Raw genomic sequence first — 237,875 nt, 5'->3', positions numbered from 1 at the left:
CAGTAACCTTCAGTATAAAACGCCAGGGATGCTAATAATCGATTGGTTTACTGCTTATACTAATGCTTATTGGTTACTTGGGTAGTTTACTATTTTTTCTTTAAAGAACCTAAAAATAAAAAAGAAGAAAACCTATCCAATTTAATTCTACTATGTATATTTTACTAAATCTGTGATTCACTTAATGGAATACTTATTTACTACGACTGCGAAGCCGAAAAAGTTTCCATTATGTGTATTTTATTCACGACAGATACGTTTCGTCTACGACTTGCCTACGACACTGGCATTCTATATATATATATATATATACAGGTATACCTCCATAGTACGTACCCTCGTTAGTACGTACCCTCGATAATACGTACCCTCCATAATACGTACATTTTGCCTCGATAGTACGTACATTTTCCAACAATGATTTTTTTTAGTTTCTATATAAAGCAGAAACATTTTTATGAATATTTATGAGTCAATACAAGCAAATACGTATTCAATAATTATAAATTTTTGTATAATATTAGTTATTTCTATTATGTAAAAACCATTATTTTAAAATTAAAAACAGTTCTTAAATAGTAAATTAATGAAATATAGGTTCTAAATAACAGTTATTTAAGCATTCTGGGCAGACTCATGGTCGCTACTAGATTTTGCATATTTTTGCTCAGAGAATTCACCTTTTCTGCGATTCGCATTCTTCCCAACTGCGACGGGAGAATATATGTTGTCGTCATTATACAAGAATTATTTTAATTTCTTCGGAGAAAAAATTACGTTACACTAGTAATTAAACTATCCACATTAATTTTGTTGTAAAGTTAAACACAAATGCATTTTTTTCTCAGAATTTCGAAAATTGGACAATTATGCTTTTATTTACAAGCGTTTGCTAAATAAAAGCAAGTCTGTCCCACATGTATTTTTTTAAATTTTTAACAGTACATAGCTGAAGATAGTTCCTATGCTAATGTATGCGCAACCAAAACGCTCCAATAATATTTCAGGACTTTAAGATCGAGATTAAAGAAGCCAAGAAAGACGTCGCGGTCTAGTTTCGAAATACACAATTTATAATGGGACAGTTATACTTTTATTTTGCATATGGAACTGTTCATGTTTGATATTTTTTGGAAAATTCACAACAAAGTCCGTCTAAATTACAGTTTGTAAGGTAAATTAGGATATAAATAAGCTACTTCCGTATTTTTCTCAAAATCGATCAATATTCATATGGGACAGGTATGCTTTCCTACGCAGATAAGCAGTCTTATAGGAACCTTATAGGAATTTACGCAGCCTACAGCTGATGCTTCGATTATTGTAGTTAACTATTTTCTGTTCATAGCACCTACTCAGCTTATTGTCCAGCATATAGACTGGAAGCTCACTCGATTGATATTAGTGGATTTGGAATGAAATATCCCGAATGACGGCTATTGAGCTTCTCTTGTCATGTTTCCTCATTCTAGCATATATTTACAACTATGTACCAAACCTTTACCTAGATTTATTCGATTAAAATATGTAAATTTTCAATTTGAGAGAGAATTTTGAAAAAATAGGTATTTTGGATTCCTTTTGCTTTACTTTTCAACTATTTTTTAACATTTGTAGTATTTTTTCCAAAATAATTTTACTAAGATAATTATTTATTTTATAGTATCTGATCTGATCTACCTAATTTGGAAGTTTTAGACAATATTTAGTATAATAAAAATAATACTTTACCTCAAAAATGGTGATTCGATAGTACGTACGTTTCGATAGTACGTACGCTAAACGATGCGCGGGTGTACGTACTATCGAGGTATACCTGCACTCAAAAAATATTTCACGTCGAAGTTACGTGAAAAGCTATGTGATTTTTTTCCATATAACTTTTCACGTAAATACTATATGATTTTCACTTGAGTCAGCCATGACGTAAATCAATGGCGAATCCAATGGAAACTATATGGTGGTCTAATAAATTTCAGTGGACTTTCACGTAACATTTATGTGTGAGAAACATAATTTTTAAATAAAAAGAATATGAATGCCATATGTCATTATAATGATTTTTATTGGATATTTTGATGATATTTATATATAGCTAGGGATGGTTTAGAAAATTTAGGGATTTTTTTTCAGTTTTCGATATAAAGGGAAATAATGAAGGTTTATTTATTATAATTTATTATAATATTATTTATAATATTACTGAACATTAAAGCTATTTTGCATTCTAAATAACATTTTTCTTCCCATAAGTTCATCATTTAGATTTCGATTGATGATTATGATTGATACTGGTGGTCTAGTGAAAAAGTTTGCTTCTATGATCTCAACTATATCTGTACTACCGATACATTCGTAAGCTTGGTAATGCTCATGAAAACAACCAGCTTTCCACTGTTGCAAGATCAGATAACATTTTTCCTCGCACAGTATTACCTCTATTATTTCGTACAACAAAATATTATTGCCAACACACTCCGCGACAAATTGACCTGTTTTATAAACAATATTTTCGTGAACTATAGAACTGGAAAGTAATACATGAAAACTTGTAGCTATATTTAAAGGTTGAATTAGCTTACAAAAATAATTTCTCAGTCTCAAATCTGACAGATGCGACTGTTTAGATTCACTAGATTTAAAAAATGTGTTATTTAAAAGATCGTTTGTAAATTGTAGATATGATTTGATACAAAGAGTATAACATATGTTTCTCCTAGAAGCCATTATATGAGCGTATTGTTTGAAACCTTTATGCTTCGCTTCGTTACGAAAACACATCATATTATAAATGGGCCCTGATGATAAAATTATGCTTGGGTAGTGTACTAGGAAATGATGTTTCGGTGTAAGGTCCTTTTTAAATAAATCTCTATAAATGGCATGGTGAGTGGCAATTAAACATTTTAATTCATCGATATTTTCCATAGAGAATGAGCGTCTTAAACAAAGATCAACAAGCTGTACGAGTTTAATGGCATAATTCCACACTGCATCATTTAGTGGTACATACTGGTCTATTAAGAATGTAAAACTGTGGCAAAAAACACGCATCTCGTTAGATGTTGATTTGAGTGAAACTGTTTTACGTTTATCTTTACTGCTAAATGATTCAGTTATGTCAGGCATTCGAGATAGTTCACTATCCAGCGATAACTCCGCGACTTCTCTCTTCCGAGCATTCAAATCTTTAAGAGTAAAATATTTTTTGATATAGATACAATAATTTAGAATTTCAATAAAGCCGTATTTACACACTCCGGTACTAAATATATCGTGCATGGCATCCACACTTCTATTTTCGGTTACATGAAATGATGGCAAAGTGTTAAACAAAGAAGGTCCTGCGATACCTGTGTCACTAAGACTATTGATTTCCAAATCTTGTTCGTAGTCTACTCTGCGCCGAAGACAGTCTGCATGCTCAATCACATCCGTTTTTAGTAAATCTTTGGGCCTCCTGCAGAAGCGACAATAGAACGTGGCATTAAAGCCACTCGAAAACGAAAGCATGGAATGAATTCCAAGGTTGTCCCCTTGCAATAAACTTAAAACAAATTTCACTGACACAACTTCGCTGTCGATATTTAGTTTGATTCCATCTACTTATATTTTTGTGAAAGCTTCTAAAACAGCAGCCATCAGTTTATTTACCCCAACATCTTTTATGTCAACTTTTTTTTATCATGCCGGCCACAAAAATGTTATTCAATTTCGAAGCATATGTTTTTGGAAGTGTTGGGAAACTAAAATAAATTCCACACACTGAATGCCGGTTACTGTGTGAGCTTTGGCAATCATTGACTTGAAATTCGTCTGTATACAGCCAAACAGGAATTATAATTTCATTTACATACTTTTCCTTCACCCGCTGCCACGTAGAACCATTGATAAAATTATCTATAAACATTGATTTTTCCAAATGATTTTGATTTTCATTGGTTCGTTTAAAAACATTTTCGCACTCGAAAAATTTTTGTATTTGATTAAAGATTGGCATGATTATAAGATAACTTTTAGTGATTTCTTTGTCTATTTGTAATTCATGAATTGGAATAACTGAATAATTACAATTTTCAATCATTACTATTGATGGTGCTGGTAATCCGATTGCACACTTTATATATTTAAATAACTTGTAATCAGAATTTATCTCTCTAAATATCGTTTTCATTTTTTCTACTGTATTTCTAAATACATAGTCATCTTCTACATTTGATGAAGTGACATTTAAGCTCACAATGTAGTTCGGCAATTTCGTTAGCAGTTCTGTTACTTCATTTTGTATAGTATATACATCCTTCCTACTGAAGTTACTTTTTGCATGAAATTTCAACGTGAAATTAAGTGCTGCTTTATCGATTGCATTTAAACTACTCGCCGAGCAATAAGGTGCTACTAATTCTGCTTCCGATTGCATCTTTTCGGGAGATATGGCCCCTGATGATAACTCATTGACGTATGGCTCAGTCTGTACATTAACTATGGTATTATTTCGATTTTTAGAAAATGATTGATGATTTATAATGTGCTTTTTGAAAGGAAAGAAGCTTGAAAAAATCTGACGACAATTTTTAACTGTGCATATGTATTTAAATGTTGTGGGTACCATATGATAATTTTTAATATGATCAAGATAATCATGAACGATAAAGAACGACATGCTACAACTTTTTAGCATACATTTAAACATGTTAAGCCTCGTCGATGTAACTGGTAGTTAAAAAATTGCGCAGCTGATTAATACTCGCGTAAGATTCTCGTTGGGGAATTCCGTAGACAACACCGCTCAAAAAATGCCACACAAGCTTAGACAACTTTGCATATGGTAGGTTGAAGACAGCGGTTAGTTTTATTAGTACATCCGTTGCTCTTGCAGCCGATGAAAGCTCGTAGCGTATATCTCCATATACGACCAAATATTTCCCAGAGAGATTATTTATTCCGCTGCCTAGGAAAACTAACTTCGGCGCAGGAGGCAAGTTGTGATCTCTGTATGCTTCATTCACGTAATCAACCTTCGATGCAACGTCTTCTTCGTTCTCCACAAAAACTATAGTATCTTCTTGTGCCACAGCGATGGTCGGCTTATATCTGACGGCTGCAGAAATGGGTGGCAAAACAGTATTTAATAGAAGCAGTAGAGCGCAAATTCTGGTATCTGAAATAAAACGTTTGAGTTAGATCTTAGATGTTAGCTAAAAGTATTCGGTCAACAGGTAATTCTTTTTTAAAGGACCAAAAACTAAAAAGTCTATGCTTAGGGTTGTATTTGATTTTGCAAAACAAGTCATCATTTCGGTTTTAGATCTATCATTGCTGCAAAAAGAGTTTCATTGCATTTTGTTTTCGATCAACCTGTATGATGATGCCTGTTTTGCCTTTTGAATCTGTAATTCACCCGGCAACCAAATAGATTATATACCACAGAATCACATTGACCGTTAGCAATCGTCAACAGGGGACTTAACGTAACGGAACCCCTGAGGGGGTCGAATTTATTTTTAATTTCACACGATTCCGGAACGTCAAAGTTGTCGCGTGAATGCGCACATTGAAAATACTTGCGACCATCACTGACGTTCCGTTTCATTACGATGGTCTTATAACAAATTCAGTAAAAGCTGTTGCTGTTTATAAATAAACTAGCTGACCCGACAAACTTCGTATTGCCACAAATTAACCTGTGTTGTACATAAATCATGAATCTCGGATGATCTTTGTCACTATCTCGAGTTTTGCAAGCCCCCCAGTGGGCGGCGCTTCCGACGGCGGGTCACCGGCAACACTCGCGACCGGCTCGTCCTGAATGATCTAGTGTTACTATAGATAGTTTTTGTGGTCTTGTTATTGATTAATGTTTTATGGAAGAGTCTCGAATTTCTCGAGTTGGATTAGTTTTTGAGTTTCGCAAAAATTTCTGTTTTATTTGTATGAGAGTCCATATCCCCCTACCACAGGGGTGAGAGGTCTCTAACTATCATAAAATAAATTCAAGACTCAAAAATCTCCTACATGCTAAATTTGGTTCCATTTGCTTGATTAGTACTCAAATTATAAGGAAATTTGTATTTCATTTGTATGGGAGCCCACTCTTAAAAGGGAAAGGGGTCGTAATACACCACAGAAAAAAAATTCTGCCATCTAAAACTCTCACATGCCAAATTTGGTTCCATTTGCTTGATTAGTTCTAAAGTTATGAGCAAATTTGTATTTCGTTTGAATGGGAGCCCCCCCCCCCTCCTAAAAAGGTAAGAAGTCCTAATTCATAATGGGAAAAATGGTTGCCTCCAAAAACACCCACATGCCAAATATGGTTCCATTTGCTTGATTAGTTCTCGAATTATGAGGAAATTTGTATTTCATTTGTGTAGAAGCCCCCCCTCTTGAAGTGTGGAAGGATCCTAATTCACCGTAGAAAATATTTTTGCCTCCAAAAACCTCCACATGCCGAATTTGGTTCTATTTGCTTGATTAGTTCTCGAGTTATGGGGAAATTTGTATTTCATTTGTATTGGGCCCCCCCCTCCTAATGTGGGAAGAGGTCCTAATTCATCACAGAAAAAATTCTTGCCTCCAAAAACACCTACACGCCAAATTTGGTTCCATTTGCTGGATTAGTTCTCGAGTTATGAGGAAATTTGTATTTCGTTTGTATAGGACCCCCCCTCCTAAAGTGGGGAGGGGTCCCAATTCATCATTGAAAAAAAAAATTGTCTCCAAAAACACACATACACCAAATTTGGTTCAATTCGCTTGATTAGTTCTCGAGTTATGAGGAAATTTGTATTTCATTTGTACAGGAGCCCCTCCTCTTAAAGTGGGGAGGGTCCTAATTCACCATAGAAAATTTTCTTGCTCTCGAAAACCTTCACATGCCAAATTTGGTTGCATTTGCTTGATTAGTTCTCGAGTTATGAGGAAATTTGTATGGAAGCCCCCCCTCTTAAAGGGGAGGAGTTATAATTCCTCTTATAAAGAGGGGAGGGGTCTCAATTCACCATAGAATAAATTCTTGTCACCAAAAAAAAACACCCACATGCCAAATGTTGTTCTATTTGCTTGATTAGTTCTCGAGTTAGGAGGAAATTTGTATTTCATTTGTACAGGAGCCCCCCCTCTTAAAGTGAGGAGGGGTCCTAATTCAACATAGAAAATTTTCTTGCCCTCGAAAACTTTCACATGCCAAATTTGGTTCCATTTGCTTGATTAGTTCTCGAGTTATGAGGAAATTTGTATGGAAACCCCCCCTCTTAAAGGGGAGAGGAGTTATAATTCCCCTTATAAAGAGGGGAGGGGTCTCAAATTACCCTAGAATAAATTGTCACCGAAAACACCCACATGCCAAATTTGGTTCTATTTGCTTGATTAGTTCTCGAGTTATGCAGAAATTTGTATTTCATTTGTATGGGAGCCCCCCCTCTTAGTGGGGGGAGGGGTCTCTAACCATCACTAAAACCTTTCCTGGCCCCAAAAACCTCTGCATGCAAATTTTCACGCCGATTGGTTCAGTAGTTTTTGATTCTATAAGGAACACAGGACAGACAGACAGACAGACAGACAGACAGAAATCCTTCTTTATAGGTATAGATTTACTTTTCTATTGTTTAGTTCAATGTTAATTATTTCCTAAGCCTCATTGAAATTTTTTTCGTGAAATCAAGTAGAAAAATTGGCAGCCCAGTCAGGACGTCATTTGACTTAATGTTTTTAATTACACGTTCATCGGTCATCCTTTTGAGTTTAATAAATGGATCAAAGAATGAAACAAACAGTAATTTCGAACTGTTGCTGGAATTAAATCACATTAAACACATTGATGTAAGTTAAAAGTGCATAAATGTTTTTGGCAAAAATCTACGCACAGTAATGAAGCAGTATCGCCTATAATAAAGGTGTTAGAGTAGCTGAGTATTGCCTAATCGAATCTGTCACCGAATCGAATCATTTCGGAACATATTGCAGTCATGGTTACTTCATTACAATATAGCATTAGCGGTCAATATTTCTGGCAAGAGGTACTACAGTGCAGAAATACAGAACCAGGTAATCTTATACATTTCTTCTAATATAAGGCAAACTCTCAATCATCAAGGACCCTTCCATCAGAACAATTTTTTATCCGCTCGCAAATCACAGGATTTTCACTTAGTGAGTACAACAATACAACAGAAGTAATGAAGTCTTAAACACCAACGTAATTGAATCTTTATGCGTACATGTTTATCAGCAGTTAGATGGATTTTGCTGCTGGAAACGTTATACTCAAGTCACTGAGAAAAAATATGTAGTTTGCTTCAAAGGAACAACATATGCAGCATCAATCTGTGACAGATAGTCATCATTTGCTCTTTGTGTCCTTGATTTTATTAAATTGTAGATAGAATTAACCAAAGGGTGCATGTAATCAAAACGGACGAGTTATTTTTTGCTGGACCAGCATAGGAATCTTAACTCTCGCCCGGCTGGTTCATGGTTGCGATGCCCGCTCTTTTGTTGATTCTATCTTCTAATTGAGTAGTGCAACCGTTTTAAAGGTGTTCTATTTTTCGGAAAAGTGAAATTTTTTTGGACGAATGATTCTAATTGTTCGTATGGTTCACTAAATCAGTCGCTTGGTTTCATCGTGGTTCGATAAAACATATTCAAAGAATTAGACCTGAATTCTGGACAGGAATTTGATTAATTGTAAAATCAAGGCGTATACCGTGAGGTGCCCTAATTCCGTGCGGTGCCTAATGCAGCACACATGGCACTAAATGGACGGTTTCCTGGGGGAACATGCATATTTTCAAATGCTATTTTCCAAAATGCGAATAATTTGTTGGGAGATTATTGAATTAATGCTGAGTGCACGAAATTACCCGTGCGGAATTAGGCCACTTCACAGTATATATTTTGTTAAAACTAAATATACCTTCGTTGCTATTCTCAAGTAGCGGCAGCAAATCGACTGCAGATGGGTCATGCGACCTTTGTTTGAAATAAGTTTTCAATTTTCCTCCAATTGCGATAAATTTTTCCAGCCCCTTGGGTGCATCACAGAACAGTTGTGTAAAATCTAGATCAATCTGAAACCAAGTAAAAAAATAGAGGCTTTAAATGTTATTTTTACATTAAATACGATTAAGGCACTCATGTCTTCACATACTTACCAGCTGGTAGCCGAATGGATTTTGGTAATGGGGAAAATCCTTCACCAAATGTCGAACACACTTCAGGTTGCGTAGGGAGCGTTGTCGGAAAGAAAAGCTTTTGGCCCATTTGTCCAACACGGTTGACCAGGGTTCGTGATTTAGACGCAGCCAATCCACAACTTCTGTGTCGACAAGCGTGTCATCAGTGGCACTGTCTGCATCTGGCTTTAACCTCTTAATATGTTCTGCTTCTTTTAACTCCTTTCTTTTTAGGGTCTGCCTGATATTACCGATCTTATTCGCTATTTTACCTCCGTGGTTTCTACGGTCTCCCCCGCGCGGTATGTAATAATTTTCCTAAAGATAATATTAAAAGAAAAATATTCAATAAAATATATTTATTTTATACCTTTCTTTCCGACTTGAAGAGGGCCACGATGGTTGAGCTGTAATTATCTAAATCACAAGCCGTCGTCTTTTTCTTCAGTGAAATGTGGTACTTTGCTATAATTTCCGACAACTTCAGCTGGGATGTCTCCGATAATTCTGCCGCGTTTGCTCTCTGGATAATTTGTTTCCCGGATTCTGTTTTCTCGAGAATTTTGATTAAGAGGTTTGGCGTAAAACTTTCGGGGGTAGTTGCACAACTTCTTTCTAAAAGCAATTTTAAATACTATTTTGCAATAATGTTCATAAAAATTAATTTACCTTCTGTCTGATCGCTACACTCCAGATATTCAACGAGTTCGAACGTGTGCTGACTCTCGTCAGTACTGGCACAGCTAACTTCCTGAAAAGAGCAAAAAAATTACTTTATTCCTTCATAAAATATTTCATATATGTTCCTACCTGAGAATTGCAGTCACTCTCCGCCATTTTGCTATTTCAAATTTTCACACCGGAAATTCACGTAACTTTTTTTTTGCTTTTACTTGACGTTTCTCAGCATCACATACATTTTATGTGACGAACGCATGAAATTGAGGGGATATTCAAGTCCGATTTGCCGTAGTCACATAGAAAATGCAATTGCTTCATAAAAATCAAATTACGTGATTTTTCACGTAACTTCGACGTGAATATTATTTTGAGTGTGTATATATATTGATTATACTGAAAAAATAGATGCTACCCAACAAACATTTTTGTTTAAGAGTATCTTATTCAACTATTGTATAGCTGAAATCAATGGAATAAGCGTTTGATAAACTACTATACAACAAAAATGTTCCTTGGGTATCGCTTAATGGGCTGAAAATACCCTCCCGTGCCCTATAATGTCTGTGAAGTTAAGTAGGGGATAGGGACTTAAAATGTTTTGTTGTTTACATCCAAGATTGATAGATTGACAACATGTAGTATGTAACTTGTTCAAACTATTGCCCAATATTTCCATGTTATTGTGGCAACGTATTCAGGTGGCGACAGAACAGGTGGCAATAACTGTAGCAACTACAAAGACTATAGATTACAGAGGTGCCGAGACACTCAAAAACCGTTAAATTTTGAACGAAAGCGGAGAGTTACCTTTATTTATGATGATACACTCCGTTTTGTTTCAAAATTTAGCGGATTTTGAGTGTCTCGGCGCCTCTGTAATCTATAGTCTCTGTAGTATAGTAACACATCGTATTCCACATGTTGCATTCTACATGTTATCAAGAAATTGCCCAGTCTAAGCGCACCTTAATGCTCAATTTAAAGCCTAGTATCGAAAGAAATGGGCAAAAAGATAGGCCAAGAAATGCTAAAGAAAAGATTTTCCGTTTGCGATTTCTTTACCAGTATGCACCTCACAAGAAATATTGTTTCACTTTCAGATGGCGCAGTTTTACATGCAAGTGAATTGAAACGTCGCTTTTCCGTACGGAATAATATCCGGCGCAATTATTACCACAAGAAAAAATTACAGATAATTGCTTGCCTTGCAGTTGTCAAAATTTCTTCGGTAAATAGCAGAATTTTTTCTTGAGCTGTTTTCTTTTCAGCTGGATAGTAGGCTTAACCAATAAAATACTTTTAAATTTTTTTGGTCAGCTTTGAAATTATCACATTAGCACAAATTATGTACAGCTGCTGATGGGGTCCAAAATAGGTTGGTTACCCTACTTGACATATACTGAGAAGAGTGATGAAAAAATGGAACTCCTAGCAAAATTGGGTCCTAAAGCCCTATGTCGTTTTTAGCTTGAATCGATGAGGTTAGGGTTAGGAACACATATTTTGATATTCAATTTTATATTTTTAGGCTATTGCCGTTAAAAACCTTTTTTTTAATTTTGTGAAATTTTGAACAAAAAATAAACATTTGGGCAACCTTATATAGACAAACTATAGTTGTGCATGGTTGTGTCAAGCGGTGTCTAGACAACACGAATTATAAAAAGAAACCATAGTATGTCTTGAAATGTCACGGAAAACTTTTTGTTTACCTTCACGCTCATATGATAGTGTCAAAAAGTCAAAAGTTGCAGTCAGGAAATGGCTTGACAATCGCGACCTAAAACATTTTCTGAGTTTACAGCTCATTTTCCGGTTCCGGTCATCTCAGTTTAATTAAGGCCTTTGTCAAAATCAGCAATAAGCGTAGTGACTGCACTTGGTCACAGCGTGGATGGCTTCAGTTTTCGGATGCAACACCCGCCATCGAGATGCGACCGTGTTTGGTTAGAAACGCACAGAAATTTTTAGTCTGCCGTTCGCCCTACTGCTGATTCACATCGGAGTAGCAGAACATACCAATCTGATTGATAATACGGTGCCAGTTTCGGTTGGCGTTTTTTTCATGCTGTTCTGCGGGGTCGATTGTACCGAGAATATACTGTTGGCCATCAGTTTGGCATCGTTTAGTCATTCTTACCGCAAACTAGATTTGGACAAAGTCTAGCACCGTAAATCGATGGATTGGAATACATTGCCCGAATCAAAACTTTTATCCGATAACTAGTGCAAATTTGATGTTCCACTTCCTCACGACCAGCAAAACGCAGACAAGCACAAGAGACAACTGCGAAGCTGTAACTGTCAAAACGATCAGCTGCTCTAATGTCAAACCAGAGTTGCCAGTGAGAAAAAGTTATCATTGTTGCCAGAAACGTGTTATTTTCGTTATGTCAAGAAAGATCTCTAATGTCAAGGGAGAATAAATTACAATATTTTTGTTTTTTAATTTTTTAGGCTGTGAACCATTTCGCGAAATTTTTAACTTTTTGGTTAAAATTTGACAGTTCGATGGTTTTCCGAAAATAACCCTGCTCGGGAGCATGGTTAGTTTTAACCAAGTTCTGAGAGCCAATGAGATATGCACAGGTGAGGAAGAGAGCTTCGACAAGTTTCGCTGATTTTTCGATAGATTTGTTTTACATTGGTATGGATGCTTATCGCATTACAAATTTGTTCAAACAACCCGGATTGAAATGAGATGAATTTTATCTATCAAAAAAAGCAAATGAACATCAAAAATTCCTCCGATTTTAACTCGGACAGAAAAAACAATATTTTCATCCTCACCTTATATGCTCTCATTGAGCAAAAAAAAACTATCAATCCGTCAAATATGAAATGGTTCACATTCTGAACTGATTTTAACCACTCAAGGAGAAATAACCATCGAACTGTCAAATTTTAACCAAAAAGTTAAAAATTTCGCGAAATGGTTCACAGCCTTAGTGCTCTGCATCTTTTTAAAAAAGAAAAAACTATACTCTGGTAGTCATAATGGGAAGCTTTATCGTTCCTTCTAAAAAAATCATCTTTTTATCACAAATTTTAGGACCCAATTGAATCTTCATTCAAAATGCGTTTAGACTGGGCAATTTTTTGGCGCCATGATAGAATGCAAAATGTGTAGAATGCGACATGTTGCTAGTTGTTGCTTTTGTTGCAACCTTGGTTTGAACCTCGGTTTGAACATTAACGGGATCTCGATCGTTGCGAGTCGTCGGATTAGCGGGGCCATGCTGGTAGTCACTGCAATGGTAAGCACTGGCTGGTTGCACTGCTTGAATTTTCTTCTTTGGCGTCGCACACCTGCCATCGGGAAAATAGACAGCGACAGCGAGTTGACAGGAAAGTGAAAAAATATGGAAACCTAAACAAAAGTGCTTTCGTGACTGCTTGATATTTTTTCAAAAAGAAAGTTTTCAAAGTGTTTATACCTAAATGCAAATTGTGCAAAAGCGGCATGAACTTTTGAAAAACGTGTTCGATTTGTTTACTGTGGTTTAAAAACTGCCTAAGTACGTAAACAATGGACATTTGTCGCCTGGCTTCCGAGCAGCCTGACGAAAGTCTCAAGATGGTAGAAATTGATTTTCAAGCCCTGTGTCGTATATGTGGCGCGCTCGGAGAAAATTTGACCTCGGTTTTCGGAAAGCGAGCTGCTGATCGGCTCCGGGAACGAATCGGTAAATATCTGCATATTGAAATACTCGCAGAGGACTGTTTACCAACAAAAGTATGCGATGGATGTCGGGAAACGCTAGACCGATTTCATGACCTGTTTGAAAAGTGCCACCGGACGGACGAAAAGTTCCGAACGATGATGAGTACAGCCGAAGAGCTGAAGGACTTGGACGATAATACGAAGGTGGTTACCGAGGAGGAAGAAGAAGAATTGGTGGATGACGAACCAAGTATGCCGGCCGTGAAAACTCCAAAAAAGTCGCAACGGAATGAGAGTCAAAATGAGGATCTGGCTGAACTCACAGAAAAGAAAGGGTAAGTTAAATTAATGTCTGTTTTTGTACTTCTATTAGAATCGATACGGGATTACGCTATTGCAAAGCTCAAATTCGTGATGGAGTGCCTTAGATTCTTACATTAAGTGCACTTTACGATTAGCTAATGGCATGTATGTTGTTACAGGGAATCACGGTACTCCATCTGCGAGCTGAGCTTAGATATTGAGGAATCACATGATGCGAAAGATTTTTTTGAACCTCCAGTAGATTTTTATGGAGAATATGAAATATTGATGCCACAATTTACTGAGAAAGCTGAAGTGTTTAATCTACAAGCCTCTAGCTTGTGTCGGGCACCTACAATACCTCTTGTTAAAGATGTTGTTGACAAGGCCAAGATTACTATTGATGGACTAGTCTACTACAAATGTGTAGAATGTGGCAAACAAATGAATTCACCTTACACATACCAGGCGCATCTTCGAATTCACAATGGAGAAAGGCCGTTTGCTTGTCCACACTGTACAAAGTCTTTTCGGATTTCTCAGGGTCTTAGCAGACACGTTCACGAGGTGCACGAAAAGCTAAGAACCTATTGCTGTGACATATGTGGAAATAGCTTCACTAATAAAAGAAACCTTACCGAACACCGGTATTTGCATACTAATAAAAGGGTGTATGCTTGTGACCGATGCGAAAAGTCTTTTAGACAAAAGTCGGCACTTTCCATACATAAACGAACGCATGGTGAGGAACGTCAGTTTGTGTGTTCTGTTTGCTCGAGTAGCTTTTACACTCGTTCTAAACTTGAACTTCACGAGACCACCCACTCGCTAGAATGGACTCACGAGTGCACCGAATGCGGACGAAGCTTTCGTTCCAAGCACAACCTAAACCGCCATTGGAAGACGCATAACACAGAAAAACGGTTTCAATGTACCGTTTGTACGGCTCGGTTTAAACAGAACCGCTATCTCTTAAACCATATGAAAAAACAGCATTCAAGAGATAACAAATGTGTAAGCAAAACAGAAAATCCCTAATAAATTAAGGTTTTAATAATTTAATTCTGTATAATGTCTAATCTAGCATTTCAACCATATTCGAAAAACCCAAAAATGAAGTTTTGAAATCTGGCATGACCTTAACTGGAACCAATGAACAATTAAACAAATATCATTTGCTACTCTGTGTCCATAGTTGTTGAATCTTTTTAATTACGTCCACTTCCAGCAAACGGTTAACTCGCAGCTCTAAAGCGTTTACCTGCAGCTTCTGCAAAACGAATGGTACGATCAAAACTAACACGTTTGCCAACAAAACCAATCTGGTAGATCATTTAAAGGATCAACACTCCGAGCAGATATTCCACTGTGAACAGTGTGATAACTATTTGGATAGGAATGTCCTAATTCAGCACATGACCATGCACGCGCTGAGCCTGTTTAGCCAGCCTGGGGCATCTGATTCTCAACCGGAAGATGAGGACGACCAGGAACAGCAAACATCCGGCGTAGACGTAGAGGAAGGCGAAGGTAGTCAGCAAACGGCGGAAGGTAAGTCTGGCGAGGGAACAGAAATCGGTAACAAAGAAAATGACGAAAAATCTCCCCCACCACCGGAAGCGAAACCCGACGTCCGTAAACTGTACTGCTACATTTGCGAAAAGACCCTAGCCAATCGTAGCGCTTACTCTTATCACATCAACCAGGTTCATTTGAACATAAAAAATTTCACCTGCACGTACTGCAACAAAAAATTCGGAAACCAAAGGCTACTCAACAACCACGTCGCAGGAGTACACTCGAGGGATCGAAATTTTACGTGTTCCACCTGTTCGAAGCGGTTTAAAACGAACGTCGCGCTGTACAACCATCAGCGTATCCACGATGAGAGCGAAGTCAAATTTTCCTGCACATTTTGCGACAAAAAATTTCGCTACAGAAACCATCTTACTAGTCATCAGTTAGTTCACATGAATGAGCGAAATTTTCCTTGCAATCAGTGCGACAAGAAATTCAATAACCCGGAGAGTTTGCAAAAGCACAAACTTACCCATGTCGAAACACTTCCCTATCAGTGTCCGCTCTGTGGATTTAGTACCAAACAGAAGAGGTATTTGGTGATGCATGCAAAGCGAATTCATATGGTCCGGTAAAAGGGGCCTCACCAGCAGCCAACAGCGAAGGGCGGCACAAATTTCGCACAATATAGTATTGAGATTTCATTCCCCAACAGTGTAGGTCTAATTTCCAAATCAAAACGATGTTTGAATCGATGTACTAACCAATTATTAAACTATTTAAAATAAGTGGCTATTCTAGAATATAGGCAACGTTTACGTACTCAAAAATAAATACATTCATAAACATACACGAGTAGAACCTTTAGTGGTCAACCAGTTTTTTTTATTGATAGTGAAGGAAACTAAGTAATCGCGCTACGTTTAATGGCTACCGGTGTACCTGAAAAGCATTAGCGGTTAGGAAAAAATAGCAACACAGCAGAAGATCAAAGCTTTCATAGTGGAGCAACAGTTGAAAGCAACAAATATAATACCGAACGTTTTGAATTGTATTGTAGATAAAATTCTACTCTGAACGATTGTTTGTCTCGTTGAATTAGTTGTTAGTTGTTTTCAAAGAAAGTAAAAAAAAGCAAACACAATAAATAGTCTTATTTATATTGACAGTATTATACATAATAGAACAGTTTAGTGACATGTGCCGCATCGTAATTTATTTCAAACCCGCTTGATATTATCGCTTCAATGTCGTATTTATTGAAATATACACCCAATTGTCATTCTCATGCTATATTAGCTGAAAGAAATGTTATGTTTCATTCAAAGGTCCGATATGTCCTGTAAGATTTTGTTTCATATAAATTTCGTGATGATTTCATGATACACGCAGAAAATAACCAAATGGAGGTATGTATCTTGACTTGACTGACGACCGAAATGTGGAAGCAGCACTACGATGAACGCCTGAATGGCGCGCAGGCTGAAGACCAATGGGGCCGAACAAGTTGGTCGGTGTGCCATTGAGCTCATAATAAGACATGATCGGGTCTTTTTTCTGGAGAATATGATTATTGAACACTTCTTCGGGTTCACTAACATGCGGTTCACATCGCACCAAGTGGCAAAGACCTCTAACTGATTTTGGAGAAAGTGACAATCGTCAGTCGAACGGATCTGGAAGAACATTTTGAGGCATCAATTGATTGTCAAGATTTGGTATACGGAACTACTACCGGAGGAGTGGAATGCCGGGGTTATCTGCCCTATCTACAAGAAAGGCGATAAGGTGGATTGTGAGAATTACCGAGCGATCACTATCCTGAATGCCGCCTATAAAGTGCTGTCCCAAGTCATCTTCTATCGACTATCGCCAATAACCAATAGATTTGTAGGAAGTTACCAGGCCGGCTTGATGGAGGGTCGGTCTACAACGGACCAAATCTTCACTCAGGGGCAGATCATCCGGAAATGCCGCGAATTCCTAGACTCCACGCATCACCTGTTCATCGATTTTAAAGCAGCATATGATAGCGTAAACTGACAAGAGCTATGAAAAAATTTTGGACGAAAACGGCTTTCCGGGCAAGCTTACTAGACTTGTCATGGCTTCGATGGATTGTCGGACCCATTCGAATCTCGCAGGGGACTTCGACAAGGAGATGGTCTTTCCTGTCTGCTATTCAACATAGCGCTTGAAAGTGTTATAAGACGAGCGGCGATCGAAATGCGGGGCACGATTTTCAATAAATCCAGTCAATTTATCTGCATTGCTGACGACGTGGATGCTGTCGGCAGAACATTTGAGGCGGTAGAAGATCAGTACACCAGACTAACACGCGAAGCAGAGAAGACTGGATTGAAGATAAATACGTCTCTCTAAAAGGAAGTATATGCTGGCGGGCGGGACCGAACGCGACAGAGCCCACTTGGGCAGTACCGTGGTAATCGACGGGGATGAGCTCGACGTAATCGGCTCACTGGCAACAGAGGATAACAATATCAGCCGTGAGATTAAAAAGCGTATTATCACTCTACTACTACTACTACTACGTCTACTACGGACTCCACATACACTTGCGGTCGCACAATCTGAGCTCCCGTACAAAGTGCACACAGTACAAAACAATAATTAGACCGGTTGTCCTCTACGGGCACGAAACGTGGACACTGCTAGAAGAGGACCTACGAGCACTTGAAGTTTTCGAACGGCACCGCGGGTGCTAAGAACCATCTTTGGGGGAGTGCAAGAGAACGGTGTATGGAGGCGAAGAATGAACCACGAGCACGCGCGTCTCTACGGCGAACAAAGTATTCAGAAGGTGGGTAAAGGTGGACGGATACGTTGGGTAGGACATGTTGCTAGAATGCCGGACAACTATCCTGCAAAAGTGGTTTTCGCATCGAATCCGGTAGGAACAAGACGAAGAGAGGCACAGCGAGCGAGGTGGCAAGACCAGGTGGAGCGAGATCTGGCAAGCACTGGGTGCCCGCGGAACTGGAGACCAACCCCCAATAGGCCAATTAAGTAAGTGGTTAAGAAAAATTGCATTGGAATGGGTATGAAATGGGGAAGGCAAATGCGGAAGCGTCTAACATAGTTCCAGCCATCCCAATCCCCTACCTAGCGCCTCCACGTGGCGTTACCCGGTAATGCTAGCCAAGCCAAGCTAGGAGGTGCGATGATGGGTGGTTCCCGGCTGCCTGATCTCAAAACTGCGGATTAGGATGAGGGCTGAGCCATACGACCTTGTTAGTAGGTAAGCTTAACATGAGTTATTTTAGTTATTTGTTTCGTTGAAGCTCATGAAGCAAGCACCTTCTACTGTACAGTGAAAACTCGGGCCGAAGAAAGTTTAAATAATGCTCATGGATACCAGAAGAAAAGATTGAATTAATAATGCAAGCACTCATGTAAACTCAAATAATGCAACTCTATTCCATTCAAAGGACTGCTGGTGAGATTGTTCTATGTTTGTCCATATATCTTCATATAATGTATATACACATATTTTATTACTTTGCCATATACCATCATTATCGTAAAGGGGCTGGAGCATCAGGGTATCGAATGAATCGAAGACTGGATGAGGGGTGTGGTAACCAGCCTAAGTCATATAAGGTCGGAGAGGATTTTGACGCACCCTTCTAGCACACAAATCATCACGCAAGATAAGTTTGCATGGCGAAGTTATGTATCTAGAAACCGGAAGTCTATGCTGGAAGGAGTGTCTTATATTCCCGTGGAATCATATAAGCGACATTGCTTATAGATCCACTCAACCCCTTTTGGTCCTTCATGAACAGCATTGACATGAAAGTTGCTAGGTAGGGAACGGATTGGTATTTCCAGCCCATTAAGCGGTAGCCTGAACAATATTCAGGAATTACGTTGAAACTATATTTATTCGAGACAAGATTTTTATACCAGTTGAAAGAATATTATTTACTGAATATCGGCGTGTATTTTGGTTTTAATGAAACGCTACTGAATTTGAGTTATAGTCGCGAGAAATGATCGAGAAAAGTCGCTGCGGCTAAATTGAGCCCATTCTCTATAGTGGTGTCCTTGTTTTTTAAATCCGACAACCCGAAGTAGCCTGCACCGGGATTAGATGCTTTGCAAAACCAGATCAAAAGAGACCGATGGATAACGTTTCGGTATTGCCTACATACCGGGCTCATTGAAGATAAGTAGTTTTGCAGTAACAACAGCTTGCTGCTATGTCTAACTAGCTATGTCAACACGATAGAAGCTTTTCAGGCGTTTCAGGCCTCACATCTTGGTAGTAGTGTAAATAATGCACCATATGCTGGAATTAAAAACAAAATGCTGCTAATGGCTAGTGAATGAAAATTGATTTATATTTTCATATCAGAGGGAAATTTTTGTGTTCTTTCGTGATAAAAAGTATAAAGTAGAATTGTTCTGTGATATTCACAGCTGTTTAGTTTCTAGAATAAGTAAACGTGATCATAATTGTGTGTTTTCCAAACCATCATCAAGAGCGGATACGCGTAAGCAATTGCTGATGGTTTCAGCCGGATTACCTGATTGAAATAATCATAGGTAGGGGTGGTAGGGGCAATATGGGCCACCTAAGGAAAACGCCTCATAAAACATGTACCGCGTAATCAAAATTTTAATAATTGCCATAAACTTACGATTTGACATGTCTTTGATAAATTAACAATGTTAAAATATTGATTGACTATGAACAGCCATCAAATTTAAATGTTTAAAAAATGATACTTTTTGCTTCGTTCAAAAACCATACGGGGCATAATGGGCCACCATACGGGGCAATATGGGCACCTTAGTTAAAGTTACCATTTTAGCCAGTTTTTACTGGAAAATAACATAAAAGATTATATCATATAGAAGAAAAGAGAAATGGTGACTATTTTGATTTCATTCAGCGGTTGTTTTATGATTGTTTCTATTTAACGTGTTTTTTTTTCAGTCGAACAACATGGCAGTTCAAGTGGCAGGTAGATGAAAGACTCAATTTTTGCTCTGTAACCGCAATTTTCGGGTTGATTGTTGCTTACAATTACGCAGCGTTATACTTGACTGTGTCATTTTTATGTTTATACTAGCTGACCCGACAAACTTCGTATTGCCACAAATTAACCTGTGTTGTACATAAATCATGAATCTCGGATGATTTTTGTCACAATCTCGAGTTTTGCAAGCCCCACAGTGGGCGGCGCTTCCGACGGCGGGTCACCGGCAACACTCGCGACCGTCTCGTCCCCCCCTCTTAAAAAGGTAAGAGGTCCTAATTCATCATAGAAAAAATGGTTGCCTCCAAAAACACCCACATGCCAAATATGGTTCCATTTGCTTGATTAGTTCTCGAATTATGAGGAAATTTGTATTTCATTTGTGTAGAAGCACCCCCTCTTAAAGTTGGGAGGGGTCCTAATTCACCATAGAAAATATTTTGCCTCCAAAAACACCCACGTGCCAAATTTGGTTCCATTTGCTTGATTAGTTCTCGAGTTATGAGGAAATTTGTATTTCGTTTGTATAGGAGCCCCCCCCCCCCCCCCTCTTAAAGTTGGGAGGGGTCCCAATTTACTATAGAAAATATTCTTGCCCTCGAAAACCTTCACATGCCAAATTTGGTTCCATTTGCTTGATTAGTTCTCGAGTTATTAGGAAATTTGTATGGAAGCTCCCCCTTTTAAAGAGGAGAGGAGTTATAATTCCCCTTATAAAGAGGGGAGGGGTCTCAATTTACCATAGAATAAATTCTTGTCACCGAAAACACCCACATGCCAAATTTTGTTCTATTTGCTTGATTAGTTGTCGAGTTATGCAGAAATTTGTGTTTCATTTGTATGGGAGCCCCCCCTCTTAGTGGGGGGAGGGGTTTCTAACCATCACTAAAACCTTTCCTGGCCCCAAAAAACCTCTACATGCATATTTTCATGCCGATTGGTTCAGTAGTTTTCGATTCTATAAGGAACATACGGACAGACAGACAGACAGACAGAAATCCTTCTTTATAGGATTTCTGGATTACTTTCCAGTCTTTATTGGTTATGTACAAATACATTGCCAGGCATGCTCATTATGCCCCTTACAGCTATGCTAATCAAAAATAATTATAATAATGCGATAAAACAAAAAAATATCTCAATTATACAAAGTAATTGTTCATATATGATAATAGAAACTATATATGGAGTGGAGAAGTCCATAGCACGCAACAAATGGCTATAGAGCTTATTTTGTGGGTTGCAATTCTTATAGTATTTTTACAATCCTGAATCGGCTCGAGTTTTTTCTCCATATCTTAGTCATGTTAACGAATTTGGACGCGATTTTTGTTGAGATGCTTACTAAGAGCATTATCAACAATTTCGTTAATTAAATTAGCGAAATTGATTGTCCAATCTGCCCAAACGAACGGTGGCCCATTTTGCCCCGTATGCTCATTATGCCCCTATTACCCCTATAGAAAACACAGTGGAATAAATCCAAACTATGCATTTTTTAAGTCCCACTTGCCCCGGTGTACCTTATAGCGGCAAAGTTTTTATTTGGGAAAGTATAGCCAAAAAAGGTAATGTATGCCGAAATTAGTAGCGTGCTGGGTATACCCTCCCGTACCCTAGATAAATTCGATTCTACAGTAATTCTACTTGCATACAATGGGAAACCCTTGAAGGGATGGTGGCTACCCCCATACATACATACATAAAGAAAAATTGCATTGGAATGCTTTTACGTCACCGCAATAAACGTAAGAGAGGAGACACGAAGAGAATCTATCATTTGCACATAGGCCCTTTTCACATGTTGCGCGAGAACAAGTGGGAGCGTCTTCAAAACAGGTTCCCATTTTAACGGTGGCGAGCAGAAAATCTGTTCTTTTTTGTATATTGTTAATTATACATATATGTATATATATATTTTTGTTGTTCTTGCTATTGACAAATTATGTTTAACCTATTTATAATCACATATATTTATATATTATATAATTCATTTTAATAATAGTTATTAAATAGTTAATAGTATTTCATTTCTTTATACTTTAATCGATTCATGTGTGTGTGTGTAATTTTACCGTTTTGTTTTTCTTTCATTATCGCTAGCGAGCGGAGAGTTTCTTGTGGGTTTTAGTTTCACTAATGAATATTTTTGTATGTATTCTTTCCGCTTTTGTCACCTATCGCTTTTTCACGTGGTTTGCTTCTTCTGTTTCTATTCTCACAACTTTTGCGAATGACTCCTCTTCTTCCGCCTGCTTCGGGCCAGATACATCAACACCTAGTCGTGTCGATTACTTTTCTTTGGATTTGGTTTCTTTGTTTGCTTTTAAATAGTTCGTTTACATTTTGATTTGGTTCATTATTACCTTTTGTTCGTAAGAATACTATTCCATTCGGTTTGGCCATCTGGTTTCTACGTCGCAGCCTCGATACGTTTCCGGCTTATGTGGGAGACGTATAAATGTCACAGCCCGAGTGTGGACCCTTGACTAACTACACGTTATGGCTTTTTGGCATATTATGTTGTTGCTTCGAATCCAGGTGTCCTGGATTTCATTTTTACGCCGCTCTTTCAATGACTACGCTGAATTTCTTCAATTTTACGCCACTCTTTCAATGACTATTGTCCCTATATTACACTCCATAGCATAGGACTTTCCTATTCCGATGTGTGGAACCTGGTTCGAGCGAGGCCCACTTTGTGCGTGGAACCATGAAGAGATGTTCCACACGTGAAGAAGAAAACGCAACACATCCAATTGTGTCCGTTTCCCGGTTGAAGTTTGGTTCAGTGAATTTTCGAAATAGAAACATTACTCGCTGGCTGCACTCACATTTCTAGATGGCATGGCGTCATTCAAACGCCGTGCAGCGCGGAGTAACTTCCGAAAACTTCGGCTGACTCGGTCGGTCGTATACGAACCGACCAATACGAGCGCTTGGTACGAGGTTTCCAACTTGTGCCTTCGCTGGTGCCGCGTGCCGTGTGCCGTGTGCATCCACCTTACATAGATCGACCGATCTGAGTCGGGTGCTTTCGATCACGGCACCGTTTTTGATGATGTCTGATATTTTTTCTTTTGCTTTATTCATACGAAAAAATATGATTTTAATTAAACTTTTAGTTATATCTGTTATATTTATATGCTTTTCGACACTACATCAACTCTATTTTGAGATTTTCATTTAAATTTATTCTTTTAAAAGATATACGGTAATATGTTATGGTCATTGTTTATTTCTCTTTACCTTTTCCCTTTTAATTACACCATGATTATAATAATAGTTCTTGCGCTATTATTACTACTGTAAGTATGTGTGTTATCGGGGCAGGGTTGGCAGAATGAACTGAACTGTGGAAAGGAATTAGTTTGCATGTATGCTATACTAAATTAGTATACCGGAACGGATATGTTTACAACTAATCTAGGGCATCTTAAAACAACAAACCGATCACACTGGAGTGTATCTAAGAATCAACGATGTTTTGTCACTATCCATAAAAGTGTATGTGGTACTAGGTTTGTAGTGAACGACTCGACTACCCTGGACGCTGATGTTTTTGGGTTGCACCGGAATACCAATCCAGCGAACCGTATGTCGGCTACCAAGGTAGAATCGCATGAATATCGCTCGGTGTTAATGCAAACCTCCGGAATTGCAAAACTAGTAGCACTGAGCCCCTACAGGTTTCTGGATAATGAAAATCAAGGTTAGTTGCGTTCGCTGTCGTACTATCCCGGATCAGGCAGAGGCAACGCTTAAACTAAAACTTCCACGGAACTTAAAACTGTTCTTGTGAACTCTAAACAACCTAGGTGGAAAGACGGGCCGATACAGGGGAGGCAGTCCCATCTAGAACAGGAACAGGGTCTCATTCTAGCCATATCGTATAGACCCGCCTTTCGTGGAGTTTTTTCGTATAAGCATACATCTCGTTTCAGTTTTGCTGTGCGTGACTGAATAATGCTGAGAATGTTCTAGAAAACGCACTACTTTCGTATAGTTCAACGGATCGTCTCGCACGTCCATTCGCTCGCGAGCAACGCTTCGGCACGTCAACTAAACATTCTCAAGATCGATTATTCGTGTGGCTGCGAAATGCCCAAAGTTTAGTGACATCCGTCATCGGTCGTATGTTACGTCGCAATCGGAACTGAATAAAGCAACTAGCGGACGGCGCGATGAACGGCCGGGCTGTTGCTAAGTTTCTTCTATTCGCCATAGCCTTTTCTGTTGACAAGTCAAGTTATCTTCTGTAGGCAACTGTCGTTTTCCTTTTATTGGTGATGTGTTGATAACGCGCTCTATGCTTTCTAAATACTGTTTTATTATTTATTGGTGACGATGTTCGGAAACTGTGTATTTCTGTGGATTCACCTGTCAGTTTCGGAATATTTTGTTATGTGTTCGATTTTGGCAAGTGTGTTTCCCTTGTTTCATGTCTAAGTATGGGGGGTTTACTTTAAATATTCAATAGTTTTTTTTGTTTATGTAATTTGGTAAAATACCATACAGAACGTAATTGTATAAATTACAATTTACGGCTACAAGTGTGCTTCACGTGCTTACTGTACCTAACTTTTTCTTCATCCTTGTCACTTGAGTTTACTCGTACACATGATTTAACTTAAATAATGGTAATATATCTTCTTGGTTTGCTCCGCCTACTGTCTTTCTTCTCGAGCTAGCTGCTGGGATTAAACAGAACCTGTGCCACAGACTACACAGCCACAATGTGACCGATTTTTCCATGAATTAGTTAGATATGGAAGAAACGATAAGCCCTTGTTCCGTAAGAACGTGGGACATAGGATTTGACATTTGTTGCTGATCGCTTTGCGTCTGTGTAGTTTGGCTGGCTTATTCTTGAATTTCTTGCTTCTGCTCACTCAGTTCCATTTTGAAAACATTTCAAAATATGCCTTCCATCTTGTTCAAAGCTTCTTTGATTTCGTCACTTTGTTTTGCGTTACGTAAGCGTATTCTCAGCTTTTTTTGGTATCCGATTGTTACACGTGCGTGTACGTGTTCGTTTTCTTTAGTTTCGAATGCCTTTATCTGCCATTGCGCCTAGAGTTGGACGCCATTTTGTATAGAAAAAGAAGTAAAAAAAAATCTTCATAGTAAATATAGTCAACAACTTTCCGTATAAATACCTTTTTGTTCGCAAGAAGGCTTTCTGTTTCTTTGCCCTACTTTGATAGAATACCTTGCATGAATCGGCATAAAGTAAAACACTTTTACCCTCGCTTTTGTGTTATCTCTATACAGATGTGTTGTTTTTTTTGTTTACTCACATGTGTTAGATCGGACGTTAGAGTGAACAAAAGAATGGATTCAACTGAAACAGCTTCCATCATTCTAACAATTCTACATATTTTCCACGATGGAGACAGTCTCCTGCTCCGTATGTATTCTCTCCATTAACATACGTACTCTATTTAATTATTATTATTTTTGTTATTATTTCTGAAAATGCAAATTCGTGCTTACTACAGCCACATGTCCCACACTACTGCTAATTTTTTTGTCTCTGTATTCTATCTTTCTCGATCGTTTGTCTACTGTTCCACTTTCTTTTGTTCATTCTCCCGCTTTGAGTCTATAGTATGAGCCATTAATTTAACGTTCCTTGCGCGTTTGCTTGGTTTGGATGACATGTTCTGGATTCGGGTTTTGTTTGGTTTATTTTTTTTTTTGTTTGGCAAAAATCTGTTGATCCCATGGGGTTTTCCATCTGAAGACGTTTTGGTAATGACTATGCATAGCACATTTCCACGCTCGTTTGATTGTATCGATGCTAACAGTTTTTGTTACTCACTCTTGCTCAACTGTTTGCGCCCTATTTATTCACTGTTCGTGTTGTTATTTGCAAATACTAAACTAGGATTGTTGTTTTCTCATTACTATTCACATTAATACGAAGTGTTGTTTCAGTGTTTTATGTGTGTGTGAGAGTGTGTTTCATCGTTCAAAATGGCGAATGTGTGTATTTGCTTGTGATTTCGTGTGAACGTGCCTTACTTGAAAGATTGGCCTACTATGATCTGCTAAAACACTGCTACCACATATACTCTGGGAAGGTGGGCTTAAGAAGAATGTATGTATTCGTTTGGATAACCTTTGGTATTTTCTTTCTTGTTTCCTCTGCTATCGATAGAAGGCGCTGTGGAGTCTGCTTGTAACTCGCACCACAGCTACAGGGTAGATGTCGCTTTCAAGCAGTTTGGACATTGGATGTGACGGACCCTTTTGTTATGCTGTCTATTATTTCGTTACTATTTTCACAAAGCAGCTGTGGATAACGTAATTGTGACCTATTGCTGCACAACTACCGCACGGTTTTCTGTTATGGATTGTTCTGACTGTAATTATTGCTGGGGTGGTAGTGGTGGTATTGACAAACAACGAAGCACGTTAAATTAATCGCTCGTTATACCAAATTCAGAAATCAGTATTGTTCGAGTCAACCTCGTCCGGCTCCTGGGGAGCGGCCAGCGTCATCTGTATTCCCGATGGCCCCATCACCTGCATCGTCGGTTCGGTGTTACGTCGTTTCATCTTGCCCTTCATTTTTTTCAGCATGGTCGCCTGTACCGTCCGGTCCGCGGATAACGGATAATTGTTTAATTTGTTTTTTGTTTTTTCGATTGTGCAATTGGTGATACATATCAGAAGCATGAGTTCGTATTTGTTTCAATTAGTTTCAAGTCGATAGATTTAGATTTGGTTTCGTTGCAAAAAGTATGTTGTGAAGGAGTTCAGATTTTGAATTTTTAAAGTGACAATTTGTTGTGTGTTGGCAATCATATTACGTCACGGAGGGAGTTTTCCACGTATTAATAAGAAAAAGAGAAAGAAAAAACCACATTGTTGATAAAAATGATTTTCTTTCCAATTCGCTTGTGGTATTATATCTATAGAAAAGATTGTCGTTAGCTTTCAATAACAAAGTAGTAACAATTGCTAGCAAAAAAATCGGAAACAAACGCCAGAGCATGACTGTATAATAGCGATTCACCATTCCGTTAAAAGAAGATCACAAAATTATAAGACGATCGACAGAATCTTGTTAACAAATGAAATAAACAAAAAAAGAAACATACCTAATCAAAGTAGCACGAGTCTTTTTTTTCTGTTTCGAACCAATTGTCAGTTGCATATTTCTACTAAACATTGTTAAATGCTGAAAAAACGATTTTTAACCGATAACTATATGCCACTAAAAAGCCTTTTTATGTTTATTTTTTTACCGTTACTGACTCAAAACCGAACCGAACACAATAACGCGTATGCTGGAAAGCTGTCACATGTAATTTATATCACTCAACTAGCTAGCTAGCACGCCAAGAAAAATATAAGTAATTATTATTATATCGCGCTTGTTTGTTTTGAAGGTATGGTGAAAGTTGAATCCCAATACAACCCTTTTGGGTTCAATTACCTACTTCTGTTTAGTTCTGTTCTGTCAAGGGTAAATATAGCACATGCAACATGGGATCAAACTTTGCTCCACACTTAGACGCTAGGAATCTGACTCTTAACTTTAAACTTTATAAAACTTGATTACAGCATAAACAAAGTAAAGTACACGTAAATAGAGTGAACAGCTTAGAAACTGCAGTAGACGCGACCGTTTTTGCAAAACGAAACAAGTTCTCTAATATTTATTTGTATGTAATAACAAGTCAAGAAATATACCAAACAGTATAATAGCATATGTATGGATAAAGATTCGATTAAAAATGGGTAAAAATGTAACTATATATCTTAGAAAAACAAGACAAAGTGATTATACACAGTCAGTAGAACGAGAAAATGTGTTTCGGTAGTGAGTGGTAAATTTTAAGGTATGTGGTGTGTTAGTCAATTAGACCAACTGTGGGAAGATTGTGTGCATTGAAGTTCCTATGTTGGGATTTCACCAATATGTCGTTATGCAGAAACAATTTATTAAATACCTAATATAATAAAAACTAATATTGGCTTCTCAGGTATGGTTGAGTTCATTTTATAAAGGTTCATCAGCTACAGTTCAAGTCTATTAGGTTTTGTTACCGGGAATAGATGCAATAGTTTTTCGACTATAAGCTTTAAACGTTTCAATAAACGAACTAACGAGTGTCTAAACTTATGAGTCCTATTTCAGGTTCAACTTCCCGTGAAATGATGATGATTGTTTTTTCTCAGATTTACTTTCCGTAATTGCTCTGTAACTGTAAATCGTTGCGCAACACGAGAGACAAAACAAAAGTTAGCGATGCTCCATGCGAATCGATTGTATGCAGATGCATTCGTTCAGCATTTTACGTGAGTCGGAGTGTGTATGTGTATGTGCGAGCGTCATTGTCCGGACTCCGAATAGATACCATGCGTATGGTTCACAGAAAGCAGGAAAACAGAAAACTAGGACCGGACGGACGGGTACTCTATGCTCCGCTCAGGGCGTCTTTATCGCGGTCTCCATTTTCTGGAGGACCCCCGTGCGACAATCCCGCTACGGCCGGTTGGATATGTGGCTCAGTGAGTCTCCGCTTGCTTTTAATCTTCTTCAGCATCGTAGCCTGGGAAAAGTAAGTAGGGAAACGGGGTTGGAAAATGGTTGGAAACCGTTGCGAACAGAGCGTGTGGAGGATAGAAATGGCGCCGTTGCCCATCATACTGTACACACAACAAGACACATACATCTAGCTGTTGCTGATCCTTGTTTTTGTTTAACTTTATTGCCTGGACCTACACTTCCGGTGTTGTCATGAAATAGTTTTCCGGGTAAGGAGTAAACTTTCGAAACGACGGATTTCAGGTAATATTATTTTCATCATGAGTCTTTCTCGGAACGAAACATATCACAATCTACTACCGTCTCCATTGAATGTTAGACCTAAGAACATTAACAAATTGTGTAAAAAATCGAGAAAATTCTTACATTTTGTTATGCAAATAACAAAATTTATAAATTAAGAAGTATGCGTCAAAACCCGCGGAAACTTTAAAATTTCCGTGGAAATACATCCACTAAAATGATCTGTTAACGTCCGCAATTTTAACCCTCTAACGGGCAACACCGTAAAAACGATGCGATCAAGCTAATGACTATTTTATCATGAAAGTACACACAAAAAACCTTACGTTCTGATTTTCATGCAAAAAATAATTATCTGGAGCAGCGCCAGGTAAGAAAAAGTCCAATTTTTCCTTTTCTTTTTTCATGTCTAACACTCTGCCCAGATATTTTTTCAATTCAGATATATTACAAAATTAAAATAATGCATGAGATTTACTCATAGAAAAATTGTTTAGGTCAATCATTTTGTTCTAAATGTCCTTTTCCTTCAAAAGTAAAAAAAAGGAATATTCGCGCATTAATTATTTTCGGAATTTTTCGGAATTTTTGTTTTTGAAAAATGATAACTTTTGAATGCATGGTCAGACTGTTATGATAGTATCAAAATGTCAAGAAATCTGAACACATTTTGCATATTGCCAATTAAAAAGAAATTTCGTATGTGGCTCTGGAGCTCCAAAAGCGAAGGCCGTCTCTAGACGGTCTTACCCGTTAGAGGGTTAACATTGATTTACGACTTCTGAAGACTGTAACCATGATTTTCTTCATGATTTCTGCAGCCTTCATAGGTTCTCTGAGAGCTGGTATTATTCAAAAACGAAACATAAAATTAACCCTTAACTAAATCGGTCTAGAGGCCACGTGTGTTTCCCAAAGTTCTTCCAAAGCCGTCAAAAAATTAAAAAAAATCTGAATCTGTACTGAATCGGTAATGGGTTACTCGTCTCCAATTCGTTGAGCGTCTCGACACACGCAAGCCAACCTGGTCGAGCCATCTAACACGTTGGACCCCTCTATTGCTGGTGCCGGAGAGGTTTTTGAAGAGAACGTATTTCACTACACAGTCGTCCGGCATCCTTGTGACGTGGTCGACCCGCCGTAGTCTCCCAGCTTTTGCCAGGTGTACGATGGGAATCTCTACAAGCAGGGCCTGAAGTTCGTGATTCATACGCCTCCGCCACTCTTCGCTATCCGTTTGTACTCCGCCAAAAATAGTCCGCAATACCTTTCGTTCAAATACGGCAAGTGGACGTAGGTCTTCCGTAAAAAAAGTTACTGTCTCAAGTTCGTAGAGCATTGCCGGTCTGATTAACGTTTTGTACATCGTCAGCTTTTTGTGGCGGCGTATGCTGCTTGATCGAAGCGTCTTGCGAAGGAAAAAGTAGTATCAGCTTCCAGTTTGAATGCGTCGTTGAATCTCCTTACGCGTATCATTGTCGACGGTCACCAGCAATCCCAAATATACGAACTCATCAACCACTTTCAGTTCATCGCCAGTCGCTGTCCGTGGGAGGCAAACGTTGTTTTCTCTGGAGCCTCTTCCTACCATATATTTGGTCTTTGTGGCGAACCAGCCACTGGTTGAAAGCCCCAATAAAAAAAAAACTTAATAAATAAAATAACATATTTGGCTTTCGACGCATTGATTTGTAACACTTTTAACCATTGATTTGTTGTGTTCGAGCTTGTCGTATATGCACCTGTATTCGCATCCTGTAAGCAATTTGTCGTAGACGATCAACACGGCTTTATGCCCAAGCGGTCCACGACAACCAATCTTCTAACTCTTACGTCCGACGTGATAAAAAATTTTGACGACCAGTCGCAGACGGACGTTATTAGCACGGACCATTCCACTGCTTTCGACGAATTGAACCATCGAATCGCAATCGTCAAACTGGCCAAACTCGGAATCAAAGGCTCGTTGCTACAATAGTTTAATTCATACCTCTCCGACCGGCACCATCGATGGTTTTACCTGCAGACCTTTCACTGTTAATTCTCTCTAATTCCACAAGGTAGCCATCTCGGACCTTTGGTCTTCTTCGTCTACTTCAACGATGTCAACTCTCTGCTTCAATGCCCGCGACTCTCTTTTGCCGACGATCTGAAGCTGCTAAAGTCGATAGTCAGTCCGACGGCGCGTTCCTGCAACACATAACGCATGCTGCCTAACTCCGACAAATGTGAAACAAATACATTCTTCAGGAAATTAAACCCTCTCGCCTTCGACTTCGTGCTATCAGACGTGTCTCTACGTCGCGAAAACTGTATCAAGGACTTGGGAATACTGCTTGACTCTAAGCTTGATTTCAATCAGCATATCGCATTTATTGTCGATAAGGCCTCCAGGAATCTGGGATTGATTATGCGGATCGCCAAGAACTTCAACGACATCTACTGTCTCAAAGCTCTCTACTGCGCTCTTGTCCGGTCCAATCTTGAGTACTGCGCTCCAGTGTGGAGTCCTTATTACCAAAATGGAGTTGACCGAATCGAGTCTGTGCAGCGCAGATTCATACGTTTCGCTCTTCGGAGATGGCCCTGGAACGACCCCTATCAGCTGCCATGCTATGAAAAACGCTGCAGACTCATCGATCTCGACCTTTGGAACACTCGTCGTGATGTGATCAGAGCATTAGTTGTTGCCGATTTGCTGACCTCGAGAGTAGATTGCCCTTGTCTACTCGCAAATCTCAACATATACGATCAAAGTCGTGTCCTACGTAATGGTCCATTTTTACGAGTACCGCATCGGCGAACCAACTACAGCACCTTCAGCACAATCACCGGTCTGCAACGCCATTTTAATCGCTTTATACCTAGCTTCGACTTAAACGTTAGCCGCGAGGTACGAAAACTCGATTCCTGGCAGTAGCTCGTAGATTCTTAGGTTAAGTGTATCAGCGGGGCCAAGAGGCCTGTTGATATTTTTATACAATAAACAATCCAAGCCTCCTATCCTCCGTTTTTAGTCTGGCGTAGATTGCCTCCGCCGTTCCAAGGTAGAAACCTTAGTCGTCGAGGTCATCTGCAAAGGCTAGGAGTTGGCTACTCCTGCTGAAGATCGTTCCTCTCGTTTCGATACCCGCTCGCCAGATCACACCTTCAATAGCGATATTGAAAAACATACAGGATAGTGCATCCCCTTGCCGCAACCCTCTGCGCGATTCGAAAGGACTTGCGAGTGTCCATGAAACGCGCACGTAGCATATCACTCGCTCCAGGGAAGCTTTGATCAGCCACGTCCGTTTGTCCGGAAACCCGTACTCGCGCATTTGTCTGCCATAGCTGTTTGCGTTCAACTGTATCGTATGCTGCTCTAAAAATCCACAAAAATATGATGCGTGGGCACGTTGTACTCCCGACATTTCTGGAGGATTTGCCGGAGAGTAAAAATTCGATCCGTAGTACAGTGACCGGCACAAAAAAGGATCCACCCCCAGTATGAAAGAAATTTTCAACTAAACCAACACCAACTGAAGATGCTTTGGCATGCTTTCGACGAAGTTTCGGAGTTACTGTGGGTCCCAAGCCTTTTGCAGGGCTGCAACATACGTTTGTTTGTTTGTCACATCTCTTTTATCCACCTTGTTGTCAAATATAACCCAGAGATTTTCAATTGGGTTCAAATCGGGGCTTTGGGGTGGCCATTTCATTAATTTGATGCAGGATGACCGGAAGAATTCTCGTGTTTTCATCGCTGTGTGCTTGGGGTCGTTGTCTTGCTGGAAGGCATAATTACTATCCAGTTCCATTTTAAGCATCGACTCCTCCAAATTCCCACACAAAATCTCGATATATCCGTCTGCCGTCATAATGCCGTTGATTTGGTCCAAATTTCCTGCGCCAAACTATGAGAAACAGCCCCAAACATAATGTTTCCACCGCCGTGCTTCATTATTGACTGTAGATGTCTATCTTGGAGCACCTCATCGCTCTTCCGACAAACTCTTAGTCGTCGATTGTTCTGATAGAGCTTAAATTTTGAATCATCTGACCAGATGACATGCTTTCAGAACTCCAGGGGATTTTTGATGTGGTTTTTGGCAAAAAGAAGCCGTTTATTTTTGTTGACCTTGCTGATCATCAGTCGCTTCCTTGTAAAATAGTGAATAGGTGCATATTCAGCTTTATGAATTGGTATAAACGTAGAATAATGAGTTTTTGCTGGTTAGTTGCCGGTGATCAATTTCGCCTGAATCGACGGTATACCCAATTGCGTCTGCGAATAGGGTTTTCTACAGATTATTATAACCAGCAGATGTTTTGTAATTTGCCAAATCCTTCAACATCAGCGCTCTACAGAACACTAAGTATCCCGATGGCTCTTTACGGACATGAGACGTGGACGCGTAACTTTCGACGAAGTCTTGGATTTTTGTTGTAGTTCAAAACTTAGCAATAAATAGAAAAGGTTGCACAATGGTGCAACCGCTAGTTTACCAGAAAACCGGATCGTTAACTCCGGGCCATGCCCCACATTAGCTGGATGTGCTCTGTTCTGCTGGAAGATGAACGTTCAGCTGGTGTTCGAAGTTGATGAAAAGTAAGTTTTTCTGCAGGGCCTATTATTTTTTAACGTAATGTACTATAGCCATTGAATGAGCTTCGAATTAAATTCTCGGCAAATTTTCATAAATAATTTGTAAGATGACGTAGCTGGCAATGATGTTTTGTCAAGATCTTGCGACCTGTTACTACAGCAAGGATGTTCTGCAATAGTATCAAGTGTACGGGGTGCAGTTTGTACCAAAAGACCTCAGCTAGTATTGAGCCATTACCAATATTTTTTCCATGCAAATTGCATTTTTGTCCTATACACTTTCAGAGCACTGTTTTTAATGACTTCATTATGATTAAAGTATCCCTAAAAGTTTCTTTTCCATTTCCATATTTCATAAGAAGTACAGCATACCTACTAGTAATGAAGACAGCCGTAGATTGTGATTTGTTTCTTTTTTTTGTTTGAACAATAAGCGAAGAAAACTATTTCAACTGTTGCTATAAAATCTCTTTGCAATACCTCTAGACCATCTCAACGTCATTCTGAAGTTCAAGATATTAGGATTTTATTAGCCTAAATCTAATAAAAAGGCTTTTTATGTCACTTTCTGCGATACTGAACAAAACTGTGTGCCAAAGGAAAATGGAGCATATTTACGGTGGAACGCGGGATTCTTTGACGATAAAAAAAATCGATAAAATATGCCAGATTGCACGGCAGCTGGACAGCACGAAATGAGAAATTAATTGTCCGACTGATGACGTGATTATTGTACTACATGCATTTTCACGTGACATGATCAATGGTTAAGAACAAGCAGAGTGACTTGAACGATATTGGAAATCAAAACTTCGAACTATACTACGGAAGTAAAATTATTGATATGATTGGTGACTGACTAGAGGGTACTTTGTTAAAGTAATAAAGCAACACATGCAAGTTTAATTACAGTATGTTCCGTGAGGACAAAGGCTAACGCTGGAAAAAAATAAACATACCTTTAGAGCAGACTTCAATACCACTACATCCCCAGGGCTCTGAACCCATGGTTCTCCATCGACTTGAACCGGTATATCTGAATGTAGATGAATTTTGATGTGACCTCCCTAAAAAAACGTAAAAACATCATCCTGCTGAAGCTAGTTGCTCGACTGCTTTCACTCACCTGGGCAATTCGCATGGCGGACCGTAAACCAGACTGTATCTGTCCAAGATGAACGACTCCGGTCACACCGACAACCTCCAGCATTCCATCCCAATGATTAGGCTTGCTAAACTGGTCCTCCTTTTCCGGTCCCCATGGATTAGCTCCAGAGCCCCAGCTAGAAATGTGTTTTTATAGAACGTGTTAATGATTGACACAAACATGAAATCTACCTCAAAATGTTCAAAATAATAATTCCTTCGACGGGTGGCAGATCCACCACCTTGCCGTCCACCTCCAGCCGTAGCTCTTTATGCAGCTCCTTGACCATTTTCCGGCCAACCATTTTGCGCAGACCCATCGTTACGTAAACACCCTTGTTGTGCAGACGCGACTTGAACTTGTTCGGGTTCTCCTCACGGGCATTGTGAAAGTCCAGGCACAGATCAGCGTCGATGCCGATGCCAAAGTAGTTGTTCATCACGAATATCTGCGAGTTGTCCTCACTCTGAGTGGCGCCGACAACTGTTGGATGGGACGTTGGTGAAAAAAAACCGGAACAAAAAGTCAATTGTAGTGCGACATAGTCCTGCGGCAACATTTACTGACTAACACCTACAACAATAGGGCATTCAGACAAGTACCTACTACGGAGGTTTAAAGTCATTTGGCAGAAAACCGATACCTACGGTTTTCATTTTGTTGGGCAAACAGGACTGGGAAGCAAATATTTCGGTGGTTTTATCTAGCTTGCCACGAACGAACATGGCAAATAGCTGTCCTTTTTGCAAGAATTTGCAGAGTAAAACCCACCTCCTCGACATTTCTATCTTGGTCTAGAAAGTTTTACAGTATCCCCATTAAGATGCTCCCCTTGATATTGTACCCCAAACAAAAAATGGCCGTCGCATTGATTTTCTATGAAGTGATTTATCGGTCAGTGTTTTTGACATTTTAGATTCAGCCACAAAAAGATGGCAACGTGCCGGGAGGTCGGCAAAACTCAAATAGACCAAATCATCATACTGTCAATTGACAGATACTGGCACCCTCTTTTACATTTTGAACCATTTTTTTTTTCGTTTATATCAAATGTAGCATTTGTGCAGGCTTGGCATACACTTTTCGCTTCGATTTTGCTCTTTTGATTACTGCATCTCTGCCAAGCAAAATTTGAATAAGTTATGTATGGGGCGTTTGTAGAATTTGTTATTATCTACAATATTGCTGAAGTAAGCATTACTGTGCATTTTGTATTTCTGGCGCTATAAGGCTGCTACCCTCTTGGTAGCGAAAAGAGCGCTCTTTTTGCTACCAACGGCATTGCTGCCCTACAGCGCCGTAAATACTAAAGATAAAACTTCACTTTCTTCAGCAATATTATAGATAATTACTAGCTTTACAAATGTCCTCTACACCACTTTTTCAAATTCTTCTTGGCTGAGGAGCAGTAATCAAAAGAGCAAAATCAAAGCGAAAAGTGTATGCCAAGCCTGCATGTGTGTTTAACATTTTACAGGCATTACGCCTGTTATAGCTATTTTATTTAGTAATATTGCTTCCAAACAACAAACTTGCCGTTTAAATAACTGAAGCTTTGCTGGAGTCTACCGTCTGTTATGTAAACAAGGGCGCCAGTATCTGCCAAATGACGTCACCTTGATTTGGTCTATAGATCAGTGAGCGATGATTGAGGGTCAAACAGAATTAAGGCCAACGCAGAATTGGTACTTTACGGTTGCGTTTGCGTTAACCTGACAGTTCTCCCATACAATTTGACAGATTATCGTTCGCAAACGCTACCATAAAGTACTAATTCTGCGCGGGCCTTTACGCGTCAAGGCATCCGTCAGCGTTATTTACATTATGGGTTTACTTTTACTGTCAAATTGACAAATGCTATTCAATAATAGTGCTCAGTATTCTTGCAATCTCAATGGTAACGTTTATTTTTGTTTAATGTTTAACTAAAGCATAATTGGATGCATGATCATATAGTTTAAACTGACCGAAAAATGCGATCAAAAAAGAATTCGGACAGATAACTATTAGTTGTGATAATTGGGTCCTAAAGCCCTATGTCGTTTTTAGCTTGAATCGATGAGGTTAGGGTTAGGAACACATATTTTGATATTCAATTTTATATTTTTAGGCTATTGCCGTTAAAAACCTTTTTTTTAATTTTGTGAAATTTTGAACAAGAAATAAACATTTGGGCAACCTTATATAGACAAACTATAGTTGTGCATGGTTGTGTCAAGCGGTGTCTAGACAACACGAATTATAAAAAGAAACCATAGTATGTCTTGAAATGTCACGGAACACTTTTTGTTTACCTTCACGCTCATGTGAGTGTGTCAAAAAGTCAAAAGTTGCAAAGTCAGGAAATGGCTTGGCAATCGCGACCTAAAACATTTTCTGAGTTTACAGCTCATTTTCCGGTTCCGGTCATCTCAGTTTAATTAAGGCCTTTGTCAAAATCAGCAATAAGCGTAGTGACTGCACTTGGTCACAGCGTGGATGGCTTCAGTTTTCGGATGCAACACCCGCAATCAAGATGCGACCGTGTTTAGTTAGAAACGCACAGAAATTTTTGGTCTGCCGTTCGCCCTACTGCTGATTCACATCGGAGTAGCAGAACATACCAATCTGATTGATAATACGGTGCCAGTTTCGGTTGGCGTTTTTTTTTCATACTGTTCTGCGGGGTCGATTGTACCGAGATTATACTGTTGGCCATCAGTTTGACATCGTTTAGTCATTAGCGCAAACTAGATTTGGACAAAGTCTAGCACCGTGAATCGATGGATTGGAATACATTGCCCGAATCAAAACTTTTATCCGATAACTAGTGCAAATTTGATGTTCCACTTCCTCACGACCAGCAAAACGCAGACAAGCACAAGAGACAACTGCGAAGCTGTAACTGTCAAAACGATCAGCTGCTCTAATGTCAAACCAGAGTTGCCAGTGAGAAAAAGTTATCATTGTTGCCAGAAACGTGTTATTTTCGTTATGTCAAGGAAGATCTCTAATGTCAAGGGAGAAAAAATTACAATATTTTTGTTTTTTAATTTTTTAGTGCTCTGCATCTTTTTAAAAAAGAAAAAACTATACTCTGGTAATCATAATGGGAAGCTTTATCGTTCCCTCTAAAAAAATCATCTTTTTATCACAAATTTTAGGACCCAATTGAAGTTTTTCGCTATTCACTCGGGCAGCGCCACTTTACTGTACGAGGGATACTTCAGTTGTAAAATATTGTTTCGAAATATGCATAAAAGAGGGCCATACGGCCGACGACATATTTTAAAAAATTTGCGTATGTAAATTGTATCCATTTTGTCTATTGTATCATCTCATTTACTATGAACTACAGTGGACCCCCGTTCGTTTGAACGATTCCTCATGCAAACTATCGAGGTTACTTTTTAATTTGAACAACTGGTAACCCGAAATATGCTGAAACCTGTGTGAACTGGCCGCCCTGCTCTTTGTTATTGTTTTGGTGGTTAGTTTTAGTTGGCAGTTGCAAGTGCGAATATTGCGTTTTCCGATCGGATTTCTATCTTAATCGTTAGGAAAACGGAATGTAAAACCGATTACACACGCTAGGTCAGTACAAATAAATTGTGTTTATGCAGACAATCATAAACAAATGACGTCATGTTGAGAATGACATTTGAACCATTTTTAATTTGCACGTCGTGCAAACCAGCGGGCTTCAAATTAAAAAGTGTTCAGATTAAAAATGGTCAAACGAACGGGGGTCCACGGTATAAACATTGTCACTATTATGTGAAACATTCTATCCATTTGCCCTAATAATAAAATAATAAAAAATTGCCTATTCGGCACAATAAGCCATTCGACAACATAACCTTCTTGCAACCTTTTTAAAGGGACATGGACGACTAAAAATTTTGAAAAAGTCACTATTTTTTTATTTCAGATTTGTATTCTGCAGTCTATTCCGCTTATTTTGATACTAAATTTGTAATGATCCGACCACGGGAAGTGGCCGAAAAACGATCATACATATACATACATAACATTCCTGTGCGGCGTGGAGCAACTTCGGCGGAATAAAACGCCGTTCCTGGAAAACCACGATTTGCAATGTACCTTTTTCTCAGAAACTACACAACGTATTAGAAAAAACTTTTTTTTTGTTTTGTTGGTAGAAGCTTGGCAAAGATTTTTAGAACTTTTGAGGTTTGTAAACAAAATACAGCTCGAGAAAAACGAAAAAGATGGCTGAAAAAATAAAATTTTGTCTTTTTTTTTTCCTTTTTTTCTGGTTGTGTTTTGTTTGCAAAGTTCAAAAGTTATAGAAGTCTTTGCTCCAATACGTTGTGTAGTTTCTGAGAAAAAGGTACATAAAGTTTGAAAATCGTGGTTTTTCAGGAGCGGCGTTTTATACCGCCGAGGTTGTTCCACGCTGCACTGGAATGCTTATGTGTAGGGGAACAAGGGGTAAGAAGGCCCGGCGGGGTAAGAGGGACCACATCGATAACAAAATAACGCCAAGAAAAGAGTAAGTAAAAACCAGTGGAGTAAAATAACGTCAACTCTTATTTTCAAAATTGAACTAGTAGTAAAGTTCCTTCTTTTAGCATGTATCTAAATTAAACTATACCTTCTTTTAGCATGGACCTAAAAACCCCTTAAGAACTTGTCCTTACTTAGTTAATAATATTGAAATTGTGTTTACAACACAAAGAAACCTTCAAATCTGCCACAATCCGCCTTACTCCGCCATGGTCCGTCTTACCCCTTTGGTGGTCCTTCTTATCCCGCCTGGTTGTGAACGAGTAATTTTTAGACGTTTCGAAAATTGATGAAAAATCACGGAAAACTAAACTAATTAATTCTTTATATAATTTTTAATGGTAGATAAATTAATGCTTTTCCATGTGTGGAACAAGAAAATGTGAATTTTCGTACACATTTTATGCTTGCAATTTATTCGCTTAGGGGGGCCGTCTTACCCCGTCTTCCCCTATAATCGTTTTTTGGCCACTTCCCGTGCTCGGATCACTACAAAATTGGTATCAAAATAAGCGGAAAAGACCGCAGAATCAAAAACTGAAATAAAAAAATAAATAAATTTTCCAAAGTTTTTATCGTTTATATCCCCTTAATTTTCGATTTCAAAATAACTTCTGACATCCATTTTTAGCTCCATAAGTATCATTCAGCACATAAACTCAAGCTAGATTTGAATACTAACCAAGATGCTTAGAGAGTGATAAATAAACGTGTAAATATGACACTACACAATCTTACTAATTACTATACACATACTTAATTCAACGTTGCTTCAATGACCCTCCTTCATATCATGTTCCGCTCTTTCCCCTTCATGTCTTGTCCCAATGTGTTTGGATACTAAAACACCTTTGTTTCATTTATTTTCTCTTGCCGTCTTCTCCGTCGCTTGTAAAAAACTACTGTTATAAAAAAATTGGTCTAATATTTTTTGGTTGTTTTAAAAATATTTTATGACATGTGAAACTAAAATAGCATTGTCTATGCTCTGTCCCCTTAGTTTAAGCTATGTATAATAGAAACTTTTGCCCCGCTTTACCCTTTAATAGTCTATATTCTGCAATGTTAATACACTTTAACAAACCCCTACTCTTATTCAACTACGCTTTAAGATGTGGGCAAAATTCCCAACTAAGTAAAAACAAATATGCCATCAAAATCACTGGATGTTCCAGTTCCAGATGTTTTCAGAACCAAAAACTATACACTAGAATTAAAGGAACCAAACTACAACACACATCAATTACAACAACAGCAGCAATACAGCAACGTTCACAACATCGACTGCATCTAGAGGAACCGCACAAAGTGACCGCGGTCGGTCAGTTTCCACGGTGGGTTTTCTTGTTTTACACATTAATGCAAAACATCGATTGGAAGGGTAGGAATCAATCTTATATTGCTAACAAAACAGAGACGCGGTTTGATCATGCTGGCAAGACGGTCAGTGAACGGTGCAAGTCTGTTTTTTGTTTGTTTTTGGTTTTAGATTATGCAAGTATAAATGTTAGAATTAGAAGGTCATTTTTACATATTAGACAAAGTCCATCAGCTCAGCTCAGAACACTTCGGAAGGTGATTCGAAACACAGGCAAACGGCAAACTTTTTGACAGAGTTCTGAAGCTGGCATTGAGGTTCATTGTTCAGGTCGCCATGATAACTGCGGCCGATCGTGCATCTTTCGATTCAAAATGCACTTGACGGCAGTTGACCACCACAACCGGCCAAAACAACATCGTTTTCAATCCAAAAAATCATTGCTTCAACAATGCATACAAAACGTGTACAACGAATACAAAAGAACGGGCGTGTGATTTCGGTAATTGAAAAAATAGATAGTAGTTCCATTGATAACAGCAAATGACCTTGACTTGTTTGACTTGCGCTGAGCGTCGTTGTGGGATGATGATGTTGATTCTGTTGTTGTTGTTGTGATTGTTGCTGTATTTTCTTCTTCTTACCCGCTGAGTTTGCCTGAGGTTTCGGAGCGGCATCTTCCGGTTTGTCCTCGGGATGAAACACCACGGTCCACCGGTCCAATCGGATCTCCTCGGCATCAATCACGTCTCGCAATAGATTCAACGGGTCTTCACCGCCAGTATAGCCAGCTCCCCACCGGAGAACACGTGCTAGATCGTTTCCTGTTGTGCAATAGGGAAATGGCCGAAAATTAGGTTTTTCACTTAATCGACATTATTTAAACTGACCGGTTCCAAGCGGGACAATGGCACATGGTGGACTAGAACACTGCGAGTCCTGGCCAACGTTGTCCAAACACTGCAGTACCCATCCAATTGTACCGTCACCTCCACAAACTAAAATCTTATAATCCTGAATGTGTCTGAATACATATAGTCTGTGAAGAAAATAAATATTAGTAACACTTGAACAATAATAAAGTGGTCTCACGGCTGCATACCCAGGCAGTGGTCCACCATTATCCAAATCAAATACTTGATATGGATTTAATAATTTGCGAAAACTACTAATAAGCTCTAATCCTTGACATCCACCTGACTTAACGTTGACGAACACTAGCAGTGGTTGCACCCCAGTGGGAACCATGCTATGTTCGATGTTCGGTAACAATAGTACCAGTAGATGTTTCTCCTCATACTTGGACTCCCTCAAGGCTTGGAATGCACGAACCTGTAAGAACACAATCAAATAATCAACAAACTCAAATTTACCACAAAAGACTTTTTAGTGTTCAATATAATACATGAGGCTAAGCAAATATGCAAAAAAGTGCTAAACTTACAGCTTTGGATGCGTTTTCGTAGGTTATCACTAGCGATCCATACTCGTAGTAGATCGGACCGATACTACTAAACTTGTTCTCGAAACCTAGGAATTCAGTCAGTATGTGTTCATAGTTCCGCTGCGACAAGCCCGGAGGTAGATTGCCCACGAACAGCGCCAGATTAGGTCCGTGTGGGTCCTGCTTCAGCTGCAGATAGAACCGCATCATCTCCATCTGTCGAATCGAGTCCTTCCCTAGCTGCTTCATGATTTCCCACGGTCGCTCGTTCCAGGACAGCACCCGCTCCGTTACGCCCCGGTCCAGCAAAATCTCCGAACATCGGTAGTCCTCGATCTGGTGCCCCTGAAGGCCGAACTTCTTCAACGATTCACCTATAAGATCCTTCACTGTTGTGTCATTGTCCACCGGGATGTTGACGTACGCGTTCTCCACCTGCAGTTTACCGGGATAAACCCGCACGAAGCCATGATCGTTTTCACGGTCGCTGAAAGTGCAGAGAAATATGTTTTACAGTTCAACTAAAGGTACTATATAGCTGTATACAACTTCAAAATATATCAAAATGTAAGAAAAGTACCTAAATGCTATATGCTATATGTTATGAAATGATAGAAATCCAAGGTTCTAATAACTCAAGATATTTTTGCAACAAACATAAGCTATACTCACCGAAATCGCAGATAGATCGCAGGCCGTTTACCCTCCACTCGATGCAGATTCAAAACCGGTGTTGGATCTTGTAATCTTACTTCTTCGCCATAGAGATCGGTGAGAAAAAATAGCTGCAAGAAATGGAGCGTTTCAAACCCATTAATCACCGTCGTTTCAAGGGATGCCCGAAAAAAAGAGAAGAACTTACATTTGAATCCCTGGCTATATGAAAGGCCCTCAAGGCGGTGGTCAGTAATTGTTCTAGCGAGCATGTTCTAGGTACGGTGATGGCTCTGAATATTCTTCTTCGATATGAACAGTTGCCGTCGAAGACTTTGATTGTTTCTACGGGAGCAGCAAAAGGGAATAGCATAAAAGGTACAGCTGTATAGTGTTTCCAAGCAAAAGGGTGATACATTGTACATTCGTCCAATAAGTTCAACTGTCGCAATGAATTCTGGTTTGTTACTAATAGCCTGAAGAACAGATCCTTAACAAAAGGCTCCTGTGGCTCACGTTTTAATTATCGACTCAATACCCTAAGAGAAGCCCTAATACGCTGTTGCTAACATGTTTTGCGTCAAAATAAAGCAGGTGACAAAAATTATTCATGTTGAGTCTGTGTAGCCTGCGGAAGAAGTGACAATCTAACGTACATGTTTCTTCATTGGCTTGTTTTCAATTAAACTTGACTTGTTCTGCCCACGGGAATGACACTTCCAATACCAACCTATACAAAAAAAACGTAGCCAACATAGAGCGGGCCCAAGCTGACAGCTTCATAGATGGGCTCAAGCTGACAACCGAGTCGGATGTATAAATTGTTAAATTTTGTTAGTTTTAGTTCGATTTTAGTCAAGGTTTTAGCATCACATAGCCAATTTCAGGCAGACAATTAATGCGAAATACATGAAACTGTGAAAATGGTTAGATAAATTCGTTTTGTGAAATCGCTTTGCGTTTGCCGCCTTTTTCATGTGAGCAACGAAAATGTGACGTCATATCAGCCCCCTGGTTCTGCCCCAGAAACTATACAGGGTTCGCCATCTACATTTGGTCAATAAAATTATTTAATAACTTCGACAATGCTTAATACCGTGGACCCCCGTTCGTTTGACCGTTTTTAATCTGAACACTTTTTAATTTGAACCCCGCTGGTTTGCACGATGTGCAAATTAAAAATGGTTCAAATGTCATTCTCAATATGGCATCATTTGCCTTCGCAGACAATGCACATAAACACGATTTGTTTGTACTGATCTAGCTTGTTTAATCTTAGATTAATTAGTTTCACATATCTTTTCCCAACGATTACGGTAGAAATCCGATCGGAGAATAACATATTCGCTATTTGTAACTACCAACTAAACGAGACTAAATCAAACCACCAAAACAATAACAAAGAGCAGGGCGGCCAGTTCATACAAGTTTCAGCATATTTAGGGTTGCTAGTTGTTCAAATTAAAAACGAACCCCGTTAGTTTGCATGAGGTATCGTTCAAACGAACGGGGGTTCACTGTATATTTTCAAAATTAACGGTGACTTCTTTTGTTGACCAGACAAAATCAAACAATACTGTGAACCCCCGTTCGTTTGAACGATTCCTCATGCAAACTAATGGGGTTCGTTTTTAATTTGAACAACTAGCAACCCTAAATATGCTGAAACTTGTATGAACTGGCCGCCCTGCTCTTTGTTATTGTTTTGGTGGTTTGATTTAGTCTCGTTTAGTTGGTAGTTACAAATAGCGAATATGTTATTCTCCGATCGGATTTCTACCGTAATCGTTGGGAAAAGATATGTGAAACTAATTAATCTAAGATTAAACAAGCTAGATCAGTACAAACAAATCGTGTTTATGTGCATTGTCTGCGAAGGCAAATGATGCCATATTGAGAATGACATTTGAACCATTTTTAATTTGCACATCGTGCAAACCAGCGGGGTTCAAATTAAAAAGTGTTCAGATTAAAAACGGTCAAACGAACGGGGGTCCACGGTACTTGGTTGCATTCTCCATCACATTAGACAGTAGTTACTTACTTACCCTATTTTACCAGCCGAGAGCCGGAGTGGCTCTTGTCGTACCAAGAATTCCTCTCCATTGTACTCGGTCCTGGGCTACTCGTCGCCAATTCGTTACGTGTCTCGACACACGCAAATCGGCTTCAACGGTCGAGCCATCTAGCACGTTGAACCCCTCTATTTCTGGAGCAGGTGGGGTTCTTGAAGAAAACGGATTTCACTGCACAGTCCTCCGGCATCCTTGCGAAGTAGCCAGCCCACCGTAGTCTCCCAACTTTCACCAGATGCATGATAGGAATCTCTCCAAGTAGTGCCTGTAGCTCGTGATTCATACCCCTACGCCACTCTCCGCTTTGCGTTTGTACTCCGCCAAAAATAGTCCGCAACACCTTTCGTTCAAATACGGCAAGTGGACGTGTGTTTTCCGTAAGCAAAGTTACTGTCTCAAGTATGTAGAAGACTCCCGGTTTGATTAGCATTTTGTACATCATCAGCTTTGTGCGGCGGCGTATGCTCCTTGATCGAAGCGTCTAGCGAAGGAAGAGTAGGCTCGGTTTCCAGCTTGAATGCTTCGTTGGATCTCTTTACTCGTAGTATTGTCGGTGGTGACCAGAGATCCCAAATATACGAACTCATCAACCACTTCCAGTTCATCGCCGTCAATAGTCACTGTCCGTGGGAGGCTAACGTCACTTTATCGGGAGCCTCTTCCTACCATATATTTGGTTTTCGACGCATTAATTTGTAACCCAAGCCTCCTAGCTTCCGTTTTTAGTCTGGCGTAGATTGCCTCCGCCGTCCCAAGGTTTCCAGTAATGATGTCGAGGTCATCTGCGAAGGCTAGGAGTTGGCTACTCTTGCTGATCGTTGCTCTCGTTTCGAAGCCCGCTCGTCAGATCACACCTATAATAGCGATATTGAATTACATACAGGACAATTCATCCCCTTGCCGCAACCTTCTGCGCGATTCGAAAGGACTCCAGAGTGTCCCCGAAACGCGCACGTAGCACATCACTCGCTCCAGAGTAGCTTTGATCAGTCGCGTCAGTTTATCCGGAAAACCATTCACGTATATTATCTGCTATAGCTTTTCGAGCTCGACTGTATCGTATGTTGCCTTGAAATCCATGAAAATATGATGTGTGAGCACGTTGTACTCCCAACATTGCTGAAGAATTTGACGGAGTAAACATTTGATCCGTAGTAGCATGGGCCTCGCATAAAGCTCGCCTGATACTGCCCTACGAATTCTCTTGCTATTGGGAATAGACGACGCAACAAAATCTGAGAGAGCGCCTTGCAGGCGGCGTTGCCCAACTTAACCAACGTGATGCCATGGTAATTACAGCAATCTAGCCGGCCGCTCTTTTTGTAGATGGGACAGACTACAACTTCCATCCACTTCTTCGGTAGTTTCTCCTCCTCCCAAATCCTTGAAATTATCCAATGAAGTGCCGTTGTTAGCGGTTCTTGTTAATTTTTTTAGAGCTCTGCCGGGAGTCGGTCCTTTCCGGCGGCTCTATTATTCTTCCGCTGACGCATTTTTCGCCGGATCTCTTCGAGATCAGGTGCCGACACGCTGTTGTCGTTCATAGGCACTCCGAGGTTAACTTCCGTCGCGTCAACTCCTGCTATATCGCCGTTGAGGTGCCCATCGAAATACTGCTTCCACCTGTCAACCGCCTCGCGCTCGTTTGTGATTAGATCCCCTCCCTCGTCCCTACACAAGTCAGGTTAAAGATAGCCCTTACGAGTTTGGTACACCTTCTCGCAAAACTTGCGCGTGTCATTAGCCCGGAATAGTTGTTCCAGCTCCTCACGATCTCTGTCCTCCTTCTGGCGCTTTTCCTTCTCAGGATCGTGGTCAACTCATTCCGCGCTCGTCGATACTTGGCCAAATTCTCTCTCGTGGATATGCTTGGATAGTTTTTCCAAGCTCCTTTTTCCTCGCTATCGCTTGTTGGCATTTCCCGTCAAACCAATCATTTCGTGCACTCGAGGTTTCCACTCCTAGCACCGCAGTTGCGGCCCATCCGTTTTCGATGGTCGAAGCATCTAGCCCCACAGAGGAAAACAGAGCTTCATCCAGAGTGCGCGCTTAGTTTTCGGCAATTGGCGGGTTGTTTAGCTGCGGAATGTTTAACCGAGGAGGATGGCTTTGTCGCGAGATATAAACCGTCGATAGTTTTGAGCGCACATGTACTGCTACTAGGGAGTGCTCCGAGTCATGTCCGCACTTCGTAGGGAGCGTACGTTGGTGATGTTCGGGAAAAAACGGCCCTCGATGAGAATATGGTCGATTTTGTTCGAGGTTCGTTTGTCAGGTGATCTCCAAGTTTCCTTGTGGATATCTTTGTGGGGAAAGAAGGTGCTTTTGATCACCAAGCCTCGGGAAGCCGCAAAGTTGATGCTTCGCTGGCCGTTATCGTTCGTGCGGTGTGCAGGCTATGGGACCCGATCACCGGTTTATACATTGCTTCCCTGCCGATTTGGGCGTTCATATCCCCGATGACGATCTTGATGGCCCGTGGTGAGCAGCTATCGTACGTTGCCTCCAGCTGCGCATAGAATCCTTCCTTCTCGTCGTCGGGGGTACCTTCGTGTGGACAATGCACGTTTATGATGGTATAGTTAAAGAAACGGTTTTTCATCCTCAATACGCACATCCTCTCGTTGATGGCTTTCCAGTCCATTACGCGATCCTGCATTTTGCCCAATACTACGAAGCCCGTTCCCAGCTCGTTGGTCGCTCCACCGCTTTGGAAAAATTGGGCTTTGCCGCCACGGATTCTTCTCGCCTTTGCGTTCGATCTTCTGCAGTGCCACGATGTTAAACTAATCGAGTAACGCCCTGTCGCCACCAACAAAATTTGGCGATCTGCAGTTCCAGGTCCAAGTCTCCATTGCATGTCCTTATTCCATCGCCTTTGTCTATGCCGAGTAGAACTTTCTTGTCTCTTTTTAGTGTTCTGTTTTGACACATATGGGTGGCATTCCAGCTCAAAAGTTGTCGTTAAACTCGAGCTCTAAAAATTCGAACTTCTTTTGAGAAAACCGAAGATCACTTTTCGTTAGTGTCATACGTTTAATTTACTTACCAAAATACGGTTCCAATGAAAATTCCGTACGCTTTTTGCGATTTTTTATTTTATAATAATAAAATGATGAAACTCTTAAAAATTCACCCTCTACATCTGGAAACTTCTAGCACTCCTATCTTCAACAGCTTATAGCCCTGGTGGTTCGTGCCATATCAAGATCTTGTCTCCACTCGGTGCTGCGCTACCCGTTATTAATTCCTCGATTACTCCACCAATTCGCAAATCAACTGCCAGTTGGGCAAGCCTTCTCTCGCAAATGGGCCGTCTATTCATGGTTCCAATTGGGTTCTTGACGAGAACGTCGTGCCGTTCTGTCATTCGGCGTCCTCGCGAAGTGACTGACCCATCGCAACCTGCGGGCTTTCGTCAGATGTACAACGGAGATCTCTCTAAGTAATACGTTCAGTACGTGGTTTACACGCTTTCTGTTTGTATTTCGTTTGTATTTATCCGCCTTTCCGCTCTACTGCAACATTCAGTGGGATACGGAGGCAGTCAAAACTGATCCTGATACGTGTACGTAGTACGTAACATAGCTGTTCCCGTTCCACTGTATAGTATGCTGCGTTGAAATCGGAGAAAATATGATGTGTGGGTACGTTGTATTCCCGGAAAGCCTTGAGGACTTGATGGTGTGTGAATATCTGATCCGTGATAACGTGGGCCCTCGTAAAACTCACCTGGTAGAATGAAGTACCATTGCTAGTTGTTGCTTACCGTATTTAGAGAGTTTTGCCAGGAAGCGGTCCATTCCAGTGGCTCTATTGGTCTTTAGTAGGCTAGTGTCTTGCCGGATCACCTCGAGATTGGACGCTGATATGCTAGTTACGCTTGTAGGCAATCCCTAGTGCCTTAGCTTGGTTGACATTGAGATATGGCCTGCCTTGATCTCTTGTATAGCCTTCGACATTGTTTACATAAACTTCAGTGTTCAAAAATTTCAACAAAGATTAGCCCAGTGAAATCAAATTCGGAGATTCTAACAGTTAGTTATCACTCTTTCAAACGACCAAAATGTTTACTGTTGTGTATACAGTGTAAAACGTCGCGCCATCTTGTTGAAATCAGAAGTGCCCCGACCTGAATTGATTTTTGTGAAAGTAGAGCACGCTATATCGGGATGTCAAACAAGAGAACCAATCATTTTGAACTAAAACTGCGAGCATTATCTTAAGATCTTAACCATTGTTTACGAACCACTGATTGAACGAACAGATACTAAATAAACTCACGGTCTAGTTTATTGAAAAACTTCAATATATACGGATTCTCACTTCATTTTAAATCCTCGAAATAATTTCCAACAAATGCTTTTTCCATGGCACGTCGTCTTCTTGATCAATCCTTAACATGATACTGTGCCTGCCATGGTTATTGAAGAGGCCAATCGACCAAGAATTGTCGCGGTTATTTAATAATTCTATTGACCATTTGATTTCGCGCGAGGGGCAAGACACTGTTGAAAATATATTACTTTGCCCTATGGAAATATTTTTTCAACCTTAATATATTTACCGTTCCCACCATAATATAACCTAAAGTCCTATAAAGTTATACATTTATAGGGCTTTAATAGGGCCTAATATATTATAATATGATAATATTATGAAGTGTCTTAGTGTCTTGAAGTAAGAAATAATAATAGCATATCATCAGGATTATTAAGAGGCGTTCAATAGTGTTTGCACATAACTGATAGGATCTATTTTTCGATGTAGTTGGGTAATACTTGAAATAGGGAAATTCGTCATATTTTTGATAAGGAACCCGAAAAGTTTTTCAGCTATTAGATTCTACTTAGTTTGAACATACACTACATGTCGATAAATGATTCTTTTAGGTACGTGTAACAAGAAAAGCATAATGCAAGCCCAAAATAGCAGAGTCCCGAAAATACCCTCCCATGCTCTAATCCTAGTGTGGTTCGGAAATGCAAGCTCACCCAAAAAGAGAGTAGGTACGCACCACACGTAACAAATGATGGTTCTTACCTTCATCACGTTCCTCTTTTTCCTTATCTTTCTTATCTTTATCTTTGTCGCCTTTGTGCGCAGAATCGGGTTTCGAGTGAGTGCCAGAACTGCTCTCCGCTTTCGGTAGGTCGTCGCAGCGTGCGTTATCACTTATTTCCTCTGAGATGCTGCGAGCTACACGGGGATGCCCACCAGTCACGTACACACACAGACACAAATACGACGAGCGTGTTTGTGGGAGAAAATGAAATGACAAATAAGAAACGCATGAGTTAGTGAATACTGGGAGAGAAACGATTGAGTATTTAAATACTATGTTGATAGCGAAATGGAAAATCGTTTTTCATTTTTCTTTAAAATGCTTAAACCGAGTCAAATACTCAATGGACACTTATGTGAGCAGAAGCAAATGCTGAAAATGCTAAAAAAAATTCGAAAGCTAGATATTTCTGCGGATTGTTGGCAAATTGACATTCGTGTTAAACGACTCTGCTTTAAAGTAGTCAATGGAACTTTTCTGAAGAATGACAGATGAAAATGATGCTGATGATTATGATGATGATGATGATAAAAGTAATGATGCTGATGAGGTGTGTACTAGAGAATAATGCAACATCATGGTGGAGGACATAGCAGTAAATTATCTCCCTTAACTTTATTGATTTTGCTTTTTTCACTGTACGGTGAAGTATACTACTCTTGTTGGCACATGACGTCGAAAACGGAACTGACAATTACGTAGGTACTGCGATTCTAGCATGAATTTTTTTGAGGTTCAGTAAGAGTTAAAAACAACTGATATAATGGCGAATGATTTTGTTGCAACAGTGACTTTTTTAGTTGCTAGTTGGGCTAAAATATAAACTTTCATTAATATTAATAACGAACGAAATGCAAACAAACACATAAAAAGGTTAGTGATACGAAAAGATTTAGAATAAGTACTATAATTAACTTGACTGATATCCGTTGCAGTATGGTATAAGAAGAATGCAGTCTAAAAAAAACCTGTCGTAAAACCAACGGTTAATGAAAACAATCACCTCTACGCACTCTACAGCCCGTTTTGCTCCATCCCATCGAGCACTTTCGCATTCGACGATAAATTCTGCCAAGCAAATGACCTCGTCGGTTTTCCTTATCATCCCCTGCCGACGCTTCCGGGACCATCTTGCTGCTGGCGTCTAATCTTGCACCTGATTTGCTACCGCTGCTGACATCAGCAGCACCGCTACTATCATCTCCACTGGCAACGGCAACAGCAACAGCCACATCTTTTGCATTCGCAAATGCAGCCAATTCCGTTGATTCAGTATCCAACGGTGCACCTGCCTCGTTCCGGTAATCCATCACACTATCCCCGACATCGTCGTCGATGAATACAAAACTGCTGACGTCATCGTAGGAAAATACTCTCCGTTCTCCTCTGTTTCGCTGCGGAACCGCAAGTGCATCATGACCTAGCTTTTCCACTGATGGTACTAGTAGCATATCCTGCTGGCCGTTGGTGGCAATGTGCCAGCAGCAGTCAGTTCCGCCCTCTCCGCCACACCCACCAGCTCCGGTATCATCCGTTTGGATCGTCATCGCGGATGCCGTGGCCGATGTTGACGCTGACGTCACAGTTGAACTAATTTTCGATATTGATGGCCTCGGGGATGGGTTGGCGGAAGACCGTATGGAATCGTTGCTGCATAGCGGCGAACGCTTCTTCGGTCGATCCTTTGCGCGAACGAACAATCTTGCTTTAGGTAACATTTTCAATCGCTTTGGAATGCTATCACTTTGATCCTGAAATGACTTGCTTCGCATGACCGTTTCTTTCGGCGCTAACTTCGCCCTTCGCATTGCCGGATGGATTAGATTTCTACTGGGCAGAGGTCTGAGCCGTTGCTTTCCCTCGTACAGGGTGCCATAATCCGTTTCCAGAAAGAGCAAATCGTTTTCACTAGGGAATCTTTGCTGACTGCTGAATTCACTGCCATCGCAATCGTCATCGAAAAAGGTAAATACTGGTAGTTTATACCCGCTGGAGTTGTGCTCAATCGGGTCACTTTCCTCGTAGTCCGGTTGGCCAATTGTCCACAATTCCGCTTCACCGATGTCAAGCATTGGTTGGGGTTACAAGTAGTTGTTTGTTCGTGTGTTTTATGCGTTAGTTTTGCAATAACATCGAATGTACAAAAAGGATATTCGAGAGCGTTGGTGAGGGATGTGTGACATTGAACCGATAAGAAGTACACATAAAAAATGAAAGAGAGACAAAGAAAAGAAACAAATTAAAACATTGGAAAACAAAGCAAGTGAAAAAGATAGGAGTGTATTAATTGAAAAACAATCAAAACAACTAATAACGACAACCGAAACGAATAGTTTTTCCTGCCAATTCTGGAACATCCTTTAGTGAGCAAGCTAGATATCTGTTTTAGTTTAAACGCAAGCTTCGTTCTAACAAAAATGATTTGATTCTCAAAAGCGATCCCAATTGAATCGTTTGCCTTACATCGCACAAATGCTTCTAGCAGGTTCCCTTTTCCCTTAGACAGCACGAACGTGTCAAATCTACGGCTAGCTGTAACCGGAAATAGGTACTTACGACATGAGTAATCCCTCTGCATTCCGGGCGTTCCCTTGTTCTTGTTCTGCACTCCGATGATTGCTTCCATTGGCACTTCAGTTCGCGGTATGGAGACGGCATGCGGTGGCAAGTAGATTGGCTGTAGCGTACCGAAGGTGCACTCCGATGGGATGTTGTTCCGACAGCCACCGTGCGTCGTTGTACCACACCATTCGCAACGATAACCTGCGTAAAAAAGGATGTATTTTTTAATGTAAGCTCTCTTCAGGACGCAAAATGTGTTACCTGTAAGGCATTCGTAGGACCAGCATGCTTTTTTGCACAGCGCACATTTCGATGATTGTGGCAGGTTGCCTTCACGCCAATGGTGCTGGTGTTTGACGTGACCCAGTTCCTTTCCCGGCACGTACGTGGCATTTTCCTTACAATCGGGAATCGCGAAGTCCTGACACTCAACGTGCGCAAAATACTCGCAAACTGGTGATGGCGGAAAAAGCGGAATCAAAGCAAAGTGTCACGTTAGAATTGATTGACACCGATCGGATGCAAAAAGTGGCTCGATGTGGCAACAAAAGGAACTTACTTAAACAATGTACGGCGGTGGTTTCATCCAGGCGTTTGCGGCAGACCGAGCAGAACTTTCGTTTATGATGTGACGGCTCGGACCAGCAATGTGCGACAGGATTTCGGATCAGATACGGCGCGACACCTAGGCATGGTGTTATCACATTTGTCACGCATTTTTCGTGTACTATGAAGTTGCAAACTAGAGCGCCGAATGGAGAAAAATTGAAAACGTTTGTTAACTAGGTTTATAAGGTGACCGGTATGAACCTGGGGAAAAACTCCGCATTTTACCACTATTTGAATCTTCCATACTGCAGGGTTCGCTACCATCGGTGTCATTGATCTTGATCAACTCTCTTTTTTAAAACTCATCTCTTTTATCTCATTTCTTCGTTTACAGATCCAATCATTATACATCATTATAAATGTAATATGTACTATACTATTATACCCTAATGCATAATCGTAGAAATAGTGAATATTGGGCTCCATTGGAAACAGCGCATAGTTTGTAACAGGTATCACGAGAAGGTTCAACTGGCTTCAAATTTGGGATGTTTATTTTCTGATTATTTTCTTCACGTCGAATAACCAGAATAACCTACATATATGAATATATGAAATTCATCATAAATTCTCGCGCGCACCAGCGTAAATTAGTGGCTGCTGGAACCATCTTAACGTATAAACAGTATGAAGAAAGTTTGATAACCCTTTCATACAGATAAAAAACGGGTTACAACAAGTTTGCTGCGTAATCAAACCATCTTATTCTTTTTGTTCGCTAATAAATTTTCTTTGTCGGCATTACTCTGTACCACGCGCCTCCATTAACACAATTTTGTAGTGCAGTCATGGAGACAAAGCTATGCTTGCTGCCTTAACTGTCAGTGTTTTTTGGACGCGTTTAATTAAAATTCGGTTAATCACAAACATGTCTGCATATTTTTCGTTTAGAATGTATTCAAATCTCAACACAGCTTGCCAGTTTGTTTTGAACTTTAAAAAAATGTTTTTGTTTTAAACAAATATCGACCGTGTAGCTGAAAAGAAGCTTAAAGAAGCTGAAGCCACTCGGAATAAACGTAAGATTCATCTTTCGTACCATCAAGCGATACAAGGAAGTCCGTTGTCGGAAAATACTGCCCAAAGCTAACCGTAAGCGCATTGTAAGAACACCGGAAGCCATTAAACGAGTATGACAGCGAATTCAACGGAAACCAGATAAGTCTGGACGTAAGTTGGCCAGTGAACTGGGAATTTTGCAAAGAACTATGAAAAATATTTTGAAAGATGATCTTCTATTGATTCCATACAACAAACAACCGGTGCACGGTATGAAAAGCAGAAGGTTATAAGACTCGAAAGATGTCATGGCAGCTGCTACAGGATCACCACAACCAACAAAATGATCGGATAGATGCAGCACGTCAATATCAATTCCTCGGGACAAACTGGCTGCTCAAAGGTTCCATTTCTCTTCATTGAAACTGGTGTTAAAATTACACCAAGGCGACATCCATTTAGTACGTCAAGCAAATCTTGACCAAAATCAACCCCACCCCCCTCCCACCCTTGTCAAGGCCCCCTGAGAACAGAACTTCAGCAAATAAAAAAAAGGAAAATTTTTGAGTCTAAAAGTCATCGATTCACGGATTTTGAAGATAATCTCCAACTGCTGCGTTCGGATACGCTTCAGAAGTCGCTGATGTGTCGTCGATTAATGTTTCGCGCATATCCTTGTCCTTTACATCCAACCACTCAAATTTGTCTGATCTAGTTGAAAGAATTAGGAATTCCTGCTGACACATCGCAACAACGCGCCTTTTTTGCAATCATACAACATTACCTTAGATGCGAAATTTAATCCGCAAGTGGCACAAACTCTATCCTTCGGAAAGTTTTTGAGTGAGGGACAGTATAGGTTATTCGGAAGAAAAACCTTAAAACCAGCCGTGGAACTTCGGTATGAGTTTATGTTCATCGATTGAGTTCAGCACGAATATCAAGGGGAAACATTGCCCTTGGTCTCTGGTAGCACCCTGTAGCTCCTCAGGAGTCTACAGGCGACTGCTATTTGCGATTGCGAAAATCTTTTAGGCAGGACGGTACTCAAGGAACTCTTCAGTGGTGTACAGCATATTTTGTAAAGCCTGAATGGAGAGTTCATACTAGAAGATTAAATGAGTCCTGTTCACACATAAATTACAATTCGCCGAATAAATTTATTTGAAATTTTTTCATGTGACGTCACACAACTGGTCAACTTAGCGGTTAAAATATCAAAATTGATTGCAAAAATTCCACGTCGTGAAATTCAATTGAATACTACTTTTGCTATCGAAAATATCATACGGAATACTAATCTTGCTGTTACACAATAGTAATGGAAAACTGAATTATCTATCTTTTTGTCATCATATCCTCATTATATTGCTATCATTATATAATTTAAATTGATCATTTTACTAGATAAAAATTTATGTGAAAATAGATTAATTCAAATATTGTAGGTTTGTTTCCATCATAAATAGAATGTGTCAGCATATTTTCTTTCAATAAAAATGAAATCAAAATGAAAGCAAAGTCTGATACATCATAGGGTACGGGAGGGTATTTTCAGCAAATTTCTAAATTTAACCTATTTGCCTCTTCTTTCGCCAGTAAAAATACTTAGGCTGTGAACCATTTCGCGAAATTTTTAACTTTTTGGTTAAAATTTGACAGTTCGAAGGTTATTTCTCCTTGAGTGGTTAAAATCTGGTCAGAATGTGAACCATTTCATATTTGACGGATTGATAGTTTTTTTGCTCAATGAGAGCATATAAGGTGAGGATGAAAATATTGTTTATTCTGTCCGAGTTAAAATCGGATGAATTTGTGATGTTCATTTGCTTTTATTTAATAGATAAAATTCATCTCATTTCAACCCGGGTTGTTTGAACAAATTTATTATGCGATAAGCATCAATGTAAAAAATGTAAAAAATATCAAAAAATATCAAAGCAATGTAAAAAATATCCAACAAAAAATCAGTGAAACACATCGAAGCTCTTTTCCTCACCTGTGCATATCTCATTAGCTCTCAGAACTTGGTTAAAACTAACCATGCTCCCGAGCAGGGTTATTTTCGAAAAACCATCGTACTGTCAAATTTTAACCAAAAAGTAAAAAATTTCGCGAAATGGTTCACAGCCTTAGCCGACGTACAATTTTAATACCGCCATCCGGGGTGAGATTGTGCCAAAAACCAAACATGTTTATTTGTGAAAATTTATTATATCTATAGAAACTGGTGACCTAAATTCAAAATGATGATGAACATAACATATTTATTCATAACTTAGAATGGAACACAAATAATATTAGCAAACTATTTAGCCTAAACAGGGTTTCAAAGTTCGTGATCAAAAATACGCGGAAATAACGCTTTTAAAAAATGTCCCGCATAAACCAACCCAAACAAGAAATTGCATCAAATTGCTATTTTGAAGGTATATAAACTTATCATTTACAATGTATTGAAAGGTTATTATGCGTTGGATAAGTTTTGATTACGAAAATAATATTTTTTGAAACTGTACTTTTCGAGCTTCACGGGGGTGAGATTGTGCCAAGCCATAATGATCGATCCAATTTGTGGATTTCACATGCCCAACAAAAATACGTCAGTATACACCAGTACACTCACATTTTTCACCCTTGAGCACAATATTTTGACAGATTAGATTGCTTCATCCATTTTGGAGCAAACAGCATCATAGGTCTGCTAAATTATTTAAACTAATTTTTACTTTTTCTCTGGAAATTTCAGATACTTTCAATAAACACTCGAATATAAGACGAATATATTATACCGTGTATAAACTACCAGTTTTAAGGAGGGGGCAGGGGGGTGGGATGAGCCATATGTTCTGCAGCTGCGGGTTCTCGAACGAAGTAATGGTCACTTTTGTTAAATGATCAAATAGGTATGCCCCCTTAGGATACACGACCTCCATATATTTCTCCCTTGTTAACCCTAGAAACGCTACTGGCTATATAAAGGCTGTCCATTGACTACGTACTCATTTTTAGTTATTTCAGAGCTCCCCGGGTTATTTTCGTTCATACTTTTTGTATGATGCGTTGTTTTTGGCCGACCCCCTGCCCCTAATAGTCCACTTAGTTCATGGACGGCCCCATATGATCTACTTTATACTGCTATTTATGTGTATTGTTTATAAACATGCTAATGTTCACTGTTTAGGTTTTTAGCCTAACTTTATGTTTTTGGCACAATGTCATTCCCTAGAAGGGGTGAGATTGTGCCAAAGTTCATGCACTTCCAGTAAAATTAGGTATCATTGTAACTAAACCATCTCTACGGTAGTTGTCAATTGAATAATTTAGTATATATTGGCAGGTTTGAAATCAACTTAGTTCCTAAATTGTGTGTATACTGAGCTAAAGAATAAAAACGTATGCTTTTTTGGCACAATTTCGCCCCGGATGACGGTATGTTATAACTATTTTCTCAAGACTGTAGGTAATACACTATTTTTTATTCAAAGAACGCCAAAACCACACGTTCTTCTACTAGAACCCTAAGGAACACAGCTTGTTATAGAACAGTATAATCTATACCTATAAATAAGGATTTCTGTCTGTCTGTCTGTCTGTTTGTCTGTCTGTCTGTCCGTATGTTCCTTATAGAATCGAAAACTACTGAACCAATCGGCATGAAAATATGCATGTAGAGGTTTTTTGGGGCCAGGAAAGGTTTTAGTGATGGTTTGAAACCCCTCACCCCATTAAGAGGGGGGGCTCCGATACAAATGAAACACAAATTTCTCCATAACTCGACAACTAATCAAGCAAATAGAACAAAATTTGGCATGTGGGTGTTTTCGGTGACAAGAATTTATTCTATGGTAAATTGAGACCCCTCCCCTCTTTATAAGAGGAATTATAACTCCTCTCCTCTTTAAAAGGGGGGGCTTCCATACAAATTTCCTCATAACTCGAGAACTAATCACGCAAATGGAACCAAATTTGGCATGTGAAGGTTTTCGAGGGCAAGAATATTTTCTATAGTAAATTAGGACCCCTCCCCACTTTAAGAGGGGGGGCTCCTGTACCAAAGAAACACAATTTTCCTCATAACTCGAGAAGTAATTAAGCAAATGGAACCAAATTTGGCATGTGCAAGTTTTCTAGGGCATGAATATATTCTATAGTGAATTAGAACTCCTCCCCACTTTAAGAGGGGGGGCTTCTATACAAACGAAATACAAATTTCCTCATAACTCGAGAACTAATCAAGCAAATGGAACCAAATTTGGCAAGTGAAAGTTTTCGAGCGCAAGAATATTTTCTATGGTGAATTGGGACCACTCCCAAGTTTAAGAGGGGGGGCTCCTATACAAACGAAATACAAATTTCCTCATAACTCGAGAACTAATCAAGCAAATGGAACCAAATTTGGCATGTGGAGGTTTTTGGAGGCAAAAATATTTTCTATGGTGAATTAGGACCCCACCCAACTTTAAGAGGGGGTGCTTCTACACAAATGAAATACAAATTTCCTCATAATTCGAGAACTAATCAAGCAAATGGAACCATATTTGGCATGTGGGTGTTTTTGGAGGCAACCATTTTTTCTATGATGAATTAGGGCCCCTTACCTTTTTAAGAGGGGGGGCTCCTATACAAACGAAATACAAATTTCCTCATAACTCTAGAACTAATCAAGCAAATGGAACCAAATTTATCATGTGGGTGTTTTTGTAGGCAAGAATATTTTCTATGGTATATTTTCTATGGATTTCCCCACTTTAAGACGGGGGGGGGGGCTCCTATACAAATGAAAAACAAATTTCCTCATAACTCGAGAACTAATCAAGCAAATGGAACCAAATTTGACATGTAAGTGGTTTTGGACGCAAGATTTTTTTGTATGGTGAATTGAGACCCCTCTCTTCTTTAGAAAGCGAGTTATGGCCCATCTCCCCTTTAAGAGGGTGGGCTTCCATACAAATGAAATGCAAATTTCCTCTTATCTCGAGAACTAATCAATCGAATGGAACCAAATTTGGCATGTGGGAGTTTTAGATGGCAGAAATTTTTTCTATGGTGAATTACGACCCCTTCCCCTTTTAAGAGGGGAGCTCCCATACAAATGAAATTCAAATTTCCTTATAACTTGAGAACTAATCAAGCAAATGGAACCAAATTTGGCATGTGGGAGATTTTGGAGTCTTGAATTTATTTTACGATAGTTAGAGACCTCTCACCCCTGTGGTAGGGGGATGTGGACTCTCATACAAATAAAACAGAAATTTTTGCGAAACTCAAAAACTAATCGAACTCGAGAAATTCGAGACTCTTCCATAAAACATTAGTCAATACAAGACCACAAAAACTATCTATAGTAACACTAGATCATTCAGGACGAGACGGTCGCGAGTGTTGCCGGTGACCCCCCGTCGGAAGCGCCGCCCACTGGGGGGCTTGCAAAACTCGAGATTGTGACAAAGATCATCCGAGATTCATGATTTATGTACAACACAGGTTAATTTGTGGCAATACGAAGTTTGTCGGGTCAGCTAGTATTACATATATCAGAACTTCTCTATTACCTGAAAAGCGCAAAAAATTGAAGTCTAATGAAACAAGAATTGAAAGAAGTATGTATCAGGCTATTTCATACCAATTTAAAACGTTATTACAGCATAAGCTACAACTTGTTCTTTCAGTACTTTAAATTTAGTAATGGAGACATAATGAAAACTTCGTGTTGACATGCTGACAAAACAAACATTATACATTTGATATGAGCTGTCAAATAAATTCATGTTATCCCAAAATATCTCGAAACTTTATTAATAACGACAAATGTTTTCAAAGTACGTTTATAGTACTCTTAAGCGACTACTTTACACGAATATTATTTTTTAACTTGTTTTGTGTGTTATTGGGGACTAAGACATAGACCGAAAAAATAGATGCCATCGCTTAATGGGTTGAAAATACCCTCCCGTGCCCGAAGTGCCATTTGGATTCGGTAACAAAACATGATTTCTAAGGTTGATATCAACAGCAGAATATGTAATAATTTTGATATAATTTTGTTGTCAAGCCTCGGGGATTGCTCGGGGAAGCCGCATTGTCTCATGAATGGCTTCATAGATGATGAGACCGGAGCAAGTAAGGAAGCAGAAACGTTCAAAGTTTGCCAAATACAGGATTTGGCAAGCAATCTGCCTATGTGGCGAACGAAGTGCGCAGTTCGTGACTACCTGGATTGTAAATGAGCAGATCTACCTCAAGGAGTGTCTACAGAAGCGTCTGCTTCCTCTGTCGAAGCAACACGAGGGCCCTACTACGAATAAACAGGCACCGGAAAAGCTAGAAAAATTGCAAAAACTTGCTATTGCTACCATCTCCGTTACAGGAGCAGCTTATAGTACACCTTCTAAAGCCCTGAATGCACTTCATTTATTTGTGCAATTGGAAGCTGAGAAAAATTCAGAGCAAAGCACAGCCTAGGTGCTATACATTCCGTTATCGAAACTTGACCTTCTGTTTTTGACGTATGACTACGTCTTACTTTAACAGGTTGTGGCATGCTAGCAAAGCAAAGATGACCGTGACACGAAAAAGTGATAGATTTTGAACCCTTATAGCTCAGCCAATTCTGAATATATTTTTATGGTTCGCATAGCATTCGAATCACAAAGTATGTGCCTTTTGTATAGTTTTTATTAGAAGATTGTATTTTGCAAGTAACTCCTGGAATTTCCACGTAAAGTTGAACATTTTTTCCAAATTCTCTACAGTATTCGTTCAACATGTGATTTCACAATGTTTCAATTGCTCCAAGCAAAATACATGCGCAAATACCGCAAGCGAGTCCGTGGGGAGGCAATCTCAACTGTAACGGCTAAGAGGTCAGCGTTGACGGTGGCAGAGCGCTGTAATCTCTACCGTTTAAGAAAAAACGGAAATCGTAGTGATTCAGTGCATCCAGAAGTAGTCAATACATCATTTTCATATATTTACAAAAGATAAAAATCAGCATTACGTACAGGCAGACTGCTGTATGCCTGCGAAACGTGGTACGGAGACAACGCAAAAACTGCAGGTATTCATTAACCGGTGCCTGCGATACATCATTCGTGCCTGGTGGCCTGATAACTGGATATCCAATGAGGAACTCCATCGTCGGTGTCATCAACGGCCGATAGCCACATAAAGTCGTGAACGTAAGTTGAAGTTGATCGGACATACCTTAAGAAAAGGAGTGAACGAGGTTTGCAGAGAAACACTCGACTGGGACCTCCCAGTTGGCTTCGAGGTATGACGCTGGTCTAATAAGTCAGTCGTCGTATGTTCGAATCTCGACTGGGAGAGGCTGTTAGAGTCAATAGGATCGTAGCAACTGGCCCTGCAATTGTCCTGCACTCTAACAGCTGGCTGCGAAGTCTGTCGTACAAAAAACAGAAGGTCAAGTTTCAATAACGGAATGTAGCACCTAGGCTTTGCTTTACTCGACTGGAATCCACAAGGACAGCGTAAAAGAGGCAGACCCAGACCCAGAGAACGTGTCCTGGCGACAGGTAAAAGCCATGGTGGGTAACCGTCAGCAGTGGAAATCTCTGATTTCATCCCTTTGTTCTGCCGGACCGGCGGACATGGACACATAAGTAAGTAAGTAAGTAAGTAAGTAAGTAAGTAATTACGTACTTGCTAATAAATCGAATTTGATGCGCAAAATTGGCATATCCGTACTATTTTGAAGGCGATATACGTGATTACGAATAATTCTGAGCGTTACGACTATATAAGTATTTATATACGATAAAATCCGATTAAACGCGAGTCGCTCCGTACTACTATACGATTTTGTGCTGAAAATCGTATATATGTCAGTTATTATCATTATATACGATCGATACGATACGATCATTATATAGATAGAAATACCTCCCAGTTGGCCTCGAGGTATGATGCTGGTCTAATAAGCCAGTCGTCATATGTACGAATCTCAACTGGGAGAGGCTGTTAGAGTCAATAAGATCGTAGCAACTGGCCCTGCAATTGTCCTGTACTCTAACAGCTGGCTACGAAGTCTGCCGAATAAAAACAGAAGGTCGAGTTTCGATAACGGAATGTAGCACCTAGGCTTTGCTTTGCTTTGCTTTACGATAGAAAATCAACTTGGTCCCACGCGTTACCACCGGAAATCAGATGTGGTGGATATGTAAGAAAAAGAATGTTATTTATGATTATACCATACATTACTTTAATTCACAGTGTCCAAATAAAAAAAACCTAATAAACAGCATTATCATTATGGCTGATTTCGAGCTAATGCTGCTCAAAATAATGGTATAGCATTTGCTAGATTGCTTCTTATTTACACGATGCGAAGTTCTGCAATATGTAATTATCTGATCTGCAGAATAAATTCATAAAATCAATAATCATTTCTATTTTACAGTGCCTGTCTAGGGCCATTGTAATACACAGTTACGGTTTACTTCTTTCAAATATTAAGACAAACATTTTGAACAAACGTCTTTTATGTAGTGGAGACACTGGATAGTAGCTTTCAGAATGATGTAAAAATTATAATTTGAATTGAATAGAATTGAATTATTTATTTCATTTCAACTTTATGTCTGATAACGCTATGCCTATTCTAAGCAGCACAAAGTAGCCCATCCAATCGTTCCAGTCAATATTACACTTTCAAAAGAAAATGGTTCTTTTCAGAACCATCATAACCGTCAATGAAGAGTATTATGATTTCCGCTAGCAATCAATTTTCTCATAAGTGTTTTTATTAAGGTGCGTCTAGATTGGCAACTAGTAGCATACAAGCTGTTCCCAGCTGTTGTTAATGTTTCCAAGTAACTATGGCGACGTGTCACAAATGTGCAGGTGGCGACAGAAGCAACATTGAGCAAAACCTAGCAACATATCGCATTCCAGATGTAGCCAAAACTGCCCATTCTAAACGCTCCTTTACACTAACTTTGTGTAGTCCTACGTTGAACATGCGGTCGTGTCTTGTACACAACCGCTCTGATTTTTTTATACGACAGACTTCGCAGCCAGCTGCTAGAATACAGGACAATTGCAGGGCCAGTTGCCCCGATCTTATTGATTCCAACACTGAGAAAAATGCACTGAGGTTGAAAGGAACAAATAAATTCTTCGATGGAGACCTTAGGGGTCATCTCAGTATTTTGAAGGATTTCAAAAAAAATTCAATATGAAGACTAGATGGAAATGAAGTCGCATGGAATGGGAATCAGGTGGGCCTAATATTCAACCAAGATCAATTTTTCTCCATGCTGATAGTTGTAAATTAAACGACAGAGTTGGAGCTGTAGTTACGGGTCCCGGAGTCAATATATCAATATCTACAATGAATGTGTATTGGCCAATGGCCGCCTGTATTCCAAGCCTAAATACAGGCAATAATTGAATGTGCTACAATACGATGAAATTATAAACTCAAAATATTCTGCACATAACTAATGGTAAATTTCCATATGAAATTCCAGATGATTATCATGTGCCACATATAAACACAATCCGCCCAGAAATACACATAAAAATCATACGCATTTGAATAGTACGTGCAAAAGTCTCGTGTACCCATAAATTATAACTGTTTAGCATATAAAGTTCATTAACTGGGCACATTGCAAAAATCTATGTGTGGGACACGTAGAAACTATACGAAAAATTTTCTCAGTGTAGACATGCAAATATATGTATATTTTCTTTAATTTTGCTTTAATCCATTTCCTCCCAGCACACAGTGGTCCAAATAGCGGAATACGTGATCGTGTGATATTGCGCCAAAACGTGAAGTTTTTCGCATATAGTGTCTTTAGGAACATTTCTTGGTATAAAAAGCCCCTTCTTGTGAGAGAAATCTTTGGGTGATTAATTCCCTTAAAAGTGAGATACGAAATTTATTTTCTCGTATACTTGAGATACAGGTTTGGTACTTTCGGAAAAGTTGTAGTAAATATCAATACAAACAACTTGTCAGTCACACAAATCAGAAAACCACCCGACTCCTGCAACGGATGCACTACGAACTTCAAAACTAGATATTCGACAACACTTTGAAAGGCAGTGTTTTGCAACTCGTGATGTGAAATCAACGCCGATGCCATAGTCGTTGGATCGATCGAGAGAACGCCGCAAAACAGCGCTCTTTAACTAGACTATGAATAACCCGTATGCGATTAACTCATACCCACCTGTTGAAATGAAAATTCACCAATTTGTGAAACCTCGGGAGCGACGTATGATATACTGCATTGTAGAAAGTACGAGAACGCGAGATAAAAACATGAAGCGAACTATACAAACCCCAAGCACTTAAAAACGATGACGAGAATGGAAAGAAAATGAATTACTTCAAGGAAAATGGACTATACAAAAGTTGTTGATAAAAGTTAATATCCTTCTGACACGAATGCACCGAAAGGTGTAAAGTGTCACTAATAAACAAACAAACAAACAAACAAGCCACGCAAACGTTTAAACGCTATTTTTCATCTCAATAGTTTTTCAAATGGGTCTGATATGGGATTATAGACAGCCCAATTGGTGCGAGAACCTCACAAACGCTCGTCTCGTCGGAGACAGAATACGTGGTAAACCCGAAAGAGAAGAAACCCAAAATGTTTGTAACATACAGATAACGATATAAACTTTCCGGTAATCTCTATCATTACATCAAAAAAGGATTTTTCACCGAACATTATTTCGGGTATCTTCGATTCGCTCTCTGTTAGACGCAAGATGCGCACGCGGACTACAGCTAATAAACATATAAACATTTACCACATTCCCTTGAATCAATAATTTGATTTATGCATTACAGTGATTACATTCATGAACATGACGTTATCAATCTATATGATATATTTCATATCTCTATTGTATATTGTGATTCTATTCACTGTTTTAAATTCCGATGACGTCGTTTGAATGCAATATGCGGTATTCAGAATAGGAAGTGGGCGACATGTTATTCTGTTTTCGTTTTTTCGAAATCGTTAATACAACTGTGATTCGCTATGAATCGTTTCTGATCGAAATTCAGGACAGAAGTAATAAATTCGCCAAATGTACAGGTAAATTATCTCTTGAGACACTGTAATAAACGAGCAAATGTGATCCGGGAAAATTACGATTCCCAAAACCAACCAACCAACACCCATGTCCGCTTGAGCCAGCATGAGCAACGTGACGATTGTTCTAAATCTCACTAATTTCCCTCGGTTAATCCAAACTATATTTTCCCCCACACGCTGGGAAATAGACAAGTTGAAGGGCTTTTCGTGCGTCATAGATTTTCTGTTTTAGTCTGCATATGTTGATCCCTTTGGCTTTGGCTTCGGCTAACGCAGTGGCAACGATGCCGCGCGGCTGGTCAGGGGAAAAATACATACAACGGCACCATTCGAATACGCTACCCAATGCCAAACCACGAATCTAAATGAGTGGCGGCAGATTAGTGAATGGAGTGAAAAATAAATAAAACCTTCAATCAACTTACTACTGTGCAGTATCGACACTGAAGTTTGTACGAACAGATTTTGATGATGACCCAGAAGGCAGACGAAACATACTAAGCTAGAAATGACAAATGGAATACCTAAACCAGTTGGGAAACATCATACAAGCGTTCCCGATCAAACGTGTCGAACGAATTGGTTTCGATTCTAGCAAACGTATGTATAAAAGAATAAATTTGTTTTCATATAAACTGCTTGCTTGCTTAATATTATTGTTTCATTGTGCAAAATAACAGAATCTCATAAGTCAGGCAAAATTTCAGCCTTTCTGTTTTTTTTACAGTGGTGAAGTTCCCCCTGGTGGGGGAAGTAGGCAATGAACACAATTGTGGGGCTAGGCCGGCAGAAGGTAAAGTATAGGTACACATAACATTTAAAAATCCTTCTTCATTACTTTCCCTTACCATCCCTTCATCAATTGTAGAACCATCGTTTCAAAAAATATTACTAATTAAACTAATAAAAGAAATATACTCAATCTAATAACACTCAAACTAATAAGAAAAATAATAAAAACATTAAAATGGAGCAAACATTCGGGAAATGCGTTAAGAAAACCAATCATTTAAGTATTTTTTTGGTATTGGTATATAAATTAAACGATCAAACGCAAAGGCAGCTTATCTTAAAAATCATTTTAAAGTGGTGTTTGTTTTCAAATGGAACCCGAAGTAGTCATCGAGGGATGTGGCGAAAATTGCGATTGTTTAAAAATCTGATATCCAAAGGAGTTTTAAGGTACAAATTATAGTGAGCCGCAACAAGAGGTAAAATTTGATAACAATTGCGTCGTTATCGTAAATGGAGACTGCAAAATAAAAGAAAGAGTCGCATGCTCCCGAAAAAGTCGCACTTTTGTATCTTCTAGAACTATGAAACAGCAGCTGGCAATATGTATTCAAATTCGATTAAACAGTGGTATAACGACAATGGCGTCACTGTGGATCGCAAGGATTCAAATCTGACCAACACTACGGAGCCAAGGTGGAGGAAGGATTACTGGTCGATTGTGGAGAGTGGCACTGCAAGTGACGAGGAGTTCCGGCGGAAATGGAATTGCCAAACAAGTGGGAAAACGGTTCCTACAAAGGATGATCGGCCGTATTCGGGGAAAAGTTCGAACAATGCACAACGGGTATTCTTTCGAAAAATATCTTTTATCTCTATATCTCAAAATGCCGCAGAGCTAGGTCCGATCTTTTGATGTCAAAAGAAAGATACTTCGTTAAGCTAAGTTAAGGGGCTAAGACGGTTGCGTTCTGTGCGATATATCATGATTTCAAATTGAAAATTTTCAATCCCGGTTGAAGCAGGAGCAGTTTTTGAAAATGCATGAAAGTTTTTTTTTCTGTGCTATTTTTGAATGTCCTCTAAAATAGCTGTACTATTTTTGACAATTTCGTCGAAATAAAATGTCAATTCAATATAGCAGATAAGGGCAATGAAGTTTTTGTTATATGTTAACAAATTTATAACAAAACCTGTTAGATATATTACGACAAATTTTGATATAATTTTGTACTAAACATATCAAACTTTGTTATGTTTTAGCAACAACTGCATATAAATTCTGATAGAATTCTTGATATTTTAACTACTTACGAGACCAAAATTATAACAAATCATGTTAGAAAAACTGTCGTAACAGAATATCATGATTTGTTATAATTTTGTTGCGTTTGTCTGATCGGGTATGCTGCTTCTTCACGGCACACGTCTATTTCTAGCAGTTTTTGCCAAAATAAGGGCATTTTACCTTGGTTTTTGCGATATGAAAAGGTTTAAAAGTCCACCCCTCCGGATTCCGCTGGGATAAAATTGATCATTTTTCGCCATTATTAAGATATTTTCATGCGTAAACCGATGACAGGATTTTTATTTACAGGACAAAGTTTTTTTTATATTTAAGTCAAAATAACGGCATTGTACCTAGTTTAATCGATTTAATCTGTAGATTCCGCTGGGTTATATGCAATCTTTTTCACCAAAAGAAAGATAATAAATTTTATACGCATTCCAATCGTTTGTAGTTAACTGAGAAAATTAAGGTAAAGTGACTAATCTAGGTACGATCATGGCAGGGTACATGATAATCTACACAACAAGAACTTTCTTATGGCGAAAGAAGAACGGTTTTATACCAGCGGGTTTCAGAGTTATTGAACAATACGTTACTGTACTCTGCGAAAAACCGCGAGAAAAACCACAGCATTTAAATTCTTTATAAAAATATCTTTATTTTGACGACAAAAAATTCAATGTAGCCCAGCGGTATATTGAGAAAAAGTACCGTTTTTTCAAAAAAATGTGCACTGCACAATGATATGTATTAAAAAGCAAGGCAGAAATAATGACTTTACAATAAGAATAAAATCTAGTAACACAACACAATCTAGTAACATGTACGATACATTGAAAATTAAAATATAAAACGCATAATTTTACTCAATGAAGCTTTTCGTTTGACGACATGTTTCAAGATTTTTCCAATAGCGTTTATGTTCAAATGAAAACCAAGTATCGAATCTTTTGTTTCATCCAACATGCCGCAAATGGTAATGCAGGTTCTGGATCGAAAACTCACTCTTCTAGCTGAGTGCGACAAGCGACTGACTTGGATTTGCAATTAGCCGCACAAAGTGCTTTTATAGCGGCCTGGCTATAAAAACAGAAGTAGAAGTAGATAATCTTGCCTATCAGTTCTTTCGGAAGTACAAACTGAGCTCCGCACATAATTGAAAAGATTTCGGCTTGAAAAACGAAGGAACCCAACGGATAGGATTCGATCTCTCCAATTCCAGCTCACGGTAGTAAACCAATGTTGCGAATCGAGCGAGAAGTCAACATTGCCTGCTCACACGCGAGTGAGTATGAGAAACATAGCATTCAACGCTTACATCGCACACGCAGACGTAAAAGAAACAGCCGCCGTTGCTGTGTGCAGACATTCTGCTACCTACAGACTCGCGCACGCACATCCTCACATCGTCTTCCAGCATAGCTTTTTCGCGAGTCAAATAACTCCTGAGCAATCAGCTGCCCGTGAGGCTATTGGCGCACTGAGATACAAATTTTGTATTAATTTTTTCTTTTCTTCTTCATCTTCGCCCTCGAGTCTACTCACGGGCGGGCGTGCGAACCCTCGTGAGCAGGGATGGAAAAAATCGCTTCTAGCGATCAAGATCATAGGAGCGATCAGATTCAGATTCATTGACATCACTACTTACAAGCGACAAACACTTTGTCGCGATCCGCACAGATTATGACAAACCTCATGTCAGGTCATGTTCATTGCATGATTGCGTTAAGAAATATAACAGATACAGACGATTGGTTGTGTGCATCGCATGAATCGCAATACAAACAACATGTGTGACCTTTTTTCTCGCAGCTAGGTAAAATGTAACACTATGATCGACTGCTGAGACTGTTTAGAGAACAAAATCTTGTGATCAACGCTAAAGATTCACTGTTTGTCATGATCTGTACGGATCGTGATCTGTGCGTATGGCGATAACTCATAGATTTTATCAAAATCATTGATCTTCCATCCCTGCTCGTGAGTAATCGGCATCAGCAGCTCGGGCTGCAACGACGAGCGACGACTGGAGCTGTTAGCTAAACACACACTCGCAAAAACTCGTTGCAGTGCATGAATAAATAAGAGTGGGGGTCCGAAAGGGATGCTTATGCGGGCGTGTTCGATAGAATGAGTACGCGTATGTGAGGAAATTAGACAACTCCAGTGTTGGCTTCGCAACACTGCAGTAAACACCAGCACCCACGCAACCTTCGTGAAGGGACCGTCGGTATAACAGACCACATAGTCGGAAAATTCCCTTTCCATGTTGTTCGAGCTGTTGTCATCAGCTCGAATAAGGAGATACGATCGCTCCTCGTCAGTATGCAGCCGTGATGACAGATCAACACAGTCCGCGATCGTCAAATGACATATGTGCGTTAGCGATTTATGTTGGTAGTTACTTCTGCCGGATCGAACGTTCAGGAAAATTCGAGAAGGTTCCAACACGTATATCAGACGTGGTCCGGGAAGCAACGAGTTCAAAGCTATCTGAGACATTGTAGTGTGAAGACGTATAATGTAAAGTGATCAGTTAATCAATTAAATGTATTATTAAATATAGGAAGAAATGTTTTAAAGTGTTAATCGTGTGACACTGTGTGTTCGCCAAAACTTGCGAAATTCCAGAGCGACACATGTAGCCTGACAACTTATTAAAATGGACCCGAACAAGATGGCCGGCTGTCTGCATCAACTGATTGTCTAGATTTGGGATACGGAACGACTACCGGAGAAGTGGAAAGAGGGGGTTATTTGCCCTGTCTGCAAGAAAGGTAATAAGCCGGATTGTGAGAACTACCGAGCTATCCCTGTCTTGAATGCCGCCTACAAAGTGCTGTCCCAAGTCATCTTCCATCGACTATCGCCAATAACCAATAGATTTGTGGGAAGTTATCAACGGCTTTATGGAGGGTCGGTCTACAACGGACCAAATCTTCACCCTGCAGCAGATCCTCCAGAAGTGCCGCGAATTCCGAGTTCCCATGCATCACCTGTTCATCGATTTCTAAGCCGCATATGATAGTGTAAACCGACAAGAGCTATGGAATATTTTGGACGAAAACGGCTTTCCGGGTAAGCTTACTAGACTTAACATTTCTACGACGGATGGGATGCTGTGTGAGAATCTCGGGTGGTTTGTCGGACCTATTCGAATCTCGCAGAGACTTTGACAAGGAGATGGTCTTTCCTGCTTGCTATTCAACATTGCGCTTGAAGGTGTTATAAGACGAGCGGCGATCGAAATACGGGGCACGGTTAATGGAGTCTACGTAGCATATGGGAATTGGCTTAATTGGTTCTAACATGGAATAACTCGTGATCTTGACCGTATAGAGCGTTGGTGTCTTCGACAAAGCTGTTCAACAGGTCGAGGGCTTTTCGTTGGATTGTGGCGCTAGCGTATATGTAATATTTATATACATGCTGTATCTTGCGCTGCTAACTATTTAGAAAGTTGTGATCTTCGAGAAGGTTGCACGAATGACTGCCACCTTCAAGATGGCATTAAAAATAGTGCTGAACTGACTCACTATGTGGCGCTAGTGTACATGTAATATTCTTATACAAGCTGTATCTTGCGTTGCTGACTATCTAGAAAGTTGCGGTCTTCGGACAGGTTACTCAAATGCCTGACAGCTTCAAGATGGTATGGAAAATAGCGCAGAACTCACTCACTATGTGGTGCTAGTGTATGTATGATTTGCTTAGATAGATAGATAGATAGAATGTTGCGGTCTTCGGGAAGGTTGCTCAAATGACTACCACCTACAAGATGCCATGAGAAATAGCGCAGAACTGACTCACTACATGGCGCTAGAGTATATGTAATATGCTTCGACAGGCTGTATCTTGCGCTGCTGACTATCTAGAAAGTTGTGGTCTTCGAGAAGGTTACTCAAATGACTGCCACCTTCAAGATGGTATGAAAAATACTGCAGAAGACACCAACCTTCTATACGGTCAGGATCACGAGTTATTCCATGTTGGAGCCAATTAAGTCAATTCCCATATGCTACGTAGACTCCAATAAGGACGTTCGACCGCGTTAATGGAATCAATCGAGACCATCCATATTGGAAACGTTCTTATTCGAAGCCGCGTTATTGGGGGGACTGCTGTATAAGCTGACGGGCGGGACCGAGCGCGACAGGGCCCGCTTGGGCAGTACCGTGGTAATTGACGGGGATGAGTTCGAGGTAGCCGACGAGTTCGTATACCTTGGCTCACTGGCAACAGAGAACAACAATACCAGCCGTGAGATTAAAAAGCGTATTATCAGCGGAAGTCGAGGCTACTACGGACTCCACAAACACTTGCGGTCGAACAATCTGAGCCCCCGTACAAAGTGCACACTGTACAAACCGCCAATTAGACTGTTCTTTACGGGCACGAAACGCGGACACTGCTAGAAGAGAACCTACGAGCACTCGGAGTTTTCAAACGGTGGGTGCTAAAACCATCTTCAGTGGCGTGCAAGAGAACGGTGTATGGAGGCGAAGAATGAACCACGAGCTCGCACGTCTCTACGGCTAACCCAGTATTCAGAAGGTAGTTAAAGCTGGACGGATACGTTGGGCAGAACATGTTGCCAGAATGCCGGACAATTATTCTGCAAAAATGGTGTAAGCCTCGAATCCGGTAGGAACAAGATGAAGAGGGGCACAGCGAGCAAGGTGGCAAGACCAGGTGAAGCGAGATCTGGCAAGTACTGGGTGCCGGCGAACCGGGAGACCAGCTGCCATAGACCGAAATAGAATAAAAATAGTAAGTATTAAGTAAGTAAGTAGTGTATTTGTAAGTATTAAGTAAGTAAGCAATGTATTTGGGTATACGCCCCCAAGAGCTACCAATTGCTTGTCTACATTGCCCGTTGGGCTATAACGGTTTTTCTAAGACTTGACTCTTCTTTATCGACAGACTTCACAACCGGCTATTACAGTTACGGCCTACGGAGCTAGTTCAACAATTCTACTGACTCTATTTAGCAGCACCGCCTAGCCGAGATTCGAACTTACGACGACCGGCTTTGTATAGCAGCATCGTACCTCGAAACCAACTAAACCATGCACGCCTTCTTAATTCAGAAATCAATATTTGTGGACCAGTCGAGCTTGAAATTGAGAATCAATCCCACGAACTTTACCTCGTCCACACACAACTTCAAGATCCGAATCAAAAAGAGCAATCCCAAGTAAAAATTTCAATTTTAAATTGCACTTGAAGAGGTTTCCAGCATTTGCTGCTTAAAACCGATCTCAAAACTTGTAATTCTACAAAACTGCGATAAAACAGCCATAAAACCCTTATAAAGCGAGAGAGGCCCACTCTAAAGGAGGTTCTCAAGAAAATTTCCAAAGATCCTTTTAAAATTTGTAATTTTTATCGATATCTATTTATAATGACTTCCAAGAGTCGCTTGAAACTAAAAGAAAACCGCCACAAGTGTTGATGATTTTGTGGTTGTCTTTTCAAAGAACACTTGCAAGACATTATACACTTTTCACAGCCTTAAATGTTTTAAATTGACCAACAGTATAAGAGTATTAGAGAATAAGAGTAAGCTATAAGCATTCACAGATATTGCTATTTCGAAGTGGGTATAAATGAAAACTGGAAATTAAAAAGATGATAAAAGCAGCTACCTTGTTGCCCATAAATGAGAAATTGCCATGCCACGCTCGGTTTGTCGATATTTCGTGACATGAAAGTTAGAAAATTTTAACGTGCCAGTTATTTTTGCTAGATTATTGAAAAATTAGATTAATAAAAAAAAATTAATGATTTCATGAAGAAGTTGATAGCTACCAAATTTTTAACTCATTGTGGTAAAAAGCCCTTTATATGTCTACACATTTATTTAAAAAGATAAAATCACTAATGGTATTGCATAATACCATATTTATAAGCGCCCATATGCAATTGGCTACAATTTCAAAAGTAATCAAAATAGCCCTGTTCGCCATTTTTTCAATGGTTTTATCTCAATGAACCTGAAAGCGCTTATTAGACTAACATTTCTTGCACAAGACAAAGAAAGTTTTTCCAAGAGCGCGATAAGTTCATCAATACTTATTGTATTTTTGAAGAAGATAAGTTGCGCTTGAATAAAAATTGTTTGAATTACTTGAGGGCACCCAGTTTTTGCAAGAATGCCATTCTAGTATAAACAAAGAAAACATTAACGAAGTATCGACGTAACGTTTTGTTTGTGCTGTTTGGACTGCACGACAGTTCCATGCGTTTAATTTACAATCGTTACAATTGTTTTTAATAAATATGCCTCAATGCCTTCAAACATTTTCCATACATAGACACCTGACTTATGAGCTCTATATTTAGTTTAAAAATAACTCTAGAGCAAACTAGCACTGCCTCTGGCAAATGCATCATTACCGGCACTGTCCTTCCCCAGCTCAGTTAGTCTTGAGTTCTTTATTGTTTTGTGACTTCGCTGATTATTCATATGAAAGAGTTTCAAAAAATTACACAGATTTTCGCTTAATTTTCGTTTAAAAGATCTGTATTCTTCAATTTTCTCCAGGTTCAGACGCCCATTTTGACAGATTAGTTGTTTACGTTAGAATGTTCTTATTCAAGAGTATGTTTTCTCTTTCAAGAATGTACGATTTTAAGAGAGTTTAATGGCAGTATTGTTAAGATAAACGAATCTGGCAGAAGAATGCCATAGGTTTTTGTCAAAACTATAGTTAAGTTTCAAGGAGCGTCGTTTTTAAGCAAAAATGAAGTACCCCTTAAAACCGCTTATAAGATGAATTACACTTATTGATAATTAAGTTTTATGGGTGATTCTTCAAGTCTCCTTCAGTCATACTTCAGAAATGTTATTCCAATAAGATAAAATTCATTTTAGGAGAAACATTATAAAACCTAATAGACTTTGAAATGCTCTGATAAAACTACTATAAGAAATGATTGGATTGTTACTTGGGATATGACGATATGATATGATATGATATGATAGCCTAGACCTTTGAATTTCCACAGCAGAACATCCGCCATAAGGTTCCATAAAAAGGCAAAAGAACGCTACCTTGTGGACATCTACATACACTTTGCTTCCAAATGCTTGCTTGCACCAAAGGACAAAACAATCAGTTATTTCATTTATATTGTCCACTTTAAGATTGTTGAAGGCACATTATGATGACGAACAGCTTCCAAAATGTAGTCGAAAGATGCGGTATCAAACACACCTTCGATAACCAAAAAAAAGGTCCTAAGCAAGCATCCTTTTGTGAACCAGCAATCTCAATTTTATTCACCACATCATGTCATGAAGTGGTTGTAGACTTGCCGCTTTGATAAGCATGTAAATTTGTAAGGCCAGTACTTTAATTTTTATGATTAAATGATAAATGGATTTTTGTTTATTTCCCGCAATGCCACTATAGAGCAAACGACATGTTATAATGTTCATTGACTGCATAACATTTTAAGTTACAAGAACTTTTAAGAATCATCTTTCTTTTAAGTATTTTTCTCGTTTATCTTCTTTCAAGTATGCAATTCTTCACATTCCGTTACATACGCTACTGTCAACAATAAAGCTAACTTCTAAATGCAAAACATGTTGAGTCAAAATGATCGTAATATTCCTACCTTACAAGTGCCGGAAATCATAATTCTGTTAAAACTAACGATGTAATCCAGATAACGTCATGCAACCTACATGCGCAGCTCTTACGAAATACCGTATATTCCAATGCACACAAGCATAAGAATAGTGAATTTCAACCGTTTTGTATAACAATCTCTTCGCACACTTATTAGCTCTAATCCCCCGCTTATATCACACTCATCTTCAAGTCCATTAAGTATCCACTATCCATCCACTAAACATATATTGCACGGTAAAATCCAATCCAGCTCACTTTTACACCTTCAAATCTTAATATTTCGTTTACGACCTCTCGGCTTCGGATGTCCAAGTGGAAATCCTCTCGAAGCGAAACACTTGATACAGATAATACCTTCCCTGCTGCATTGGCCCACATTGGTTTCGAGAATGAATTTTCCACTTGAATGTATCTGGCTTAATTTTTTTTTGCATTTTCATTCCGTTACTCAAACGCTACGGACTTCACAAGAACACTACAAAATAACACGAATGACGCCACACTCTGGGCTATAGTTAACCATTCTCGTTAGTTATCCACAAAACTACCAATCGTCGTTCAACCGACGATTGCCTATATGTCACCCACATGCAACCGAAGATGGAACATATTCGAATTCACTCCTTTTATTTTCTGTATCATTTTCCATTCGAGTGTATCCGAAAGTAGATTCGAACGTGCGTGCGTGCGTGAAAAAAATACATGTTGCAAACTGTCTCCTATTTCTAACACACCATACCCCCACGTTCTGAGTTCCTTAACGTACAAACGTACAATTACCAGCAGATAAATGGGCCAGGTGCGAGCGAACATTGAGTGGCATACTCGTTCCTCTTTTCTGGCCTGGTAATGTCTGCCACTGCGCTGTCTGTATACAGTAATTCCTGTGCTGGATCTCATGCTTTTTTGCTTCTCTGTAGACTCAGTGCTGGAGATAACAAGAATTTGGGAGTGTAGATCAATATTATTTTTCCTTTCCTTGGTCTCAAGATTGGTAGGCAACTGACAAGCCTGAGCACGAGAGAACAGAGAATGAGCTAAAAATGTTCAATGATGGAATCTGACAACCGAGTCGATCTGGAAGCGAACCCGCAGATGAAGATTCATGTATTTCTGGAAAATGTCGCAGAGGCATTTCCGCAGCATGCACCGAACAAAGTTTGCAATTGTAATATGCACCTTCGCAGATGTATCCTTGTCCGATTAGTCCCCAGAGCAGATCCGAGCAGTGGTGGCAATAGGTTGGCTTATGAAATGTCTTTCTTCCAAACGAATGCTCACCACCCGCCATTTTGTTTTGCAAAGCAATGTGATGCTGATGATGTTGTGGTGCTCTGCCTCCACGGATCCGCCGGCGCTGGTCGAGACTCACGCTACTCCGGCCAAGTGCGGATGACTCGTGACGGCTTCTTCATCCATGGTATCACTTGCCTGCTTTTATTGAGTTTCTCGCGACGCTTAATTCTTAATCCATCTTCCTTGGAAAAATGGTGTTGGCGTTACTCCTGATCCCGTATCGCGACTGGTCGTTTCACCACACCAGCCAATGGCAAAATCTCTCTGGCACAGGAGTTCTTTTCCCTTGGATTTTCTTCCTCTCTTAATGTGTCTCTTATTTTTATGCCTTCACCTTTCCCGAAAAAAAAATCTCGTTTGCAATCTACCCGATTTTACGTTATGGCTCCGCGATAATCCGACAGGTATCTCGATTTGCACAATGGGTGAAACTTAAAGTACAGTTAAATTGCAAATAATATTTCAAATTATCTCTTTAAAAGCTATTCTTTTCACACATTCGTTGTGTGTAGGAAAGATCCTCGCACAACACACCTTTTCACGGGTGTTTTACTTCTTCTTTATCAAAGATACACATTGGAAAAAGTGTCCCTACTATCGTTTTTCTTCACTGTCACTCACTCTCCAGTTTTTCTTCTGGTTAACCAACACCATGCTGCACATTTTCCACCATACACACACACACACACATCAGCGCTCACTCACCCAATCTGTCGTTCGTTTTCCTCTCGCAAACACACACTCCCATTCTCTCTCGCAAGTAGCACAAAAAACTCACACCCAGCGATTGACCAACTCCAATTCAATGGCAGCATGTACCAGAGTAAAGGAACTTGGAAACTGTACCAATAATAGCAGCAACAACTTTTTCCAACTTTTCACCCGAAATGAAATCCAGATCACCGATTATCGCACTCCGTCGTTTGCTTCTGCACCAGCGGACGAAAGCAATCGAGCCAATTGTCCAATCATTGCAAAGTTCTTTCTGGCAAAGACAATGATTCCCATCGTTGCAGGCAGGCAGATGCAAATTTCACCCATCGCGTAATTTAGACTGACAAATCAAACGCAAATCGATTTTCACCCGACTAATTACAATTTTTTCGATGCTGTAATTCAGTAGGACATTTATGTTCCACTGGTTTTACTCGTTGGCCGACGGTTTGTCACCATTTTTTTTTCTTTTCCACACCACCCCCAGGACGACAACGGCAACGACGGAGACGATGTTGGCGGCGGTGGTGGTGGTAGTGATGATGGTGACGAGCGCGATGAACGCCGATTGACGGACGACGTACCAGCGCGAGAGAACGATGAAAACTGATGATGGCACACGGCCTCTGATGAGGATTATCCCGAAAGACACACGATACTCAAGCAGGAACTCAGTCAGCAAGATAGCAACATGATGGAGTGTACGTCTATATGATGTAGTTCTGATTGAGCAAAAGGAAAATTTTGCAGAGAATCAAAAGAGAGCCAGCACGCCTGCACCTGATGGTCTCTCATTTTCCGTCCACCAGATAAGCGACTGTCATTTTTTTATGCTTCCTTCACCCATCATGGAGGAGCTTGGTAGCCGGTGTCTGTCTGAGTTTTCCGACGAGGGAGAATGGATTTTTTCATGCTACCATGGAGGTTTATGGTTAATATGTACTACCAATTTAATTTGAGTTGACCGGTAAAAAATACTACGATAGATAGGTAAAATGTTTTCTTTCGAATAGCATACTGTTGAGAAATACACGACAGTTCAATTCGAATATGTACATAAGTGCAATAATCTATTGTTCAACAGTAATTAATTACTGTTTTTCGTAGTAACGGGTGGCAACTAAAATTTTGGATTTTTTTCTCAAGCTGGCAAAAAAGACAAAGATACATGAGCAAGATCTGATTTACTGAAACTAAAGATACATTACCCATTGTTGAAAAAAACTTAATGTAGATTTGAAAATGGTCGCTAATCGGCTGTTCGGCGAAGCTTCCGTTGGATGTCGGAACAGGAGCGTTGCACGGCCGTCAGGTCAACTTTGCGAATGCATCTCTTGATTCTACCAATCCACTATTTGCAATTCATGGCTCTCTTGTTATTTTTGAACACCAAGGAAATCAAAATTGCAAATCTTGAATTGGGTGCACTGAAACAGACTTTTCGGGTCGTGATTTTTGATGGCAAATGGGATAAAATGGGTATTCAAGAACGATTGTTTTTTTGGCGTAATGCGATGATACTATATCCGGCCAAAACACGCATTGTCCATCTGCATGATGTTTTAGTAGAAACGAGATCAAAATTTTCTTCAACTAATCCGATCAGCACAATGGGAAGTCTTTTCGGTTAAGATTAAGGTGAAATTAGTCGTCATCAATTCTGCTAATTTCAATTTTTTTTTGTTTGAAACAAAAATTATGTTCATGAAAATATATTCGCTGTATTTAGATTGGCAAGAAGAATGCAGTATTTACATTTTTATAAACAGAACCCCGCTTTTGGGCACAGTCACTTCACCTCACCTTACTTTTCTCACGCGCCCTATTCTCACAGTCACCTCACCTCACCTGAGGGCTCCCCGTTTGATTTGTACAGTCACCCAGGTGAGCAGGGTCACTATGAGAATCGCAAATTGTCACCTCACCTGAGAAATTTAGGTGAGGTGACTGTGAGAATAGGGCCCACCATCACGGAAATTCGGAAACCGTAGTCAACAAGGTTAGACATTAGTACGACGTTCCAAAGCTTCGCACGGTCGTGAGAATGATTTCCGGAAGGTGTCAGTGGTGCAAAATCAAGAACTCAAAGCCGAGGATTCCGCGGATAGCTCCACTCCCGCTTGCTCGTCTAGCGTCGTTTACGAGACCATTCAGCTATGTAGGGCTGGATCTGTTCGGGCCTCTCAATGTCAAGCTCGGACGAAGCAACGCCAAAAGATGGGTCGCTCTATTTACGTGCTTGACAATCCATGCCGTACACGTAGAAGTCCTGTATACACTCTCAACCGAATCATGTATTATGAGCATACAACGATTTGTAAGCCGTCGAGGAGCACCCCTGGAAATCCACTGTGACAACGGAACGACGGCAATAACATTCACCAACACATTTACGTAATGGGTATTCATTCCGCCGAACGCCCCACATATGGGAGGATCATGGGAACGGATGGTTCGTTCCGTGAAGTCGGCGATAGAAGCAGCTAATGAGGGACGGAGATTGAATGATGAAGGCTTACCCACTTTGGCGATAGAAACAGAAGAAATCGTCAACTCCAGGCCACTAGCGTACCTGCCACTAGATTCCGAGGAGGCGGAAGTGCTTACGCCCAACCACTTCCTCCTGGACAGTTCTTGCGGTGTACGACAACCGGCAGCGGAGCCAACGGAAAAAGCAGTTGCACTAAGCAGTATTTGGGACCAAGTTCAACAGCACATGAATACGTTTTGGACACGCTGGACGCGTGAGTACCTACCAACCCTAACGCGGCGAACAAAATGGTTTCGGGAGGCAAAATCTGCGGAAGTCAGCGATCTCGTCTTCGTTGTTGAGGAAGCGAGTAAAAACGGTTGGGTACGAGGTCGAATTGCCAAGGTCTATACGGGGCATGACGGTCGAATTCGTCAGGCATTGGTTCAAACAAACAGAGGTCTCTTTAGAAGACCAGTCTCAAGGTAAGCAATTTTGGATGTGGCGCAGGTCGGTAAAACTGGCCACGAGGGTGCCAGTCACCAGTGTTACTTGGGGGAGTATGTTGATAATCGCTGCACTGTTTCAATGCCGCGCGCAGCACCACAGCGCAACATGTCTGCTGACAGCAAAACTACGTGCGAGGTGACTTCCGTCTAGGAGAATATTCGACACTTTTTCGATGAGCAGCGAGTAAGAAGGACGCGCCATTGAGTGAAAAGTTAAAATTTGATTATATTACCTAAAGTTAAAATTGATTACATTTACCTAAATTTGATCCTAATTAAAATTGTTCTACTTAAAACTAATTGGAAGACCGAAATTTGTAAGTGACTACTTAATCTAAAAGTGAAAATTATTCTAAAATATAATGCTTTCACAGCTTAAAGCTTACCACACAACATAACCTGTGCCTGCTGTAAAGAGCGGTCATCCGAAACACATGGTCCGGTAGAACATGCATCGAGTTGGGACAGTGGAAACCGTTGCCGCTTGTAAACAAATGTTAAGTTTGTTTAAGGCGGAACACAAGGAAGAGCATCGAGATTACATCGGAAACTTACAAGAAACCCTGAAGACTGAGCCTAAACGTTTTTGGAAATTTATCAATAGCAGGAGCAAAACGGGTTCATCTAATCAGTACGAAGTTAAGAGCAGTTATTCGGTTGACGCCTTGACGCTAATTGTTCGCTAGTTTTTTCTTTCTAAAGTGTGTATTGAAACAACGCGTTACCTGATCGAAGTATTATTTCGGAAAATGATGAATTATTAGATATTCCACGAGATACCATTAAAAAGCATATACTTAGCTTAGATAAAGCTACTGATAGCGTAATGGCTATTTCGCATCTCTATGGAAAGTTTCGCATTTAGCCCCGTTTCACCTTAACATGCCGAACACCAGTTTGTGAAAATTTACATCGAATTTCCACAGCCGTTCATCGTAATCTCAGGTGTGCCACAAAGAAATCATCTAGGTCCGTTACTTTTCGTACTAGTTATGAACAATCTTCCCGGCTTCATCGACAGAGTAAATATTCTGGTATACGCCGATGATATCAAACTGTTCGTACCGGTAAAGACCAGGAGGTCACCAAATCAGACAGAATCACAAATCGACCACGTTTGATCGACGGTCAGCATTTCTCAGACATTATCGACGTCAGATCCTATCGAAGCGCTAATGTTGACCACTATCTAGCGATGGTTAAGATGCGCCCAAAACTCTCCGTTGTGAACAACATTCGGTACCGCCACCAGCCTTGGTTAGATCTCGCGCGACTGAAGCAGCCAGACGTCACCGCAAACTGCGCGCTTTCAGTCGAAGCTGCGCTGTCGGAAGACGACGATCTGGACGCAGCCCGTCCCCTGGACTATTGGAATACCATCAAAACAGCTATCAGTAGTGTAGCTGGGAGCTCCATCGGGCATGCGGCACGGAATCAGCGGAACGATTGGTCTGACGATGTTGCAAGGATGCCGAACAACACTACCCTGCAAAGATGGTGTTTACAAAACGACCAGGAGCGCAGCGAGTACTCGATGTCCAAGAAATTGGAGAGCGGTAGCCCACAACCAAGTTAATTGGAGAAACCTTGTTCAACAGGCTTTGTCTTAGGACGGCAAGCCACTTAAGTAAGTAAAGACCGTCAAAAGATGTTTTGTGCTGCAACAAGATCTAGTTAACTTCGGCAGATTCTGTGCTGACAGTGGGTTCTTAGATAACCCTGGGAATTGTTCTGTTTTTACGTTCCCAAGACATCAGTGCCAATTGAATTCAAGTATAGCTACGAAAAAACAGACATCCCGTGACTCACGGGTCGTGAGTGACAGTGATCCGATGAAGTGGTCTCGTTCAACTGCCGTATCTTGCCTCGGAAAGGCGCAACAATCCCGAAGAGGAATCGGTCGAAGCTCCAACTCCTGGTCTGGGAGTCCTAAAATGGGCGCACAAGAGGCCCTATTCTCACAGTCACCTCACTTAAATGGCTGGCAAAGGGTGAACATGTGCATTCCATAACCTCTGTTCATTAACTCCTATTCCTACCTCCACGAGGTGCCGGCTGGGGTACGCAACTTCGGTTGTCGTATGCTAACAGGAAAGGGGGCACAGTGGCTCTCGCCCACATTAAGATGGCAGCCCCATCAGCGGGATAAGGACCTTAGGTTAACAGCCTACTGTACCAGAACACACAAAAAGTTAATGAAAATGAAAGAAGAAATCTCTCCGGATTATTGGCAACGACCTTTAGCATGAAAACACGGACACGAATCGGAACATGGAATATACTGACCCTTGCCCAGCAGGGCAAGCTGGCTCAACTTGCAAGGGAAGCTAGCCGCCTGAAGCTTGAAATCCTGGGACTGAGCGAGGTCCGCTGGCCGGGTACTGGCGAACACAGGACATCATCCGGGCAAGTCTTGCTCTACTCTGGCATACGAGGTGAAAATGCTACTCGAGAAAGAGTATAAATGATAAATGAGCGAATAATCGTTGCCAGATTTAGAACACGGGTTAGGAACCTTACGGCAATCCAGTGCTATGCGCCAACAGATGCTGCCGATCTGCAGGAGAAAGAGAGCTTTTACAGCCAGCTGAACAGCGTGGTTGAGAAAATCCCGAAGGGGGACATCCAAATTCACATGGGCGACTTCAACGCGAAGATTGGCTCAAACAACGCGGACCTTGAACGCGTCATGGGACGCCATGGCCTAGGAGAGATGAGCGAAAACGGGGAGCTGTTTACAGAATTCTGTGGTAATAACGACATGGTCATTGGTGGATCGCTCTTCCCCCATAGACCAGTACATAAAGTCACGTGGGTTTCCCGCGACGGCCGAACAGAAAACCAAATCGACCACATCTGCATCAGCCGGAAATGGAGAAGGAGCCTTCTTGATGTACGCAACAAACGCAGCGCTGACATTGCATCCGACCATCATCTTGTTATCGCTGAGATACGTCTGCGCGTCGCACGTGTTCAACGACGGGAGGAGAAAGTTGGGTGCCGCTACGACGTCCGCCGATTGGAGAATCCTGAGGTGAAAAGGGCCTTTGTTGAACAACTTGAATCTCGAACCTCGGAGTTGCCATCTGGTGGTACCGTCGAAGAGCAATGGACCGGCATCAAGAACGCCTTCATGAAACCCTCGGCAAAGCGCGCAGTGGGCGGAGGGAGTGGATTTCGGATGAAACTTGGAGGAAGATCGACGAGCGGAGAGAGGCGAAAGCCGGCATTGAGCGAGCGCGGACCAGATCGGCTAAGACAGCTGCCCGTCAACGATACGCCGAACTGGAGAGGGCTGTTAAACGTGCTTGTAGGCGGGACAAGAGAGCCTGGACTAACTCCCTAGCCGAACAAGGAGAAACCGCCGCCGCCAATGGTGATATCCGTTTGTTGTACGATATTTCTCGCCGCCTTAGTGGTGCCAGGATGAATACAAAGATGCCGCTAAAGGACAGAGCTGGTCAGCTATTGACTGACCGTACAGAACAGCTTAAGCGATGGACTGAACATTTTGAACAACTCTTCCGAGTTTCAAATGTCAGAGACCAACAAAACCAGCAGCGTACGACGCCTACAGTTCGTCGAATAAATCGCGTGAACTCGGAGGCGCCATCGCTGGATGAAATTGTAGCTGCCATCAAGAGTATGAAATCCAATAGAGCGCCAGGGATAGATCGTATTTCAGCCGAAATGCTCAAAGCTGACCCATCTTTGTCAGCCCAGATGATGCATCAGCTTTTCAGCAATATTTGGGAAACCGCAACTTTTCCGGTGGACTGGATGCAGGGCATATTGGTCAAAGTCCCTAAGATAGGAGACCTAACGGAATGCGGTAACTGGCGTGGCATCACGTTGCTCTGTATTACTCTCAAAGTACTCTGTAAGGTAATCCTCAACCGGATTCAGGAGAAGATCGACGCTACTCTCCGGCGGCAGCAAGCTGGATTCCGTGCTGGCCGATCATGTGTAGACCATATCACAACGCTCCGCATTATATTGGAGCAGATCAACGAATTCCAGGACTCTCTTCTGCTGGTGTTCGTTGACTTCGAAAAGGCGTTCGACCGACTCAATCACGAAAACATCTGGGGCGCACTTAGGCGTAGAGGAGTTCCAGATAAGCTAGTCCATCTCATCGAGGCTCAGTACGAGGCGTTCTCGTGCAAGGTTTTGCACGACGGCGTCTTGTCCGACCCCATAAGGGTTACTGCTGGCGTGAGACAGGGCTGCATTTTATCACCGCTTCTGTTTCTCATCGTTATGGATGACATATTAGTTGGAGCAATTGACAGTAGACCAAATCGAGGATTGCCTTGGAATCCTCTAACGATGGAGCAGCTAAATGACCTCGACCTAGCCGACGACATTGTCTTGCTCGCACTACGCCGAAACGATATGCAGAGCAAGTTAGACGAGCTCTCCGAGAGCTCCCAGGCAGCAGGTCTCACAGTCAATGTAGCAAAAACTAAGTCTATGGTAGTGAACACTGACAATTCCACCAACTTTACAGTAGCGGGACAACAAGTTGAGCAGGTAGCCGTCTTTCAATATCTTGGTAGCCAAACAACGCCCGATGGTGGTACCAAGACTGATATAGCCACACGGATCAGGAAGGCCAGGGGTGCCTTTGCAGGTCTGCGAAACATTTGGCGCTCAAACCAGATCACTCTACGTACGAAACCCCGAATCTTTAATTTAAACGTTAAATCCGTACTGCTGTATGCCTGCGAAACGTGGTGCGTCTCAGCGGAGACAACGCAAAAACTGCAGGTATTCATTAACCGGTGCCTGCGATATATTATTCGTGCCTGGTGGCCTGATAATTGGATATCCAATGAGGAACTCCATCGTCGGTGTCATCAACAGCCGATAGCCACAGAAATTCGTAGGTGGAAGTGGATCGGACACACCTTGAGGAAAGGAGCGAACTAGGTCTGCAGAGTAGCACTCGACTGGAATCCACAAGGACAGCGTAGAAGAGGCAGACCCAGAGGCTCATGGAGACGGAGCTTAGCCAACGACATCCGGGCTGTAGACGAGAACCTGTCCTGGCGACAGGTAAAAGCCATGGCGGGTAACCGTCAGCAGTGGAGATCTCTGATTTCATCCCTTTGTTCTGCCGGACCGGCGGACATGGACACATAAACCTCACTTAAATTTTTTGGGTGAGAGCACAATTTGCATCTCGGTGACTCGACTCACCAGACTGACTGTACAAAGCAAATGGGGCCGGTAAGGTGAGGTGAGGGTGACTGTGAGAATAGGGTGCGTGAGAGAAGTGAGGTTAGGTGGGGTGGTTGTAAGTATAGGGCCCAAGGCCCCTTTTGTTTCCGTGTCCCAAGGTGTTATGTTTATGGAGGAGATTTCGAATGAGTGGTTTAATCTGACAAAATGTGCCTTTTACGGGATTGAATAAAACGAAAACATGAATGTCGATTGTGGTCTAGTCAGTTATCCGGGTGGGCTGCGAAGGGAGATAATCTTCTATCGTGGTTCGTTTACAATGGGGACGAATGGACCGTTGTGACCTGAAAGCGAATGTCATGATTGGATACGGTTGGCTGCAGGCTGATCTTCATAGTAGATCAACGGCCGGATGGCGTACTCACTGAGTTGCGGGTATATGACGTAGCACCGTCGAAAACTAGTGTCTGGATAACATTTTAAGGGACCTCGTTTCAACAAGGTTAATATTCACCGTGCTGAATGGGGATTTTTGATGAAAGATCGCACTTGACGCCAGAATATGTGCCCTATATATGCCAGAAAACCTCAAAAAACCGTGAAAGTAGCTCCATTGATACGCAGATATCGGTAGGTTACGGTGGACCAGACTCGTCGTAAGAATGCCGTACGACATTTGTCGGTGCGTTTACGTTGATTAGGCTGCACTTCAAGAATTTGCGCTTAATTCTCAACACACGTATTCAGTCATCTACGGGCCTCAACCGAATAACTCGTTACTTTTGCTTTCCCAACACTACGAAACCGACTCCATGTTCTGCTTTTCTACTGCCACTGTGGTAAATGTGTTAATTGAAAGCAATGCCTGCAATAAGGTCTACTGTGCGGAATTTCATTTCTCGGGAGTTTGGCAATCGAACTGTCTGAATAGCAGCGATGTCCACTCCGAGTCGATGTAGCTCTCGAGCAAGTAAGCAAGCCAGCTCATGCCGGTTCATGGAGAGTTCTGACATTTCAGGTACCAAATTTCCAATGATCGTTTCCTTGTTCTTTGCCGTGTCCTATGCCGATTGATCCGTGTCCTATGCCGATTGATTTCGTATTTCTATTCTCGGTTTTTGTGGTCAATGAGAGTTTCGGTATACTACCTTGCCGGGGTCGCTATATCTGCATTCCGCGGGTCTACCGACTCAGGTTTCATATTCAGCCGCTCGCTCTTTGACAGACGTTGTTTGAGCCGCTCCTCCCCTGGAGAACATGCGCTTAGGTTCGCACCTCCTAGCTTAGCTGCTCCTATATGTACATACAGCATTTCCAGGTATGCATCGATTATCATCGTTTAGATCTTCGAGGAGGTGCTACCGGGTTTGGGAGAGCCAGAGCTATATTGGATGCTCCTTCCAGGGAACGCTCCCCATTTAATACCCGATATGAGCCACATAACTTCAACCGGCCAGCGTGGAATCAAGCTTGTTTGTAGAGTCAATTTTCTCCGGAATCCGATTAAGGATGACGTTGCAGAATACCTTGAGACTGCAAAACCACTTTGAGAGTGCAACAATCAGTGCTTAGAAATGTCATGTTCAATTTAAGCAATACGCCTAAATTAATGCAATATACTGCTCATTCGCTGCTGTTTCTAGTACAAATGAAATGAACTCAGCATTGTAGGCCTGAAACCAACGACCCTAACATGATGAATGTTTATTATAGTATTTTTTCTCAGCTTTCCGATGGTGGTTTTGAAATTAAAATCGATTTTTTGATTAAATCCAACATGACGGCCAAATCCAAGATGGCCGCCAATTTTTTTCACTTTGTGTATAAACCCTATGTCTCCTCTTTACAAACTTGTGTCGTTTGTAGTTTGTTTCGTAGCAAATTTAGAAAATATCGCAATAATTATATGAAAATTGGGAACCTTCCTACAAATTACTGGTTGTTTTATTCAGTTAATGCCATTGCACACCTAATTATATGAATGTTTTTTGTACCATTTTTTTCTCAGCTTTCCAATGGTAGTCTTAGAATGAAAATCGGTTGGGGGCTCATGGTGAAAACGGGGATTTTTTGATAAAATCCAATATGGCGATCAAATCCAAGATGCCCGCCAGCAAAATTTTTACTCCATTTGAAAGCCTTATTCTTCTTCTTTACAGAACCGGCCCATTTGTTAGTTGTTGCATGGTAAATTTATGAAATATCACATGATATAGCTCTCAAGGTTTGCTCCAAATTCAACTTTTCTTGAAACTGTTAGGCCCCTTGGCGAACGAGGGGTCTACTAGTTCGAGCTATCAAAAGTGTAATTCTTATTTTTTAACCGTTTTCAACCAATTAAGCGCAAAAGTACGAATATTTGAAGACCTCGTGTCAGTAGTGGCCCCGTTTCAGCGAGAATTACTCACAGTAAACGTAAACATATTGCTCCGAAGTTTTAACTGATTTCATTCAATCAGGTTTTAGTTGATTTCAAAAAGCAGGCAGTTTAAAAACTAAATTTTGAGACCTAAAATATCAGACAAGAGCAACAAAATTGACTGACAGGTTAGACGAGCAATCATTCAGCACTGCCATTCATGAATAAATTGTATTCAAGAGTAGACTGAAAAAGATAAACACTGTCAGCAGCTCAGTAGTCATGTTCATGGACTGACAGATAAAAGAATACTTCCATGGGGTAAAACTGAATGCGCTGAATGCGTTTTATATTTGGCTTAATGCTTAATCCAATTTTAACGAGCACTGGCAACAATTCAACGGCGCAGAGGGCGCTATATACATGAGATGTTTCTGAACTGGGAGCTCCCAAAATACGGGTTTGTGACTGGGAATCTAGTTCGGTTTAGTTTAGACAACCTTGAGCTGTTTTATGGCCAGTAGAGATGACGAGTGATCCAGCAGTGTTAGCCGCCGATCTTACTGGTCGATAGGAAGAAGCACCTTATAGTTTTCACGCGTGAGTATTCCTTGCCGAGAAAAAGTAGGGTTGATTTCATTTAGACTTCATGATTTTAACTTTATCGCATTAAACGATTCTAATTTCCTGCAACAGGTTCCGTGGGTGGCAGGAATTTCAAACCATCCGCGGATAATTTTACGACTTTTCCACCCCTTAGTGACTGATTAACCAGTTTGTTTTCATTTGTATAGGGTTTAATTCTAATTCCTGTCGCAGTTAGGAAAGCCACTCTTATTGTCATCATCACTAAAAATCACAATGATGCTTACGAAGCTAACGCGCCTTCATTTGTGTTGGACAGCATGAGAAATGTTATTCTGCAAAATTTCTGTGGCTTATGCAAGTTTACCCGGCTGCAGAATAACAACACTGCGTAGCGTGAGTTGTTTTCATTTTATGAATGACGGAAATTGAAACGATTAGTCGACATTTTCTTCTTCGTCGCATGAAAAAACGTTGGAAATTTGGCTGCTAGGAATTCTTTAATGAAAAAAGCATTTAAATTGATCTCAGCTCACTTTGATTAATCGCGTATGAGAGGTAACAATCTAAAATATTAGGGATTAAGTAATTTTGCATTGTGTGTCATAAAAATCGCTGATATTTTCAATAATTTGTGTTGGATAGGACGGGAATAAGCAACTACGACGAAGCAGCAACATACCCTAACTAAAAGAGATTGGGACTAGATGTATATGTTGCGAAACTACAGATGTTTCGGATACGTTCCAGAATTTTAACTTTAAAACCAAAAAAAACTGCGAATTTCAAAAACATTTTTATCTACATCTTGTTTTTAAGCATTTGCACTAATATTCACTTCAATGCGTAGTTATATTGAAAATTTCCCATCTGTTCGTAAAAGGTTAGCAAAACTTTTTTGAACCACTGTAATATTGCTGAGAAACGTTCTTTATTCCACCAATAATGAACTTTAAGGCTGTTCAGGTAAAATTCTTTCAAATTCTTCGAATACTAAATGCAAAATTAGGACGATATTTATTAAGTGATATTTTTAATTATTATTTTCTCGGTAGTGAAGAGTCACTGATCACATTTAAAATAATATTTACGCAAATTGTGAATAACGTATTATGCCCGTTTGCACAGTCACTATGAGAAGCCCGATTATTTCAGAATCAAGCTGACCTAAATATCCATTACTACTGATAGGTAAGTACTTCACGTTACGGTGCTAGTATGTTTCATGGTGTTATGAGAGAAATAATATATTTGTTTAAATAATATGTTTGCATGATGTTAAATTATTTATCATCGATTGAAATCCGACCTGGTTGCAGTACAGGTTTGCTCGATGGCAAAATAAGAAGAATGATTTTTTTCTTGCTTCAACTTTCACATTATCACTAACTGGTATTCAACGACGAGATTATGTATAAATCAGCATGAGCTTGATCGATCTATCCGAGACCGTGGTCCTCGAAAAATCCTTGTGGAGTTTCGTCCTAAAATGAGTCAAACCAACAAACCAATGCTATATATATATTTGCAATCTTGCGTTCTGTTAAACTTTTCGCTACATTCGATAAATAGCAAAGTTCTGGAGTGAGTACCTTAGAAAAGTTGAACAAATTATATATATATAAAAAATGTTAGAAAGGAAAAAAACACTGTTAGAAAAAAATCTTGATTGCTTTTTGTGATTAGAGCCAGGCTAGGACACGCATTTTCTTTGGAAAAAATGTGCAAAATTTTCATTCAACACAGGCATTAGTTTAATCCTTTGGAACCAGAAACAAGGACATCGACATTAACCAAACTACACTCTAAACTATCACATTCGGTTAGTAAAGTACATAATTTGTTCATTGCAACTCCGAAAACAGTATCAAACGAGACAAAATAAAAACTGCTTCTCTCTACATACCTTGTTTGTGGTTGCGATTAATCAGACAGTACTAAATCTTCAAGGTAACAGCATTCATGTCGGTATTCGTTAGATGTAAAAAATAAACAAAAAAATGATCATCGCAGAAAGGAGTTACTCATCGGTATACACCTATTAGAGAAAAGAGAAACCAAGGAGCATGCATCGAATGATTTAAACAATCCACCATAAGTTGCGGGTTTCCCCGGCAGAGCATGCATTTGATTATTGTTTTCTGAAATATACAATGCTCGAGATAAAACCTGATTCAACTCGATTGCACCATAATAAATTAAATACTACTAGCATATGATAACGAGAAAATCTCAACAATGCACTTCTCTGTGATCGGCCACAGTTAAACTTCTTGTTATCATTTTGAACCTACGAACGCTAAAACTCACCTTACAGTTCTACTTACAATAGCGGTTTAGTCGGTCATTTGTGATGAGCAATCTACGATCAGAGGAGAAGGATTCTACACTAACAGACACAGTGCACTAATGCACAATCTGTTGCTAGTAATCATACATATCAAAACATTTGTTAAACCAACCACCATTCGTACATAAAGAGTGAAAGTAGAGCTGTTTAAAACGTGTATGTTAAGTTTATTTCTACAGGTATTGTCCTAGCGATATTGCTTACAAGTAGTGTTTCCCTGATTCAGATACAGCGCGAGTTCAAAATGTATCACTGAAAGAACTTCTAACAGGTAACTTTTATTTTTCAGTAACTTTTTTGTTCCGTTTGGTAACAGAAAAAGCAATTAGTAACCCTAATCAGCTAAGATATCTTATCATTAGTCATAAAATAATCTAAATAACACGTATAAACTATAAAGTGCACAGTAATTCAAAAACAGCACCGAATAGTAACTTGAATCCTGCTTTGTTGTGGTACCTAGACAATTACTTTTTTATTAATTCTGCATGTACGGAATCTTCGATGGACTTGAATCAAATAAATGCAGGTGACGCATAAAAAATTCATCAATTAAACTACGTCAGTATAGTAAACATATAAAAATAGTAAATTGTTTGTAAATAAAAACTGACCCTTATGCGTATGCGCGATGCGCGTTCAATCCTCTCAAAGGTGGAAATTCTTATTCATACAAAAAGGGCGTGCACAGAAGAGCATGCAAAATGCAACTTATACCGTACCGTTGGCTTCTTCAATTTAAAACTAACTTCACGAAGGTTAGGAGGAAATTCTTGTAAATATTTATCGGTTGAGAACAATGATTGTTCAATTAATCTTTGACACAACACATTGTCAAATTGAAACTCAACACAAATCAATTCCGACGAACACTTTCATTGCTCGGTAAAGAGCCTGCTAAAGGAACATGCTCTGCATTATCCATAGTCGTCTGTGCAGCCTTTTTTTCTTGCTTATAAGAAACAAAAACACTACGCAGCCTTAACACGAATTTTTATTAAAAATGTGTATTCGGTAAACACACAGACACACGCACACAGACACATATACAGGGCCTACGAGGTAAGGTGGATGTCAAGGTTCGAAACCGGAGCGCCCGCTTTTTTTTGGGTTCCCTTTTTTTCTCAAAGCAGTCCAATCTCACGCAGTGCGCCATCTACCGTTTCATCCTGTGTGTGTACAACAACGATAAGTGCATTTTAATTTCAATTCTCAAACGTGATTGGGGATTAATAACTTTTTTACGCATGCGAACTACTAAACCTTGCTGGATGGGCTGGATAACTATTTACAAAACGGTTTGTTAAACGATGAGTATTGTTTTAAATATCGACAGTTGTTGTTTGAAAATTGTCCTTTAATGCTGTATGGTCTAAAGTGACCAATTTTGCATTCAGCTAAAACAATAAATTTTCAATCAACAGTATCGACACCAATTCCCTCTAAAGCATCATCACCTGGAAGGCATGGTGCATTATCTATATGTACATGCTGTAAAGATTTGTGATTAAATATTGCGTGTGAAGACTGTGGTATACCAAATGATACGGCAAGTGTCCGTTTGTTTTCCGTGTATCGCAATGAAATTAGACCGTAAACTAACGAGAAGCGAAGAATGTGATTGACAGCAGATTGTATTGTATTTTAAGTTTGACGGATTTGACAGAATATAGAAAGAAAATAAATAAAATAAAAAAGTAATACCGTTTAAAAACCAACTCACGAAACTTGCACTTTGCTAGACAACAATAATATATTTAAATAGGCAGACCTTGGGAGTGAATATATTTTATTGAATAAAAGTATTTGGTGTAATAACTATGTACTGCAGCTATATTCAACCTTATCTGTCGTGTATTCGCGTTAAAAATTTTAAATACATGTGCGTAACTATCACGCATACAAATACGCTTTGATTGTTAATTTATTTGATAATATATATCTGCTCATAATTGTAACTGTAATAATAAAGTTTCCCTTTTATACTATTTGAAATGCTCAGCTGTTTATTATTATTTGTAGGCACCGGATGTGTAAATTTCATTCGCCACATTAAATGCTATTCTATATCGTAAATTAACAAACTTAAACAGCGTAGGTATTACGACCCGCCACGGTAGTTGTTTGATACCTTCGGACTAATTGTAAAGTTCAACTCAACCAAGATTACGTCGAAAACCACCCATTGGATTGTTCCATGCTTTTAACACTCAATAGTCGATTGAAACGTTCCGATAAGCCAACCACACAAGTGTGTTAGTAAATCCAAAAATAATCTTCTTCATCTAAAACCTGAAACAAAGCTCAATCAATTTCTACTGAACTACTGGCAGCCACATTGTCGCCAAGGAAATGGTCCCATGCTTCATTTTGTCGTATAAAAATGCTCAATAACAAACGCGATCTCCATCACCATGCGTTCGATGGAAGTAGGTAACCAAAACCGTCAACAAAAAGGTAAAACACAAACTCCGCTAGGAGACAACATATTTACAACACTACCATGTCCACGTGAACGGTACTCGATCTGTATTCTAAAACTTCAACACCGCGTCCTATTTCACTACAAGGCTTGCTTCTAACCATCCCGCCAGCAAAGCTTCTAGGAATCCAGCTCCTTCTGTATTTTTTTTGTCGTGACATTAGCAAGGATATGATGGTCTCCTCAGGAAACCCGATGGACAGTGGGAAAAAGAAACCAGACAAACAAGACGTGTTGAGATAAAATTTTGCAAAATTCATGAAGAAACAAAAATCACAAGCGAAAACTAAAACTATCAGCGGTTATCAGTTGAGAGTTTCATTCAAATCCTGGTTTGCGGTTGGCAGCCAAATTTTTGCATTCGAACGATTTTTATTAGGGGGGATAGTGTCGTTGTTTCAGTGTCGATAGTTGTGGTGACATGTAGGAGAGAACGAGAGAGAGAAGATAGAAGAGAGAAATAAAAATTTGTTTCTATTCTAACCGTAGAAGCAGGCGGAGTATAATCTACTAGGCAGAGCGGTTAAGCGAAAGCAGCCCAACGAAAATACTATCTAAGCAGCCAAAATGTTTTCACCAGCAGCCAAAACTCGTTGCAAAACTTTGTCCAAAGAGCATGCTTGTTTAATATTCTGAAAATCGTCTGAAAACTTTAAGCGAAAATGTAATTCCGTCAGATAAGTATAATTTCTAACAATTGGACTTCTGTTATGAACTGTTCAGAACTGATGAATTGCCTGTAAAGATTGTAGACAAGTCCGACAAGTCATTTACTAGTCATTTAGCGCTGTTTCCTGCAGCTGTAGTTTTAGCTAGGCGAATTGATCGACTTTAAGGTCAAAAATCGTAGTCGGATTGCGTATCCTTACCAGGCTAGTCGATTGATATTGCAATCATATTTTCAAATTTTATTAATATAGAAACGGCACTCCTTAATGATTGAGGAAAGAGTGCTATTAATCCCTGACAATAGCTCAGAGATATATTTCTCAAGCCAAAATGTCCGTTAAAGTAAATATATAATGTAATTATTACTAGAAAATAGCGCCAAAATGTTTGGTTTGGTTTTATAATACCTATCTATATCGACTACAGTCGAGATATCCACCTATATAATTTTTGGAGACACTTCTTTAAAACGTGAGCCTACATGTACAGAAAAAGCGAAATTTAGCTAAAACCCATCAATAGGATCGTAGCATAGTACTGCAAATGTCCCGCACTCTTACAGCTTGTTGGGAAGTCTGTCATATAAAAAACAGAAAGCCAGGTTCCAAAAACGAAATGTGAAACCCAGGCTTTGCTTTGCTTTGCTTTGCTAATAAAACCCATACGAGTAATTTAGCATAGATTTAGCAGCCCAGTAGAAACAAAAATAGTAGCGCTACTATATAAACGTGTAATTAATACAACTTGGTAGCTGATATATGTAAACTTGTACCTGCTGCAAATTATTATTTACCTATACTATATTATGATCACAAATCGAAAACTGATAAAGATTTTTAAAACACTGCAAAAACATACCATTCAGCCACTCGTTAATCGCAGTGTAAAATTAAACGGTTTCAACTGATTCTTGTTAGACTATTATAGGATTATTAGTTCATTTCCAATCTACACCCGTATAGTAAAATTTGCCGTTCATGCAAATTAACGAAAGCAGGTTAAAGTGAGACAAATCTTACGAAGTAGGAGATAAAACCATCAACCAGAAAACTTTCCGCTATCGAGTGATAAAACTACTATCTATGAATTGTTTCAATTCTGTTACAAGAGCATTTCCGCGATACTAGCTGGCTTCTGGCTTACAGTGTAGACTCAATATGCTTCTATTCTAGTGTAGTAATCCATGCAGATTATTTTTCATCTAACTTTTCTACGGATGCCAGCACTTGCATAAAAACTATCATCTCTAAGATATAGATTTATTTTCCTCTAGAAAGCTATAACTAGTGTTGCTATTCGAAATTAATTTTGCGAAACTAACTCATCCATTTTGATGGATGGCTTAAATTTGGTTACAGCGGAGATTTTTAATAAAATAATTATTATTCAAAATATATAGAAAAACAAACACAAACATAAACGACACGAGCGAGTTAAACGTGGTCAAACAAAACAAGATAAAACATAAACATATGCATTGGCAAGCATTACAAGATTGGGACTATGAGTTGTAATTAATAGATAAAAAAAATCCGATTCGCAACCCGAGAGCACTATAACATGATGCTAGTAATGAACGAGCAAATAGCACTAGTAAATAGCTTTGGACTGTTGTAGTAGAGCTGATGTTGTTTTCTGATAGTGTATATGTATGTGTGTAAAATGGCGTGTTGCAAATGTCGGGAAGGTGGCAAGGCATTTTGGTTCATTTGCTTTCATTTAGGGCAAGTCAAATGTCATAGGTATCATCGGGAGTACTGACCTCTTGGAGGACGTCCTGAGCGGCAATAGCTTTTAAAACGTTCTTTTTCGACGTTTCCTGGATCTCGCCGCCAACCAGCAGCTCATCCAGAATAAAGTAAGCTTTCTCAAAGTTGAAAATTATGTCCAGCTCACAAACCTAAAAAATGCTTTTACAGTCAAACAATAGTAATTGGAGTAAGCACATCCACTTACACTTCCGAAGTATTTATCTAAAAGTTCCACGTATCTATGTATGATCTCGAGGGTAAGCAACTCGTTATCATTTTGTTCAATTGCACAGCAGAAATACAAACTTGCGTATCTGGAAATTTAATTTAATTCTAAGTACTTCAGTAATAAAAACATAAGCCTAACTACACACCTTTTGTAAACAATTTTGCAATCTTTCCATTCCAGAAAGGAACACATCTTAGGTTTTCGGGACAAAATCGTCGTAATTAGCTCTCGAGTGATCTTCTTCTTTACCTTGTCGGGATGTGCGACGTACCATTTTTGCAATCGGAGTTTACCTTGTCGGCTGAACAACAACATAAACTGCATCTGGAGATGGGAAACACATATAACATAATTTTCAATATAATTCGATTCTGCATATATGTACAGTTCATATTGAACTGGGACATTTTATCGATGACGTCATAGTTCGGTTGCACAGAAATGTCATACAAAACATGATATTGTCTTTATCACATGAACAATGTGCTCTTCTTTCGAACTTACCATTATTAGGAATATTAATACTATGTAAAATAATTACTTCAATCAACACTTTTATTTAAAAAAGATCACAAAAACAATAAAAATACGACAATCACGAGACTTTCAGTGGAGCGACCAAGTTGCACAAAAACAACAAATTTGACAGTTATGCTTATGCTTCGTGGCTTTCGCTTTATGATGGGATTAAAATTATAGCTTGGCGGATACGAAGACCTTATCAAGGGGTTTCCAGTAGGAGTATACAAGTGCGTAGTAATCAGACATTACTTTTGTAATGTTTTTTATCTCTTAATTACGTAATCAAAATAAAGTTTTTTTTCAGATGCATGAGATATTCTAGGAGAATTCTATATGTTTTTGAGATGGTGAATCCAAAATAGAATTCCATTTTTCTCCATCACGTAAAGATTTTTTTTTCAAAATATGCGTTTTATATGAAAAAGTTACAAATTCGATAGAAAAATCCGTATCACAGATTTATAAATAATAAAAAACCTAAACAACGTCTTTTTTATTAATTTTTGTAGATTTTCATGAACAAATACAGGACAAATACCACTGAAATGAAATACCATGTACCCCCGCTGGAATGACCTTCTTTAATCTGAACATTTTTAATTTGTATCCCGAACCCCGGTAATATAAATGCGTTCACATTAAAAAATGCTCGAGCGTCGATTGACGCTTGACGGCAATTGACGGTTAACTTGACCGAGCAAATTGGAAAAAAGCAAAAAAAAAAAACTTAATACGTTTCCTCTTGCTCAGCAGTTTTGGCAATATGATTCATATGCAACTTACCTCTCTCCAGTACCCAAAATACACCATTTTAGTTGAACCGTCGAGACAATTTCCTCTTCTACAATCTGGACGTTCAAAATTCGCGCATATTCGAAATGTTTTCAAAACGTTTGTTTTCGACGAATCAAAACAACACGTTCATAGGGTGCGCGCCTTTCGCGTAAGTGAAAATGAATAGAGTTACCAAATATTCAGATTAAAAATGAATTCGTCTGATCTGAACGTGATGTTTTTCATATTAGCGGGGGTTGAGTGTATAGAGAACGAGCCGAGTTAAATGAATCAGCCTAAAATATTCTAATGAAACTGAATTATTTACTTAAGTGTAACTGAAACCCCTTGTATAGGAAGAATACCGTCATACGAACGATAAGAGACAAGGAGGGAAATGTATCGTTCAATAGGAGACTTACGCATACTGTGGCAAGATATAGCATGCTCTAAACAAGAATCAGTTTTTGGAAGAACGTAGACTTTGACGGACGTAGTTCCGTATTCCGGAGGGCTCGGTTGGAAATAACCGGCGGACACGACAAGGAGACGTGAAGATAATCTATCATTGTCACATAGATCTGTTTGAAAAATTACCCTAGATTTATTTATTGTCGCCAATCAATATTGTAGGCCACACGATGAAATTTTGACATAAGCTGGGGCCCTCGCTGAAGCTGTTTGCAGTAATATCAACAATTTGAAATTAAATGAAAAGAAAACTACATATTCCAATTTAATTCTACTATCTACATTTATTCGCGACAGATATGTGGGTATTTCGCTTACGACTTGCTGGCTTCCTCAGTACAGTCAACTTTCGCTAATTGCACTAAGCTCTTAGCCCGTTTAGTGAAAGACTTTCGTTAATTGGGCTGAGATGTCAAAACCGAGGGATATATCGATTGTTTTTGTCGAAATCGTCGCAGAAAGGTTTATAAAAATATACACTTATATTAAATACAGAATCAAAGTGGAACCTAATCTTTTCATTGTTGAAATTTAGTTCTAGATTGTTTAATAAGTATATAGCTGAATTTCATGCTACAATGTTAATATATATTGGCATTTTTAACTGTTTCACCGTGATGCTAAAAAAAGGAGGGTCAAGTTCATAAGTGATCGGAAAACGATATGATGCAATTGTGTTCCATTCAATTAATTTTAATATTTTCTGTATAAATTATTTTCCAAACTTAAATGAACTATATTCAAGAGCCCCTCGGAAGAAAAAATACGCTGTCAGAAATGACGTTTGACTTCGTTTTAGATGGGCTATAGCCCAATTAACGGGAGCCCGATTAAAACGTAGCCCAGTTAAAGATAGCCCAACGAACGAAAGTTGACTGTATCTGTTTTCGAGGCCCACCCGGTTAGTTCCGCGGTACGATGCTGGCCTAACAAGCCAGTCGTCGTATGTTCGAATCTCGACTGAGTGGTGCCGCTACTGAGTTAATAGGATCTTTGCACTAGCCCAGTAAGTTTCCTGTACTCTAATAACCGGCTGCGAAGTCTGTCGATAATGCAGGGTCAAGTTCTAAAGGACGTTTATACCCACATTTATACCCATGGCTTTGCTTTACTTTCAAAAAGCAAGCATTTTCAGAAAAATGGTACGATAGACCATAGTTCCCGTATCAGTGTAGGGCACGGTTGTTGCGCAGGAATGACCGATTAGTAAAGCAAAATAGAGCGATGTGCCCTACACGAACCTATCTTTTTCAGCTTCGTATAGTCGCGAATATGGAAAAAGCAGTAAGGATTTTTCATGGGGGTATGCTCCTATCGCGAGGCAAAACGCCACTGCTTTTTGGATTCTCACCACCCCCAGTTGACGTTAACACAAAGGAAGAAAAAGAAAACTTTTCATTCGGTGTTCGTCATTCGTCGAAGTTTGTCGTGCCGTTTCCGAGAAAGCTGCACAAAATCCAAGTGATATCATCGCTAGGGTGAGGCATAAGTCTCGGTGTCGTTTCCTTTTCTTCCATTAGTCGCGGTATCCAGTTTCCTTCAGATTTTCCGGTAAAATAAAGTGACGGGAAGTGTTTTTCCGACGACGCTTTGCACCGGTCGGACGCCAGTGAATTTGATGCATGAAAACTGGAATGCGGTGTGAGCAAAATAAACATTTTCATTAAGCCACCGTAAAGTGAGACACAATAACTAGAAAAAGCCCGGATTATTAAATAGCAACAGCAGCAGCAGCAGTCATCGATGCCGTCCTAGTATCGGTCTCCATTTTCCCGTCGTGTCCGAATGGTTACCGTACGGGCGTATTAACCGTTCGAAAGCGATGACGGACTCGAAAGTTGATGTTGGATATAGGATGGTTCAATGTATAGCAAAACATTGCATGAATAAGTTGATGCAATTAGCAAGACTTTCAATTGCCATTGCGAATTTCCAAAAAATTATTTCAAAAATGGCCGTAACTTTTGAGAATAAAGTAAGCCCAGGTTGTTTTTTTAGAAATTGAGACGAAGGTACCAAAACATTCCTAAATGTTTAAAGGTTCTATATTTATAACTTGTTTTGTGCAAGTTTTATTACACTTGAGATTTTCGTCAAGCTGGAGTGAAATTCCTACACGTGGTTCATAATCGTTTTTAAGTCATATGTTTGTGCAATTAATGCCACTTCAAATATTTAAAGAATGAGTGCAGCTTTGTTTGATTTTCTAAAAATCATTTTGAAAATTAAAAATCACCGAATTTCTTATATACCTAGTTTATTTTGTGACAACTTTTAATTCTTAAGAATCAATTCAATTGAATTTTTAGGCTCACTTTATTTTTTATTGTGATCTGCTGATAGTCAGTATGAGGTGATGAAAACTGCTTTTGCAGGGCAAGTTGACAATAAATTTCTGATAGTGATAACCATTATTACTTCACTTTTACAGACTGAAGTAAAAGTTGTAACAAGAATCTTTGTCTATATAGCTCTAATACGCATTGATGCACTCCAGTGAGAATAGATAGGTATGCAATTTTTGAATCTGGAGGCTAAATTGCATTGATAATATGCGTAACTATAATTTTAAAAATTCGAACTATTTAAAGTGGGCTGCTAAATAGCAAGCAAGGGCAACTCCGAGCTGCATTCATTCTGACAGCAGTCGCTTTCGTACGGTAACGTAAAGACCAAACAATTTGCTTTCGCCTCGCCATCCTGCCTGTCATATTAGCAGCAGTGAAGAAATACAACAGCAAATGAATTCAGTGATCACAGTGACGGTAGAGTTACTCCTCCATCCTACTGGAAATGTGTTTAGTGCTGCTAGTGCTAGTAAATAGCCCTATTCATTTTTTCGTATGTAGTGTAGTGTAGGGTCAGTAAGCAACCAGAGTGAAGTGAACATTCACGGAAAGTCCAAATACTTTTCGGCGGATTGACTCTGTCGAGAGAAAGGTGTCATAACAACGAAGAGCCCGTCGGTGACCGTTTTCGTCTCTTTATGGGCAGGAAGTTCCTCCCGTCCCGATGTACTCGTTGTCTGTATCCCAGGCTATGGCACTCTGCTTTCGTTGACGCCATAATCATACAAAAAAGAGAAATTTGAATGAATTTCCATTCGCATTGAGTTCTTTACTCCATGCAAGACAATTTGCATATTTGAATTACTGTAATTTCAGCCAGAGTGCAAAGTCATATCACAGTGCAATTGAAACGGTGATCAGTGGGTTCGAATATCTTGGAGCCCAGCAAACAATTACAAGCCGAAGCTGCGACGAAATATACTCGAAAATGTAAAAAAAGTGTGATGAAGTGTGATCCTACCGACAGTGAACGTACGTTGTGAATAGGGGCAATAGGAAATCAATTCACTCGTGGTCTGCGGTGCGGATTGAAAGTTTGAGGGCCTGCCTCTGTGACTACTTTGACACAAAGAAGAAAACAAGAATTCCGCTAGCCAGGCCCAACAGCGCGGAGTAAAACGTCGTCATTGGGGCTCGATATAGGTGTTTTTCTTTTTCATTTTAATAAGTAATACATATATAAAACGCACCACGATCGCCTTCAAAGAAAGAGAGACGCAGCAATAAATGAAAAAATGGAGAAAACTGGAGGTAAGATCTCTCAATATTCGTAGCCACCGTCCGTACAGGATTTTCTTTTTTTCTCCAATAACAATGATTAATCCATCGGTGCATTTTGGGGCTGGTTATCCAAAAAGAAATCGCATATAACTACCTACGAAGAATCTGTAATGTGATGCCTACACCTCCTCCGTTTTCTCATAGATAAAGCGACTTGGCAAAAGTCAGATTAGGGAGTGAATCATCACTGTGCTGTTACCGACATTGTCATATATACTGGAAGGCCTGCTGCTGGGCTTACTGACTGCGCTGAAACCCACACTACTGCGTAACTAACCTTTGTTGGCTCCTCGTACCCCAGCGGTACTCCTTGAGTGGTCTTTTTGCGGAACTTTGTCGCGTTAATGTCCGCGGTGAGAAATTGAATGGCTACGATGATTTTTATCAGTTTCTTGCTTGATAGAGGACAATTGTATCGCTTATCTACGGGAAGACGGGCTCAGGCCATCTTGCAGCTGCAGCAGTATGTGGCATTCATTCCGGACACGTTCTGAGTCATAAAGATTGCGCGAGTGGTCGGAATCAAAGTCATATTTTATACGACTTCGACTACACATTTAAGTTTATATTTTATGGTCTCCTGAAAATAAAATTAATAAGCCCCTTTTTAAGTTTACTTTAACTGTGTTGCAACAATGAACATGTAAATGTTATATACTATTATTATTTCTCCGAAAAAGATTGGACTTCTAACTTAATTTTTTTAATATAAAGTGAAGCAAAACTATGCTGAAATATTTTTATTTATGCAAGATAATAATTTTTAATAGTGATAGTCATTATCAATATATAAGTGCATGAATAAAAATGATGATTGTGCCACTCGTTTATAACTAATTTAAATATTTTCTATGTTACCTTGAAGGCGGTTAAAAATCCTCTGTCTAGGTGTTTATACTTTTTATGCTTTTATTACGTGTGCGTTAAACAAACACCGTCTGGTGTTACTGTTCCACTGATGGTGCCAGCAGAAAATTTCGTACATTGCAACTTTCAATGTTGCTCAAAAAGAAACTAAGCGCATCATATACTATTGCTCTAGTGTCTCTTCAAATGTCACATCTTTCTATCAAACCATTAGGAACAAAAATTGTTTTTCTGGTGATTCACCTTTTGCAATCAACAATATCTTACAAAAATTGTATGATCATATGAATATCGCACAATGCTTGGTGGTTGGTATTTTTCAGTAAGTCACAAACCCACAGTATAGCAGCGAGCCGTCTTCTAGATGTTGACGAAACACCTGTAAAGCCAATTTTTGTATTCGAACGATAATGAACACATTGGGCCAATCAAAAAAGGTAAATATTTGCATTCAACCCTCGCACGTTTGTCGTAATTACGCAAACATGGCGGGTTTCGAGCAAAACGGTCAGTTTGATTCGAGTCATACTCCGGTTAAACTAAATAATAAAATGTTTAGTTCAATCAAAAATTTTTCAGTTTGCAAATTTTCTAACGCGAGCAGGTAAATCTGGCTATCGCCACACCGTATTACGTAAAGAAATGCTATCAGCTTAACAGGAGTGCTGATAATCGCGTTTCAGCTTTTAGCCTTATCGTACAATTCACAGGTTTTCAGCTGCGACTGTAGTCAACTACAGTCTTTTTAACCGTTTCAATCACTGTTAAAGATATTATATACACACTCTAACTAGTACAGAATTATTAGATATACGATTGATTTGTTGTCTAATTGGAATAAACATCGATTCATTCTATGATTTACTCTTTTTAATCAACTTATAGCGGGTTTAATTTAAAAAAGCCCCTTGGCTCAATACAACAGAGCAAATTATTACCTTTTTCTTCTGTAGTACCTTTTTTCATCCCTCAAGTCGACTTTCTTGCAGCGCGAAGGGATTGCTTAAGAATGTTTGCTGTTCAACAGATTACGCAAGCTATGCGTCATTTACTTAGCAATGCCCAGCCCTGATGAACCTTTTGAGATACTGAAATTCATTTCGAATTACCATTACTTCAGAATGAATTTTATTTTTTGTAGAGTGAGTTATTCTACTCCAAAAGTACATTTATAATCAACATCAATAATCAGCAAACCATGCTGAGCTTGTAAGGCGTTACCTCTAACATTTTGCGTATGATGATGATTTTTATGACACGGAATTCAGTAAGGAGATATTAACCAGAGATTCCTGTTTATCTCACGGCGGCCGGCTTCCCAGAAATTTCAAGTGTTTAAGTTCGTTGAGCTCGAATAATTTACCAATGTATAGCACATGATTTTAACGTAAAACTATGTTTTTGTTTTTTACATTGGGATGTACCTTAGAAATGAAATATGTAATGAGAAATGGTTACGTTTTGCACGTTCACAACTTAGCCATTTACCTATGGATTTTAGAATTCGATCACAAATGAGTGATTGATATAGAGAATATAATAAAAATTTATCAAGTTATTATCGAAATAAACATAAAAATCAGGCGCTATCAGAAAAAAATGAATCAGTCAATCGCATGTAAGCACGTTTTCGTTTCCCATGTTTTTCGGTACGACAATCACACACCTAAAATTTCGTTTACTTTACTTTCTTATTGGTCCGTGTCCGCCGGTCCGGTAGAACAAAGGGATGAAATCAGAGATGTCCACTGCCGATGGTTACCCGCCGTGGCTTTCACCTGTCGACAGGACAGGTTCTCGTCAACAGCCCGGATGTCGTTGGCTAAGCTGCGTCGCCTTGCGGATTCCAGTCGAGTGCTTCTCTGCAGATCTCGATAGCTCCTTGTCTCAAGGTGTGTCCGATCCACTTCCACCTACGTTCACGAATTTCTGTTGCTATCGGCCGTTGATGGCATCGACGACGGAGTTCCTCGTTGGATATCCAGTTGTCAGATCACTAGGCACGAATAAAATATCGGTTAATAAATACCTACAGTTTTCGACTTGTCTCCGCACCACGTTTCACAGGTGTACAGCAATACGGCTTTAACGTTACAGTTGAAAATTCAGGTTTTTATATGTAGAGTGTTTTGTTTTGAGCGCCATATGTTTCGTAGACCTGCAAAGACACCCTTCTCACCCTGATTCGTGTGGCTATATCAGGCTTGGTACCACCATCGGGATTCCCAGTTGACCTCGACGTATGATGCTTTCCTAATAAGCCAGTCGTCGTATGTTCGAATCTCGGCTGGAAGAGGCTGTTGGAATCAATAGGATCGTAGCAACAGGCCCTGCAATTGTCCTGTATTCTAACAGCTGGCTACGAAGTCTGTCGTATAAAAAACAGAAGGTCAAGTTTCGATAACGTAATATAGTACCTAGGCTTTGCTTTTTTTACCACCATCGGGTGTTGTCTGGCTACCAAGATATTGAAAAGCGTTCTCCTGCTCAAGCTGATGTCCCGCTATTGTGCAGTTGGTGGGATTGTCATAGTATCATAGTATCAAAGGCTTAGTTTTTGCTACATTGACTGTGAGACCTGCTGTCTCTAACTTGCTCTGCGTATCGTTTCGGTGTTGTGCGAGCAAAACCATCTCTTCGGCTAGGTCGAGGTCATTTAACTGCTCCACCGTTAGAAGACTCCAAGGCAATCCTCGGTTTGGTCTACTGCCAATCACCAATATTTCATTCAAAACGATGAGAAACAGAAGCGGAATGCAACCCTGTCTCACGCCAGCAGTAACCCTTATAGGTTCGGACAAGACACCACTGTGCAAAACTTTGCACGAGGACGCCTCGTACTGAGCCTCGATGAGATGGACTAGATTATCTGGAACTCCCTAACGACTAAATGCGCCTCAGATGTTTTCGTGGTTAAGTCGGTCGAACGCCTTTTCGAAGTCAACGAACACCAGCAGAAGAGAGTTCTGGAATTCGTTGATCTGCTCCAATATAATGCGGAGCGTTGTGATATGCTCTACATGTGATCGGCCAGCACGGAAACCAGCTTGCTGCCACCGGAGAGTGGCGGCGATCTTCTGCAACAACGTGATGCCACTCCAGTTACCGCTTTCAGCTGGGTCTCGTTTTTTAGCGACTTTAAATAATATGCCCTGCATCCAGAGTCCACCGCAAAAAGCTAAGCTGAGACAGATAGGTCAGCTTTGAGCATCTCGGCTGAAATACAGTCTATCCCTGGCACTGTTCGATTTCAATTCATCCAGTGATGGTGCCAGTGATTTGACACGAATAATGCGACGAACTTTTGGTGTCATGCGCTGCTGGTCTCGGGCATTTGAAATTCGAAAAAGTTGTTCGAAATGTCCAGTCCATCGCTTAAGCTGTTCTGTACGGTCCGTCATTAACTGACCAGCCAAGAAGTTTGATACCTAGTTGGATATCACTGCTGAAAATCGAGCCTCTCGTTTTGATACTCACCCGTCGGATCACCCCCAGATGGGCAATGTAAAAAGCATGCGGCATAAGTCGTCAGCTTGCCTCGACCCTCGCCGCGTCTATAAGAGACTCGATCCTACAGACTCTATCAGCTTCTCCGGGATTCGAACACACAACGTAGGGCACGAGAGGGTATTTTCGGCCCATTAAGGGATTGCATCTATTTTTTCGGCCTATAGTCTAGTAGATTTCTTAAAGTCTTGAGAAAATAAATATAACATACTAAAATTGCATGCCGGCAAGGTATTTTTATTAGCTAAAGAAATGGCGGAATTTAGAAACAGATCGAAAATACTCTCCCGTACCCTACTTCGAAGCCAAATGGGAGGAAAAATTTTAACATCTTTTATTTTTATTTATTTCAATACGGTTTTGGTTTGTCAAATGAGGAATCCAGCAACTTGTACAACTGCTATCATTCCAATTGCAAAAGAAACGCGCCCCTTCACCCATTTGAACCGTTCTTTCCCCTTGTAAAATACCATCTCCCTCTTTTGTCAACCCCCCTGCGCTGATTCTTTTATGCCAAAATACATGTGTTTGACAAACGACGTTTAATGAAGAACAGTCCAGAAGTTCCGAAGCTATGGCGAAACATACATTCATACTCACGTTCTTCGTCCCCCTACTTGTCGATTCTTTCCAAGTCAGCTCCCTCTTCTGTCACGTAGCTAATTATGCATTAGTTTGCTCAATGAAAATCGCTATAATAGAAACTAAACAAAAGTCTTTTTTACCATATATTCCTCTTCGGTGGAACCCCCTCTTTTCTCAAAGTTATTTGCACAACTGCAATCGGTTTAAACGCAAGAAAAACGCATGCCCTTCTACTTAACCCCTTGTTAGGGCCCCCTTTTGGCAACTTCCCAGTGCGGATTCCCTTATGGTAAGTGTGCCAAGTTTGATGAAGAGCCATCCAGGCACTTCGGGGTTAGGGCCTCCCTGTTATGAACCCCCCCCCCCTTTGTCAACTCCTTAAGTTCTGAGTCCTTTATGTCAAGGAACATATGTGCCAAGTTTGATAAGGCGTCCAGGCGTTTCGAAGTTAGGACCTCCCCCCTGTTACGATCCCCCCCTGTTACGACCCTGCCCCTGAACCCCCTTCCCTGTTGTCAACCCCTTCAATTCTAATTCCTTATGTCAAGGACATGTATGCCAAGTTGGATGAAGAATCGTCCAGGCATTACGGAGTTATGGCCTCCCCCTCACTCCTGCTACGAACACCCCCCCCCACTCTTAGCAACCGCCAGTGCTGATTCCCTTATATAAAGGAATATGTGTGCCAAGTTTGGTGAAGATCGGTCAAGGATCGGTTCTGGAGTTATGGTGGAACATATAAACAAACTCACGTTCACTTTTATATACAGGGTGTTAGGTAGTTTAGTGCAAATATTTCAGAGGGTGATACAGGATCATATTTGACGAAAAAAATCCTTCTACGCATATGGCCAAATCTTAATCGTTACAGAATTATTGAACATTTTTAGCTTTCGGTTCTGTTTACCTTAAATTAGCTCTGGTACAAAAACTGTGCTAGCTAGCTCAATTCTGTTACTTTCATTCAAAAACTGAAAAAAAATTTGTATTGAAACAGGTGGCGATTCACAGGGTAACAATGGGTGCTAATTGTGTCCCGTAATGCTGGAATGTGTCTTATGACAAAATATTGCTATAACTTTACCGTAGAGCGTGAATGGCAACCCAGAGTCTGCAGAGAGAGAGAGAGAGAGAGAATGAGAGAATGAGAGTGAAAGAGAGAGAATTCAATCAGATATAACTGCTTCATGGATCCCGGATTAGTTGCGTTCTTTCATCATCAACCAAACGGAAGGACGGTCCACGAATCCATACATGCCACCTTTTTGCTTTTACCAAAATGTACAACTATGCTGAGCATTGCTTGGTTCTATCTAGTTGTTTAAGCATAATAATAAGCCTGGAGACACGGGTACCCCGTCGCCCTTTTACGTAGGAAAAAATCGTCACCCACACAAGGGTTAAACGTATGTTTTTGAGTGTTGAATTAGTATCTGAAAACGACTCGAACTCATACATCACGCATAGCACACTAGATTAACGCGTGCGAGGGACACGGTTAGATGCATATGGAAAACATTTTCGAAATTGACTTCTCCGGGACCACTCGCGGACATTCACCTCTGTTATGGCTTCGCTAATTGTGTAGCAACGACAGCCCAGCAGGAGTATGGTTGTAGATTTTCCTATCGTCGGCTACCTTAATTCAAGTACGTGAACATAAATCCAGAGGTGTTCGTTTCGTTGCACAATGATTTTAATTCAGAGACGTCTATGACAACGCACCGTCGCTTCCGAGAAGGAATGTTGTTTTCAACGAGGCTTTGAGGGAAACCTCAGCCTCATCAGCAAGTGGCGTCAGCAATTGACCATAAAATTTTGCGAATCGTGGAAAATGATTTCAAGACAAGCACGAGGCAAATTGCGGCACAGTCCCTTGTTACCATGGAGGTGTGTAGGTGTAAAAAGCATCCTTTCCACACTGCAGGTTCAAGAGCTGCTGCCAGCGAATGAACATAAGCGGCTTGAGTTTTGTAGGATTATGCAAGCAAAAGTGGCGGCGAACCCTCAATTTATGAAAAAACATTGTTGTTTTTCATACGTGTCAGAATGTGTTCATCGCACGCGGTAATCTACTGTGCTATGCGTAATGTATGAATTCTTGCAGTTTTCAGATTCTAATTCAACACCCAAAACCATGCGTTTAAAATGAAATTGCAATGAAACTAAAAGAGATAGAAGTTTTACGTAAAAGAACAATTTGTAGAACGGTACTAGAGCTTCAAATTGGTGAAAAAACAGCAATCAGTTTTATCACACATTTCTAGAAGAAATTCGATTAAAATGTCTTGAGAAACATTTATTTCAAAGTTTTGTGTTTCTAGAAAGTTACTAAATCTAATGAAGTAGGCGGTTTAAGACCAATTTTCAGTACAAAATTTTCTCAGCTTCCGAATAAAAGTAAAAAATTGAGCTAGCTAGCATAGTTTTTGTACCAGAGCTAATTTAGGGTAAACCGAACCGAAAACTAAAAATGTTCAATAATTCTGTAACAATTGAAATTTGGCCATATGCGAAGAAGGATTTTTTTCGTCAAATATGATCCTCTATCATCCCCTGAAATATTTGCACTAAGCTACCTAACACCCTGTATATAGATGATGAACACAAGGGTAACTTGCGTTGAATAGCCTTAAAGTATTGATTTATGCCGAAGATATAAAATTATACAAATTGCAATTCAATTAGACCTTCAAGTATTCCAGTAAGAGATCGACATTTTTACAACTGGTGCATCTTATTGATCTGAATCTTGAAAAATGCAACATCATCTATACCTATAAAAATGGATTTCTGTCTATCTGTCTGTCTGTCCCTATGTTCCTTATAGAATCGAAAACTACTGAACCGATCGGAGTGAAAATTTGCATGTAGGGGTTTTTGGTGCCAGGAAAGGTTCTTAAGATGGTTAGATACCCCTCCCCCCACTAAGACGGGAGGCTCCCATACAAATCTATACCTATAAAAATGGATTTCTGTCTGTCTGCCCGAATGTTTCTTATAGATTCGAAAATTACTGAAACGATCAGCGTGAAAATTTGAATATAGGGGTTTTTAGGGCCAGGGAAGGTTCTTATGATGGTTAGAGACCCCTCCCCCCACTAAGAGGGGGGCTCCCATACAAATGAAACACAAATTTCTGCATAACTCGAGAAGTAATCAAGCAAATGGAACCAAATTTGGCATGTGGAGGTTTTGGAGGCAGGAATTTTTTTTAATGATGGTTTGAGACCCCTCACCCCTGTGGTAGGGGGATAAGGACTCTCATACAAATAAAACAGAAATTTTTGCGTAACTCAAAAACTAATCGAACTCGAGAAATTTTAGACTATTTCATAAAACATTAATCAATAACAAGACCACCAAAACTATCAATAGTAACATTAGATAATTCAACGCGAGACGGCCACAGGCCGCGAGTGTTGCCAGCAACCTGCCGTCGGAAGCGCCGGCCACTGCGGGGGGCAGCCCCCCTAGATCTACTGACCTCTACTACTTTCCTTCAGTTGGGTCACCCCTGCGAAATGGTACTTTCTACGAAAAGATTTTCCGTGAAATGGTACATCCCGCGTAAGGTTTTTCGCGAAATGGTATTCTGCGAAACTATATTCCGCGTTATGGTCAACCTAGAATTGATGTTCCGCAAAATGGTATTCGGCGAAATGGTTTGTAATGATGGCGAATATTTAAATCTTATCCGCTTTATTTTATCAGGCTGAGCGATGGGGGCAGTTGTTTCCTACTTTACTGTGAGGAAAATTTGTATATTAAAACACCCATGAACTCCTCAGAAACTTGCAAAACTCGAGATTGTGACAAAGGTCTTCCGAGATTCACGATTTATGTACAACATAGTTTAATTTGTGGCAATACGAAGTTTGTCGGGTCAGCTAGTTTCATATAAAAGAAATATGTTCTTCTCTAAATGTCTTTTCTTTCTTCTCTGTTGTTCTCTTCTTGGAGAACAATTTATAGAAAGATGTAATAAATTCTCCTTACTGGTAGGTTTTAATCCCTACTATTAAATAGTCTTAATTGTCGTAAAAAATCATAAGAAATCATAATAATAGTAAGTAATGCAATTCTAATAGTGTTGAAAACTCACCACTTGGGATTGAACACACAATATGATATAGGATAGTTACTCTTAAGTATTTTATGTAATCGAATATTTACCCCAATAAAAAAATGTAGTAAATTCTCGATTGAACACGATTGTTAGCAAGGCCAATAACATGCACAGTTTTATTAAAAGATTTAGCTACTTATACATACCGTGGACCCTCGTTCGTTTGACCGTTTTTAAACTGAACACTTTTTAATTTGTATCCCGCTGGTTTGCAAGACGTGCAAATTAAAAATGGTTCAAATTTCATTCTCCACATGGCATCATTTGCTTCTGCAGACAATGCACATAAACACGATTTGTTTATACTGATCTAGCGTGTTTAATCAGTTTCACATTTCGTTTCCCAACGATTATGATAGAAATCCGATCGGATGATAAAGTATTCGCTGCTTGCAACTGCTAACTAAATCAAACCACCAAAACAATAACAAAGAGCAACTGCCAACTAAATCAAACCACCAAAACAATAACAAAGAGCAGGGCGGCCAGTTCATACAAGTTTCAGCATATTTAGGGTTGCTGGTTGTTCAAATTAAAAACTAACTTCGTTAATTTGCATGAGGAATCGTTCAAAAGAACGGGGGTCCACTGTACTATACGTATTTATACATACTATAAAATTTATAGGGGAATGTCCCCGGTTATCATACAGGTTTTGTTTGCTGGTCATAGTTTTTGAACAAATTATTTCTTCCCGAATCTTTTTGAAGTATTTGAAAGATTGAATACTTGAAGTGCACTTCAAGGATTTATACTATGAAATTTAAACGTTACATATGTAACATCCATTTTAGAATACTGTAGTGTAGTTTGGTCCCCTTACCAAGATGTGCATTCCAGTCGTATCGAATTTAAACAAAAATATGGATGGAATTCATTTCCTCATTCATCGTATGAATCTCGTTGTATGCTCATCAACATCGGAACACTTGAAAAAAGGAGAGAGATTGCTATGCTCTTGTTTGTAAACAATATAGTTTCACCACGCATAAATTCCGAAAATATACTAGAAAACCTTAACTTCTATGCACCGGTGCGTTTGTTAAGAATACGCAACCTCTTTATGTTAAACCCATATAGAACAGATTATGCTAGAAACGGCAAATTTGTTCAAAGAAAGGGAAATGCACTTTAAAAGGCACAAATTACTATTTTCAAATGTTTTCAGCATTATGTATTTCGTAAAAAACTTAATCTAAGTTATTTTTTTCTGGTCCTTCAGCCATATTTTGGCCAACAAGGGAAGCGATTTTTTAATTTCAGCAGTAAAACCTGGATGTTTTGGATATAAGAACAATATAAGATTGTTTGTAATTAATCATAAGAAAGACCTGAATATTTTTAAGCTCCAGTCATTGTTTGAGTGGAATTTGACTGAATTACAAATGCGTACTCTAAACCTATTAAAAACAAATAATCTAATCTATTTTCATCAGGAAAAAATATATCTATGGATTGTATATTGAGAAGACCAACATCTTCTGTATGCAGCTGGCTATAATGGTAGATTCTAACAATAATTCATGTGATAAATTGAACTCCTACTTGTAAAGACTGGTATTGTTTCAGTTCAATCGCACATCTGACCCACGTCCAGTGTGCGGTCTACACACGGTGGGACCAATCTTCTAATACAACCAGTAGTTGTAATTCAGTTGCTCAAAACCTGTTGTCCCTGAGGAGGACGCGCACGTATTACGTCAACAAACAAATTGACGATCAGTCAAACGAACTACAGCAAATCGTACGCTTTTGCCGTGTACATATATTAGTATGATTGAGAATTTGTTGCCTCCCATTCGACTGCCAATGAAATCCGTCGATGGGTACTAAGTTGTCGATATACCCATCACATTCCACGTCTTCCTAATATGTCGATTTCAATCAATTGGCGCACTTCCGATAACATCGACAGGTCGCTTGTCTGAATATGGGGCGGCAGACGATTGAGCTGTGAATTGGTCGACTGCGAGCTGATATTTATTATCTAGTATTGTTAGCAATAAAGTTCCCGAAAACCAAGGAAAAAGCAAGCGCATGAGTCGACAACGTAAATGTTTCGTGCATATTTCAATATCGTAATTTTGAACAAGCAAATATCCGCAGTTCATTTACTGTTCAAAGTTTACTTGCACGTATCAATGCCGCAGTGACTATGTGCTTGAAAATACATCTGCTTCATCCGTATCTGCACACAACCCGAAGGGCTTATTTTATTACCTGGTGACATTTCTAAGTATCTTGCTTGACACCACTCTTATCCCCCACACGCCATCTTCCGTCCGCGTGCTGCAGCCAGCAGCGTCTGTCTCTCAAGTTTCGTTGTGTCTTAGTGTGGTTCCCTTTACTGTAGACCTGACCTATATTGCAGCTTTATGCAACTGACACTCTTGCTGTGGTGGCACTCATATCTTCTACCTCCCTACCCTGTTCACCGTCGTTGTGACATATGCTTTGAGGCTGCAATTTTTGCTGAACCCAGCGAAGCAATGCATCTACCAAAACTTGTGCAGCTAAAACATTCATTTGCGGGGGTGACGAGTATTGATTCGTGTCAGGTGGGGTTGCACAACAGTCGTGGACATTCGAATGGCGCTGGATAATACAGGCATCCCGCAAGACAAAGTCAGTAAAAATACTATTGCTTACATCGCTTGCACGTTGATTCTGCTGCTTCAAAGTTAATTTTACCTGTTTGTTATAATGACAGGTCGTTTGATTTGTTCGTGAACAAGTCATTTGGTTAACTTAGTCAACACCTACTTGAACAATACCTAAACCATGCTTCACTGTAAGAACGTAATAAAATTGATAGGAGGAAGGCCGGGGAACGTGGGGAACAGTAATACACCTTAACTCTTCCTCTCACTTTACCAGTGCATTGCAACTATAGGTTAGTTATCCCTCTGATTGGCAACATTGCACTAGTAAGGCAACGATTGGAAACATTTTGAAAACGATTGCCTTTTATTTCTTCACCCTACCATGGCTCAAAGAATCTTACATGACATCTTTTTTTCCTTTTCTCGTTTGTAATTTTCAGTGAGCGCCATCGTTGAGTACGATTACACGGCAAAGGAAACGGATGAGCTGACACTAAAGAAAGGTGCCATTATTACCAACATAAAAATTCAACCTGGTGGCTGGTGGGAAGGTACACTGACCGCAACCGGCAGGACCGGTATGTTTCCGGATAATTTCGTTCGCGTGCTGGAACCGGATGACAAAAATCCAGTTGTTTTGAGGTAGGTCCTTCATTTGAGCTTAGCTCATTTGATACTTGACTAATGGATCTCAATTTTTTACATTCTTTTTCCAGGGATAAGACTGCTGCTCAGAATAGGAAATGCAAAGTCATATACAGCTATCGTGAAAACAAGGCAGATGAGCTAACTTTAGCGGTCGGTGACATAATAGAAATATTTGAAGAGGTAGAGGTGCTATACTAATTCGAATGAATTAAGAAATTCTCATATTAAATTATGTTTTTTATATTCTAGGTAGAAGAGGGCTGGTGGCGGGGAAAGTTGAACGGTAAAGTTGGTGTGTTTCCGTCGAACTTCGTTGAAGAAATAGAGTCTGCATCGCCTACTTCCGCTAATCGAAAGAGCAGCACCGGGTCCAAACCAACTGCTCTCGATGGAAGCCTGGTAGGTGGCCTGTCCAAAAACAACAGTCTGAATAAAAGTCGGAGTAGTTTAAACAGCTCCCGGGAAGATCTGGACAGTGTACCGGCTGGGCTGCAAAACCAGCAGCATACTTTACCGGACGCTCCCTCGCTGCCCCCGAAACCCGTTCGAGAACTGTGCAGGGTACTGTTTGCCTACACGCCTGCCAACGATGACGAGCTCAAACTGGTCGAGGGAGATATCATCACCATTTTGAGCAAAGACCTGCTCGATAAAGGTTGGTGGAAAGGTGAACTGCGAGGCAAAGTCGGCGTGTTCCCGGATAATTTCGTTGTTGCCCTTCCGCCAGAAGGTAATTGTGGTCTTGTATATTTTACTGATTACTAATAAGAGAAAAGATATAACAATTTCGCCTATACGAACATTTTGATTGTAAAATTTTTTAAAGTTCACAAAATTAGAACGTGCAAAATTGTATCAAGAGTGGAGTCACAAACTGGAAAATTGTTTAAATTGCTTGTGAAGAAGTTATAGAAGAAGATATGCTGCACAAATTTTCGAGTTGATCAGTTAAAAGCGCAAGAGATTTCGTCGAAAAATTCGTCGAAAAACTGTGATCCGAGATGCTGCTCTAGAGACAGAGAAAACTCTAGAGATAAGCTCTCCGTATCTTAATGAACGGTGTTTGATAGTTGACTTAACGAAGGGCGCTATTTCAGAAAAAGCGCCAGCCTAAAAGATAATTATGTTGCGAACATTATCGGATGAAACCTATGTGGTGAGTTTCTATTTCTTTTTCGTGTTGAGATGCCGGTGACATAAACATCCTCGCATCTTTGCAAAGTTCAAAATAGGCTTACAGTAAATTAATTTCGTCCAATATGCCAGATGTTTTTGCAAAAAGCAAAACCTTAGGTTATAAACCTCTTTACGTCTTGATTTTTCCTTATCGACAGACATCGCAACCAGTTATTCGAGTACAGGGCTATTACGGGGCTAGTGTATCGATCCTCCTGACCGATCCTCCTGAATCCCAGCCGAGATTTGGATATATGACAACTGGTTTTGCTAAACTAGCACCGTACCCCGAAACTAACTGGGCGTTTAACAACGTAATCAGAAGGAACAGAATCCCATTAATAGCAAAATTCATTATTGCCATTCAATATCGATGCGTAGGGATATAAATGACTTTTCAGCACATCATCAATAAAGAACTTTGTGTTAGATTCTACGGTCCAATGAGCAGAAGCTGCACTGAACGTGTCAAGTTTGCATTCTATAAGAAAAATGTCGAGTGAACGTACAGCCTAAATCCCTCCGAAATACTACGGTGCTGGGAATGTCACACCACCGTACGAACTGCAGCAAGTACGAAGCCCTCAGGAGTCCGCCTCTCCACCTATCGCGCTAAACCCTTCTTTCCTGTAGCTCGTGGTTCATACGCCTACACCACTCTTCGCTATCCGTTTGTACTCCGCCAAAAACAGTTCGCAACACCTTTCGTTCAAATACGACAAGTGCTCGTATGTATTCCGTAAACAAAGTTACTGTCTCAAGTCCGTAGGGGACTACCGGTTTGATTAGCGTTTTGTATGCTCCTTGCTCCTTGATCGAAGCGTCTTACGGAGGGGAAAGTAGACTCGACTTCCAGCTTGAATGTGTTGTTGAATCTCGTTGCTCGTGTTATTGTTGGCGGTGATAAGAGATCCCAAATATACGAACTTATCAATCACTTTCAGTTCATCGCCGTCAATAGTCACTGTCCGGGGGAGGCAAATGTTGCGTTCTCTGGAGCCTCTTCCTACCATTTATTTTGTTTTTGACGTATTGATTTGTAACCCATCCTCCTAGCCAGGCTTGCCATTTCCTCACTCATTGTGCAAAAAGTGCAACTTTTTTCATTCAACACAATGAGCAGAACTGCTGCCACAAATGAGAAATACATCCACGCAATGAGAACCCGTCTAAAAATAAAGAGAAATATAAACAAAATTTAGATTCTCATTGTGCGAAAAATGAGAAACTTTCGAAATCGTTCGTACTGCAGCAAGCTACGGCAAGGGAATTACATTGTTGCCATATCTATCATCCATTATCGTCATATGCAACATTTTTTGCACTGTTGCCACTGCGAGAAGTCTAAACAGTTTTTTTTTTGTGCCATATCATGGCCAGCCAAAACGTGTATTAACACTTTGTTGCTCAGTTTATTCCTCAATGAGAAGGTTGCTGAGCAATCGCGATCAGTAAAAAAGAGAAAAGTTCAAACAAAACGGAGCAGCATAATTCGCGACTGAGTAATGTGTGAATTTTTCTTTTTTCTTTTTTTACTCAGAGGAGGAATCATCCCTGCTCCTAGCCCCCGTTTTTAGTCTGGCGTAGATTGTCCCCACCGTCCCAAGGTCCACTGTAACCCTCTTCTATCTGTAACCCTCTATGCGGTTCGAAAGGCTTCGAGAGCGCCCCCGAATCGCCCACGTAGTACATTACTCGCTCTAGGATAGCTTTAATCAGCCTCGTCAATTTGTCCGGAAAACCATACTCGTGCATTATCTGCCATGGTTGTTTGCGCGCGACTGTATCGTTTGCTGCCTTGAAATCCACGAAAATATAATGCATGGTCACGTTGTACTCCCGAACATTTTTGGATTTGTTGGATTTGTCGGAGAGTAAAAATTTCATCCCTAGTTGCACGGACCTCCATGAAGCCTGCTTCATATTGTCACCCCATGAATTCTCTTGCTATTGGGGATCGATAGACGACGTAACAATCTGGGAGAGCACCTTGTAGGCAGCGTTGACCAGCGTAATGCCGCGTTAATTACAGCAATCTAGCCGATCTTTCTTTGTGTATATGCAACAGCACACCATCCATCCACTCTTCCGGTTGCTTCTGCTCCTCCCAAATCTTCGAAATTATCTAATGGAGTGACGGTGCTAGCAGTTCTTGGCCATTTCTGCCGGAAGTCGGTCCTTTCCGGCGGCTCTAACATTCTTTAGCTGACCGATTTCTCGCCGTATCTTTTCGACATTATTTCAAATTTTGAACGTAAAAAATGGTCGTAAAGAGAAATCACGTAAAATAAATGAACGTTAAAAGAGACTCTAGTGTATGATCAAAACGAAACAAACTCACTAGTCATTTTCTGATAATTGAGTCGCCAGATCTTTAGCGGTTCACTCAGTCGACTTACTTAACAAAACCGTGTCTATTTGTTAAAAAAAGTCAACAGATTTCTGGATCTCAATGACTAATAAAAACTACTAGCTAATGTTCTAAATCGAGATTTCAGCACGTTGCGGCTAATGCCAAAGTCAAAACAGGATACAAAACAGTTAAAATTGCGTTGTAAGCCAGGTATAGTGCTAAAGGAGCTGTAGTTGGTTCTTCTTTGTGATATACGTAAAAATGAATTGTTCCGTGTTAAGCGAGGCGGAGCTGAAATGTCGATTCTTTCAAGTATCCAAGGGCAGTCGATCCGGGACGTCAAAACATCTGGTATAAAAACAGCTTTGATTGCGTCCCGACGTCTTTGCAGAGAGTCCAGGTTGATTAGTCTGCAACGCTGTTCGTAGCTTGGTAGTCTGATTAAGTCGTTCCATGGCAGCCGTCGGAGTGCAAAGCGAATGAACCTCCGCTGTACTGCCTCGATTCGGGTGACGCCATTTTGATAATACGGGCTCCATACGGGTGCGCAGTATTCAACGCACCAACGCACAGTAGAGTGATTTCAAGCAGTACATATCATGGAAGTTTTTGGCGATACGCATGATGAATAGCAAAATCCTGCAGGCCTTGTCGACAACGAAGGAAACGTGTTGTTTGAAGGTCAGTTTGGAGTCGAGTAGTACACCGAGATCTTTGACGCAATCTAGACGTCGTAGAGATATGCTTGACAGTCGGTATTCGAAGATTATCGGATTCAGCCTTCTGGAGAACGTAATCACTTCACATTTATCGGGGTTCAATATTAGACGATTGTTTTTACACCATTCGGCAAATATCGACAGCTGTTCCTGGAGTGCGAGAGTATCAGACGAGTCATTTACTTTTGCGAACAATTTTAAGTCGTCGGCAAACGCAAGCCGAGGACCTTTGAGCGTAATGTTGGCGTCGTTAAAATAGATAAGGAAAACCAAAGGACCAAGATGGCTACCTTGCGGAATTCCAGAGAAGGCGGTGAAAGCCTGCGACATGGACCCGTCGATAGATACATTAACGAGACGATTCAACAGATACGATTTAAACCACTGGAACAGCGGCACTCCAATGCCGAGTTTATACAGTTTAGCGATAGCGATTTGATGGTTCAGCGTATCGAAGGCAGCAGAGAGGTCCGTGTAGATGACGTCTGCCTGAGAACGGTCGTCGAAGCAGTCCATTATGTGGGAAGTGAGTAGTAGATTGGTGGTTGTTGAGCGCTTGGGCATGAATCCGTGTTGTTCATCGGCCAAATACTTCTGGACGAACGAGGAAATTGGCGCGATCACGACGAGCTCGAAGAGTTTTGACAATGCACATAAGGCGGAGATTCCTCTGTAATTTTCCACGTTTCTTTTATTACCCTTCTTATGAACTGGAAACATATAAGCGAATTTCCAGGCAACAGGAAATACACCTAATAGACGACGGATTGGGGCTACCAAGGCTTCAATACAGTTCTTCAAAAAGATTGAAGGTATGCTGTCCGGTCCACCGGAGGAAGAGCGTGTCGTGTATGATTTATATTTATTTGTAAAAAAAATCATCGGACGAGAGAGTCGTCGTTGAAAGTTATTAGCCGTCAAGTTGAGTCGAACCTATCGTAAACACCGTTGAACCACATTGCCAGAAATCGGATAAAGTTGTATAGTTCCATAGTTTGCATTCCATCCAGGTACAGGTAATTCCTAGTTCTGAGGTGTCGTTTGGGAGCATACCAGACGTTGCTGTTCAATGTAGTCAGAATCCATTTTGGATTACCTTAAAGATTTTTACACCGTCGGCAGTCAAATGATAGAAGAGCTGATAGCTCATTTATAAAAAGAGAAAAGAGCAGTGGTTCAAGGTGGCTCCCCTGTGGTATGCCAGAGATGTTGCAGAACGTTTCAAAAAACTCGGACCCGACCTTCACACTCAGCTTACAATGTGTTAAGTTCGATTGTAGCCACTTGCAGAGCGGGGCGAAAACTCCCACCTCTTGTATCTTTTCCTGTCTTGGAAATTTAATAATACCTATTCATATTTTGTCCTGAAACTACACTTCATTTCCAGTCGATTGGGGAAAAGAGAACGGAAATCCGTCCAGAAACTAGCAAGTTACGGCCATTTTCGTGATATGAGTAATACTAACATCTAAAAAGCAAAGCAAAGCCTAGGTGCTACATTCCGTTATCGAAACTTGACCTTCTGTTTTTATACTACAGACTTCGCAGCCAGCTATTAGAGTGCAGGACAGTTGCAGGGCCAGTTGCTACGATCCTATTAACCCTAACAGCCTCTCCCAGTCGAGATTCGAACATACGACGACTGGCTTATTACGCCAGCGTCATACCTCGAAGCCAACTGGCAGGCAACATCTATTATTACCTATTTAGGACATCAATATGAGTATCAAACTTTAAGGCTTTATGAGCCACTGACGCTGGAAGCATTTTCGGGTTCGCAGCTTTCCATGGCAACCCTGTAGCAGGTTCTCGGTACCCCGGCGGAAGAGGTCGTTTTAGGGAATATCCGAAACCATATCAATATTGGTGTCAAACGTCAGAATTTTCAAAATTCTAATTTTTGAAGATTTACATCCTTATTGATATGGTTTCGGTCATATTTTAAAATGGCCATGAAGGTAGGGCGTTACTGGAAGCATTTCCAGAACTGATTTCACTGAAATTGCCATATCTCTGACATTTCTCGATGGATTTCCGTTCTCTTTTTACCAATCGACTGATAATGAAATCTAGTTTTGGAATAAAATTACCATAAATCTTCATGACAGAAAAATATACAAGCGATGAAAAAAATCAGTTTTTGATATACCCCCAGACAACAAGGAATATCTCCGGTGTCCACTAACTACTGCGAATCTTTCATTTAAAAGTGTGATATTTTGTACAAGTTATGGCCATTTGAATTTTGTCAAAATTTTGCACGTCCCGATCATATGAGCCAGGTGCAATCTAAATTAGAATTCGCTAGCGCTGTATGGAGGCCAATGTAAAGAACATACACAAGAAATCTTAGAGCGATGTAGAAGAAATTCACTCAAATTGCCGTGAGAGATTTGGAATCGAAGAGATCTTCCTGAAAATAAAGACTTGCATACTCTATTTTTATTATTCTTTATTTAAGAGGTTTTTTAGCCTGCGGCTGGTTCGTCTCTCTTGCATACTCTATCAAAGATACCCAATCTTGACTGAGAGAGGCTGTAGGAGTCAATAGGACAGTAGCACTACTTAGTCACACAATTGTACTGTACTCTAAAGGCCTGCACAGAATTGGTACGCTTGCGTTGCGGGTGCGGCAACTTTAACAGATAGTCTATCAGATTGTATGTAAAAGCTCAAATGTCCGCAAGCGCAAACATATCAATTCCGCGCTAACCTTAGCAGCTGGCTGAAGTTCCAAAAACTGTTGCAACTTAGTTTTGCTCTGTTTTGCTATATCTGTACAATAAATCTAAAATTAAAGCAGTATCAAGTCCTCAGCAAAGATTTAACATATTTTGCTCCAAACAGCATAAGCTTCAATGCTGGAGTTAAATATTTTTGAAAACTCGTTGGGTACAGCAATATTGTGACAAAAATGTTATTTTTTATCCATTTTTAAACAATTTTCCGAAATCCAGAAGAGAAACGAAAAAGGCATTTATCTTTGTGTTGCGATACACTGCCGCTACTCGCATAACAGTCCCATTTTCTAAGGAGTCTTCTATATAAATATATAACACATAGGCAACCCCGATTTTTTGCTCTAAACCTCCACAACTATGAATCAACTATGCAACATTCCCCATCATTTCATGTTGTAGGCTATGAATCAACTGTGTGATAAAACAAATTTTTTTTTGGTGTTCAGGTCCATTTGTCACCTGAAAATTAATCTTTTACTAATGGTTATTTAACCAAAATATACATTATTAAAATAACAGTAAATGCAATCTCCAATTTTGACCCACTTATAAAGCTGTGAGATAGAAGAAGTAAATGAATTTAATGAATAGAGCTTTCCATTTCTCGCTAAAATTTATTATACATCAAATAAGTTGCCGAATCATTGTCCGTTGCGACATACAGATGATGATTCCGTTTATCTAATCAACCCGGTTAGCAGAAAGTGATTCCAAATTTTATCATTCAATCCCTCCATTCGATAAGATTTGTACATTTCTAAATCGCTTTTTTCCTCCATTTCAGTTTCACCAATCAAAGAGTTGTTCCACGGTAAGCCTGAACGTCCGCCTCCGGCGGGAAAAATCCTAATCAACAAGCCGCACACTACCGGTGGCCAACCGAACAACGCCTACCGAAAGGAGAGCTTCGGCTCGAAAGATTCTCTCAATGACTCTTCTGGAAGTAGCGGCACAATGGCGGCGAGTGGCTCGCCAACTTTCGGGAATGTTGCAGCACACCGCAAATCCCTAGAAACTAGGAAAGTCGAAAATTCGCCGATAGCCGGTACCACTGCAACTGCTCCCGTGACGGAAAAACCGCCACGTAAGAGTTTGGATAATAAAACGTCGGAGATTCGTAAGAGTTTAGAAAGCTTGGATGAAAAGAAATCAACTCCACCACCAGTGTTAGGCAAGAAACCGCAAGTCCCGATCAAGAAGAGTCCCTCGATAACGAGCGTTACGAACAATTTGTTCTCTGGGTTAAAACAGAAAGTGAAAGGGTCGGACAACAAGCCAACCACCGGTCAGGACAGTATGGACGGTGCGGGCGGCAGTAGAATTAAATCGGAAGTAGCCGATAACAACGAAAAGAACATTAGTGGCGAGAGATTGTCGAGGGACGAGTCCGAATTTAATCACGTAGAGCGTGGATCCGTGTTGAAGGATATGCGCGCGAATCGAGCAAAAGCACCTAAAAGGAGACCACCAACATCAGCTGGTAGCATTATTGGAGATTCCACTGGAAGTAATGGAATGAGTAACGGAAACTCTGGCTTATTTCAACAACTATCACAGAGTACAGAACCTGAGTCGCCAAAGCCGGATTTGCTAAATGTTAGCCATCACAACAGTAATAACAATGAGGATGAGTTTATAGCCAAACCAAAAGCCAGAGAGTGGGAGAAACATAAAGTACCCTGGATGGATGAATTGAAAGCGAACCAAGCAAAGAAGACCTCTCCGAATGTAAGCGAGTCGAAGTCACCCGAACATCACAGCAATGTAGCCAACAGCAATCACCAGGAAGAGCACAAATTCGATAACATTTCCAAGTCATTCCATATAAACTCTTCGAGTGCAGTATCATCAACGGTGACGGCTTCCGGTCGAACCAGGTTATCCGAACGAGCTGCCACTACTGGTACGGCAGATGTAACCTGCACATCGACCACAACCACCAACAATAGCCACAACAACCATAGTTCCTTCGACTTGATCGCGTCCAGTAGAAAGGAAACTAGTAGCCATCAGCACCTGTTAGCATCAACACACAGTGTAGATCAAACCAGCAGCAGCAGCACAAATAACGTTATGACAAAGTCAATGTCTGCTCTTTCAACCAAGATTGCCATTCCCTCGGACAGCGGTAGTAGTGCGAACAATACAAATGAAACGTCGCCGGCCGTTAGCAACAATCGGCCAGTTAGCGTCAACTTGCGTAACCGTAGCATATCACCGACGCCAACCACCAGGAATACTAAGACAATCCACATTACTTCCCCCAGCGGTGGGCAGACGGACTTAACAGGTAATAAGAATGGAACCTGCAGTGGAGCAACAACCACTACCGCCATTGGGCCAGCTGGAACAACTGCCACGTTGGTGCCGATTACCAACGATAACGTATGCTCTCGGGTGCAAGACCTCGAGGCGAAGGTGAACCGAATGGAGAAACAGTTGATCACCCAGAACAATCTGATCGACGCCTTACGGCAAATGTTGCGTGACGAATGCGATAAGGTTAAGACACTACAAAAAGAGCTGGAGAAGTACGCACAGTGCGTAACACAGGTATGATAAAACGTTAGCCTTTCATTATTGTACGTATTTTTGTCGGCTACGGAGGCCGTCCGGTTCTACACACGATCAGTTGTAGAACATTAAACGACTAGGTATTCATCAAACAGAGACACAAAAGGATACAGTAACATTCCTTGCATTTCGCAGTTTATATAGCATCGTGACGAATCAGTTAGTCCTGAGGCAAGTCAAGTAATTACGTGTGCACACAGATCTACTGCATAAATATCTGCATCTTTACTTCTACTATTGAACTAGCAAACAAATCAATTTCTAGCGAACCATTCCGCAGCGAGCTGGATACGCATATTATATCATTGAGTAGAAAGTATTTTGTCGTAGAGTATTTTACCACTGTATAAAATAGAGCTACAAAAGCATTGAACCAGGCATGCATTCTAGTGCGCAATATTAAAATAGTGTGCTGAAAATAATCGGATAAAATCAATTGCGCTCTAAGACAATTTATTCCGCCTTTATCACGTACGCGACTTCACGGGTGGAGATTGCGTACTTATGTGGCACTGCTTTCGGAATTGTCTACCTAGCGAGACTAGAAGAATGGATGGTGCGTTTGGCGATCAGATTCAGCTTTAATTTTTACGACCATTACTACTACAGGTATAGGTAGCTAATGCAAAGTTTACTCGATTCGATTTAGTTATTTGGTTCGATATGGTGAAACCCCCATTCTATTCTATTCCTTGAAAAGAAAAAGTAAGAGCAAAAGGAGCTTTCTTTTAAAATTTTGTTTTGTGAATATATTTTCTTTATCATCAACATTTTGATAAAATTGTTTCTTTTATTGTGAAAATATGCGTAAGGGCGCAGACGTACTGCTATGGTGTATTGCAACGGTCCGCATAAATCGTTTCGAAACTGATGTTGCTGCAGCAAACAATGCGACGGAATCGATTATTTCTCTACTTGTTTAAAAACTAGTACAGTCCCGAATAAATGCTATCAAGAGTTATTCAATGACATACCTATTAGAAATTGGCTTTAAATATACTGTTTTCCCCATAATCACAACAGGAAATAAGTATTTGTTGCATTTAAAATGTCTATTTTTGATATTTTATAAATTTATCAGATTTATGAAATGATCATCATAAACTGAACAACTATATAAAGGCATGTGAGAAAATAGTTACTGCAAACAACGCCTACGGCAAGTTTATAACAGACAAAACGGAATAGATGGATGGATTGGTTTGATAGTAAAGAAGCGCCGGTTAAGGTATTTTTACACAAAATAAATTTAGAAACAAGGCAAGTACCGTCCGCGAATAGAAATGGACGGTTATTCCAAACCTTTTTTCGGACACAAAAAAAAACACATCGATGACGGCTAGGCGAAACAAAAGCACCATAAAAACGTAGCACATGGCAAACTGACAAAACAAATCCGAAATTGTTCCCCCACTCAGTTCGAGTGAGTCAAAAAAAAAATTCGCCATCTTTTTTGTATATAGCTGATAGCGATAAACCTTATACAATATTTTATTTAGCCTTTAAATTTCCACAAATGAAGCAAACATTCGCTTTATACATATACAATATTAAATTCATGATGCATGATAAATTTATGTAACATTATTCTAATAAATCCGCTTTTGCAAATAGTACGTTTGATACAGTCTGTTGTTTATTTATCCGAAAAAGGTGTGCTGTCCTAAATTAGCAAAAGTCGGCAGTCGATATCTGACAGAATGTAAACGAAGGATAAAGAAGGTATTGTTTGTTTGAATTTATAGTTTTATACAATTGGTGTAGTAAAGAAGACCTGAGGATCAACCCCTTAAAAACTACAATTGTTCCCTTCACTAAGAAGAGGAGACTAAAGTTGCAGTGTTTACATCTTGGAAAAGAGGAAATCAAATATAGCGTCTCAATGAAATATCTGGGACTCTCAGAGTAATCTTAAATGCTAAACTATCTTAGGATGCACACTAACAAGGTCAAGACCGAAAACCAAAAAAGCCACAGCTATTAAATGGTTGAACAAACTTCAACGACTAGCATTTATGGCTATAACTGGAGCAATGAGAAGCACACCTTCAGAGGTACTAAAGGATATCCTTCACTTGCTACCTTTGAATCAACATGTCCAGTGCCAGTTAGAGGCTAAGAAAAGCGCATTAACACTTAAACGAAGGAAAAATAATTGACGGAGATAAAACCGGCCACTTGAGTATCCTGAATCTTATACTTGTTTATTTATTCATTTTTTTTAGGTAATTCATCTAACACAAGTTTCCATAAATACAAATCACTTTAAAAGATTCCTGTTTCGTAATTTCTGAACAAACCCATACGATGGTTCTCGGAAATCAAAAAATTCTTGCACTCTCGAAAATATTCTTATGAAGGCAGTCATTCAAAAAAAAAATGACCGTGACCCAGCCAGTACTAACTCGTGTATCAATGTATGAAAACTATCGTAAATATGTCTTAACAAATTCGGATTCGTAAATAAAGCCTAATAAAGCGCGCTCAAGTTGATATTTTATCGTTTATAATGCTAGTAAGTGACAAACATACGATTTTCAGCATAAATTCGAATAGCTGCATGCATCTGGTCGCGCTTAATCGGATGTTATCGTATTGAAATATCTGTTTAGGTTTATCGCTCAAAATTACTCCTTAGTGCGTATAACGCCTCCAAAATGGTACGGATAGGCTGCTTTTGCGCGTCGAATACGATTTTGTTGAATACCTATCAGTACGTAACTCTTATTTGCAATCTAATTATACAAATGAAAATGCTGAGAGGAGAATTATCCTCGACAACGGGGCTGCCCTATCTACTGGCTACAGTTTCTTTCTGGTTCTCTGTTGAAAATAGTTTAGGCTACTACCTTGTCGGGCATCACGTTCCCCGCCCACCGCAAGCTGCCACATTGTAGCCTCTTCACTATATCAGCATATTTGTATACTTGATACAGCTCGCAAGTATTCGTCAGTCAGCTTTCTTTAGAGCCCATGATTCATGTCCGTACGAGGCCTCCGGGTGTTCTGTAGAGCGCCAGTTTTGCGCGAATTTACAAATTACGGAACTTCGGAGCTTGACTGCGTAAGCCGTAAAAAGCCCGATTCGTAACTGCAAATCGCCATTTTATCGAGTTTCTCCTAAAAAAGCGTGATAAAATTGATTGCTGTTATTCAACATTTTAAAGCTCTGGAACCGTTCTCCAATTCGTTCTTTGGTGTAAAATGCCTATGACACACTCCAGCGTTACGAGACACCACGAGCAACCGTTTTTTCGAAGCAAAAACGTCCATATTTTACCAACAGTCTGACAAGTATCTTCCAAAGTAGGTGTTTTGAGCTGCGTTTTAGTACTTTCTCAATACGAGGGCGAAATATTTGCTATATTTGCTATAATACTGCTCGAACTCATACATCACGCATAGCACACTAGATCAACGCGTGCGACGGACACGGTTAGACGCATATGGAAAACAGTTACTCGGGTCTCTCAAGGACGTTTCTGAAAACGTTTGCAGTATTCTCCGTAAAGACTCGCGGACATTCTCGTACAATCTCAACCAATCAAAAAAATATAATGCCGTGTATTAGAGTTACTCAAACGTTGCTGAGTTTTAATAAGAAAGATATCAACACGCTTACCGGTCTCGTGGTCAATGTTCTGTCATTGTCCAAGCAAATATCATCTTCGAAATCTTGGTTTCGTACAAGATGATAAGGCTTGCTTCATTTAGAAATGGAACAAAGTTTTGCTCATATTGTGGCACTCTTGGTGGACGGATTTGGAAGTTCTTGGCGCCCACGTGTCGGAAATTTTGTTAGCCTCAGCTATGTATTTTTGACATTTCGCAAAACGACTGTTGTATTTTGTATACAAACAACATGGAAGTAGACAGAAGGGAACAAATTGTGCACAATTTTTTGAAAAATCTATTGTGGTCGACATCTAGGCTAGCTAAACAGCTGAAATTGACCAGAAATACCGTATGGCGCGTTATCAAACGGTATAAAACATTAACGACGAGCTAATCAAGCCAATCTTTGGAGTGGAACTGTCGATCGGAAACTGCGAGGTAAAATTTTGAAGACCATCAAGTGGAATCCCAATCTGTCAGACCGTGATTTGGCTAGAAAATTCGGTGCTGCCCATAGTACCGTGAGGACAATTCGATTCCGGGAAGGAATCAAGTCGTATCAAGCTAGCAAACAGCCAAACCGAACCATAACACGAAATAATGTGGCCAAAATCCGTGCTCGAAAGCTATACGACCGGGTGCTAACCAAGTTCGACACCCGTCTTCTGATGGACGATGAAACCTATGTCAAGGCTGACTTCGGGCAAATGCCAAGTTAAAAATATTAATTTGCAACGGCTCTGGCAAATTTAAACTTGTTTTTGCCGACAAATTTGCATGAAAATTCATGATTTGGCAGGGCATATGCAGCTGTGGCAGAAAAAGGAAAGTTTTCGTTACAAAAAGGCTATGACGTCGGAACTGTACCAAAAGGAGTGTCTCCAAAAACGAATTTTGCCGTTTATTCGATCCCACCACCATCCCGTGATGTTTTGGCCAGATTTGGCAAGCTGTCACTACTGCAAAGTCGTTCAAGAATGGTATGCAGAGAAAGAGGTCCAGTTTGGTCCGAGAGACCTTAACCCACCCAATTGCCCCCAGTTCCACCCTATTGAGATATATTGAGCAATCATGAAGAGGAGACTCAAGGCAAAGGGAAGACATCAATCAGATGAAGACCTGGTGGAATAAGATAGCCAAAACAATGGACGAAGAAAGTGTGCGCCGCTTTAGAGCCATATTGCAAGAAAAGTTCGAGAATTCCTTCGAAACCGTGACAAATAGTTTTATCCGTATTTTTTCTTAAAAGTATGAAGAAAATGCTACATTTGTGTAAGAATAGATCTTGAATTCAATAATAAATAACTGATATACAGGAAATTATTTTTGCTCCAATACTATCTGAAGCAAGATTAAGTATGAAATGGGGAAGGCAAATGAGGAGCGTCCAATATAGCTCTAGCCATCCCAGGCCCCTACCTAGCGCCTCCACGTGGTCATACCTAGTAATACTCTATTGAGTAGCCAAACGAGGTTAAGTCGGATCCGTCCGCTTTCTGGCGATTCCTCGACAGTATAAAAGATACTCAGTCGATTTCACTTGATGTCTTTCGATGGAAGCAACGAGCAGAATGTTCTGTCGAACTCTTCGCAACTTTTTTCAAATCGGTTTACAGCGTTCACTTGACCCATCCAAAGGTCCCAGACCGGACCGGAGTCAAACAGTTTTTCAACACCATCAGGCGTGCCACAAGGTAGTCACCTTGGTCCCTTAATCTTCATCCTGTTCGTGAATGACTTGAGCCACCGAATTCACTCTCATTACCTTATGTACACCGACGACCTAAAGACCTACCGAACCATCAGCTCGTGGGTCGACTGCGCTGTTTTACAGCAAGATATTAATAATATAGCCAGTTGGTGTGTTTTAAATGGCATGGAGATGAACGCAACAAAGTGCAAAATAATAAGTTTTACTAAAACGCCGACGCAGGTTACTTATTACTACACAGTAAACGGTTTCAGCTTGGATCGTGTTGCATTGATAGAAGACTTGGAAGTGACGATGAACTGCAAACTCTGTTTCAACGAACACATTAGTGCGACAACTTCCAAGGCTTTTGCTATGCTTGGCCACAGACAAACAGACATAACACTTGTTTTCCATTCATCGTACAGATTAAACCGTCATTTCAAATTTGGGCTTAGTTGGGAATGTCTCCGTTTTGGTCAAAGTGGCGCTTTTTGACGAAAGAAGTGGAATTCCCCATAAAAACACTTACTACTTCGAGGGATACCCACGTTGCTATTTGATATTTGGGAATGTCGATCATAGATGGTGCTAGTGTTCAGTCTAAATGTGAGGTACGATAATTTTTGTTGTTTTTTCTTCCAAGAGTTATGTCTGTGGCTTGGCTTTATCCGGCGTAACGCTCGTGAATTTTGTGACATCTACGTATTGAAGACACTCTATTGCTCTCTTGTACGAAGTGTCCTCGAATATGCTGCTTAAATCTGGGCACGCAACTCACATTGCTCGCATTGAAAGAGTGCAACGCTGTTTCGTTCGTTTAGCTTTACGATGACTACCATGGAACGACCCGCAAAGACTACTGCCGTACGAACAAAGATGCCTTCTGATAAGGTTGGAGTCTTTGCATCAATGACGCATATACCTTCAACTAAAAAAGCCATGGGTTTATACCGTCTTTAGACATTACCCTTCTTTATCGACAGACTTCGCAGCCGGCTGTTACAGGAAAATTACGGGGCCAGTGCAAGGATCCTATTGACTCTAACTAGCAAGCCGCCTAGCCGAGATTCGAACATACGACGGCTAGCTTGTTAGACCAGCATCGTACTTCGAAGCTAACTGGGTGGTATACCTTCAACGAATGTTTGCTTTTGACGTGCTGAGCAACCGGATTGATTGCCAGACCTCCTGCGAAATTTTCGTGCCACCGCGTCGATCCCGCCAACGTTTGCTAATCCATGTTGTAAGGCATAGAACTGTTTTTGGACAAAACCATCCGCTGGAGAAATGCTTTAGCTTGTTAAACAATCTAGAAGTTTTCGATTTTCATGTATGGAGAGATCGTTTTAAAATTAGCATAAGGCAATTATTATAGATTTCAGTCTGTACAGTACTAATTCTAAGAACGTAGTAACTAATAGCAATCGGGGCCTGCCACAAAAGACGATCATTAAGACTGTCGCAATGGCCTTTTAACCCAATGCCCTTCTGGCATACAAAAAGTACTAGTAAATAAACAATAAGCGAAATGGATGCACTCAGTGCAGGATAGCCTTGCATACCACAATTATTCAAAAAAAGCTGAGCCAAGCAGAATTTGAAAAAGTTATATACAGAACACTTATAGAGTTAGTTATTATCTACAGTGTTGTTGAGGTCAGCATCCCGAGCAGGGTTTTAGAGCAAATTGAAAACAAAATTTGATATCTTGATGTAACGGATTTTGAATACTCGGTGTGATTTCATTTTGGTCGACTTAGCGGTTAAAATATCAAAATTAATTGCAAAAATTCCACGCCGTGAAATTAAATTGAATACTACTTTTGCTATCAAAAATATCAAACGGAATACTAATCTTGCTGTCACACAATATTAATAGGAAAGCAGAATTAGTTATCATTTTACTATCATATCATCATCATTTTGCTATCATCATATAATTTGAACCAAACATTTTACCAGAAAAAAGTTTAAGTGAAAATAGATTAATTTAAATATTGAAGGTTTATTTACATCATATATAGAATCTGCCAACACATTTTCTTTCAATAAAAATGAAATCAAAATGACAGCAAAGTCTGATACATCATAAGTGCAATTTTGAGTTGGTAACAAAACATGTTTTCTAGTTGATATCAACAGCAGAATATGTAACAATTTTGATATACTTTTGTTGTCAATCCTTGCTCGGGATTGCTATGTCTTTTGTATTTATGGCACTACGAGGTTGCTACTCCAGTGGTCGCAAAAAGATCACTCATTTTTTACAAAATAATAGCGACATTTACAATTCCAGGCTTGCATAGTTATTCATGTTGGTTATCATTTGGAAATAAATAGCAAGGTTCTAATCTTCTGGTGCCGTTTTTGCTGTAATTTTTGAAATGGTAGTGAGTGTAGCGCAATGAGAAGTCATTTCTTATGTCCTTATATTCTAGCATTCTATGAGCTAGCAATCGTTCAACTAGAGCAACCGAAGAAAAAATGTGGCTTTTGGACATATATAGTGAGGATTCACAAAAGTCTTCCAGTGCAAGCTCTGTGACAAGGGAAATCTATCGCTATTCGTTAAAATTGAACATGGACATTGGACTTCATTCTGTAGATATGTTAAAAACCATTAGGCACCAAATTCACCCTACCTTTGTCTTTTCTGAGAGATCGCCTATTTTAAAAAGTCAAGACTCAGAAGCAATCCAAGAAAAATATCTGAAGCAGTTTTTCAGAAAACTCCAAAGAAAAATTGAAAAAGTTAGTTTGAAAATTTTGCGATAGTTTTTTCTTTTGCTTCTGGTTCAAGAAAAATGTTATCTTTTATGGAAACAATCCAGAAAAAACAAGACTTTTCGGATGTGATTGTGACGGAGTTGTGTGCATACAAAACCTTTTGTTTGTATTTGTTCAAACTCAGATGATTTTATTTTTCTCTACTAATGTCCAAAGAATGCCATTTAAAAACCGTCGCTGTTTTGCTATTTTCATGGAACACAGCTTGTACTGAGTAATGAGTCACATCGAATGATAAATGTATTACGTCATTTGCTTAATTCATATCTGTTTGTATGTTGCTTGTAGATTGTTTTCTCAATTATGTATATTAATTTTATTTTGTCACGGTGCGTAGGATGATACAAAATTTGCTTTGAATCGGCGGTGGCTCATTAAATATATTCAAATAAGTGATTTAGGAATCGGACTCATCATTCTCCTCGTTATCCTCGCTATCATTCTCTTCGTCGTCTTCGTCTTCCTCATCTTCACTGGATTCATCCTTAGCGGGTTTCTTTTTGGCTCTGCCGCGTCCTTTCTTTGCTTCCGGTTTTTTAGCCTTTGGCGCCTTTTTTGTTGTACCCTTAGGCCTGCCTCGGCCCCGCTTTACCGATGGCTCCTCATCTGAAGCCAGTGCCTTGTCCTTTTCCTTCTCTTTCTCTTCTGCTTTTTCCTTTGGCGACACAGCGCGTGCACGCTTTTTGGGAGTAACGCTATTCTGCAATGAAAGGGATCAGGTGGGGCGCGGTTCACAATTCAAACAAACGATTGGAGAAGGAAAATCGTGGAAAAGCGAAAGTTCACTGATACATCCAGTGGGTCGCAATTATTCTCTCGTATGTTACCTTTTCGGGATTGGCAGGGCGGCCTCGACCCTTTTTCGGTTCAACGACCTCTGTATCCGACATTTTGGATTCCTGAGTAATTTCTAATAACCGGTTTCACCTCACTGGAACATAAAAAAATATTTTTTAAAACACTTGTTATTTCAAAATTTTATTTCACCAAATTATGCAGTTTGAAAAAAAAAACAGGAAGAAAAACCTATCAAACGTTTTCACAGCATCACTTTTCTTTGCTTTGCCAGAGAAAGCTTTCAGCCGGACGCCATTCGGTTTTTGCCAGCTTCAAACCGGGGCAGAAAAATTATCCATTTTTTAACCTTCATTATTCGCGTGGAACTCGCTCGTGTCCAGTTAATCTCGTACATTTTTTAAATGTTACACGTCTTACCAGCAATTTTCTTTAATCCCTAATCGAAACCGCCCACCACTTCCAGCTACAAATAATCTTTTCCGCAAGGCTCACCTTTCCTATCTGGTGCCGGATGCCGAAAAAGTTCTCAAACGGAGGAACGATTCTTATGCTTGCTGTTGAGGGATTCGATGAAGACTTTTTCTTCTCAGTTCCGAATACCACCATATATGCACCCTCGCGCGCAGGGCTTTTCCGAGAAAAAGAGAGCACGGCGGATGAAAATAGTCCTTCTCGTGTTGTACGTAAAGCTCTGGAAAGCTCTGACTTTTTTACTGTCGGTCGTTTCATTCTCTGGCTTCGGTATAATAGTGTAGCAGTTCGGATCGCTTATCCTCTCCCAGCGTCCCTTGCCCTTGGTTGTGCCTACGCATTTTTGGGTAGCATAACATTTTATCCAAGGCATGCCGAAACTCTCCCCTTTAAGCAAATTAAAGCAGTTACCATGGATTGCATGAAGATGTTTTTGCAGTTACCATCGGTTGGATGAAGATGAGAAGGGCAAGATTTGCTAAACAAATATGAACAATAAGTTATTAATCATTGTAATTGTTACAACGATTTATATAATTTTCGATTGATAATGATTATATACAATATAGATTGTTTTCTCAAAATTCGGTACTCATTTTTAGCAAACGTAAGAAATTCGTAAGAAATTATACACTCAAAAATTTCACGTCGAAGTTACCTGAAAAGTTATGTGAATATTTTCCACCCAGCTTTTCCTGTACTATTTACGTGATTTTCAGGTAGTTCGCACGCATACTAATGAGTAAACGTGAAAATCAGATAGATTATTATTTTTTCCAATAACAACACCTGCAAGTCATGTAAATCCCTGTAGAGAAATTTACGTGATTTTTCCCGTGGAAAGGACGTGTGGATTATTTTGAGTGTAGCCTAAAGTTTCAAGTATTTTATAGGGTAAGGAGCCAGTTTTTTCAGTAAACTTCAGTTTGGGCCTTCATATTCTGTTAAAAAAACTATCACCATTAAATACCAACAGATATCACTCTGCTTGCACATTTGTAGCACATCCGTTGCGACAAATTTTACCGAATTTGCATCACTGCGTTCGCATAATGAACAACGGTGAACAAGTTGATGCTATCTACACTGATCTGAATGCAAACATTTGCTTTTCGATCTGAAGTGTTTACGAATGTTTCCGGCGTCCCCCGGGGAGTAATCTTGGATCTCCTACGTTTTCGCTATTTAAGGCCGAAGCAGCGCAAGCATCGAACAGCGTTGGTGCGATCGAGAAAGATAGCATTTCGAAAATCATAAATATTCCTTAAATAACGCTACAACATAGTTTTTACATCATTGGGTGTAAAACCCATACCTGATATGATATGTCACTACAGTTGAGTATTCAAAACCATCTAATAAAAGCGCACCGCATTGAATTTTTTTTCTTTTTTCTCTCTCCTGTGCGCTGACTTGGTCTTACCATCTATTTCGCAATGACTGGCCGTACAAATTAATAAAACTTTGTGTTGGCCGGAGCGAGCTTCCTTAATGCTGTCCTGTACTCTCAAATTAATTTGGCGGACCTGAGTTTCCTATCACTTTCAATCACTTCATATGAAATGTCCACATTGGCTTTGGTTCCATCATGCAGTCAGACACTTAATTTACCAAACGATTTAGATTTAACTCTCGCAATATGCGAAGATGACCCATTTGGTTTCACCTTTGAGTATAGTTTTATTTCTTTGCAGCCTTAGTGAGCCAAACTCAGCTTCCTTCTTCACATGAAGATGCAAATGCAAACGCAGCAAGCATATCATTGACTCTACGGTAACAGTTGGTAATGAAGGCATGGCACTCGAAACTGAAAGACACGCCAGGTGCTGAACTTTGTTTAGTTTGACCTTGGCTGTCACCTCGTTCATCTTTGGCCACCATACAACTGTAGCATACGTTATCCTAGCCTAGCCCGTGCCATAATAGTATATGACCAAAAGGCTAATCGAGGTTTCAATCCACAGATGAGCTGCATGCCCAAATAGCCGGAGTTGCTTTCCTAACAGCATAATCTAGCAGGGTAGCCCAGTTCAGTTTTTCATCCAGAGTTATTCCGAAGTGCTTGACTTCATCGCTGAAGCTCTGCCTGCACCATTCCGTATAGCGGGAGTTATGGTAAGTTTTATTCGCCTAATGATTGGTACAACTGGACTGTTTTTGTGGGGTTTATATTAAGCCCCTCTTGTAAGTACCATCACACGGTGGTGTTTAGAGCTCCTAGCACTTGACAGTACTGCGTCATTCTTTTTTCTGACGATAAGTACTACCGTCGTCGGCGTAAGATAATAATTGTAAAGAAAAGCATCGGCCACCAGTGACCAAAGCAAGAGGGAGTGAACTCCTTATGGACATCCTTTGATCACCGAAATCGTGACCGACGTATCTCCCAATGCTGCTGTGATTTCTGTGCTCGAAAGCACCGCTTGAACCCAGCTCATGCTAGTGTGATCGATTCCGTTTTGAAAGAGAGCGGTAATAATTAAAGTGCTGGACGTGTGATCGAAAGCGCCATCAATATCTAGAGAAGCACAAAGTGTCGTCTCTTGATATTTGAACGATTTCTCAATTAACGTCACTAAGCAGTGTAGTTCGGTTTCCGTAGATTTACTGTGTTGGCATCAGGGCTTGAAAAGGGATTGTAAGTTGCATGTGACTGCGTGAATGTATACGCTTTCCGCATTCAACCTGCGCTTTTGAACAATCATTTGACTGTTTTTTGAATCCTGTCAATCTGCCGCTAGCGCTGCTGCCGTCTTATAATTCATGCGACCTCTCAAGCAAAGTCAACAGTCGGTCTCCCGTTTTGCGTCACATCGAAGAATTCTAAACTGCAAACTGACCGGAAGCATAAGATGACGTATTTTTACGTTTCTCTTTTTGTCTCCAAATCGGCTGCTCACAGTGATAGTTTGTCACCCGGAGTCGGTCCGACGCAAGCAAAATGTTCGTTTGTATTGGACGGAGTCCGACCGACTTCTTCCATGAACATGTAGTGGTTGTTTTTTTTTTGTAGTATTGAATCATGCGATAGCGTGGTTGCTTTTCGTTAGCGTGGTGACTGCCAGTCATTTGACTGTTTTGTAGTCATTCGCTGCTCCAAACGGTAAAGGCAACTTGATCGAAACAAAAATGTTAATAAGGTTTAAAATGCATTCGGTCTACCGTTCAAAACGGAGACTGACTGAGCAAGCTGCTAGTGGCGTTATGCATAGCATTATTCGTATTCCATCACTAAACAGAAGGGTGTGCATTTGAATGCGCGGTGGTGTGAATGCGGTAGGAAAAAGGATCGGTTGAAGCCCTGGTTGGCATGTATGTTGATTTTCATGCAATGAAGAATTCTTTTAAAACTTATTGCCGATATAGTTATCCGGGATTATCTCTGTTGAGGATTATATTAACGACACGCGTATACAGGAGGAACGTAACTTTATTGATTGACTGTGTTGCTAGTTTTACAGGATAATCACAACATATCTCTCATTCTCTAATTTGAAGTTCAAAAAAACATTTAATTGTTTATAAAGTATTATTCAAGGGAATGATCATCAAAGCGCTTAGGGCGAGAAATTTCTCTATGCGGCCGCTGGAGCATTCATGCTTCCCTATTTTGATGATTCATCTCGTCGCTGACTGGAAGTTCTTCTGTATCGAACACTTGCTTCTTGGTAGATGGACGTAACAAAGGCTTAACATGTGATGTGTTTCGCTTTACCACTTGTCCCTTTTCCGTTTCGAGTGTCACACTGTTTCCATACCGTTCGACTACCGTAGCTGGGGTTGGCAGGAAACCTGTAGCCAGCTTATTCTGCGGAAGTAGGTTCTTCATTAGCACCTCATCTCCAACTGCTATAGGCGAATCCCTTGCTCCAACCTTTTTGTCCCTGACGATCTTAGCCTGATATTTATAAATCTTGTCACGATCACGCATTTCTTTATTGTCACCAATCACTTCGGGCTGGAAATGCGGAATCACATCACGAAATCTTCTGCCGAACATCAGTTGTGCAGGTGGAACTCTTGTTACGGAATGTGGTGTTAAGGAATACATGTATAAATACCCTTGAAGAGCATCCTTCCAGTCTTTGCCCTGGTGTTTACTATTTTTTATGACTTTGAGGAAAGACCGATTTTGGCGCTCCACCTCTCCGTTCGCGCAGGGCCAATAGGGAGTCGTGTGAGTTAACTTGATTCCGCAGTCCACGCAATAATCCTGGAGCTGTTGACTACTGAAATTCTTTGCATTGTCAAAGGTCAATATGGTTGGCAGTCCCATCCGAGAGAAAATATTTTTCAAAAAATGGATAACGTCGCTTGAAGTAGTAGATTTCATTGGTTCCGCCACGACGAATCGACTATACAGGTCGATCAAAACAAATACATAGTATCCATCCGGAAGGGGCCCACGAAACGCCTCGCCTGAGACGTAATACCATGCAGTTACAGGTAATTCACGAACGCGTAACGGCTCTGGCTTTTCGCACCGACACACAAGTTGACATTCAAAGCACTCTTTGCAAGCTTTCTCTGCTTGTACGTCCATGCCAGGCCACCAAACAGCAACTCTCAACCTTCCCTTCATCTTCTCCCGTCCGGGATGCCCAACATGTGCCAGTGACAGGACTACCTCACGTGGGTCTTTTGGCACGACGATTCTATTTCTGCGTAGTAAAACATCTCCGGCGAAACACAATTCATTTTTGAAAGGAGTATATCCTTTAATGTTTTCTCCCCAGTTGGCATTTTGTAGGGCAAGTTTCACCTTCTGGACTTCTTCATCTTCACGTGAACTTTGGACAATTTCAGCCATTGCCACTACTGGTGGTTTGTTTACCTCTACTACAGCACACAATTCTGCCTCAGATTTTTTATCGAACCTTTAACTATCAAAGATTTCCGCAAGCCTTGAAAGTGGGTCGGCAATGTTAATTTTTCCAGGAACGTGACGAATAGAGTAGCGGTACGCCTGCATCCTCAGCACCCACCGCTCTTGCGGCTGGTTTGGTGTCGAAGTCATATTGAAAATATTGACCAAGGGCTTGTGATCTGTTAACATTGAAAATTTTAATCCGGTTAGGTACATTCTAAAGCGTTTGGCAGCCCAAGCTATTGCCAAGGCCTCTTTGTCTAGGGTGGAGTACTTTTTCTCTGTCTTCGACAAGCTCTTACTCGCGTAACTAATTACTCGGGATATTCCATTGGCAGACTGTAACAGAACCACCCCAAGGCCATTGTCACTAGCATCCGTGATTAACGTTGTCTCATGCTTTGGATTATAATACCCTAGATGTTGTGGGTTACAAAGAATCCTTTTGATTTTCTCGAAGCACGGTTTTCTTTCACTTGTCCAAATAAATTTGACACCTTTGACCGTCATTTCTCGCAGTGGTGCTGATGTATCCGAAAGTTTTGGAGTGAATTTCCCGATATAATTCACTAGTCCCAAAAAGCTACGCATTTCTGCGGGGGTTTGTGGTCGTCGGAAAGCCTGGATAGCATCAACTTTGTCGTTCATAGGCAAGATCCCTTTTTCCGATAGCGTATGACCCATGAAATTGACATTCGTTTTACAAAATTCACTTTTCAGCATATTTACTGTTAAACCAGCCTCCTTTAGTCTGTCCAGCACTGCATTAAGCTTCGAGTCGTGGTCTTCCTTCGATTTAGCAAATACGAGAATGTCGTCGATAAGGACTCTAACTCCTCTCAGACCTTTTAAAATTCGCTCAATCTCTCGCTGGAATATTTCAGCAGCGCAACTCATGCCGAACATTAGCCGTTTATATCGATAATAAGCATTGGGAGTCACGAACGTAGTAATTTCTCGTGAAGCTGGGTTAGTTCAATGTGATGGAAAGCTTTTACTAAATCAATTTTGCTAAAATACTTACACCCATTCAAGTTCGGCATTATTTCTTCGAACGTTGGCAAAGGATGGCGTTCTGGAATAATCGCTTCGTTAGCTCGCCGCATGTCAACGCACAAGCGTACACTTCTTCCGCCGTCCTTTGGTGTTACCAGTAGAGGAGATGTCCACGTTATTTTAAGCGGCGCTGCTTCGATAATATCCTCTTTGAGCAGGTCTTCCAATTTGCTTTCAACTAGTTCCAGGAGCGGAATAGGTAAGCGCCGACATGGCTGCTGTACGGGTACAACACTTTTATTAATTTGAATTTCCACTTGAAAGTTTTTCACCTTTCCTGCCGCTAGCTCTGTTTTCTTTACACTGCACACTTCACTATGGATCTCAAGGATACCCAAGTCAATTGAGGTTTGTCTGCTTAATAAATTGTCACCTTTTTCATTTTTTACTACAAAGATCTCCCGCTGAACGATTTTCTTACGCGTTGCAATGGTTGTTTTAACGACTCGATGGACTTTTAGCTTCCCATTTCCATACACTCGAAGGTAGTTTCGGGATTTAGTAACTGCACTTGCCTTGCAGCCGTTTTGCTTCAAAAAACGCCAGGCACTGCGGCTGATGACATTTACGTGTGCGCCGGAATCAATCAACCAATCCAATTGAATTCCACCGGTAGAGCACGACACTTTTTCATGATTTAAACCAGTAGCGCGGATTTGCTTTACTTCGCTTTCATCATCGGTATCGTCAGAATCATTATCAATGTCTGACTCGCTACTGCTTTCTCCACCACAACGTTGAATCTGTCTTACATTCTCTTTGTTCGATTTGGCTGAAAGTTTCGACTTGGAGCTTACTTTTGTTTTACACATCTTGCGAAAGTGACCGACCAATTTGCGTTTGTCACATGATTTATTTTTCGCGGGACAACTTCTATCGTTTGCAAAATGCCCAGAATTGCCGCAGCGGAAGCAAACTTCTTTCTTCTTCGTTTTTCTTACAAAAGCAATAGCGCTCTCTTCAGATGACACACAACCTTTTCTCATCTCAATTCTGTTCCGTTGAACCGTTTCCAGAATTCTTGCTTCGTCGACGATTTTACTAACTGTCATGAGCTTTTTCTTTAAGATAGCTTCGCGAAGATCATCCGAGTACGATTTATCGAACACCTGTTCTGTGATTCGCATATCTAGTGCTGCTCCGTAATCACATAGCCGGCCCTGCTCCCGCAGACGTGCTACAAATTTTTCTACAGATTCGTCCTCTTTCTGCTTCATATTACGAAACACAACCCAGTCATATGGAATACTGGCCAGCGGTGCAAAATAATTATCTAAAAGCTTAATAGCTTCACGATAAACATCCGATCCTTGTGGCGGTGCAGCATCGTGACATCATAGAAGATATCTTGCACTTGGGCTCCCGCAAAATGTAGCAAATACGACTTTTTGCGTGATGCAAGAGCGATACAATTTACATCCAAAAATAATTCCAATGACCATTTCCACCTCCTCCATCGAGTACCGATAGAGGACACATCCGATGTATCGAACGGTAACAGCGTTGCTTTGTTATTTTCCATCGTGATACTTCACTTTTTTTCGGCTTTTAGGTTATGTCCACTCGCTGACGCAATCGATACGCATTACGGTGTAAAATCGTTTAGCCTAACGCGATCAGCTTACAAGCACTGTTACTAAAGTAAACCGTTTCCCCCACGCCGAATTTAATCTTTTCCGGCGGTAACCGAATCAAATTTAATCACTCGTCGCCAAAATGTTAAGGATTATATTAACCGTTATGTGTTCAACAAAAAAAAACACCTTTAAGTGCTCGACAAGGGTACCCGGGTACCCACAAATTGAAACGCTTGTAACTTTGGCAATATTTGACCGATTTGGACCATCTTACCACCTAAAGATTTAGGAACTTATCCACTTTCAGTGGGGTTGCGACAGAACCGGAAGTGGTTCATCTGGTTCCCGGAAATCCGGTATTCCGAGAGTGTGTTCCGGAATTAAGGCACTTTTTAAGATTTTTGATGTAATCATAGTAATATGGGTATCCAAAATTCCTCAAATGACCCCGAAAGGTCATTTTTCATAGTTTTGAAACCGTATAATGATTTATCCTCGGAATGGCCATTCTAGGACAAGTTCCCGTGGGACCTCCTGTGGCCACAGAACTGTTTGGCTTGCAACACTGGCAATTTGGGTATCTATAGTCATGAAATTACTCCGGAAGGTCGTCTCTCATTGTTTTGACTCTATCTGATGATTTTGCCCCGGCATGGCCATTCCGGAACATATTCCAGTGGGGCTTCACAGTGGTCCAAAACCACATAAACGTGCGCATTACAGTTTTGAGTGGGAAAACTTGATTTTAGGTTTATGAAGGCTTTGGAAGAGTTTCTTGAAATTAAAAGTTCTATTGTTTGATGGAATTCAAATTTTGATTAATCCCCCTAAAAGTGAAATAAAAATTTTATTTCCTTCAGTTTCAATATAACACATTTACGGGTTCTGCAAGGTTTTAGAGCATATTATTACAAGAATTTTTCCAGAAGACAGTAACCTTCTATCTCTTTAGCGAAGATAGAAAAATCCTTTTCAGTACTTTTTAGCTTTAATTCCGGAACACATCCTCGGAATACCGGATTTCCGGAAACCAGATGAACCACTTCCGGTTCTGTTGTAACCCCACTGGAAGTGGATAAGTTTCTGAATCTTTAGGTGGTAAGTTGGTCCAAATCGGTCAAATATTGCCAAAGTTACAAGCATTTCAATTTGTGGGTACCCGGGTACCCTTGTCGAGCACTTAAAGGGTAAAAAATTTCGAAGCTCTCCCTTTCCTCCCCCTTAAGTGCTACATGAAAACTTATTTTATAAAAAGTTGTAATTTAGCGAGTTCTGAGATGTCACGGAGTTTCAGTATCCTGGGTCGAAGAAAACTTTAAAATTTCTTACTTTGAAATCTGAAAAGGTACCCGGGTACCCTGTCGAACACATAACGGTTAACGACACGCGTATACAGGAGGAACGTAACTTTATTGATTGACTGTGTTGCTAGTTTTACAGGATAATCACGACAATCTCCATCAACTTAGGAAGCGTTGATGTCAGACTCATTGGTCTGAAAGCCTTATGCATGGGTTTGTCTTTTTTATCTGCCTTAGGTATGCCAGATACCACCTTTACTTTCCGCCAATCCGTTGAGATATGTCCCAAAGTGAAACTGACTCGACAAAGCTTGATGAGCCGGGGCACACGCCGTCCATTTTCTATAAAAAAAACTGATAGAAGTCCAGAATTTCATGTTCGAATCTGGGCTGGACAGTGCCGCTACAGAGTTAATAGGATCTTTGCACTAGCCCCGTAATTTTCCTGTACTCTAATAACCGGCGGCGAAATCTGTCGATAAAAAAGGGTCAAGTTCTGAAGCACGTTTATATCCATGGCTTTACTAGCTTTACAATTACAATTACAATGACTTTACAATTCTTTTTCGGATTGATTTGACGTTGTGCTTATTGCTTGTGGAAAATTTGTAGAACTTATTACGTCTCCTCCACATTCCTCGTCAGTGGTTTTCCAATACAACCTCATCAACCAACACGCAAAATAATGCACGCGTCCTTTGGACGTTAAAAATCACGTAAATTTCTCTACAGGGAGTTACGTGACTTTCAGTTGAACATTATTGGAAAATACAATATCATCTATCTGATTTCCACGTAAATGCACGCATACTAATGCAAACTATGTTGAGTTCAGGTGAACAGTACGGGAGGGAAAAGTTGGATAGAAAATATTCACCTAACTTTTCCCGTAATTTCGATGTGAAAAATATTTTGAGTGAATAAATCTTTCAAAATACTTAGAAAACATGAAACAATGAATATTTATTGTAACTATATTTCATCTTTATCTCAAATGGGTAAACTTTATAGCACAGAATTCCTCTTCACGTTCACTTCACAGCAACGTGTAGATTTTTTTTTTGCCGTAAAAACGTGATTAATGCGACCGCAAACCCATTATCACTTTTTCTAAAACTTTAGATAATACTTTAAGCTTTACTTGATAACGCAATAAAACTGCACATCTCTAGCTACTCTAAGTCTTACTTGATGTGTGTGGCTCCCGTAATAAAACGCAGAAGGAAGAATAGAATCTACTAATCAAATATCAGGAGTTGAGTCATGGAACTCATGGATAGCGATTTTAGCTCACTACACAGACGGAAAACTTTAAAACAATTTATAAACCGCAATTGTTATTAGTACGATTGGTGGCAATAATAAATGAATGACTATTGATAATACTTATATTTGCAAATAAATGAATGAATAATTCTAACTGTCCTATTTGCATGTAATATTTATCTAACACTTTGAATATATATGATTTATTTTAATATACAAATTAACACGACTGCTGATAACAAATGGTGAATCAAGTCACTGATTAGGGTAATATTCGTAAGTAAACCAAACAGGATAAATTACTGCGTAAATGTAGGTATAATTTTAATTGCTCCCAATTCAACTAATGAACAGTTATTTATTAAGTTATTTTTAACAGATTCAAAATCTTGTGCATCATAAATCAACGAATGCATTAAAAAATATTCTCCTTTGGAATAAGGTGTGTGTGAAACAGACCCCAAAACAGGCACCTACACTCTACCACGTATTGCAGATGAGTTGATGGGCATACTGCTCGAATCGGGAAAGTGATTCTCCGGAACGATTGCAACGCCCCAGTTCAGTGGCACGGTTTCGAACATAAACTTTGCCGCGGTGAAAAGTGTGAGATGCTGATTGGAGCTACGCGGACCAATCAGAGCGGTCCATCTGTCGGACATAAACAACTTTCGGGTAAAAGGCAAACCAAGCGAGCGCAACGAAGAAAAAAGATTGTAACCTATCTGGGGGGATGTCGCTTTTCCTTCGTTTGCTCAACGTAAAATAGGTTTGAGACCTGTATTTTTGTTACTGCTATTATAAAAGCATACGTAGCAACGTAAATTGAGTTGCTCATCATTTGTACTTGATATTTTTCTGCCTGTAAAACTTATTATTATGTCGGCCATTACAAATTGTTCACTTACCAATACGGTTACCCTACAGATTTTAGGAATCGCACTACGTCTGCATGGTTACGTTTCGTTTTCTGAATGCGCGTAAGCGAGACGCGTGTACAAAATAAATGTCTGTTCGCGACAGCAGGGGCGCTGTTGCCAGTTCGGCCCACCAGGGGCAGCACCGGTGCTGAAAGGATTTCGAAGCCACGCAAGGCGCAGTCGCTGAAGCGTAGCAGCAGCCGGTCCGTGTACATAATCAGTCGCACTTGGTTGGGCCGTTCGTCATTCGAAGTTGAACTAACAGTCAGGAAGGTTGCCCGTCGTTCGTGGTTCCGTGGTCTACCGAGTAGGGCTCTAGGGGTCTCAGTGAATTTAGAGGGGTGTGAGAATTAATAATAGTGCACAAATAGTGTGAATATTTATTTTGCATCCAGGATGCATGCTATTAGTAAGGTTCTAGTGGCTCTATCGGTGGTCAGCCTGGTAGCAGCGAAAGTGTACTTTAAGGAAGAATTTAAAGATGGTAAGTACGTCAGTTTGTGCTATTTTCGGATTACCCGGCGATATAGTATTTAAAAATATATCATGTGATTTGAACGTATTATGTTTTGGATCTGTTCTTATTCCTATTTTGCGTTTTGCGTTTTTTTTCAGATTCTTGGGAGAAAAACTGGGTTCAGAGCGAGCACAAGGGTGTGGAGTACGGAAAATTCGTTCAAACGGCTGGAAAATTCTTCAACGACGAGGATACAGACAAAGGTGAATAAACTCTTTGGATGCGTCCTACTTACGAGTAGAATAACGGTCTTTTTCAATTATCACTAAAGTGTCATTTCAAACATATATACGGAGTTGTTAATCAGGCACTAATTTTTCTTGGGAATGTATCCCCAACTAGGGGCAATCCAACATTGCATAATGGACAACCGGCATTTCAAGGTACAATTGTATGCCTGTTCAAGCATAAAAAATCTCTAAGTGCCAATTTCGCTTGTACTTAAATGTTTCACGATCCAGTGAACTTATCATTGTTTCGTATGTATTCGTAAAAAATTACATTATCAGTCTAATTCATTCTGTGGGTCTAAAAATGCTGCCACGTATGCCAACCCCTATGAAGTGCAACCAAGTTACTTTCTGTGTTTTTCTTTTACTGCAAAGTGGCCAACATGGCAATCGCAAAGAACGGACATGAATGTGTTAACCGGCTCACTCGCATACATACGCACACACACTCCACAAACTGGTGAGGTGTCTACATGGCATGCTCTACTGTCAGCATATTAATTCATCCATCCATCCATTGGGCGCATTCTAGAAGTTTCGGTTGTTGAATGAAATTAATGTTTGATGAAACAATAATTGTGTAGGTAGCTATCTAGCTAGCTAATCGAGTTTGGCCCTGCTCGATTTTACGCACGGTTGGTCAACAGATAAGTGACACGTTGTGTGCTATATCTTGTTTTTATCGCCAATTATTAGGTCATTACAGGTGTATTCATATAGTCGCCTCATTAGTGTGCCTAATGGTAAAAGTTAGTCAGACTCGGAGTTCAATTTAGACTGTCTGCAGTAACAATTAACTGGCATTATTCTATGTTTGGCTGAGGTTATGAAAGCTTTTCTAACGGGTATATCATATAGATCAAATTTTGCATTTAACTACGTTTGTCAGCCTTTTGTGAATATTTGATGTTTCTTTTATTGAGGGCTGCCAAATTTAGGTAAAAAGTGCTAAAAATTCAAGAAAATAACTTATTACTCTTTTCCTATATTTGAAAAAGCATCGTTTAAGACGCAAAAAAACATGCAACTAACATTTCTGAGCAGACAAGTGTATCTATCGAGAAAAATGTTCAAAATTATGTTAGTTTAAATCATGATTTTAAATACAATCATCAGAAAATTGTAACTTCACAGTCGAATTCGGGGTTGATGACAAGTTGCTTTTTAATAAATGTTTGCAGCCGACGTTTTTTGATGCAAAATTACGCGGTTTGTTTCTTAAGCGACTATTTTTACGCGAACTTCGGAATTTACGTGATTTTTCGCAAATTTCGAAATTTACGCGATTTTACGCAAATTTCGGAGTTTATGCGGTTTTTTACGCGGTTTTGATTTACGCGAGACGCATCCTTCGTGTAAAAAGCGACTTGAGTGTATGTAATTTTCCCATTTTGACAAACTCGAGAGTTTTTTGGTGGAGCTAAGGAGCACTGTATCCTTTGATCCTTTAAAAAAAAAAAAAACAAGCAATTTTTTGATGTCAAAATACGGTTTACAGGGAATGATAGCATAAGCCATTTTCTTTGGAATGATTGAGCTAACATACGTGATACGTTTAATTGTTCACATATCTACTGGAACCAATTAGAGAGAAGATTCGTTAACTTATTATGAATCATTAATTTAAACTATAATTTTCGGTTTACGTCTTTTAAAGAAATTTTCTCAGTCAAAATTGTCAGAAATGAATCCAAAAATTTTGAGAGGGAAAGAGCAAAGTTTCTCACAAAGTTCAAAAATGCAAAGAATCAGACATTTTTGATAAACAGCGATGATTAATAATTTATTCTATTGTTTAAGGCATGAGTTTGTGCAATATTAGTGCCATCAAAATGGGAAAAGTAAATTTTTGTTAATTTTTGGCGAATCCAATCAATCTTCAGCGTTTTTTATTCAGTCAACATGGCCTTTCCTGTCAAATCTGGGACCGAAAAAACTTTGCTCTAAATCAGTTTTTTTTGCTTAACGATAAGAAGGTTCTTAACCTTCCTAGTGCATTGGGGTCGTTTTCGACCCATCGGCATACATACAAAGCTTGATACTCAGTAACGGTACGAGTTAGAGACTTGAAATTTTCTGACTTTTCCTAACTTTGGAAAATTAGCATTGTGGGGAAGTTTCAGCTTTCAGCGACATCTAGAAGAGCCACAGCAAAAAAAGTTACATATTATGCATTAAGGGTCGAAAACGACCCAAGTTTTGAAATTGCTCTCATTCATCCATTTTCAATCCGAATTTCGTTTTCTTTACCTCGTTTGAAAGATATGGCCAAAAACTAGCACCCAAGGTATATTGGGGAATATTTGTTGACTGATGGCCACTTCTGCGTCGGTTCCGGAACACCCACTACCAGGTCCCGGGGAACATTTTTATATTTTGAGATAATTCATTTTGCGGCACATCAAATCACATTGGCTTGATAAAATAAGACTAGTGGAAGTACAATGGGGACATTTTGGACCCGAATGGCCACTTCCCAATCGGTTACGGAACATCCCGTACCTGGTTTTTGAGGTCATTTTTGAATTTTAGGATGATTTCTATTGCGGCACGTCAAATTTCATCACATTGATAACATAAGACTATTGAAAGTATGATAAACACATGTTGAAGGCAAATGGCCACATCAGCATCGGTCCTGGAACATCCGGTACCCGGTTTTTGGGGACATTTTTGTATTTTAGGATAACTCATAATGCGACATATCAAATCACATCGGCTTGATAAAATAAGACTGATGGAAGTAAAACAATGTCATTTAGAAGCCAAATGGCCACTTTACCATCGGTACTGGGTCATCCGGTACCAGTTTCGGGGGACATTTTTGGCTTTTGATATAATTCACCATGCGGCACCTCAAATCACATCGGGTTGATAAAATAACAACAATGGAAGTATAATGGGGCGTCAGTCGCATATTATCCGGTACCCGGTATTTATACCGGGGCAGATGAATTACCTTGTAATCCAAAAATGTCCCCAAAACCCGGATAACGGATAGTCCGGAACCGATGGTGAAATGGTAATTTTGGCTCCAAAATTTTTACATTGTACTTCCATTAGTGTTATTTGATCAAGCCAATGTGATTTAATGTGGCGCATGATGAATTATCCTATCCAAAAATGTTCTCATATACCGTGCACCCGATGTTCCGGAACCGATGATGAAATGGCCATTTGTCTTTATTTATTTGCTCAAGGCGTTGTGATTTGATGTGCCGCAAGATGAATTATTTCATAATCCAAAAATATCCCGCGGAACCAGGTACCGGATGTTCCGGAACCGATGGTAAAATGGCCATTTGGCTTCTAAATGACCTTATTTTATTTTCATCAGTCTTATTTAATCAAGCCGATGTGATTTGATGTGTCGCAAGATGGGTTATCCTAAAATACAAAAATGGCCCCAAAACCCGGGTACCGGATGTTCCGAGACCAATGCTGATGTAGCCATTTGCCTTCAAAATGTCTTTATTATACTTTCAATAGTCTTACGTTATCAAGCTGATGTAATTTGACGTGTCGCAAGATAAATCATCCTAAAATTCAAAATTGTCCTCAAAAACCGGGTACCGGATGTTCCAGAACCAATAAGGAAATGGCCGCTTGGGTCCAAAATGCTCCCATTGCACTTCCATTAATCTTATTTTATCAAGCCAATGTGATTTGATGTGCCGCAAAATGAATTATCTCAAAATATAAAAATGTCCCCCGGGACCTGATAGTGGGTGTTCCGGAACCGACGCAGAAGTGGCCATCAGTCAACAAATATTCCCCAATATACCTTGGGTGCTTGTTTTTGGCCATATCTTTCAAACGAGGTAAAGAAAACGAAATTCGGATTGAAAATGGATGAATGAGAGCAATTTCAAAACTTGGGTCGTTTTCGACCCTTAATGCATAATATGTAACTTTTTTCTAATGCATTAGGAAGGTTAATTTGGAAATAGCAAGTACCATTTATTTGCTATCAGGCACACTTTTTGCTTTGATTTTGCTCTTTTTACTATACCGCCTCAGCCAAGCACATTCCGAAAATGAATTATATAGGGCACTTGTAGAGTTAGTTCTTATCTAGAATAGTGCTGAAGAAAGTATAGTTTTTATCTTTTGTACTTACGACGTTATAGGGCTACAACGCTGTTGGTAGCATAGAGAGCGCTCAATGCGTACTTCAACAATATTGTATATAATAACTAACTCTACAAGCACCCCATACGCTACGTTTTTGAAATTCGGCTTGGCTAAACAGCAAAATTGAAACAAAAAGAGCATGGCAAGCCTATTTGCTTTCGAAAAGCAATCAATAATCGTTGAACGAGTAAAACACAAAGTCGTCAGTTACTGTCACTGCGAGAGCCTCTCTCAATCCCTATTGCGAAACATATCTAATAATATAAGAGCTTTATTCGGTCTGTAATCAAAACCCCAGCGCAACAGTGACAACTGTCAAATGAACTGCATCGTTTCGTTGTCTGCAACTGCAACTCAATACTGTGTGCAAATTTAGTTCAGTAAAATACTTGAATGAAATCGAACTATCAAGGCTTGCAACATATAGTTGCTTTAAGTTGGACTCGTGGCAAAGCACGCGGGTACAGCCAGTTCTTCATAACGCATCTTCTTGATTCCCTAATCTTCAAATACGATCCAACTTTAGCTAACTTTTAACGCCCCCTCTCCTTTTCCCACAGGTCTGCAAACGTCGCAGGATGCCCGCTTCTACGCTTTGTCGACCAAGTTCGAACCGTTCTCGAACAAGGACGACACGCTGGTCGTTCAGTTCTCGGTGAAGCACGAGCAGAACATCGACTGCGGTGGCGGATACCTGAAGGTGTTCGACTGCAACGTCAACCAGAAGGATCTGCACGGCGATTCGCCGTACCTGGTCATGTTCGGTCCGGACATTTGCGGCCCGGGAACCAAGAAGGTGCACGTCATCTTCAGCTACAAGGGCAAGAACCATCTGATCAACAAGGACATCCGCTGCAAGGACGACGTTTACACCCATTTCTACACGCTGGTAGTGAAGAGCGACAACACGTACGAGGTGCTGATCGATAACGAGAAAGTTGAATCGGGATCACTGGAGGATGACTGGGATTTCCTGCCACCGAAGAAGATTAAGGATCCGGAGGCCAAGAAACCGGAAGATTGGGATGACCGTGCAACCATTCCTGATCCGGAAGACACCAAACCAGAGGATTGGGACAAACCAGAACACATTCCGGACCCAGACGCTACCAAGCCTGACGATTGGGATGATGAGATGGATGGCGAATGGGAACCTCCAATGATCGACAACCCCGAGTACAAGGGTGAATGGAAACCCAAACAGATCGACAATCCGAACTACAAGGGAGTCTGGGTGCATCCGGAAATCGATAATCCAGAGTATGTCGAGGACAGCAACCTTTATCTGCGCGAAGAAGTTTGCGCTGTTGGTTTGGATCTGTGGCAAGTCAAGTCTGGAACCATCTTCGACAATTTCCTAATCACAAATGACGTTGAAGAAGCAAAGAAGGTTGCTGCCAGTTTCAAGGAAACCCAGGAGGGTGAGAAAAAGGTAAAAGAAGCCCAGGAGGCCGAAGAACGTAAGAAGGTAGAGGAAGAAGCCAAGGCTGCCGAAGCTGAAAAGGATGACGAAGACTTGGACGATGAGGAAGATGATGATAGCACCGCTGGAGAGGCAAGTGAAGTCGAAGATGAAGGACACGATGAGCTATAAGCACTAACAGCAGCGAAGAGTATCTCCGATCAGGGGATGTGCATTTATTCTATTCATCTTCAAAACGACATTTTAAGTAACAGTCGTTTCATTTGTTTTTCCTCAATTTTCGTTTTTTCCTGTTTTTTTTGTTGCGCAGCAGTAAAAAGACTATGTTCAAATAGTCACACTGTTATTTATCTCAGACGAGTCAGCGTTTTTTGTGATTAAAACAAAGAGGAAAACAAGCAGAGAGTCCTATCGAATCAGCAGTTAGCGCTTAAAAAATTGGAGCGAGACATAAACCTAATAAGTCTGAAAATCATTTTAAACTAAAATGTGGTGTCGTAGAGCAAGTAGCGAGCTGCGGGAAAAAATTGATTGTGACTGGAAGCGAGCCTTGCGCTTTGTGACAGCGAGCGACTGAATGAGCCCATGATTTAGGTGTATGATGTGAGTGTATATAAGTTTTTTCTCTGTTTAATTCAAATTGAATTACTTTTAGAATCATAGAAGAAAAAATCAGAATAAACTTGCTGAACATTGATGAATTGTTTTGTTTTTACTCTTACCGAATACTTTGTACCGCTTAATATCTTACCTAGTTAATCACTTTCTTACCATAGAAAACGGCACCACCACTATTCAGCCGCATGCACCTTCCTATAGGTGTATTGACTAGTAGGGGTTACCGTTTAGTTGAGACCGGACGAGCGGCAGCGAGTAAGCACAGCATATACCCAACATTTGCACAGGCCAATGCCCTAGAATATTTTCGGTTGAATATTACATTCGGTCATTAGATCTATTCTACCATTCGTAGTTAATTCTGCCCTAGATATTTGAGATATAGCGCCGCCTTTTGCGATTTCTGAGACGCCAGGGATATTGGCGACAGGATGCCCTGTTCGAGTTGACTGAAAACGACTCCTTGAAACAGCACGAGCCATCGCGGCTCTAAGCTGCTGATGACGACGACAACGACCTTGACTAAATTTTGGAGGAGAGAGAACAATTTGCGATTCTGAAAGAATAGACAGAATATACCATTTTAGGAACTGACAACATTGCTGAAAAACAGTAAATTGTGTCTCCCGTCATCGTAAATTGCTCTATAAGACTAATCTCAAGTTTTTAGTCTTGACCTTGACATGTGGTCATACATATTATCTTAATATTTTTTTTTTTTGAAACGATGGTTCTACAATTGATGAAGGGACGGTAGGGGAAAGAAATGAAAATTTTTGGTGAAGGAGGGGAAGAGCGGAAAAGCAGGGGGGGGGGGGGGTATTGGTAGCTATGCTTGACAAGTAGTCATTTTGACTCCTACCTTTTGTCCAATGCTGGAAGGTGCATGGGTCGAACCAAGCTATAATCTGAGGCTCAGATTATAGCTTGGTTCGACCCATGCACATTCCAGCATTGGACAAAAGGTAGGAGTCAAAATGGCTCTATAAGGTCATCAGGTATAGTAAGGTGACTGTCAGAATAGCGCCGTTCTAACAGCCTATAGTTTCACCGGATAATTTCAAGGATTTGGGAAGAGGAGAAACTACTGGAGGAGTGGATGGAAGATGTCCCATCTACAAAAAGGGCGACCGACTTGATTGCTATTAACTACCGCGGTTTTACGCTGGTCAACGCCGCCTACAAGGTATCCCCAATAGCAAGAGAATTCATAGGACAGTATCAGGCGGGCTTTACGGGGGCCCGTGCCCGTACGGATCAATTCTTACTCTCCGACAAATCCTGCATAAATGTCGAGAGTACAACGTGCCCACACATCATGTTTTCGTGGATTTCAGAGCAGAATACGATACATTTGAATGCGAACAGCTATGGCAGATAATGCTTGAATACGGTTTTCTGGAGAAACTGACGCGGCTGATCAAAACTACCCCGGAGCGAGCATCAGGGTTAAGCCAAAGAATAAAGTAAGCCGGTCGGGTTTTCTCAATCTTCTACTAAGCTGAACTAATCCCTTGCTAAAAACTAAAAGAAAGAGCTTTCTTCTTTTCCCTTCATGACTTATTTCACTCTATGTGCGATAAAAATCTTTAATTCTTTTCTCCGTCCATTGGAAAGACTTCCCGTAAAAATATAAATTCAGTTATTAGGTATGTACTCGTGAAACTGAAAAAGTTGTTTTACTTAATTAGAACAACGGCAGGTAAAGTGAAAAGAAACTTATAACGTGGGATGTTAGTTGGCAGTAAAACTGATATTTTTTTATTTAGTTACTTATGATTCTGCGCGATTGTATAACAATTCCCCGAAAACCATTTCCCCGAAACTCGTCTACCCGAAAGATATTTCCCCGAATGTAATAATTCCTCGAAAGATATTTCCCCGAATGTACTAATTCCCCGAATGTTGCAATCCCCGAAAAATATTTTCCCGAAGGTATCATTTCCCCGAAAACCACTTACCCGAATACTGATTTCCAAGAATAAAAGTCATGTTCAGGGATGGAAAAAAATCGCTTCTAGCGATCAAGATCATAGGAGCGATCAGATTCAGATTCACTGACATCACTACTTGTAACGTAAGCGACAAACACTTTGTCGCGATCCGTTCAGATTATGACAAACCTGTCAGATCATGTTCATTGCATGATTGCGTTGAGAAATATAACAGATACAGACGATTGGTTGTGTGCATCGTATGAATCGTAATAGAAACAACATGTGTGTCCTTTATTCTCGCAGTTAGGTAAAATGTAACACTATGATCGACTGCTGAGACTGTTTAGAGAACAAAATCTTGTGATCTACGCCAAAGATTCACTGTTTGTCATGATCTGTACGGATCGTGATCTGTGCCTGTGGCGATAACTCACAGATTTTATCAAAATCACTGATCTTCCATCCCATCGTTCTCAGGAAACGCGAAAGTTCTACCAGAAACTGAACGGATCCCGCAAAGGCTTTGTGCCGCGAGCCGAAATGTGTCGGGATAAGACTGGCAGTATTCTGACGGACGATCGTGAGGTGACGGATAGGTGGAAGCAGCACTTCGACGAACACCTGAATGGCGCCCAGGCGGAAAACCATGGCGGCGGGGAAAGCGATTTCGACGGTGCAGCAAACGAGGAAGAGGTGCCAGCCCCAACGATAGGCGAAGTTAAGGAGGCCATCATGCAGCTAAAGAACAACAAGTCAGCTGGAAAAGATGGCATCGGAGCGGAGCTTATTAAAATGGGACCAGAAAAGCTGGCCGTTTGTCTGCACCGACTAATTGATAGAATTTGGGATACGGAACAGCTACCGGAGGAGCGGAAAGATGGGGTTATCTGCCCGATCTACAAAAAGGGCGACAAGTTGGACTGTGAGAACTATCGAGCGATCACCGTTCTCAATGCCGCTTATAAAGTGCTGTCCCAAATCATTTTCCGCCGTCTATCACCAATTGCGAATAGATTTGTGGGAACTTATCAAGCCGGCTTCGTCGAAGGTCGGTCTACAACGGATCAAATATTTACACTGCGGCAAATCCTCCAAAAGGGCCGTGAATACAGAGTTCCCACGCATCATTTATTCGTTGACTTCAAAGCCGCATATGATACCATCGACCGGAAAGAGCTATGGAAAATCATGGACGAGAATAGCTTCCCCAGGAAGCTCATCAAACTGATTAAATCTACGTTGGATGGTACACAGTGCTGTGTTCGGATTTCGGGTGGATTGTCAAGTTCATTCGAATCACACAGAGGGCTTCGTCAAAGTGATGGTCTTTCATGCCTGCTGTTCAACATAGCGCTACAAGGTGTTAGTAAGGAACCGAGCGGATATCAACACGCGGGGCACGATATTCAACAAATCTAGTCAATTCGTCTGCTTTGCGGATGACATGGATATTATCGGCAGAACATCTGTGGCGGTGGCTGAACAGTACACCAGACTAAAGCGCGAAGCAGAAAAGATTGGGTTAAAGGTAAATACGTCTAAAACAAAGTACATGCTGGCCAGCGGAACCGAGGCCGAACGACACCGCTTGGGCAGTAGTATATTGATCGACGGCGATGAGTTTGAGGTAGTCGATGAATTTGTCTACCTTGGCTCACTGGTAACGGCGGACAATGATACCAGCCGTGAGATTCGGAGGCGTATTATCAGCGGAAGTCGTGCTTACTATGGGCTCCACAAGCAATTGCGGTCGAGCAGACTAAGTCCCCGTACAAAGTGCACTCTGTACAAGACGCTTATTAGACCGGTTGTTCTCTACGGGCATGAAACATGGACAATGCTCGAGGAGGACCTGCGGGTGCTCGGAGTTTTCGAACGACGAGTGCTAAGAACGATCTTCGGCGGCGTACAGGAGAACGGAGTATGGAGGCGGAGGATGAACCATGAACTCGCACAGCTCTATGGCGAACCCAGTATTCAGAAGGTAGCTAAAGATGGACGGATGCGATGGGCAGGGCATGTTGCAAGAATGCCGGACAACTACCCTGCAAAGATGGTGTTCGCCTCAAATCCGGTAGGAACAAGACGACCAGGAGCGCAGCGAGCAAGATGGTTAGACCAGGTGGAGCGAGATCTGGCGGAGAGTACTCGGTGTCCGAGGAATTGGAGAGCGGTAGCCCTTAACCGAGTTACATGGAGAAATTTTGTTCAACAGGCTTTGTCTTAGGACGGCAAGCCACCTAAGTAAGTAAGTAAGTAAGTAGATCTTCCATCCCTGGTCATGTTACATTGCATTGCAAGCCTGTTGTCAAATGTGTGTCTGGTCTTACCCAAAAATTTCTTTGCCAGTATCTTCAAAGTAGAAATATATGTAAGATTATAGGGTGATTTATATATTTTGGACAGGCGTTACGCGTACTCTATTTTGGACTTTTATGGCAAATGGAAAATGTCCAAAATAGGGAAGGCGTAACGCTTGTCCAAAATACAAAAATCACCCTTTTCTGAAAAATGCTTTTCCGAATGCATGTACTGAATTCGAATATCAGTTTGATCAATAGTACTACTTAGATTTCCAAAATACAGTTTCTGAAAACCGTGGATTGATCCGTGGACTTTGCAGCGCATGCTAAGATCCGCGGATTTTCGTGTTGGAGTTGCTGTTAACTACGCGCATCCATTTGTTGGTGCATATATTGTTGCCTGGTGTTTTCCACCTGCCGCACATGCCCCTTCCACTCCATTAAAATGTTGTGAAACTGTTGAGATTCATTTAATTAATCTTTTTCACTCTTATTTCTCATTAAAATAATTTAGAGTACAATACTTACTTACTTATTCAGCCGAGAGCCGGGGTGGCTTTTGCCGTATCAAGAATTCCTCTCCATTGTACTCGGTCCTGGGCTACTCGTCGCCAATTCGTTGCTGGTCTCGACACACGCAAGTCGGCTTCAACCTGGTCAAACCATATAGCACGTTGAGCCCCTCTATTCCTGGTGCCGGTGGGGTTCTTGAAGAGAACGGATTTCATTACACAGTCGTCCGGCATCCTTGCGACGTGGCCGGCCCACCGTAGTCTCCCAACTTTCGCCAGGTGTACGATGGGAATCTCTCCGAGCAGTGCCTGTAGCTCGTGATTCATACGCCTCCGCTACTCTCCGCTTTCCGTCTGTGCCACCAAAAATAGTCCGCAACACCTTTCGTTCAAAAACGGCAAGTGCACGTATGTCTTCCGTAAGTAAAGTTACTGTCTCAAGTCCGTAGAGGACTACCGGTCTGATTAGCGTTTTGTACATCGTCAGCTTTGTGCGGCGGCGTATGCTCCTTGATCGAAACGTCTTGCGAAGGAAAAAGTAGGCTCGATTTCCAGCTTGAATGCGTCGTTGGATCTCTTCTTCTTCTTCAGCAGCATAGAGCCGGGGTGGCTCGTGCTGTTTCAAGCACTCGTCTCCATTCAACTCGGTCTTGGGCCACTCGTCGCCAATTTCCTAGTCGTCTCAGAAGTCGCAAATCGCTTTCGACCTGGTCGAGCCATCGTGCACGTTGGGCCCCCCTGTTCCTGGTGCCGGTGGGGTTGTTGAAGAGGACCGTTTTCGTCGCACTGTCGTCCGGCATCCTTACGACGTGTCCGGCCCACCGTAGCCTGCTAACTTTCGCTAGATGTACGATGGGAGTCTCCCCAAGCAGTGCCTGTAGCTCGTGATTCATACGCCTCCGCCACTCTCCGCTTTCAGTTTGTACTCCGCCAAATATCGTCCGCAGCACTTTCCGCTCAAACACGGCAAGGGCGCGTATGTCCTCCGTAAGCAGCGTCACGGCTTCAAGTCCATAAAGAACTACCGGTCTAATAATGGTTTTGTACATTGTTAGCTTCGTGCGGCGGCGTATGCTTCCTGATCGTAGCGTTTTACGAAGGGCAAAGTAGGCCCGATTTCCCGCTTGGATGCGCCGCTGGATCTCCTTACTAGTGTTGTTGTCCGCGGTCACCAGCGATCCCAAATACACGAACTCTTCTACCACTTCTAGTTCGTCGCCGTCAACGGTTACCGTCCGTGGGAGGCGCACATTTGTTTCCTTTGAGCCTCTTCCTTTCATGTATTTGGTCTTCGACGCATTTATTTTTAGCCCAATTCTCCTAGACTCCGCTTTCAGTCTGGCGTAGATTGCCTCCGCCGTCGCAAAGTTCCTGGCTATGATATCGAAGTCATCTGCAAAGCCTAGAAGTTGGCTACTCTTGGTAAAAATCGTGCCTCTCGTTTCAATGCCCGCTCGTCGGATCACCCCCTCAAGAGCGATGTTGAACAGCATGCAGGATAGACCGTCACCTTGTCTCAACCCTCGTCGCGTCTCGAAGGGACTCGAGAGTGTCCCAGAGATGCGTACGAAACACATCACTCGATCCAATGTAGCTCTGATCAGTCGCGTCAGTTTGTCCGGAAAACCGTATTCGTGCATTATCTGCCATAGCTTGTCTCGATCGACTGTATCGTATGCTGCTTTGAAATCGATAAAGATGTGATGCGTGGGCACGTTGTACTCCCGACATTTCTGCAAGATCTGTCGGATAGTAAATATTTGGTCCGTAGTTGCGCGAGCCCCCATGAAACCCGCCTGATAATTCCCTACGAAACCTTGTGCTATCGGTGACAGCCGGCGTAACAGGATCTGGGAGAGTACCTTGTAGGCGGCGTTTACCAACGTAATACCACGATAGTTGCAGCAGTCTAGCCGATCACCCTTTTTGTAGATGGGACAAACCACTCCTTCCATCCATTCCTCCGGTAGCTTTTCCTCCTCCCAAATCCTCGAAATAACCCAGTGTAGAGCCTTTGCTAGCGTTTCCCCGCCATGTTTGTAAAGCTCTGCCGGTAGGCGGTCCTTCCCAGCGGCTTTATTGGTCTTCAGCAACCTGATTTCTCGTTTGACTTCTTGGAGATCAGGTGCTAGGACATCACTATCTTCCATGGGCGCTCCTAGGTTAATTTCCGTTCCGCCTCCTTCTGCGACTTCGCCATTGAGGTGTTCATCGAAGAACTGCTTCCACCTGTCGACCACCTCGCGCTCGTTTGTAATTAGATTCCCTCCCTCGTCCCTACACATGTCAGCTTTCGGTGTGTAGCCCTTCCGAGTTTGGTTCACCTTCTCATAAAACTTGCGCGTGTCATTAGCTCGGAATAGTTGTTCTAATTCTTCACGATCTCTGTCCTCCTTTTGGCGCTTTTTTCTCCTCAGGATCGTGGTCAACTGGTTCCTAGCTCGTCGGTACTTGGCCAGGTTCTCTCTAGTGGCAATACTTAGATAATTTTTCCAAGCGTTTTTTTTCTCCTCCACCGCTTGTTGGCATTCCCCATCAAACCAATCATTTTGTGTACTCCGAGGCTCAATACCTAGTGCCGCGGTAGCGGCCTCTCCGATGGCCGAGCGTATTCTGCCCCAACCGTCTTCGAGGTTTGAAGCACCTAACTCTTCGGAAGAAGGCAGTGCCTCATTCAGTACTCGCGCGTAGTTCTCGGCAGCTTGTGGGTTATCTAGCTGCCTGATGTTCAGCCGAGGAGGGCGGCTTTGACGTGTCCGGTATACGGTGGACAGCTTTGAGCGCACATGTACTGCTACTAGGTAATGGTCAGAATCAATATCCGCACCCCGACGGGAGCGTACGTTCGTGATGTTAGAGAAGAACCGGCCCTCTATGAGAACGTGGTCAATTTGGTTCATTGTACGTTGGTCAGGTGATCTCCAGGTGGCTTTGTGGATATCCTTGCGCGGGAAAAAGGTACTTCGGATCACCAGGCCAGGTCCGTTGGATCTCCTTACTCGTATTATTGTCGGCGGTGACCAGAGATCCCAAATATACGAACTCATCAACCACTTCCAGTTCATCGCCGTCTATAGTTACTGTCCGTGGGAGGCAAACGTTACTTTCTCGGGAGCCTCTTCCTACCATATATTCGGTTTTCAACGCATTAATTTGTAACCCTATCCTCCTAGCTTCCGTTTTTAGTCTGGCGTAGATTACCTCCGCCGTCCCACGGTTTCTAGTAACAATGTCGAGGTCGTCTGCAAAGGCTAGGAGTTGGCTACTCTTACTGAAGATCGTTCCACTCGTTTCGATGCCCGCTCGCCGGATCACACCTCCAATAGCGATATTGAATAACATACAGGACAGTCCATCCCCTTGCCGTAACCCTCTGCGCGATTCGAAAGGGCTTGAGAGTATCCCCAAAACGCGCACGTAGCACATCACTCGTTCCAGAGTAGCTTTTATCAGCCGCGTCAGTTTGCCCGGAAAACCGAACTCGTGCATTATCTGCCATAGCTGTACGCGTTCAACGGTATCGTATGCTGCTCTGAAATCCACGAAAATATGATGCGTGGGCACGTTGTACTCTCGACATTTCTGGAGGATTTGTCGGAGAGTAAAAATTTGTTCCGTAGTAGCACGGGCCCCCATGAAGCCCGCCTGATACTGCCCTACGAAATCTCTTGCTATTGGGGATAGATGACGCAACAAAATCTGGGATGGCACCTTGTAGGCGGCGTTGACCAGCGTAATGTCGCGGTAGTTACAGCAGTCTAGCCGGTCGCCCTTTTTGTAGATGGGACAGACTACGCCTTCCATCCACTCCTCCGGTAGTTTCTCTTTTTCCCAAATCCTTGAAATCAGCCAGTGAAGTGCCGTTACTAGCGGTTCTTGACCATTTTTGAAGATTTCTACCGGGAGTCGGTCCTTCCCGGCGGCTCTATTATTCTTCAGCAGACCGATTTCTCGTCGGTTCTCTTCGAGATCGGGAGCCGGTGCGCTGTTGTCGTTTGTAGGTACTCCGAGGTTAACTTCCATTGCGTCTCCTGCTGCTATATCGCCGTTGAGGTGTTCATCGAAGAACTGCTTCCACCTGTCGACCACATCGCGCTCGTTTGTGATTAGATCCGAGATCCGTTTGTGTGTGGGCGAGTTTGGTTCACCTTCTCGTAAAACTTGCGGGTGTCATTAGCCCGGAATAGTTGTTCAAGCCCCTCACGATCTCTGTCCTCTTTCTGGCGCTTTTTTCTTCTCAGGATCGTGGTCAACTCATTCCTCGCTCGTCGATACTTGGCCAAAATCTCTCTCGTGGATATGCTCAGATAGTTTTCCCAAACTCTTTTTTCCTCTCTATCGCTTCTTGGCATTCCCCGTCAAACCAATCATTTCGTGCACTCGAGGTTTCCACACCTAGCACCACGGTTGCGGCCTCGTTGACGGCCGAGCGTATCCTACTCCATCCGTTTTCGAGGGTCGAAGCATCTAGCTTCACAAAAGAAGGCAGAGCTTCATCCAGTACCCGCGCGTAGTTTTCGGCAGTTTGCGGGTTGTCCAGTTGCCGAATGTTTAGCCGAGGAGGGCGACTTTGTCGCGAGGTATAAACCGTCGATAGTTTTGAGCGCACATGTACTGCTACTAGGTAGTGGTCCGAGTCAATATCCGCACTCCGTAGGGAGCGTTCGTTGGTGATGTTCGAGAAAAACCGACCCTCGATGAGAATATAGTCGATTTGGTTCGAGGTTCGTTGGTCAGGTGATCTCCAGGTGGCCTTGTTGATATCTTTGTGAGGAAAGAAGGCGCTTTTGATCACCAAGCCTCGGGAAGCCGCAAAATTGATGCATCGCTGGCCGTTAGAGTACAATAATTCCCTCCAATTTAATCTATTTGCCAAACGACATATTGTGAGTAACATAATGTTTGCTCCGTATTATACTATACTATACGCTTTATTAGGAAACCAAATGTGTTTTCCACCAAAATCGCGTATGGATTTTGGTGGAAAACACATTTGGTTTCCTAATAAAGCGTATAGTATAGTATAGGATCCCAGCGCATGCGAAGTAACATCACTGACGAACTGATGTGACACGGGCGTTTCATTTTTGACTCACAAGATCTTGCAAGCAAACGACCACTTGCTTACAAGCGAGCGATCGCTTATGTCAAACAGCAGAGCGATGTACAAAGGTACGGGAGACAGATTTATGCAAAAATCAGTTTGTTTCACCGGAAATCTGTCTGAATATTGGAAATAACCCGGTAATTCTTTGTGTATTGCAAAAACAAAGGATAAACTAATTTTTACGAAGGGCTTTATGTATGCCGTTGGTGTGTTTTTATTTTTTCTTGTCGGTCACACATAGTTAGCGAATGACATTCTGCCAAACCTGTTCTCTACTTTCCAAGATAAATAGCGACCCGTTGTGCTTTGTTGAACAACTTGAATCTCGAGCCTCGGAGTTGCCACCTGGTGGAACCGTCGAAGAGCAATGGACCGGCATCAAGAACGCCTTCATCACGACCAGTGATGAAACCCTCGGTAAAGCGCGCAGTGGGCGGAGGGAGTGGATTTCGGATGAAACTTGGAGGAAGATCGACGAGCGGAGAGAGGCGAAAGCCGGCATTGAGCGAGCGCGACCAGATCGGCTAAGACAGCTGCCCGTCAACGATACGTCGAACTGGAGAGGGCTGTTAAACGTGCTTGTAGGCGGAACAAGAGAGCCTAGACTAAGTCCCTAGCCGAACAAGGAGAAACCGCCGCCGCCAATGGTGATATCCGTTTGTTGTACGATATTTCTCGCTGCCTTAGTGGTGCCAGGATGAATACAAAGATGCCGCTAAAGGACAGAGCTGCTCAGCTATTGACTGACCGTACAGAACAGTTTAAGCGATGGACTGAACATTTTGAACAACTCTTCCGAGTTTCAAATGTCAGAGACCAACAAAACCAGCAGCGTATGACGCCTACAGTTCGTCGAATCAATCGCGTCATCTCGGAGGCGCCATCGCTGGATGCAATTGTAGCAGCCATCAAGAGTATGAAATCCAATAGAGCGCCAGGGATAGACTGTATTTCAGCCGAAATGCTCAAAGCTGACCCATCTTTGTCAGCCCAGATGATGCATCAGCTTTTCAGCAATATATCGGAAACCGCAACTTTTCCGCTGGACTAAGTGCAGGGTATATTGGTCAAAGTCCCTAAGAAAGGAGACCTAACTGAATGCGGTAACTGGCGTGGCATCATGTTGCTCTGTATTACTCTCAAAGTAATCTGTAAGGTAATCCTCAATCGGATCCAGGAGAAGATCGACGCTACTCTCCGGCGGCAGCAAGCTGGATTCTGTGCTAGCCAGTCATGTGTAGACCATATCACAACGCTCCGCATTATATTGGAGCAGATCAACGAATTCCAGGACCCTCTTCTGCTGGTGTTCGTTGACTTCGAAAAGGCGTTCGACCGACTCAACCACGAAAATATCTGGGGCGCACTTAGGCGTAGAGGAGTTCCAGATAAGCTAGTCCATCTCATCGAGGATCAGTACGAGGCGTTCTCGTGCAAGGTTTTGCGTCTTGTCCGACCCCATAAGGGTAACTGCTGGCGTGAGACAGGGCTGCATTTCATCACTGCTTCTGTTTCTCAACGTTATGAATGAGATATTAGTTGGAGCAATTGACAGTAGACCAAATCGAGGATTGCCTTGGAATCCTCTAACGATGGAGCGGCTAAATGACCTCGACCTAGCCGACGACATTGTCTTGCTCGCACAATGCCGAAACGATATGCAGAGCAAGTTAGATGGCCTCTCCGAGAGCTCCCAAGCAGCAGGTCTCACAGTCAATGTAGCGAAAACTAAGTCTATTCGCGTTGACGAACGTAAGCTTCTGCCACCTCCAAAAGTTTACTGTGGGGGTGAAGCGGAATAAGAATTTCTTAAAGAGCGCAAGAGATCGAAACATTTTGGCAGATTTTCACCCACACGTACATACGGGCATTTTATGAGTGTGCAAGAGATCGTTTAATGCCGTCAACGCGAATGGTAGTGAACACTGACAATGCCACCAACTTCACAGTAGAGGGACAACAAGTTGAGCAGGTAGCCGCCTTTCAATATCTTGGTAGCCAAACAACGCCCGATGGTGGTACCAAGACTGATATAGCCACACGGATCAGGAAGGCCAGGGGTGCCTTTGCAGGTCTGCGAAACATTTGGCGCTCAAACCAGATTACTCTACGTACGAAAACCCGAATCTTTAATTCAAACGTTAAATCCGTACTGCTGTATGCCTGCGAAACGTGGTGCGTCTCAGCGGAGACAACGCAAAAACTGCAGGTATTCATTAACCGGTTCCTGCGATATATTATTCGTGCCTGGTGGCCTGATAATTGGATATCCAATGAGGAATTCCATCGTCGGTGTCATCAACGGCCGATAGCCACAGAAATTCGTGAACGTAGGTGGAAGTGGATCGGACACACCTTGAGGAAAGGAGCGAACGAGGTTTGCAGAGCAGCACTCGACTGGAATCCACAAGGACAGCGTAGAAGAGGCAGACGCAGAGGCTCATGGCGACGGAGCTTAGCCAACGACATCCGGGCTGTAGACGAAAACCTGTCCTGGCGACAGGTAAAAGCCATGGCGGGTAACCGTCAGCAGTGGAGATCTCTGATTTCATCCCTTTGTTCTGCCGGACCGGCGGACATGGACATATAAGTAAAGTATGTAAGTTGTGCAGATGGTGTTACTGTTTAACGTATTTTGATTCAAATTTTCGGACACAAGTTTTTCAAGGAAAATGTTTGGGATGTCATGTCGGTTCGTCGGTGGTAACATGACGAACCTCGGGTCCATGACATGCGCCCGCTGTCATCCACTGCCTAGGGGCTGATGTGGCCGTCAAACTCACACATTTCTCATGCACCACATACCGAACTTTTGACTTTGGTACCCTCCATGAAAATTCCACTAACCTCTGGCGAGTAGCGCAGGGAGTCTATCAATTCACGTCTTACCTCGTTGATGGCCCAGTAGGAAAAGAGAACGATTCTATAAAGCAATTTCTCTGCATGCTTTGATTTTAGACGATGTGCGAAAATCCAGAAAAGACAGATACGTTATAAACTGTAAGATAGCAGATGAAGATAATATGTGGTTGGAAGAAAAGATATTAATAATTGTAATAATACCTATTGCAGAATAATTTGGTTTTGTTTCCTGATGTAAGTCAATTCTTTTAAATAAATAAACCCATCACTTATATTTAACTTTGGGTTACTCGTTAAATATTTTTCTGGATATTGGTTCTTTCTTGCCAATAGCTTTCTGGCAAATAGTACTTTCTGGGAATCGGTTCTCTGGAACTTGATACTTGGAATTGGTTTTCGGGAATAGTACGTCCTGAGCTGCATTGGTTTTCTGGAGAATGATTCTTTCTGGGGAATATCCTTCGGTATTTTATCTTCTGGTGTTTAGTTTTCTAGAGAAAGTCGGACAACCATTCGTTGAGTCCGTGAGGTGCCGTAATTCCGTGCGACGCCTAATTTCATACGCTTGGTCTGAGGGTGGCGGTTTCCTAGCGGAACGTACAGAACATTTTCGACAAAAATGCTTAAACGTATACTCTTAAGCATTGCTGAAAGAAATGTGCATGATTTGTTGACAGATGTTGTTGACTTTAATACCATTTGCACGGAATTAGGAACCAAAATTAGCCGAACGGAATTTGCGCGCCTCGCAGTAATGCCTAATACTATGATGTACTTAGGTTCAACACCCATATAATTTGTGATCTCGAAATATAAAACGTTACTTTTCGGGGAAATGGTACATTCGGGCAAACGGTTTTCGGGGAAATGGTGTTCGGGGAATTAGTATATTCAGGGAAATTATTTTCGGGAAAGTGGTACATTCGAGAAAACAGTTCACTCGGGAAAATATCCTTCGGGGTACTGGGTTTCGGGGAAACGGTTTTCGGGAAAATGTTGTACAACCTTCTGCGCCTATTCTGCGAGATGAGTAACGAGACAGGCCAAATTTCGTTGTGCTTCCATTCGCATTTACTGCAATATTCATTATGTTAGTTTCATGCAGCGGAAGATTCCTATAGAAACCGATTCCATTGAAAGTAACCGAAGGAAACTCGAATACTATTGAATACTCTATGGCACAGCTCCGATCAAGCTAAAAATAATAGGCCGTCTGAATAAAACAGTTTGCTTTGCTTTTTCCGTGTAAATCTTATGGGAGAGTTTGCTCTAACTCTTTTATTCGTGCGGCCTAATGTGTTCAATAATAAGACCGAATATATCGAATAGGTAGTTCGTTTTACAAATACATTTATTAGCTAAAACTCCTGTTTTCTCTTGGTACACTTACTGTAAGGTTATGCGCAGGAAAAGGGAAATTATGAAAAAAGAAATAAATGCATCTTTAAGTTATAAAATATTTACCTATGCAAACTTGACAATTGTCTCTTATCTGGCGGTCAGGCATTTAATGTTGTTTATAAAATTTACTTTTATAGGTACACTTCCGCCATTTTTACTACATTATTCTACCATTAGCAACTGTAAAAGTGTGAACTGATTTTACGATGATGTGATTTGTTTGGGGGGAACACGTCTAATGGCATTTAGGGTATTGTTTTCTTTACTAAAAAAATGTAAGTGAACAGACATTGTCGACTTAACCTAGAGCCTACTGAGGGAGTGTTTGTGTGTACGCTTGAAAATTGCGAGCATATAAAAATAAGATTAGCACTGAATTATTTCTTTTTCGGGGCGCCCCGCTTGCCGGTACCGGCTGCTTTGGGTGCAGCTTTTTTGGCAGCGCCGCCCTTCTTCGGAGGACGTCCTCGACCGCGTTTCGCTTTTGGCTCGCCACTCTCTTTCTTCTCTGGAGAGGCTTTGCGTTTCTGCAATGGAAAAAATATTCTTGTAACTTTAAAGCTTAGCTTACAGCATACTGATATTGGTGCATCACTCCATAATTCTGCGGTATCAGGCACTTTTCCGTATGCATGCGATGCACAATCAAGGTCGTCTGATTGCGTGACTGCGCATGGCGCCGTCACAAGCAGGATAACATTTATTGACTGTATAGTCTCACTCACCAAAACATTGATTGTTCCGGTTGGGAGTCATTACACAGTTCTATAGCATACACTACCATCGAAATAACAAAATTGACTATATGCAATTCTCCCCCGCCCTAATTGCAAAGGATGTCTGAATTCACAGCAACTTTACTTACATTTTTTTGTGTGTGAATGATGACGTAAGATGTACCCGTGTCTGAACAGAATAACAATAAACATAACACGAAGGGACTAATTTCACATTGAAAAAAAAAATCAAAACATGAGTAAGTAAAAACACGAATGTTGAAAGATTAACATGTGTATCGCTGCTACTTAAGTGTTATAATACATAGTATTCGAACTTAACTCACAAGTTCACAAGTGTACCCTGGCCTTAATTGGCACTGCCATTGATTAGTTCTTCGCAAATTTTCACCAGTTCTTCGTTCTCGCGCACTTTCTGGCTCAGCTGTTCCTTCATCGAGGCCCGATAGACTTCCTCCTTCTTCAGCAAGGCCTTTAACTTCGTAATTTCCTGGGCGTGAGTCTGAACTATCTCGGCAAGTTTGTTGTTCGCGATCTCCAGCTGAGTCATGGCATGGCTCTTCATGTTCTCGTATCGTTTTTCCTGCATTCGGAGATTTTCCTCGAACCGGTTGCGTTCGGTGACCAGTTCTTCCTCTCGTTCCTTGTACTCCACCGTTATTGCCTTCAAGCGTTCATATTTTGCGTGCAGATCTGAGAATGTTTTCTCCAGAGATTCCAAATGTTGCGCATTGATGTCACTGTCTGCCCTCAATGATTCGCAAGTTTTTTCGTAATTCTGTGCTGTTTGCTCTTTTTCGGCAATCAACTCGGCAATTGCCCGCTCGTAGGCTTCCACAACACCGCTCATCTTTGAAATGGTCTTATCCTTTTCCGTAATTCGCTTGAGTAATGTTTCTTCGCGAATTTCCGCTTCCTTCAGTTTTTGTTCCAGCTCGTCAATTTTCAGTGACTCATTTTTGCTTTTTTTATCCAGCTCACTGCTGCTATTAAAATCCTGGTCTGTTTCGGTGCAACTCATGTTTTTTTCTATGCTGCTTTCGCTGTCTAATATTATGGTGTTGTCAACGCTCATTTTTTCGTCTGTTTCTTCTTCTGCGCAGTGTGGAATTTGCGAATTTTTAGTTTCATCAATGCTCATACTGCTGGAGGATAGAGAGACAGTAACAGCAGAAGCAGCAGCAAACTCGCTTGTGTCCAATGCCGTCAACAAAGCACTACCAACCTCACCACCCTCGGCTTCCTCCGCCGCTGGTGCTGTTTCCACTAATGGAGGAGCAAGTTCAACACCTACGCCGTCCGATTTCTCTTCTTCCGTAATACCGAGAAGTGTGCTTGGAGGCACTTTCAACAATGGATCAAATTTCAACAACAGTGAATCTCTAGGCACTTGCTGCTGGTTATCGCCGCCTCTGTGCAGCAGGCAATCGAAGTCGGATGCAGCAAACTGGAAATCTTGCGCTGGCTGGAATTCGTTGTCCGACAATATTCGCTGCTGCTGTTGGCTATCCTCCAAAATCGATATTGCTTGTTCGGGTGCTGTCACTGGCGATGTAAGTGCAGTTGGTGCCACTGGTTCAAACGAACCGGGTGGCGGAGGTGCTCTAAACTCGAACTCTTGCGGGCATGTATCCGCAGACTGGAGCTTAGGAGTGAGAAAGTTTTCCTCAGTTACAGTTTCTGGTTCCGGGGTGGTCCCTTCTGCCCGACCAGACTCGACACTGTCCGCCTGTTTCGGAAGAAACAAAATCAGAACACTGCTCTAAAACACTTCTTGGGCATGTTTAGCGTACACAGAGAACAAAATTAGAACAGATGTGTGCTTTTTTCCTACGTTTGAGATACACTGGCCAGACAATTGGTAAAAATGGCGATCTTGCATTCAATGCAGTTCACTCATTCCACAACTAGCAAGATAGCTTTTCGAATGACATTTGCACGTAACATCGCTGTCACTCCCGCTAACTGTGGAACCCACCAAACAACAGCCCCAGTGAACGTTCAATGCGGACAGTCTATGCGCACAGACACACTATATGTGGCAAAAAGCATATTCCAGTTCGCTGTGGCTGACATGGTACAATGTTGGAAAAGGTAAACTCACTGCTGGATAGTTGCGGCAATGTATGTGTTTCATTTCTGTGCTATGCTATGCTGCGGAATTCAGTGAGAATGTAGTGAAGCAGCATATCATTCGTTTTGTTATGATCCAGGAAATGCCCACTAGCATGCTGCTGTCTCACATGAACCGTATACAACATACATCTACGCACTACGCATCGAAGCAAATCTGCCGGGTTAACAGTGTATTAGTAAATCATTGCGTTTCAAAAGCATCTTGTTGGAGAACCAACGTATTTGATGTAAATTAAATAAAAGTTATTCAGAACATCACATCAAGCTGTTAGTGACAGCTAATAACAAATAATTTTAATGTGGTTTTGAAGCAGCGAAACCGCTTACCCTTCTGTGGCCTTTTCGTCGATTGAAATAATCAAATATAGGGTTCCAGAGATGTTGGACCAAGGAAGTGGTTGAGGATGCAGACTGAGCCTGATGGGTTTCATTGGCCGTGCTGCTTTCCTGGCGAAACGCAACAACAACAGAAGGGTGAATAACTATATGTATTGCATTTGCATTTGCTTTATTTTGAAAAGTTTTGTGGTGATAATTTCGGGCTTTATTTTCAATGCTTTTTGAAAATTTCGTTGAAATGAAGCAGCATGTCAAAGATTTTTTTTTTGTATTCATATTGCAACACAGTAGAAACAATTTGCAAACAATCGATCTGTTCTAATTTTTTTAACTGTACGCAAAACAATCTAGCCATATGAGAAGTGAATGGAATGGAATGCAGTGTGTAAGATTAAATTTCTTGGAGAGTGTAAATAGCTATGATTTATTTATTTAGTTGAGCTTCGTGTTTATATGAATTGTGGATACTATTGTATTTGCTATTATTTTTAAAAACCTGTTCAATTACAAAAATCATAATTTAAAACATACTCTGATGTTGATCAAATTTTATGTACTCATATTTTTTTTATTTGGCGCATATCGCAACCCCTCCCTTTCTGAGTTATTTTGCACCGAAAAACCATCATTTTTGCTAACCTTTCTGTCTTTAAAAATTCAGATATCTTGAATCATTTAACAGCTTTTAACAATTTTGTTACCCAATAAAAGTTATTTTAATAGGTGTTTAAGTATAATTATTAAGCCGGAGCTAAAACCATAGAAAATTGTATGCAGACCAGACTCCCATTTTTTATACATTTTTTTGTGAACATATACATAACGTTTTACATAACATATCAAAACTAAGAAATGTATATTTAGTTTTAAAGTGCTTGCGGCCAACTGTTGGTTACAAGCCCCATTAAAAAAATAATAAATAAAATTTTAAAAATGCCTTTTTTTCAAAACGAAGTTGTGGGAAAGCAATAATGAAGACGTATGGTGTTTTTTGGTACTTGTATGAAACGCATATTTTTTGTATAGGAATTTTTCTGGTTTGATACGTTTGGAGATTGCAATGTAAAAGAGTCACAATTCCTTCAAACTTCACATTTAAACATTAGCTTTTAGTTTTTAAGTCGCGCCTTTTTGGATGAGTCGATCAACGATTAAGTTTGATTAATTTTGATATCATTTGTCGAAATGTTTTATATGCAGCGGGACAGCAATAGGTACAGTGTTGTTCGGATAACATCTGACCGTTGGTGAATTTTAGGCTCATATAATTGGAAATCTAATATAAACGAAACAATACTGGATACTAATAGGGGAACAAACGGATTTCAAGGATGATTTTGAAGCTTCAAAGCTTGCTTCATTTAGAATTGGAACAAACTTTTCCTCATATTGGGGCGCCCGTGGTGGACGAATTTGGAAGTTCTTGGCGCTCACGTATCGGAAATTATGTTAGCTTCATCTATGATTTTTTGACATTCCGCAAAATGACTGCATTTTGTAAACAAAAAACATGGAAGTCGAAAGAAGAGAAAACATTGTGCAGTTATCTGAAAAATCCATTGTGGTCTGCATCTAGGCTAGTTAACAGTTAAAATTGTCTATTTGTTAAAAAAGTCAACAGATTTCTGGATCCTAATGACTAATAAAAACTACTAGCTAATGTTCTAAAGCGAGATTGCAACACGTTGCGGCTAACGCCAAAGTCAAAACAGGATTCAAAACGGTTAAAATTGCGTTGTAACCCAGTTATAGTGTTAAAGGTGCTGTAGTTGGTTCTTCTGTGTGGTATACGTAAAAATGAATTGTTAACACGGAAGCGAGGCGAGGCTGAAATGTCGATTCTCTCAAGTATCCAAGGACAGTCGATCCGGGACGTCAAAACATCTGATATAAAAACAGCTTTGATTACGTCCCGACGTCTTTGCAGAGAGTCCAGGTTGATTAGTCTGCAACGCTGTTCGTAGCTTGGTAGTCTAATCGGGTCGTTCCATGGTAGCCGCCAGAGCGCAAAGCGAATGAACCTCCGCTGTACTGCCTCGATTCGGGTGACGCCGTTTTGATAATACGGGCTCCATACAGGTGCGCCGTATTCAAGATTAGAACGAACTAACGCACAGTAGTGATTTCAAGCAGTATATATCATTGAAGTTTTTGGCGATACGCCTGATGAATCCCAAGTTCCTGCAGGCCTTGTCGACAACGAAGGAAACGTGTTGTTTGAAGGTCAGTTTGGAGTGGAGTAATACACCGAGATCTTTGACGCAATCTACACGTCGTAAAGATATGCTTGACAGTCGGTATTCGAAGATTATCGGATTCAGCTTTCTAGAGAACGTAATCACTTCACACTTATCGGGGTTCAATGTTAGACGATTGTTTTTACACCATTCGGCAAATATCGACAGCCGGTCCTGGAGTGCGAGAGTATCAGACGAGTCATTTACTTTTGCGATTAATTTTAAGTCGTCGGCAAACGCAAGCCGAGGACCTTTGAGCGTTATGTTGACGTCGTTAAAATAGATAAGGAAAACCAAAGGACCAAGATGGCTACCTTGCGGAATTCCAGAGAAGGCGGTGAAAGCCTGCGAAATGGACCCGTCGTCAGATACATTGACTAGACGATTCGACAGATACGATTTAAACCACTGGAGCAGCGGCCCTCCAAAGCCGAGTTTATCCAGTTTAGCGATAGCGATTTGATGATTCAGCTTATCAAAGGCAGCCGAGAGGGCCGTGTGGATGACGTCGGTCTGAGAACGGTCGTCGAAGCAGTCCATTATGTGGGAAGTGAGTGTTAGTAGATTGGTGGTCATTGAGCGCTTGGGCATGAATCCGTGTTGTTCATCGGCTAAATACTGCTGGACGAACGAGGAAATTGGTGCGATCACGACGAGCTTGAAGAGTTTTGATAATGCACATAAGGCCGAGATTCTTCTGTAATTGTCCACATTTCTTTTATTACCCTTCTTATGAACTGGAAACATATAAGACACATTCCAGCGTTACGCAGATTGCGCAGATCGATTTCTGTTCCATCAAATCCCTGACATTCTAGTGGAAAATGAAGTACTCTTTAAACAACTATTTTATAAGGTATTTGCCAAAAAATTGGTGAAACAGGAGGCGATTCACAGGGTAACAATGGGTGATAATTGTGTCCCGTAACACTGGAATGTGTCATAAGCGGATTTCTAGGCAGAAGGAAATACAGCTGAGCTAATCGATAAGCCAAACTGACGACGGCTACCAATGCTCCAATACAGTTCTTCAAAAAGATTGAAGGTATGCCGTCCGGTCCACCGGAGGAAGAGCTTTTTATTTTAACTTCAGAGCGGCCAGCCTAATCATAGCATCGTCAATAGTCAGGTTATTGAGAGAGTCGCCGAGACTGGGAACGCTTTCTAATGCAGTAGATACTTATGCGGCAGACAGCCTTTCGTTAACAAAGACACTGGAGAATTTCCGTGAGAATAGTTGACAAATCATATCCATATTAGTAGCAGTGTCGTTTCCAAAGAACATTACTGACGGAAGATCGTCGTCTTTTCGTTGAGCATTCACATATTTCCAGAACGACTTAGGGCTACGTTTCAATCTGAACGTTGTTTAAGCATTTACGGAAGCAGTGTCGACTGAACTTTTTGTAACGTCTGTTGAGCGCCAGATAGTGGTTTCGCAGCGATTGGATCTTGTATCTTGTTTACCTTCTTAATGCAGTTTAATGCAGGAAGCCTCAAGCCTCCAAATCATCGGAGTGGAACTGTCGACCGGAAACTATGTGGTAAGATTTTGAAGACCATCAAGAGGAATCCTAATCTGTCGGACCGATTCGGTCAGAAAATTCGATGCTGCCCATAGTACCGTGAGGAGAATTCGACTCCGAAAAAGAATCAAGTCGTGTCGAGTCAGCAGACAGTCAAACCGAACCATAAAACAGAATAGTGTGGCCAAAATCGTTGCTCGAAAGCAAATTCAAGCTGTGGCAGAAAAACAAGTTTTCGTTAGAAATAAGACAATGACGTCGGAACTGTACCGAAAGGAGTAGGTATCTCCAAAAACGAATTTTGCCGTTCATTCGATCCCACCACCATCCCGTGATGTTTTGGCCAGATTTGGCAAGCTGCCATATCAGCAAAGTCGTTCAAGAATGGTATGCAGAGAAAGGGGTCCAGTTTGTTCCGAAAGGCCTTAACCCACCCAACTGCCACCAGTTCCGCTTTATTGAGAAATACTGGACAATCATAAAGAGGAGACTCAGGGACAAAGGGAAAAATTGTCAGACATCAATCAGATCAGAAGACCTGGGGGAATAAGATAGTCAAAACGATGGACGAAGAAAGTGTGGGCCACCTAATGAGCCATATTACAGGAAAAGTTCGAGAATTCTTTCGAAACCGTGACGAAATTTTATCCGTATTTTTTCTTAGAAATATGAAGAAAATGCTACATTTGTGTAAGAAAAGATCTTGAGTTCAATAATAGATAACTGAAATACACGCAATTGTTTTTGTTCTAATACTATCTGAAGCAAGGTTTAACTATTCTATGGTCTTAATAGATAAAAAGAACTACGCTGAAGTCGGACCAGTCAAACTAAAATCGATCAGATCCGCAACAGTGTTGAAACTGGATGACATGAAGCAAATCGTGTCGTGTTGTCCATAGGTAGCATTGCGTTGCGGTATGTGTAGGAAAAATTGTGATCTGAATGATCTAACAGGAGCGTATATATTCAAGCATTGCATTATTTCCGGGGAGCCGAATTCCCCTATTAATACTTCCCGATAAACACAGGCATTGAATCTTGTTTGTTCCAGAGTGTGCATACCCAGAAGTTGACAGCGATCACTGTAAGTTGGTAGCTGCAGGGGATCAAGCCAAGGTAGGAATCTCAAAGCAAAACTAACGAATTTTCATTGCAGCGATTCTAATCTAGCAACCCATCTGGTGCTCTGGCACGGACATCAAACAACGGAACTGGTTTCGAGTATCCGTCGCACTAAAGGGTAGTATAGCGACTTAAGGCACAACAGATCCCGGAAATCATTGATTATTTAAAAAAATGAAACTAAAATGTCGATTAACTTTCCTAATAATTTCACGATAGTGTATTCTAAACGGAAGCGCATCATCCAGACAAACTCGTAGGTCAGGAACCTGCATGACTCTACATTGTAGCTGATTGGACGGGTTAGCAACATAAGGCTGAAAATCATAAGGCTGAAACACGAAAGGCTGAAATTCGAAAGGCTGAAAACTAAGTAACGCCTACATCAGGCTGAATGGACAAAAGGCTGAAATCTCATAAGGCTGAATATTCGAAAGGCTGAATAACGAATGGCTGAAACTTTGAATAAACAATATGTATGTAATGCTAAAGGCAGAAATTTCAGAATTTTTCACAATTTTAACTTAAATCGAAGAAAACTTAATTAATTTTTGATAATTTTTTATAAATTATGAAAAATAATTACACTACATTTTATAGTGTCCAACGGGGAAAGCGTATCATTTAAGCTTAGCCTGTGCACTGAGAAGGCATTGCATGCTTTTCATCTCGTTTCAATGTGTTCCAGTAAATTTTTACAATGATCCCATGTTTATGTGCCAAACACATTCCTAGATGATTCAGGACGAGAGAGTGTTCGCCGGCGACCCGCCGTCGGAAGCGCCGGCCACTGCGGGGGGGCAGCCCCCCCGCAGAATCCACCTCTATTTAGGTGCAAGCATTTTCCTAGGTTTACTGACTAGTAGGGGTTATCCCTTAGTTGAGTCCGAACGAGCGGCAGCGAGTAAGGACAGCATATAACGAACACTTGAGCAGGCAGAAAGCCGCGAAAGTTTTATGACATACTCGCCCGTATGAATAAAACAGTTCTGTTTGCTTTACTTTCCCCTGGCAAACCTTATAGACGAAGTCTTATATATTTTTCAGCCTTACGTGATATTCAGCCTTTTGAAATTTCAGCCTTTCGGTTTTCAGCCTTTCGAGATTTCAGCCTTTCGATTTTCAGCCTTTCGTAGGAGACCCGATTGGACATGGTGTAACTGAATATAACAGGCATTTTTAGCCGATGAAGAGAGATAACGCAACTCTTTTGGTTGCTGACTGACGGTTAGGAAATATGGTAAACGCCAATTACTAAAAATGTCAACGAGCTGCTGAAGCAGTCCAGACTATTTCGAACGACTTCGAATATTTTCACATCATCTGCAGAGCTTTCGGCAGTCATCCGGAAGTAACAGCGATAGAACATTGATGAACAACGTAAAGAGCAGTGGTCCTAAGTTACTACCTTGCGGTACTCCTGAGATATTCGTAAAATGTGCTGAAAGTTGCAATTCGATTGTTATGCAGAGTGCTGAAATTTCATGATCAATTCGGTCTTCTTTACGTTTGGTATTTACTAACGATCAAAATAACTTAGGATCATGTCTAGGATTGTTCTGCTTATGGAGATATCGGTTACATTTTCGGTAGTGTGAGTAGCACACGATTGAAATGTTGTTTAGAAATTGGGCATCGCAATTTACAGTTTTTTCGCAAAGCCGATGAGCGCTGTCCTTTTAGCTACCGGAGATGCTGATTAGTCCAAGCAGGTTTTTGAGCTGGTCTTCGGTAAGGAACAAAACGAGCGATTAATGACTTAACAGCAGAGTTGAAGTATTCGGGGAGTACTCCAGAAGTTGCCAGTCAATTCGTTAAACAGCAACCCTCGATGACTCAAAATCAGCTCTGCGGAAACCCAAACTCGGAAAGTCTGGCATATCTATGAATTATACCGGCTCTGTTAGACTGAGAAATGTCGAGCGCTGGATGGTTAGAGTCGAGTGTTAGCAGTTGTTCGCTTGCTTCAAATACTTTACATAGAACTGCGTCGTTAACGAGTACCAAATTGAGCAGGTGAGCGTTGTTATTCGTTACATGGTTAATTTGCGTTAAGTTGTATATACTGAACGCATTCAGTAGAGTGGAACATGCTGCAGATACATTGGACTGTAGAAAACCAACAACATGAATACCATCATTCATAAGTTTCATCACTACAATACCAGGCTGATTATAGTCTCCGAAAATAATCGCTAGATCACTACCACAAATTGTCGTCGGATCAGTATACTTGATCATATGTCTGGAGACAGCAATCAGGACTCCACCGCCACCTGTCTTGCTGCTATTGCGATGATCTTGATCGCTACGGTAGACGCTAAAATCATTACTAAAGGACTTCACGGAATTAACACAACTGTCCAGCCACGTTTCGATCAATACAACAACGTCGTAGTTACATTCGGTGACGCAGTCGGTGTGACGTCGGCAAGGTTTTACTCGATAGACACTGGCGATGGCTCATCAAGTTGCGTAGTGGTACTCGAAGCTAACTGGGCGGTTTGCCTGTTCAGTTGTAAGTAATTACTATAATGTTCAATACCGTCATCTGGGAATACTTGCAACACTTTTGAACTTTGACTTGGTTTAACTTTCGAAGTGTACCTTTCAGGTGAAAGCGAAGGTAAGTAGCCAAAAGTTGTATAGTGGTTGGTACTTTTGATTTATGATGAGAAGAAATATTAACTGGATGAATCTGTAGAATGAACCGAAAATAGGGGTGTTGCAAGTTACCGAGTAAACAGGGTCACTTGCAACACTTATCTGATATTTCGTTTCTTTTTTAAATTTGATTTTAAATCGCGAATGACTATTTTTAGAGTTTTAGATATTTTGAGTGTGTGCAGTAAAAACAACTTTTCCTACTCTAAAAGTGAAATTACTTTCCAATTGTATAAAACCAAGCAGAACAATGATATAATGGACTTAACTAAACAATAAACACCGCTTCGGCAGTAGTAAAGGTCGCCATTCACCGCTCAGCTCCATTCACCGCTCATTTCAAACCAAAATGCATTATTAAATAAAAACGCAGCATACTATTGGAAATAATATTATCAAACAGTAATTTCGTATGCTTAACGATATAAATTAGATATATATTTTCACTGTGTGAATGAAATCTAATGTCAAAAATAATTATTTTTTACAGTGTGGTGCAAAAAACGCCATTTTGTTTGTTTTGCTATTCAGGTCGACTGAGTATGGCCTAAACATTTTTTTAATAAACAGTATGGTTTTCATCAACTATTGATTAATTTTTGTTCGCGAAAACGTGAAGCAGGTAAGTAGCGATCATATTTGCATTATGTTTCTAAAAAACACTACATAAACTAGTGTAAAAATGCAAAAACATTACGAGCGGCAATTGGTGCTACTGTTTATTGTGCGAATCCATTTAGCGCTCATTAAAGTGTTGTTTACATTTTCAGAAACTGATTCACCAGAAGCTGTGTTTAGTGGTCCGCTGGGACACATTGATATTTTGATGTTCGAAGACCCTCGTAGCCAGTGCGTGTAATGATTCCGACCCGCAAAAGAATATTATATTCCGAAAATGCCCTACAAGCAGCTATGACTGCTGCGAAAAATGGCTTATCTATACGGCAGGCGGCATTAATGCATAAAATTCCAGCTGGAACGTTGCGTGATAAATTACGTGGAAAATATCCCAAGGGGTCCAAACCCGGACAGGTATCTATCTTGACAAACGAAGAAGAGTCAAAAATCGTTAAGTGGCTAACTACATTAGCTCGAACTGGCTTTCCTGTCACTTTGAAGCAGCTTCGGATCAATGTTGGAAATTTTATTAGGCTTTCCCAAAAGCGCAGTCCTTTCAAAAACGGTATTCCAGGAAAAAAATGGGTACAGCTGTTTTTAAAACGACACCCGGAAGTATCGCTAAGAAAACCGAGCGTTCTGGCACGAATCAGAGCAACAATTAAAAAGGATCAGATTGTAGAGTGGTTCTCGAAAGTGTGTGAATATTTAAAGCAGGAAGGCCTCGAACAGCTTTTAGAAGAGCCACAAAGAATTTTTAACCTGGACGAGACAGCCTGCGAACTGGTTGTCAGGAAACGAAAGTGTGTGGCTCTGAAGAACACCAAACACTTCTATTCAGTGTTCGGAAATGGTGATAAAGAAAGCTATACGGCTCTCTTCACAGCTAGTGCAAATGGAAAGATGCTTCCCCCATTAATATTGTTCCCCTATAAATGTCGGCTTCCTGGAGAAGTGATCCGGACGGCACCAGCAGACTGGGGAATCGGAAAAACAGATAATGGGTGGATGACTGGAAACGCTTTTTACGAGTTCCTCAAAAACATTTTTCAACCATGGCTGGAGAGAGAAAAGATCGCTCTGCCGGTATTGTTGTTTGTCGACGGTCATAGAAGCCACGTGACGTTGCTGAGTACTCTTTTCTGTAAAAAAAATCAAATAATACTTATTTGCTTGTACCCAAATTCAACCCATTTGACACAGCCGCTGGATGTTAGCTTTTTTGGACCGATGAAAAAGCACTGGGAAGATACTCTTCTTGAATTCCGTTCAAAACATGGAATGCGAGCTATTGCAAAATCGGAAGTTTGTCCGCTGATCAAACTCACCCTCGACAATTTTGAAAATATGGAGGAAATAATAAAAAGTGGATTTCGTAGAAGCGGACTATATCCCTGGAATCCGGATGCCGTCAACTACGGTTCAATGCCGACTAGTGAAAGCTTACCTACAACCAACAACTGTGTCAGCGAGCTGAACAATGTGGAGAAACCCGGTTTCGTTGATTTCGAGGAACGCCTAACACCGTATCAGTTAGCGGAGTTTTCCAAGCAGAAGGATTCTCCAGGTTGGTCTGGTTCGATAGAAGACACAAACTTGTTTTTATTTTGGAAAAAATGGAAAAACGAGATTGATAGTATGGTAAAGGATGATGAAAGTGTATTCCTGGGTTTCCCAGAATCGGAATCTAAAATAACTGATGGTAAGCACCAAAGTATTGACGATTTTTTTTTATAATATTGAAATAATTCCATGAACAGGTTTCCATCATTTTCTGTCTTCCGAGGGTGATCAGAAGTGTTCAATACACCTGGCGACAGTGAAGGATATATTCGAGGAAACTTCAACATTAAAAGAACGCTGCCATTCTTTGCCATTAGATAATAATGCAAATACGGACACAGAGGTGTCATGGAAAAAAAGCATTTACTTGAGGAAATATTTACGCATCCAAACATTATAAAACCACCACCCACTAAACGAGTTACCCGTTATCCAGTTGTAGCTACGAGTCAAACTTTTATGGCATATTTGGATGCTAAAGAAAAAGAAAAACAGGCAATTGAAAACGAGAAAGTAAGAAAACGCGAATTAAAGGAAAACAACAAGCAGCAAAAGGAGATGCAGAAAAAAGAAAAAACAAAAAAGCAAAAACTTGAACGCGAATCCAAATTAAATAATAGTTTAAATTTGAAAAAGAAACTTCTTTAGCAAAATTTAATTTTGTCAAGAAATATAAATAAAATAATGATCTACAGCGAATTCAACCATAATTTGGGTTTTATTCGATCGATTAGAATAAAAAAAAATATGAGCGGTAAATGGCTCCCATATGAGCGGTGAATGGGTCATCGTATTTGAGGTGAGCGGTAAAAGGGGTCGTGAGAGTGCATTACTTTTTTAAAACGAAGTCACTATCATTAAATATTTAGAAATCAAGTGAATTTTTCTTGTAAACACAATTGTATTCTCTAGCTTATGACGCAAATTGCGTTTCGATTGACCTCAATTTAGATTTGTTATGGACAAACTAACTTAGTATCGTTTTTAAATGAGCGGTAGATGGCGACTATACGGTATATTGATCGACGGCGATGAGTTTGAGGTAATCGATGAATTTGTCTACCTTGGCTCACTGGTAACGGCGGATAATGATACCAACCGTGAGATTCGGAGGCGTATTATTAGCGGAAGTCGTGCTTACTATGGGCTCCACAATCAATTGCGGTCGAGCCCCGTACAAAGTGCACCCTGTACAAGACGCTTATTAGACCGGATGTTCTCTACGGGCATGAAACATGGACAATGCTCGAGGAGGACCTGCGAGTGCTCGGAGCTTTCGAACGACGAGTGCTAAGAACGATCTTCGGCGGCGTACAGGAGAACGGAGTATGGAGGCAGAGGACGAACCATGAACTTGCAAGCTAAAGCTGGACGTATACGATGGGCAGGGCATATTGCAAGAATGCCGGACAACTACCCTGCAAAGATGGTACTCGCCTCAAATCCGGTAGGAACAAGACGACCAGTAGCGCAGCGAGCAAGATGGTTAGACCAGGTGGAGCGAGATCTGGCGGAGAGTACTTGGTGTCCGAGGAATTGGAGAGCGGTAGCCCTCAACCGAGTTACATGGAGAAACTTTGTTCAACAGGCTTTGTCTTAGAACGGCAAGCCACCTAAGTAAGTAAACTAAACAATAGGTAAACGTCCCTTCTTCAAAATGGCATTGGCTACAAATAGTTATGTTAACAAACAAATGCATTAGAACTGTCGAAAACGCGATGCGCAGAACTGTTACAAGTAACCCCGGTTAGTACTATCAAAAGCGTGATGCGCAGAACTGTTGCAAGTATCCCCGGATAACGGTATATCATGGCTCCACAAAAGTTGAGTTGCAAATGTTGGTTATCAACGGACCAGTTATTGCTATATACCGCGGTATGAGTAATAGTTGACCAAATTAAATGAAATAGCTGAAACTCTATCAATTTTTGCAATTCATCTAAACATGTTCATCTAAAATGGTAATCTTTCGCGAAAAAAATCCATTTTTTAGAATTGAAAAAGTACTATGCCCCCTTAACTTAACATTTGTACCATAAACATAATTTTTCAAATCAAAACTGGCTGAGGTGTTGTGAAGGTAAATAAGTAAAGCCGGTGCACAAAAAGCAAGACGACCCCGTCCATTTGTTATAAGATCAGTTGTAACTAGCTAGCACAGTAACAGATTATAGAATTAACGAATTTTCATAGAATTTTTACTATTAGAAAAGCATTTAGAAACAAGTCACATCGCTTTTCTAATACTTCGCATACAAAGAAACCTAGTACAAGATTGCACGTAGATTTTAACTTCAGTTTCGTGTAGGTGTAAAAATGAATAGGTAAATGAAGAAAAAATGTAAAGCATACTAAACGGGAAAGCGCCAAAAATCACTGCTTTGGAGTTCTCTGCTGAAAAACGACAAGCTTATGCTTACCTCAGCAGGAGTTTCCGCCTTTTTCGGACGTCCACGTCCCTTCTTTGGGGTTTGAGTGCTTTGCTCAGGTCCGGATTCGTTGGCGGCAGCTTCGTTATCTGACATGTTTCTGTTTAGTATAACTGTAAAAAAAAAGAAGAAATATAAGAAGCGTTATAAATAATCATCAAATAATAAATTCTACGCATTATTTTTTTGTATCATATAAAAGACGATTTTTAAGCCAAGAGTTTCCAATGAACTGTAAAAAAAACTACGAGATCTGGGAAAACCTAATGCAGTGGGCCTAAAATGTTGCACAATGTTACGTGGTTTTTGAGGTACATATCTTTCTGCGGTAAACCGCTTTTCCCAAGTAAAGTTGCATAGACATGCGGCATGATCTCAAACTGTTAACATTGATTTTAATATCAATAGTTGCAAGTCAATGCATAACATACATCGATCGACCAAAAACCTTTTTTGGTAGGTTCGTTCTCACAAACCGTCAGAACTGGATTTTATGAAAAGTACTGAAAGAAGCTGAGGCACAACAGAAATTATGAATAATTTATTAGCCTCTCAACTATTGTATTATTACATCGAAGCGTTCGCTGTTATTATTGTATGGTGCATACCATACTGTGGTTGTTTACCCCAAACAGTACACTACAGACTGTATTTGCATGTATTCGTACTGCCATATTGGCTATCCTTTTCCCTTCCACCATCAACGGTCAATTTAATTTTAAGGTCCATTGCGGCGGTTAAGTTTTATCTATAAGCAAACTAGATATTTATAAAACAATCAGACCGCAATTCTTTTGCCGTTTTTCTTTTTCAAAATAGAAGTTGGTACCTAATAATCATCGGCGCGGTACTAACTGACTGTCAATATATGTTAATATATTTCGTGCAGCTTAAAAGTTATGATCTTCATAATTGCAGTTTACTATTTTTTAAGTTATTTAGATGTAAACGCATTTTTCCTATCAAAACCACATTTTCTCCAAACTTTTCCCTCCAAAAAAAAAAATAGCATAGATCGCCAGCTATTTTAACAGCTAGGTTAATGAAACATGACTTATTAGGTACTTCGAACGACATTGCACGTTTTTCTTATTGAAAATACGGCCATCAAAAATAAACTAAAATAACTATCTCTCATCATCGCGTCCTGCGCAAGATATTTGGCTCGACGTAAAACGACGCCATTACTCAAAATTCAATGCCAATCATTAACCCATTTATGCCCGACATATTCCGGCCAAGCCAGAATATTTGTAATGAGTCTATTTTTACTGTTTTTTGCCGACTACGATTGATATTGATCAGTTTTGTGATGTTAGATTTTATGCGTTGCCGGACGGAAAGGTCTACGTCGATGAATACGGCCTTTAACGGGTTGAAATTAAGAACAGTATCGCACTTCGCAATTGCAATGATCGTGAAAAGTCCACCACGTAACCACTTAAAAATTCACTACAATTTTTTTACTCACCTGGATTATCAAAAAGTTAGTAACTACAGTTTATTCTTAAGCAAAACCACTCACAAGCGCTATCTTTGCTTGAATACAGTCCGATCCAATGAATGATGCGTGATTGCGTGCTATGCCGTGCTGCGAACTGCGAATGCGAAGTGACAAATGCAAACGAGATGCCGATAGCGGTCAGTTCGTCAGTTTGAGAGCGGTACGAGACAGCAGACAGTAGTATTTTTGTAGAAGTAGTAGTTCAATGTGATATATTAAACCACATTGGTGGTAGTTTTGTTTATTGAAAACGTTGAAAATCCGCCAAATTCGTACCCGTCCTGGTCCTACCCTCCTACCTATGCTCCGGCCGACTCTTTCACTCCTTTAACAGATCAACCTGCATGCTGCATCTGTCAAATTGCGTTAGTGTTCGAAAATATATAGCGAACATTAGCAAACTATTGCTATCACATTCATTCAACTGTTGATTTAACAGACGAGCATAACCCTCTATGTTCAGTAAATTTTACCGAAGAACACCAGAGCATATAATATTAATTTCCCCTTTTCTATACACGAAGTGGTGTGCGTATACGGTGTACGGATAATTCGAGTGGTTTGTGATCTTTGTGATATGTGCAATGAGGGCAATGTGATATATACAGGTGTGGCAATGTTGGTAAAGTGGGTGAAATCGTAAATCGACTAATCACGATTAAGCGTGACGTCAAACTCCGTCGCGTCGCATTTCACTTGCACTCTGGTGGTACTCTTATTACTGGTTTTTTGGTTCAAAAAACGTATTCCAGCTAAAAAGCATTAAAACGCGCTATAATGACAGACGCTGTAAATTGTTTTCGTAATATGTGAACAATCTTTTTGACAACTCTGCATCCATCAAATCTGGCACTCTTCTTCTGTGCGGCAGTGTTGGTTTGTTCTTTCGTTTACGCAAAAGAAGGAGAGCAATAGTTTTGTTTACATTTCGCACATTTTTGCTCTCCTTCTTTTGCGGAAACGAAAGAGAGAGCAACATTGCCGTATAGAGCGTACAGACGGAGTGTGCCAGATTTGATAGTTGCAGGGTTGTCAAAAAGATTGTACGCATATTACGAACACAATTTATAGAGTCTGTCATCCTGGAAAAAAATAACCATTACACAAAGATAAAAATAATGGTAACAGTAGGATACAAAATACAGTAAAAACAATAATATTTATCGTCCGAAACGAAAACCAAACAGTCAAACTTATTGTTGTCCATCATAACTTTCATGGTTTCCAGAGATTCCACCATAAAAATGACGGGTTGTTAAGTATATTAACAATAAAAAAATATAGTTTTTCGCGAACAAAAATTTTCATTTACAGTAAAAGGTGATAAAAGTTATCGTCCTTTCATGGTATGTTTTTAGGCGGGTAAACAAAATATAATTATAAAAGGCAGCAAATTTGTGACATGTGGCCAATTCTATTCCATAAAATAAGGAACAAAAACATGAATAAAATTTGAATTTGAAACACTTTTATAATAAATTTACCATAAGTTTCATTGTCCATAATAAAAACTGTTGTAGGCGCATTTTTTTGTATGCCAGAAGGGCATTGGGTTAAAAGGCCACTGCGATAGTCTTAATGATCGTCTTTTGTGGCAGGTTGTAGGCACATTGTTTCTACTACAAAATTTAATGTATATTTTTTCACGGGTATTATAGCGCGTAAAAAGCTGGATAAAACATTGCACGCAAACGTCAGTGCGCTTTTTTCGTCCCATGTTTGACAGTGTTGTGTGGTTTGTTTGGATCACTTATTCGAAAAAACTAGAAAAAAAGAACCGCAAAAATGACAAAAATATATTTTGTGAAAAACAGCTATCATTTTTCTGCATCGGGAAAATCGGGCATTTCCAGTTTCCGCAAACAATAAGTCGTACGAATTCTTGTACGAATTACTAGTGAAAAATCCACTAGCACTAAATTTATTAGGTTACAAAACAATCAAAACAAATCACACAAACACTTCAAACTAGAGTTGAACCCTCGCTCCCCACTCCCCCCAAATTTACACCATTTGTAACCTAAATTTAACTAACCTGCCCTGCTGGTTACGTAATATTTAAATTTGATCTATTGAAATAGATTGATTGTGTGCACTCAAAATAATCCGCACATAACTAATGGAAAATTTCCATATGAAAATCCTTATGATTATTATATGTGCCACCACCCCTTCGGCAGGCAACCATGTTTTCGCTGCCAACATCTCGTGTGTCCGAAAATGAGATAGCATGTCAGCACTGCGTTTCACTCAACTGCCAGCAGTCTGATTTGGGCCCGCTGTCAAATTTTGAGCCCAGGACATGCTGTCGCTGACGTTCACTGCAGCTCGTTATAAAGATGTCGATGGAGTGTGTGCCACACATAAACACTATAGTTACTATATACCGTGGACCCCCGTTCGTTTGACCATTTTTAATCTGAACACTTTTTAATTTGAACCCCGTTGGTTTGCACGACGTGCAAATTAAAAATGGTTCAAATGTCATTCTCAACATGACATCATTTGTTTATGCAGACAATGCACAGAAACACGATTCGTTTGTACTGACCTAGCGTGTTTAATCGGTTTCACATTTCGTTTTCCTAACGATTAAGAGAGAAATCCGATCGGAAAATGCAATATTCGCACTTGCAACTGCCAACTAAAACAAACCACCAAAACAATAACAAAGAGCAGGGCGGCCAGTTCACACAGGTTTCAGCATATTTCGGGTTACCAGTTGTTCAAATTAAAAAGTAACCCCGTTAGTTTGCATGAGGAATCATTCAAACGAACGGGGGTCCACTGTATATAGTTCGGCGGATACAAAAATCGGGAGCCAAATAAACGTCAAAAGCGGAGCCAAACGTTTTCCAAAATTCGGATTGTGGGACTAATATTAATAAACAATCTTTATTTTCATGGAACTAGTCATTTCCAACACCCACTAGCGATTATTTTCCGTAAAAACCTGCACATTTCTCCATAATTTCAAATTAAATTTCAAAAATCAGGGTTGCCAATTCGCCTGGTTTTCTATCCGCCGTACTATATATATGGTTGTGCAAATTTTAAAGGTAAATTTTAAAAACACATAAATGATAACTGTTTGGCACATAAAGTTCATATACTGGGCACATGGAAAAAATCTATGTGTGAAACACATAGAAACTATACGAAAAGTTTTTTCAGTGTAAAAACTGTGGAATATAGAGCTTGCTAAATAGACCAAATCAAGGTGACGTCATCTGGCAGATACTGGCGCCCTTGTTTACAAACAGACCGTAGAATCCAAAAAAGTTTCAGCTGTTTAAACGGCAAGTTTGTTGTTTAAGTCGAGTTTAAACAGCATTGAGACTATATTTAAAAGCCATTATGCCTGTAAAATGTTAAAATACACGCTACATTCCCTATAAACGGAAAAGAAAGTTTTCCAAAATGTAAACAAGGGCGCCACTATCTGTCAATTGACGGTATGATGATTTGGTCTATTGCGGTTGTGTTGGCGGTTTGTTTTCCCCCAGTTTAAAAAACGTCATGGAAAAACCAACAGCAGCAGCAACAAATAGCGTGTACGTATACGCGGCATAGTGTGCGTACGGAAGCTGTCAGCAATTCGCGTTGACGAACGTAAGCTGCTGCCACCTCCAAAAGTTTACTGTAGGGGTGAAGCGGAATATAGATTGCTAAGCCCAGTGCAAAAGGCTACAAAAACTTATCGTTTATCACTCAAACGTATGTTTTTTTTACCGGGGTATAACTATAGTTACTATATATATAGTTCGGCGGATAGAAAATCGGGAGCCAAATAAACGTCAAAAGCGGAGCCAAAAGCTTTTCAAAATCCAAAATGCAGGAGTAATGATAAAAAAATACACTTTCTTTTCATAGAACTAGTCATTTTCAACACCCGCCAGTGATTATTTTTCGTAAAAACCTGCACATTTCACCATAATTTCAAATTTAATTTCATAAATCAGGGATGCCAATTCGCCTGGTTTTCTATCCGCCGAACTATATATATAGTAACTATAGGTATAACTGGGGGAAAACAAAAACAAACGTGTAAAATCAATGTTAAATCTAACAACAGCAACAACAAATCGCGCATCGATGTGTGCGTACGGTAAACGTCAGCAAGCTCAATAGGGATTCCTTAAAGAGCGCAAGAGATCGAAACATTTTGGCAGATTTTCACCCACACGTACATACGGGCATTTCTATGAGTGTGCAAGAGATCGTTTAATGCCGTCAACGCCGTCAACGCGAATCTCAATATGTTGCGTTGCGTGGATGTCGTGGATTGTTGACAGTGTTGTGGTTTGTGGATTCAGTGGATTTCGTTGAGGATAGCACTTTGACAGTTGCGATTATGCGCCGCTTCGGTGAGTTTATGACGTCTGGAGGTCTTGGAGTTCGTTCGATTAGCGAGTTTTGTTCGCGATTGTTGAGCGATCCGAAGTGCGAAAGGGAGTGCGAGTCGAGTCGAGTGAGCAAGGGTGAAAATTTTCATGACAGCATCAGCAGTGCCTGTGGCGTATAGAAAGGCAAGTGCTGTCTACTTTTTCTATCTGTTAATATAGAAAATGTAAAATTCTCTAGCTGATTTGCATTGTTACGGTGTACCAGTGATGTAACACGAGTGTCGGCTGCAAAATGGTGCAGAGAAAACATTGATTAGATTGCGATACGAGAGAAAATGTTTTGCTTCAAGTGGGTCGATTACTTGCGTCAAGTGTGAGTTTTGGACGGGCAACGTTTTGCCCTTTGCGAAGCCCTCAAAAGATTATGGCTTGCGCGAGTGGGACAAAATCAATTTCGGAAAGCAAGTAAAAGTTGCAGCGAAAACTGGGTGTGTGTAAATTTGTTAAAATTGACTTCGCAGTGATTAGTGAAGGAAGTGTGACTATTTTGATTGTGGCAATAGTTTACACGATACTGTCCTCAATGGAGAGATTTAATTTGTGTCTGTGAAATGCAGTAAAATAATTTGGTTTTCCATTTTCGAAGATGAGCTGTGCTCGTGAGAAAGAAAACTGCAAACGGCTATGATTGTTATCTACGGTGGAAAGCATTATATCTGAATAGTAATGATGGGTGTGCGAATGGATTTTGAAATAAAGAGTGGAGGATGCAGAAAGTCATACAATTGTGTCGATGCGGTTAGCCAATCCTAAAAGTAGGAAGCAGTTTTAACCATCAAAACGATTACTCATGCTGTGGGGCATGCATCCACGCTAAATTATATAAATTAGTGCCATCGTGAAGTTCAGAAGACTCCCACGCGAACCTGCAGTTCTCGAACGTAGACCGTTCATCTGAACTCTGGTTTTCGTATTTGGTATTAGTAACCACACGCGTTGGATAATCGAATAAATCTCTGCCCATCATCTGTTCCGGTTCAGCTGCATTCGAAAACGTTCATATTTGTACGCACGAAGCAGGTAAGATTATTAATGAAACTGCTGCAGAACAACCGGTAATCATTTTACTTTAAGTAGTTGAAACGAAACTGTTTTTCCAACCCGGGTTATATTACTAGATCGAACATGTTGTAACTCTTACGCTGTATATAATAGTGAGGATAAAAATCGATAAGTCTAGAGTACGTCATTCAGGCATTCTAGGGAAAAAGAAGCGCTTGCATTGAACTAAATCATACGAGTGTGAATGAGATACAATATTATTTAGCAAATGTTTAAGAACAGCTATTTGGTCACAGGTTAGAGTAAAAGAATATTGTTTTCATATTCGCCCAAGTTAACTTTGTGCATATAATAATAATAATTGAGTAAAATTACTTTTGATGAATTACTTTTTTTACTTTTCAAGGTTGAAACAAAAGCCGACCCAGTATTGAGCATGGGAGTGCACATAGAGCCCTGTGTCTCGACTCGACATATTTGCGATGATAAGAAGAAAATGCTTATCAATTCAGGAACCTAACTAGTGAGCTTGAATTGCCAATAGCAGCTACTAGAGCATACTGAAGTTTTTCGTCTGGTGGGCTGGTCCCAGAAACCTTTTGCGCGTAATTTTACCGAACTCATTTATATAGATACCTAGATAAAGTAGTCGCACATAATAGTTCCCGTTGTCAGTATACTATTTTTAGAGGAAATTAGCCAGATAGTCAATTGCATGTTTTTTTTATCGATTGACTTTGTTTGATATTGTATTTGATCGACTACAATTATTAAAGTATTGATTTTATCAAGCAAACTTTAAATCTTTGAATATTTTTGACTATCCTGGATAAATTTATGATATATAGATATGCGAAAATACAGAATAACTAAATTAAATAGTATTTACATACCTGTAAAAAACTTTTTAAGCATTTCTGGTTGAAAATGTTTTACTATTTTGAATTATAACTACGATTTGTGATAGCATGCTTTGATCTGCATGATTCTCTGCCTAACCATTGCACTATGGCAGGAAAACTGCGAATACCGGCCAAAAATATTTTTTAAAATTTTAAAAACTCGTGAAAAATCATATTTACGTTGCATTAGGGCAAAATGATCAAGCACATCACATAATTATTTTATTTACCATATCTGGCTACGTCGTACAGATTACTAACTAATTGCTAATTTAAATCTCTTATTCTAACACTGAACACATGTCTAGACATCGTAAAAAATCAAACATATTACAAACATCATTAAAGGACCGTGAACAAAAACTAGAACAATTATTGCACTTAGTTTGTTCTGTGAAATGGCCGCCGTGAGATCTGCCGAGGAGGTCATTACATCGCATCTAATCCAGGAACTCGAAGCATTCAACGTGTTTCTTGTTATGAGATTAAAGGCAAATAACCGCTGCTGTTTGGCTCACCTGGCTAAAAGTGTCTCCAGGTTAATCAACAGACAACGGTGTGGATATAGCTTGAAAGATTCACTAGATCATTCCAAGGCAGCTGACGCAATGCGAATCGCAAATATTTCTTCTGGATTCGTTCAATTGCAAGGGATTGCGTCACTTCGGAAGCCGCCAAATTATTTTGAAATTATTTTGACCATAGCGGTAATCACACGAATTTGTTTTGTATTGTCAGCAAAAGAAAGTTGCGATGATGAAAATAGCTCTAACAAGTCGTTGATATAGATGATAAAGATGAAAGGACCAAGCACTCTGCCTTGGGGTATAGCAGACGATATGCAAAATATTCTGGAGTGCTCTGCGGTCGGACAAGTATGAGCCTAGCCATTTGGAGAACCATAATGTGATTTAATTTGTCGATTACGAGACCGCATGCCACATAGCACAGTATCAAAGGCTGTCACATCAAAATAAATCGAGTCTAATTGTCGCTCAAATTCAATCTCATTCGATGCTTCATGAAGCCGTGCTGATTAATTGAGCTGATCGGTACCAGTGCTCTGTACAAAGTTCTGTAATTCAGTGTTTCAAATACTTTACTAAGGCAGCAAAGAATGGGTATAGGGTAGATGATCCATTAGTTGCGCCACTAAGCACAATATAACTTCATTTTGCTTGTTTATTGAGGTATATGCTTCAATTAATGCTTGTGGGATATAAATTTATCAAATACAAGGTATTTGTTACAAGGCAAGACAATTGCTTTCGTTGTACGAGAAGCTTTATAAAGAAAAAATGAATTTTCCGATTCAATTATATTGTACCAACAGCTGCGCTAATGTTTCCTTGATTAAGTTTGATGTTCCTTTAACCCTTTATAAGGCCGTGGCAATAAAATTAGCCCCAACGAAAAATATTTGTTTTGCGTCTATAATGACATCAATATAATTATAGAAGCAAGTTGGTGACAATATAGTTGCCACTGCCTTATAAAGGGTTAATTGTGTTATTCCATATACATTGCTAGGTTGCTAAGTGAAAAAACATCGTAGCAAAACTATAGATGAGCGCCTATAGTTGTGCGCTCCAACTGCGCGTTAGATTCTGGAAAATTGGCATTTTAGCAAATAATGATTTAATTTTAAATGGTGTAGTCTAACTAGCAATACTTCTAAAAACCTGTTTTATATAATGAATGTAATTGTTTTATCTAAAATGCTCCGGTGACGAAAATATGCATTAATAATGAATAGTAGCGCAACTATTGGTACTACCACAACTATTGGATCAACTACCCTAATACCCCGATAATTGGCAACCGAATTATAAGCTCCACTTGTGAATTGGAACTATGGATGGATACCAATTCCCATGTAGCTTGAAATATCTTTTCCTGGAGCGAGCGGTTAAAAACGATGGAAATTGGTAACGCAGATGATACGGCACAATTTTTCAGAAATATTGAAGATAGGTCATCTGTTTCGGGTCCTTCCGTTGAGTCGAGAAATTCCAGAGCTTTATGAGCTTCGTCTGCAGAAAACTGTATAAGCGGTAGATTGATATCTAGGAAAGATATTTGTGCGAAACACTTTTGCCGCTGGATGGGTATGATTTACTGAAGCTGGGGACGGGCTTGACAGGTATGAAACTGACCGACGAAGGCACATTGTTACCGGCTTTCCGTTTCTTAATAAAATCCCAGAAACGCGAAGGATCCCGTTTGTCAGTTGACTGATTCCTGTGCTGGTAGTTTTCGTGTATTGCAGGAAGAACGTATCTGGTCAACTGGACCAATATTAGAAAAATGATTACCCCACTCCACGTCTGCCGAAATTAAACTTAGCATGCCGTAGTCACATACAGAAAGGTCGAATGTGGTGTGTTCATTTAGGTCGTTCAACATTCGTGTGTCCAACAGCGGAGAGGATGGCGCGATTATGTCAAAACATTCCGGGTGAATGGTAAATGCTAGATCTAAAGAGTCCACTAATCTTGTTGACAAAATAATTGTATCTGTGAAGTATTGCTCAATTTTAGGTGAGACGTGCGAATGTCATCGTCGCTATGCCATCTCAAGTCAGGTAAATAAAAGTCTCCAGTTGATAAAATTATGCGCGACTTCCAGGGACGATCCGCAACAAATTGTACCAGTTTTGCGTGAGCCGAGCGTGGACTGAACTCGACATGGACTGCGATTTGTACAATCCACAAGGACAATGGACTCGCATTTCATAGCATTAATAATTACAATTCAATCCATCCACCGCCCGGTGAGTGATTGCTGGTCAATTCATTACGATCACAACGGAATAGAGCGTAGTCAGGGGATATTTCGGTCTAGTCGATATTAGCTTCAAGCCATGTTTCCAAGTACATCATACTCACAACTGGATAGCAATAAACGTTGTCGAGCAATTTTAGTCTGCGAACCCTCGAAATTCTGATAGTACATAGAAGTAAAGGGTGTCCCACATCAAATTGCACCATGGAAGAAACGCTGTAGAAAATTACCTAATTGACCGATCCTTTTCAAACTTAGACAACAAAATATAACCCATTAGTAAGCTTTTGGCATGATTGTTTTATTCAGCTTCAATACCATAACCGTATGCTCGCCTCTTACGCTTACTTATTTACTTACTTAATTGGCCTAACGTCTTACGACAAGGCCTGCGCAGTATAATTTCTTTATCTATTTCGGTCCATAGCAGCTGGTCTCCAGTTCCTACCGGATTTGATGCGAAAATCATTTTTGCAGGATAGTTGTCCGGCATTCTAGCAACATGTCCTGCCCAACGTATCCGTCCAGTTTTAACCGCTTTCTGAACACTTGGTTCGCCGTAGAGACGCGCGTGCTCGTGGTTGATTCTTCGCCTCCATACACAGTTGTCTTGCACTCTGCCAAACATGGTTCTTAGCACCCGCCGTTCGCAAACTCCGAGTGCTCGTAGGTCCTCTTCTAGCAGTGTCCACGTTTCGTGCCCGTAGAGGACAACCGGTATAATTAGCGTTTTGTACAGTGTGCACTTTGTACGGGGGCTCAAATTGTTCGACCGCAAGTGTTTGTGGAGTCCGTAGTAGGCCCGACTTCCGCTGATAATACGTCTTTTAATCTCACGGCTGGTATTGTTGTCCTCTGTTGCCAGTGAGCCAAGGTATACGAACTCGTCGACTACCTCGAACTCATCCCCGTCGATTACCACGGTACTGCCCAAGCGAGCCCTGTCGCGCTCGGCCCCGCCCGCCAGCATATACTTCGTTTTAGACGTATTTATCTTCAATCCAATCTTCTCTGCTTCGCGTTTCAGTCTGGTGTACTGATCTTCCACCGCCTCAAATGTTTTGCGGACAGCATCCACGTCGTCAGCAAAGCAGATAAATTGACTGGATTTATTGAAAATCGTGCCCCACATTGCGATCGTCGCTCGTCTTATAACACCTTCAAGCGAAATGTTGAATAGCAGGCAGGAAAGACCATCTCCTTGTCGTAGTCCCTTGCGAGATTCGAATGGGTCCGACAATCCACCCGAGATTCTCACACAGTACTGGATCCCATCCATCGCAGCCATGATAAGTCTAGTAAGCTTACCCGGAAAGCCGTTTTCGTCCAAAATTTTCCATAGCTCTTGTCGGTTTACGCTATCATATGCGGCTTTGAAATCAAAGCCGTGCGTGGAGACTCGGAATTCGCGGCACTTCTGGAGGATTTGCCGCAAGGTGAAGATTTGGTCCGTTGTATACCGATCCTCCATGAAGCTGGCCTGGTAACTTCCCACAAATCTATTGGCTATTGGCGATAGTCGATAGAAGATTACTTGGGATAGCACTTTGTAGGCGGCATTCAGGATAGTGATCGCTCGGTAGTTCTCACAATCCAGCTTATCGCCTTTTTTTGTAGACAGGGCAGATAACCCCGTCTTTCCACTCCTCCGGAAGTCGTTTCGTGTCCCAAATCTTGATAAACTTGTCCGGGCCCATTTTAATAAGTTCCGCTCCAATGCCATCCTTTCCCGCTGCCTTGTTTGTCTTCAGCCGCTGAATAGCTTCTTTAACTTCCCTTATCGATGGGGGTGGCACATCTTCGTTGCTTGCTACACCAATGTGGTCACTTCCTCTACTATCATGGTCTTTCGCCTGTACGCCATTCAGGTGTTCATCGTAGTGCTGCTTCCACCTTTCGATCACCGCACGGTCGTCAGTCCAGATACCTCCATCTTTATCCCTGAACATTTCGGCCCGCGGCACAAGGCCTTTGCGAGATTCGTTGAGTCTCTGATAGAACTGGCGTGTGTCGTGAAAGCGGTATAGCTGCTCGAGTTCTTCGCACTCCTTTCCTGGCGCTTCTTCTCCTTGAAGAATCAGGTTTGCTGTCTCCGCTTCTATTTGTATCGCTCCACATTCTGACGTGGCTCTACGCAACATTTGTACCCGCGCTGCGTTCTTCTCAGCCAATGGCTGTTAATGGCTCGGGTTAATGGGCCGCAATTTGACCATCACTGCGCTAGTACCCTTACCATCACCAGGTAGTGATCCGAATCGATGTTAGCGCCCGGATAGGTTCTGACGTCGATAATGTCTGCAAAGTGCCGACCATCTATCAGAACGTGGTCGACTTGTGATTCTGTCTGGTTGGGTGATCTCCAGGTGTACCGATGGTAGAGGTTATGCTGGCAGGCGGCGTTCTTGGAGGTGGCGAAGTCGACAAGTCTTAGGCCGTTTTCGCTATGGACCACTGTGGGGTCTATTTTATGCCCAGTGCGCAACGCATCAATGGCACGCATTACCCAGCCGTTTACCAGCCCCCATTACGCTTAACTCCACTCAAAAAGTTTTGTACAACTTAGCTGCAGCTTCATCTGTACGGAGATCTACTTTTTCTTCATGTCTTCCTCAGACTTGACCTCCTTGGGATGCTTCCGTAGTGCCTATTAGTAGTGGCTATTATGAAGCCTAGTATTTTTCGATGGGCCTTATTTCCGGTGCGTTGGAGGCGTTCATGTCCTTAGGTACGAAAGCGACTCCGTTGGCTTCGTACCGCTCTAATACATCCTTTGAATATTGGTACGAAGATAGATCCGGCCAGAAGATCGTAGGGCCCTCGTGTCGCTTCGACAGAGAAGGCAGATGCTTCTGTAAACACTCCTTGAGGTAGATCTGCCCGTTTACAGTCTCGGTAGTCACGAACGGCGGACTCCGTTTGCCACATGATGTATTTCTAGGCCAAATCATGTATTTCTTGGCAAACTATGTAAGTTTCTGCATTTTTACTTCCTTCGGAACATCAAACTTGTGCTGGGTGATGAAATACAGTAGACCCGGAAGTCCGCCTTGACGTAGGTCTCATCATTCATGTTGAGAGGATTGAGGATTTTCCAGGTGTTTGCGCAAAATAAATTCGCGACGTTGCTTTTCGAGTGACGCCATTTTTTTCCAATTTTCGAAAAAACTGAAAATCTATACCTATAAAGAAGGATTTCTGTCTGTCTGTCTGTCTGTCCGTATGTTCCTTATAGAATCGAAAACTACTGAACCAATCGTCATGAAAATATGCAAGTAGAGAGTTTTTGGGGCCAGGAAATGTTTTAGTGATGGTTAGAAACCCCTCCCCCCACTAAGAGGGGGGGCTCCCATACAAATGAAACACAAATTTCTGCATAACTCGACAACTAATCAAGCAAATAGAACAAAATTTGGCATGTGGGTGTTTTCGGTGACAAGAATTTATTCTATGGTAAATTGAGACCCCTCCCCTCTTTATAAGGAGAATTACAACTCCTCTCCTCATTAAAAGGGGGGGCTTCCATACAAATTTCCTCATAACTCGAGAACTAATCAAGCAAATGGAACCAAATTTGGCATGTGAAGGTTTTCGAGGGCAAGAATATTTTCTATAGTAAATTAGGACCCCTCCCCACTTTAAGAGGGGGGGCTCCTGTACCAAAGAAACACAATTTTCTTCATAACTCGAGAAGTAATTAAGCAAATGGAACCAAATTTGGCATGTGGTTGTTTTTGGAGACAAAAATTTTTTCTATGATGAACTGGGATCCCTCCCCGTTTTAGGAGGGGGGGATCCTATACACATGAAATACAAATTTCCTCATAACTGAAGAACTAATCAAGCAAATGGAACAAAATTTGGCATGGGAAAGTTTTCGAGGGCAAGAATATTTTCTATGGTGAATAAGGACCCCTTCCCACTTTAAGAGGGAGGGCTCCTATACAAACGAAATACAAATTTCCTCATAACTCGAGAACTAATCAAGCAAATGGAACAAAATTTGGCACGTGGGTGTTTTTGGAGACAAAATTTTTTTCTATGATGAATTGGGACCCCTCCCCACTTTAGGAAGGGGGGCTCCTATACAAATGAAATGCAAATTTCCTCATAACTCGAGAATTAATCAAGCAAATGGAACCAAATTTGGCATGTGAAAGTTTTCGAGGGCATGAATATTTTCTATGGTGAATTAGAACCCCTCCCCACTTTAAGAGGGGGGGCTCCTATACAAACGAAATACAAATTTCCTCATAACTCGAGAACTAATCAAGCAAATGGAACCAAATTTGACACGTGGGTGTTTTTGGAGACAAAAATTTTTTCTATGATGCACTGGGACCCCTCCTCACTTTAGGAGGGGGTGCTCCTATACAAATGAAATACAAATTTCCTCATAACTCAAGAGCTAATCAAGCAAATGAAACCAAATTTGGCATGTGAAAGTTTTCGAGGGCAATAATATTTTCTATGGTGAATTGGGACCCCTCCCAACTTTAAGAGGGGGGGCTCCTATACAAACGAAATACAAATTGCCTCGTAACTCGAGAACTAATCAAGCAAATGGAACCAAATTTGGCACGTGGGTGTTTTTGGAGACAAAATTTTTTTCTATGATGAATTGGGACCCCTACCCACTTTAGGAGGGGGGGGGGCTCCCATACAAATGAAATTCAAATTTCCTCATAACTCGAGAACTAATCAAGCAAATAGAACCAAACTTGGCATGTGGAGGTTTCTGGAGGCAAAAATATTTTCTATGGTGAATTAGGACCTCTCCCAACTTTAAGAGGGGGTGCTTCTTCACAAATTAAATACTCCTCATAATTCCTCATAATTCGACAACTAATCAAGCAAATAGAACCATATTTGGCATGTGGGTGTTTTTGGAGGCAACCATTTTTTCTATGATGAATTAGGACCCCTTACCTTTTTAAGAGGGGGGGCTTTCATACAAACGAAATACAAATTTCCTCATAACCCTAGAACTAATCAAGCAAATGGAACCAAATTTATCATGTGGGTGTTTTTGGGGGCAAGAATATTTTCTATGGTATATTTTCTATGGATTTCCCCACTTTAAGAGGGGGGGGGGGGGGCTCCTATACAAATGAAAAACAAATTTCCTCATAACTCGAGAACTAATCAAGCAAATGAAACCAAATTTGACATGTAAGTGGTTTTGGACGCAAGATTTTTTTCTATGGTGAATTGAGACCCCTCTCTTCTTTAGAAAGCGAGTTATGGCCCATCTCCCCTTTAAGAGGGTAAGCGAGTTCGGTATGGGAAAGCAGATAGATCGGACGCTTGTGTGTTTTTCGCGATACGTTGGATCGAAAAATCAGTAGTTTTCGCTTTGATTTAATATACGCGAGTGCCTCTAGTTGAAATTCCTATAAGCAAGAGTGACTAATGATGAGTTTATACCCCGCGTATCGGAATGAGTGATATTTTGAGCTAATTATGATGAAAAGTGCGATTCCGAACCAAGCTTTTTCAGCTTTTTCCTTTGTCGGTTATGCATGTCTGTGTATTCGAGCAATGATATTGCCCGCTCAGCTGTGTGCTCAGCGCAAGAAAAATTCCGTTTCGGCAGTTCGTATAATGTGTATCAAATGCAAAGTGCATGTGTGTTAGTGAAGCAGTTGGGGCTTGTTAATTTTTTTGTCAGCACATAGCTTCGTGGTTTCTGTGTGTGCATTTCGCTGCTGCGCTACTTGCCGTTGAAGCCGCTGACGAATAAACCGTATCACCGCTGTTCGTCTTTTCGTGTTTTTGCTTGCTAGTGGTGGGAATAAGAGACCATCATGCAAACAGTCTGTACATAGTGTACGGGTACCATGCTCCCCATGAGTAAGGTCTGATATGTAGAGTGGTCAGAGGACGTTCCGACGAGTGCTTAGATAAGTAGTGGTTTGGCAGTTTGTTTTTTAGGCTGAAGACTGATGTGTGGCGATGTCTTTCTTGTGTGCTGTCCGTTTTAAACCTTACACAGTCGCAGACTTTGCTGGCCCATCGGGAGGCTGACTCGGTTAATAATACAATGTACAATTTTATACAATTGAATGTACTTTTAAAATATAGTTTATTAATTAGTATATGACTGCGATACATAAACAAGTGAAGAATCATTGCCACTATAATAGATATTCTTTATATATATATATTGTATATGTATATTACTCGTTATTTAATACATTTACATATACATCATTAAAAGGGAGGGAAGGGAGCATCAGGGTATCGAATGAATCAAAGACTGGATGAGGGATGTGGTAACCAGCCCAAGTCATATAAGGTTGGAGAGGATTTTGACGCGCCCTTCTAGCACACAAATCATCACGCAAGATAAGTTTGCACGGCGAAGTTATGTATCTTGAAACCGGAGGTCTATGCTGGAAGGAGTGTCTTATATTCCCGTGGAATCATATAAGCGACATTGCTTATAGATCCACCCAACCCCTTTTGGTCCTTCACGAACAGCATTGACATAAAAGTTACTGGGTAGATAAATTCGATACTGCAGTAATTCTACTTGCATACAATGGGAAACCCTTGAGGTGATGGTGGCTATCCCCATACATACATACATACATCTCCCCTTTAAGAGGGTAAGCTTCCATACAAATGAAATGCAAATTTCCTCTTATCTCGAGAACTAATCAATCAAATGGAACCAAATTTGGCATGTGGGAGTTTTAGATGGCAGAAATTTTTTCTATGGTGAATTACGACCCCTTCCCCTTTTAAGAGGGGGGCTCCCATACAAATGAAATTCAAATTTCCTTATAACTTGAGAACTAATCAAGCAAATGGAACCAAATTTGGCATGTGGGAGATTTTGGAGTCTTGAATTCATTTTACGATAGTTAGAGACCTCTCACCCTGTGGTAGGGGGATATGGACTCTCATACAAATAAAACAGAATTTTTTGCGAAACTCAAAAACTAATCGAACTCGAGAAATTCGAGACTCTTTCATAAAACATTAGTCAATACAAGACCACAAAAACTATCTATAGTAACACTAGATCATTCAGGACGAGACGGTCGCGAGTGTTGCCGGTGACCCGCCGTCGGGAGCGCCGCCCACTGGGGGGAGGCAACTCCCCGCAGAAATCACTACTGTCTAGGTTCATTTGTTTTCCTAGGTCTACCTGGGTTTCCTGGAACGAGCGACAGTGAGTAAGGAGAGGATCGCGAAATGGTACTTTCCACAAAAAAGTTTTCCGTGAAATGGTACCGCTTAAGGTTTCTCGCAAAATGATTTTCGGCGAAATTTTGTACAATCATGGCGAATATTATTATCCGATTTCTGGCTATGCAATGAGGGGACAGGGGAGTTGTTTTCTACTTTACTGTGAGGAAAAATTGCAAATTTGTATATTAAACTACCCATTCCTGGTAACTTATAAGCATTAACATAAGCAGCAAATCGGCTATCTGGCATTTTATACTGCACGTTGTTGTATATTAGCTTTTTGACTGCATACGTGTTGTAAATTGGCAACCAAAATTGTATTCAAATTCTTCGTGTCGGTAATTAGCTGTAAATTAGCATTTTCAGGACTATAAGAAGGTTATCAGTAAAGTAGCTGTATGGGATGCTTTCATAGTTACGTAACTGCCAAAATGAATCATCTAAGGTTGAACTCCTCAGAAACTTGCAAAACTCGAGATTGTGACAAAGATCATCCGAGATTCATGATTTATGTACAACACAGGTTAATTTGTGGCAATACGAAGTTTGTCGGGTCAGCTAGTATAATATGAAATAGAGTGTAAACAATACACTTTAAACGAATTCTACTCAAATTTTTAAGAGAAAATACCCAATGGGTAATTTTCTACAGCGTTTCTTCTGTGGTGCGATTTGATGTGGGGCACCCTTTAGTGCTGATGGAATGTATAGGCTTTTGCGCAAGGCGCACCAGGATGCGACGTAGGATTGCTGATTGGTGAGCCGCAGACGGCTGAGCATCACACTTAAAGCTTTCAGGCACACTATAGGAAGCTGCGGCGACAAGAGGTGACAGGAGTTGTTTGTTACGTTAAAATTTATGAAAGTTTATTTTTCTCCATTGATTAACATTTTACTTATATTTCACTTTCATGAGGGTAATATGTCAGTTTTAAAATGATGTACTGCTCCAATATATGCGCAAGTGATAACTTTTTATTTTGTTTAATTTTTTTAAACAACTCCTTTATCAGATTTATGAAATGGACTACTTCAAGCCTTCAAGGCTTTAAATTTTGGCTGCTACTTTACATGAGGACCTGCTTATGTGCTGTGGTTCGTTTGGATTCAGCATTAACAAATCGATGTTGCGGTACACCGCCGAAGCAAAAAGAAACCGAACCGCAAATAGTTAGGAAGGATGTTGTGGACAGCTCCTTGCCGTTACCAATAGAAGGGAAAGCTTAATAGCAGATAAATTTTTGGAATGAGGGATGGCTTACTGTACCACATCATTCTTGGAAACTTACTATTTTACTGTGTAGACAACAACATATGAGTAATGAACTTTTGTACACTTGTGACATACGGTTTACTATGAACGCATTTTTGATTTGAATAAAAAAAGGAAACCTGGTAGCTATGCAGTTCAGCACACCATAAATCTATGTATATGTTCTTAAACTTATACTGACTGAACTGACGAAACTGAAAATTCAAAAGAATATAAAACACGGCAGCCGGAAATGAAGTACTTGGACTGTTCCACCACACGGGACTTTGCTGCAGTGCTTCTGTGTGCTGTTCCGTTCCTCGAATATATAACATCGTGAATGGCTGACCTTCCTTCCATTTCTTCTCGTATACAAGCTCGTCATAGTTAATTGTCTCGCATTTTTTCATTTGATTGGCCATGCATCTGGCCAATGCACGTAACAAGGCCCTCGTATAAAGAGCGGCCAAAAGTGCCAAAACTGAAATGTCACATTTGTTTTAGCATATTGTGCATTTTGATGTATTTTTGTCTATTTTTCATAATCTAATCAATGCGGTCCACCCAAATTAAAGCGAAACCCTCGATTAAATCCACCTGGTGGTAAAAAGAAGCTTTGTTATACCATCTTACTGCTTATTTGAGATAGAAATCGACACGTCTTTGGAACATATTTCAACTGTTGGTTGGTTAACGCTGTGTTATTACATATCATGGATTCATATCACCTCTACAGACAGATAATAACCGCTATATTGGATGTACATGGATTAACGCCGTGAAGCAAGCTTTCTTATTCAAAGTTTTTTTTTACGAAAGTCTGTTTAATGAGTCCTCGGTCAACTATGCAGTCGTTTCTATAACAAAATACTTCTAATTTTTGTTTACAATTTGCGAGAATGTACTGTACATATAAATAAGTTAATTAGGTAGATTTGAAAAAGTTTTAAGCGAATAAAATGATTTGTTTAGAATTATCATGAAAGGCAACAAATCACAATGTAGCTATATTTATAAACGTCAAATTATTAGAAACCAGCATACCTCATGAAATGTTAGGAGCTGTGCTTTAAAAAGAACGATGCATGATAATAATTTCATAATAGAACATTACTTGAAAACTGCAGACGTTCATAATCGGCAAGCTCCAATAACCGGTAAGCCCTAGCTAATGGAAATTGCTATATGCCAGAGGCCTGATGGAATTCATATGTAATTCCACAGCACAAATCCCCTAGTGAATACACTATTAATATTCTTGCGCAAGCAGGGGCATTGCTCCTGTACTAGGTTGGACTATGTTGCACATTAACATCGGCCATTGTCATGTGTTACTGAATATTAAAACGAACAAGACAACATAGCCATTTCTCAAAGTTAGGGTCTAAACTAACTTACAAAATTTTCATCTTTTCGGAAACGAAAATAGGGTCCACCACCATCAGTTTTCCTCGGATAGAATCCGCAAGCCGCACCGAAACGAGGTCAAATCGTTGAAAGTGTACCATCAAGAACAACATGATCTGTTCTATGTCTTTCTCGCCTGCATGGCAGGTCAACAAGAAGACATTTTAAGCCGTCAACCAGACGATAGATGTAAATGCATCCAATAATGTGAACTGCTTCAGCACGTCCTTTCCGTTGGATTTCTTCACCCAAAATCATTAGAAGCGTTCGGCTAGCAGTCTAAGCGTTGTTCGCTGACCCACGCGCTTAAAATTGAACCAAAAATTGATAAATTAGCTGACAAACGGTTCCGAAGTTCAGCTGCAACCATTCAAACCAAACGCGTGATACGATTTCCGAATAGTTGGCGGCATTTGAACGATATTCTAACAGTTCTAGTAGCAATGAATCATGACAAGTTGCTTCTTTTTTCGTCGTACAAATTAGCATATGCCCACTTTATTCGCCACGATATCGGATAACATGTATGCCCACCGGTAACAAAACTAAACCGACTCGGCTTAGCACAAGTGGAAGCCAGAAGTATGACACGATTCCTGCCGCCTGGCAGTCGTTCGTTTTAATGCCTTGCTTCCGTTGGCGCTCATCCCCGACGTCGCCGCACGATTTGGCGTCTATTTCTCGTCATCGCTCCACCTCGAAGTATAAGTATGGTGCAGTGCTAAAATCGACAACCGACTCAACTCTGCCATCCGATCCGTCCCCAGCCAGCTCGGTTGAGCTGCTTGTTTTTGTTCTGACAGTGATTGGAAAAATTAGAAGGCCGGCTTAGTGTGTGAAGTGTGAACGAACGGTGATGACGACGACGATGACGATATGCTTTCAAAATATTTTGAGTTGTACAGTGTTATAGTTTAGGGGCGACAACTGACATAGTCATTTGTTTTGAACAAAAACTATGATTAATTACGTAATCAATCATGAAAGTTCAGCCAGCAAAATTACATTCCATATTTTTATGGGTCATCGTCTGTTAACCAAGTTCAAGCATCTTCGATATGCCCATGGGAAACCAGCTCTCGAGAACTGAAACTGTAAATGGTGCACACTGACTAGCGTCAGTAAAATATACTCACTCCATCTGCCCATTTCATAGTCCGAGCACTAGATTAATCTACCGACTAAAAAGATGATGAACCAACCTTTCATCGCGTACTTTCAATTTCCGATTAGCACTCGAGTGGATTTCTTCGGGCAAAGTATCATCATGCGGATATTGCTGGCCAAAGCAGGAACGCTCTCTGCTCGGATGCATTTTTTTTCCTCGATTGGGGCCACAATCTCGTTATGGTTCTGTCTACGGTGCAGCACGGATCCCGAAAGAGAGAGAGAGAGCGAAACGTCTGCAACACATCACCACGCTGCACCGTCCACTGACTGCTGCATATGCATTTATTAACACACAGCCTATGATGAGATGCTAATGAGCTGAACGACAATTATCGCATCCTGCTATCGCCTAGCTGGGTAAAAGGTGCCGTATTATAAAGAGACATGTTGGAAAAAAGATTTTTTCAAAGGATTGCGTTGTCATTTCCTTGTAACTAAAATCAAACACCATGCGTCTCCATTGCATTATCACAACTTTATTTCTTTAAGGTAAAATTAGTCGTCATCGATTCTGCCAATTTCAAAAGCAGTTTTTTTGTTTGAAACAAAAATGTTGTTCATGAAAATATATTCGCTGTGCTCAGATTGGCAAAAAGAATGCAGTGAATACATTTCTATTAATAATAGAACCCCGCTTTTGGACCCAAAAACTGCTTCCAAAGTTGGGCTCTCCGACGAAAAGTTGATGGCTGCTAGTTTCCCGTAATACATTTGTATCTCAAAAACAAAAAATATATACATTTCTGATATTTTATTTGTAATGTGACAAGGAAGGGGAAAGTGTCCAACACAACCGCAATATTTATGTAGGACTGGGGAAGTTTGGTACGTCTTCTTTTTATTATACAAGTGCCTTATTCGAGAGCAAGAATCTTCAGCAAGAATAGCTAACTCCTAGCCTTCGCAGACGACGTCGACATCATTGCTAGAAACCTTGGGACGGCGGAGGCGATCTACGCCAGACTAAAAACGGAGGCTAGGAGGATGCGTCGAAAACCAAATATATGGTAGGAACAGGCTCCAGAGAAAGCAACGTTTGTTTCCCACGGACAGTGACTATTGACGGCGATGAACTAAAAGTGCTTGATGAGTTCGTATATTTGGGATCTCTGGTCGCCGCCACCGACAATAATACGAGTAAGGAGATCCAACGGCGCATTCAAGCTGGAAATCGAGCCTACTTTTCCCTCCGCAAGACGCTTTGATCAATAAGTATACGCCCCGCACTAAGCTGACGATGTACAGAACGCTAATCAGACCGGTAGTCCTCTACGGACTTGAAACAGTAACTTTGCTTACGGAACACATACGAGCACTTGCTGTATTTGAACGAACGGTGTTGCGGACTATTTTTGGCGGTGTAGAAACGGAAAACGGAGAGTGGCGGAGGCGTATGAATCACGAGCTACAGGGACTGCTTTAAAAGATTCCCATTGTACACCTAGCGATAGTTGGGAGACTACGATGGGCCGGACGCGTCGCAGGGATGCCGGACGACTGTGCAGTGAAATCCATTTTCTTCAAGAACCTCACCGTCACCAGGAATAGAGGGACCCAACAACCTAGATGGTTCGTTATCGCTTATTTAAACTTTATTTCCCTTAACGTCACGAGCCCAAAGCGATAGCTTTGTAAGGAAAGGTCCTAGAGATTTGCAATCTTCTGCAAAAACGTGTATGTTGCGTCTTTCAATAATCACCTAGAATCATATATTCTTGTAAAATGCTCCCGTCAAAAGAAATTGTGGAATAACATCAAAAAACTTGGTTTAAAACCTATTGTAGTTATAGCCGATTGCACAAACGTTACGGCAGTTAGTTTAAACGCCTTTTTTGTCTCTAATCACGCTTCGCATTTTTTCGCAGAAACAGTTTCGGATAACGATTCAATAGCACGTTTCTCATTCCGTAGTGTATGTGTAACATTAGATGAGATTCTTAAAGAAATTTCTTCAGCTTACTGCGATTCTCTTGATGAAATTCCACTCAGAATTTTGAAAATGTCTTTCTCGATTATAGCTCCTTACATAACTGACCTTTTCAATTTCAATATAACATCATCAACCTTTCCTAGCTTGTGGAAAGTAGCACGAGTGGTTCCTATTGGAAAAATTGATAATCCCGCTAGCGAGACAGATTACAGACCTATTTAGCATACTTCAAGCGCTCTCAAAAATCTTTGAAAAGATTCTCTCAAATAAGCTGAATGAATATTTGAATGAGCACGAATTACTTTGTCATTTTCAATCAGGATATCGAAAAAACTGTAGCACCACAACAGCTCTTATAAAACTTGATAACGATTTTCGATGTGCTTTGAATAAGAAAATGATAACTGTACTATTATTGCTTCATTTCAGTAAAGCATTTGATTCTATAGATCATCTGTTGCTCTGCAAAAAACTTAAACGTTACTTTATGCTGCACGATTCTGCAGTTGAGTTAATATTGAGTTACCTATCTAATCGATTACAATATGTTGAATTCAATGGTCTTAAGTTTGACGTTTATGTGTTGGATGCGGTGTACCGCAAGGATCAATTTTAGGTCCTTTACTTTTCTCAATGTTTATAAATGACTTACCTAATCAAATAAAGTATTGTCAGTCACACTTTTATGCCGATGACTGTCAAATATATTTATCGGGAAACCGAACACTGTCAAACATGGTTAATCTGGACATTCAAAACATAATTGAATGGAGCAATGCGAATGGTCTCAAACTAAATGCACGTAAGACTCAAGCAATCATTTTTAGGACAAGATACATGGATGTACATGAAGCTCCTCTTGTTAAACTGGGTAGTGAAAATGTAAATTACTCCGATATCGTAAAAAATCTTGGCATTTTCATGGACAGCAGTCTGAATTGGAAGGCTCAAACTAATGCGGTCTGCCAAAAAGTTTATTTTGCATTGCACACTTTGGTAGCATTAAAACATTGTACTCCACAGCAGATGAGATTGAAACTTGTACGATCTCTAATAACTCCACTATTCGAATATGGAGATGTACTTTTCGCTCAGTCAACAGACGAAAACTTTCGTAAGTTACAACTTGTTATCAATTCGCTCACCAGATTTGTTTACGGATTAAGAAGATTTGACCACATTTCAAGTTTTTCCAAATTGATTCTTGATCGTAGTTACAGAGAATATATAAATTTTAGAATTTGCAGTATGACGTATAAAATACTAAATCACTCTCCAGTCTACTTAGAAGAATATTTTACCACAACACTTCCTAGAACGCTGAACTAGAAATACTCAGAGGTGAGATATACGCGGAAGCAGCCATCTTGGGAGCCAACCGAGCAGCGAGAATTGTCAAAAGGGAGCCAATCGAACACGCATACTGTTTGCTTAACAAGTATTGAAATAACTATGAAATCTACTTAAGCTATTGTCACGCACCTTGAATATTATACTCGGACACAGTGTGTATAAAGCTTTGCAATGCATTTTACACTGATTAAGTTGAAAGATATATCACTCTATTGTGCAAAATTGATGTAAACAAAACAGAAGCGGATCATGTTGAAAACAATCAAGCCAAACTGCTATGGCATTTTGCTCCGCAGCAAGTGCTGGCAGTTTCTGTACACTGATGCCAAATCGTTGGTTTTAGTTTCCGCGTATCTCTTACTGTGAGTATTTCTACGCTGAACTTGCTGCTTCCAAGGTGTGAAACTAATATTTTGCGAGACTCGTTCAGACATCGCGCTATACGACTGTGGAGCAGCCTGCCTCACGCAATAAAGAGACTAACATCATTTTATAGGTTCAAGAAAGAAACAAAAGTGCATTTTTCTCACTAGTCGAGTATTAATACATACTATGACAACTATTAGAAGGTTATTTGTATTATTATTATGTATATAAATTGTTATTATTATTATTATTATTATTAAAGAATTTCCAAGGAAAATGCTCTATAGCTCTGCACTCGATAGAGATAGAAATGTCATTTCTTCAGCAAAGTTGTTTGCCTTTATATATTCTATAACTTTGCCAAAGAATCCATGTGTCTATCTACTAACACAAAAGAATGGACGTGTATCGAGCCTATAGCGAACGCGAAACACATAAAACGTATGCTTGCCCTACTTCCATTTAAGTGGTTGGGGACAGGCGGAACCCATACAAGTTTATAGTACTTGTCTTAAGCTTTAAGATGAAGCACTGATTCCATGCCCCATTTTACCCCATAGGCTCGTGAAGCTATGAAAATTTAAAGCTTGAATATATGATAACTTAGAAAATAAAAGTCCAAGAGATTTGCTATCTTCTGCAAAAACGTGTATTTTGAGTGCCTTGATAATTTCCTAGAACAATGTGTTCGTGTAAAATGCAACTAACAAAAGCTAAAAATAAAAAACTAATTTTTAAGGAAATTTCAAAGAATATACCCTATAGTTCAGCACTCGATAAAGATAAAAATTTTGTTTCTTCAGCAAAGTTGCTTGTTTTCACATTATTTACAACTTTGCCGAAGAAACTATGTCTATATTTCGTAACACAAAAAAGTTATTTTTTATTTTCATGATAGTAAGCAATAACTAACGAATGTTCATACGAAAAAAAGTGCTAAAGGCCGTAAATGATAAAATGAAAGCAAAAGACGCTAGAAAAAAAGTTCCACTTTTCGCCCTTTTGGACCACTGTGCACTGCACAGTGGGGATTTTTATGCAAAAAAGTTCATTTTCTCAGTTTCTCCAAATGCCGCTGGGATACGTTCAATATACTGATTTCAAATGAAAGGTATTTTTATGATGATTCCAATGGTGTGATCCTTGTTTACAGCACACGTCTATTCCTAACAGTTTTGGCCAAAGGAAGGGAATCTTACACTATTTTGCCAGCCGTACAGACATGTATTGATCTATAACTCTGGAACCCCCTCGGATAAAAGCGATCTTTTATCGCCACAAGAAAGCTAACTTTATGTAGATTCCGATGGCTGGGAATTTGATCACGGCAAAATTAGTTATTTTACCCTAATTTTCTCAGTTAACGTTACCGAAATAAGGTAGCATGATCTTTGTTTGATCAAAACTACAAGAAACAAACAGGTGCTGTGAACAAACACCAAACTGTTCGAATGCTTATAAAAATAACTAACTTTTGGTGAAAAATATTTTAATTTATCCCAGCGGAATCCTGAGATATTCACTTTTATTGATAACATGATAAAACTAGGGTAAAATACCATGTATTTGGCCAAGACAACAAGAAACAACAAATTGTCGTAAACAAATACCATGTCGTCTGATTCCGCTTGAAGATAGCTTATTTATGGCGAAAAATGATCAATTTTATCCCATCGGAAACCGGAGATATAGACTTTTGGTAAAAATGGCTGAAAACAGATGCGTGCTGTAAACAAGCGTTACACCATTGGATTCCCTATAAAAATATCTTTCTTTTGACATTAAAAGATTGATTCTAGCTCAGCGGCATTTTGAGATATAGAGAAAAAGGACTTTTTATCGAAAAAATCCCCACTGTGCAGTGGTTCGTTGCACATATTTCTACAATTTCGCACGCTGTTCATGAGTACATTTGTTTATTGGTGATTTTTAAACATTCGCCACATTTAATTTACATAAGTGTCTCTGTTCTGTTTTGACTACAATTGGACACATCAATGTTTGCCATTTCTGTTTACTAAATAATGTTGGTATAGCACTCGTCGCACAATTTGGAAGCAGTTTCTAATGATACCCAAACAGTGGCACTTGCTGGTGTTGGAATCGCTAATGTCTGAACGACACTAAATAATTGCAGGATCGCTTAACAAAAGCCGGCTGCTGTTCGAAAATAGCGAAGCACCATTCTTTTAATGTTCCGATGATTGTTATAGCAGTTCTATACAAGCACTAACGTCGTATAATAGCACACGCCGGTAGGCGGCCACATGTTGAAACCGCTCACCATCATACTCGCATTTATTGGCAGTCTCAGTTTTTTATTGGGAAACTTCGGTTCTATGCGCCTATATACTTCTGTTGAATGAATATGATGTAACCTCCGGCATCGAAACGTTATGTTTCGTCCCTTTATCGTCGCACGGCTGCAATGCATCGTTTCTCATCGCACTTCGTTTTCGTCTTTTCTTGTTTATTTATAGGATACCGCAGGCAGCCGCTATCCGCATACTCACGAACTAGAAGTGGAGTCACTACTATTCTAAGAGTTTTGTAGCTGAAAAGAGCAAAATGACCAATTAGCAATCCGTTGGCCGTCTAAATGAACAGCATCAACGGGTTGGATTAAATCCCATGTGCTTGATGATGCAAAAACGATTTACGCGGATTTGTTTCGTATCGTGTGGAACTATTTGATACGAAGATAGCAAAATTGCGTATTTAAATGGATCCAGTTTGGATAATCAATTAGCAAAAGCATAAGTGCATACACGAGTGTAAAATAAAGCTCAAAGCAATAACAAGCAACATGTCATCGTCGATGAATGGTAAAATTGCCAACGGCAAAATGAACACCGACGACATTTACGAAAATTTGCCCTGCCACGAGAGGCTGCGTAACGGAGCAGGTGCTGGCGGTGGTGGCAGCAACGGCACCGGTGACAGCGAAACAACGAATGGTGCTTCCACAGTGAAAGACGAGAACGCCTCGGGGGGATTTGCTAGCCAGCAGCACAATTCCGGTACGGAAAATAACAACAAAATACAAAACAATTCGGCCATGAACAGTAAAGACAGTTTGTACGCGACACCGCTGAAAAAGTCCGAACGGCCTCGACAGCAGCAGGGGGCAACCCCCAAGGGACGTCCACCGCTGCCTATGCCAACCGGCCGTGCTACCAGTGCTGCGAATATGGATGATAATCTTAACAACAGTAACAGCAGCGATCGAGATGTCAAGATAATCAACGCAGAACTGGAAGATCGTCGAATACGGGATTTTCTCAAAGACACCACTCAAATGCACAAAAAAATCGAACTGCACAAAGAGTATCAAATTTCAAACTTTTCCTATTTGGCAAGAAAGGAGCATTTCGTTAATTTGGTGCATCAGAACGTGCTGAATGATTCATTAAACGCAGGTGCTGCAGCGCCCTCAGAAGTAATCGATCAGGCTCTTCTTGGTTACAAAACCTTAGCCAATGAGGAAGAGGATAAAAACCTAGATCTAGACATCAACGAATCACTGAATGAATTGGAGGCAAAATGCAACGAAAAGCTTGATATGCTAACTAACCTCCATCGAAATCGCTCTGCCGAACGAAGTCAAGAAGATAACGAACAATTAGACGTAGATCCTCCGTCTCTCAATCCTCCGGTAAGTCAAAAGCCATTGATCACTAGCCAACCGATTAACGGTAGAACTGGAATCCAGAATACTGCTGGTCGCAACGGTAAGGGACAGGAGCCGTTTATTAGCTCTGAAATCAACGCTCATCTCAATCGAGAATGGGTTTTGAAAAAGGTTGCGATGTGCTTGGAGCAGCGTGCCTGCAAGAAACCGATCCCTGTTCCGCCAGGTATGTTAGACCAAGCCGAATGTGTGCCGCCGTCTACTTCGAGTTTTTTCCCACGAGCAACATCCACTCATCAAGCACCGGTTCGAAGTGCTGATTTGCCTTCACTAGGCTATCTAGTGCTAGGTTCCAATGGTTCTGGTAAAACATCGATCTGTAATGACATCATTGAAGGTAGTACTGGAACTAAAGGAATGCTAAACCGAAGACTTCTTGCTTGTTACTTTGTAAACTCGCAAAACCCAGAGTGTCACAGTCTCAGCATGTTCATTCGTAGTATAATTCTTCAAATCCTTAGCCACTCGAGCTTCGTTTGCAACAGTTCGACTGGGGTGGTCTCGAACAACGACACGACCACGACCGCTTCAAATGATCTCACAAGTGATAAATCGAAAGATGTAAATCATGAATCCTCGGTAATTAGCAGTAGTAACGATGCTTTGCCAGAAGCTGATCAGCAACAAATCGCGCTGGCCGCGGCGGCAGCGAAACCTGACGATAAAGATGTAGAATACGACAAAGAGCTTGAAGAAGTTATTCTGTCGGAAATCAAGCTAAACGAGCGAGTGGCAGAGTTCTGCTCCAAGAAAAAAGTTTGCCGCCAACAGTCGGAGCCCGTGGAAAGTTTAAGTCGTGACAAGGAACAAGCCAGTTATCAATATACAACACATCCACCGTTGCTGAAAAACGTTCCGGTAGGCAACAAAGCAGCAGCAGGAGACAAACAGCAAAGCAATATTTCAAGTCCTGGAAAGGCGAAAGGCTCCAAGATTCCAGTGGCAATTGGCAGTAACATTCGATCACCGACGAAAGCATCCAGCCCGAAAGAGTTGCCAAAAGTAGAACAAGAAGATGAGGAACTATTGGACGGAGCAGGTGAAGGTATCGCTGATATCAGTGACATCAAGCTAGATGATGAAATTGCTCGAGAGATTAGCGAAGACGTTACTGTTGAGATGAACGAACAGGCAATCAGCAAAGATGATGATAACAAGTTGGAAAGTGCCAAGTCGAAAAGCCCTAAAGCCGAACCGATTGCAGCGGAGATGAATATTCCTCCACCGTTGCCAAAATCAAAGAACTGTCGGCAGGTCATCGCAGACGGTTACTACGAAATGCTTCTTAGCAATCCCGACATATTCGAGTCTATAACAGTGGATAGTATAGAGAAAAATCCGGATGACTGTTTCAAGAAAGCAATATTGTTTCCGTTGTTGGAACTAAGCCCGCCTAAGAATGCCTTGCTGCTGTTGATAGATTCGATCGATGAGAATTACATTCAAGATGGAAACCTGATTTCCACGCTCAAAGGTAAGCAAATCACAAAGAGTCGAAACATCGCAGAGCTGCTTTCCAATCATATACACCTGATGCCCAAGTGGCTGTTTATGGTGTGCACAGCCAAAAAGCAGAATAAGAACATAACCAAGTTGTTTACCGGTTTCAAGAAGCTAACGCTGGATGACCTGCGCAAGAGTCACGTCGTCAAGGACGTCCAGCAGTACATCATCAATAGACTGAACACGGACTTCCGTGGAATTAATCTGACCAAAGATATAATCGAAAGTCTGAATCAGCTCTACATCAAGTCGAACGGTTGCTTGCTCTACCTGTACAAGGTATTGACGGGAATTAAGGAAAACTTTTTCACTTTCCGAGAAATTAAACTAATTCCCTGCACACTGAACGGGCTTTATCTGTACATTTGCCAGAAATCGTTCAACAAAAAGCAGTACAACAAAATACGGCCTATCTTGAATGTACTTTTAGTGTGCAACAATTACGTAGACAAATATTTTCTCTACAACTGTTTGCGCACCCACAACTACAGTCTCGACATGGAGGAGTTCGAGAAGCGACTTGATCTGATGCGAAACATCGTGGAATACAGTCCTCGCAACGTGTACGCACTGAAAATATTCCACAACTCTTTCTGCGACTGGTTGATTGACGTTAAGTTCTCTACCAAGAAGTTCCTGTGCGATCTCAACGAGGGTCATGTGATGGTCTCCATGTACTACACAATGGTAGCGGATCAACTCTGCCCGAACAAATTACGGCTCTATTTGTATCATCTGATAAAAACAGGCGAATATCTGACTAACAAAAACATCAACCTCGATCTCCTTCTCATTCTGTTGGAGACGAAATCTAATCTAAGTGACTGTTTCTACACGAATCTTCTCAACTGTTGTGCTCTGTGCGAGGACGAGTGCAAAAACGACGTTAATTTAGCTTTACGTACCCGTGCCATGCTGGAGCGCTACCTGAACGCAGAACTGAATGATGAGTTTACCGGATTCTTGAATGATTTCTTCAAACCGAATCTCCCAACGGACTGCAAAGTACTTAAGCTGCTGATTGAAACCGGCATCAACAACGCTGATACGGTGATGTCCTGTGAATCGTCTGCCATCAATTCACCAGTGCTGTCGGATCGCTCACAAAATATTGACTCCGAATTGGCGGAGCTGTTGATCTCGAGCGAAAAAAGTTGCCAGCAGGAGCTGCAGAAGTCGATCAATATCGATTTGCAGTGCGGCGGCTTAGCGGCTTGCGCTATGGGTGCAGGTCCGGCAGCAATGGTGTCTTCCGATCGTTTCGACGGTCATGAGATGGATCGTTGCGAGAGTGGAGTTGCCGGTGAGGGCAGCGCCATCGGAGATTCCAAGTCGGACATACAGAATGATCGTGTTCAGTGTGACATGTTCGATTCGGAGTTGCACAAAGGCAAAGCCCTTATTCATATACTGGCGAACGAAGGCAATCATACCCTGCTGGAGAGAGCGTTGAATGTGAGTAGATGTCTTTGCATTGTGTCCTGAACTATGTTAGCTAACTTATTTTACAATCGTTTCAGGCATGCAAAGATCCAATTGATCTGGAAATTGAAGATCTGAACGGGCAGACCGCGTTAAACATCGCCGCCCGTAATGGGCACATTGAGATTGTAAACCTTTTATTGCGTTACAAGCAATCGCTAAACGATGGGACCGGGCGGTTCCGAAAGATCGACGTTAATCATGCCGATCGTGACGGCTGGACTCCATTACGATCGGCATCCTGGGGAGGGCATACTGATGTGGTGAAACTGCTGATTGAAAGTGGCGTCTGTGCGATTGACAGAGCGGACAAGGAGGGACGAACAGCGCTGCGTGCTGCTGCCTGGAGCGGCAATGAGGATATTGTGAAGATACTGATTGAAGCAGGAGCAAATGTTAATTCGATCGATAAGCAAGGCCGCACGTCGCTGATTGCAGCTTCATACATGGGGCATTACGATATCGTTGAAATTTTGCTAGAGAATGGCGCAGATGTGAACCATACGGATCTGGATGGAAGAAATGCGTTGTGTGTGGCCGCCCTTTGCGGAAGCTCAGGATATAGCAAAGTTATTTCGACCTTGCTAGAGTATGGGGCCAACACCGATCAGACGGATAACGAAGGAATGTCTCCGCTGTTGGTTAGTTCGTTCGAGGGAAACTCGGAGATCTGTGAGCTGCTGTTGGAAAATGGTGCTGATCCCGATATGGCTGACCATATGGGAAGAACACCGTTGTGGGCGGCCTGCACATCTGGACATGCACACGTCGTGAAATTGCTTCTATTTTGGGGTTGCGGCATTGATTGTATGGATTCGGAAGGTCGCACAGTATTAAGCGTTGCCGCAGCACAAGGCAATTTGGAAACCGTACGACAATTGTTGGATCGTGGGTTGGATGAAACCCATCGCGATAATGCCGGATGGACACCCTTACATTACGCAGCTTTTGAAGGTTATGCTGATATTTGCATTCAGCTGCTCGAATCAGGCGCTAAAATAGATGAATGTGATAACGAAGGAAAAGCTGCCTTGCATTTGGCTGCTCAGGAAGGGCATAATTCGGTGCTGGAAGCTATACTGAACATTCATCGGCCTTGTATTGATCAAAGGGCGCACGACGGAAAGACGGCATTCAGGCTGGCTTGCCTGGAAGGCCACTTCGAATGCGTTCAGACGCTGCTGAAATTTGGCTGCGACGTAAATTCAAAGGACGCTGATTCACGAACCACGCTGTATATTTTGGCATTAGAGAATAAATTGAAGGTCGTAAAGTTCCTCTTGGAATATTCGAACGCAGACGTAAACATTCCGGATAGCGAAGGTCGAACGGCTCTCCATGTGGCTTCCTGGCAAGGTCATGCTGAGATGGTTAAATTATTAATCACACTTGGTAAAGTTTTTTTTTGTTAATTTTTTCAATTGGATAAACAATAAACAATGCGGTTGTATTCTAGGAAACGCCGATGTCAATGCCATGGACCTTGAGTCGCGTACACCGTTGCACTCCTGTGCTTGGCAAGGAAACCATGAGGTCATGCAGTTGCTGCTGTACTATGGTGCTATTCCGGATCATGCTTGCAAGCAAGGCGCAACGGCTCTGGGCATTTCCGCTCAGGAAGGACACGAAAAATGTGTTACCTGTTTGCTCAAGTACGGTGCCAATCCGTACAAATCTGATCACTGTGGCCGAACGCCAATCAAGTTGGCGGCGAAATCGAACCGCAACAATGTGCTGAGAATCCTGGAAAATTATACTAAAAGTAAAACCTTGCACTTCTGGTAACGCGGAAAAATCTGACATATTTTTTGTTTTTCACAGACGACCTGGACGGTGGAAAAATGGTTCACCAGAGTTTGAATCTCAAGTCTCCGGATGAATGCCCACAGGCATCCGCACCGATTCACAACCCATCGCCGTCGGGTCCGTTCCCGAATCCGAATCTACTAATGCCGAACCACGCGATGAATGGTGCTGCAGCTGGCGGAAGCTCAACTCAGAACAGCAACTTTTACGAGAACACCATGCAGTCCGACAACAGCAGTCTGCAGAAGCGGAAGAGTGTCATTTCTAGTCAATCAACTGGCAGCAGTAACGAGGTGAGTATTTTCCTATTTTCGTTAGTAAAGTCGTCTTGCAATTCCGAGGAAGACCGCTAGCAGATATTTCTAGAGGGAATCGAAGAGTGTTATTTCAATTGGTTTTAATGTGGTTCATACGCCTACGCCACTCTCTGCTATTCGTTAATACACCACCAAAAATAGGGCAAGTTCACGTATGACTTCCGTTAGCAAAGTTGCTGCCTCAAATCTATAGAGGACTACCGGTCTGATTAGCATTTTGTATTCGTTAGCTTTGTGCGGAGGTTCGAGTTCCATTTTGAATGCGTCGGTGGATCTCCTTACTCGTCTTACTGTGGACGGTGATCAGAGATCCCAAATGTACCAATCAACCACTTTCGGTTCATCGCCGTCAATGGTTACTATCCGTGGAAGCCGAACGTTGTTTTCTCTAGCGTCTCTTCTTAGTATATATTAGGTTTTCGACGCATTGGTTTGTAACCCAATCCTCCAAGCCTCCGTTTACAATCTGTCATAGATTGTCTCAGCTGTCCCAGTGTTTCTAATAATGTCGAGGTCGTCTGCGAAGGCTAGGAGTTGGCTAATCAGCTGAAGATCGTTCCTCTCGTTCCGATGGCCGCACGCCGGGATCACAGCTCTAGTAGAGGTCAGTCCATCCCCTTGCCGCAACACTTTGCGCGATCCGAAAGAACTCGAGAGCAGGCTTGGCATGCACTTTTCGCTTCCAATTTATTTTTTGATTACTGCACCTCAGCCAAGTAAAATTTGAAAAAGTGGTGTATGGGGCATTTATAGAATTAGTTATTATCTGCAGTATCGCTGAAGATAGTATTGTTTCATCTTTTGTATTTAAGGCGCTATAGGGCTGCAATGCCGTTGGAAGCAAAAAGAACGCTCTTTTCGCTACCAACAGGGTAGCAGCCTTATAGCGCCGTAAATACAAAAGATAAAACATTACTTTCTTTAGCAATATTGTAGATAATTACTTGTTTTACAAATGTCCCATACACCACATTTTCAATTTTTGCTTGGCTGAGGCGCAGTAATAAAAATAGCAAATTCGAAGCGAAAGTGCATGCCAAGCCTGCTCGAGAGGGTCTCCAACACACACATTCGTAAAACAGGGTTGTTTGAATCAGCCGCGTCCGCCGGAAAACCGTACTCGTGCATTGCCTGCCATAGGTGTTCGCGCTCGACTGTATCGTTTGCCGTCGCTGAAGTTCACGAAAATATGATGCGTGGGCACGTGATACTCTCGACATTTCTTGTGCGCTTGTAGTGTAACTAATTCAGTAGTAAACTTATGCTGAATTATTTAGCAACTGTAATTTGCTAATCTATCTGTTTGGATTTTGGTTGGATTTTCCATAGCAAGCGCCAATGTCATTCACGCAACAGCTACAGAAACACTCACGTCACCACAATTCGAAATCACATCACATCGTACAGCAGCAGCATCAACCGAACCACCAATCGACCATCGGAAATGCTTCAAACAGCAACAACAAGTACGGTGGAGCAAAAAAACATGCACAAATTTTACCGAATGTCGAGGAGTACCAGGCGAATATCGGTAATTTATAAACTTGATTCAAGCGGTAAGAAAAAATGATGTAACTTTATTGGTGGTGTCCCTATTTACAGCTTCCAATATTCGGATGAATCCGAACGATGCTGATCTGTTCGATCTGGGTTGTATGTCGCCTCTTTATGCAACTCCACCGCACTCACCCAGTAGCGATATCAGTTCGCCGGGACAAAATCAGCCTCCTTCTTCGCTGGCTTTGCTGGGAAAACAATTCGAGGAAATGAATATTAGCTTGTCCAATAACAGTACGATCATGAATCCATCGGACAACAATCATTTCGCCAGAGATACACATATGCGCATCATTCTAGGCAACAATCAGAAGGAGCCGCCGCAAGGAGGGTAGGTTCTCTGTTCCAATTGTAATATACTTACTAATGAACGGAATTTCTTTCCCGTAGAAAATCATCAAAGCGCAGCGGCATTGCTACCAATCCGGCTATGCGGCTTATACGCAACCGAATCGACTCAGCGGCCCAGCTGATTCGACGAACCAACAACATACTGAGTAGCAGCGGCAGTGGCCAAGGCTCGTCCAGCATTGGTGTCAAGTCAGGAACGTTTCAGTGGCGCAAAGAGAGCCAAATGTAATTGTGGAAACACAGGGAATTTAGATTACATACATTCAGTACTCGCCGTTTTTGAGATTGTGTTTAAAAAAAGGCTACGAAAAACATGCTAAACAATCAATTATCAAGAAAAAAATCACCAAATTGCTAATGGTAGTGGCACTAAACTAGAGAAACGTGATCGCACATGCTCTAGAATAGCGTTTAGGGCACATACCCAGACGTTTTAAAGGACTCTATTCACCAATCATTGAGTCTCAATTTCTTCTACTGTTTTACAATACTAACTACATTCTTCGTGCCATGATTTTAATCTATTCGACTCATTTTACGTGTTTTTTTTTTTGTTAAAAAATTTACCAAAATTACAAATCACTTAAAAAGTAGCAGTGCACAATGTTTCCGTTTTGTGAGCCAATCGAATCCGGCTTTCCACTATACCAGTATATCTCAGCATCAGCAGCTGTTCAATTCCTTTGATTTGTACTTTGTCTCTTTACTATTCTCCCTCATAACTCACTGAAGTTGTGGTAGTTGATAAATATGATTAAAAATAACGGTTAAATAAAACAACCTACCCAAAAGTAACGGTAAAATTCACCATAAAATAAACTAAACAATGGGAAAGAATATAGACGAGCAGGTGAAAAGGGAAAAAAGAACACACAAAGGACTGCAAATTTGGCAGCAGATATCGGGCAGATGTGTCATGAAAGATAATTTTATTATGACTGTATACAAAACAAAAAAAGGAATATGTACAAGCAAAAGTAAAGTGAAGCATTTAACGTTAGAGATTCCACTATCGGAGTGAAGTTATGTAAGCTACGCTGTAGAAGCATGTATAAACCAGAATGAGAAATAACCTTCCTCTTATGTCAAGTATTTAATACTTTTTGTACGCTAAGTTTAGTAACCCCACAAGAGCATCAAAGCACGCTTGTAACCGATCTTAAGTAATCTATCACTACGATTAGTTTATCTAAGAATTCTAGTCCTACTTATTTAAGTTAATTTCGTCGTACTGTGCAAACAGATTTTTGTCGAAACAGCATAAGAGCGCCATAGCGAAGGAGCCACCGCACTCCTTGCGTAAGCATTTTATTTATTCCGTATACATTTTTGTCTCACAATTTATACAGTGAACTCGTGTAGCAATAGAAATTCCCGGTCGGAAGCATTGCGTAATTTTGCTTTTTTTTTCACCGGGAAGAAAACGAACTGACTTTGGAGGTGTCATTCTTTGAAGAGTATTTATTTTTGTTTTGTTGATACCCCTATTTTGGCACAACGTACTTTTGTAGAGAAAGCGAAATGGCAACAAGAAAAACTGAAATATATAGTAGACATTTTAGAGGTCATGAAAAGCAAGCAATAACCGATTGAGCGATTGATCCGAAATATCTATGTTGAGGCAATTATAACTAATAGAAAGAATGTACATCGGGTTTGTTTGTGGGTTTTTTTTTCTATTCTAGGGCTCTTTTGGCGATATCCACTAGTGACCAATTAATTCCCATTTAGGTAATGTATTTTGAATGGCCATGTTTTTGGAGGCGTTGCTATGGATGGTCAATGGGTCGGACACCGTTTTCGTTCGTAAATCGGTGTGCGCTGAGCTTTGAAATAACCTGATCGTAACTTGAATGATGAGAACTAATGTCAATTTTGACGTCTTTGCCAGGGAAATTGCGTTTCATGGTCTAGCTGCGCGCAAAAAGTTGCTAACGCTGAAGAAACTTTGCCTTTGATTCTCAACCTGCCTAACCGCCGCCCTTCTGCATGTTGCCCATCATTATCAAAGTTGAAGCCAACTTTTAATGAGTATCACCGCAGCGGTCGTTATTATTGTAACCAGTCTTATAACTATGTGCAGTACAATAAATCGGAAATAATGCGGGTATCTCCCAGAAATTTAAGAGACTTAGTTCTATGAACCAACTGTAAGGTTGGTTTTTAAAGGTTGGTTCGTTAGGCCTGCACTTTGTCTCGCCGGAGGACCATCCTGACTCCTGACAACACAGGTTAGTTCCCCACCCTGGCAAAAGAATTCCCTCTTCCCTTACGAAGTTCGATCTGGGGTTAACTACCTGATCATTCCTATAGTTGCTCGTATCCCGTTGGCCCACGGGAACCTGTTGCCAGGACTGGTACTCGTCTACAGCCGGGATATCGTTGGCTAAACTGCGTCGTCGATATCACCATTGACGGCGACGATTTCTCCTTGTCCGGCTAGCGAGTTAGTCCAGGCTCTCTTGTCCCGGCTACAAGCACGTTTAACAGCCCTCTCCAGTTCGGCGTATCGTTGACGGGCAGCTGCCTTAGCCGATCTAGTTTGCGCTCGTCGATCTTCCTTTGTCGAGGGTTTCGTCAATGGTCGTGATGAAAGCATTCTTGATGCCGCTCCACAGCACAGGTCTTTGACGGTTCCACCAGGCGGCAACTTCGAAGCGCTGGATTCAAGTTGTTCGACAAAGGCCCTTTTCATCTCAGAATTCTCTAGTCAGTGGATGTCGTAGCGGCACCCAACTTTGTCCTCCCGTCGTTGGACACGTGCGACGCGCAAACGTATCTCAGTGATAACAAGATGCTGGTCAGATGATCAGCGTTGCGTTAGTTGCGTACAGCAAGAAGGCTTGGTCGATTTGGTTTTCTGTTCGGCCGACGCAGGAAACCCACGTGTACTGGTCTATGGGGAAAGAGTGGTCCACCAATGACCATGTTGTTATTACCACAGAATTCTGTAAACAGCTCCCCGTTTTCGCTCATCTTTCTCAGGCCATGGCGTCACATGACGCGTTCAAGGTCCGCGTTATTTGAGCCAATCTTCGCGTTGAAGTCGCCCAAGTAGATTTGGAAGTCCCCCTTCGGGATTTTCTCAACCACGCTGTTCAGTTGGCTATAAAAACTGTCTTTCTCTTGCAGGTCGGCAGCGTCTATTGGCGTATATCACCGAATTGCTGTAAGGTTTTAAACCTGTGTTCTGCTGCTGGCAACGATTGTTCGTTCGTTTACCGATTCCCACTTCATCAGGGCCGCATGTGCCCCTGGGCTCAGATGAAATCCAACTCCTTTTTCTCGAATGGCCTTTTCACCTAGTATGCCGGAGTAGAGCAAGACTTGCCTGGATGATGTCTTGCAGGTTGCAGTATCCGGCCAGCAGACCCCGCTCAGCCCCAGGATTTCAAGCTTCAGGCGGCCAGCTTCCCTTGGAAGTTGAGCCAGCTTGCCCTGCTGGGCATGAGTCAGTATATACCTATTTCGATTAGTGTCCGTGTTTTCAAGCTAAAGGTCGTTGCCAATAATCCAGATAGATTTCACCACGTGGAGGTAGGGATAGGAGTTGGTGAACAGAGGTTACGGAATGCACATGTTCACCCTTTGCCAGGTCAACAGGTAAATGCGCTTTCACACCAATCTTCTAACATTTGTTCATCCGATCAGATCCTAAATATGCCCGGCGGTCTCTTCATGCCGCTGTTCGGCTGTCGGCACTTCTCGGACATCATTGACGTCATATCCTATCGAAGCGCTAACATTGACACGGACTAGGGACTACTACCTAGTGATGGTTAAAATCCATTGTGAACAACATTGATTACCAACGCCAGCCTCGCTTAAATCTTGCGTGACGGAAGCAGCTAGGCGTCGCCGCAAACTACGTGCACTCACTCGAAGGTGCGCTACCGGAAGAGGACGAGCTGGGCGAAGCCGCTCTCGAGGATTGTTGGAACACCATCAAAACAGACATTAGCAGTGTAGCGGAGAGCTCAATTGGGCACGTGACACGAAATCAACGGAACGATTGGTTTTAGAATTAATGTAGAATGGTGATGGATGAGGCAAACGCTGTGCGGGGGTGGGCAGCCTTCGCTGTGCCATTAAGATTCAACGTCAGAACGTGGAAAGACACAACCTGAAGAAGATGCAGCAAAACCAAATCTTCCGGGAGAATGCGCGTAACCTGAAAGCCGTGGATTTGGAGCGGCTGCATAGTTCTCAGGGAACGCGAACGCGAGGAAAGACCTACCAGAAACTGAACGGATCCCGCAAAAGTGATTTGTGCTGCAAACCGAAATGTGTCGGGATAAGAATGGCAATATTTAGACGGACGATCGTGAGGTGACCGAAAGGTGGAAGCAGCACTTGTATGAACAGCTGAATAGCGCCCAGCTGGAGAACCATGGCTGCAGGAAAAGCAACGTCGACGGTGCAACAAACGGAGAAGAGATGCCAGTCCCATCGATAGGCGAATTTAAGGAGGCCATCATGCAGCTAAAGATCAATAAATCGGCTGGGAAAGGCGGCATCGGAGGGGAGCCTATTAAAATGGCACCAGAAAAGCTGACCACTTGTCTACACCGGCTAATTGCTAGTATTTGAGAGATAGAATAGCTACCGGAGGAGTGGAAAGATGGAGTTATCTGCCGATCTACAAAAAGGATGGAATTTATCGAACCTGTTTCGTTGACGGACGGTCAACAACGGATCAAAAATTTATATTCAAAAGGGTCGTAAATGCAGAGCTTCCATGCACCATTTGTTTGAGAAAACTCATCAAACTAATTCAATCTATGATGGATGGCACACAGTTCTGTGTTTGGATTACGGGTTGATTATCGAGTTCATTCGAATCACTCAGAGGGCTTCATCAAAGTGATGGTCTCTCATGCCTGCTGTTCAACATAGCGCTAAAGGGTGTTATGAACCAAGTGCATACCAACACGTGGGCACGATCTTCAACGACCTCCGACCTTCAGGAGGCAGCAGAAGAGATCAGTCGGCTGAAGAACCATTACCCGGCGAGCTGCTGAAATACGGTGGTGACGCACTGGCTAGAGCGCTGCACTGGGTAATTGTCAAGATTTGGGAGGAGGAGCTACTACCGGAGGAATGGACGGAAGGCATCGTGTGTCCGATCTACAAAAAGGGTAACAAGTTGGATTGTTGTAATTACCGCGCAATCACACTGTTGAACGCCGCCTACAAGGTACTCTTCCAACTTTTATGTCGTCGACTATCACTATTTGCAAAGGAGTTCGTGGGGCAATATCAAGTGGGATTCATGGATGCCCGTACCACCACGGATCAGATTTTTGCGCTTCGGCAAGTGTTGCAGAAATGTCGCGACTACGACCTGCCCACGCATTAGTTATTCATCGACTTCAAATCGGCGTATGACACGGTCGATCGAGATCAGCTATGGCAGATTATGCACTACTACGGATTTCCGGATAAACTAACGCGATTGGTCAAGGCGACGATAGATCGAGTAATGTGTGTTGTTCGAGTATCAGGGGCAGTCTCGAGTCTCTTTGAATCTAGAAGAGGGATACGGTTCATGTTTGCTGTTCAACATCGCTTTGAAGGGTGTGATAAGAAGAGCGGGGATAGACACGAGTGGCACGATATTCACAAAGTCCGTCCAGCTTCTTGGTTTGGCTGACGACGTTGACATCATTACATGTACCTTTGAGGATGGCGGAAACGTACATCGGACTGAAAGCTGAAGCCAAACGGATTGGACTTGTCATTAATGTATCGAAAACAAAATACATGAAAGTAAGAGGTTCTAGAGAAGTGAATGCTGATCTCCCTCACCGGATTCATTTTGAAGGTGATGAAATCGAGGTGGTAGAAGAATTCGTGTATCTGGACTCACTGGTTACCGCAGACGACACCAGCAGAGAAATACAAAGACGCATTATGGCAGGAAATCGTGCCTACTTTGGACTCCGTAGGACGCTGCGATCGAACAAAATTCGCCACCGCTCGAAGTTAACAATCTACAAGACGTTGATTAGACCGGTAGTCCTTTACGGCCATGAGGCATGGACTACACGTGGAGGACTAACGCGCCCTTAGTGTTTTCGAACGGAAGGTGGTACGGCGGAGTGCAAATGGAAGACGGAACGTGGAGGAGACGAACGAACCATGAATTGCATCAGCTGCATGGGGAACCACCCATCGCTCACACCGCAAAAATCGGTCGCCTGCGATGGGCTGGGCAGGTCGTGAGGATGCCGGACGACAGCCCGGTTAAAAAAGTTCTCAATAATGATCCGACTGGAACGAGACGGCGGGGCGCGCAGTGAGCAAGATGGATCGATCAAGTGGAAGGAGACCTGCGGACCCTACGCAGACTATGTGGCTGGCGAATTGCGGCCATGGACCCAGTGGCATGGAGACGACTTCTTTGTACAGCAGAAGAAACTACGGCCTGGAACTGATTAAGTAAGTAAGTAATATCAGCGGAAATCGTGGTTACTGTTAGTAGGCTTCATAAGTAATTGCGATAGAACAGATTAAGCGCTCGTGCCAAGTATACCCTGTACAAGACGTTAATTAGACCGGTTTTTCTCTATGAGCATGAAACGTAGACTATGCCGAGGAGGACTGGCAGTGTTCATAGTTTTCGAACGACGAGTGCTAAGAGCGATGGAATTCGGCGGTGAACAAAATATGGAAGCGGAGCTCTGTGGCGAACCCAGTAATCAAAAGGTGTCTGAACCTGGACGGATATGATGGGTAGGGCAGTCACTGTCGAGTGCGGAGAGAACGGGCAGCATAGCGGCGCAATGCACCACCAAAATGAAACAAGCTCAAGCTGTCATTTGCTGACGGTTGGGCCGCTAACTTTGTAGCGGTCGACTTATGCGGCAAAATCGTGTCGCATGTGACTTATAATACCAAAAGTAGACCAGTCGATCACAACGGTATAAAAGTGTTTATTTTCGTATTATTATAAGTTATATTTTTCTCAAAATTGGTACCTAGCCAAAATCAGAGTTGAAGTTATTCTGAACCCTCAAAAAGACTGTCTTGCAGGTCACTGCGGGTAACGACTTTTGAGTTTCAATAAAGAGTAATCAAAATTTTACAATCTTGTGCGCAAATAGGATACATCTCAAAGGATCCTCACAACAGTTACAGACATTACAGAGTTGCCAAGTACTTTCCGTATTCTTCTTTGAGGGTTCAAAATCATCTAGAGTAATGTGTCATATTTGCATAAAACAGAAAAATAGTATTAAAATATACGGTTATAATATAGCTAGAAAACAAACTCCTTCGAGGATAAAAAAAACCCTTATTGGTTACGACACAAAAGTAAAAGTTGATTAACTTTCGAACGAAACTCTTCCTAAGAAATATACATAATTATGACGTATTCCAATGGCTCAGTGCGATGCAAGCAAAGTGTTAAGAAACATTATTCCACGACCATCTGATACCGGTTGACTTCTTCGCACATGCTATTGAATTCTTCAACGAACTTTTTGAACTCCTTTGACTGAAAGAAAAAAATACTTAACTCATTGTCTTACCAAAACATATTAAATATGTACTTGTTCGACGGTTTTCTTCTTTCTTTTCGTCACAACGCGCCTTTTTTTATTTTGCTGCTTTCGTACGTGCTCATTCGCGTGCTCGTCATCTGATGACACCGCTTCTGTTCGGGCCCCGTCATCGTTATTCTTGTCACCTTCGTCGACATCGTCGTCGTCATCCTCATCGTCGCTGAGCCCCAAATCCGCCAGATAAATATTGCGTTTTCGCTTGCGGTTGCGTTTTGGTATTCGGCTGTACGTTCGGTTCTAAACGAAATGAATTAGCACACATTGTTTATGGGATGAATTGCAAACAGAGAATCGCTACTTACCACACAACTCAGTGAGGTGGAAACTACTTCCGCTTCGGGTTCATCAAACAAAACCAACGGCGGGTTGTCACTTTTACCGGCTGGCGGTTCCTTGTGCTGTTCAACGTTTTCGGCTGCCGACGATGTGTCCGCAATGGTAGAAACGTTTACGTCGGGGTCAGGCTGTGACGCAGCCTTTTCTTGTGTCCGCTTTCCTGCAGCGACTGGTGTTGACGAAGCAAACACACTCTGAACCGAGCGTAACTTGCTGGGGCTGCCGATGACTTTCGGGATCCGTTGTTGTTGTTGGTTGTTCCGCGATCGCAACTGTTGTCTAGATTGGGCTGGGGTTGGTCGAGCTGGAAGCATTTTGCGAACGCTCTTCAACCGTTCCTTAAGGGTGTCCTTCGTAATTTTAACCGGCGTTGGTTCGACGAAAAAATCGTCGGAATTATCCTCCGTTTCGAATCCGAATAGATCTTTCGTCGGTTGCTGACATCTTTCTTCGTTGCGAATTGTACCGACGATTTCCTGTGCATCCGATAGCGTTTCAGTCGACGTTATGTGTAAGTTTTGTGGACTTGGATCAACAAGCGTTTCGCCGATCTCTATCACACTGGGATGTCCGGTAGTTGAGTGCTGTAAGGCTTGGCGACTAAGTGGAACTTTGTTTAAACTTAATATGCTAAATCGATCTCGACTGTTGACCTTATTTTGCTTGCCACTGCCAGAGAAAGCACTGAGCGAAGCCTTAACTAAGGGGGATTTTACTGGTGAAAAGTTTCTAGGTATATTCAGAATGTTTAGCGTCTTCAGCGGACTTCGGTACGGATTGTTAATATCTCTTTCGGACAGGATAATATCCTTGTTGGGATGCTTTGTAGTTTCCACCGATTTTGCAGGAGTTACATTTTCTACGTTCGAGTCGTTCATCGCTGATTCCAGTTCGTTAATCATTGTAACGAACCGCTCCGAGTGGCGATGAAAGTTTTCGAGCATTTCCTTTTGAGCGTGGGTTTTCGGAAGTGTAGACACCTCTTTGATTGCCTGCATGGAGTGCGTAAGGTTTCGCTGCGACCGTTCGTACCATTGTTTCAACTTCTGATAGGTCTTTTTCATATTCTCCTCATACTCTCGAAACTTAGCGATCAGCCGCTCGTCCTCCGAAAGACCGTCCGGACCTTTGCTGAAGAGAGCGGTTTCGTTGTGAATGTTTTCTTTGTACGTACGCATGGCGGTGATGAGCTTTTCGCTCATTTCACTGGTTACTTTTAGCTGTTCGTAGGATTTTTGTATGCCACGGAATACAAGCTCCGGCGGCGCTTTGGGCGCAATCGGGTGGACCGGAGAAGTTTTCCTTGGCGGTGCTGGCATTGTAAGCGGTTCAAGCTCTTTGAGTTGTGATTGGGCGCGATCATCGTCGTGACGAATCACGATGTCGCTTTCGTACGATGGCAGTAGATCCTTCGATCGTGAAAAATAAAAGGTTTTTGGCAGAATGTTGTCGTTTTGTACCCGCCATGGCGATGAGGCTCCCAGCGGAGAGAAGTTCGCAGTTTTATCCGGAGTTCCGGCTGTGGGTTCCTTTCGCTGGAGGAAAATTCGTTGCACTGGGTTCGGCATTTTTGGTGGCGATAATGGTACTTCTGCTGGAACCTCCACTACTGGAATATTCTCGACATCGAAATCGTTGTCATCGTGACGCTCATCGTCTGCGCGGCTAGAAATTGGCGAGTCGCTTCGACGGGTCGTGTATAGATTTTGTGCAAAAGCTGGTCCGAGAACGATTGGTGCTAACTTCGCCGTTGGCTGAAAATAAAAAAACTAGCGTGAACTATCACAATGTAAAAACCATCGTATTGTCAGACATACCACAATCTCGCCAATCGGTTTCGTTTGATGAATCGGCCCGCCACCAATCTTTCGCACCACTTTTGTAATCTGAGCCATATCAGTACCGAAGACTAAATGATGCGCTTTCTTCGCTGGCGTTACCCTTTTTCGGGTGGTACTATTATTAGTGACTGAACGAATCCTTTTCCTGCGCGTGGCGCCGCGCTTTGCAGCTACTGTTTCACCGTCAATGGGCGGAGTTTGACTGGGAGAATCAAACGCATAGATGTCGTCACCGGTCGGCTCAGGCTGCACAATTTTTTGCTTGCGGTTCGTGACATTAACCACTGGTTTTTCCTTCTCTACCTGTCGACGATATACGGGAATGTGGGAACCGTCGCTTATTGGGTGCTGTTGGACAACCGGCGAAAGAACGGCGTTCCGTGGAACGGAACGGCTTCGTGCAATCTGTGGTTTGGCATTACCTCGGAGGACGGACTTGCTGCGTGTACGAGGTCTCCGAGTAATAGAAGTTGTTAGAGGCATAGGACTGGAATTTAAAGTTGGAATAGATTCGCTCGGAGACTTCTCTTTCGTAGCACTTTCTTGCGCGATTGTACCTACTGCTGCAAGCGGTTTGGCATTACTTCGTACCGTGGATTGACTACGTGTTCGATGCTGTTTGATGTCCAAAGATGCGGGTGGCTGAGCGTTGGAATTCAAAGGTGAGTTGCGTGTGCGAGGCCGGCTACGAGTTTTTGGTGCCGTCTCTTGTCGCGTTTCCGTGTTGCTTGAAATAACGGATTTGCTACGTGTTTGCAACCGCTTGGTCTTGGAAGGTGGTGGTTCGTTGTCATTCTGAGAGCTAAATTCATCTGAGAGATTCGACTTGGACACTGAACACACGTCGCGTGTTCGCGAGCGGCCGCGGTCCTTTGGTGCTGTGCTTTGCTGCGTTTCTGTGTTGCTTGAAGGAGGCGATATGCGACATGTGTGGGATCGCTTGATGCTGGAGTTAGTCGGTTGATTGTTATCCTGCGAGCTGCGAGCTGAAGGGACCCGGCGCGTGCGCGAGCGACCGCGAGCTGTGGGAATGTGTGTTTCTACATTTGCCGTCGTTTGAGCAGAGGTTTTGTTACTTGCTCGAGGTTTAATGCTAGGAACTGTTAATGTATTACGATTTGAGTTAGAAGCTTGGACGAATTCACTCTGAGGATGTTTCTCGTTTGCATAATCCGATATGTTGGCTGGTTGCACCCGCCGCGTACGAGAGCGGCCGCGAATGGTTACTCCTGTGTTGACTGGCATAAATGATTCGGTATAACTTGGTTGCTCATCCTCTACGGGCAGATCATTTATACTTAGAGATTGTAGCCGACATCGTGAGGAAGTTCGTGTGCGTCGCGTGGACAATAATAATTCCTTTCCCCCCAGTGGCGACTTCTCGTTCGGGCTGTAAGGGACTTCTGCGTTGGTAGAACTTTGAATGCTATGAGAAGTCGAATTAAGTTTTTTTCTTTTTGATACATTCGATGAAAACTTATCGGCTTCTGAAATTTCGGGTAACGTATCTTTCAGTGCATCTGCACGAGATTGATCATCTAACGATACATGCTGCAAATCAGATGCTTGGAAAGATGGCATTTTCTCTGCGATTTCCTGCGATACTCTGCATCCTCTCATTTCATGCCCACTTTCCTCACTAGCTACTGTTTCTTTTACAGCAGTGCTTGGGGCCGCGACTTTTGGTCGTCTTCTTACCGAGACAAATGCAAATTGATTCGATTCCTCGGATTTTTCAGTATTTTTTGTTGAAATAGAGGGATTGGATTCAGTATCCAACTCAGGAGAAGACTCTGATTTCTCAGGACTCTTTTGCTGCTCAGGTGGAGTTAACTTCGAAAGTTTCTTCCCTCGACGCTTGCCTTTGGGAATTGTTTGAGTTGTAACATTTTCTTCGTCTTGTGTTTTACCTTTTTGAACGTTTTTCTCATTTTTGCCAGAACGATCATCCTTTATTTCTTTAGATTGCGCAGCAGCCTTACTTCTCGATTTTGCAGCTCTTGGTCTCGCAATGTCATTTGAATCTTCATTCGTTTGTTGTTTGCTTTGTTTCTTACGTGTCCTCCCTTTTTTCGTTTCCTGAACACTGGGTTCATCACGATCGTTATTAGTTTCAGAAGCAATCAATGATGTTGTCCGTGTCTGCTTTCTAGCTTGAGCTTCATTTTGCATTTTTGCCACTCGCGAAGCGGATCTCGTCCTGATTTGTTTACTAGCAAAAGAGTCAGTATTAGGTCTGACTGGTGTTTTGTTTAAATTGGTATCTTCGACATTTACGGATATCTTTTCTTTAGCTGTGCTTGCCGAACGTCCTTTTGTCACTTTCTTAGAACTTTTTTCTGCAACATTCACACTCTTATGAGACCTAGTCTCTGTCTTAAAATCGTCAGAGAAAATATTTGAATTTGGTTGGCGTGTCCTAACTGGTCGTCCGGTACCGCCCGTCTCATTAGAAAAAGTAATCGAGCCTTCAGTTCGTCGCGCAACCCACGACGATTTTGGTCTGTTACGATTGATGCAAGGAGTTTGTTCGATGTTAATCATGCTCATATCGGTTTCGTTTGCGTCCCCATTGGGCGGTCTTGCACTGGGCCGGAAGGACGGTCTCACTGGTCAAGATAAAAAACAAAATAAAAACAGGTCCTAAGTCTATCATTAGGTATTACTTACGAGTTTCTTCCAGGGTCATGTCGATAGCACCGAGCCGTGTCGATGGTCGTAGCATCTCGACTGCTGTCAGCATCAGCACCGATGGATCTTTGTCTATCATCGTATTCTCTGCACTGGATAGCATAATGACGGAATCTTCTTTTCCCATTGATGAAAACCGGCGTCGGTCCAACTCATTCGTATCAATTCTAATTTCCACTTGCGTTGTCTGCCTTTTAGTGACTGTTTTTTTCTTTCGAGGTGGCATTTTGAATTCTGATTTCAAGTAAAATAAATAAACGACGTCATTCACAGAAGCGCCACCAAACGAACCTAACCTCACAATAATTGCGCTTCATTCAAAAAATCCTGCTAGAAACGTCAACACTTACCGCTTGGAAGTAGCCTTACTTGTTTAGCCAATAAAATCAATAAAAAATAACGTATCACTATGAAACTCGAACCGCCAATACAAAATAGAGTTATCGTTACTAATAATAAGTCACTTTTTTAAATATCAACACAGCACAGACACGAATTTTCTGGAGTTTAATCGACGATGACTAAAAATAAACATCATTCGTCAGTTACTTCATTTTTGCTGTTTGCTTTGATGCGAAATTTCGTAATTTTCCAGTAGGTAAGCGAAACTGCTGGAACGGATGGAAGCTTTATACATATATGCTATAGTAGTAAGCTTTCGCTCAAAGCTTGGGCGCGTTGCTGCGCTCCTAGCGGTGACAGGCAAAAACATATCGAGTATACACCGAAAAAAATACGCGCGCTCAATAGGCCTTTCCAGTGATGATTGTTTTGGTATGTACTTGAAAATGAGGTAAAAAAAGACAGTAAACAAAAGAGATGCATTCTTTTGTAACCAAGGCATGAAAATAAATGTTATCATTCGGAAAGTAACTGTCAACTGGAAAACACGTGTTTTACTAACGACCAATTTTTTAAATAGATTTTTCGACTGATTCTAACAAAATAAAACTTTTTTCTGTGATTACTACCAACGTTTAAAGTTCGGAGGTCTACGAAATGGCGAATCCCGGGGATCCAGGAGGAACGCATGCAAGGGCAGTCAAGAAACATGTGATTCACGAGTACAACGAAAATGATGCAGCTCCATTTAGAGTACTGGTTGAGCTAGTCGACTCAGAAAACGGAACGAAATTCATCAATAAGCTATCGCTCGGAAAGATTCTCCAAGACTCCCGAATACCGCCAAGACATCATAAATTTAAAACCGCTCCGACGAAACAAACTCAGCAGTCTTGGTCAGCTCTGGCCAGACAGCCAACAAAATACAGGCGGATAAAGTATTGTTCACACAAAACTACAACGCGTACATCCCAAAGCATTTTATTGCTATATCAGGAGTTGTAGCGGGAGTCCCTGTCGACATGACGACAGAATTATGGAGAATATATAGAGCACAGTTCCCATCCTAGGGGTGACGAGACTTTACAGATATATTGACGACAAGAAGATTCCAACCACACGGATTGGAGTTACTTTTAGAAGTAATAAGTTGCCAGCAGAAGTCAGAATCTTCTGCTGCAACAACTACGTAAAATCTTTTATAAGCAAAGTGACATTCTGAACAAAATGCTTAAGACACAATCATGATACTGCCAACTGCAGACCTCGACAGAGATGCGGAACTTGTGCTCAATTTCACGACGAAGATAGCTATACTGGATGCGATAAAGTGATCAAATGCCTACACTGTAAAACCGAAGGTCAACATCAAACTGGTGACTACCGCTGCCCAGAGAGAACACGGCAAAACAATCTCAAAATCATAATGGCAAAAACAAACCTGACATTGATAGAAGCACGGGAGCAATATCCCATATATACTCAGAACCAGTACAGCTTGCTAGAAAATTACGATGAACACCCGATACTAACAGAGACGTTTGCTGATATAGCAAAAAAGGATACGAAAACAGATGCATTCAGAACCCGTCCACAGAACACGAAACGTGTATCGGAGGACAACAACGTAGGAAACATCTCACAAAAGTCTACAGAAAAAAAGCGTAAAACTGCTCAGGGCCCGCCGAATAACGGAGTTGCTCTTTTCAACAAATGGAAAACAGAGCTGAAGGCAACACAACACAAATCTGAAACAGCAATGAAGTCAAATGATGAATACATGGAATTCATGGAATCACGAGAAATGCTATCAGATGATGACCTCGACACCCTGTCAACCGCGAGCAGCAGCCGAAATCAACAACAAATATGTGGTTCCAAACAGCCCAAGCAGAAGAAGCATGCCAACTCACCACTCTGATGTCACCAGGACAGAGAGAAAACGAACAGCAGGTAAGCCAGTCAGTTGTCACTAACAAAATTAGATTTAACTACCCCAAGCCCTACTAACTTAGCAAAACAGAGAAAGATGACTACTAGAATGCTACATTGTAATATTCAGAGTATCAGGAAAAATAGATACGAATTAAGCAGAGTTTTATTGAAAGAGGATTACAAAGTCGCTCTTTTATCTGAAAGTTGGACGAAAAAAGAGCTAGAGTCTACACACTACAAAATACCGTATTTTAACAATTTCTACGAATCGAGAGATGATGGCTATGGAGGAGTTATGCTCTTAGTGCACAACTCTCTAAGGAGCTCAAGCTTACACCTTAAAAGCACCGCTAACATACAATGTATCGGCAGAGTAATTAAGAGTCTTGAGTTAGCTATAGTCGCTATCTATGTTGCGCCCACAACCCCGCTAGACGAATTTAAAGCTTGTAGGGGAATTGTGTATAACGTGCCCCCCCCCTTCGTTTTTCGCAAAACAAGCGAAATCAAAATGCAAAATCACCCAGAAACCATAGTATTTGATGGAACTAGCCTACTATGCAAGTATGACAGTTGTCACATGCTGTAAAAACAAAACAAAAATAAATTTGTTTTTGAGCAGCTTCCGATGTAACTTTTGGCGTCATTTCCATTAGTTATTTTCTTGTCAAAATCTGTAAATAACCGGTTGTTGCGATTCGATTGCGTAAAATGAACTTCAAAAAGACATCCCTGCCAAAAATAACGGTATGAAACGCTTGGTTTGCTTTAGCATTTAATATTTTTTCAAATAAGTAAAAGCAGGCCAATATGCCCCACTTGCGGTGGTGCAATTTGCCCCCCTTGTAAATGTGGCTATAAACATAGGTAAACAGATCTACGATGAAGCCAATTGCAATTATTTAATTCAATTAGTATTGTAGAGCAGCCGTGTGGGAATAATTTATTACCAATGTCCAAATTCTTAGGTAATTCAACTACACGGTACAAAACGCCACAGCTGCAGTATAATGTGCCCCATGCAGAAAAGAAAAAGTGCACCAGAAGGCCGAAACTAGGTTTATTTTACATAAAATAACGATATTTTGCAAAACAAAGGAAATAGTTTTACTTTCTACAAAATAGAGTTGGTCTGTCACTGGTAGAAATACTCAAATTACCGCATTGGGCATATTATACCGCAGGTGGGGCATTTTACCCCGCGCAGACGAGAAACACAACATTTAGGTGCTTTTATTAAATAATTCCTAGCTATGTTTATTCCACAATACTAAATGAAATAAACAATTGCAATTGGTTGTCAGCTTAAATACCAACATATACACGTAGCTGTAACGTTAATTTGGGGAAGTATAACGGAGATATATCCATTTATTCTTAGGGAGGGCACATTATACACATTTCCCCTATACACGAAGTACTTAGCACAGTCAAACGGTTTAAAAAATTCATCATCGGGGGTGACCTCAATTCTCACCACTTCTCATGGGATAAAAACCGTAATGACGGCCGCGGAACAGCTCTGTATGATATCATCAATGATGAGAATACCATCCTCTTAAATAACACGAATCCAACATATGTGCCAGCAGAACTCCACAAAACGCCCTCAACCATTGACTTGGTCTTGTGTTCACCTTTGCAATTTCAGGATACCAAAATTGAAGTTCTTGATTACGGCATCGGTAGTAGACATTTGGTAGTTGACATAGTCATTCAAGGAGAAGCAGCTGCAAGAGACAAATGGTTTGTGAATCAACAGCAGATTTCGAGACATATCAAAAAATTAAACAATGCAAGTGTCACAAATAATAGCGGATCTACAAAAAGAGGTGAAAAGGATTGTCAAAAATGCGAAACAAAAAACAAGTACGAACCCAAATTCTGGTGGAGCGAAGAAATCGAAGTAGCCTGGGAAAATAAAAACAAAACAAGAGCAAAATTCAACAAAAGCGGAAGCATAGACGATCTGATTAAATTTAAAAAGGCCGAATGCATATTCAACCGCACAAAAAACAAAGCAAAAGAAGAAAAGTTTAAAGAATTCGCTAGAGAGATTGACCCCGAAATGAGCACTAAAGTTCTATGGAATAAGATTCACAGACTAACTGGAAAACGCAAAAACTATAGCATCCCAATAGTTCATCAAGACATCGCTCCAGCTCAAGAGTTTTTGGATCTACATTTCCCTTTTGGGAAAGTTTACCCAGAAGAACGACACGCACCAGCGGGATATGATATACTAACAGCGGAACGGTGGAACAAGATTCTCAACAAGAAAAAGAAAAATACAGCTCCAGGACCAGATGAAATATCGTACAATATGTTACAGGAAATAAACCACGAAGTAGCCGACAACATAAGATCCGATCTCAACAGAATGTAGAGAAATGGGAGACTAGACCAATATCTCAAAAAAAAATCCGAATAATAGGTATTCCAAAACCAGGACGAGATCCGGGAGCCGTTGCCAACTTGAGACCGCTCGCCATGATAAATTGCTCCGGTTTAGCAAATTAGCGACATTATGCCCAACACTGACAAAATTAGAAAAATAATTTCATTGTAGAATTTTTAGCTCCCCGGCATATATTACTTAACACTCACACACAGACCTATTACTTGTATACGTAGCCCAGAGAAACCGATTAATAAAGCAGTATGTTTAAGACACGCGTCCGAGTACCACCTTATTTCTCACTCAAAATAATCTGCACATAACTAATGGTAAATTTCCATATGAAAATCCATATGATTATCATGTGTTACATATAAACACAATCCGCCCAGAAGTACACATAAAAATTATACGCATATGAATAGTATGTGCAAATTTTAATGATACAGTGGACCCCCGTTCGTTTGAATGATTCCTCATGTAAACTAACAGGGTTAGTTTTTAATTTGAACAACTGGCAACCCTAAACATGCTGGAACTTGTGTGAACTGGTCGCCCTACTCTTTGTTATTGTTTTGATGGTTTGATTCAGTTGGAAGTTGGAAGCAGCGAATATTTCATTCTCCGATCGGATTTCTATCATAATCGTTGGGAAAACGCAATGTGAAACAGATTAAACACGCTAGATCAGTACAAACAAATCGCGTTTATGCGCATTGTCTGCAAAGCAAATGATGTCATGTTGAGAATGACATTTGAACCATTTTTAATTTGCACGTCGTGCAAACCAACGGGGTGCAAATTAAAAAGTGTTCAGATTAAAAACGGTCAAACGAACGGGGGTCCACGGTAATTGTTAAAAACACATAAATGAAAACTGTTTGGCACATAAATTTCATTTACTGGGCACATTGCAAAAATCCATGTGTGAGACACATAGAAAGTATACGAAAAGTTTTCTCAGTGACAATTCATACATGAAGTGTATGAATAATCGAATACAGTATTCGCGTAATTGTCACATGAGTGAACTTGAACTGTACGAGTTAAACGAGTGAAGTGATTTAAGGAGACACCGAAAGTGGCTAGCGTTATTGTGTTAGAGCGACAAACACTGTACTGTACATCTCATGTGTTCGTTAAAAACCTAAACGTTTATTTGAATGTTGCATTAGTATTGGTAATATATGCACAGAGTGATATATGTCAAATGGCAGAGATTGTAAACATAAACACAGCTGATCCGCAGTCAACCGCACCGACTACGAACATTCCGAAATATGGTTTATTTTCTTATTCAAGACATTCCGATTTATCTAAGATTTGCAGCAGCAATCCTATTGATGATCCTATGCATTCAATAGGATGGCCAATTAATCCGTTTGCATTGAAGGCGAGTTTTTGATTGCTGGTCAGCTGTTAGTTTGTTTACTTTCTCTAAGCTCATCGGTGCGGCAAAAGCAGAAAGCTCTTTAAAAGCTCATTGATTTGGCGAAACTTTGAGACCGTGGTGCTGTTTTTTCGGAAAGCGCTAGTGAAACGAAATATGTGCGCAACCAAATATCTATTAACTAATTCCAGATTATACGTTTTATGAAAACAGTAATGATCTATATGATCCGTTGAATTTATTTTCCATTAGAAATTATGTTTTGCTGAGCGTTTGTTGATATATAGCGGGTCGATAAATGACAAGTTTTAGGTAATTATGACAGCACTGGAAGCACTGATTACGTCCTCTGCCAATACATATGCATTTTTGAGGCACGAAACAACACATGCATCGAACGGTAGCCATTTATCCAGCCATCATATCCAAATCATTGAGCATTTGGTTTCAGGGTACCAGAAAGCCTGGAAACCAAACGACTAGGCTACACGTTGACAGAGGAGGTAAGGTAGCTCCAGAATTCACTGAGACGCAGCGGGTAATAGTGCAAAACATTAGATCACGAATTTGGTAACCAGCACATATCGAAAAGAAGCTTGAGCAACCAAGGTCTTATTTAGTGAAACATGCAGATGATTAAGTCATAAGCAGGAACGTCCGGGATCTTTAAAGAAACAGTCGTCACCGTTACCATCGATGACCATAAACTCCACGACGTATGGTAATTCGATCGTCCAGTTCGAAACTACTCCTGCGGAGCGCTCGCCAGATGAATTGAATCAAGATAACCCAGCTTCAACAAATCCAGAATGGCAGAATGAACGTCAGTCAAATCGCGAACCACAGAAGCGGTAGACCGGTTCGTTCAAACAGAGGCAACATTTCGAGTGTTATTAATAAATACCCGCAGTTTTTTGTGTTGTCTCCACTGAGACGCACCACGTTTTGTCTTCGTACAGGCGTACAGCAATACGGAATTAACGTTTGAGGTAAAAAGTCGGGTTTCGGTATTTAGAGTGCATAGAGAGAACTCCCAAAATAATCTTGTAAGAAAACAGTGCTACGTTTCAACGTTAGTTCTTATAATTGATTTTAAAAATCACAATACACTATTTACAGGCAATATCTCTTTGGCACTAAGTACTTCTAGTAACACGTAAATTTTTTCTACATAATGTTGATTTTCTCATAAAGATGAGAGCTCTCGTAGCTGAGCTTGCGTTTATGTTTAATCTTACTGCCCCCGGTGGAGCCAGATCGCGGAGCAGTCGTCTCCAGGACACCAACTAATGCGCCGTTCACCGGCGGTAGATGCTGTATTGCACCACCACCGTCGGTAGCCGTAGGTTTTCCATTCCTTTGAGTTGAGCTTTGGCTGCGCTGTCGAAAGATTACGAAGCAAATCCACACTACCAGCGGAATCAACGCGAGACCGAGCGGAATTAGAAACAGAACCATTAGGTCTGCCATGCTGGAACCACTGCCGACCGAAGTGCCGTTCGGGTGAACAACGTTAACGTACGCATCGGCTGTATTTACGCCACCGTAGTTGATTCCAACGCAGACGTAGATGCCAATGTCCCGCTCGGTGACACTGTGCAGTATCAATTTACTTAGGTAGACGTCTTCGGACAGCGGTTTCTCGCCGGACGACGGAACCAGCTCGTAGAAATTTTCCAGATATCGGATTGATTTATCCTGGTTGAAGTTGTGGTCCTCCAGTGGATTGTTTAGGTTGATCTTGCGGAACCATTTGATGGACGGCTGAACTTTACTGTGCACTCGACATTGGAGTACAATGTGGGATTCCAGCAGGGCTGTAGTGTTCGCTGGTAGGTTATCTAGCAGCTCTGGAGCCGGCACTGCTTCGTCTAATAGGGATTCTAGAAAAACAGACTGAATTGAAATTATGGATCTAATGCTGTTGATGTTTTTGGACTTACTGATTACATCTAGCTGAAACGTTCGTATCAGCTGGATGTCGAATTGGGTTTGGTTATCCGTTCGGTATGGATGAATGCTACAACGGTACAGTCCGGAATCCGCTTCGGAGGCATTTTTAATGAAGAGTGTCACCCGACACCGTTTGCCGTCGCAGTCGATTGGCCGCCATGGGATATGCTCTAACTGATCACGGTTGTTGCATGAAGTTCGATTGACTCCCTCGCCGCAAGGCTGAGTTTTCAGGTTTGCAAATCAATTTAAGAGAGTTCGAAAATGTTTTTGTAACTCACCTTAAAGTACCATTGAACTTCGGATGAGTTCATGTGATCGGTGTGGTAATCCTTAATCCCACAGCGTAACCTCGCATCCGAGCCTGCGGGGCTTTGTGTCAGTTTGAGAACTGCTGAAACGAAACCAAATATTCACGAATAATTGAATAACCGTAAATCTGATCCCTCCTCCATTAAATATTGTCTCACTTTCGCTATCGCCGTAAGGAGTAGACGTCCTTGAGCAGCTCACCGTCATTATCGCACGGTACCGGCACTGGAAGAGGGCAGTCGCTGCGGTCAGAATGATGTACCAATTGTGGGCGGATCTCATTATACCGTCAGGCCGGATCACATCGCTCGCCCCGGGGACATAATTTGTTTCCTGTGCGAACAGATTTCGATTAATTGGCAATCAGTTGTGCAAGCCTCTAAGACCTAATTTTAAAAAGTCGCCGCTACAACATATTTGGTTGATTTGAATGAGGCAAATGAATCGGCAGCTCGTACTCTGCATTAGAAGTGAAAATTTACATGAAAGTCCGTAAACAACAAGCGTCGTAATATTTCTCTTCCAAGTTTTGCTTTCCCTAATAATCAACTTATTTTTTCGCCTCAGCAAAGATTCCCTTCATTCATCAATTTGACTGAATGGCTCCCAACGCAACGGTGCGGCGGCGGATACCTCCCCCAATAGAAATTCACACCTCATTTGAACCGTTCCGAGTCGTGATTTTCACTGACTGTGTTGGGGTGGCTTGGGAAGAAACCATTTGTGCCTTCCCCGACGGGTATTATTTTCAATTTTTGGACCGCCAGATTCGGTGATGTATTGACGAGTGCGGTTGGGCCGTTGGGCGATGACGTTCGAGGTCGGGAGATTGCACAGTTGAAGATGAAACGACGCGGGTGTTGAAAAGTATTAATTCTATTTTTGTAGGCCGAAATCGTACAAGGTAAATTGGAGAAGTAATGGAAAAACAGCTTTTCATGAACCCATTAAACATATTAAATGTAACAAATATTGAAAATTGTTCTGAAAAAGAACAAGGTGTTGTTTTCGTAACGACGATTGGCAAGTTTGAACGAGATAAATTCAAATCATAAAATGTGATTGTGCCAGGCTGGGCTGGGTTGGTTAAGAAAAATTACTTTTTATTTCTTTTCTGGAAGGAATTTATATTGATTGATGTTCCGTGCCACAGTTTCCTGATCGATTGCCAGTGGATTGGAATTGTTTCGGTTGATTGAAAAATTGCATTAAATATGATATAAAATGCCTTGCTTGATACTGTTCTGTTCAAGTCACAGGATGTTGAAAATAAATAACATTTCAACTTTTGACTGTCTGGAAAATCACAAAACTCTGGATATCAAAAGGCGAGTAGTTGGAGCTACTACTATCTGAACTCGCTATCTTTAAGAGTTAGATTATCGATTGCATTCCAGTTCAAATCAGTTGTTAAACAAAAGATTAAAACAGTGCAAAATTATAGGAAGTAAGGTTTTCTCGATTGTCCGATTCTATTATTTCAGTTTAATAAACTGATATTATTGATTATGAAAAAATAAAAATTTAGATCTAGCAACTGCCCAGAGAAATATAACTTGAGTTGGAAAATAATCCTTCAGGAGATTTTTT

The 237,875-nt window shown here is 40.9% G+C and overlaps 10 protein-coding genes across 24 annotated transcripts; 4 read left to right on the top strand and 6 right to left on the bottom strand.

Annotated features, from left to right (window-relative positions):
- Positions 1–13,263: 13,263 nt before the first annotated feature.
- Positions 13,264–16,500, top strand: LOC128743135 (zinc finger protein OZF-like). The gene is made up of 2 exons (XM_053839662.1): positions 13,264–13,856; positions 15,053–16,500. Exons 1-2 carry the CDS (start codon positions 13,387–13,389, stop codon positions 15,975–15,977), a joined length of 1,395 nt encoding a protein of 464 aa, XP_053695637.1. The 5' UTR covers positions 13,264–13,386; the 3' UTR covers positions 15,978–16,500.
- Positions 16,501–26,795: 10,295 nt separating this feature from the next.
- On the bottom strand, positions 26,796–76,165 carry LOC128739931 (diacylglycerol kinase theta). The gene is made up of 16 exons (XM_053835434.1): positions 76,054–76,165; positions 53,076–53,258; positions 52,778–52,969; positions 52,511–52,717; positions 50,958–52,007; positions 49,933–50,088; positions 43,023–43,159; positions 42,833–42,945; positions 42,161–42,647; positions 41,819–42,048; positions 41,607–41,755; positions 41,265–41,540; positions 35,081–35,372; positions 34,869–35,025; positions 34,702–34,809; positions 26,796–26,942 (listed from the first exon to the last, which is right to left on the bottom strand). Exons 1-16 carry the CDS (start codon positions 76,163–76,165, stop codon positions 26,796–26,798), a joined length of 3,996 nt encoding a protein of 1,331 aa, XP_053691409.1.
- Positions 76,166–89,004: 12,839 nt separating this feature from the next.
- On the bottom strand, positions 89,005–96,112 carry LOC128738426 (AP-1 complex subunit sigma-2). 3 transcript variants are annotated; one of them, XR_008412108.1, is made up of 6 exons: positions 95,977–96,112; positions 95,618–95,796; positions 95,449–95,557; positions 95,255–95,392; positions 89,898–90,029; positions 89,005–89,475 (listed from the first exon to the last, which is right to left on the bottom strand). XR_008412108.1 is itself a non-coding variant. In XM_053833535.1 (5 exons), the coding sequence occupies exons 1-5, from the start codon at positions 95,977–95,979 to the stop codon at positions 89,431–89,433; spliced, it is 474 nt and encodes a 157-aa protein (XP_053689510.1). In that variant the 5' UTR covers positions 95,980–96,112; the 3' UTR covers positions 89,005–89,430. The 3 variants fall into 3 exon arrangements, 2 of the variants coding, with proteins under 2 accessions (XP_053689510.1, XP_053689521.1); XM_053833535.1 differs by lacking the exon at positions 89,898–90,029; XM_053833546.1 differs by lacking the exons at positions 89,005–89,475; positions 89,898–90,029 and adding an exon at positions 90,060–91,510.
- A 2,533-nt stretch (positions 96,113–98,645) lies between these two features.
- LOC128740203 (CD2-associated protein-like) lies at positions 98,646–124,354 on the top strand. Of its 12 annotated transcripts, XM_053835784.1 has the most exons (7): positions 98,661–98,790; positions 98,919–99,104; positions 100,404–100,838; positions 113,000–113,201; positions 113,276–113,393; positions 113,457–113,937; positions 120,981–124,354. In XM_053835784.1, the coding sequence occupies exons 3-7, from the start codon at positions 100,823–100,825 to the stop codon at positions 122,753–122,755; spliced, it is 2,592 nt and encodes an 863-aa protein (XP_053691759.1). In that variant the 5' UTR covers positions 98,661–98,790; positions 98,919–99,104; positions 100,404–100,822; the 3' UTR covers positions 122,756–124,354. The 12 variants fall into 12 exon arrangements, with proteins under 12 accessions (XP_053691764.1, XP_053691751.1, XP_053691759.1 ...); XM_053835789.1 differs by lacking the exon at positions 98,919–99,104 and having other exon boundaries at positions 98,646–98,728; XM_053835776.1 differs by lacking the exon at positions 98,919–99,104 and having other exon boundaries at positions 98,649–98,717.
- Positions 124,355–131,009: 6,655 nt separating this feature from the next.
- Positions 131,010–143,202, bottom strand: LOC128732993 (putative high mobility group protein B1-like 1). 2 transcript variants are annotated; one of them, XM_053826512.1, is made up of 3 exons: positions 143,110–143,202; positions 131,693–131,796; positions 131,010–131,565 (listed from the first exon to the last, which is right to left on the bottom strand). In XM_053826512.1, exons 2-3 carry the CDS (start codon positions 131,753–131,755, stop codon positions 131,263–131,265), a joined length of 366 nt encoding a protein of 121 aa, XP_053682487.1. In that variant the 5' UTR covers positions 131,756–131,796; positions 143,110–143,202; the 3' UTR covers positions 131,010–131,262. The 2 variants fall into 2 exon arrangements, with proteins under 2 accessions (XP_053682487.1, XP_053682486.1); XM_053826511.1 differs by lacking the exon at positions 143,110–143,202 and adding an exon at positions 133,558–133,821.
- A 151-nt stretch (positions 143,203–143,353) lies between these two features.
- Positions 143,354–150,126, top strand: LOC128732992 (calreticulin). Its single transcript, XM_053826510.1, has 3 exons — positions 143,354–143,605; positions 143,737–143,841; positions 148,563–150,126. The coding sequence occupies exons 1-3, from the start codon at positions 143,518–143,520 to the stop codon at positions 149,594–149,596; spliced, it is 1,227 nt and encodes a 408-aa protein (XP_053682485.1). The 5' UTR covers positions 143,354–143,517; the 3' UTR covers positions 149,597–150,126.
- Positions 150,127–165,147: 15,021 nt separating this feature from the next.
- On the bottom strand, positions 165,148–181,151 carry LOC128732846 (transforming acidic coiled-coil-containing protein 1). The gene is made up of 3 exons (XM_053826258.1): positions 181,011–181,151; positions 179,531–179,652; positions 165,148–166,631 (listed from the first exon to the last, which is right to left on the bottom strand). The coding sequence occupies exons 2-3, from the start codon at positions 179,633–179,635 to the stop codon at positions 165,252–165,254; spliced, it is 1,485 nt and encodes a 494-aa protein (XP_053682233.1). The 5' UTR covers positions 179,636–179,652; positions 181,011–181,151; the 3' UTR covers positions 165,148–165,251.
- A 4,312-nt stretch (positions 181,152–185,463) lies between these two features.
- LOC128741106 (ankyrin repeat domain-containing protein 50) lies at positions 185,464–217,078 on the top strand. The gene is made up of 8 exons (XM_053836685.1): positions 185,464–186,469; positions 207,293–211,461; positions 211,527–212,880; positions 212,945–213,250; positions 213,310–213,587; positions 214,941–215,142; positions 215,214–215,499; positions 215,559–217,078. The coding sequence occupies exons 2-8, from the start codon at positions 207,619–207,621 to the stop codon at positions 215,746–215,748; spliced, it is 6,459 nt and encodes a 2,152-aa protein (XP_053692660.1). The 5' UTR covers positions 185,464–186,469; positions 207,293–207,618; the 3' UTR covers positions 215,749–217,078.
- Positions 217,079–222,462: 5,384 nt separating this feature from the next.
- LOC128741116 (uncharacterized) lies at positions 222,463–228,474 on the bottom strand. Its single transcript, XM_053836697.1, has 6 exons — positions 228,306–228,474; positions 227,935–228,189; positions 225,241–227,873; positions 223,390–225,177; positions 223,076–223,324; positions 222,463–223,020 (listed from the first exon to the last, which is right to left on the bottom strand). The coding sequence occupies exons 2-6, from the start codon at positions 228,179–228,181 to the stop codon at positions 222,940–222,942; spliced, it is 4,998 nt and encodes a 1,665-aa protein (XP_053692672.1). The 5' UTR covers positions 228,182–228,189; positions 228,306–228,474; the 3' UTR covers positions 222,463–222,939.
- Positions 228,475–235,187: 6,713 nt separating this feature from the next.
- Positions 235,188–236,567, bottom strand: LOC128745480 (fibroblast growth factor receptor-like 1). The gene is made up of 4 exons (XM_053842554.1): positions 236,444–236,567; positions 236,255–236,364; positions 235,964–236,195; positions 235,188–235,903 (listed from the first exon to the last, which is right to left on the bottom strand). The coding sequence occupies exons 1-4, from the start codon at positions 236,565–236,567 to the stop codon at positions 235,188–235,190; spliced, it is 1,182 nt and encodes a 393-aa protein (XP_053698529.1).
- Between the last annotated feature and the right edge of the window lie 1,308 nt (positions 236,568–237,875).

The sequence above is a fragment of the Sabethes cyaneus genome, chromosome 1 (genome assembly GCF_943734655.1).
Source record: "Sabethes cyaneus chromosome 1, idSabCyanKW18_F2, whole genome shotgun sequence".
Classification (NCBI taxonomy): Eukaryota; Metazoa; Arthropoda; class Insecta; order Diptera; family Culicidae; genus Sabethes; species Sabethes cyaneus.
This window is presented reverse-complemented; position numbering and strand designations above follow the sequence as displayed.

Coding starts and splice junctions, on each gene's coding strand:
- LOC128743135 (XM_053839662.1), top strand. CDS start 13,387: ATGGACATTTGTCGCCTGGCTTCCGAGCAGCCTGACGAAAGTCTCAAG. Junction 13,857..15,052: donor GAACTCACAGAAAAGAAAGG/GTAAGTTAAATT, acceptor GTCCACTTCCAG/CAAACGGTTAACTCGCAGCT.
- LOC128739931 (XM_053835434.1), bottom strand. CDS start 76,165: ATGGCGGGTGGTGAGCATTCGTTTGGAAGAAAGACATTTCATAAGCCA. Junction 42,648..42,832: donor GCGATCTATCTGCGATTTCG/GTGAGTATAGCT, acceptor CTGCACTTTCAG/CGACCGTGAAAACGATCATG. Junction 41,756..41,818: donor AATGGTGGACCACTGCCTGG/GTATGCAGCCGT, acceptor TTTTCTTCACAG/ACTATATGTATTCAGACACA.
- LOC128738426 (XM_053833535.1), bottom strand. Junction 95,558..95,617: donor TGCAAAATTGTTTACAAAAG/GTGTGTAGTTAG, acceptor TTAAATTTCCAG/ATACGCAAGTTTGTATTTCT. Junction 95,393..95,448: donor TAGATAAATACTTCGGAAGT/GTAAGTGGATGT, acceptor AGCATTTTTTAG/GTTTGTGAGCTGGACATAAT.
- LOC128740203 (XM_053835789.1), top strand. Junction 113,202..113,275: donor AAAAATCCAGTTGTTTTGAG/GTAGGTCCTTCA, acceptor TTCTTTTTCCAG/GGATAAGACTGCTGCTCAGA. Junction 113,938..120,980: donor TGTTGCCCTTCCGCCAGAAG/GTAATTGTGGTC, acceptor CCTCCATTTCAG/TTTCACCAATCAAAGAGTTG.
- LOC128732993 (XM_053826512.1), bottom strand. CDS start 131,755: ATGTCGGATACAGAGGTCGTTGAACCGAAAAAGGGTCGAGGCCGCCCT. Junction 131,566..131,692: donor GCCCTGCCAATCCCGAAAAG/GTAACATACGAG, acceptor CTTTCATTGCAG/AATAGCGTTACTCCCAAAAA.
- LOC128732992 (XM_053826510.1), top strand. CDS start 143,518: ATGCATGCTATTAGTAAGGTTCTAGTGGCTCTATCGGTGGTCAGCCTG. Junction 143,606..143,736: donor TAAGGAAGAATTTAAAGATG/GTAAGTACGTCA, acceptor GTTTTTTTTCAG/ATTCTTGGGAGAAAAACTGG. Junction 143,842..148,562: donor CGACGAGGATACAGACAAAG/GTGAATAAACTC, acceptor CTTTTCCCACAG/GTCTGCAAACGTCGCAGGAT.
- LOC128732846 (XM_053826258.1), bottom strand. CDS start 179,635: ATGTCAGATAACGAAGCTGCCGCCAACGAATCCGGACCTGAGCAAAGC. Junction 166,632..179,530: donor AGGCGGAAACTCCTGCTGAG/GTAAGCATAAGC, acceptor CTTCCGAAACAG/GCGGACAGTGTCGAGTCTGG.
- LOC128741106 (XM_053836685.1), top strand. CDS start 207,619: ATGTCATCGTCGATGAATGGTAAAATTGCCAACGGCAAAATGAACACC. Junction 213,251..213,309: donor CCTGGAAAATTATACTAAAA/GTAAAACCTTGC, acceptor TGTTTTTCACAG/ACGACCTGGACGGTGGAAAA. Junction 215,143..215,213: donor GGAGTACCAGGCGAATATCG/GTAATTTATAAA, acceptor CCCTATTTACAG/CTTCCAATATTCGGATGAAT.
- LOC128741116 (XM_053836697.1), bottom strand. CDS start 228,181: ATGCCACCTCGAAAGAAAAAAACAGTCACTAAAAGGCAGACAACGCAA. Junction 227,874..227,934: donor CATGACCCTGGAAGAAACTC/GTAAGTAATACC, acceptor TATCTTGACCAG/TGAGACCGTCCTTCCGGCCC. Junction 223,021..223,075: donor AGAAGAAAACCGTCGAACAA/GTACATATTTAA, acceptor TTTTTCTTTCAG/TCAAAGGAGTTCAAAAAGTT.
- LOC128745480 (XM_053842554.1), bottom strand. CDS start 236,567: ATGAGATCCGCCCACAATTGGTACATCATTCTGACCGCAGCGACTGCC. Junction 236,196..236,254: donor AAGTTCAATGGTACTTTAAG/GTGAGTTACAAA, acceptor CTGAAAACTCAG/CCTTGCGGCGAGGGAGTCAA. Junction 235,904..235,963: donor GTTTCAGCTAGATGTAATCA/GTAAGTCCAAAA, acceptor CTGTTTTTCTAG/AATCCCTATTAGACGAAGCA.